The sequence below is a fragment of the Filicampus tigris genome, chromosome 10 (genome assembly GCF_054856515.1).
Source record: "Filicampus tigris isolate MCC_2025a chromosome 10, RoL_Ftig_1.0, whole genome shotgun sequence".
Lineage (NCBI taxonomy): Eukaryota > Metazoa > Chordata > Actinopteri > Syngnathiformes > Syngnathidae > Filicampus > Filicampus tigris.
Window position 1 is genome coordinate 22,525,177 of NC_141226.1, and position 242,695 is coordinate 22,767,871.

Here is a 242,695-nt window from a genome sequence, read left to right on the forward strand (position 1 = left end):
GAGCAAAACCCTGCGATTCACTCACGAGTGTGATTTTCAAACAGGGATTCAATTATGAAAGTGCAAAGTTGCGATAAATAGGCCTAGGGAACTCCTATTTAGCTTTAAAAAATAGCAGCGCTAGCAAGATTAAGATAGCATTAGCAATGTAAGCAAGCCAGTGTTAGCTATTGGTAGCATGACTTATTTGTAATCGGGTGTTGTTACCCTATCCTAACATGAAATGTTATCAGTTTAGTGTTTTTTTTTAATGCATATTGAAATTAAAAAGATGTGATAAACTTACCGGCTGAGCAGAAATCTAGATGATTCCATGTCTCTTCTGAATTCTGTCAGATGCCGGAGGTCCCATAGGCATTTTTGTTTTCATGTTCTGGGAGGGGGGGTGGCTATCCCATCATAATTTCAGCAAACCTCCTGAAGCACAGGGTAAACGGGTCAACACCAGAGTTTAATAATAACACTGGTCAACAGAAAATGTTAGTGTTTTTTTTTTTTTTAATGGTTTTATTTTTATTTAATTTTTTTTTTGAGTCGCAGGCCTTCAGTGTAGTACCAGGTTGTGCCATGGCATTTTGGCCAGCTCTGAGCTCTACTGGGAGAGACGCAAGTAACAAATAACAAGAATTAGAGGCAGAGAAGGTCCCCAACTGAACTCCAGTAATAGTCATTGTTTCACACAGCAAGAAAAAAATATGTTGTGTGCCTATCAGTATTGTTTTATGCTCTGCTTGTATGTGTTACTGCCTAAAGTAGTAGTTTTTAAAAGTTACTTACGCTAATTTTGTTAGCCCGTCTATGGTATTTCGCATTGGCTTGCTTTTCTTTTTCTGACAAAAGTAGGCGTTTTTTTTGTGTTTTAATAAGCTTAAGTTTGTTTACAATGCATGGGAGGGGTCAAACTAAAGTAAATACTTTATCATATGGTTTCGCGATGTTGCTGATTTTCACATTGGGTCCGGAACACACCGTCGAAGCCCCCCCCCCGTTGCACACAACTCAGGAAAAGACTGAAAATTAGATTTCCCTTCACTGTGCAAGGCCCCAATCAGCCGCACCAATGGCGCACCTTGGCGGAAACTCCCCCGAAGCGCCGCAGGAGCCCGTCAATTTCCTCCAGAAATAAGCTCCCCCGCTCTCACCTCCTCAGCGGCCGTCATCCCGGAGCGGCCCGGCCTCCCCTTACCTGTCACGCCAGAACCGGCCGCAGTTGACGGCGCTCGGGTCCGGCTGGCGAAAACAGACGAGGGCGCGGAGAGGGTGAGGGAGAAAGTCGCCTGCGGGGGCTGCGGGAGAGCGGCGAGCAGGCCTTGGTGTCTAATCACATGACAGCACTCATCAAGACGGCAGCTCCAACAGATCAATCTCCCTCTGACAGTTCATTTAGACTGAATTAATTTGGAATTAGGGGCCATTACTGCAATTGGCAGGCGTGGATATTCCCCTAACGCCGGCTGTTATCCTACTTTGGGGATGAAGAAAAAGGAGCCAGCTTTTCTCTTTTTTTTTTTTTCTTCTCCTCCTCGTCCTGTAGGAACGACTGGATAAGGTGTTTTCTGAGCTGATCACAGGCTGAGGGAGGTTGCCATTGGATTTTCTGCTTAACTAAATCATCCTCCCTTAATCAACAGTCAGTCACCCCATTGTTTTTTTTTTTGTTGTTTTTTTTTCTATTTCTGCAGTAATGGTGAAACGAAATGGAGCTTTAATGAAGGTGATCGTTCTATTGAGCGTCTAACTATTGCCAGTGGCCAATTAAAAGTTTGGTGTTGCAATTGAACTTGCAAAGAATACAAAGAATGTAGACAAGACGATTCGAGGGGAGGTGAAAGTAGCTTTACGTCTTTCTGATGAGAATTTGAATGACAAAATAAAGTTAGGGTATTGGACAAAGCCACTTATTTCAGCAGTCCGTTAAAAAAAAAAAATAATAATAAATGCAAAAGTATAAATGCAACACTTGTTTTTCTTCTCATTTTCCATGAGCTGAAAAGTGAAAGACTCAAGATGTTTTCTGTGTACGCAAAAAGTTCGATTTCTCACAAATAATGTTCACAAACGTTCACGAAATCTGTTAGCAGACAACTTGGCGTTTTGTGTGCACATTATACCTACCTCACGTTGTACTATTTTGTAACTACAGATGTGTATTTCGTGTGCACGTTATAACTATTTTGTGGGCACAAATGTTTATTTTGCCAGCTTATTATACTTATTTCGTGTCTACAAATGAGTATTTCGTGAGCATGTTTCAACCGTTTCGTGGGCACAAATTCAGATGCGCGTTTTACGTATTTTTTGGGCACCCAAGTTGTATTTTGTGCGCGCCTTATATCTATTTCGTGGCCACAAATGAGCATTTTGTGTAAAATGCATATCTATATTGTAACCACAATTACATTTTTCAATTGTTTATCTCATGAATTGGTTACATTTTCTCTTGCAAGCATATTACTAGAATAATTTTTACATACAGACATAATATTTTTAAGATTATTTTTGATTAGACATTGTTATTTGGTTCATTAACCATAAATAAGACACATTAAAAATGACAATGAGTTGTTATTTTACTCTTAGATGAATCTGTTTTTCCATGCACGCTATCTATTCTCGCTGTCCATTTTAAAAATTAAAAGTAGCCTCAGAGCACAAACGTTTGACCATTCCTCCAACTCCCCTTACGGCAGTCACGTTTTTTGGGGTTAAAAATAACACAGGTTGGGGTAAAAAATGGACCGATCCGCAACTTGGGTCAATTTGACCCAACTTTCTTGTTTGTTTTTGCAGAAAACAACCCAAAAAATTGGTAGTTTTGTACAAAACACCCCCCCCCCAAAAAAATGGGCTGTTGTGTACAAAACAATACAAGAAAGTGGGTCAAATTGACCCAATTTGTGCATCGGTCCATTTTTGACCAAAAATGGTGGTTTTTTTAACCCAACTGTTTTTAGAGTGTGTGATCTCAACATTAAACACAACCTAGATTGAATATGTCAGTCAAACTGAACATTGAAATCACCTGTACGTCCAATTGATTGCAAATATGCCGTGTATGCTTAGCTCTAAGGTGACAGGTGTGTCTTTCTGACTTTCGGACTTATAAACAGGGCCGACCGCGGTAACAGAGGTGTACCGCGGAGGAGATGCTTCTCCGTGCGACCGAGAGATGAGAGTAAATATTAACACTGACACACTCCTGTGGAAATACCTCAGTGACTTACTTACAGGGGCAGGAGGAGGAATGGGAGGAGAAGAAAGACAAGTGGATGAAGACTTTTAGGTGAGCCCAAAGGTAAACTCCGGGGCAACACGTTCACACATAACCATGAATACGCACGCGCGCACGCGCGCACGCACGGCGATACTATCTCGAGCCTCCCCCATTAGCTCTCCAAACACCTTCATCCCCGTGATGACGCCTTCCTTCAACACCTACAAGAAGATCCTTCAGGAAAACAGAACCAGCAGTACCTCACTAAAGCGAGATCTTACTCTCTAACGCTTGAATTACTCCTGATTTCTTCCAAAGCCCCCCAAGTAGAAGTTTGAAAGCACGCGCGATGCTCCGTCAACAAGACAAATGCGACAGGGATTTCTCTTCAATGCAAGTAGGTAGTGTGCGTGAGTCCATATTGCATACAAACTTGATTCGATAAAAGTGTGAAACACAGTACTGTACAGTTTGCGATTCGCTGTCACCTATTTTTTATTTTTTTACCCCCCCCAAACTCACCTATTTGCAGTTAGTGTGCTCTTTCTGTAATGCCCTAAAATGCCATAAGATGGCGCCAAAGTCCTGGCTCAGTACAAAAATTTTAACATGTGTCAAGAAAGCTTGACTGAGACAGGAACATTTTTGCATGTGGGGGAGGAGCTAACTTTAGTTTGGGTTGTCAGCAGAGAGTTTTACGTTTTTTGCTCTGCTGAGTGGCCAGTGAAACTAAAAAGACACCAAAAAGAATGACATACATTGTATATTTAAATACAGGATATACTTTGATTTGGAAACATCACCAGTGCTAATGCTAGCAGTCAAGGAAAAATCTCATTGACATGCTAATTGAAATTTAACGTCGAGTTCCGGGAGTATTAATTTATTTGATTATATTTATTTATTGATTATTTTATTTTGATTTAATTCATTTACTTATTAATCGTGATTTCAGTGTCAACCAAAATAATGGTGACTGATATTATTTGCATAACCGCCCCCGTCCTAGCATCAACTTGATTAGCATGTGATCCAGACTATTTCTAGAAACAAGTCAAAAGGCCAGCGTCAACTAAAGGCCATCATGGCAGTTGATGACCGTCAATATAAAAAAATAAAAAAATAAAAAAAAAGTTGCATTCAAAAACATTCAAAGCGACGCAGCGAATATCATCGGCTTTTCCTCAAATGAATTCCGAACTCCAGTAGCCCAAAAAAAGTGCACGTTGTTTTCCCACTAAAATGTTGTCGCTGAATGAGAGGAAGAGAAGGAGATGAGGGATGAAACAAGGAGCTCCATGCTACGTATTTGCAGTGCGGGTGTAACATTTCAGCACGGGGCTGTTAATAGAGTCAACACACTCTGCACAGGTTTAGTGGGCGAAAGATGTATATGAGGAATGTGAGAGTGTCAAACACAGAATCACTCCACTATCGGCCTTTTTCACAGATGAAGCGGTATTCATTGCTCATGAAATGCATCGCTGTCAACTTGTACGTTTTCCCCGTATAAAATACGGGGAAAGGATCATTTCAAATTGCGTACGCCGTATAACAATTTTTGTACGGGGGGAAAAAAAAAAATTTAAAACTCGTTTTTTGTTAGACCGATCTCGTCTTGCCCATTTCTGCTCTAATACGGAACGTTTCACGAGCAAAGTTCCCCCGAGGGTCTTATATAGAATCTATATAAGATTCTATATAGAAATATCCGTTCCGTTTCCCCCACCTCGCTATCTACTAAAAATAGATACTGTGTAAGATTATATACAGAAACGTACGGGCAAATGACAACTTTTGTAAGATTTAGCACGGCCCGGGGTTGACAGGTATGGAAATGTGTTTCATAGCGTAGTAGCTAATCATCCACACACGCAGCCCTTTTGGAAGGAAAATGCATGAATTTCTGTCTAGTAGCATCGTTGCCAAAGTGAAAATTTGCTGAAAACCAAAACAAAACAACAAACATGAAGAATTTGCCAATGAGCATGACCCGGAGTGCTGAATATCTGCACGGACAGAGAACAAACACAATTTTGAGCAAGCACAATAGATTTTTGTTAATAAGGTGTAAAAAAAACAACATTTTAGCTATTAAGGTAATGATTTGTTTAAAATAACGTAGAGGTGGAAGGTAAAAAGCCTTGAGTGTGTTCCAGGCTTTTCATGGCATCATCTCGTTGTGGCACAAACACGATTTGGAGATTAGAAGCAACAGAGACGATGTCTAATCGCTGGATTTGTCGAGGGGAATGTCTTTAAATCCTCTGATTTGCCGCTGTGGCTTGGATGTGAAGCCCGTGAGAGTCACGGTGGTTTCACCTTGTGCCAGTGGTGCCAAGTAATGACATACACACACTTTAGTGCTGTACTTAAAAGCGGAAGTCAACCTAAACATATTTTTTTCAAGAATACGTTCAGTCCAAGCCCACTAGTTGAAACAAGGCATTCTGATAAATATTGCATTTGTGGAATAAGAGTTAATCCACTCGTTTTTTGCCATCTCAGGGGGCGGCCATTTTGTCACTTCTGTCGACTGAAAATGACATCACAGTTGCTTACGACCAATCACAGCTCACCTGTTTTCTGAAGCTGAGCCGTGATTGGTCGTTACCTGAGCCCTGAGCCGTTGTGATGTCATTTTCAGTCGACAGAAGTGACAAAATGGCCGCCCCCTGAGATGGCTGAAAAACGGATGGATTTTGCTGCTTAACTCATATTCCACAAACGCAATATGAATCATAATGCCTTGTTTCATCTAATGGGCCTGCATAGAACATATTCTTGTAAAAAATATGTTTAGGTTTTAATATTTAAGTTGATTTTTTCCTACCTTTGTGTTAGTTCAGTTTTTCAAATACATTCATTATATTTCCTACATATAAAAACTGTACTTTCCATGCCTTACTTTGTCAAACAAGCGCAAAGATGAAAGCATTGGATTGGTTGGGGTGGGGGTGGGGGGGGGGGGGGGGGTTGCTTTCCGTGGGGCTTCACCGAAGGAACGTCAAGATTCTCCATGAGAGGAGGCAGCTCTCAGTAAAATCAGCGAAACCTCCCGGGACCTTGTAATAGTTAAATCATATCAATTAAGCACGGGGCCGTCGGGAGATTCGGGGTTAATCTCTCCCCAGAGAGAGAAGCTGTAAATTAGAGGGCAAAGAAATGGAAGATATCATGACGAGCTAAGCAGTGTTTCCCAACCTCAATTGAGCCAAGGCACTCATTTTACGTCAGCACGTCACAAAAGGAACAAAAGGTCGTCTATATCCTTTACTCAAAACATTGAAATCATTTTTCCCTATTGAAAAGCATGGAAATGTCATTATTCCGTTTCACCCACGGCCCTCGAAAAAAATCGACTGTGTTTTATGTAACAGGAAAAATAACAGTGTATAATTTTGTACTTTTATAAAAACAGCAATGTTAAATAGAACGTAAAGAACTTTTGTGGTTCAATTCAGTGGATATTGTCCCGCTTCTTATGGTGTACATACCTTGGCCACCCGGGGGCAGTATAATGCGGACGCACGGATATGCACGGAGACGCGCACAGTCCCTCGGGCGGTTGCAAGTGACATTAGTTGTTCTTTGCTGAGGATAAAGAATACAGCGGAGTGGAACCCCGCCTACTCTCGGAACAGCGCCCGTAGATTGACCTATTCGCAGGTTGTTTTCAATCTTTACGTTTTGTTTCTTTTTCTGTGTTTCATTGGGGGAGTCACTGCGTTTTTGGTGGGAAATGCTTATTGCCAATTTGTCAGTGCTTTTTCAAGAATTTGGGGGCTTAACAAACCATATGTTTTTTCCATATTATTTATGTACATGCTGTGCTCCACCACATAAATTGTACCTTCTGCCATTTAGTTGACCAACATTGAATTATTCTTCCTGTCATTATCATAAATAGATGAACAAAGATATATTATTTGCAGTAAATAAATCGTCATTTAACATGGGCCAATTAAGCGAAATTTGACACTTTGCCATTGCATAGTGGTCGGGAATGACAGAATGTTTTTTTTTTGTTTTTTTTTAAAGTCATTAAAAAAAACGTGACTTTCTTTTAAGCGACGACAACTACAAATACCGCTTTTGCAACATCTATGTTCCGATTTCAAAATACCGAAAATAAACCAACGTAGCATTTGCATTTGCCTGCCGGCAATGAGGGGGGCTAAAAGTGGCATTTAGGGATTAAAGACAACACAAAACCTGCGATAATCCCCACAGCCCGGCCACACCCGCATGCATGGGAACTGATTTACGCCACTTTCAATTTGGACGTGACGCTGAAGTTTCGCAAGAAGAAAAGGCCTACGAATAATTGAACCCTGCCCCTCTCAGATTTAGACACATCTGATGGAAATGAAATCATATGAGGAGAGATCATACGTGAGGTTCGGGGGAATGGTGGGAGCGAGCGTTTGGTGGGGGTTGAAGACGTGAAGAGGAACCCCTGTTTCTTTGGTGTGCGTATGCAAAAATGGCTGAAGTGGGTAATGGAGCGGCGAGGTAAGAGGATTAAGATCAGTATTGGGTCAGGACTGATAGTGAGGAGAGGGGGACATGCCGGGACAAAAGGGATGAGCAACAGAGAAAGGAACGTGGGCGGCAAGAGAGGAGAGAAAAAAATTAGACAGTGGCTGATTTGAGAGGGGGAAATATGAAAATGGACAATGCCCCTTTCCTTGCCCATTTTCTTTTTTTTTTTTTTACAGGCGTCCTCTCTTTTTAAGAACCAAAAGGCTTGAGAGATGACCACTGAGGATCGGCGTTCAACCCTCGCCCCCCAGTTTAGGAGCACCAGGCTCTGCAAAAACTGATTCAAGAAAAGCTGATTGCAGGGGCAACTTTGCAAGATGGGCAACGGGGGCGGTGCCCCACCAGATCCGGAAGATGATGCTAGTTTTCCTGCGAATAATATCAAATGGGAATTGAATCGTTAAGAATGGATTTGTCTCATAAATTTTAGGGCGCTCTTTTTCCTTCCATTTGAAGAGTGAGTGAATTTTTGCACTTAATGTTGGTTTGCTGTTCAGCAGTTTTATGCCATCTTTGAATGGGCATTTTTTGGGGGGGCAAGAGAGCCATTTACACAGAGGGGGGATCACAGTATGTAGTTATTTTTTGTTTGCTTTGTAATTGAGAAGTACACACCCTTCTGTACATTAATTAAATTAAAAAAAACCAGACACGCACGTATTTTGTCCTTCTTTTAAAATAGCATTTTTGCCATATATCTGGTCAGTAGCGCGGACGAAAAACGTGTGCCCTCCCGCTTCCATCGTTTAAGTTGCAAGTCGCCCACCTCTGTTGTACTTGGGGATAGTCTCAGCTCCTCAGTGTGGCTATAATAATAGTCGTTCTTCGCAGAGGATAAAGAACATATGCCTGGTGGCGTTGTGATATCAGCTGTCCACGTGTTGCTTCATAATTTGTGTTCAAATGCTTAAAGGGTTATAACACAGCGACATAGACGGCTATCCGTTAGCCCGTCCATGGCATTTCCCGATATACATTGCCATTCATCCATCTCCAAGCTTCCTTTTTGAAGAGTTGTTTACTATCTGCCCAACTGCGGAGTCCACTGCCACCGTACAACACTATCGAGTAAAAATCGATCGGACGATTTCCTTCTTAAACCGAGGGCCGTTACACAAAAAAAAAAACAACAACGACGACAAAAAAACTGTGAAAGGTGTTGACAAAAGTTGCCAAACTTTTTTTTTTTTGCCTTCCACACAGAAGCCCGTGTGACCCATTTCGGAGCTTAAAAAGGAGCCCGAAGAGGCTGAGCAGAATGATCTGAACGCTTCCCTGACCCACACGTCTCTCTTTTAGCCAATTAGCCACCATCACAGGCTCCGATTCAGCTCTTATTTGCCCGCCAAAGAGGCTCAGCCGCACGACCCTCGGCCGCACGGAGGCACGCTGCCTTCACAGCCCTCCCATCCCAAGTCTTAATTCAGACACTTTGAAGATTCGCGGTCCGAGGTGAGGAGCCACTCAATCAATTACGAATAAAATAATCTCCTTATGATATTTCAAGGTTTCTCCAAGTGGGAGGAGGGAGGGGAGATTAGGAACGCCAAAGTGCGTCTAATGTGACAGGGAGGGGAATCAGCGCGGAGGACGGCGGGAAATTAAATAAGTAGAAAAAAAAAAAAAAAAAGGAAAAAAAAAAAAAGATTACGTTTAAGTGTGTCACCTCCGAACACTGCTGGGAAATCGCAAACCTGATCCATAAGCAGGTGGCGGCGGAGCGGAGGAGCGAGGACGGATTATTGCAAGCTGTGTTGAAAAAGGACAAACGGTTGCTTAAAAAGCCCGTTGCGCACCGCTGACAGCGAGCACACTCACATGTATTCCGAATAAAACGCAGCAAAAAGACAACAACAACAACAACAACAAAAAAGGAGGCTGAAAATCGGACTCTTCATTAGGTACACCTTCACCGCCATGAATGATTCTGCTAAAGCTCTCAACACTGTCGAGATGTGAAATATTTCGATGCATTATTCAGCATCGAGGGAGAAAGATGAGAAACAAGGCTTTTGAACTGGCCGACGTCAAACTTTACGTCATCGAACTTTTGTATGAAGTCGCGTCGCGCACTGACTAAAGTGCACCTTCCTATAAGGTAGTCATGGCAACGTGATACGAATCCCCGCATCATCCCTCCTCCTCTCTCTCTCTCTCTCTCCACGCACGCCGACCGTCGCTCGGCCATCCGTGCCCGCAGCCGTTTCGATTTGTGATTCTTTTTTCCACGACTGAGTGTTGTTTTGCGCTGCCGCAAGCTCAGCCATCAGCGCGCATTGATCGCCTTCATCCTCGCCGTCCCCTCCCGTCTACCTGACGACCACCGCTAATTCCACCCTTCTTCGTCCGAGATTGAGAGGGTCGGAGTGGGGCGGGGGGGGGGGGGGGTAAAAAAAAAAAAAAAAAAAAAAAAAATCAATAATGGAGCCAAGTGGGGCGGGGTCAGGGGTCAACGAGGTTCTTGACAAGTGTGTCGGGGGAAGGAAGCGGCGAGAGGGTTTGTCCGTGCGTGCGTGCGTGCGCGTGTAAGGTAAGGAGTGGTCAACAGAAAGAGTGTGACCAAAGGCCTCGTGGGTGTATGCGTCAGGCTTGTCACGGATCAAATTTATGACCATTGATCCAAGCGTGTGTGCGCCTGTGTGTGCGTGTGTGTGTGTGCGTGAGAGGAATGTGTATGATGGTTTGGATCATCTGACAGGGGTGAGGAGTCATCATATAAAGCCCATTATGGCCTAACAAGGCGGGGAAGCAGGGGCGGAGCCACGGGTGGGCCTGGGCCCACCCAGATTGACAGACTGAATGAAATTCATGAGAAAGATGATGAGATCATTTTTTCATTCGCGATTGGTCGTTGTGAGCAGTTGTGATGTCATTTTCAGTCGACAGAAGTGACAAAATGGCCGCCCCCGGACAGGGCTAAAAACGAGTGCATTTCGCTGCTTGACTTATATTCCACAAACGCAAAATTCATCAGATGTTTCAACTAGTGGGAACATATTCTTGAAAAAAATATCTTTGGCTTGACTTCCGCTTTAAATAGGGGTGTGTAGACTTTTTATGTAAACATCGGTATAGAAACACAATGAGCAACAATGCCCATTAGTGTCAGTCACGTAGGTCTACTAACAGCTGTCTCGCAACAAGGTGTCACTTCTCACAACTTGTCAATCTTCTGTCGTCAAACTTTCAAGCCATTGCAGGCCAGTGACGCGGCCTCAGCATTGTCTAATTCAGTTTTGGGCTTTTCCCTCTTTTGCCGTGGCGAAATACGCTTCTTAAATGAACCGGTTTCGAACGTACTTTTGATTTGGAGGTCAATCTGAAATTCAGCTCAAAGCACTTAACCGACAGCTCATCTGTCATAGTGTCAATTAGAATTTAGCTTAGCGATCCCCTGCTGCTTCTCAGTTTGCTCGCTCATTCCCCTACTGTTCCGTTCGACGTCAGTAATCATTCAGCGAAATCTTCCCGGCAACACAAAACCATCAGCTCGGACATGTGCGTCGAAAGCACCCGTTTAATTAGCAGCGTTCTTTTGGCAATACATGTTATTATCCCTACTGTACTTTAAAATAAATAAATAAATAAATAAATAAATATCTACTATCACTATCCACGGACATGTACTGACTGTACATGTGACACAGACACACAAACACGCACACACAAGCACGCCGACTTTGGGAATGGAAGATGAAAACTCTGGAAAAAAAAAAAAAAAAAATCCATTTGCAATTTAAATGGAAATGTAATGAGCCAGCGTGGCAGAGAATTAGTCTGCTGATCAATTGATCAAGTCAAGGACAAATAGGTAAACAAACATATCTATTAGCCTCCTGCTCCACCCGCCCCTCCTCGCTGTCACAAAGTACTGGCGGATCACCGAGGTGTGTGCGTGTGCGCGGTGCTCTCTCACCAGGAGGCTCCTTTCACAAACACATACTCAAAAGTGCTCACTGCAAGCCCATGCACACAAATGCGCACGCACGCACGCACGCACGCACACGCCTAGTAGCATAGAGCCCAGTGTGAGCGCCCTGCCCAGCTTGTTACACAGACAGTTGGGCCCAGCAAGGTTCCTTTGAGAGGCGGCAGACAGAGCAGAGGAGCAGGCAGTCAGTCCGGACTCCAAAAGTGGGGAGACGTCGGACCCGCTGCGCCCGTGTATTGCCATCCCTGATTTCTGTTCTTTCCGGGCCACGTACTCAATTTAGGGAACTTCCGGGTCACAATCTGTAATATTTATATATAAAAAAATAAATAAATAATAATAATAATGGAACTGCTCTTAATTCATTCAAACCCCCCCTAAAACACTGACAAAAATGTGTTTTGAATATGAAAGTAGCACTCTATGGTGTTGTGTTTTTTTATTTAAACATACAGTGTTAACATAATTAAATAAAATGTATATAAGCGAGTATTATGATTTTGTGCTTCAGTGCAAAAAAAAGCTAAATATAACTCACAATGCAGTTTTTTTTTTTTGCAGCTGGGCAGACGAGTGCGTCTTTCGGAGCGCCTGGAAATTATTTCGTATCATCGAGAGGCGAAAGGCAGGCGTTTTGCTAGGTGCCTTTCCGGACACCAAAAGTTGCTAGGAAAGTCTGGAAAGTTACCACATCGAGCGGCAAAAGTGCTAAATTGGCAACAATGGCCGTTTTTTTTTTTTTCTTCTTCATTCTTCTCCCGAATCACTTCAACATTCCTTCGACTACAGAACTGCAAAGTCGCGAAAATCTGATTCCGAATGTGAAAGGTATGATTCTACGCAGATACATATTTCAGTAATCCACTCGCGGCAATTGCAGCAGGCTTGCCTACTTGATCTCGACTGCTTGAACAATAGCCGAACGGTCGTTCAAACTGGAATATCATAAAGGCTCCGCCAAGGACAACATTGCACCGCTTCATCCGTTCCAACACTTTTCCGCTTTTTGATATGATAACGTCACGACGTGAGACTGGGTTGACAGCTTCAGCATTTCTTTCTGAGGTGATTTCATGCCGGCTGCATGTTCAATGAACAGAGAAAAGTGCCTCCATCTCCACTTTGGAAGCAGGATAGGATATTACCCTTAGCTTTTGAGGGCAAGGACATGTGCAAAGGCATTTGATTTGAGAGGCTATTATATCGTTGTGTAAACCATCAATGACACTTTGACTGGTCTATATTGCTATATTTTGGTACTATTTTGATACATAGATACGTACATTATACACATACATACGGACATACATACGGACATACATACGTACGCACAGAATATACGTACATACATATACAGTATATATATATATATAAATGACGAGTGATTCTCTCGATGCCGACTTGCATAAGGCCAAAAACGAAAAGGAAAGCCTCCTGATGAGGAAACAGCAGGTTAATACAGGATCAAGAAACGGGGGGGGGGGGGGGGGGGATCAGACAAAAAGAAGACGCTTTTTAAGGAGGGCCATTTGTAAAACAAGGAGTTTGATCCAGATTATGGGGCAACAATGACACAATCCCTTATGTTCATTCCTGTAATGCGCTGTGAAGAAGAGGATTTATACTTTATTGTGAAGGAATGCATCCACGCCGTCTCCTTCACTGTCTCCCTGCCTATTTAGGAAACAACCCCCCCCCCCCCCCCCCCCCCCCCCCCCCCGAGGCCAGGTGTAATCCCTGCACGGCACAACCAGACGCCTTCAGCCAAGTCCTGATCAGCCTTATAATGGTTCAAGTATTTCCAGTGATACCACCGGGGGCGGGGGGTGTGTGTGTGTGTGGGGGGGGGAATTCCCCTCAATCCAGTCTAAAGCTTTCTGTGACTCCACAGGGGGAGACTGTTGCTGCTTTCGGGTCGACAGCTTCTTGGATTCCCCTCCTCCGTCGTCTGCTCCTGGTCCTCGGTGGCCATATTGGATTGCCTTGATTGCCTCGAATGACTTAATTGCCACAACTATTCGCTTCATTAGCACTGCTGGCTCTAGTAGGAATGAACAGAGCCAAGGCGGAGATGAGAATTGGCAGACTTAATGACGCTAAATGTGTCAAATTTAAATACATTTTCAGGCTGTAAGAGCCGGTTGGAAATGACAATAAAAAAGTGAAGAGGCGGAACAAGTAATTGGAGCAGGTTTTTTTTTTTTTTTTTTTTTTTTTTTTGTCCTCGAGGCTCCGGCTTAAACCTTGTAAGCCCTCAACTTTCCGAAACTCATCTCCAGCTTATAGACCGAGCGGCGTCCGTGTATAGTGCCGCAGATACGGCGGGGTTGTCGCTCGAGGAAGGCAGATGTTTTAAGGGGAAGCGAAGGGATTCTCTCGACAGGGGAGCTTTACAACAAGATCATCTCTCCAGCGCTTCTTAGGATCGCCTTAATTGCGGGAAAAGAATGGAGCCAGGGTGAGAGCAAGGGCCGCACCTGAGTCGAACGCTGTTAGGAAGATGAGCTGGAGAATGTGGAGATTACCTTCGAGTGAGTCCAGCATCCATTTTAAAACGCCGGAATCGAGGGGAGACCTCTCTCCTCTGGCTCGCTCCAAAAACAACTCGCAATTTCTATGATACGGAGCGTTAGCCCTGGCCCCCGTCGATGCGGCCGACAACATGATGCCAAAATCGAGTATTGAACTATTAATGAGGTACTCCCGAGTCCAATTCACGCAGCAATTATTATTTTAAAAGACAAAGGCGGTTGGCCATCGCGAGGGCATTTAGGTAAAAATTGGCTAGCATCCCCTGGAATTTTTTTTTCAACTCTGGAATGCAGTTTTAACGTAGAAACAGAAAATGAGGTAGGCGTGTCTATCATGAATAGACACAAAAAAGTCTCACAAACTCTCGCTTAGAAAGACACGGGAAGTCTGCCATGGAGCAACCATTACGAGGACACTTTGGTCAAATCCTGCTTGGTCGTAGCCCCTAGAATTATTGAAAAATACAAAAAGCAGTTTCACTTAGCAATATGAAATTTGGTAGATATGTCCATCATAAATAGACACACAAAAAGGTCTCAAGAACCCGTGCTGGGAAAGACGCGGAAAGTCTGCCATGAAGTGACCGTTTCAATGACAATACGGCGAAAATGTTTTATCAGCCCCGATAGCCGGTTTCCCTTAGCAACGTGAAATTTGGTAGACATGTTTGTCATGGGGAGACGCACAAAAAAAAAGCTCAAGAATACATCCCCCCAAAAAGGGAACTGCAACTTTGCCAGTTTGGTTTTCAAGCACCCACTTCAGGGACATTTTTGGTGTAAAAAAAATTTTTTTAAATTTGCCAATTCAACCCCAGAAGCCAGTTTCATGTATAACATGAAATTTGCTAAGCATGTCTAATCATGACTAGACCCACAAAAAAGGTCTCACGCCCGAAAAAATGCATAAAGCCAGCCATTTTGTTTTCAATTGGCAATTTCTGTAACATTTTAGAAATTCTAAAATTCATCTTAAAATTCAGTCACCGGAAGTTTGAAGTTTGCTGTTTTGCCTGCAAGCAGACATTTTAGCGTCATTTGATCCGGCCGTTTACAGATGTCCTGCGAACGCAAACTTGTCGTCCAGACGTTGTCCGAAACAGTTATCTGCGTAGCGGTTGGTCTCATTCATTCATGCTATGACCAAACACAATTTCTTGTTGTATATTTCGGTCCCACGGAGAAGGGCTGCGGACTGTTTCCAGTTAGGATGGGGAATTTTGGAACTAATCCAAACTGGAAACTTTCCATGGCAATTGTGGTCACGGGGATTGAGGGCAATTTAAATCATACCGAATATAAACATTTTCCTTTGTCATGAATTGACATCCATGCAAAAAAATTGGTTAGCTTTCCTTGCCAACATGCGAGGGCATTGCAGTGCCTTAATGATTTCATTTTATTTACACTTGACTCGAGTGATGGCGGACCTGACGCCTGCGCAAAGCTCCAATTTTTGCTTGCAACAAAAATCCGCCAAAACGATCCAGCGGGTGACAACTCCAAACTTAAAAATCTTTCGGTTGCGGGCGTATCAAAAGTGCCATACTGTACTTTCTTGAAATCGAGTTGTTTCAGTTCGGAGCCAACCTTCAATTTTGCCAATTCCTGGTTTATTCCCATAAATTCCCAATTCGCGCCCGTGGAAAGTTCCCAACTTTGCAACTTCTGCAATCTTGGAAGGACATTGATCTTGATCTGAAAACGTTCGGAAAAGCTTGACAGAGGAAATCCACGGATGTCAGAACGGCAAATACGATCTGGTGATTTGGCCCGATGTGAAACGAGGCGCATCCCGCATGCGTTTGGTCTCATTTTGCTCCCTCCGAAAAAGAAAAAAAAAACTGCAAGAATATGAGCTCACCTTTCTCTTCCACCAAACTCTTGTTCTCTCACCCTTTCTTTCACTGCGTCTCCAGGTTTTTTTTTTTTTTTTTTTTTTTTTTTTGCAGCAGCACATAGGTGGATTAAGGCAGAGGGGCTTTTGTTTAGATAAAGCGAAGGATTAGGGAGAGATTTGCCCCCATAAAGTTGTGGGCTTGATGGGCCTTTTATCCCTGCATGTCCCTAAAGCTGTGTTGCCTCTGGATTAGGACTATACAATGGGGCCCCTTGTGCAGAGGGATGTGGGCCAGGGAGAGAAAGAGAAGAGCGAAGGCAAGAAAAAGAAAGGCGACAGAGGAATTGAGACAAGGGAGAAGAGAAGGGGATGGATGGGTGGGGGGCAAGGGTGATGAGGGGGAATTCTGCGACTATTAGAGGAATAGTGACAGGTTGAAAACTTTGAGAGGAGGGATTTGCTCGCAGAGGTTCTGAGATCTTGTCACAATAAAGGGGATATCAGATACAACACCTCACGCCCTCTTTAAATCAATTTCTCTCAAACGCGGTCGGAAAATAAAGGAAGGACGATGGAGTGAGTTCCTAAATGTGAAAGCGTGCTAAAAATGCGTCCAAGAGGCGGCTCAAGGCAAATTGCTTTGTTATTAAAAAAAAAAGGAGAAAAAAAAAAAAAAAAAAAAAAAAAAAAGGTCCCCTGCAAGTAGTCGATTTTAAACTACACATCAAAATGATTAATTGCCGTGGGATGAACAGATGCTGAAATACCCTTGAATGGTGCCGCGGAGGCGGACTTTTGCAGGATCGCACACCTAATGTATTCATGAAGTTGCAGAAACATCATTAAGACTATTAATTAGCTATTAGTGAGCATCATTCACCATAGAGCAGTTCAGCTGGGTTTTTTTGTTTGTTTTGTTTTGTTTTTTTGCACCATGTGGAAAGCCATGTGGAGATTTTCCTGCAAAAACAAAGACACCATTTTTCTGTCCGTCAAAAATATATGCCCGGAAAGACAAGAAGTAAGCAGCAGAAGCAAATATTTGGGGAAAAAAATGTACATTTGGTAGTATCGCCTGGACTAGAATTATGGAAAAATTCTACCCTGGAAGATAGTTTGACTTGTATAACTGAATAAAATTGTATCGAGAAGCCATCCTCAAAAAGACACTGAAGAACCAGACATTTTGATTTTATGTCATGTTAGGGACATTTGGATAAAAATGTAAGTTTGGTTGCTTCCACTATAGGAAAATTCATCAGTTTCAATTAAAAAGATCAAACTTGGTAGTCGTGTCTATCATGAGTAGACACACCAAAACGTCTCAAGAACCCATGCTTAAAAAAAATCTGACATTTTGGTTTTCAGCACCCATTTGAGGGACATTTTTTCTGACAATTTCAGAAAAAAATCATTTCATTTATCAACATGAACTTTGGTAAAGTCCGTGAGTAGCTGAACAAAAAAAAGTCTCAAGAACCCGTGCCCAAAAAGACACAGTAAGTCTGCCATTTTTGGGGGAATTTTAGAGACATTTAGGTAAAAACTTTTGGAAAATTCAGCCTTGGAAGCCCGCACTTTCATTCAACAACATGAAAGTTGGCAGTCATGTCTATCATGAGTTAGAAGTACAAAAAAAGTCTCAAAATCCGGATCTGTTTGCTATTTTGCTTTGAAGCAGCCTTCCTTGGGTTAAAAAAAAAAAAAAAAAAAAAAAAAAAAATTCTCTTACCCTTGCAAGATACAAAACGGAGAGAAAATGGGGTTAGGGTCGTTTTTTAAATGCGTTTTTATCAGCTGGGGGTCACTGTTTCGCCACCTTGTATTGAGCAGCGCACCATTACAGGCGACAGGGGTAAGGGGAGCTGTTTTTGGGGACGTTTAAGCCCCTCAGACGCACCGGACAGCTCTCGTCGCTCTATAAGGAGCTTTGGGTGGAGAGGCGCTCAGAAGAAACTCTTTCTCGCTTTAATTGCTTTAGAGACGCTCCTTACAAAGAGACAGTGGCCAGATTTACCTCCCGTTTAAGTTCTCATTTCCATTGGTTCACAAGTTAATCCTCTTTCTCTCGCGCAGAGAGAGAGAGAGGGAGAGAGAGAGAGAGAGAACTGCAGAGGTGCACTAAACTTTAAGATATGACAAATGACAGATAATAATAATAATAATAATAATAATAAATAATAATAATAATTTGTAATAAAAATAAGAATGGAAATAAACCATACATTTGTATGTATATTTTTTTTCAAAAGTATTTTTTAAATGATTCAATATTCTATGCAAGTAACATTAGAATAAATATTTTAGTTCATTTTAAATACGGTTTTTTTTTTTAGTTATTTTATTTTCGATAAACAACACGATGCAATAGCGAATAATGATATGCAAATGAATCGTTATACCAACTTGTTGACATTTTTGTCCAACACGGTCACAGATCAAACTGTCCCAAACAAACCCTTTCCCAGGGAATCTCCCTGCAACCAAATATGCAAGCTTATGCATTAAAAGGCTACTTTGCGCTGCCCTTAATTCCCCACCTAAACGGTTTTGCTCCGGGAGAAGAAATCTTCTCTCTTTCTCCCATAAAAAAAAAAAAGAAAAAGGAAGAAAAAAAAAAAGCTTCAAGAAGAGAAGGGCATTATTGCCGTAATCCTCTTACCCGCAGTCATTTTAAGACAGGGGTTTTTGGAGGCTGGGGTGGCGTCTTGTCTACCTATCCCATCCCAAATCCTTCCAGGCAGCCCGGGAGGAGAGTCTCGAGGCAGCACCCTGGCATCTATTAGTCATCTCAACAAAGTCTCTTCTTCCACCGAAAAAAAAAAAAAAAAAAAAAAAAAGCCCAAACGCAAACAAACCAAAGGTTGCTTCCCTCTCAACATATATGGAACAGATTACATTTAAGCAAAACTGAAATAATCATAGTTGATTTTATCTTTCACTTTAAATGATAAAAAAGTGTAAATATCCCTGTCTGTGATCATTTTTGCTCACATGAGAATGAAAAAAAAAAACATCTGCTCAAAGTGGATCATGTTGGAAAGTAAAAGTCCGGAAGGCATTTAAGTGGCTGCTTCGCTTGATTGACGTCCCGGGCAGCCAATAGCGAGCCAGGACGAGCCGGCCCACACGCTCGGAAATAAAAATCCCTCCTCGGTCCCTTCGTCGGACGAGGACGAGTCTCCACAGACACCGGAACGCGCGCGCACTGTGGACTTGGAGACAAGACACGCAACAAGACTGCACTACTTTTGACGGCGTAGGAGGAAAAAAAAAAAAAAATACACGCATTTCCGTGTGCCAACTCACTGACGTTAAAAGGTAAGAAGATGTTTGTTTTTTTTAAACAACTGGAAAAAAAAAAAAATCCTAACACGGCAAAACTTCGACGCGACTTTTATTCTTCTGTCTCTTGTACAGTGTTCGCAAAGTTACTGCGTGTGCACTTCTATTTTAATGAACAGACGCGTAAACACACCACAGGCTAAAAGTCTGTTGGTCGGGATGTCGTCACAAAATAACACGTTACACTTCAATTGATTTTTTTGGATTACGCTACAAAATATTTGGTTTCCGTTCTTTTCAACCACGTGACATTCCAAATCAACCGCTTCCTGATTTGGACTTGTTTTATTGACACACGTGACCTGAGGTCAATTTTGTTTGAAAACGTCTCACTATACCGCAGTTGAACCATGCATGTGATTGCTTTCAGTGAAGACACGTAATGAATTCCTGTTTTTCACGCACTAGAGTTCAAAATACGGCAATAAAGGAAATAAGATGCTACAGTGTGTCATGTTTTGGCAATCAAAACAAATTCAATAATAAATATATTGAAAATATTTGGCCGGAAAATTCTGCCAGGGTATGAAAACTTGTGAGCACAACAATGTATATTTATTCCAATGTAATCTAATTCAAACTTTATAAAGCGCACTTTGAAAGAAAACGCAGCAAAGAATAGACTAATAAATATGACAAAGCACGTTGAAAAAAAATATATATTAACGCAAAAGTTGTAACCACATGTTTAAAGATATTTAATGTTATTCAAAAGTTCCAGGATTAAGAAATTCGTTTTTCTGTGCAATACGACAATTTTCTGGGTTTGATGTTGAATTTTCAAGTGAGTCCAAAATATCAGAAATTCCTTGCAGACGTTGTTGATTTGGTTGGTTTTTCAAGAAAATAATCAATATAACCAGACGCGTCTTTAGATTAATTACAATTTTGGAATCGAGAAGAAAAAAACGCCATGCCAACTTTTCAACCTTTGCCAATTTCCACACTCTTAAAACTGCTGTCTCAAAAATAACCCAATGTTGGTCAAAAACGGGACTGGTGCCTGACCCTTAAAAATGTGGGGGTTCCTTTAAAAAAAAGTATTGTGTTTGTGCGGTTTTTTTTTTTTTTAACAACAACCTAAAGTTGGGTCAAATTCACCCAGGTCCGTCCAATTATTAAGACAAAACCTTTCGACAATAAAAAACACACTTTCAAGCACAACGATATGTTTTTCATTTCTATCTTGACAGCAAGTTCAAAACGACTCAATATGAAAACGCCCCTCTTTTGGCTCCGCATTGCAAATAGTGAGAATAAAAAGAAAGCGGCTCTCGGCCCCGTGCGACCGTCCCGCGCGCAGAGCAGATTGCCGGACCCCTGAGGGCTGCCATCAAATACCATTTTTCCTCATTTACTCGGATCCAAAGACTTGCACTGTACATGCCAATTTCCATAATGACGCTTTTCTAATCGAAGCATTGAGCAGCGCTAGTGCCAGCCCGCCAGGAGGTCCCCACCTGCCCGCAGCATTTTTTTATTTATTTTTTTTTTTTTTATGAATGACAACATCGCGGCCCTCCGTGATGAACGAACCATCGTGCTCCATTTGCCGCAAATGTGTGCGAGCCGAATCGGAAAAGCCAAGTTCATGTGATCCAGTTTGCGGGCGGACAATGATGCAGTCACCCCAAGTGCATTTAAACGTACACTCGGAATTCTCAACGTATTAAAAAAAAAAAAAAAAAAAAAAAAAGGCCCTCCGCCGTGCATGTGTCAGCGTTGGTGATAAATGGAGGGCCTCGCAGTCGAAACCTATTTGCACTTCCATTAGACGGGGACCCAAATGGGGATCAACATGCATATTTTGACCCGCGGAGAAGCCATACATCTCAGCCAAAACGTTGCCCGGGGGCGATGGGATAAGAGGCCGCCAGAGAGGGGAGACGGAGGGTGGGCAGGTGGGGGCGGGGGGAGGGGCGTCGGGGGTGGGGGGGGTGGGGGTTCATTCAAGTCAAATACTTGAGGGAGGAAAGTAAATGTTTAGCGAAGCACCTTCTGTCCCGGCGAATTAAACGATTCCCCGGCTGCCCTCTGATCGCATCCATCAGTTGTGTGCAGTTAACCGCCGCCGAATATGGACACGCACACTCACGAAGCACACGCATCGCACAAGTTTCACATCAATAATAATCATATAAGAAAGAAAAAATATCCTACAGCATACATATACCTGACACGTTTTTTTTTTTTTTTTTACATATGCGCAGAAAAATAATTGCTATGTATAAAAAAACAAAAATACAAAAAAAGGTAACCCCAAAATATTGGAACTAGTTAGATGCAGTGCAGTTCGGTACAACCGCACACATAAATAAGTACATAAACATGGATGTCAGCGTCACTCCAAATGGAGGGTTATTATGTCTTTATTTTAACTTTTTTTTTTTTTTTTAAACTCTTGTGCTAGCTCATTTAGCTGTCTGGCAAGTGGCTAGAAGAACAGCAAAAATGATGGCTACAAGGTCATGGCACTGAAAAACAAATGTAGAAAATAAATGTAGAAAATATATATCGCTTGTTGAACACGAATAAATATACTGTATAGCACTTTTTTTTTTTTTTTTCCATCTGATGCCATTGAAGCAGTGCATTGGGCCTTGGAGGGATGCCCTTCTGTCAGCCTCCTCCCTATTAATACATTATCTAATACATATCTAATCGTGTCCTCGAGCGGTCCATCTAGCATGTTGTAGGGTGCAAGTGACAACTAACAAAATAAATAAAAAAATTGCCTGGTGAAATAGTTTCGGATTGGATGACTGCCGCCTTTTGACAATTTGGGTAAGAACCTTAAAAGCGTCTATTAAGCCAATTAAAAAAAAAAATCCACATAACCATAGCATTTCCCTTTTTTTTTTTTTGTTATTTTCCTACAGATGGTTAATCAACGTCTTCTTGGTCTGTCAAAGCAAGCATTTTCCGTGGGGATTTGGCTTCCGAGGGGATCACTGAATACATTCGCGAAGAAGGCATCCGTTACGGTTCATTATGGCAACGAGTGGTAATTGCCACCAATTAAAAGCCTTTTGTATAATTAATGGAATGAGCAGAGACATAATTGGATGTTAATGGATAACACGTTTGTCGGGGCGCGCACATTAACACCGGGGTGGCCCTCGAGTGCGTCATTTATGAGCACCCCCCCCCGCCCCACCCAAAAAAAAAACAAACTGCGGGTTAAGGCACACTCCATCCTCTCTTTCTCCCTGCATTTTCCTCACAGCATGCAGCACTACGGCGTGAATGGCTACTCGCTGCACGCCATGAACTCCCTGAGCGCCATGTACAACCTCCACCAGCAGGCGGCGCAACAGGCGCAGCACGCGCCCGATTACAGGCCCTCCGTGCACGCGCTCACTTTGGCGGAGAGACTAGCTGGTAATTGAGTACACACTCACTCACACGCATGAAGCACCATGACACGAAAGTGTGCGTTGGGTTAAATATGCGGCCACAATAATACAAAAAAAAAAAATTATTTGAGCCCATGACAGCGGGTAACGTGAAATGCTCACGCATATAGGGACCAAGACACTACAACTAATTTTGTCCAAATGCTAATTAAAAAAAAAAAAAAACCACCCGCGGTATAGCCAGACTGTGAACTAAAACTTTTTTTTTGTCTTCCAACGGCTGCGCATTTCAAGACATCATCCTCGAGGCTCGTTACGGCTCTCAGCACCGCAAACAGCGCCGGAGCCGCACGGCCTTCACCGCCCAGCAGCTGGAGGCCCTGGAGAAGACCTTCCAGAAGACGCACTACCCCGACGTGGTGATGCGGGAGCGGCTGGCCATGTGCACCAACTTGCCCGAGGCCCGCGTGCAGGTGGGCGCGCACACACGCGCGCGCACACGCTGGCACGCCGCTCACTCGCGCACGTACACGTTTGAATAATCGACATGTCAATTCATCTAGAAATAGGTTTCTCACGAGGTTAATTTCCAACGCGGCTCATGTCTAGTTAAACGACCCAATGAAACAGCGCTAACCAGGGGCGGGGCCATGGGTGGACTTGGGTGCGCACAGGCCCACCCAGATTGACAGGCTGCCCACTCAATGAAATTCATGAAAAAAAAAAAATATTTGTTTACATTTTTAGTCAATTATTTTTGAATTTGTGTTTTTTTTAATTTGATTGAATATTAAAAACGGCATAATGGTGTTTGTCTAAGGAAAATCTGAACTTCATATTCAGTTGAGCATATCATTTGAATATGCGATGTGTCGGGGTAGGAGGACTTGTGCTCAGCGAGAGAAATATTCAGGCCCGCCCCTTATTTTTCCATTATGCAGATTCTGGCTCCGCCCCTGGCACTAACCCAAACGCATTTTCCGCTTCCTCACCTGCCCTCCCAGGTTTGGTTCAAGAACCGCAGGGCCAAATTCCGCAAGAAGCAACGCAGCCTCCAGAAGGAGCAGCTGCAGAAACAGAAAGAAACGAGCGGCGAAGGAGGAGCCGAGAAGGAGGACGCCCCTGCCGCCTCCGCCCCCGTCCTCCCTGACCCCCAGTTACCTCCCTCCACTTCCGCTTCTCTGGACACAGAAGGTCCGGCGGTGCGTCCGGTCCTGCCGGACGTGGAACTGAACGTCACGTCGGCCGAGCAGTCCGGCAGCGAGTCCGCCACGGAGGACAACGCCACAGATAAGGAGGACGAGGGTAAATGTCAGCACAGCGAGAGAGCGGCGACACCGGGAGACGTTTCGTCACCCTGCAGAAGACTCAGCCCTAAAGCAGGTGAGAAGATCCTTTAAAGTGAACATTTGCACCCTGAAAATGCAGCTTCCCTTTTGGATAGCCCGCTAGCGTGGATGCTGAGGAGTGCCTCGTTGTCGTTTGTGAATGCGCTGGGCTTCACGCTAGAAGAAAGGAAGGAATAGGAAGGAGCGGGAGGAAAATGTTTTTTAAAAATCACGACTTGAAAGGCAGCATGTGGATCGGGGCTTCAGGGTGGCTTGGCCGCTTTAGAGCGCCTCGTTGCGGTGAAAAGGGTTGGAAATATCGCAGCCAGCGGAGGCGTTGAGCGGATGTATTTTTTCGCGGCTCGGACAAGAAAGACGCTAGACCAAGTAGCATCCATTTCCTGCAGGTGCTGGAATTGGTTTCCGATTGCCACTTGAGCGGGTGTGGTTTCAGCCCTTCCGGCGCACACGCCCACAGCATTCAAGAGCGGCGACGATAGTGTGATTCTTTTTTACCATTTTGAAGCCTCACTTTATATCCGTGTTGATTGTTTTTAGATATTCAAATTTAGCAGGGTTGTGAGCAACACTATGTGGTGCGTTCCATTTAGAATACACGTAAAAAAAAAAAAAAAAAAAAATGTTGACTAGTATAACTGGATGATTGACCAAAGCTGGGCCATTATATCGCCGTGACCTTTCTTAATTGCATGTACTTTTATGGCGCTCTTTGGCACACACATACGCGGGCGAGGCAAAGTTGCCCCCAGTGCGGGCATGACTAGTACAAGAACACGAATCCTTTTGGCGATTGCAGACCCGCCGCATCTGGCAGAAAAGGCTTTTTAAAGTGGAAATCAACCCAAACATTTTTTTTTTTCCAAGAATATATTCCCAGCAGGCCCACTAGTTGAAACAAGGCAATGTGATTCATATAAAAATATGAGTTAAGCAGCAAAATCCACCCGTTTTTTTTTTTTTTTTTTTTGCCATCTCTGAGGGCGGCCATTTTGTCACTGCTGTCGACTGAAAATGACATCACAACTGCTCAGGGGTCAGGTAACGACTAATCACGGCTGACCTGTTTTCTAAAGCTGAGCTTGAGTTGTGATGTCATTTTCAGTCGACAGAAATGACAAAATGGCCGCCCACAGAGACGGCTAAAAACAAGTGGATCAACTCTTACTCCACAAAGGCAATATTTATCAGAATGCCCTGTTTCAACTAGCGGGCTTGCATACAATATATATTCTTGAGAAAAATATGTTTGACTTCCTCTTTTAAGTTTGAAGTTTTTAACTGACAATATACGTCCATGAATTTCTGAATTTCTCTAAAAAGATCTTCTCTGCGCCCAGACTCGCCTCTCGTCTCTCCGTCCGTGACCCCTTCCTCGTCCGGCGGCGGCGGCGGCGGCCCACTCTCGCAGAACCACTCGTACTCCTCGTCCCCTCTGAGCCTTTTCCGCCTGCAGGAGCAGTTCCGTCAGCACATGGCCGCCACCAACAACCTGGTGCACTACCCCGCTTTTGACCTGGCCGCCCCGTCTTCGCTGCCCTACCTGGGGATGAACGTCAACATGCCGCCGGCGCCGCTCGGCACCCTGCCCTGCCAGTCTTACTACCAGTCGCTGTCCCATCACGCCCAGCAGGTGTGGAGCAACCCGCTGCTGCAGGCGTCGGCCGCCGGCGGACTGAGCAGCCACAGCAGCAAGACCACCAGCATCGAGAACCTGCGGCTGAGGGCCAAACAGCACGCCGCCTCCTTGGGACTGGACACCTTGTCCAACTGAGGGTTCCGCTCGGACGGAAGCCTCCGCCTGTGGCAAAAGCTACCTTTTCTTCTCCTCGAGTAGACAAACAGGGAACGGGGCGGGGGGGGGGGGGGGGGGGCGGCATGTACAGCTTAGTGAAGGAGCCTCGGCGGCTGCTGCTGCTTTAAACTCGAGACAAAGAAGAGTGACAACTTGGGGGAAAGAATATGAGACGCGAACGCACGCAAAGTGAATGTTTCTACTCAAGGACACGGATATTTGAGGTCAGAAAAAAAGTTCTTAACAGGTGATGTTTACAAGAGTAATGTGAATAAATTAGGCACTTTTGGAGGGATCCGGCGTGGTCATCGGAAGGGATAAGGTCGGGACATGACAGAATTTGTAGCCACAATATACATATAAACTTTACATAAATGCTCATTTGTGGACATGACGTTCGTACAATGCACACAAAATACAACGTTGTGGCTATGAAATACGTATAAGGTGCGCACAATTAACTCATTTAAGGACCACTCATTTGTGGCCACAAGGTAGGTATAACGTAGGTATAGGTATATACGTGCGTACGTACGTGCTCATGAAATATGCTCATAAATGACTCATTTTGACCACAAAATTCCAATTTGTGGCCACAATAAAGGGATAATGTACATACGAAATACTAATTTGTGGCCACAAAATATGTATAAGGCGCTCACAAAATCGTAATTTATGGCCATGAACTAGGGATAATGTGCGCGCAATATACTAATTTGTGGTCATGAGCAACTCATTTGTATCCACGAAATAGGTATAACCTACGCGTGAAATATATTCATAAAATAATCATTTGTGACCACGACATCCAATTTGCTGCCACGAAATACTAATTTGTCCCCACGATAAAGGTAGAACGTGCACACATACTGTAATACAAATTTGTGGCCACAAACTAGCTGTGGTTTAACATTGGACAGATGGGTAAGCAAATCGAGCGATTTTAGGCTGGGCTTGAGCTCCCAAGCCAAAAAAAAAAAGCCTGACATTGCAAGGAATCATTTAATCAAGTGAATTTGAAGTATCATCTTGACAGCCATGTTGCTTTACCGGTGAAGCTCCAACTTCATGACCTACAACCTTGCACACCGCGGCGTCTGGTGCAGGTGCACTTCGTTTGCTCGCCCGGACGTCCAAACTGTTCACGGGAATGATATGAAACCCACAAATTAGGATTTTTGGACTCACATTGCACCTATTTCATGGCCACAAACTAGTATTTCGTGTTCATTTCATATCTGTTGCGTCCACACTTGAATCTCCCCCCTCATACACCCCTTGTCATGACTCAGGCTCCAGAAATATATATTGAAAAGTTGGGAAGAAAAAAAAAGAAGAAAAAAAGAAAAGAAGTCTTAATGAACTGTCGCAATGTACTGTATGCACAACAACATCGTAAATGGAACGCAAGCCACGTTGTCATTAACGGCGGAATCAAGAGCGACTGATTGACCAGTTTAACGGCCAGTGATACGGCTCTTCGTACTATAGGCTGACTCGATGATGACATCGTGATTTCAGCGACTCGATTCTCAATGCTTTTGAATCACATTCGGGCCGGCGCAAATGACATAACGAGCATGCAATAGCATTTCGGTTCACTCCCAAAGGTCGGCGGCACACCTCGGCTGTCAAATGACTGACATCACTTGAAAATGAAATGATTCATCTTCAAAAAGAGGAAATATTATAAATGAGTACGCGTGACTTGATGAAATGAAAGACTGTTAGCACTTCTGACGTTGGCTGATCGTGTTTATCGGAAAGAGAAAGTCTCCAGATTGGGGGGGAAACAAACACACACACACACACACACACACACACACGCGCGTTATTTTAAGATGTGAAATATAAAATCTATCTTAATAATTGTAAAGAACTGTAGTATGTTGTATAACTGCTAATATCATAAGTCCTTTTAGCTGTAAGTTTGTATTTGCTGATCCCATTCCTCCTCGATGGACGGATCAATTTAAAGGTTCTGCTTTGGAATTGATGCGAAAGAAGCAAAACCGGACTGGACTGCTGGCAACGGTGTTCTTGTTCCCTGCATTGGGACGAGGACGCTTGAAGGAGGCAAAACTATTTCAGCGACTGGTCGGCCCCAAGTTTGTTCTGCACTCTTGGTTCTGTTTGAGTTGGGTTGTTCCACGGTTGCTGTTGGCTCTTCTGTCTTTGTCCACAATTTGGTCCAGTGGTATGTGGTAGATAGATTATCATGTCAAATGTGGAGGACATGTTTCATTTCCTCTTCCCGAACCGTGTAGACTTTTGAGTGTTGCTGAAAAATATCTACAAATAAAAAATACAAACGGCTTGAAGATGTTTATATTGGAAACTTGTCTGCTGGGTGCGTTTGTTTTCGTTCTCCTCGGCGTTATTTCAGGATTTCAATCATTTTTTCCTTTATCATTCCATTCATCTCTTCATTTAGACAACCACGATATTATTCAGTTTGAAGTTATTACAACTTGAAATCTTTATTCGAGACAACTTTATAAAGTAGTTTGTTGCAACTTCATTTACATGCTTTCAGGTTAAAACGGAAAGGATTTATTTACTTTGAGTAATAAAGCCAACTAAATTATTTTAATTTAGAGCAAGAAAGTAATTGTTTTGCTTCACTTCAAGACATTTGTTCATGTAAAGTTACACATGATTTCAGGTTAAACAAAATGAATTATTTACAGTCAAATTTAAGAAATTAGCTGTCACATTTTTTTGTTTTGTGCATACAATGCATTTTTTGCATTACATTAAAGGTGATAAGTTTTATGTCCAGATTTTTCCACAACTTTTATTCTAACTCACACGTGGGTCATTAAGTTATTCATTATGGAAAATGTGCACATTACTGTTTAAAACTAAATCAACTAAATGTACACATCTTCATCTTCATTTAAGAATTTCAAGCACCTGGACGAAAAGTGTCTCATTTTTTTCAACCTAAAAATCGCGGCTGCAGATAATATTTGTAGAGTGAAACGGGACAAAAAGGAGCAAATAACCGGTAGTCGTCCCAGAGACGATGACGGTATGGAAAGAAAAAAATACAAATACAAAATATTCCGACGAGTGCAGGAGCAACAGAGAATTAAAAAAAAAGAGCAATATAATCTGGAAAATAAAAAGTGTTTTTGGAAAAAAAAAAGAAAAAAAAAAAAAAAGGAGCCATAAGCCGTCCCCAATGAATAAGCAGGCCATTATCCTGAAGAATGACGGCCCGGGGTGGTGATTATGCTGCTATTATATCTTTAACAGCATGGTTTGTCAAATCGCACACACCCCCACCCCGCTACTAACACACACACGCACGCTCTTACATACACAAACACAAACACAAAGGGGGACATTGGGACATCTAGAAAACGCACCGTTGTCCTTCCAGCAGGAAACAACATTGCTCCTTCTGGTGTGTAAATAATCATGCTCGGAGCAATTTCTGACATGCTCATGAATTAAGCAAAAAAAAAAAAAATTTTTTAAAAAGAGAGATAATGACCCAACCAGATTAGCAGCATTAATGGGAGTACAACACATCACCCCGACCTTGTTGTGTTTCATTACATCACATACAACAACAACAACAACAAAAAAGTGTGTGTTCTCATCCAAGGGCATCCTGATTGCACCTCTGATACGATCGCATGGTGAATGTCCTTGTTATCCACAGCCTGTGTAGGTACACGCCGTGATTTTCTCCCATGAGGCCGTAGAGCAGTTAACGCAACACAATACTCGAGTCCCAAACGTTCTCTTATGTTCTGGCGCACGCGCGGCCTCGGGCTGAACAGGGATTGCTAGATTGTACTGCTGCAGGGTCAAGTGCCCTTGAAGCTGGCTCAGGCTGCTTGCGTGTCTGCATTTTCACCACTAAAGCCACATATACGCTCGCCAGCCACTTCATTAGGTACAATATTCTGGCGTGGTATGCAAAGAGTGGAAGAGAAAATCAGCTTCGTCACATGCACGTTTTAGAAACTATGGAAGCAAATTCCCGCCAGTAAAAAAAAAAAAAAAAAAATGTTTTTTTAATTAAAAAGGAATAAAAAAAATCTTTGGAAGAAGCCCACCCCCGCCAGTAAAAAAAAAAATATCGTATTTATATAATTTTTTTGGAATAGAAACAGCTCTGCAGGGCAGTTTAAATGAAACCGTTTTTCCACTGTTTCAGATTTTTATTGGGCGTGGCTAAAACGGAGCCCAACGACGCACATCCGCCTCGTCGCAAGAACTAGAGTGCCTTCGTTATCCGGCGAAATTGTAATGCGCAGTTAGCAAGCGCCTCGAAAACGCATCTTCCCTCTGGGTTTTCCGATGGCATGGCACTTTAGAGCGCCTCGTTGTCAGCCGCGAGTGCATACGCGTCACGCAGGCGGAAGAGCGGGGAGGGGGCAAAGACGTTATTTGATTATTTTTTTTCTATAAAGTCCATCTTGACAGCCAACGTGGACCGCCGTGAAAAAGCCACGGGAGACTTTTAAGTGGACATATTTTTGCCGCTCAAACATGCAGTTATACGCAGGCATAAGAAAGATGCTTTGATTGACAGTCGACAGTTGCGCGGGGACACGCCCACAAAGTTCCACACGGGAGACGACGGCTTGATTTCTCATGGTTTGAAGCCTTATTTGAAACACCAAGTGATTTTTCACTTTCACGTAATGACTTGCTCGATTTCACTTTCACTTACGACTTTAGATCTGCTTATGACCGGCGCAAAAACGGGACTTCCTCCCACCTGTAGCTACTGTGCTGCAACGACAAAGTTTGAATCATTTCAGATGTCATATCCGATCCAACGGGGAACTAAAGCGCCACATATCCCATAAAGTAACACTAAAAAGTTTGTGTACAAGAGCCCCCCCGCGCCCCCCTCCCAGGACCAGGACTACACACAGAAGCCCTGGGAGCACACAAAAATCACAGTGTAGCATTCACTCAATGCCTCTCACTCTGCCCCCTCTCCATGGTTCTCTTAAAGGTTTTAACCATGGCGAGAAAGGAAAGCGCCGGCGTAAGAAACCTCGGCCAATTGAGAAGGTGACAAGGTCTGCCAGAAAATGATCCTAATCCTGTTTCCAGCATTCTTTTAGCCCACTGGCATGGCCGTTTGGGAGCATATTATCTGAGCTGTCAGGCCCCGGGAAATCCCTCTAATAGTGTGCATTGGCCAGATACACATCAAAGCTCTCCTGGAAACCGCCCGCAGGAACTTAAAAAGGGGGGAACAATCTGGATCGCAGCTGCGAGGCTTCGACGTGCCCGCGAGTAAAGCATACCCAACGGAACGCAAACTACTTCACTCGTGCCTTGGATCTTTGGAAGTAATGATACAGAATAGTTATGGATAAGCAATCAAGAACAACAGGTGGCCCAACTGCATCCTGGGCCACCCTCCATTAGTTCCAGCTCATCTTCTTTTTTTTTTTTCTTTTTCCTTAAACACCCTGACTGCCATCTCGCCCCTCCCGGGTAATCTCCTTAGAGAGAAGAAAACCTCCATTCTGTCGCTCTCTAATCTGGCTTCAGCCTAAATTTACGGTTGCATTTCTAAAGTGGGCCTCCAAGAAAAAAAAAAAAAAAAAAGACAGGGTGCGCTCCATAAAGTTTGTAGCTGCAACAGGAGGATTATTCTTGGTAAAATGACGCATGGTACAACAAAACACATTTGTTTTCATTTAAGGACAGTTTCACAGGTCAAACATCCTGAACGAGACGCGTCAGAAAGGTGGGGACTGGGTTCACAAAAGATACCCAGTGGACTCCTGCATTCATACAGATTTTCATATATTTTTGGTCAGTATTTTTGAAAGGATTTTTTGAATGTGTTTTTTCCCCATTGAAATGAATGGAAATGCCATTAATAAGAAATGTTGGCAATGTTTAATAAGAAAATTGGCACTCTAGTCTAGAACACGCGGCACACTGGTGTACTCTTCCAGACCAGCAGGTGGCAGCAGCAGCAGCAGGTAGCTAATTGTCTTTGTTTAGAGACAAGCGAATTGGTGAGGCATGTTTATCCAAACAGGCCCATGTTTCACACTGAGTAAGTATCAATATGAAACATAAATTACTTTTTTCTTTGTTTATTCAATTCCTATTCAAGACGTTATGATATAACGTCATTCTTCAATGTTAAAAAATGCTTATATGAATAATATAACACTTATATTGTTAAAATAAGCTTCTTTTTTTTCACAATTTCAGATGGTGGTGTGCCGCAGGATTTTCTTTCAATGAAAGAAATGTGCCTTGACTCAAAAAAGTTTGAAAAACACTGCTCTAGAATATTGTACTTTATGACAACATAAAGCAAGGATACACAGCGTCCACCCGGGGGCAGTATCATTCCGACATACAGATACACATGGAGACGGTCATTGCTTCTCAGTAAACTGCAGCAATAGTCGTCATTCCTCACAGTGTATAAAGAATAAACTGTACGCCTGTGAGTATTGTTATATTTTAGGTTTCAACCTCCTACCAATCAACGCCGAAGAAAAAGTTACTTGGTCACAAACTGATGACACAGAAATGTCTATTTACTGGAATAGTAATACTGGTAGCACATTTCAGTGCTTTGTGAGGCACACTGTGTAAAACCATGAGAGTGTTTTACATCTTTATTCACCCAAAAAAAAATAAAAAAGGCATCATATAAATTGCGCGTGCAGACCTCACAAAGTTAAATGATATTTGTCTTTTTAATACGTGGCATATGTCTGTCTAAGGCAGGCTTATACACAGCGACTCAACCGCACAGCGCCTCATTGGCCAACTCAATAAAGTCGGGACAGGCAGAATAGACGGCGAACTGATCTCTAACAGTCTGCCGTCTCCTGAGTGTTAAAACATGTAAATTTATGGAAGGGCCCATCGGAAACACATATTTACAATGCGTTTAGGTAATCACAAGCGATGCGAACGGGCACTCAAGGAACCCCGGGGACGAAAGCAGTCAATACAAAAATAGTTTTTATGTGTCATTAATTCCCTGCGCATTCTCCAATACATCCCCCTTGTACCGCAGTAATACAGTAATCACTCACAATGGCTCGGATAATTATCTGCACTCATCTGTGGAATAAAAAAAAAAAAGGGTGGGGGGGGCAAAAAAAAAAAAAGTCCCATTTTAGCTCTCTGCCTCTTTAATGTTCATCTGGGAGCGGTGCGTCTGTCCAATGCGGATGGGAGTCTGCTCAGTGTTTGGAGTATCTTAATGATGGCAGCCAGTGGATGACACTTTGGCATAGCCTGCTCGTTAGACACGCACACACACCTTTTTCATGCTACATTGCCTGGCCGGGAGAACATCAAGGGTCATCTGTGGTGCGATGGGGGGGGGGAAAAAAAAGAAAAAAAAAAAAGACGACACACACCGCTCCGGCGCTCGCATTAGGGAATAATTTCACTTCCGAGTGATGTCAACGCAAAGCAGAGTCGATGCGACGCTTACGATGTTTGCTGCGCAGACCGAGACGGTCAAATAAGTCATTGCTTGCATGCTCATTATGACCTCCTGCCTTATTATTAGGTAGACATCAAGCCTGATGGATAGGCAGACGTCCTTCAGTACAGAGCAAGAAGATGGTGCTTTTTTGTGGGGGTGGGGGGGGGGGGTGCTGGGGATAATTTCAGTATGTGATTTCTCATGCAGTATATTTATCTTGACTATATGACAGAGAGAAGGAAGAAATGCTTATTGACTTTCTAGAGTGTCAACTTTACTGACAGAACATTAGTGGCCTCTAGTGGGCAAAGAATAAACAATACAAGCTCCTTTTGACAATTGATTTTTATGGTTACGAGAAAACAAAAACAGGAACAAAAAGTAATCAAACTTGGATTTTTTTTTTCCCCCCTAGAACTTAAATGGCGCAAAATTGTATACCAATAGAACGGAAAAGCACATAGCGTTAAAACTCACTGTTGCCAATGTATTTGTTTCTTCACAATGACCAACATTTAAATACAGTAACAAAGTAGAATTGTTCATCAAAAATGAAAGATTTTAGTCTTCAAATGAGTATTTATTTATTTTTGTGAGCCACTGAACCAGTACGTAGTTAGAACATTAACACTGCGCTTCAATATAGGGAAATAAAATAGCTACTTCAATGATTCAATTAAAAATGTATTGCACACAAAGTTATCCCAAAAAATCTGTTGTGCCTAAAAGTTAAATACAAATGAACTGTACTTAAAAGAAAATAATTGGAAAGTAAAACATGTACTGTACGGATTAACATGATGAATGCATCACTGCAAGCTTAACTGTTTGATTGTATTGTATGTTTTAAAGGTCAATTTTATTGGCATTTAATCCAGTGATTATATTGTAGACCACTAGAGGGCGCCCGTGTACCACCACTGATAATTGCGCAACACTAACAATCCGGTGATTCTTTGTTTTTTTTCATGACTATATGTAAAATGTAAGCATGCCAAATGTTAAAGTCATTGAGTGTCCATCCAAATAATTCCAATCTAGGTGAGCCTCCTGAGCTTGCACATATAAATGGGTCCAAAGTTAGCAGCTAAATGGGGGATGACCATCTCACCCAGATGGAGGTCAGAAGCAAAGTGAAAAGTATTCCTGAACATATGTGTGAGTGGGCGCAGGTCAACAACCTAGACGTGGATTCAATTTTGGAGACAGGGGAAACACAAGTCAAGTCCACAGATAAACATGACCTCGTATTTCAACCAGACCATCATCCGTCTCCGCGCTTCTATGCGGCGTGAGTTGACTCATACTGACCTGAAGCTGGACGCCATAATTCTCCCGCGCCAACCGGATGGCTTGCTCAACCACGCCGACATTCTGGATGTGCGAAAGCGTGCAGGTGGAGTAAACGATCTCGCCACCCGGACACGCTGCCGCCACGCCCGCCCTGCAAGACGACATGTTTTGTCTTTAGCTTAGAGACACTTGCTAGCCACCGCTCATATTATCCGTTTGAATCCACGGATTAAAAGTGATCACCATCTACCAAGAAAAAAAAAAAAGAAGTTATTTTGCCACTGAATACACTATATTAATATTCACACCTCTCGGGAACTTGCATATGAAAAGTGTGTGAAATGTGCTTACAGCAGTAGTTGCAGCTGTAGCTCCGGCAACCGCCGCCTCTCACCCGTTCTGACCTTATTGAATATATTGTTGTCATCCTCCATGAGTGAATGTCGGTCTGTGGTACAGGGAACGTCAACAAGGACCTAAAACGAAAAATGTTTAAAAAAGAAAAAAATAAATAAATAAATAAATAAAAAGTGTTCGAGGTATTACTGTTGAGTTATTCATGCTATGAAAATAGAAACACACAAAGAGCCTCACTCTGTCAAAAGTATTCTGTTCTATTTCCCCCCATTTGGTGCCATCGAAGGAAGTGATGCGAAGCTTCTCACGGGTCAAAAGCTCTTTAGGGACGTAGCTGTGCAGCACTTTCTTCAGTCGTAAGGTCCGAGATACAGAGGAGTCATTCAAACACAAAAAACCTTGAGTGAGCAGATCAACGACACATGGTTAATATAATATCAAGTTTAAGTCACTGTAACATATTAGGCAGTTTGAACAATTGAGTGATTCTTTCGCTTAGCACTACCTTGGAAAAAAAATGGTGTGTTGAATTTACTGAATTTTATTTTGCCAAGTGGTTGCATGTAATGAAATCATCTGGATCCAGATACATTTTTTAAGTTTGTATATTCAACTTTAAAAATGTATCTGGATCCGGCCGATTTTATTTCGCGCGACCACTAGACGATATAAAATTCAGTAAATTCAACTAAAACGTTTTTCCGTGGAGAGGAAGTCCACGTGCCACACCTTGAGAATCACTGATGAAGCCAAATCTTGCTTAAATGATCTCAAACTATACAGAGATGTGCAAAAACTAACTGTGTTTAAATTGAATGTTAATTGTAAGTTTTACCTTTTTTTCCAAGGTGAAGAATGACATTAACTAGCAATTGGAAGGCAACAAGGAAAACAGATCACAGGCAGTACAAATCTTCGGGAAATTAGTTTTAAAATCGATGTTTTTTTTGTCTTGCCTAGGTCATGTCATTACGGTACTCAGATATTCATGTTTCAATTGACATATTTTGGAAGACCCTGAAAAGTGTATCAAAAAAATGAAGTTCTCTTACCAATGGCCTGGGTCTGGAGCAAAGCGAGAGTCTTGCCTCCTGGGGCAGCACAGAGGTCCAGCAAGTTGTGCCCCTCGTGAACATCGAGTGCAAGGCAAGGCAACACTGACGCCGCATCCATCAAGTAGTAGCCCAATAAGCCAGACGTGTCTGGTCTTAAGGGGGCAACACACAATTGAGACTAAGTCAAATGCTTGCGCGCTTGAATGAAATTCAGTCATTTTGATACATCCAACATACAGTAAGTCGATAATCGCACCTAGCAGGCATGAAACGTGTGATATCTCCTCTTGGAAAGACTAAACACTTGATGTTGGGGCTGAGGTGCGGTGGTGACAACTCTTGCTGACCAATAAGGTCCCGTTTCTCCATAGAGGTGAAATCAGACTTCTCACGGCATTCCACTTCTGGGTTTTGTTCCATGCATGCAGGTTCTGCATAAAATGATGAAGCAGACACAATCAACTGGACAAGTATGCAAAAAAAAAAAAAAATCCAGCATAATAACATAAAGCCTTTCTAGACAGTAACGCAGTTACAGTGACACTTGACCGTTTCAAGATAGGAGCATTGATTGCAGTGTTTCACACACACCTTTTCTGTCTGTGTCTGTGACAAAGTCCCTACATCCTTGGGATGCAAAATCTTCCACAAAATCATCACTGCAGAAATTATTAAGGAGAGCTCCGTACTTTCTCTCCGAGAGCAGGGCAACTCGAACCGATGGCCAGAGCGGTCCCAGCTGACTGCCGTAAGTAACGTCAAAATGCTTCAGGGCCAAACTGGTAGGCGGGTACTTGGGGCGAGAGGCAGCCTGTCCAAAAAAAAAAAAAATTAAGTAAGGTAAAAAAAAAAGAGTGGTAAATGTAGCTTTATGTCATGTACAACTTCAAAACAAACATTACATTAAAAAGTCTTTCTAATATTTTGCTGTGATTGGAATATTTTAAAATATTTTAAATGCCCATAAAATCCCAAAATACTGTGGCGATTGCTTTGCTATTTTCAGAGGATGAAGTGGGCATGTGTATAGATGTGCATATGAATTTTTATCATGATTGGTCCTACTTTTCTAACATTAATCGACGTTAAACTTTGTTACATTTTTTACATTAATTTTACTGACAGTCCCCTAATAAATTTCTACACAACTAAGCATAGCAAATTGTGAGGAAATTGAGATGAGCTCATTATTTCACTAATCGCCACATGGACGTTTCGAGATTTTTTTGTTTGGTTGCGTGCCATGAAATATGGCAACACTGTTGTAAATCACGTTAACCTATTTCTTAACTATCGACTCGTACCTGACAGCTGCAATCATCCATTCATCGTTAAATTAGTTAATTCCAATTACATAGTATGAATCAAGTGCTACACATACCCATTTTTCTTTTATTCGATGCCTTCTGGGCGTTAAACATCTTAAATCTCTAATTTTTCGCATTAATAGTCTCGCATCCAAGCGCAGCGCCATTATTTCAGGTACGTCAGTTTTCTCTGTCGGGCATTACCATACTATCGAGAAACGAAGTTCCGGATGACGTCACGCAAGAGTAGGAAGGACTTTAGACATAAACTCGGTATTCAATTGGGTCATAGCGACATCAGTCTTGTCCAATCTTATCTTGACCAATGGCGGAGCGTTTCCGGTGAGCTCTTCGTCATTTCCGGCGAGTGACCGACCCTTATGTCCTCGAGTCGACTGGAGCAGCTCAAGCAGGCGCTCAAGGACTAGAGTTCTTTCTGGCAAGTGTTGGGACAATTTCAGGGCAATAGTCATGGGGTTCGAAAGAAAAATGCTCACTTACGGCGATCCCGAAGAGGTAAAGGAACAAATTGGAATTGATGACGGTAGAGTGGCTCTAAGTGTGGTTTAAGACTCTACTTGTATAGGCTACAGAAGATACGGTTACGTTCATGAACCAACAGCGCAAACGTAACGAGATGAAATATCATACTGTTTATTTTGTTGTATTATTTTGAGGGCACCGGCGGTCACCTAAATCACTCCATGTATGTTGAACAGTTAAGTGTAATATTTACAAACATTCCAATGCATTTTTAAACACTGCTACTTACCAGGAGGAAGATGCCCCTGAAGAGGAAGAGGAGGAAGAGGAGGAAGAGGCAGACCTGGTGGTATGTTCTGTTTCATTCATATTTTTGTTCATGTATCACAATTAGACTCATTACCCTCACAAGTTTCCCCATGTTTTCTAAGAATGACCATGATCAATACAGACGACCCTGACCAGTTGTTTTCAAGAATAGCATTTACATTTGTTCCTAGATTATGCGGTTGGCTACCACATGTGATTACATAGTTGTGCATTTTCAAAAAAGGAATAATGCAAACAAGTGGAGGTGTTAAATTATTTGATCACTCAACTCATCAATGATCAACTCAACTACTTTAATAATCAATTGTTATAGCCACTGCTTTCAGCCTCTCTGATTTGTGGTTCTTCATGAATGCAGACCGACATTTGCAAACGTCTGCTTTTACTTTGGAAAACAATAAAGGGAGGCCAGAATTTGAGTTATGCACTCCCTCCTACGAGCTGACGTTAAAAGGCGAGCAGCAGCATTTTGGAGAAACTGGATAGAACGCGAGGACGGTCACCTCGAGCAGACAAAGATAATCCCTGTAATAAATAATGCTCATCAATTTTTATCCTACTACTCAATCAAATATAATATCAATAGGATACTCACTCACTTGTTACCATTTATTTTGTGCATTTTTGGTGCCTTCCAGGACCCCTTAGAAACAATCCGCGCCAAGTGCGAGGAGACGGAACACTGCGTGCACTACAAGGAGCGTCTGGAGCTCTGCGAGACCCGCGTCAACTCCAAATCCAACACGACGGAGGAGTGCACGGAAGAGCTCTTTGACTTCCTGCATGCGCGTGACCACTGTGTATGTGTAGCACATGCAGAGACGATATGGAAATCTTTCTGTGTGTCCTTAACGTCTCTTCATTCACCTTTTCTATGCAGGTATCCAACAAACTGTTCCACAACGTGAAATGATCTGCTCACCCGCAGCTGTCTGATCAACGTAATTGCTGTCACTGTAAAATAAGAGGAGAGTACTTGCAAACTGGTATTCTATATTAATACACATTGTATGAAGATCCCGGGATGAGCGCACAATTTTAACTGTGTACATTGCATATATTGTAAGAGGAAGTTTGTGCACAGAGTAAGCCCTGGACTCAAGATTTCAGAATTTCATTGTGTGGTCAGTTCATGTAGAAAAAGAACAAGCATTTCTGTTAATGCAGGATTTGTGGTGTTTTTTTTTTCCTCTTTCTGGACCAGTACGGTAAATAAAAGTTATCTTTGGTTACCAGTTAATCAAAGTTGTTTTATCTTCAATCGTAATCATTTGTCTTATTTCATTATTTTTTTTACAGCTCCTAACAAAAGGTTGTCTTATAAAGTACCCCTGATCAATTATTTTATTGATTTACACTTCGCACATCGGATCACAGTGATTACTCCTCGAAGCACATGAGTCTTTTTTTAAATCGTGTGTAATTTTACACACACATTACACAAACACTGGGAAAGTTGGCTATCATTTCGTACATTTGACAACAGAATAAAATGAAAATGTTAAAAATCGCAGACGAGAATGAAAATACAAATTTACTAAAAACTTTTATTTGATATAACAAATCACAATAAATAGGGCAGGTAAAATGTCAAGGATTTATAAACATTACTGAACACATGATGGCAGTACAACTACAAACCAATTGCGGCACGTGCAATGAGGATCTAATGATGCAGAAACGTGCATGATTATTTTCACCAGAAGTTCTCTTTGTTGCTTAGGTCAGCATAATCATCTATGGCAGTCTGGAGGCACAGAAATTAAATGATTTTTTTTTTTTTAACAGTCTCATGTGTCATATACAAAACGTCATGACAGTATATTCCACTACTGGGTACGACATAGTTCTCAATCATTACACGTTTTCAAAAATGCTGCCAAATGCATTCAGAAACAAAATCACTGAATTCACATGACGGGGCCTTTAAAAAGGTACAAAAAAAATGTGTTCATTGGAAAACCGAATTACAAAACAAAGTCTTTCTTAACCCACCTGCATCAGCAGCCTCTCCTTCCTCAGCTTCTTGTAGAAGACAAGAACGTCCGGGTCAGCTCGCACCACGCGGGGGTCAAAATCCATAACCCTCAGACCCTCCAAAGTGCGAGCCCGAGACAAGGCCACGTAAGCCTGGCCGCTCTCAAACACGCGCGCCAGAGAGATTTCCACGCAGTCTAACGTCATTCCCTGCAATAAATGAAGCAACACTCATTAAGTGGATCGTTAATGCAATTGTTGACTGGGTGGAGCACTCTGCCCTGTCAACTTGCCTTCTTCGGATCACCACTCCCCAGTAATCTCATTTCCTCCGAAGGGATACATGTATGCTTTGGCTTGCTTTTCTCTGGCGTAGATTAAACATTGCTGACACGGAGGTAGTGACAAATGAACTCAATTACCTCGAGGGCTCTACCCCACCTCCCCCACCCCTTCATTTTTGTCTCCAACCTATTGTACTACATTCTGAGGTCGGGATATTGAAACGTGCCATCAAGACGGCAGCGAAAGCTCACTCGTGGCCACGCATAATAATCAGAATAAGAAGAAACAACAACACAACTACCACCACCCTTATTATCTATTGGAAAATGCTGATTTACAGGATGCGCACAACGGTGGAGCAACACATGTAGACAGACTATCACAATTCTCAGACATATATTCTTTATCCTCTGCGGGGAAAAAAACGACTGATATTGTAGCTGCTAAATTGCATAGTAGTGTCTTAGTGACTCACTTGGGTCTGTATTATACTGCCCCTCGGTGGCCAAGACGGGCACAACAGAAGGAGCGCCACAATTAACTCAATTTTTTACCCTCGATTTAATTTAATTATAGAGTGCCATTTTGCTTAACACATTAGCAAAAACATTTTTTTTTTTTTTTTTGGTGGGGATTTACAGATTAATTTTCCACCTGGTCATGCAAGGAAATTTTGTTCACTGCAAATCGCTCTGGAGGGTTGAAAATATCTGACGTGAAGGAGAAGTCATCGGTTTCTCTTTCCTGACACTTGGATGGTGACGTCTCATTCTTACTCCATTACTGGGAAAGGACGCATGAAAAATTAAAGGCCGAGTTTACAACCCCTCCCGGGAGGTGATTGCAGCGTCTGGACTTTTATGTCCCGTTCTAATCTGTCGTGATTCATCTTTTTTGGGACCATTCAGTCTGTGGGTCATAACTAGATTCATTTTTTTTTTCCCCCCCACATTCATTACACCAGTGATTTTTTCATTTGTTACAATTTGAACTTGTTTGGCAGGCAGACATGACGTGTGGAGCAATTTTATGATGCTGCTGTGTGAGAAACATCTTAACCTTGAATCAGAGTGATTAGTATACGCTTTAGGTCAGTAAGGACACTGCAATCAAAACGGTCATTTTTGGCAGGGCAGATGGGCTTGGACAGGGGGAAAAAAAAAAAAAAAAGGAATATAAATAGGTTTTTTTGGGTAAATCAAATCATTGAAAGGAATATGCATTAAGGGAGTGAGTCGGAAGAAAAGCAGATGTCAAAGTTGCGCAATCATCTAATCCATTAAGACAACACGAGGTCATTCCTCCATCATTTGTGTATAAAACGTAGTTGCCCACCTGGCTCTTGTGGATCGAAATGGCCCAGGCCAGTTTGAGTGGCAGCTGCTGTCGGCTCAGGTGAGTCCCGCCCCCGGACTTAAACGCCCAGCGTTCAAGCTTCAGCACCTCAGTGACGCCGCACAGGAAGCGAACGCGTGGGAGTCCTGGGGAGGGAGCGGGGGGAATTACTTCAATCATCACTTTTCAGTTGTGAAACTGAACTCATCTTTTTACATAATCCTCTGAAAGGTTAGAAATTAAATCAGGCATATTTAACCGAAAAAAAACCCCAATTCATATTGAGGCATGAAAGTAAACACCGTAACTAGTTTGAGACAGTAAAGCAAAAATTAATTAATACGTTTTTTTATTCCAAACAGAAAATATTTATATGTTCAGTTCAAACTTGTGTGAACCATTACAGAGATGCCAACACTTCTCATCGCCTCTCAAGAACATTCTGAATATTTTGTCATTTGAGAGCCCAAGGAACTTGATGCGCTAATAAATTTAAGATTATATATATGTGCTATTTAAAAAAAAAAAAAAAAAAAAAAAAATATGGCAAGGATTTGAAAGCTTGAGAGTATGCTAGATCCTTTGGAATGGTGCAAATATTGTTTTCTTTAAAACTGTCATGGATTTTTTTTTTTTTTTTTTTTTTTATGTATAAAAGAAAGGAAATGATAAATGACTAAAGTCTCACTTCCAACCGAAAAAATGCACCTTATTATCATTCAAAAATATTCTGTGTCTACTCCTTCGTTATGAGCCTTTTGCAGATTGACCGGGGCACTGGGATAAAATGTTGTCAAATACATTTAGAGGATTACCTTTGAATGTTCTCAGCTAAGCTTGCAATAACAAAATAAGTGTGTGCTAACCGTGTTTTCCAGGCTCAAACGCCACCACAACCCCTCGGGCTCCGTTCACCAGGCCTCGAGTGACATCCAGGTTCTTTGTCAACATGACCTGGAAGATAAAAGGCAACAATGACAACACAAATTCAAAATTCGAATCGTCAGCCGGCGTGCAGTTCCAAGCGGGTCAACGTGATACACACCTGAGCTCCCACTTTAAGATGAAGCAATCTGCCGACGGGGCTGTGGGCGTCGATGGTCCTCACCAAGGCCGGGTCGCTGTCTACGGCCTCAAACACTCGCGTTGACCCTGTTGAACAAGAAGGCATACATAAATGCCGTTCTAAAATACAATTGAACCTATACTGTGGGGTCTTAAAATACCCGATTACTTTCATGGCCACGCTCATAACATTTGTATCTCAAATGCCGTTAATCTGTTCCAGCAACCCCCCGAAAACGTTTTTTCGTTAAGAAAAATAGCATGTTATGAACATGAAAAGTAGAAATGTCAAGAATTTTTCCATCACGAATTCATTGCAACTCCTTCTGGTGTCTGGACTTGGACACAAGGTGGCAGTATGAGGCAGTCAAGCACACAAACGGAAAAGAGTTTTCGTTAGCTACTGTAGGCGACTTCATAATCTGCAAGAGTATTCGTCTGTTTTCACAGAGGATAAAGAATAGATGCATGCGAGTATCGCTGTATTATCTTTCTACAAGTGCTGCTGCACAGTTTGTTAAAACAAACTGTATTTTAACACGTTCACTGTCGGACATTTTCAGACCCTCTTTTACCCTAACGTTTGAAAGAAAAGAAAAAAAAACATTTTTGAAAAAAAAATTAGAATTTTTCTTTATTTTATTTTTTTTTGTTGTTTTGGAAAAGTTGGAAATTATAAATAAAATGTGAGAAGAAGGAAAAAAAAATGTTTACGTTTAGTTTGACAGTAAACTTCAACTGGCCGTGCCTCGCCAAACTGCTGCTTGCTGTGAAGTGAGTTATATTTTGTGACGCTTCCACAGAAGTGTACTTGTGATGACAAAGAGGACACGTGTGGTGCTAAATCATAGAACTTGTGCTGTGGCACGATTGCTTCCATTTTGACATACGAGACATTCATCCTGGCAATTGGCAATATTAACAAGTCACCAGAGGACAATCCTGCTCAGTAAAAACTTTGAAAGTAGTTTGACTTATACGGTGCATAACTTCTCTTTATACTATACCAGGGAAGTTGAGAACGTTCCAATTATTACATGCGCAATAATGCTCGTTACCTCATGTAGAATATCGGCGTGGAAATGGTTTTGAAATTAGAACAACTTTGAAGACAAACATACATACACCAAATTGTGTTCAACTTTGGAGGTTCCACTGTAAAAAGCACTTCCATTGCTTTGCATTCCTAGTTTGATTCGCGGTTTTGACACACATGAGATCCTCAAAGTGTTGGGGTATTTAGCTAAGCGAGAAACTGGAAGAGTCACAGAAAGGCATAGAAGTGGACGTCGCTGGGAATTGTCCCATTTGGCTCCGTGTGCCAAAAGTATTGAAAGTGCACTCGAAAGTTAGGAGACAGTCAAATTAAGTTCACCCGGGAAGATGATTCAGAATTTTCACACAAATAGCCCGATGTGGCTAACTTGTTGAGAGCCGCGTAAAATGACCTTAGAAGTAAAACAAACCAAGAAATGGCATGACTCATGATAGATAGAAGGCGACTTGTTTTTTTTTTTTGGGCAATTTTCACCCGCTGTGAGAAAGCGAGAGGAACGGAGTCATACCTGGCAGCTTCCGTAGCTTGTTGTCGTTGGTGAGCTCCACATCGTCCTTGTGTGTGCACAGCCTGGTTGCTACGATACCGTCCCTGTCGATCTGACGGTAGGCGCTTTCAATCAATTTATTTGTGACTTCTTCCGTCGCCCTGCGCGGAGTTGATCAAGTCATTTGGCCGCGGGAATTTTTTCGTGTCGGAAGGCGCTCGGAGGAGGTTCGATTGCAAAATGTACCTTCCCACCCTTACTGCCTGGAGGAGGGAGATGAAGGTCTGATCCGTTTGTCGCAGCACCTCGTTTAGCTCCAAGTTGACCTGGATGACTTTGGGCCAACATCTGGCCTAAGGAATAAGAGGTAACGTTTTAGATGAGCTCCTGTCTTGCTAATCAAGAACAGGTAGACTCCTTTCCTGTTGTCACATTTGTTCATACTTTCAATACGACGAGCATCTGTGGAAAGGCCGGAAGACCCAGAGATTTTTTTTCAAGAATATGTTCCCAGGAGGCCCACTAGTTGAAACACGGCATTCTGATTCATTTTGCGTTTGTGGAATATAAGTTAAGCAGCGAGATGCACTCGTTTTTAGCCATCTCTGGGGGCGGCCATTTTGTCTTCTGTCGACTGAAAATGACAATCACAACTGCCAATCACGGCTGACCTGTTTTCAGAATCTGAGCAGTGATTGGTCGTTGTGAGCAGTTGTGATGTCATTTTCAGTCGACAGAAGACAAAATGGCCGCCCCCAGAAATGGCTGTGTTCATAATTTACACAATACATACGCACAAAGGGTGATCATCACCTCCACAGAAGTCTGAAAGGGGAAGTCAAATTATTTGCAATAATGTGGGCCTTCGCCAGTCCAATCACGGCATTCTGATTAATATCGCGTTTGTGGAATATGAGTTAACGGTAAGCAGCAAAATCTACCAATTTTTAGCCATCTCAGGCGGCAGCCATTTTGTCACTTCTGTTGACTGAAAATGACATCACAACTTTCTGAAGCTCAGCGTCAGAAAACAGGTGAGCTGTGATTGGTTGTTATCTGAGCCCTGAGCATCTGTGATGTCATCTTCAGTCGACAGAAGTGGCAAAATGTCCGCCCCCTGACATGGACAAAAAGTGGTGGACTTTACTGCTCGACTCGTATTCCCCAAACGCAATATTAATCAGAATGCCATGTTTCAACTAATGGTCCTGCATAGAGGATATTCAAAAAGAACATTTTTGGTTTGCCCTTTAACACTTCCACGCGATGGCGCTTCAGCTAACACCGGATACAATTTTCGAATATGTCCTTAGAGCCATCAACATGTACAAGCCATTTGCATTGGCGTCACTGTACCTGGAAACAAAACTTGGCCTTTTCCTTTCCCTTCGAGACAGGAGGCAGCTGAAGGAAATCGCCGCAGATAATCAGCTGGATACCCCCGAAAGGTTCGGTGGACCTCCTCACCGACCTGCGCATCGAGAGAAAAAACTTACATGGATACTACAAAAAAAAAAAATAATAATAATAATAGCTTAATAGGATGTATCACCATTACAGGATGTTGTTCATCTAGATCTCACCTGGCCACAGACTCGAGCTTGTCAAAGAAAGCGGCGTCCACCATGGAGATCTCGTCGATGACGAGGTGTTGACAGCTGGTCCAGTGCTGGAGCACTCCGGGCCTCTGAGCCAGCTCGATACACTGCTCCAGTGGGGCTGAGCCAGAGCCAATACCTTAGAAGCACGTCACAAGTGCACGGTCGGTAGACCATGTGGGGAAGAGGGACACAAAGTTAAAACAAATTAGAATTGTCAGTGTGAAGATAATTGATTGAAAATAAAGATCTGGGATGAAGGCAGGCACGCCAAAATGACATTGATCGTCACACAGGGCAGCTTTTCCGAAAAACAAGAGTAAGAGCGTTCAACTTTATTCAACAGTACTGTATGACAGAAATGGCCTGCACAGTGAACCCAAGTATATTTGGGGATTTTGGGGGAACTTATCCTCTTTATTCACTGAAAAACTTACCCATTCACCGCTTTCTGTGTTCAGGCTAAAGTCGTATCCAATATAAAATATTGCTTTGACTATGTGTTGGCATCTTGGTGCCAAGCAACTACACTCAAAAAAAGAAAAAGAGTTGGGTAAAAAGATGGGGTCAAAAATGGACCAATCCACTAATCGGGTCAATTTGACCCACCTCGTTGCATTGTCATGTACAAAACAGCCCATTTTTGGAGTAGTGTTCTGTAAAAACAATCTAGAAAGTTGGGTCAAATTGACCCAAGTAGTGGATCACTCCATTTTTGACCCCGAATTGTGTTATTTTTAACTCAACTGTTTTTAGAGTGCATGTTAAATTGAGGGACGGAATGTCATTTTGTCAGGCCATAGCCTTGTCTAATCAAATTAAAGTGCTTTGCCGCCACCTTGTGCCATCTCTAGACAATTACAAGCCTTTTTTTTAATTTCTAGCTTAAATGAAACATTACAAGAGAAGCACAGTGTGCGCACAAGAATAGAACATGTACTTCAGTAATCAGTTATTTTGTTGTGAATTTATTTGCTAAGGACGATTTTAGAGGCATGATCTTTCTTTTTTTTTTCCTTTTAAAGAAAATTCCACAAAGATGGCGGCCACTTGTTAATAATGGTTTATTCAAAGTACATTTTGTGAAGTTTTATTTATTTTAAATGCAGCCCTTGTATTACTCCACGTCTCGTGTGTCAAACTCAAGGCCCGCGAAGGCAAATCGTGTTGTCGACTTGATGTATCTTGCTAAAATACGAACTACGACAAATATGAGTACCAGTGTACCGAATAAAGTGTCCAGTATAGTTCAATAAAAGATACAACCCCTCATTCCCAATTATTACTTGGTATTCATCAGAAAGAGGACACTCAGACTGACTGACCTGCAAAGTTATGGAGTGTTGTTCCTCCAATGTGACATGCAGCCACTCCAGTGCTGGCGGTGGCAAAGGTGCTCTTTGGTGGAAGTGACCCAATTATTCTCTTCAGTAGGAAGGACTTCCCCGTACCTGTCAGCATTGTGGAATGAGTTTATATTGCATCGAGAGACAAAACCATTTACAATCACATTATCAGGATGTGGGAGGAAGCACATGAAGAACATGCAAGCTCCACACAGATGTTCTACTACCCTGCTGCAAGTGCAATTGAAAAATGGAAATAGATTACAACATTAAGTGGGATCAGGCCGAGCTTGGAAAGCCGCGCGCATTCAGACCTGCACTGCCTGTGAAGAAGATGTTCTTTCCGCTCAGCACAGCACTGAGGACGGCAGCCTGTCCTTTGTTCAGCTTACGAGTTGGCAGGGAGAGGACGGGTTTTTTGCTGGGGTTGGCTTTCACCTGAAATAATCCCCCCCCCCCCCCAAAAAAAACATTAGCTCACATCACACTATCTTAAACAGTAAAAAATGTTAGCATTATTACCGCATGTAAAAGATTAAAGGGAAGTCAACCTCAAAATTTTCTTTACAATATGTTCTATGCTCCTCCACTAGTCTAAACGGCATACTGATAAATATTGCGTTTGTGGAATAAAAGTTAATCCACCGTTGTTAGCCATCTCCCGGGGATGTCATTTTGCCACTTTCTGTCAACTCAAAATGACATCACAGTTACTTAGGGCTCAGGTAATGACCAATCATGGCTCACCTTTTTTTCTGAAGCTCTGCCATGATTGGTCGTTACCTGAGCGACTGTGATGTCATTTTCAGCCGACAGCAAGTGACAAAATGGCCGCCCCCTGAGATGGACAAAAACGGGTGGATTGTACTACTCAACTCATGTTCCACAAACACAATATCAATCAGATCGCTGTGTTTGGACTATAAATTACGATAAAGACATTTTGGGGGTTTAATTCCTCTTTAAAGCGAAAGTCAACTCAAACATATTTTTTTCAAGAATATGTTCGAAGCAGGCCCACTAATTGAAACATGGCATTCTGATTAATTTTGCGTTCGTGGAATATAAATTAAGCAGCAAAACGCACTCATTTTTAGCCATCTCTGGGGGCAGCCATTTTGTCTTTTGTCGACTGAAAATGACATCACAACTGCTCACAACCACCAATCATAGCTGACCAGTTTTCTGCATCTGAGCCGTGATTGGTCGTTGTGAGCAGCTGTGATGTCATTTTCAGTCAACAGAAAAATGGCCGCCCTCAGAGATGGCTAAAAACGAGTGGATTAACACTTATTCCACAAACGCAATATTTATCAGAACGCCCTGTCTTGAAGTCTTGTTGACTTCCTCTTTGCCTGGAAAAAAATGTGACCACGACATTTACCCAGGGCTGGGCATTTTACTCAAAATTGAGCGTCCGTTATTCGTCATTCATCTGCACCGTGGGTACCCTTCCGTCGTCCGTCATTAGCCCCCCCCCCAGCCTAAAGGCTGATACCACAAGATAGTGACATACATGAACTCACAGGGCTAAAGTTGCAGTCACTCCTTGGCCTTTTGACCTGTTGTCCCGCGCCAGTGGTCCTATTAGTGCGGTCCGAAAGGCCCTTGGGTGCCACATTACTTCGTAAGTCATTGATCTTTTGGATGTCTTTTTGCTGAAGCGGGCTGATGGCCTCAAAGCTGCGGGGCAGGCCCGCTTTGAGCTTGTCTCTCTGGCTCAGAGTTTTTCCGGACAGCCCGGCCTGGTGTTTGATGCTCAGGGTCCTCAGGAAGAGGCTGAGCTGGTCCGGCGGGCAGTTGGAAATGAGCACCTGGATGTTTTCAGGGAGCAGTTTGACGGTGCACTTCCCTTCGCGGGTGAACTTGGTGAACAGTTTGAAGTTCTTCAGAGGATAGCTTTGCGGCATTTTCCCATCGTGGACGCGGAGGATGAGTTCCTGGAACTCATTGCGTCCCAGAAGAACAGAGGCTTTGCGGATGACCTGCCTGCGGGTGGCTTGTCCTGAGGCGTTCAGGTGCTCTGTTGTCACACAACACTGCAGCTGAGCACCGCTGTCCTCCCCTCCAGACATTCCAGAAATGTACTAAAAAAAATAATATATATATATATATATATATATATATATTTAAAAAACAAATGTAAGAATGGCAGAGAACCGGTTCAAAATAAGACGAAATCAGCAAATATTTTGAGGCTTTTCAAACTATACAGTTTGCTATGAGTGAGTGTTGCACAAAAAAAAAAGTAAATTTAGTTTATCATCACATCTTTAGCTGCAAATATAACATAAGTGTTTGTTTTATTCATATTTAATCGTGGATATATACTATATTTGTATCTGGCAAGTGCATTTAGCAACTCACAATACACTTTTGCAGCTGAGCAGACAAGCAGTATGTTTCTTTCAGAGTGTGACATTTTTTGTCTGTGGTTTAGAAGGAAAATGTGTGCGTTTAATTGTTTTGCTCACATTTTTGTTTCTCTCTCTCTCTCTCTCTCTTTTTTCCTTTTCTTGCTTTCGTTATTTGAAAATAAGTTGCCTTGGTAGTTTGAAAACAGTTACGAAAACGCCAGGTTGGTGACCAGCATTTAAAAGTGAACTTTCCCTACTCCAACTTTTGAACCAATGCATTGAAACCGTCTTCAGTAAGCTACAGCATTTATAACGTTGAAATCATCCTAAGACCTTGTATTTGTAAACAAAAAGAATTATTTCCCTCTATTTTGCTCATGTCTTTATTCTAATTTTGCCATTTGTATTTACAAAGGAGGTGGGATTGTTCGTTGACTTTGTACTGTTTACAAAAATATGTACGCAATCATACATGCGGACGCGACACGAGCTGCCGAGCTTCATCCAGTAACGTGAACGCAACAACGAAACATCAATGTGCAAAAATATAATTATATATAGATGTAATGTTGGTTAAAAAAACATTTTACCTGCTTGTTGTCCACTCTCAGTCTTTCCCCTGCTAAACTCGAGAAACGCCGATTTCAAATTGTCGCGTGTGCCCATTGAGCCAATCAGATATGGAGGCAGCAGGCCAATCAAAGCGAGGCGATTTAACAATGTAGCCAATGAGAATGCGCGACGATATTCCCTCGTGACTTTATCGACCAATTGTTGATAGGACGATTGCGACGTCAGATGTCCGTATTTACGGAAATAGACACGTCTTGTTTTTTTGTTTATATCTAGGGAAAAACGCTATTTTACTGAATAAAAACGTATAGTGTTTAAAGAGGGGGCGTACCTGATCAGTCTAGGTGCAATAACATAAAGTTTATCTTGTGCCTTTTTAGTAACTATCACTGTACAGTAAACACACTATTCAGGTTTTATTGTTGTTTAAAGTAATTCAATGACAATGACATACAACTCAAGATTAATCCGGTTGGAATATTCCTGTTGGAAAAGGCACAAGTTGCAATTCCAGCGTTGCAGTTCATTCTACCACCAGCTGGTGACTCCAACATGGGTCTTGGAAGCCACTGCATGTGCATGACGTACAGATGGTGCATTTATAGTAAACAGTAAACTGATGGACAGCGTGCGCTATTACCCAAAACAGCACGTGACATTTCTACCTCTGAATCACAAGTTTTAATACTCTTTGTTCCAAGTAAACACACGCCAAAATTCCTCCGCCTGAAGCATTATTAGATGGAAAAGGAAAAATACACCTCATTTGTTTGACAGAGGCACGTCTTATGAATAGAGATCTTTCTTTCTTTCTTTCTTTCTTTCTTTCTTTCCTTCTTTCTACTTGGTGCTCACAGCATCAATTGCATTCGACGGCAACAAGCATTCGAACACATTTTCATTACTGCTGAGAGAGTGGGATGGTCTTTATTATCCCGATGGCAAAGAAGGAACACATATTTGCAAATTTCACCTCATTTCTACCACTCTAATCATTAGTGTGATATATATACGCTGGTGCCTCTATGGCGTCAGTGCGAATAATGCTTTTATGCAAGTTTTAGCATCACATTAGAATAATGCGGCAATAATGACTCATAAATCAGAGTGTTGGCCTTGAACGTCTGACAACATTTTGCCGTCCTCATAGATTTTTTTTTCTTTTTTTCGTAACTCTGTTCGAGCTCCAGACATGAGAATCCAAACTTCAATTTAGAACCCACCAACCCCCCTCCCCCCACTCACATGCACACACTAAAACACTGATATTGACTAATATTTCACACTGCATTAGACCCTACAGGTGCACAACCTCCTCCCAGTCTGATGGCTAATTATCCGTCGCTAGTTAATAGTGGGGAAAACAACAGCACACCAATGTATGCTTTGCTAGCCTAAACACTAGCAGAAGCGCTGACCTCCATTTGCAACCAAATCTGACTTTTGTATCAATTTATTTCCAGGGGTCTATTTCCCTCATTTCTGGTATTTCTCTTGGCTACACTGCTTCCAGTCCATACGTGTGGACGTTAGATTTATTTGTCTAATCAGATTTTCAGCCTCTGTGTGTTGCCATGACAATGTAATCTGCCCAAGGCCTTCAGAATCAATAGTGATGTAACTTCAACTATAAGAGCAATGGGACTGTTTCTTTACCGAATCAGATTTCAAATCCGTCCCCAAAGGGACCTGGACGACGGCGGCCTTTTTCTTTCTTTCCGATTGGTTGGTCAGTGCAAAACTTTGACGAGCCAAACGTCTGTAGAAAGTTGCAAATGCTAACACTGTTTTATTTTCGTCTTATTAGCTAAATATTGATTCCGAAGTGCCCGTACGTGCCGCCGTCGCTTGCCGCCGCGCATCGTTGTTGCGTCAACAAATCCCTTACGTTGCAGGGAACAAAAGTGAATTTTGCCGAGGACATCTGAAAAGTCGGTCTTGAAACAAGAGTCGTTTCTTGTATAGCGGCGAAGACGCACTTCTCAAATGCAATTTAATCTTTATACAACAGCGATGCTGCCCTCGGGGCAAAAACGTCAATTTCCTCAGTTTGTTTTGTGGAAGAGGCGACTGGTGGCGGTTAGCTGAGCATGACTCACATAACACACACAGTGTACACACTAGCCAACACATACTAAGCATTTGCCTCGACACGAAATGACAAAAAACAACTTCCTTCTTTGCTCGGTTCATTTGTATTTTCTAGAGATAGACCGACATGCTTTTTTCAGGGCCGATACCGAGTATTAGTAGTCAAGGAGGCCGACAACCGATATTTGGAGCCGATATTCATTTTCAGTAAAAAGAAAAATATTGGCATCAAAATCGAAAGAAAAATGTAATTTGTTGCAACATCTTTAAACATGTTTATTGAACAATGTTTCGGGTTTGCATAATGTTGATTTTTTTTTTTTTAAATGATTATTTCAAGACATTTTGGCCAAAAATTTCAGGGAGCACCCGATGATGTCAGCATGTCTTAAAAAGGATAAACGAAAACTTAAACAATAGCTCCATGTAATTTGCTACGATAAAATGTTAAACTTTCATATATCTTTGTTTTGATTTCCACGATTTATTATCGGCCAGCAGAGTTTTAAAAAAAGGCCGATTTGTCAAAAAGCCAAATATTGGTGCCAAATATCGGTCTACCTCTAGTATTTTCCCATTTTGCAGTTGATTTCTGCCGCGACAATGCAAAGCCCGATGCCAACATACCCTGACGAAAAGGCTCTTCTTTACGTTTCCAAATCGGCGTTTGCACGACTGAAGTCTCGCACTCGGATTTGCATATTGGATTCACCGGCGCTCGAGACCTCGCTGGTCTCATTTGCGCGCACAAACAACCTCGCTCGCAAGCCAAACGTCTTACGGGTTGCCTAAATTGGCATCATCCCAAACAGCACCCAGTAGATGCTACAATGTCGGCAGGAAATATCGGCTCATAACTTCCAGACTATAATAAAAGGTCGCATATGACTCACCGTCAGTGACACTGGCAAGGGAAGCGTCAACCTCAGTGCACCTTTACACTATTTTGCTCGGTAAGTAAAAGATTTGGTCCACATTCGGGGCATGGGGAGCAAGACGCAGGGTCGTGTTACCCGAAGGGGATGCCATTATGGCATTACGTCATCGCATTGAAGCCAACGTTCGTCTGAGACTTTGGAACGCACCTGAGTGCCATGCGCACATACAATGACAGTGAGTCAGGTTGTTATTGAGGCTTTGGATGCGCGTGGGAGGAGGCAAAAGCCTTGAGACAAGGCTGAAGAAAACGAGCGGCTTTCCGCACTGGAATCGGGCCGTCGGTGAGACGGGAAGATAGCAAGGCAGAGGCTCACGCGCTTCGACTCGGCCCGCATTTGCATACGTGTCGTTTGGGATTGGGAAAAGTGGCGGCGCGTCTGCCGCTTTGTACATGTGCTTTGACCTTCCAAATATGTGCTTGATGAGGGAGGCGGCTAGATGAGCGTGACTCCAATGTCCTATTTGCATAATTTTCCTCAAAAGCGGCAGAGAAAATGAATGGATGACGTTTTAAAGGTGCACGGCCGCTAAGGACGAGCACTAATGTCAAGTAAAATTCAAATGAGGCAGTAACGGCGGACCATTTTCCAATATTATTCAACAATTCAAATGATAAATGAAAAAAACGTCTGAAATTTGAAAAGGAAATCTCTGTGTGTAATCACCGCCGTCGTTTATTTTCCCGAGCTTTTTCATTTTCATTAACTTCCGCTACCAACCCGGGTTAAACTCAGCCCCTCCCCTAAATGCAGCAATCTTACAACGCTCGAGGTGTAGCCCACCGAGATACTTCCTTGACAATTTTGTTTTTGTGCCATCGTAGCTCAGAAAGCACAAAAAGTGTAGTTTACACTTGAGCTCTGTTTTTCTTTCTTTCTTTCCTTTTTTGATTAGGGTCTCACAAGGTGTGCCACTCCAGCAATTACAGGGTACCGAGAGGTTTCACTCTCCGTACTGCCATATGACAACCGACTGTCCCCCTGTGGAAATTTTGTCACACAAAGCTTCACCCGTCGCATCGAGCCTTTTCATTAACGCTGATGGTCCACCCAAACAAATGGTGGTGTGTCAAAACTTTGAAAACAGAGCCAGCGTGAAAAAAACAAAACAAAACAATAATCCGTCTTAATTTGAGCATTTTCCCCCCACCTTGCGATCAAAGTCAGCAAAGGCCACATGATTATCCGATGCCTCTAAAAGATGATCCCAACTGATTATTTTGTGGCGCGAGGTGCGTTAAGATCTTTCCCTTTTCCTGTTTCGAAAACATTCATTCTCATTTCGATCCGCAATATTTACGTTCCGAAATACTCGTGCGCGGTCTACACCGATCCATGGACTCAAAATGTGATGTGAGACTGAACGCTGACCAATCAGGAAGTGATGTTCAGCTTGCGCTGATCAGTGTTTGTTGAGGAGGAGCCAAGCGTAGCCCGGGTGGTTACTGGAGAGTCTTTACCACCGAAAAACATTTTTACGCGATGAAAAAGCTCAAGCTAACAAATTATGGCGATCGCTACTATTGTTCTTGTTGAGTTTCTTCTTCTTCTTTGTATTTTCTAGCAGTCCGGACGCCCTCTGTGCTATCAGTCTTGGTACTATGACAGATGTCATTTTTTTTTGGGGGGGGGGCGACACTCACACTTGATGGTGGCGAAAAAAGTCACTTATTGTCATGTCTGTTTTGGTGATATTACACGCGCCAAATGATTTGTGAACCATCGACTACTTTGATTTGCAACAAATCACCGCGCCCGAGGAAAAACAACCAAGCGGAGAGCGGGCGATTAGTGAAGTGAGGCTGGATGTTAACCTCGCCCCAAGTTTTGACACCGCAAACGTCCCCTTTAAGATGCCACGTGTGAGTGCAGTGATGATACAACCAAAATTCATTCAAGTGTCGGTCACCTTTCGATTCAGATTCGATTTAAAGGAGATCGAATGTTTACTTCTGGACCGATGTGATTATCAACAATGCTGCCATGGCGAAAACTGAACACTGCTTTGCTTCCAAACCTAAATGAAATGTGCCACTCATTGGCTTGACTACTCAGCACAGCATTAAAAGGAACGTTTTTTTTTGTTTTTTTTTTCTTCCCCATTTGTTGATTTCCTAAACATGAGCTGTCACCGATCCTGAAGGCAGCTTTGTGACATTTTCATGTAAAACGCTCCATCAGCTGAAATAATTGGCCCAAAGCTCTAGAATAAAATAAATAATAATACACTCATCTTTAATTAGTGACAAGCCACTCCAAAGCACAATGAGCAGACAGAACGACAAGGCAGCGGTCTAAATGTTATCTTACAATGTTTTTCTCCACCGCGGCTCATTAGCGGCCGCGTGGCAGCTCACGGCTCTGCACGCCGACTCTGTCGAACCGGGGCAACTGCTCTCATTATGCAAGCCAATTAGGACGTGACTTCCGTGCCCTCGCAAACTCATGAACTGTGTGTCTACAAGCATAAGAGGAAAGTGACGTCGCACGTACGTCCGGGCGGCAATTGCTTTGATGTTCGCACTGGGAAACAAGCCAAGTCATTTAGCCCGGGGGCAGATCCAAGCCTGGAGTGGGCTATCTGGACGTCCTGGTAAATTCCCGGTGGGCTGCCGTGGGTCAGCTATTTCGACCCGTGGGTTCCGTTTAAAATCAGCATATAAAAGTGCTTTCGGTAAACCTATATAGCAAGGACCAGAGGGACTAACATGGAGGAGTCCCTCTCTCTCTTTCTCTCAAAAAATACATTTTCAGTTTTTTGGATTGTGCTACTTATGACTTATGACTTACTTTGTCATGGTTTTACCTCAGCCCGACAGTAACCAATCACTTTTCTGGCACCGGCGAGTGTCCCGGCACCAAACATTATGAAATGGTCTATTATTAACCCATTATGGACGGGAGCGCATAACCGCGTTTCGACCACTAGAGCCGGGAGCGCTGTTGCGTCTTTCTACCTTTAAGTCCGGGAGAGCGGATACGTCCGTGTCTTTTCTTAATCCGATTCTCCGGGCTTGACGTTGGTCATCGGTGCATCTTTTAGTGCTGACCTCCCACACACTCCCAACCTCATCAGGATTCAACCACCCCCCCCCCCCCCCACCACCCTCCTACTGCTCTTTCTTGCATAAAATAACTTTTCATTAGACCCGGTGAAATCGGATGTGCCTTTTGCCACCTACTCTTCATGAAGTGCAATCCGATCGTGCATCCCACTTTCTAAAATGTTCATAATGTCATTCGGCCTCTGAGCAGGAACGCAGGACATAATGTGATTTATTCCCCTCGCTGGTTCAGTATTCAACACATTGGGATCGCGTGTAACTAATCCTCAAAAAGGAGCAAGTGGGCAACACAATAGCAGAGAGTACTCCAGCGCAGCGGATTAATATTATTTGAGGATTCCGCCAAGGGAAAGAGGAAACGACAATATTACTTCTTGGTGTCGTATTAGTAATACTTGAGGGGAATAAGATGCCGCCGACTACCTTGAATTTCACGCAAGCACCTTTGTAAAGACCGGCTTGAAATGTGATCCGCAACTAAGTCTTTTGTATTACAATAAAACAGGGGTGACCAAGTGTGGTCCCCGAGATCCCCCGTATGGCGTATTTTCATCATTAACTTAAGATGGAAAGGGGCTCTCGAGGACCAGACTGCCTCCTTGAAAACCGGCAATAATTATAGAAAAAAAAGGAATGGATACCAAGAAATTATTTGCTAACATTGTGTAAACAGGAAGAAACTCGCCTCCCACACTCTGAAAACAGTTGGATTAAAAATAACACAATTTTGGGTCAAAAATGGGCCGATCCACAATTTGGGTCAATTTGAGCCAACTTTCTTGGTTGTTTTTGCAGAAAACAACCCCAAAAATGGGTAGTTTGTTTGTACTAAACAACCCCCCAAAAATGGGTTGTTTTGTACAAAACAATGCAAGAAAGTGGGTCAAATTGAGCCAATTTGTGTGTCGGTCCATTTATGACCCCAAATTGTGTTATTTTTAACCCAACTGTTTTTAGAGTGCAGGCACACACAGACACTTCAGTCTGCACAAGCCGAGTAAACTTTTAGGTCCACGGGATTAAACGATTCATGTCAAGGTTCAAAAAGGGAGGAAAGTCATACTTTAAACATTATTCTCATACACTCTAAAAACAATTGGGTTAAAAATAACACCGTTTGGGGTCAAAAATGGACCGATCCACGAATTGGGTCAATTTGACCCACATATGCGTGTCGTTTTGTACAAAACCAACCGATTTCTCGGGTGGTTTTGTACAAAATTTTGTGGGTTGTTCTCTACAAAAACAACACAGAAAGTTGACCCAAAATAGTGGATCGGCCCATTTTTGACCCCAAATTGTGTTATTTTTAACCCAACTGTTATTAGAGCGTAATATTATGCTTTGATTGTGTAGGAAAAAAAATACTCAATTCGCCTGTTCTCAATTCCCTCACATGAATAAATGAAGCTAAGATGAGTAACTCATTTATTACGTTTTTGTCTGTATCATTATTCGAGAAAAGGAATTAGAACGCATCATTAGATCAGCAGCAGTTAACTTCTTTTTACACTTACGTGAGCTTTTTTTGTTCATTTTAATTTCATTCGCGCCGCAGTTACTTGCTCCGGGAAAAATATGTGCACATTGGAGACAATATTGTTGCGTGTCTTGTATCGCAAGGCGTCCCTTTAAGTTCAAATCAGTTATGTGATGGTATAAAATGAACATCGTATCTGATCGATTGTAAATCTCAATCCCACTGAGCGGCTGTATCGTTTTGTCATCGATGTGGCTCATTAACTCGGTGCCTTGCACGATCGAAAACGGCTCATATTCTGCGGCCGCACGGCACACAGCTGTGCAGTATCGGGAGTAATCGTCTAAAATGAATGCCGGAATCTATCTATCATTTTTTTTTTTTTTTTTTTCTTCTTTCTTTAGCTCCGAGGGACACATACAACCTTGCCGATCAACTCGACAACACCGCCGTACGGCAAGCGGCGAGCATAAGACTGATCACCGTACGACTTGAAGCCTTTCGGAAGAAATTGGTGAAATTAGTGGGGGGGGGGGGGGCGGGGGGGAAAGGCTTGCGGAGGATGATGAAAAGAGAGAAAGAGATAAATGAGAGCGGAGGGGAGATTGGAGCGGCTGAGGTAATGGGCTTGGCGGACTGCGGTAGAAGGAGCGGCGTGATTGGGCTGTCGACTGCGGGAAAGCGGCGATGCAGCAAGATGAAAAGCGGGAGAGGACCGCGTCACTGTGGTGGCGGGCTACGTATGCGACCACGTCAAGAGTTTCGCAGCGTCGCCGGCGAGTTGAAGGGCACCCACATGGCGCCATGACACATCTAATACAATCACCGGGGGGGAGAAAAGAAACGTTAGTTAGTTAGTCACCCTGTTGGATGATGATGGATATATTATGACATTAGTCTAGACTTGTGTGACCCAATAGTAGTCCGACTCACTGACCGTTTTAGTTTTGTTTGAAAAATATGTGCCTTTGCATTTTCTACCATGCACACAGTTGGGTTAAAAAATAACACAATTTGGGGTAAAACAAAAAAAACAAAAAAAATGGACCAATCCACAAATTGGGTGAATTTGACCCACCTTCTTGCATTGTTTTGTACAAAACTGCCCGTTTTTTTTTTTTAAAGTTGGGTCAAATTGACCCAAGGATTGGATCGGTTCTTTTTTGACCTAAAATAGTGTTCTTTTTAACCCAACTAAGTGTGTTAACTCATTCCCGGGCAGTCAAAAGAGAATTCTCCATATTGCCAGCCGTTCGAGAGCATTGTGATCGATCTTTCAAGAGCCGCACATTTTTGCGTTCTGTGGCAACCCAAGCAGGAAACGTAACACTGTCACCAGGACAAAATTGGTTGTTTCTAGCTCTTTTTGTTCTTTTGTAATCAGCATTAGAACTTGGGGTTGGTTTCACCAAAAGCGCCTGTTTTTTGACCAAAAAGGGGAGAAAACAAGATTTGGGTGAAAAGAAACACGGCAAGCAGAACAGCGACTTCGGTATCAATATTTTTTTGGGCCTTTGTGATATCTTGAACCATGAAACGGGGGTCACCAACTCTTGTGCAGCCGAGAGCTACTTGGCTACTAGTTAGTGCGAAGGGCTAACAGTCTGATACACAAATTGCTGAAATTATGCTTAATCATATGTCGTTGTTATTATACCATTCTTGATATTGTCAAATGACCTCTTATACAAATTTCCTTGAAAATCACAATGCCCCATCACTGGTCAGCTTTTCTTTTTTTTTTTTTTTGGGAAACTTTGCTCGTGAAAGTCGGCCAAAGTTTGCAGTCGGAATCGCTAACGGACGCTCCGGATTAGAGCCGAAATGGGCAAGACGAGATCGGTCTAACGAAAAAACGAGTTTAAAAAAAAATGTTTTGTGATAAAAAAAAAAACAAAAAAAAACGTCTAAAATACGGGGAAACCGTACAAGTCGACAGCTATGCAAAGGGGACAAGCTCGGGAAAGACGATGGGCGACACGTGCCTCCCGTTTGTTCTTGGTTCGGCGCTCTAAGGCGATATTGAAGCAAAATCTGATTGGGAATCGCCACGGTTGGCACGAGACGGCTTCGGTGACGTTCATGCACGTAACGGCGAGCCAAGAATTCCTCGTTGGCGGCTCTGCTCAGGGTGAGTTCGTCAAATGTGTATTTGTGTTCAGGGAGTGAGAGAAAGAGAGAGAGAGAGAGAGAGAGAGAGACTACTGTATATGTGGCCATCAACGCCACTGACGTCTCTGTGTCATTAGAGCAGAGAGGGCCGACAAATTGACAAACACTCCGTGGAGGGATTCTCTCGGCCTCGTCTTCCCCCGTCATAGCTGAGGAGGAATCCACTTAGGCAGACAGAGACGGAGCGCCTCGGCCACCGCCACCATCGATCAGATCATTCCTCCATTTCATATGACGAATTCTTTCATTTCCACAGATTCGATTTTGATGTTCACCGTGCTGTAGCTCCCAGGTGTGTGTGTGTGTGTGTGTGTGTGTGTGTGTCTGTGTTTGCTCACTCTATTTCTTTGTCCAGGTGCAGTGTAAATTGAACACACAATTTCATATCTGGCACAGCAGAGGGTTTCACAAGTTCACGATAAGAGCATTGGAAAGGAGCCCTCTGAAAGGGGCCAAAATGTTTTATCCGACACAGAAATGAGGGCCTGATGAATTTTCGAGATACGATACTGCTGTACTGAGAAGCCCGAAAGAGGAGCTGAGTCTCAAGTACAGTAGAAGATGTCCTATACTGCCTCCAGGTGGCTAAGGCAGTAGCTTTGTCTTAATTGCCGTCAACTATGTTTTTAAAAAAAAAAAATGAGAATGGGTGGAGAAAAATCTTGGCCAACTTTCATCATAAACTGGGAAATTGTCAACAAAAAACAACAATAGCCGTCAGATGGCAGCATGGGAACTCTTTTGCATGAGCTCACCATGTTTGACAACAACGTATAAGCTTCTAAAATATGGCTGTTACAAGCAGATCAAAGTGTTGGATACGTTAAATGTACTAAAGGGTGTCACAAAAGAGAGGAAAGATGACGGGGATTTAAATTCGGAAGTAGAAGCGATGACACAATGTACGCACACACACATGCGTGGCACGCATGCATGCACACACACTGCTAAATACTACTACGACTAAATAGCGTGCAATTAGTTTGTAAATTGTAAAATGGAATCTATGCGTGTTATCTGCATCCATGCACCACAGTGCCCCCCTGTGGCCAAGGCAGTCACAAAGGAAGCAGCACATACCTCCCAGGCAGCTGGAAAAGGATTATTCTGCTTCTGTAAGAAGTGTTATACTTAAGTGGAATTTCGACTTTGCTCAAAAATTGATTTGACGTGACTGCTTTTAAGGGTCATTTCTTCCAGATAATGACATTCTGAAAAATTGCACCAAAAGTGCATGTGAAAATCCTCTGTAACGTCTGCTAACAACCCAGGTTAAACCTAAGCTCCTACCCAACATGCAAAATTCTGAGAATAGACAAGACGTATCACTAAAACATACTTCCTTGACACCAATCTCTACTTTCTTGATATCCGTATTGTGGCATTTTGGGCATTGCAGAAAGAGTCTAGCAACTGGATGCCGCCACAAATGCAGCTCATTATTGTAATTTTTAGAAAGTACAACAAAACACTTTTCCAAAGCGGGGGGGGGGGGGTGTACTCACACCAAGGATACAACACTAAGAATAATGTCAATATTTTGAGCTGAGCAAAGTCTTGAAATGAACAACCCAGGAAGCGAAGCCACTATGTCAATGGCTGTGCAATCACAAGTTCAATAAATCCTAAGCAAATACAGTTCGGCTGCTCATTTATCACCGATTGTTAATCGCTATGGCAACAGATTGTATTAAGAGGGGGATGGAGCAGTGAAACAAGACCTATACCCGAGCGCCCATTTGCCATTATTCTCCTCGGCTGATCTCAAGGGGGACACAAAATAAGAGTCTAAGGCTCATTTCCCCGGACGTGCCCGTGCTTGATGCTGTGTCGCACGCACTCATTAACCGCATTAGTCTTCATGTTGCCACAATCCAACGATGGACACACGGAGAAAGAGTACACTTTGGCTAGTTAGGTGCACCGACAGGGAATCGAACCGTGGGAATTCGCTACAATTTCGTTCATTCATTCATTCGCGTCCTAACCCGACGCATGGCAAAGGTTCCGTTTTCAATATGGGCAAAGTACGGGCAAAATATGCGCTCTTAACAACAACAACAACAACAAAGGGTTTGAATTGCAAACAATAAAGCAAGCGCATACCGTATTTTTTTTTGCCAACGCACAAAAAAAAAATTGCCATTCAAGTCGGCACAAAACTGCTGAACAAGAAATTGACATGAAGTGCAAGAACTGATTTGGTCAAAACGTTTTCACAAAAACCAACTCGCTCTTAAATATTATTGAGGCGCTATGTTTGTTCTACATCTCATTCCATTCTGCAAAAAAATAAATAAATAAATAAAAAATGATTGCGCCTACTCCTGTTGTAATATAGGACAGTACAAGACCCAGTGTAACAAATACATGTCTGCCATCTAGTGGTGATTGCTGATACAACAACTTAAAACTACAGTCGACCCCTGCATATTTGCATTTCGGCACCCGCAGATTTGCTGATGTAATTTTTTTCACATTTGGGATCTTTACCGTTTTTTTTATTTTTCATTTTACACCTCTTCTTTGCGGTGCCTCCCAAATTTAGAAATGTGATTTATTTTCACGTTATAAGGACTAAAATCATCATCCTAATTGCATGATTGGCCAAGACTTTTTTTAACACTGTTACCAAATCAAAAAAACAAACCAAAAAGAAAAAAAAAAAAAATAGTACCAACATCCTTACTAAAAATTGCTTTTCGCAAATGCTGAAACTGTGCATCATATTACAGCGTTTTACAATACTATCAATTATATATTTTTAGGAATAAAACCATCTGATTTTTGATGAACTGCAACATTATGAACGTTAAATGAGGAGGGACTCGGCGTAAGACGTTTGTTTGACGACCACCGGTATTAACAGTCGACTGGATGGCCGAGATCCTTCAAAGTCAAAGCACGAGCAACACGCGCACAAAAAAAAAACTTCATACGCCAGAAAAGGTCTTTTGTGCCGCAAATTTCAGGCTTTTGTTTCCATTCACTTCGATAGTTACACTTCAGTGAATACAACATGTCACGCTCTTTTATCAGTCAGACAGCCGCATGTTCAATTGTTCTTCCCCCAAATTTTTTGCACGGATTTAATCTCTTGTTTCAAATGAGTTTAAACCCATTGCCGTGTGAAATTGTGCTTTAAGCTTTCCACGTGTCTTTTTTTTTTTTTTTCATAAAGCCTTCAAACCTTCAGTTTTCTGCAACTAGCAGATAACAATAATAATAATTATTACTATTATTATAATTATAATAATCACAACACAGGGGTCAAACTCAGTCGATGAAAGAATAAGTGCAAGTTAGGTTTTAAAAGGCCTTTCAGATGTCAAAACTGTTTTTTTTTTTTGTTTTTTTTTAAATAAAGTCTGAGTTATGAACATTTAATGATGACTAATGGGTTTTTAGAGCGAGGCAAAATTTGAAGCCGACCTTGGTGGTGCCAGACACTCCTCCCGGGCCTTTTGGAAAATCAAATCGTTTTTTTTTTAAATCCACAAAAATCAAGTCATCAGGAATTAAATGAGTTGCCGGTATGACTAAACGGGCGCAGGTAGACGGGGGCGTTTGCACCGTTGAGGGAGTGAACACCGCCGACTTGCTATGCAATGCAGGCGGCTGCCCTCATTCTCCTTAAATTCGGCGCAGAGTTTTGGCGCGCAGTCGACTCGGCAGAAGGACTCGGTGGCGTCCATTTTCGGAGATGAGCGCGCGCAAAGTACATTTAAAAGAAACTGCGAGAAGCTCTCCATCCGCAGATGTAAAGTTGGCCACTGTGGAGTGGGCACTTGGAGACAGCCTTGCACCCCCGATCGTTCGTCCACGTGTGAGCCCGCCCCCTTCCTCCACATTCTCGTCCATAGTTGTGCCTCAGTCAATGGGGTGCGTTCAAAAACATTTGATCATAATTTCTCCAATGAATTGGTTTCTACAACGATTCAGAGGGATTGACACACACTGTTGTCCTATTTATGAAATATGACATCCACCACATGTCAACGGAAGGCAGAATCTGTCTACCTATGCCTCGACCACATCCACCAAAATCACGTCGCACCACCCGTACCACAACTTAGACCTGCTTTTAGCTGGTCTAAATTGTTACTTTTTGTCACCAAACTCTTGAGGTGCGCCAGGGGGGTGTAATTAAAAAAAAAAAAAAAAAAAAAAAAAAAATGATGCGTCCACTTTTAAACTATTTTACAAAAATGGGGGCCAACGGACGATAATACCGCAGCTTGGCTTACCTTTTAGCTTCGACGTGATAGCAGCTTCTGGTCAGGTGGCAGAATAATCTAAATAGATGTGAATGGTTGTTTTTCTGTCTGTTTGTCTTTACTATATGTCCCCTGTAAATGTGTCAGCCGAGTTGCATATGTTTTGGGTTTTTTTTTCCCTTCTCGTGTTTATTGTCGTATCCTCAGTGCGTGAATAATATTCATGGCCCCTCTGCCCAGTTGTGATAAATGCTTCGCAGTTAACGATTTGACTCGACTTGCAGAAATGAGATCCACCGGGAGCGGATGGAGCTCGCATGCAGCCCGCATGCACGTCACAGTCCTGACATCAGCACTGAGCTTAAATACCCCGCACAGAAGAGGAGCGTGCACGCGTAAGCAAGCGCACCTCCATGCGGGATCAAAACACTTGAAGTGAGCAGCAAGTCGCCCCCGATGCTCTTTGCGATTTTTCTTTACTTTGGGGATGCCATGCCGCAAAGGCGAAACTAAAAACTGTTTCGCCCCGTTTGTTGTTGTTTATTGTTTCCGAAGGATGATCAACGACACGGCAGCGTTGGACGCGAACGGATCGGAGCCGGCTCTCTCCCTGGGGCACAACCACAGCGCCTTCCCCACGCTGAGGCTCGAATCGCGCTCACTGGTCACCTCGGCCACCATGTTCGCCGTGGGCGTCCTGGGGAACGTGATCGCCATCGTGGTGCTGTGCGTCTCCAAGAAGGAGCAGAAGGAGACCACCTTCTACACGCTGGTGTGCGGCATGGCCATCACGGACCTCCTGGGGACGTGCTTCACCAGCCCGGTGGTGATCGCCACCTACGTGGCCAGCCGGTGGCCCGGTGGAGCTCTCCTGTGTCACTTCTTCTCCTTCTCCATGCTCTTCTTTGGCTCGGCCGGCATGTCCATCCTGTGCGCCATGGCCGTGGAGAGATACCTGGCCATCAATCACGCCTACTTCTACTCGCAGCACATAGACAGGACCATGGCGCGCTTCGCCCTGCTCGCAGTCTACCTGGCCAACATGGTCCTGTGCGTCATGCCCAGTTTCGGCTTCGGCCAGCATGTTCGACACTTCCCGGGAACTTGGTGCTTCCTCGACTGGAGGGCGACGGATCCTCTGGGTGCCTGCTACTCGTTCCTCTACGGCGGGGTGATGCTGCTGCTCATCGCCGGCACGGTGCTGTGCAACCTGGCCGTGTGCAAGTCGCTGGTGGGTATGAACCAGAGGACCGGGATCGTCCGGGCAGAGACGTGCGAGCAGGGCGGCTCCAGGAGACGCTTCCCCCGGCTGCAGTCGGTGTCCTCGGCGGCGGAGATCCAAATGTTCTGGCTGCTCGTTTTCATGACCATCGTTTTCCTGGTGTGCTCCATCCCGCTCGTGGTAAGCCCTTCCCAGACACTTTTCGGGTGTTTCTTTTTCAGAAAATGAGTACGATGGGAGTGCTTCTCGACTTTTGACTTAAGGCACACATTTTACAGTCGAAAAATCCCACAGGAACCCCCCCCCCAAAAAAAAAATGTCAGGAAACAAGTATGAATATGAAAATAATCATCTCGCATTTATTTACTCCCAAATTAACTTGTGTTGAATATGAGCCTGTTCGCAGCGATATTCGCAGGAAGGCATGACTTACATCTGTTGTAAGAACGGCAACAGGTGGATACGCAGGTCAATGTTAGACATTCTGCCATCTAGTGGCTGACTCGCTTGCATAGATAGAAGAACAAGGAGTTCTTGTAGTTAATTGATTGTAGTTGTGATTGTAGTTAATAATAATATTTTCTGACAATATAAAGTTGAAAATTGGATAGTGTCCTGCGGTATCCCTGATGATCCCCTTCTGGTTGGGGATGGCATGCAGTGTCTTACTGAGCCATCTGGTGTGTTTAATGACAATGGGAAATATGGGGAAGGTGGAAAAAGGTCACTTTTGTACTTGAGTTGAAGTCAAAATAGTTGTTTAAAACTGCTAAAAGTAAAAGTACAGATTCAACTCATGTACTCTATAGTAAAAGTACAGACATTGTGTGAACTCAAAATGTCAAGGTAACAAACCAATTTTAAAAAGTTGGGCAATTCAACTAAACGTTTTAAGTTTCGCTGTTGTGAAAATTCGCTTTCCTGCATTTCTCAACAAAGAAATACGAGTTTACAGAACTGTTGTCGCTTGTATTGCTGCCCCAATTTAAATATATACGAAAAAACAATTCAGTAAATTGTTTTGGTAGCAAACAACTTGCTTGCTTTGTTGTACTACCTACCATCGTAGCCATAAATTTCAATTTATATTTTAAAGTCGTTCCAACCTAAATTACTGTTTTAGCAAGAAAAAAAAAGTTGTTTTTTAAATGTTGACACAATAGAAAAAAACGTCTTTGCAATGCACATAGCAAAAAGTTCTATTAACTTGAATACTGTACTACTGAAGAAAAAAAAAAGTCACTGCTCAGTTTTTAATGCCAGCTTAATTCGGACATGACAATCAAGACTGACCTGGCAACTGAGTTCATACAATTTTTAAACAAGACACCAAACTACCCAAAGAGCTTTACAAAGCCTCACTTATTAGCCAACTTAATCTGTCGAACTGTTAAATACAGTGGGTGGCTGCGTGCTGCCGCTTTAACTCTTAAAACTCCATAAAGTTTTAATTTTAAATTTAAAATGGCTTACCTTAACCAGAATCCCATGTCACGTTGTAGCCAAAGATACAATCCTGGTGGATTAATGTACCTCGTAAATCCTTGTTTTACATGAAGCATTTTTATTCCAATCTGTCTTTAAATCCGAATAAATGTGTCCATGGTAAATGTAGCCAATGCTGCTGCTTCTTCTTTTTCAGATCTTTGGTGCATACCGCCACCTACAGTACAGGAAGCGAATTTCCAAATATAGTCAACGCAGTAGCGAAACATGACCAAAACCCGCTTCCGTCAGTGCTTAGTCTATCTTTTTTTAAAATATATATATATTTTTTTTTAGTTCGCCGTCATTCGTCAGCAAAACAGTCATCCGTCGGTGTCAGACTGACGAACCTTCCGTCATCACTGACGGCTGTCGTTCTCTTTGTGTCTCAGGTGAGAATCTTCGTGAATCAGCTTTACGACCCTGCTTATATTTCCGCCGGAGGGAAGCCCGACTACCGCAGCGACCTGCTGGCCATTCGCTTCGCCTCCTTCAACCCCATTTTGGACCCGTGGGTGTACATCCTGTGCCGGAAGAACTTGCTCTTGAAGGGCTGCGGGAAACTGAAGCGGGCGCTGAGCCGTGTGAAAGAAAGCAGCGGAGAGCATATCGGCTGGGTCGGAGGTCAGGACTCTCCTCCGTCTTTTAACACGAACGACACCAGCTACGCGTCGATACGCCGGAAAGACCCGGGGCAGCGAGCGGCCACCGGGGACAAGCCATCCTTTACCAACTTCGCCATGAGACACGCGTGGGACTACGACACAGCGCGGGTCAACTTCCACCCGTTCAGCGTGGAAGCGAGCGCGCTGCCCGAAGACGAACACGAAATCGAGGCTGATGAAAAGCAGCTGCGGGGCGAGTCCGTGAAGGCCTCGCAGGGACAGCCCACTTGCGCGCACGTCAGGACAGGCGAGATGGTTACGTGCACGTTTAGCACGCCGAGCTCCTGCCAGTCCGTGAAATGCCTCTAATGCAGTGTTTCCCAACCTTTACAGAGCCAAGGCACATATTTTACATTTGAAAAAAAAATGTCTTGACACACACACAAAATGATGATCGCATCTCAATTTACTCACAAATTCTATATCATTTTTTTACGATTGGCAACAGGTGGATAGAAAGATGAATTATGTATCTACTGCCATCTAGCGGGCGAGCATTTATTTGTTCTACCTGTCACTAGTTGCTGGCATTGATAGATGAACAACGATGCATTATTTGGAGTAAATAAAAAGTTGAATTGGACAATTTCCCAAGGCACTTCTGCTGATCTCCGATGACACACTAATGAGCCATGGCACAGTGGTTGGGAATCACTGAATCCTTTGAAGAAGTCTTCTGCAGCTTGCATGAATGAACCACTTTGACCATTCACGTAACACCTTATTCGGTAACTGGCACATTAATGACCTCCAATATAGGAGATGTACTAAAAGATTTTCAAAAAAAGGCCTCTGGTAATCCTAAAGGGCCTAAATGCAATTGTTTAATTCCAAGTGTTGATCTAAATTTTGCATATTGGCATGCTAATTATAAATCACTATGACCGACTCTCTGATAACCGTGACAGTAGAAAACTACCAACCAAACACATGTTAATCAACTTGTGTATTTGACAGCATGAAAAGTGGATCCATGCCTGTGCATGAAGGTGCTTGGTTCTTGTATCCTTCAGGGTAGTAGTCCCTCTGAGAAACTTGGACACTGTGAAAGAGGTGCGGGTGAAAAAAAAGAAAAAAAAAGAAAACGCATTTAATTTCTGTTCTAATTTCCAAGCAAGGAAATGTGTAAAAACACTATTTTTTTATACCCAATGGGTACAAACGAAACTTAACATGTACTGTATCAATTTGTGTGATGTTTGTGTATCAACACAGTGCATGATGATGTCGAGATGTATTTTTTTAAACGACATGCTGCTAACCTTCTCTGTGCCATAGAAAAGTGTTGAAGGCGGGGACGACTGAATGTATACAATTTGTCAGTCTTTTTTTTTTTTTTATCTAACTTGTAGTGTTTTGATAAATTCTAAAAAAAAAATTAAAAAAGGAGAGAAAAAAACGAGAGAAAGAAAAAGCTACTTCTATGACGTGCTAAAGCTACTTTTATGACGTGATGTTGAATATGTGCAAACAAAACGACACAAACCAGCTCACTGCCGAGGAAACGTTCCCAACATGTTCCCACTCGGCCACTAGATGGTGCTACATCACAAAAAGCCCATTCTGCTGACACGAGTAGTAAATGAAGTACTGTATAAAGAGCGTTATAAAAAATAATGAAATATGTTGATTAAAGACGATATGAATGTAAAATAAACGGGTGCAAATTGCCAAAGTGAAGTCTCCAAAGTTTGAACACAATATGCTCCATGATTTGGTTCAACCCAAATCCATTCCATTTTGTCCCATCCATCCAATGTATTTCCATGTTTTTCCTCATGAGGGTTGTGTGTGTGCTGCAACCTATCCCAGATGACACCCTGTTTAAATCTGATTGGTTAAAGGAAACAGACAGATTGCTAATATACTTGGAAATTATTCTGGAGGCCCAGGGCAGATTAGATTGACATGGCAACACAAAGAGGCTGAAATTTGATTGGACAAAAAAAAAAAAAAAAAAAAAAAAAAAGAAGAGGAACAGGTGAAACGTTATGAAAATTTGAGAACAGACTGCTGGGAATATATCCGTAGAATTTCATGAACCAAATCTGAAAACTTGGGTTGTTGCACTGTACTAATGCAGATAATACATGAGTCACTGAGATGAGGTGTGCTGTGTGCTCTCTGTACATACAATTTGTAACCCAAACTTTTTTTTTTTTTTTCAAGAATATGTTCCCAGCAGTCCCACTAGTTGAAACACGGCATTCTGATTCATATTGTGTTTGTGGAATATGAGTTAAGCAGCAAAATCCACCCTTTTTTAGCTGTCTCAGGCGGCGGCCATTTTGCCACTTGCTGTCCACTGAAAATGACATCACAACCGCTCAGGGAACGACCAATTGCGGCTTCAGAAAACAGGTCAGCCATGATGTCATTTTCAGTCGACACAAGTGACAAAATGGCCGCCCCCGGAGATGACAAAAAACGGGTGGATGAACACAAATGCAATAATTATCAGAATGCCTTGTTTCAACTTGTATACATATTCTTGAAAAAAAATACGCTTGGGTTGACTTCATTAAGAGACTCATGTGTACATATGGAATTATAATTCCATTGTAGTTGTTCAAGTCGGTGACTCAGTGTTCTGTTCAATCAATCATCGGGCTCAAGTGTGTGAGGCACTTTTAAGCAATGATATTTTATTATGCACACAATGTCATTCCACTGGACGTCGGTTTGCGGTGACAGTTTTTATCAAGGTGTTGTTTTCACAAAAACAAATCCAGAAGTGAGCCCTTGCATCAGCTACACGGTCTGCCTTCTTTTTTTTTTAGGAAACGGACTACTGTGAAACGAGATTCAGCACCTTTCTGAAGTATGTACATTGTGAATTGGGGGGGGGGGGGCGGAAATAATGTGAAATCTGACATTGGGCAATAAATAGATATACATCTACGATACAGAGTGGAATAAAACAGCTCTCGTACGAAGCTATAATAAATAAATAATTTATCAGAAATAAATATATTTTACTTTTATACAGTAATACGTGAAGATGCATGGCATCCATTTGGCTGAGCTCACTTGAACATTGAACCCATTTACTTGTTATTGAACTTCTGGGAAGAGCTGACATCTCTGCGAGTAGTAAATATTGAACATTTGAGCGCCGTCTGTTTGCAAACGCTCGCCGCTCGCGCCGTCGCTTGAGTCCCTCAGACTTCGGGGTGGCGACGTGTGCTCCAAATCAAAGCAGTCCCGCTCACGTCGCCGCGCCGCGTGAGTCTGCGACATGCGCGATTGAGTGAGAGTGTCGGCTCGCAACAACAAATCCAGGCTGGTGCTCCGCCGTGGCCTCCCGTGGAAAGCAGTTTTGAGCATTTACTCCATTTCAAGCTCAAGGTCCACGCGCTCGTAGGCTCTTTGTCTTCCATCGTCGGCGCGCTAGTCCACTGTCTAACATTTCTGCCTTCCCCTAGTCCAGTGATTCCCAACCAGCGTGCTGCGAGAGATCATCGGGAGCGCCGTGGGAAAATTATACCGTTTTATTTTGAACGCGTCATTCACGACCACTGCCGTTCCGTGTCTTCCTTCGTCCGTCTTTGCCGGCGACGCGTAGTGACAGGCAGAACAATGGAATGTTCTTCCACAAGAAGGCAGAAGGTACCGCATTTGGTGAGATTTTTTTTTTTTTTTTCCATTTCAAAAAGAAGTGGCTCGGCTCAATAAAGGTTGGGAAACACCGGCCTAGTCATGGGCGGCACCCAGACCTCGTCCTCCACCACGGGCAAAAAGCAAAACAGGAAGTGGCTCCATCACTTCCTGCTTCATCGGTATTTGCCGCATTTTTGGAACGCCTTCCCCGTGCGTTCGAGGAACGTGTCCTTTCAGCCCATACAGATGCAGCTGGCGGCGGATAAGAACTGGATGGTCTTCCACTTGGTCTGAGCGTCCATGAAGGACACGGGCTCGTAGCGCTCGGGCCGGCAACACGGGTGGTTGCTGACCTTGCGGGCGGTGCGCCGCGGCAGCGAGCCGTTCTGCAGCAGGGCTTTCAGCGCCAGGTCGTAGTTAGTCCTGGAAGAGTGGCAGGAGCCCACGCAATACTTGAAGAGGACGATCTCGTCCGAGTCGAAGCCCAGGCCCAGATCGCGGACTTTCATCTCTCGCTTCTCCACGCGGCAGTCGCGGCCGCTCTGCTTGTTTTTGCCTCGGCCTCTTCCGTCCGCCTTCGCCGCGTCGTCGCCCTTTGCTTTCTTCTTCCTCTTTTTCTTAGGCGAGCCTTTCGGTTGAGGTTCCGAGGGGTCCGAGGAACGTGCCGTGCGGCCCGCCCACCGAGCGCTCGGGTGGTCGTCCGCTTCGTCGACAACAGAAGGGTCTGAAAAGGACAAACGGATGCGGCTTGAACTAGAGACGCACGTGCGTTTAATGAATTCCGTCAATATTCATCCATCGTCGCCAGCTGATGGTGTTGCCGACTTAGCCGTTTGTTCGCTTAGCAAATGTTTATTACCATACAGAGGATGCCAAGGAGAGTAAGGGTAGTCATCGTCTTCCCGCTCCTCGTCCCCCATCACTCCTGACGGGACAGGAAGTTGTCGCTCCTCCTGGCCTCCCAGCAGGCCCGCCGCGTGTTCCGAGTCCACACCCGCAGCGACAGCACCGGCGTCGTTAACGTGAGCGCCGTCGACCGGAGGCAACACAAACAGGAGCACCCACAGCAGCGCCTACGGGAGACACGTGAGAGGAACGTCTCCGCTGTTGGTTTTTAGAATGGTTTAGCAACAAAACGTGCGTTTCCCTGCATGATGTGTGTGGCACAAAAATGATTTCAATCGGAAAATCGGTTTTAAAAATCTAACACAATCAAATCATTCCACTTTATAATATTTCCAGATATTAACCCATCATCTTTAATGGAAAAGATCCATACCCCTAATACATACATATATATATATATATATATATATATATATATATATACCTTTTTTTTTTTTTAACCCAAAATTGTGTTATTTTTAACCAAACTGTTTTTAGAGTTTACTTTTGAGGAGTCATCAGCCTCTATGTGTTTTTGAATAAAGGGATGGACTCTGAATAATCGATAAATCGATATTAATAAACTATCCAAATGATATCCAAATTGCTATTATTTTAACATAGTATTACTTTACTTTGCAACAAATGTATTTTCTGGTTGTTCTTTCAAGTTATATTGAAAGTTGAGCTTTTGGTGATGAATGCATATTGAGTTTTGAAATCAATGAATATTCATGATATTCCTGATTTTTTTTTTTTTTTTTTTTGATAATCGCCCAGCCCTAGCCTGGGCTCGATCAAAGTCGCGAAACTTGACTTGACTAGCTGACTCACCTCCGCCAACATCATAGAGGTCGTTTCTGGTCTCGCCTTCCTCCGATTCCTCCATCGAGTCCCACCTGGATGCAATAAGAAAAAGAGGAAGGGAGGAATGTGAGAACAAGGCTCCACTTTGTCAACTTTCCTTCTCCTTTGAAAACACTAACATAAACTAAAAGCACAACATGCGGGCAATATGGTGATTTTACATTCACACAACGCTTCAGATTCTGTGTAAAAAAAAAAAAACAACAAAAAATAATCCCCTTTGCAAAAGGGGACGTGTCAAATAAATCACGTCCTGCATGCCCGAGGACACCCTTTGTTAGTCCTTAATAAAGGCCCGCTGTTTTCTTGCAGCTAGTGTTGGCTTGTCGCTTCTTACATCCATGCAAACAGTCCCAAACAAAAGGCAACATCTGCGATATCCTTGTCAAAAGCATTCTTCACGAGTTATTCCCGAGCCGACTTGGCTTCATGGAGGTCCCGGCCGAAAAAGCCCCAGACATGCAGGACAGGTGATAAGAGGTGTCACGGATGCAGATGTTTATATATAGTACGTGCGGCGCGGAGGATGGAGCCCGCCGCCCGTCCCGTAACACGAGGTCATCGGGTTCCTTTGTTGCCCCCCCCCCCAACCGCCTCCTCACAAATGTCAGAAGAGGTCAGCGCATCAGGTGTCAGGAAAGGTCCAGCTCGCTCATCTGTCTTGTACGTGACACTATTGGTGTTAAGGTCAAGGTCAGAGGTTGACAACTCATTCACAACTCTTTTTAGTGCAATCGTACGGCGCCCCAACTGGAGAATAATTTTGAGAAAAAAAAAAAAAAAAAGATCTGAGTTGTGCTGATCAATACAAAAATTGGCATGCTGATTCCAAAATTGCTGTCAGTTTTTTTTCTTTTTTTTTTTTTTTGTGCTAGCAAGTCAATTTTTTTTTCGTACAGCTTCCCGGATGAGCAAAATTCCAGGGAATAGTTGCAGTAAGACTTTGGACTCATCCACAGCTAAGTGGCAACTTGTTTGTGCAGTCACAATTGAGAGAGGTGAGAGGTGTGTGCGGCTCCCAGTAGGTCAGTACTATCGATAGCTGCAAAAAGAAAGCTAGCGTAGTAGGGATTAAGCGCATTAGTGCTGGCTTTTCTCTTCACCTTGTAACCATGCGCATGCCATTGTAAGTTCTATTTCATTTAATGCTTTTTTTTTTTTTTTTTTTTCTAGTTTTCAAAGCTTCTTACTATTCCATCTTAGTATTTTATTTCCAAACAAACACATTTATTTAATTTTTTAAAAAGAAATCGGGGTCATGTAGCTCAAATAGCTGACGTGAGAAAAACTGACATCCGTTTTGGATTCAGCATCCAAAAGTGAATTAAGATCAGCTGTCAGACTAACTCGAACAAAAATTGTGCTACGCAGTGTTTGTGTCAAGTTCTACACTCTAAAAACAGTTGGGTTAAAAACAACACAATGTTGGGTTAAAAATGGACCGATCTACAAATTGGGTCAATTTGACCCGATTTTGTACAAAACAGCCCAAATTTTGGGGTTGTTTTGTACAAAACGGCCCATTTTGTTTTCTGCAAAACAACCCAGAAAGTTGGGTCAAGTTGACCCAAGTAATGGATTGGTCTTTTTTTTTGGACACAAAATTGTTATTTTTAACCAAAACTGTTTTTAGAGTCTACTTTTTAGAAGTCATCATCCTCTATGAGTGAGTGTTTTTGAACACAAAGGCATGGAATCTGATTCATCGATAAATCGACAAAATAAATCGATATATTAACAAACTATCGAAACAAAAATGTATTTGCAGATAATTTGTACTTTTAAAACCCTTTTGATATGTTTTTTTTTTACTGTGGGTTACCATCTATCGCATGTGGGTCTGGAACTCCTGTGATGACGAGAGGATCACGTTACTCCCAAAGTGCTTCCGGTAAGCCACTTTGACCATCTCAAAGCCACTTAGTGCAACTTTGGCCCCAGCAGCATGACTATAATAAAGTATCCTTCATTGCGTGTACCGGTAGTATTTAATTCCCAACCGCAAACAGTCCCAGCGGTTGGGACAATGACACGGAAGAACAACACGGTCGCACTTTTGCCATTATTGAACGAATTCAATCCCGTGCGGCTTTCCTCCTCACAACACGGCCGGTTCGGCCCAAGGACAACGGAAAAAAGTGCTTTGTTACAGCTCTAGCTGTTATGAAATGCGCTATATGAATAAAATTGTTTTGTATTACGAAGTAGGGCCCAGCCGATTAATCGGCCGGTTATGGCCCTTCAAACATCGGCTAAAATGATGTTTTTAGTTTTATGCACTCTAAATCATTGACAGCAGTTACACACAAGTAATACTGGTCTCGTGATTATTTACGCAGAAATCTATACCATAAATGGATCCTTAATGACATTTGTTGATAAGGTCATTCTATGGACCTGTCATTCAAAACAAAGTCAATTTTACTTTTAACGAGCAATGCTTAGGTAATCAATGCAAGTTGCGCAAGGACTTTACCCGATGGCACTATTTTACACACAAACTAAAGTCGCGGATTGTTTAAAAATGTTTTTAAAAAGGGCAACATAAATGAAAATAAATGTCTTGAATATGACACACGTACACAGATATGACAAAGGGTTAAAGCATTTTTAACTACATTATATGCAGAAAACATTATTTCATTACATTATATCATAATTAATCGGTAATCAGTGATTTTTGTTTCCGCCAAAAACTGGCAGTGGCCTCAAAAAAAAACAAACAAAAAAAAAAATCCATATCCATCAGTCGCTTTTAGGAAGTACATATCTTCTCAAATCGCTTTGATAGCCTGCCTAACATTGATAATAGATGACTAATCCTTAATCTACGAGTAGAATTAAAGTGTATTTTTACACCACTTGTTTTGGGGGAAAAACAATTACTCTCAACTCAAGCCTCTGTCTGCCATAATCTCAGTCACTGAAATGTCAGCTCTGATAACTGAGGAGTTTATGACCCCCCGTTCATATCTCTTGGTCCAATAAATGGATTCTTTGTTTATTTCTATTTGAATATTTCTACATTGCAAGTACTTGATTCTGCAGGTCTAACCTGCTGTGCCGTTTCACTGTTTCAAGACTCCCCCCGTGACACTTCAAAGGCGCAACAGGTGCATGTTTTCAGTGGGAACCTGTGCAAATACGGTGGGAACAAAACCAGTCCTTGGGACAGTTTCAAACCATCCGAACTGCCCTGTAAAAATAAACCTATAGATGACTTAGACACTTTTAGTGTTTCGAAAGTCCCCCCCCCCCGTGACCCTTAAAAGGCCAACAGGTGTATGTTTCTGCAAATGCGGTGGAAACACAGACAGTTCACTGGACTGTATTAAACCCCCCCAAACACCGTCCCCACTCAGGCGTAAAAATTCACATACGTGACTTGGATTTTTTTGACACGATGACATTTAGAAATAGTTCGATTTTTGTGGATTTTGAGTGACTTTATAAAGGAGTCATTCAATGTCAAGGTGGGAAATCTGACAGCGGCGTGAGGCGGGATGGCTCGGAGGGGTCAGCGGCGCGCGGGCCTTCATTTGCGGGTCACGTCCCATTCTGGGGCTTCCTAACGCCACAGCTGGCAGCGCTTAGCCTCTCTTTTAGATGACTGCGCTGCGAGTCTACGGGGGCCCGTCCGCTGGTTCATTTCACCTTGGCACTCTGGAGCTGTTTACAGCCCCCCGCGCCTGCAGCCTTTTCAGAGATGCGTTGAGGGGGGTGAGGAGAGAGGACGGAAAGCCGTTTATTCGCTATCCTTGATGTGCAGCTTCAGGTCGAGGCACTAGTGTGCTCTTTGTCATCTCGATTAAGACATTACTAGTACATGGACTGCTTTCCTAGCATGAATGCGTGACATTTCTGCACGCTAGCAGTAGGACAACTTTAACTTGCCATTTGGACAACTGCACTAGTTGACATCGACACGCTACTAGTACAACTAGCAAAGCGCTGCATGTTAACTCGCGGAATTTTAGAATGTAGCTGTCGTGACCAGGGTTATAATAGGTTAGTATTTTCTTCAAATCATAATTAGCTTTTATTTTGTCTTAACTTCTTTTTTTCCCCCTCCAGTTGAATTAGTTTTGATTAGTGTTAGAGTGGGAAAAAAAAGAAGTCCATAATTTTCGTGCGAGAAAGTAAACTACGCTGAAAAAAAATGCTGTGCATCCTTTACAACATTTTATTTCGTCAAGTGGTTGCACGAAATGAAATCATCTGAATTCAGACAGATTTTTTTTTTTTTAAGCGGCTACTTTAAAAATATCTCTGGGCACAGATGATTGTATTTTGTGCAACCACTTCACAAAATAAAATGGAGTAAATTCAACCAATCTTTTTTTGGGGGTGTAAAATTCCTAAATTCCTTCTGAAGAGTCTAAAAAGTTACACCTACACTGAAAAAAATGGTGGATGAAATTACTATTATTATTTTATTTGCTCAATTGGTTGCATGAAATCAAATCACCTGGCTCCCAATATTTATGTTTAACTAGACTTTATTTTAAAAATGTGCCTGGATACCGACGATTTTTATATTGTCGAAAAATGTCTGGCTGATTTGCATTTTTTTTTTTTTTTTTTTTTTTTTTTTTTTTACACAGCGCGTAAATCAGCCCAAGAACATTCAGTTTCATAGTAGACTACGAAAGCCTTTCCATTTCCATTTGTGTGCGCAGTCTCAAAAATGTGACGATCGACAAGTCGGCAAGATTCAAATGGGGCTCCTAAATCATTTGCTTGTCATAATCATGAATGCAATTTCTACCAGCTGCATTTTGCAACCAACGAGAGGTCAGCTAAATGTGTTTGCGATTAAAGATGCGGGTGCCTACTGTATACTGTTACATGCTTGGAGCTGGCCTCTTGCCGACACTCTCTATAAACCTCTCACCTTGTTTGAGAAAAAGAAAAAAAAAAAAGAAAGAAAAACAGCACCAGCATCTCTCCCGTTTCACCAAGCTTCTCTCATAATGACCCTTTATTAGGGACAAAATAATGCTTGTGTGCAGCGAGCGCGTGCACGTACGCAAAATGACCTCCAGGGTTAACCTGTCACTAACATGGTGCCTGATTGCAGCAGTACAGTAAATCACTGCTGGCTCAATAAAACACACCTGCAGTGTAAGAGGAGATGTGGGAGAGGCAGAACACCGGGAGAGCTGCCTGATCACTACCAGACACCCGACCATCCGTGGCGGGGGGGGGGGGGGGGTCCCTAAAAAAACGCACAATGTGAGCGTATGCTCGGCAGCTTTGCGCACGGTAGAATAGATGCATTGTGTTGTTGTTGTTTTTTTGTTTTTTTCTAATCAATTTAGACGTGACCAGGATGTTACGCCAAAGTGCCTCAAATTAATTTATTTCAATCCGTATGAATGATTACCTGTATCATGTTGATTGACGCAGTGGTTGGAAAGCTTGGGTTATTATTATTGGTTAAGAAAGTGGACACCTACAAATGGGACGAGCACCAATAAGATATATCAAATGAAGCAATGAGTGCTCCTTACCTTAGCTTTGGGCCAATGAAAAGCTCTGATATGATTGTGAAATATGTATCAATACCGGGTTTTTTTTCCCTAGAATGAAATTATGACAGATGTAAAGTCGTATTTTCAAAAATACAGTTCTATTTTTTTTTTTTTAAAGGAATAAAGGCCAGAATAAAAGGAGTTGTATTTTCAAAATTCACTTAATAGAATACAACTCTCTTACCTCGTTAAACTTTGACTTGGACTACAGAATTGTCTTTAGGAAAAATACGACTTTGTTCTCACAAGAATACTTTTTTTTTCTCGATAAAATATGTTTTTTTTCTGGTGAGGATTACATGACATAATATTATGTTGGTTTTTTTCTTTAATCAATATGGATTTGGTAGCGTAGCATGATGAAATTTGACGTGAAAACGGGCAACTGTTTAATCCGCACGGTTTCTAGCAGAGCTGGACATTTTACAAAAAAATTGCGCTTTTGTTATTCGTCATCCGTCTGCAGCATGGGTACCCTTCAATCGTCCGTCGTTCACCTTTTTTTTAGCCGGTAGGCCGGCCCGCCTCTGATTTTAAACGGGCTTCCGTCAGCGATTCCGACTGCAAACTTTAATCGTTTTAACACGGCACCCAGTGACGTACTTGCCATCCGGCATGAGTCTTTAAACTCATTTAAAAACATGTAACAGTGTACTGATTCCTCTATGTGTTGACAGTAAACAAATCACATAGTTTTTTTTTTTTCAAACTAATAAACTCATGATGTAAATAATCATGGGCTAAGATGTACGTTATAAAATAGAGCCTTCGCTTTCTGTAGGCCTGAAAAGCAGGATTGAAGAGGATTGAGACATTCATGGGTCCCTTTCTCGTCAGTAAAAATGAGATTTGCCTTAAAATACTTCCTACTCTTCTGCTTTCAAATGTACACAGGAGGAGTAGGAATAGTCGTAGCAGGTCTTAAACGTTGACGCAAAGTTCACAGTTTTACTCACTGCAAGGGGAAAAAAGAAAAGATAATACTGTATGGTAATTGTGTAGTAGGTAATCGTATAAGAATGAAAACTAGAGAATACTTGTTTTTTTCTCCCTAGTCAGCATACTACCTAGATGGGTGTTTTTTTTTTTTTTTTTTTTGCATAATCCTGCTTGACGTGCCTCTGAAAAAGGTCATTAACATCCTTCGACTTCTCGCCAGTACCGTGCATTCCATATTAAATTCATCCTTCGTCAACACAAAGTCCACGACTATGAAAGGAGAAAAAAAAAAAAAAAAAAAAGATAATAATTGCGTTGGAGGTAATCGTACGATAAGGGGAATTAAAACGAGAGAATAGGTTATTGTCCAGGGGAAGCAGGAGTTGGGGGGGGGGGGAAGCTAATTGAAGCTCTGAATGAGAGGAGAGATAAAGCTAAATCGGAGTAGCAAAGGGAATGTGAAATTGCGATTGCGGACTGAAGGCCAGTCAGACTGCAATCCCATAATCCCGGGCGGGCAGGCGGGATGTAATTGCTCGTTAGTGCCACTTTCCACTCGGGGTTCTGTCACTGCTTGAAAAGCGCGGCGGGCTGTGCCAAAATGAGAAACAGATAGCGGGTCCCGTGCAGATGGACATGTGCGGCCCCACTCAAAACACACACACACACACACACACCCACGAGCACTCGCCACACACACACACACACCGTGTCTCTGCCAATTTCTCTCACACACCGGGGCAGGGGGCTCATGGTAATCAGAGGTGCGGACACTAGCGAGCCTGGAGGAGGATGGTGAGGAATGGAGGCTATCTTTGTGTGTGAACCCCCCCCCCCCCCCCCACTCAACGCCCCCGCCACCCCGGGGTCCAAGTCCCCACTCTGCACGTCTCCCACCTGGAGCTTTTATTAAGCCTCTAACAACATCTCATTCTTTCGGAGAAAGTAAAAAGCTGGGGGGTCGAGTCGGGCGGTAGGGGGGGGTAACATATGTGGAGGCGAAGCGTGCTGAGCTGTGAGGACTAACGTGTCACAAGTCATAGAGGCTGCGAGTGGCTCCAAAGTGGATCTGACGGCGTTTGGGTCCCGGTGTCTTTGCAAGAGCTGAGAAAACTCGCACCTGGGCGATGGTCGAGCCATGCACTCTGACCTCGGCCAAGTCGAACACTTGGACGGGCAGTAAGAATGTACTTTAGATGATTGCTCAGGTCTCGCCACATCACAGCTCAAAGCGTCTTTCCCCGTTGAAATGAATGGACGGGCCATTAATCTGTTCCCGCGGAGGCGGGGAACTGCCAGCGGTGGAGTAAACAATTTTCGACTGGGTTATGTCATCCGAACATACCGCAAATTCGGTCGAAAGGGTTGATAAAATCATTCGAACCTGTCGGTAACGTCATCCCAATGTTTTGGTAACGTCGTTTGGCCGTATTTGGGTAAAACGTAGGCTAAAAATGTACGTGCGTTCCGTACGTTCCAAAAAACAATAATTGTTGTAGAGTGTATTTTAATGAGGAGAAAATAGCACTCCATAATATTGTACTTGATCAATAAATATACAGTAATGACGTATTTAACTAGATTAAACAATATCATAATATTCATAATATCTCAACTACTCGCTGAGCCCAGGAATAAGATTAGTCCTTCTATGGAAAGGACAAAGAGTACATGACTATTATATCGTTTGTCTACATTTTGTTGCTGAACCATTTGGTTTCAGTCCTTTAAAAGCAACACCGTGTCATTTGTCAGTTTTTGTTGATAATGGCGGCACCATGTGGCCAAAAGCGGTAGTGCCAATGTTTCATCAAAAAGAGTTGTGAAAAAAATGTATTAAGGTGGAATACTTGCCCAGTGTTGCTTTAAAGCATCGCAAAAGAGATGCTAATTAGCGTTAGCATTAAGCTAGCGGGGCCTTTCTTTAGACAGTTGATTAGCTGTTTTAAATACACAAAAAATATTCTTGGGTTTACTCAGTAAACATACGTCGGGTCACTTGTATCCCAGAGCACCACCGCAAACCGTGTGTTTTTGTGACTTTTTTTTTGTTTTGGGTGTGTGCGGCTAATGTAAAATACATGCCTCGGCAAAAAAAAAAAAAAAAACGGTCGGGAAACTCCGTATTTGGTCTTTGTCACTCGTCATCGTAAGAACGCAGCGGATTGGGTTTGACCTCAGAGTCGCACCGTATCGTTGTTCGGCCTCGGCGGAGGTCTGCGCTCGACCCCGTTGCATTGAAAGCTTGTACGAAAAAAGATTTATTGTCGTGCTTGGGAGCAGCTCGGCGACATGGCTAACGTCAGCCGCTCATTCATGCGTCCGGGGATTTATTCTGAGTCGTTTCTGACCACCTGCTGGACTTAACTCTCCTTTCTTAATTCTGTTTTGCGTCCCTGGGAAAACATCTGGCTCACTTAGCGGCGCTTGCGGACAGCAGATTTTCAAAACGGCGACCTGAAATTGCATGCCGTAAAAAAACAAGAACATTAAGAGTGGTAAACACTCCGCCGAGCCGAGGAAGCGCTCATATTTCTCCGTGGAGTCATGAAAATATTTATTAGAGCGTTTTAAGATGCATTTTATGTCACACTGTGGTGATTATCTGCGCGATTACTGGCTTGTGAATACTTGTAGTTAACTAGTGGCAGATTTAGGAGGGCCAGAACACATTCGAAGCTTGGCCTCAAGTCAGACAATACAACCTGGACTTCATTTCGAAGTTCCAATTAGGGAAAACATATTGGGTGCCTGATGAGGAACCTGAGTAAGTGATTAGTGGTTTCCTGCTGCCTTGCCTCCCCACCAAAGCGCTCCAGAGAGCAAAAATGGTCTAATGGTTCTTTCGTGGCCACGAATGAGGCGAACAAGGGCGTTTGAAGTGGGGCAGCGTTCACACGTGGAGCTTCATGTTGCCAAAAGGTGCTCCGACGGGATTTTCTTTTTTTTTTAGGGGGGGGGCGGTAGGCACTGTAAAACACACACGGCTTTAAACATGTCAGCTCAGTACTCGAAGACACCTGGAGCTACAAACTGGATGACTTTTTTTGAGAGGGACAAAACTTTTTTTTTTTTTTAAGAAAATCTTTGATAGATGTTGTGGCACTTGCCGTCATTTTCTTACTAACATGAACAGCGGCTCACTTGGGGAAATTCAAGTGTATAAGCAAATGTTCCAAAATCCCGGTTTCCATTTTTGTATTGAAAAAGTGAGATGGATCAGAGTAGAGGTTGCGTGCAGTGGCGGTTCTAGACCGAAACAGGCGCACATAAACAACACCCACGTGGCATCTGTGTTGTGACGCTTCAGTCAACGAATATTTGAACACATCAAGTAAGCAGGCATATATTCTTTATCCTCCATAAAGAATGACTCATTCTCTCAACTCTCAAAATGCAAACAGTCGGCGGCTGTTGTCTTACTTTGATGTCTGTTTGCACAACAGTTCTTCTTCAGGACAAATGTTTGCACTGTGGCTAATATTTGATTTTTTTTTTTTTGTTTTCTCTAGGAAGGTCTTTAGTTTTCATGTTGTTTACAGCTCTTAACGACATAATCGTATTTACAGACAAACCACAGGCCTGAAACTGAGCGTTTCGTCTCTGGTCTCATTTTCCAGTAAATATCGAGGGAGTTGCCTCGCTGTTACAATAATTTGGAAGCGCATAATAAGGTTAATGAGGTGAAAAACAAAAAAAAATGCGCAATCGTATTCTCTTTATGCTATGAGCTCCCCTTCGTGCATACGCTTCACTCCTTTTTTTTTCCACAACCATACATTCCGTGCTGCACCCTGTCATCATTGCAGGTATGTAGCATCCACTGCTGCCAGGCAGTTCTCAAAAGCTGGACGTTTATGGCGGTTATCGTAGTTTACAGCCGGGGAATGGCTTTTCTATTTTTTAGACCGGTTGATCCAAACATTGGGGCGTTAACCTCCTCCGTGTCTGGAATATTGAAACGCTCCTTATCTCAATATATTTTCAATTATGAATAAAATTATAACGATGTCCTAACTGTTGTCGGCTTCTCAACGATGCGCACGACCAATAAAACAAACAGTGCCCCATCCAACTCTATCAGGGAGGTGGCAAAAATGGGGAGTGGTTTGTTGCAAAATGGAATGGAAAAACTAAAAGTAAAATTGGAAAAAAAAAAAAAAAAGATACATTATTTTAGTCAAGATATAATCATTTCCAGGCCAATTGAACCAAATTGGATAAATGAAACGTAGAATGAAATGTAGAATCCTGCTTAATTTATGAATGTACAGACAACTCTTTGTTTGTGCAAGGAGAACATTAGATACTGATAAAGGCAGTTATTGCTGCCTTATCGTACTTCTTATTGGCAACAAGTGAGCACAATGTTATTTTTAGCGAAAGGAATGGAGGTTAAAGCGGTAGAAAAAGTGCCAAGTGAGGAGAGAAAAGGGCTCCTCGCAAGCTCTGGAATTCTAATGACCCCGCTGTAGGATTTTCCACATCAGCAGTAACTTCCTACTCGGCAACGGATTCGACAAGATTAAGCTTGCGGGGTCACTGGAAAGTTATGCTAGTATGCAGTTAGCACTAATTACCAGTGATGGGAAGTAATTGAATACAGATACTTGGTTACAGTACTTAAAGGAGGAAGTCAAACCAAACATTTTTTTTTTCTTTCAAGAATATGTTCCCAGCAGGCCCACTAGTTGAAACACGGCATTCTGATTTAATTTTGCGTTTGTGGGATATAAATGAAGCAGCAAAATGTCACCAATCACAGATGACCTGTTTTCTGAATCTGAGCCGTGATTGGTCGTTGTGAGCAGTCGACAGAAGACAAAATGGCCGCCGCCAGAGATAGCTAAAAACGAGTGGATCAACACTTATTCCACAAACGCAATATTTATCGGAATTTCTTGGTTCAACTAGCGGGCTTGCATAGAACATATTCTTGAGAAGAAAAAAAATGTTTGCGTTGACTTCCCCTCTTCAAGTAGATTTGTCAGGTAGATGCCCTTTTACATTTACAAAACAGTTTCTACTTCTTGCTTTGTCAAAATAGGCTTGTTACTTTTTTCAACTTCTGCGGATGGCAACTCGATGTAAAAAGAGATGTACGATTTTCTGGACTATAAGCCGCACCTTTATACACGCTCCAGTTTGTCACTCAACATCCACCTTTTATTGCTCTACGTCCGCATACCACCCAATGCAACGCCTAGTGCATAGCGCCCTCGCCTGTTGAACTCGCCCACCTGCAGTCACGTCCTGTTAATGGTGTCATCAATACAATCCCGTGATGAAGGGATGAGGATTGGAAAATAATGAACTGTTTGTAATTTGTCTTCTGTGATCTATCCGCTAAAGAAAAAGTAGCGTTCTTCTTCTTTGCATTGATTTTTTTCGTAGTTTTGATTCTTATTCCGGTTAGAGAAAAATCCACAGAATGGCCGCACTTTTATAGAAGCCGCATGGTTGAAAACCTATGAAAGAAATAGCGACTTATAGTCTGGAAAATATGGGGGGGGAAAGTAGCGGCTTATAGTCTGGAAAATATGGGGGGGGGGAGTAGCGGCTAATAGTCCGGAAAATACGATTATTTTTTAGATTCAACTTGTTGAAGAGAAAAATGCGCAGGACTCCCACTAATTACAACAACTACATTAAGCATAATGGTGAGTTTGAATCACTTTTTAAACTTGTTTCCATGCCGGTCCATCAAAATGTCTTTATGTGAAACTGGTCTGTGGCACCCAGAAAATCGGGGCCCGCTGGACGGTGCTGAAAGATCTCAGTGACATCATCGATGAACCGACTTCAACTCAAATTTCATCACATTATAGTCGAGTACAGCAAATTTTTGGTCGTTCAACACATGCAGACAACGAGACTTGGATCAGATATAAGGAGACGGGATGCGTCCCCCCGTGAGCGCCGAGGTGAAGATGTCCTACCGACATGACAAACGTGTCTCCTCGGTGTTCTCTTCTCCGTGTTTCATGGAGGCAGCCTCACCGCGTCCCTGACCCCAATAACCTGAATTCCTGCCTGATTGAGTTGCTTTTAAAAGGAAGCCACACAGAGAGCGCTCGGCTGATCCTCACCTTAAATGGGAACACATTTTGGACGTGTGGGAGAGATGATCAGAGGGAAAGATTTCCTCTTTCCGGTGCTCGTGAAGGAGGTGGGGGTCCCGCTTTAAAGGCTTCGAGAGAGAGAGAGAGAGAGGCCAACAAAAGACGGAAAACACACTTGCAGCTCGGGTCCGCATCACTTTTCTTTGTTGTTTTCGTCCTTACACCTTACGCTTTAAAAAAAAATAAAATAATAAACAAACGTAACTTTGAACCCCCATTAGTATTTCAGACCCATCAACAACTGGAAAAAAAATAAAATAACATATATATATATATATATATATATATATATATATATATATATACATATATATATATATATATATATTCTAATCAGAGTATTCTAATCAAATATTCCATTTGTGAAGTAAGAATGACATATTATATACTATTATTAATTATAAATACATAATAATAATAATAATACAGGCGGTCCTCGGGTTATGAACGAGATCCCTTCACACTTACAACAATAAAGATATGAATTACATGAACAGCATTTGTGTGTTTTACAATATTTTGTCCCCTTGTTTTACTTTACAGACAGAAAAATCGGCCAAATTTTAATAATTTATTTGGGGGGAACGTTTCCATGTCATTATCTTTGTCTTGTGTGTAATGCGTAAAAAAATTTTTTAAAAATACAAAAAAATTTGTAGGAAAAAAAAAAAAATTAAAAATTCGCAAGAAAAAAAAAAATGTCCAAGTTAATTAATCAGTTGGTCCCGAGTAAAAACTCACAAACCGTGATCGGTGAAAAATCTGCGACAAAAGCTGCGGTTTAAACAAACACAGTGTTGTGAAAGGTGATCTAGTCATGACACACATACGCTAACTCCTTTCCAGCTTGACCTTTTTGTACTCTCGTTGTTATTTCTCTAAATTAAGCCCGCGCTGAGAAAAGTAACACACACACACACACACACACACACACACACACACACACACACACTGCGATCATTATGAGTGTGTCTTGTGTCTGGGTGCACCAGAAGTCTCCAAAGTGTTTCCGCGTCGCCCGCTCGCGCCCCAGACAGGCTGGCTCTAATGACCCGGCCCGATGCTTCAAAGCAGCCCGCAGACGCTATGATTAATGAACGGGACCTGCTAATTTCGCCAGAATACATCTTATTGTATGCATAAAAAAAAAAAAAACACCCACACACACACACACACAAACACCCTAGTTAACATTCTTCACTATTTTCAGGAAAAGTTGTTCTAAGGAAGGCGATCTGACGATAAAGGCGGGAGTTCATTTCATGTTCCGAAAGGATTAACTGCTGCCTTGCTCGGAATTATTGAATCCGTTTGAACTTGGAGGAGTCAAAGTGCTCCGCGACGACTAAACAACTCCAGATCAGAGCTCGGGAGAAGGGGAATCATTTCCCCGGGCATTCTTGGTCAAGATTGTCCAGCGCCACAAAAGCCGGCGAGCTCTCCGACGACAGCATGGGAAGCGTTTGTCCCAAGGAATCCGTTGAACAAATTGAAATTCCTTTATGTCGGATCACGCCTCCTTCAATTTGCCCCCAAGTCGTCAGTGCGGCTCGCCACGAACTTTAAGCACTTCCAGATTGAAGTTGCCCTGTGGCACTCGGCGTTGCGTAATCAATCTCTCTCAGCGCACCGAGTAACGCCGCACATCGGGCCCCCCCGAGCATGCCGCTATCTCATTATAGCCCCCAAAGACCGTCCGTCATTTTAACGGATGTATATTTGATTTCGTCACGGTTATTAGCAAAGTGTGGGTCCGAAGTTTGTCACTGCTGTGGACCGCTACGCTTCTATACCGCGGGGACATTCCATTCAAACTCGGAGGGGTTCGGTTTGTAAAGCTTTTCTCACGGCCAAGGTTCGAAACTCAAAAAAAAAGATGTTTTGTTGCCCATGAAAAAAAAAAAAAAAAGACATATACCATAAATGAACCCTCTTAAAACTGCTGGGTCAGAATTTAAGTAACCCAAATGGGGTAAAATAGAAAAAGGGGCGGAGCCAATGCTGGGATATTCATACCCGGTGCATTGGGTTGCGGATTTAACCCAGCACATTTGGTCAAGATTTTGATCCAAACAAGGGGTAAAAACTAACCCATAGTGATGAGATACAGCCACCAAGAAATGGCTTACTGGGTGATCAAAAGCTGCGGTTCAAAATTTGTTTAGAAGTGACGCTTGTCGCTTTTCATGAATTCCACGGTCTCACAATATATAAGACAACGGTTTTGTGCCGGGCTGTCCATTCGTTAAAAAAAAAAAACAAAAAAAAAACTGTTTGATGAGTCAACCATACCTCATCAAATCTGTTTCGTAAACAAACGGTTTGATTGACTCATTATAGTCGCGTGATCACAACATGGACTACCGTAATACTGAATATAGCTACGTTTGTGACAAAAAAAACAAAACAAACAAAAACAGTACAAGTATGACAATCTGGTTGTGGGATCGGGATGCCCCCCCAAAAATGTTTCTTTTATGCCATTAAATTGAAATCATGTTATTTTCTTGAATGTAAACCCATTAGTCTTGGTATCTATGGTCACTAAAACACTGACATTTTGTTTTTCCTGTATAGGCCTACTGTATATACAACAAATTAAAAAAAAAAAAAAAAAATCAAAAAATCCGTTTTTTATTTTCAGTTTCAAGTCATGACCTCACCAATCACAATGACATCAAACACAAACATCAGGAGCATGTCACTTTTCTGTCCGTCACTTATACGTCACTGGCATAGATAGGTGGAGCAAAGATACATTCTTTCTAGTTCAGGAATGATCATTTCCTGACCGATGGCATGAAAATGGATCATTTCCTACCACGCAGGGGCAAGTGAAGTACACTAACAGACTATTTGGGCTCCATTCCATTCCAGTCCACCTCTCCGGCTACGAGTCGCCCTGCCACCCTAATGAGGGCAAGCGTTAAAGCTAAATGGATCGATTTACGAGTTATTTGAGTAAAATGACTGACAGGGAAGCTTGGCGACCTTGCAAGAGACGTGGCAATCGCTGTAGCTCAAATGTGCACTGCCGCTATCAATCTTACATGCAAAACGGACGGAAATTCCGTACATTTATAGAGGGGCGCGCAAAGAAAATCCCCCCCCCCCCCACGCCCCCACCAGCGGACTGTGTCAGGCACCTGTCTGCAGGAATATATCACATCTTGGTCCAAAAGCGCATGTCATAATATTTAATAAGGGCCTCCGATAATTGATGTTGACGTCCCTTTGGGTCCGTTTCCTGGCCTGTTGTAGCTGATTACGCAACCTGAGAGGTTGGTTTCTGTAAATGAAGTTTTCTTCAAGTCAGTGTGGGAAAAAAAACCAAAAAAAAAAAAAAAAATCTGCGAAACCGAAAGAAGGCTGGTAAAGTCTTGAAATATTCCGTAACGGTTGCTTAGAGGTACGCATATGTGGAGTGTTTTTTTTTTTTGTCCAATAAGATTTCAGCTTCTTTGTGTTGCCACGTTAATCTCATCTGCCCCGTGCTGACCTATGTCACTTGCAGTATGTTACCAATTTGTAACCAATCAGGTTTTGAATTCGCCTATTGTCAGCCTCTTTGTGCCATCTGATTGGTGGATCAGAGCAAAACGGTTCCACTGGCAAAAATATGACATATCTCTTTATAATGCGCCTCTGGTGGATATGATGAAATTTATTTCCATTTTTTTTTTTTTTTTTTTTTTTTTAAATACAGTTTTTGTCACATTGTTAGAAAAACATTCATTCCAAACTGCTCCAGATGTAAGTGCCACAGTTATGTGGACGAGATGTATTAAAGATATAACATTTATGAGGCGCTACATCATTTTGTCAATTTAATGGCAAGCCTCCAAGTGGCCCGACGAGCAAAACGACACTTAATGGCAACAAAAGTCTCGTAAAGCCTCACGCCAGTTAAAACAAAGCAGACGTCACGTCACCCAGAAGCACGCTGGCGGGCCGGCGACCCCCCCCCGTGACCTTTGACCACAGGAAGTGAAAGCTGTGGCAGTGTGACGGCCGAGTGTGACAAGTCTGAGCGAGTCCTCACTCTCACGTCGGGTCTGTCGGGGTCCCGTTGATTTTGTGAGCAACCCCGCCCCTCATCCGCCTCCCCCCACACAAAAAAATAATTTCCCATAAATGATGTAATATCATAAAAAAGCGCATACCTTCAGTGCAGATGTTAGAAAAAGTCCACACACCCCTGGCCAAATGCCGGGTTTTTGTCATATACATGAATATAAATCATTAAAAAAAAAAAAAAATACATCATGAATGTGACCTGGAGGTGGGTCAGAAAAAAACAATGGGAATATGGTTGCACAAATGTGCACACCCTCTTATAAATGGGATGTGGCTGGGTTCAGAATTAACCAATTTTCACGTTCAAACTCATATAAACTTGGAGTCAGCACACACCTGCCATCGTTTAAAGTGCCTTTGATTGACTCCATATCGTCAATTTCAGCGGTTCTCGTATAAACATATGTTTGTGACGTTATGTTTATGTTTGGAGTGGGATCACATCCATTGAGGTTTGAAATCAAAAGAAAGGGTCACGTCGGGCTCACAGCCAGCAGCTCAGGAAGCCGACACGATCAAAACAGTTTCATGTGAGGATGAAGCGACACTCCAGTGAATTCTGCTTTGTCAAAACACATCAAGATTAAGTCACTTCAAGTGCGCCTGATCCCTGCGCTGGTATCGGACGGTGTGTGTCTGCTGCTCTGTGTGTCTGCGTGTGTGTGTCTGTGTGCACATAAGTGAGAAAGCAAGCAGTACTTGAATATTGTTGTTCTCAGTTTTGTCTATAATATAAAGCCACTTCAGTCCTCAAAATTTTGAACCTCTGTGGTTTCTTTTTGCCTCCAATCAGTCGAACAGTCAGCATAAAAAGGGGGGGGGCGATATTTTTGAGATTTTCTTCCATTTTTTTTTCATTTTAAAAATGTTTATTTTATATATAAAAAAAGATCATAGCATTCTGAGATATGGATTGATATGTTTTTATTAGGAAATATATTTGTTTCAATTAAAAAAATAATCAATAAATAAAACTGAATAAAAGCCAAGATGCATTTTGGTGGAGGGGGGGCTTTTTTTTTTTTTTTTTTAGACGAAAGTTGAAGGAAAAAAAAAACATTTGAATTATCAATCTCAGTGGTTCTCAAATTTTTAACACCAAGTACCAAATACTTGGCTCTTCAACTACCACCATCATGACCAAATGGATACATTTAATATCATCGAAAGCCATTTTAAAATTACGCACAGAACGTTATCGGAAAAAAACAATACCTTAGTAATGCTTCAATTATAATATATTACACATAGATGTAGCGATTAATCGAAAAGCAGTTTAAAATCGATTCGCCCGATTAATCGAAAAATCGAAAATGATGCCTTTACAAACCTTTTTTTCCATTCCAGATGCATAGCGCATTTTGAATGTGTCGATCACATTATGCTTTTGCGCCAAACTTCATTGCCTATTGCGTTTGTGGATGGCTGCAGAACCACACCACTGCACAGAGACAAGCACGGTCGCAATTTAAAAAAATTCGAATCGAATCGAAAATCGGGAACTGAAAATCGAAAATCAAATTGAATCGGGGCTTGAGTGAATCGTTACGTCCCTAATTGCACATTAAAGCTAAATACAATCAAGCAGAGGCAGTCATTCTTTTAATTACCCCTACCTGAAGCCTATGCGCTACAACCGGTACTAATATCACACTTTTAGAATCACTGGTCTAAAACCAGCACGATCCGAAAGACCAGCAACAGAAGTTCTTCTGATTGGACAGTATGTCGGCTTCCAGCCAATAAAAGGGGGCCGCACTGGAAGACGCCCTGGCAGCCACCGTTCCTCTTAAGCCGTCTCACCAGTCTAAACTTCACAAACGCTTTCAGCATCCTCCCCCTCTGCTTCACCTTTCACACAGACTTTCAAATAAACCCTAAATTCAGGCCCGTAAATGTTGACTCCAGGTTACATCGACCCGCCCTGCGCCGAGCGAACCAGCTGGCAGGTGAAAGCAACACAGTATGAAAAAGCCATCCAACATGAGCCAGTGTTGTCACAGCAAACACACGGTGACAAATGACAGCTCTCAGCAGCGGCGAGAAAACAGAAAAACAGCTCCTGATGATCAGGAATGCTGTCATCGAATCACCGTGGCAACATGCTGACACAAACGTAACGCTTTGCCTTACCGGCTGACGTGCAGAGGCGCGCGGGCGGCAGGTCGGGAAGGGCGGGCGCCCCCCGCCGGGTCACCGATGGACTTGTCCATCCACGGCACCGCGTCATCTTTTAGCGCCTTGTCGTCACAGCGTGCGGGAGCTCCGGGCTGACTGTCTCCTCTCCAGCAAACGTGACGACTCCATCTGCGTGCAGGGGACGGCTGGAGGCACCTCCTCCTCCTCCTCCTCCTCCTCTTCTTCCGCCCACCCCAGGACCTCTTTCTGCGGCCGGTCTCCCGCCTTGGCCTCCGCCCGCCGCTCAAAGCCTCGCGCAATCTCGGCCCTCCCTGGACAACGGCCACATGAAAACTTTTTTGGAGTTTTGTATTATTCAGCACAAACGATTTGATGTGATTCGCGGTTTGCGGGATCCATCACCCAGACTTAAGATTTGCACGGAAATTCTTAAAAGACATATAACATTTTTGAAGAGCCAAAAACGTGTAAAATGTAGAACTTGAGTCAACAATTCTTTGTCTCTGAAAGCTCAAATGTATTAAAGATATTTCTTTGCACTTTAGCGTGACTTTAAAACCAAGTAGAGTGAATACCTGCTACGTCGCAGTTAAGGTCATTAAGCGATCATTTTTCCAAGTCCGAATTTAGAGTTGTGCACCTTCCGTGTAGTACCGTGTTATGCCACAATTTGTCAGGCAGCACTGAGCTCTACTGGAAGATAGCAGCACAATAAAAGCAAAAGAAGGACGCAAAAACAAAGTAAGAAAAAGAGGCAAAGAAGGTCCCCAACTAATCTGCATTAATAGTTGTCGTTCCTACAAAGCAGATAAAATGCCTGTGAGTATGTGTGTGAAAGCAGCAGGTTTATAGTATCACTTTATTGGTTAGCATTAAGCTAGCGCATTTTTTTTAATCATATGATTTGGCAGAACATTTTGGCGTTTAAATATACAACGTTGAATAGCATTTTCTTGTATGTGTCAGGTTTATACATAACGTCAACTGGGAGAAGTGTGCGAGCATGTCTTTTCATTTCCTCAAAGTGATGTTATATGATCGTCTTCCATTTCTTGACAGCAAGAGCATGAGAACCGGTGCCAAGGAATTCTTTTAAAATGTGTGTCTTCGTGAAACTAAGCGTTTTAATGAGTTTACGTGTGTTTGAAGCATGTGGGAATTGGAGAAAAAAAATGACGTTCAAAAATGTTCATAGGCTCCTCACCTATCACGTGTTTGCATCTGGGATGTATCCCCCGTGATAAATGGGGGTGCGCTGAAAAGTTCAAAAGTCTAGCGAGATCATTAGCTTTGTTGCTATTACGAATAATGATACATGGTCATTACAGCATTTCTGTCGTTCTTTTAGAAAACAGCCAGAAACAGCAAATTGACAGCAGAACATCAATTACACCACATTGCTATTTGTCACATACTTGCAGACCCTTTGACCGGCCATATATCAAATATTTTGATTGATTGACACGGTCTTAAAAAAAAAAAAAACAACAAACTAAAAAGTGATGTAAACAAGCGTTGTCTATAAAAGATACCGCATCTTAGTTATTTCAAGAATTCTGCGCTATAAAAATTGCAATACGAGGCCGGATGGGCGAGAAATAAAGTTAACAACACAGTGCAGCTTGCAGCCTATATTCAATCTAATTGCAGTTTGTTTGCCTTGACGGAAATAAAGCCACAACGTGGAGGACGCACACACACGCGCGCATACACTCAGACATGTACTAAATATTTGTCCTCAATTTGCTTCTGTTGCTGCCTCTGTGCTGACTCACATCCAACAAGCATGTTTCATGTGATGAAGCCAGTTTTTCTCCTTCAAAGCTCCCACTAACCTGTTCAGTCCTGCCTCCAAGCAGCGTGGAGGGGGAAAGTCTCACAACATACGCAAAACTCTCAGTCTTCGTCTTTAATGAGGCCGCTCTTCAAACTCGGTCTGGGGAGTTGATTAGAAAAATAAATTTAAAAAGCTTCCAGAGAAGTGAAAAGTCCGCGCGTAATTCTTTTACGCACTAAACCAATCCGGCCGCCTGATGACTTTGGGAGGATTTAAAAGGCTTCTCCCAGGTAAGTATCCAATGCTGAGTGTCTGTGCTGCTCCGTGAGAAGGTCGCGCACGCTGTGAAGGAAAGTGAAGCGAAGTGTTCCTCGAATGGCTCCCGGTGGTGTTGGCTGTGCGCTTTAGAAAAAAAAAAAAAAAAAAAAAAAAAGAGCGCGCCGCTCCGCCTGTCAGAGTAAAAATGGAGCGCGCCGGTCGCTCCTCAAGCTGTTGTGACTTCTTTCTCACTCACTCCCTCGCGCACGCATAGCTCATGTGTCTTGTTGTTCCTCAGGGGGAGGAGAGAGGCGAAAAGAGGCAGGCAGGGATGGGGAGTGATTGTCACTGAGGACAAGCGTGCGGCGTTCATTCAACATTGCCCCAAGTGGCCCAGATTCACCTGCGTGGACGTTCAAGCAGAAGTCAACATACACATTTTTTATCAAGAATATGTTCTATGCAAGCCCACTGGTTGAAACAAGGCATTCTGATCAATATTGCATTTGTGGAATAAGAGTTAATCCACCCGTTTTTCGGCATCTTCGAGGGGCGGCCATTTTGTCAATTTTTTGTTCTGTCGACTGAATATGACATCACAACTGCTCAGGTAACGACCAATCACGGCTGACCTGTTTTCTGAAGCTGAGCCGTGATTGGTCGTTACCTGAGAATATTTTTAAAAAGCCTTACAAAATACATGTATATTACAGTTTGTAAATGCCATTCACCAAAACTATGTTCCTCTAATTACGATGTGAATTGAATTTAGTAGCTAATGACTAAAAGTACAAATGAGTAAAATTTCTCGACGCTTACTCATTATATGTTCTATGTGGGAACGCTGTAATGTTCTAAAAAAAAAAAAAGGGGGGGTGGGGGGTGTACAATACAGTATATCTAATGTAAAATATGTACCTTGGATCAATAAAGGTTAAAGAGCCTGTAAAGTGAAATCATGTTTGAAGATAATTGCTGAAAAACGTGCAAAGACGAGGGGCCTCTCACCAAAATCTGGGCCCGCATTTTGAATCATCATGAAGGGCACCCCGGTGATGTTCGTCGACGGGGAGGTGCTGCTGACCAATATTTTTGCTGATGGGGAAGGGGGGGCACCCCCCCCACCCCACCCCCCATATTAAAGGATATTTAACTGGTCAGAATCTTTTTAGAAGTAATAATGGAACAGCAAATGTAAATGTAGGATTCTGCCCGTCTGCCTTGCCGGGCCAACCGCGGCTCTCCACCTTCCACACAACGACGAGGCACTCCCTGCACGGCAAACACTGCAGGCCCGCCACGCACAAAGGCTGGGTAAACACCTCTCCACCGAGGGCCCACTCACCTCGCAAAAGGCAGAGACAAATGCAGGGAGGATCCCCGTTCTGCGCCTCTATTAATAGCGGCCGTGACAACAATGAGCGTGGCTTCAAGTGGGTGACAAGCAGGAATGTACAGTCAGATAATAAGATGGGCCCCGGTGCAAGAGGAGCAGGTGAAAGGGGAGAGAAACAAGCCATTGATGTTTTGTTTGGCAGATAAAACGCACTTGGAACATCACACTACTCAGACAGGACACAATGTATACACTTGGTGCACATAACACATAAGTATCAAAAAAATAAAAAATAAAATAAAAGATTAGAGCAGTGGTTCGCACCACCTCAAAAAAATACTTGGCTGTTCAAGTAGCCCCATCATGACCAAAATTAAAACACAATAAGCATATAAGCAAGTATATTTCATGTTATTGTAAGATGCGGTCACTACATGCAGAGTCTGAGCATCAACAGAAAATGAAAAAAAAAAAACGCTTGGGGTTATTATGATTTCATGATGATGAATGATAAATTAATTTAAAATAAATACCTACATGTTTGACTGAACTGTTTGAAAACAGTTCGAAAGGATGAAATGCAACCGTAGTGTCCGTTAAAATTCAATACAACTGAAGTGTATTTAAAGTTAAATACAACTGAAGTGTATTGAACAAAATGTGTTGTATTGAATATAAAAAGTTTACCCCACTGTGTGTTGGGGTATACTATCCATAAGCAATTTCCACACAAAAAAACTGGGGTTGGCGAAAAATAAATGAATAAATAGCGGCCCTTAAACTGAATATCAAGAATATCGATTACATGCCGAAAAGACTACGGAAAGCTTTATGCTAAGCCATTGGAGCATTTGTCAGTGAGGCAAACCTGTGCACTAGTTGACCACAATGCGCTACAGATACTACAATACTATAAAATATAAATAAATCTAAAATTCTACTCGGTAAAATCTAGCACTTCACCAGTTGCTCGAGTGTAGTCGTCGTCTTACCACAGTCATAAAATTCAAATCTTTGACTAACCGGTAGCACTAGTAGGGCACAGATGCTAACTCGTGCGCATTTTGACCTCACTAGGAACATCATTGCTGTTCTACCAGGGCGATGAATTGTCCAAACAGTGAGGACAAAGAGTCAACTAGTGCATGAATCTTAAGCTGGATAGCAAGGGCATTAGCTAGTAGGTGTAAAAAAAAAAAAAAACAGTACTAGTTAATACATAGCGCATCACTAGTAGCACACAGGCGTCAACGCATGCGCAGTCCCGCCTCACTACTACCTTGCATAGCTGTACGATCAATGACGATGAACGGAAATTTTTTTGCTCCGCGGCCCAGAGGTTGAGGATGTCCGCGCTATCAGCTACGGCGCAAGGTTAAAAATACGCTCAAAGGAATGGAGCCGCGGGCCCAGTTGCTTGCCGAGGCCACAGCATGTAACAAGTGAGTCAACATCATCCATCACTGCGAGCGATGAACTTGGTAAGTGTTGTCTGAGGCTTTGGAGCGTGACAATGTTTGTACAGTCGCCTCATGCAAGCACAACACACACGCACGCACGCACGCATGCACGTCACAGACCTTATAAAGAATCCTTGGAAGAATGCAAAACCCTTGCATAACTTTGCACAAGTGGACAATTTCAGGCCACTTGCGGGATGTGGATTTGTTTCGCTTTCCATCGAGGGAACGGGTCCTGATATTTGACTCTTCCTGAAAAGATGCCGCAGATGCACGCACACACACCCGATAGAACCGCCACTAGCAAGTACCCCTTTGTGGAAGTTTTTTCCGTGGGAACTCTTGTCCATTCACCCAGAGCATTTTTTTTTTTTTTTTTTTTTTTTTTTTTAGGTCGGAGGTGGCCGATGTCGGACCGGATAGGCTCCCAATCTGTATTGTAGTTCCTCCGACGAGGGTGTCTGATGGCGGTTGAGGTCAGGGCTCTTGAAATTCTTCCACACCAAATTTGACCAGTCATGCCGTAGAATGGAGACTAGGATGAAAAGACCTTTCACAAACTAAGGAGAATACTTGTCTTAAGATTAAAACGATTCAGGGGGGTATGCAAAGCCCTTTTCATTGTCCTTGTCATCCATCTTAAGGCCAATTTACTAGTACACACTACATGGAGTTGTCCTATCAGTATGCCAAAAACGTCCTACTAGTTTGACAGTAGTGGAAGGGAATAGAGGGAAAAAAATGTGCACTGAATAGTCTAAGAATGTAATTTTTTCAACTTAAAAAAAATATATATTAATTTATTCATATTGTAAAATCACAAGATGTGCACATGTACAACACTAAAGTCCACCAAACATTAAGTAGGGAAAGCTGATTTTTTTTTTTCCCTCATCCTTCCACTTTTTTTTTTTTTTTTTTTTGGGTAAGGAGTTCAGTTTCAGGCTTGGGGGTCGCGGCCTCTTCCTTCCAAGTCTTCTGAGAGGAGGTGGGGCAGGGAACCTGTCGCACAGAATAAAAGGCCCGCCAGCTGAAGAGGTGCAGACTCGTTCATACGTCCGTCCGCTGGACTAACAGTTGGCCGGCCGGCCGACCGCCTTCGAGAAATCCCAGGTGGCAAATATCCTCCCGCATGCAGCCGCCTCTCGATCCCACCCAGTGGGGCTGGGAAAGCTGTTGAGGATCCAGAGCTTTCAGGCGTGACTTTTTTTTTTCCGGCGTCACCCTATTAACAGCAAAATGGCTTGGTCCAGCGCAGTGGTGGGACATTTTTTCACAAATACTTTGTGACTGTACTGAAGTCGATTTTTCAGGTGTTTGTACCTTACTCGAGTATCAATTTTTTTTATATATCCCAAGTGTCTGTTCTTCTACGCTAGTACGGAATGCGAGTACTTTTGCCCCCTCTGGTCAAGCCCCGCTAGGCCTTCAACATCTCCTCCCTCACCTCTCGGCAGTGCAGCCGACCCACAGCTGGACAGGCTGCTCACTACTAGAGACACTCATCTGGTTTGTTTAAGATGTTGACGGGTGTATGTGCGTAAACGACAGCTAGACTTTCACGGCTACAGCTGACAAGTTGTGTGTTTATGGGGAGTGTGTGTAGGTGTGTGTGTGTGTGTGTGTGTGTAACAGGTCTCAAATAGGTCCCTCAAGGCCACAATCATGAAACCAGAGCCACATTGCCGGACACAAGGACAACAAAATGAAGGAATGAGGGTAAGCAGAGGTCAAAGGTCGCCTTGGACCATCCATGCAGCTTTGCAATGTATTATTTTCTTCACGCAATGATAGTTCAAATTTTGCTATATATTATTTCGGTGTTTATTATGGCGGCTGAAGTTGGTCACAGTGATCGCTATGCACTTTGTTCTGGAACTTCAGATCTCAATGGAATAATGATTTATTTTATTCTCTTTTTAAAAGACTTGCGTAATGTTTCATATTTTTTATGTATTTGATACGAGTAATTTGCCACGCCCGTTTCGCCTTGCAACTACTGGAACAAGTAATTGTATCGATGATCCAACCTGTATTTTCTAGCTAAATTAGCTAACCTAAATTTGACACGCTACACTTTTGCAAATGACAAAAATAAGTTATTCAATTTAATAGCCAACAATGTAAATTAAATTAAATACAGGACTCTTGTTTGTGCCATTGTGTCTGTGTGCATCCTAATGCCAGCGGTGGTGCATATCTTGACAAAATGCAGAATCCGTCACAAACAATGTCCATTACAAACCTTTTTATTGAGTTGCAGAAAGCAATTTACACTTGGATTTAAACAGACAGTAACACCTTCATTTTGATCACTTGCCATTGGCGATGCTGAAAAATGTCCAAAATAAATCAACATGTTTGATTGAATACATTCGACTTCATCAAGGAGATTTGGGCCCGGTCCACCTGAACGACAACTGCATTTGAGAGGGGGAAAAAAAAATAAAAAAAAATAAATAAAAAAATAGCGCAGCACTTCAACTGAAAATCTGTGTAGCGTCAAAAAGGACTGCCAGACCAACGATGCCAAAGTGGCGTCGCGTCAACATGTTATGCTGCAGACGTCAGAAGGGACCAAACACTTCCTGCTGGTGCGTTCAAGGACATCAGTCGAAAAACTAGGTGGTTGTGTTTGAAAGTGAAATTGACTAGGAAAAATGTGTCAGACTTGGGACTGGCCACTGTTTACCCTCCATGTGCATCGAGCGCCTTTGGCAATTTTTCAGTAACTTCTCTACAGCCAACTTAAACTAAAATTGTTATTCACCTTAGACACTTTTGATTTAAAAGGGGACATATTAAGGAATATTGACCGTTTAACTGCTCGTGTGAAAAGGGTTGCAAGCAAGTAAATCGTTTATCTGCTCATTTTTGCTAGCGTGTCTCGGTGCACGCAGGGCAGAATTTTGAAAAGTAGAAAGTCTTGCCTCCATGAATGAAAATGTAGTTGTCTCGTAACCCCCCCCCCCCCCCCCCCGGCTCCACCCGGTGGTGTCATGGTAACAAAAGCTGTTGCTACCGGCAACGGTATGAGATGAAATAATTTCTGCGAGCCAAAAGATAGTGTTAGACGTACTACTCTTCATTGGGATTTGGGAACATGTTATGGTACATGGTAATTGTTCTAAATTGTGGGGGGAAAAAAAAAAAAAAGAATGCAATCCAAATGAGCACATTTGATCGAATGTACACATCAACCGAGTTCATAAAAGCGACTATCAGTACCCAAGGGAAGCAATTACACAACTCACAAAAAATTGGGGATATTTCAGGGTGAACTTAAAATGCACGAGAACCTTCCACTGGTGAACTTAACTTCACCTCTAAACCTTTGAATGCCCGCCTTATTTTTCAGGACCGAATGGCAAAATTTCACCACATTTCCATGGACACTTGGACGCCTTTCCGTGACTCTTCCAGTGTTTTGACTAGCCGATGACACTCTTAAGCCCAGTGGCCACTTCCCTTTTGAGAACATCCCGTCTGAAGCCTAGAAAGCGTCAAGAGCAGATTTGCAACGGACAGACCAGAGGAGTCACAGAAAGGCATCAGCAAAGTGGCCCTTTTTGTGAGTAGTGTATGTTGTATTTTACAGCAGTAGCAAGTGGAAAGTGACATTGCAGATTGTAACCCATGGTTAAGGCTACCAAAAAAAAAAAAAAAAGACAACCAGTGTCTTCAAATGTTCCTTAACTGGATCTACAGACGCACTCGCGCACACACACACAGCAGATATACAATGGAGTGGACCCAAATCTCCCAAATGACGTGCAGCTGACGGCTCAGGGTGGGTCAGCGGAGCTTCACCTCAATACAGTTTCCAGGAGATGAAATGTAAGGCAGTGTGAGCGCCTGCTAAGAGTTCTCAAACCGCGATCCTTTCCGAGTAACACGGGATCCGAGCACAGGTGCCTTTACAGTAAGTACGCACTTCCAGAGGATGAGCAGATACAGAGAAGAGGTGAAAAGCCACCTGAGAGTGAAAGAAACAAATCACGAAGCTTTAAACCGACACGTCGATAACAAAACGGATTTTTTAAAAAAATTTATTTATTTATTTTTTTGTCATTCGTATGTTGGCAAGCAAACATGTTTGGACATTCCCGCCTTTGAGATTGTTGATTGCGTTATATCGATATAGTACACGCAGCAGTATGAAAATAGTCAAAAGAGTGATTTGAAAAGTTGACGCAAAGACGACTGAGACTGAAACATACAAACAAAAATCATTCCTGGACACGAATTGCCGCAATCTCGGAGGAAGCGCAGACGGTCAAGTCAAAACGGATTCAGGTTTCCTCGCGGCGCGGCGAGAAAAGAAAGCAGGCCTGCCTGTGATCCAAACGCGGGGTCTCAGTAACTAAATAAATAATGAAAACAATATACATCTATTTCTCAACAATCAAAACGTGTCACCAATTTCTGAAGCGCGGCGAGAGCTGCAGCAACGGACGGGTAGGATGGAAGACGATTCGACATTCAGTCCCACCGACCCGGCCGGACGAGGCGAACGCGGGCAGCACTTGCCCGTCGCGCTCGCTAAGTAAAACGTACACACACACGCGCGCGCGCGCGACAGATGAAACCGATCGGGGTTCACCTGACACGGATGACGAACAGAGGAAGCTTGATTGATCTTGCAAATAAAAAAAAGAATTGGCCTCTCCTTGTTTTCACTCATTAGAGTAGTGACTCCCAAGCACTCTGTCGCGGGAAATGATCCAATTTGGTGGTGTGCCATGAAATTAAAACGATTGATTTCAGGGTTCATTGACTTAGAAACGGACTTGGGTGAGTACTGCGTTGGCCTTGTAATGTCCAAGCAGTAAAATGCAATTGATTTCAGCCTGTATTGAAACTGGCTAGGTTTAGGACTAAAGTGCTCTTAAATGGTCAAAAATATTATTTTTTTTGGGGGGGTGGTGTGCCGTGAGATTTATTTTTAATGTAACAGTGTAGCAGTCGAAATTGAATCAATTTCCACCTGTATCAACTTAGAAACTGAATTAGGTTACAACTACAGTGGCCTTCAAGAGTAAAAGCAATATTTTTTTTTTTTGGGTGGTGTGCTGTGAGATTTTTTTTCTTTTTTTTTCCACTGTAACAGCGCAGCAGTCAAAATTACATTGATTTCAGTCTGTATCAACTTGCACGCTGACTAAAGTGGTAAGTACGGCGGCCTTAAATGGTCAAAAAGTGGACCCTTTTTTTTTGGTGTGGTGCCATGAGATTTTTCTCATTTAACAGTAAAACATTACAAGAAAAAGAAATGATTTCAGCCTGTATTGACTGGGAAACTGACTGGTGAGAACTACAGTGGGCTTCAATGATCAAAAGACATTTTTTTGGTGTTTTTTTTTGTTTAACACTTATGGGTGATAGGACAAACAATGTGGTAATATCAGTGAAAAATAAAAGATTTTTCGCCTCTTGACTCAGAAAATGACTTGGGTGACAACTACTTAATGGTTAAATTAAAAAGAGCACTTTTTTTTTTTTTTTTTTTTTTAAATCTGGTAGTGTGCTATGAAATGACGTGCTTTGGCGCAATAAGGGTTGGGAAACAGCGCATTAGAGAATCGGATAAATAAAACTTGGTAAAACAAGGATTGAAGTACAATTAAAACGAAAATGCCGGCACACGTTTTTGTTGAATCCAACTTAAATCTTCATCACCATTGGGTGTCAAATAAAGACGAGTTCTATTGCGAATTGAAGGGGCCTTAGAGAGGATCCATGCAAACCGCTTGAGACGTGTGAAAATGGACAGAAGCGAAACGTTGGGGAGGATGCTGCTGCAGCGGCTCGTTAAAAAGTAAAAATCTGTCGCTATTTACACCGAGGAAAGTGAATACATTCAGGCAGCAAAAAAAAAAAAAAAAAAAAAAAAAAAAGGAAAGGAGCGCCACCTCTCCCCTGTTCGAGGTACATTTGGCACTGCTAATACTTGGCCCGTCCCTGCACCATCTCCCGCTTTTTGTTCCAACCTTGCCCGACGTGTCTGCAAGTCACGTCATTGGTGTGATACCAGAGATCATATTGGTAAAAGCGCTCAAGTGTTGGCGCATCAGACAGGAAGTGAGCGGATTGATTCCCCCACGCCCGCCGCCGCGTTGCCCCGTACTTCAGTCGGCGTCTTTGGTTCAGAAGGCACGTGTGTGTGCACGTCACCGCTTCACTTATTTTTTGAAAAAAAAATCTCCTTCGATACGGACATCCACACCCCCCCCCCCACACAACCCCACACCGCATCAACCCCCCCCTGAGTGTGGAGGCCACCTGGACACTTGGGGGTTCTTTTGCTCTTTCCCTGGCTTCCTGTGCAGTAGTCCAAAGGGAAGGAGAATACAAGCCAATAAGCTCAGATGCCGTTGGTGAGGTCCGAGATGACGTTGGCCTTCACTAACTTGCGCAGGAACTCTTTCTCCTTGGATATGTTGTGCGTCCATGACTGAGGGAAATCAGAATAACAGAAAAAGAAAAAAAAAAAGGATTTTGAGAAAATTCACCAGTGTGGATTGAAGCATTAGGCTCAGCGCACAGTGAGCAACGCAGCAAAACAATGACGCTATTTGTTGGTCTGTTTATTGTGTTTTGCATTGTGTGTTAGCATTAAGCTAGTGGATTTTGCCAAAGTTATGTGGCCGTGGTAAGTACACAATGTATATTTCTCTTTGTTTCATATTTAGTTCAGATGGGGGTGTCAATGAACGGATTGAAGTGTTTTTTTTTTTTTAAAGTGTTCCTTGTTGTAGCGTGAGGTGCAACAAATAACCGACTAATCGATTATCAAATTAATCAATAATCAGTTTCGTAACCACTTTGTCGTTTATTTACCATGCTTGATTTAAAATTGTCCAAATCCTCGGAATTTTGTCTGCATGTCAAAAGAGGGAGAAAAAAAAAAAAAAAAAAAAAAACATTTGCCAAGCGACAGCTCGTATCTCGTGTCAAAGTACCCCCTCCGTGTGACCGAAATGAATCGAAATGTTATAAAAGAAAGTTCCCGGTTGATTTTTGTGCCGTTTGTGAAATGACCAGTGGTCTCGAGACACATGCGGCCTTGATGGGAAACAGACTTTTTCCTTTATCAACTTCATTATCTGGGGCTCGGAAGACCAAACAAGCGCACGGGACGGCAGCAGTCAAGTGCGCCACACGGCCAACAATGAATGGCTGATGATGACAGCGTTGATGAAGATGATAATAAACGCAAACAGCTCGCTGGGAGTTTAGAGGAAGGTTATCATCAAACGGTGCTCATGGTTTACACACGTCAACACTCGCCGTGCACTGGTTTGCAGTGTAAACGCTGAGGACGAGCTCAGACGGCGATTCGGAGTGGCCGTACATTGAGGGATGGCCAAGGGAATTCATGTGGAAAATTTGCACGCTTGTACAAACGCAACATTTTTTTTTTTTTTTTTTTTTTTTTTAATTCATTTTTCTCCTTTTCCCCCCCAAACATTGGCCTGAGAAATTACACTCCACTGACAAAAGAAATTAATTAACTCATGACCGTAATAAAACCAAGCACAAGACAACGGATCACGGAAGATGAAGCTTAGCAATAACTTATTTTTCAGTTTAAGATTGTAAATCTGGGCGTCTGTGCAAACAATTACCAATATTTTTTTTGTTTTTAGTAAAGCAAAATGGCACAGTATTGAATTTAGACAAACAAAAGAATGCAAATGAAATGTAAACAAACATACGGTAGGGATTTCAATATTCGTGTGATGATGTGTGCCTTTAAGGGGCGTGGCCTATCCATGTCAGGATTCAGAATCAAGTTTGGCTGGTTAAACTGTGGCTCAATGTGAGCATCTGGACAGCAGCTCTTGATGTGTTGTTGTGTTCATTCCGTTGCATTACACATTCCACTTCGCTCGCACAGTAGCCTATTCGAAGCTAGGTTCTAAAAGCCCCTTTCGCCAGAAAGACGGCGCCCCGGTTGCCGGCGTGCCCGTATTTGGAAGTGCCGACGTCGCAGCATGCAAATGAAGTACGGACGGAGAATTTTGCCGGCGGTTTAGACGACAAGTAGACCGCAGCTCGACTTTCCGTTGTTGGAAAAGAAAGTCCTGGTTATGCTCATTTTAAGAAGGAGAAGGAGACAAGCAGTAAAAAAAAAAAAAAAACTGACAATAGGTGCATCCTTTACTACTGGGTCAAGGTGGAACTCAGTTTAATCTCCAAAGTGAGCTATAGTTCCACACAGACCGCTTCGAGGTACTCTGTATTTCAGGCTGAGAAGGGAGCAGTGTCTTCTGTCACTGTGTGTCATCTCCTGGTTTGTCCTAAAATCTAACCGCTAAGTGCAGTGTGATAAGGGCTACGGAAAGTCAAAGTACAACTGTATTCAGTACATATAAGTGTTTGAACCATGTTGAGCACATTTCAGAGTTTTCTGAGAGCAGTGCTACATGAATAAAATGGGACTTACTTTGGGGGTTAAGATCAGGGGATGTCGCCAATATTTGTCAACTGTGGGCATGCGAAGCCCTTTGAGACTTTTAAGCGCTACATAAATGAATTTGACTTGATTTGACTTACAACTGTGATGTCGGCCATGGGCAAATCGTTAAGACGGATTGTCGTCCCATTTGTGGAGAAGCCGACTATTCCCCAATTCCTTCCATCCAGGGTTCACACTCACCTCTTTGATAGCAGACATCTTGACGGCTTCATAATAGTGGAGGGGTGCGTGGGGCGTGTTCATATCGTAGCCGAAGCCGGCCACCGCCACCTCGTCGCAGTTATGCAGCGCCATCGTTATGGCGACTGTGCCTAAAGTTGGAATGTTCTGTCGCAAAGACAAAGTTCTGCATCAGTCCTCATTTCCAAGTTTCCTCACTCGCCATCCAGTCCAATTCCCCTAATCCCGGCACTACTAACTAAACTTTGATGACTCGGTCATTAACTATTACCTGTGAGATGTGACCCCCCCCCCCCCCCCATGACACAGTGATCTACAGGCCTGAACTGTGCTTCCTTATCGCCTTGGGCTGCCCCAGATCGAGGCGGGGGGGGGGATGGGTGGCAGCAGATTGTGTGTGTGTTTTGTTTAAGGAAGAACGAGTGGAGGGAGGTCCCATTTAAATCATTACCCTGATTTGCAGCCCTCGGGGTAGGTGGACCTGAACAAGCAGCTGGCCAACCCCCTACTGTGTGCTCTAATACAGATTAATTTACACACACACACACACACACACACACACACACACACACACACACTGGTATAACCAATCAAGTTGCTCATTCATTTCCATGTACATAAACATACAGTATGATGTGATGGTCAAAAGGAGAGCTGGGGCAAGGGGGCCGAACCTGAGCATAAAACCCTGCAGCGTTAAGACAGCAACACAACGGTACGGAGAAATACAAATGAGCAGAAACACGCTCCCGCCAGATGCTCACGTGTTGAACACATGCTGGGTTCATGGAGGGGTGTTCCGAGAGCCCCGCTGGATTGTGCCCGGGTGATGTTCACTTAGAACAGTCCCGCTTGACTTTCCGGCCACACACACACACACACACACACACACACATGCAAACAAGGGGTCAGGCACATCAATCAACCGCTGGGTCAGAGTCCAGCAGTGGAGATTCACTGCCTCAATGCTAGAGAATCGACTCCAGGAACTGGAATTCGATTCAAGACCCAGGAAAGTGAATTCCAAGATTTGTTTTGAAAAGACATCGCACGTGTTTGAAGATAATTGCTGATAACACGAGCAAAGACTGAGAACTACGGAGCGTAGTACTCAATTAGGGAGATAAAGCGTTAAACTGTGTTTCACCATTTTAGTCCAACTTGACAGTCAGCCAGCGGACCGGGGATTTCGAGCTTTAAGAGCGCCTCGTTGTTGTGGCAAGGAAAAGCCCCATGACGACCCGGTGGGATATATTCCTGTCACCGGAGACGTTAAGACATATTTTCGCAGCTCAAGCCTATACGGTAGTTATGTATGTGTAGGTTTAAAAAAAGATGCTAGCAGGAGAGTTGTGTGACAGGTGAGCGGGGCGTGGCTTCAGCACATTAAGTGGACAAGGCCACATGGTTTCCTTATTTCGTTCTTTCTTTATTTCTAAGACTTAATCTTTGAAATCCTTCAAATTCGCCAGAGTTGTTAACAACACTCCTCTGTGTTACAGGGACTATAAATGTTATCAAATATGGTATTAGGTACAATCAACCCAGTTGATGGAATTGCCGTCAAAAGTCTCGGCTATAGTGATTACAATTGTAACATCAAATGCAGCAAAAAATGCAGCATTTTCTGTTACATTTGTTTCTTTTTTTTTATCTTCCGGGATGCCAGTAAAAGGTGAAGAACAGATCACTTACAACTGCAAGGAAAACTTCAAATATTTGGCCAAATGACAAAACATTTCCAGGTAGAATAATCTGTACTCTTAATTTGTAGTAATGATCAGCAGTTTTCCTGATGAATGAATGGAAAAAAAAAAAAAAAAAAAAATGCATCTTGATGCATTCGTGTGTATTCCTCCTCAACCCATTTCTTTCCTTCCCCTTCAAAGATATCTTTACAAGCCAGGTGGGAGCATTTTGTGTTCCCCAACGACTGCCAACTCTCAATCACTTTAAGAAGTTGGATACTTTGTCTCTTCCCTGTGATCCGAAAATTCCTGATTGTGCCCTTCCACAAAGATTAGGGAAATTATAAGACAATTTCCAAGATTAATGCTGGTAATTCTTGACTGCTGGCTCATCATGAAGCTGCAAGTGTGTGCCTGCATGCGACTTACCCCTTTTCCCATTATGCCATTGTTAAAGGGCAGGCCTATGAACTGGAAGGAAGCCTCCTGCATGAAATAGGGGTTGAGGATTCTCATTTCGCTGGGCTCGCGAGGGACGTGATGGGCCACAGACTTCCAAAAGCCTTCTGTGCCTCGCTGGGGTCATGCAGGCAGAGCAGAGAGAAAGAAGAAGAAGAAAAAAAAAAATAGACAAATATGTGTGTCATGTTAAAATGAGACTACCTTTAGGCTAATATACTATTAACAGTTGTTTGCAGAGAGGGAGCCGAGTGGTTCTTCTTTACCCAGTATTGAAACATTAAAAAGCCATGCAGAGTTGGATTCTTGTAATGTGGCAAAAAAAAAAAAACAACAAAAAAAATTATTTACTGCCAGTTCTGATTCCCGGTACCTGAAAATTGATACCATCAAACATAACGGTACCAATTTTCAGTACTTGTGTGTGTTTGTGATAATAAATGTTAATTTGTGCAATAGAAAAATCCCCAAATTTTGTGCGAAGCCCATTTCTTTGCAACCAACTGCACAGGGAATTAAGTTTAAACAGTAATACAATGAACGAAGGAAAAAAAATCATTTTTTTTAAACCATGTGAAGTTGTTTTTCCAAGAACACGAAGGCCCCCTAAACCCTGTGCGAAAAGTTACAACCCGTACCATCATTAAAAAAATAACAGCTGGAAGAGGAAATGAACATGAACAAAGAGAAAAAAAATGACGTATACGCTCTCCGGCTTTAAAAGGGAGAAACACGCAACAGCGCTCCCGGCTTCAGTGGTAGAAACGCGGTTATGCTTAATGGGTTAATAATATCGTTAATCGTTTCCCACGCTGATTATTAGACAGATACGTAGCAATATGCAACACTTTATTCCGATAAATCTCTGCCAGCGCTACTATTTCAAATGATGCAACATTGCTAAAAAAAAAATCCCAATGTCCCATCAGTGATGAGCTCGTTCTAGAACAGGCCCACGGTCTACTCATGTGGTTGGTCCCTGGGGCGCACCAGGTTAGTGACCCCCAAGTTTAAACTAGCAATATAAGCAATTATAATCACTTTAGGGGAAAGTCAATTGCTCACGGAAATGTGTTACTGCAGTCAGGCGTTTATTGTATTTGAGCAACTTGTAACTGGCAGGCTAGCCGTTCTTCGAAATTAGAATGCAAGGACGTAAATGTGTATCCGCGGCACGAGTGTGTTTCCCCGTGTCTGGCAAATGACTCAAATGTGGAATCAATGACACAACAAGAACGACAAATTTGAGTATCATCGATCTCCTGTGGAAAAACATTTATGTTCAATTTTTTTTTTCATTTTTTTTTTTTTTTTTTTTACGTGAATGGGACATCGTGTTATTGTGAAAACTGAAAAAAATAAATAGGACATAAGTGTTTTCGCAGGGTAGCGACGATATACTCTGAACATTTTCCTCCTGTACAGCTGTGCTGAAGTGCTTTAACCTGAAGTGACGCCAAAGGTTAGATATGGCATTTCAAAGGAAGGGATTCAAATCACACCTTGACCTGAGGGCATTGTAGAGCCCAATTTTTTTTTTTTTTTTAACATAAAGCAATCGTTGGGTGCTTGGGAAGCCATTTAGACGGGACAGGCAGCGCCACCTGAACAGAATAACTCAACTTCATGAAACGCACTCGCACTCACCAGTCGTTGAGACAAAAAAACAGCACAGAACCCTCTCGAAACGGTCATGTCGGATGATAAACAAAATGACCAAACAACAAACGAGCGGTGCGTGATTGACTTGGCCAATAGTGTGACTTCCTCATAAGATGTCAATGGGAATCACCTGTTCAAATAGCACTTGCTCGGTTCCCTTTGATATATCCGCGCGTGACTGTGTGCTTGTCGTGCGTGTGTGTGTGTTGGCAGCGGCAAACACGTCTGCTGGATTCAACAACAGTGGCGGCTCTTTTTGAACGGAGGCCCAGCTCTGTGCTCTTGGCAAGCTGCAACAGGAACAACAGCTCATCTCTCCTGTCAACACAGCTTGTGTTTGCCAGAAATCTATTTAGCAATGTGTGGATGTGTATACGTCTTGGTTACGCTGAATAAAGACAGTCAAGCGTTTTTTGTTTTTTTTTCTTTATTCTAGGGCAGAGACAAGCTAAAAGACACACACACACACATAATACACAGCTTCACTTTGCACACGACAATGACCTGACATGTACATAGAGCAATGTGACGGGGTGGATTTCTCTTTGATGAGCTTCAAAAACGGTGGCCAAAAGTTGTCCCGTGGGCCCTCTCACGCCCGCTGCTTACTTGATTTAAGGAGCAACAACGACGGGTCAGTAACTCAAATGACTCACAAGAAGCAAACTGTGCATTGCTGCTGCTACTACTACTTTCTTACAGAGCTTTCGAGACACTCCCAAGACGCCAGAACTTGAATGTCTTCAGATTTTTTTTTTTTTCGTAGCCGATGCTAAGGTGGTGATAATCGAGTAGTCAATGATTAAATCTATGGCGTCGCATATATCGTCGCTGTCATGTGAAAAACACATCTCCATTTTTTTCATTTTTCTTATTTTTACATGAATGTGAAAATTAAAAAAGTTTCCAAAATTGGACATACGTGTTTTTCACAGGACAGCGACAATATGTAAGATTTAGGCTGTCCTTGTGCTTTTGTTAAGTTTGATATACTTGCACATTATGAAAGTGACAGTGCTATCAGTCTCATTTTTAGTCAAATATTTCCACGCGATTGAGCCACCACTGCTTGTTCGCTACGTTTAGCACGTTTGGGACCACGTGGCCCGGCTAAATATGCAGACGGGAACTTTGTGATGGTAAGCCGATGCCCAGCTCTGGAAAATGTATTAATTAGACCCGTTCTTTGATATCGCGCCTAAAAACACGGTTCCCGTAATGGTGAGAAAATGACGGTCGGTGCATAGGAAAGTGAGCGCAGCATCAGCGGATTGACTACATTCTGTTTTTGAAGGTTTTGCTCTCCCGACACGGTCCGTCATTTGGATGATTTTTTTTTTTTGCCTTATATTGCGGTCTTTTCACCACGCGCATCAAAGCGCAGTACGCCATCGATTAACTCGCTTATCGCGTTGTAGGCTACAGTGAAAAAAAACAACAAAAAAAACATGGAAACATTTCAAGTGGTATCCAAATAGCTGCAATTGACGAAGATACAAGTGTTTTGAGTTCCAGGCATGGTCATGAAAACAATTAAAATCGTAATACGAGGCACCCCTGTATTATTAAGGGTTCAGTAAGCAATATTAAAAAGGTTAAATGTAAGTTGTGCGTTGTGCAAGGCTGAATAGAAGTCGCGAGAGGCCAGTGGGAGTAGCAGTCAAAGAGCTTTCGCAAACAGCCTCAAGGGAACAGGATGTTGCCTCCACTTAGCTTGACTGCTTACCCCTGTGCGAGTGTGTTCGACAAGAGAAACACGGCTGCGCCAGAAGCATTTGAACGCAGCCAGAACAGGAAGCTGCAAAAAGTGTCTCAAGGCCACTCACTCGGACACACACATGCGCCGAAGGTGGACAGAAGAGTGTCGCTGTAATTCGTAGCTTGGGATGTCGCCAAACTGCGTTTGGACAGGAAATAGTTCTTTTTCTCTTGTCCTGCAATTGTTTATTGCTAAATGGGCCATGGACATTAGTCAGTACGTGCATGTGGCTGCTTTTCAGTAAAGCACCTGTTAAAACAAACTGGGAATTGCAAAGTAAGATGGAAAACTCCAACAAGCACTCTGCAAAAGTAAAATGTGAAATGGTCCACTTTCACTTGTACACTTGCGCTCAGCCGCAAAGTTGACTTTTTCTCCCATGGGAGACACGGTCTTGATTAGGGAAATCTCTACCCTAAAAACAGAATTGTGCTCACAAAACACACACGAGGCCGCCAATAGCCAAGTCGTGTCAGGCCTGGCGAATTATATTTGTAAAGCTTGTATCAATTAAATAAATTATATAAATATAAGATGAATATTCTGGTGGTTGTAGTTGTAAGACCCGAATACATAACCTAACACTTGTGTTCGATTATACAATTAAGATAAATCCATGGCAACATCAACACGATCTCAGAAAAGTGTAAGAGTATCCTGTTAGGAGTCAATGAGGTGGAAAAGTAATCCAAACAATAAGGAACTCTCAAGGCTCCACATTTAAGACTTCATTTTGTAATGAATAATGAGGTCTCTGAACGACAATTTTTGTTGTTGTTGCGTCTCAAATATTGCACTAGGGCCAAAACAGCAACATGCATTTTTGTTGGAATGGAATAAAAAAAAAAAAACGAATAAAATAACATATATTCTACCGATCAATTAATCATGTAAAAAAATATTTGGCTTGTACAACTGAATCCATTAATACATGGTTCTGGTAGCACATTTAAAAAAAGTATTGAAGTAAAGAAGAGTGACTGCATACATGTTGGCATTTGGAATTTTCAATACAAAAGATTAAGGCAGAAATTTTACCCTAACATAAAAATAAGCTTAGTAATCGTAACAGCCAATGACGCTTCTCATGAAGGCTAAATTGTGTTTGTCATTGTCATAGCAACCCAAGACCATCTACCGGTACTTGATTGGTCTATGTTGGTCCTTCAAAATAGATCTTAGTCTTGATCATTCTTTAGTCTCGTAAATGTCGCCCAACTTTGTTCAAGTGCACCCTAATTGGTTTCAATCCCTCTTTTATACCATTCCAAGTTTCAGTCTCTCCATGTCAACTTAGAACGCAGGATTTACAAGCGTTCAGTTTATTTGTAAGGAAAATCACGGCCATAGAAATCATCACTAAAGAGCTTAATGCTCGGGATCAGTGCAAGATATCGTCAAAGGGCGAGGAGACCTCGTATAAACCGGGAGAAGTGGGGGATCAAACGCATGTTATGGGAATGAAGGCTAAAGTGAGTGAGTACTAAAATGGAAAATGGGCAGCAATTCACAACGGGAAATCTGTTCCTTTATAATTCAACTTCTGCAATTCATAGATACACGCTACAAAACATCAAATCATCTATATTTTCAAACATTCAACACCAAGTACTCCCTCAAAAAATACTTAGCTCTCAATATGCCATCTTAATGATCAAAAACGAAATGTTCATCAAAAACAGAGGCTTTATTATAAAAATTATAGCGTGTAATGTAAACCACTGCAACATTAAAAATGAACAGTGCTCTTAAATATAGGAAAATAAAAATATGACTTAAAGAATGATTCAATTCAAATGTATGGCAGATAAATTAAATCTAAATTGTGGCTGAATATTTTTTTTAAACAAACCAGCCTTGAAGATTAAATGCAAATGAAGTGCCTTTCAAAGTTAAATACAACTGAACTGAAAAAAAAAAAAAGTGCTGCAATGCACATCACAAGTAAAAAGTGTACTATATATTGGACTAAGCGTAATGCTTGCACCAAGTTGTCTTCCACTTGGAAAAAAAAAATGAGAACGAGGGGATGAAGGAAAAGGGTCATTATCGCCACAGATTTCATGTGCAAACATATCCGAAGCGTCTTGACAAAAGTTTGGAATTCCATACTCATTTTATGGCGTTCTCTAGAATAAGATGATTACATACATGACATAAAGAAGATGCCCTCAATTCCTTGACATGCAAGCATTGTGCAATTTGCAATTCCCCGTCTTGTAAACCAACATCTGAGGATGTGGTTGGATGAGTTGATGTTTGCCATGGAGTGGTCCAACCGCAGAGGTGGAGTGGATTCCGGAAGGTGGATTAAAAGCCATTTCAAAACAAAAAAGGCAACTTTGAAGCAGTAACAAACACAATTACAGCTGTTTGGGGGTTGTGATTCACGTGGACCGATTTGTAAAAGCCTGCTTGCCAGGAAAATGTATTCCACAAGACACATCTAAACATATCAAGCACTAGAAATGCATAGTGATGGGCAAGCACAATGTCACCCCACCAAGGAACGAGGGCAGCGGCGCAAACTGAAGCCCCATCCTTGTTGCCAAAATGTTGTCACATAACAACTGTGTGCTAACGAGAACTTTACGCAGCATAGAAATTGCATGAAACAATAACCACCACGCGTCACTTTACGACACGGACGTCAGTCTATACTGCAGGCGTACATTAAAAGGGTGTGAAAATATTTGACCAAAAAAAAAAAAAAAAAAGATGAGGCCGCTAGCAAATCCAAATATGCAAGTCTATGTTCAAACACTTAATCATTTGTTTTTCTTGGTTTCCTCGCTGGCCTGTCGAAAAATGTTTTTATGTTGAAACTGATCAGTGGCACAAAAGTTTGGGGGCAGATGTGTTGAAAAAATGTCAATGGCCCCATCAATTAAAATCCACTTACATATAATTTGGTCAACTATAAAAAAAAATGTTTAAAAAGTCAACAATAGTGAGCTTTTTCGACGACTCTCTTAAATTGCTCATTATCAATCGAATCCAAACACTAGCACACAGTGTTAGGCGTGTTAATGATCTCTGGCTTGATGGCTGAGTGCTTTTTGAACTACACATGGTAATCAGTGACATCCGGACCATATGTCACTTGGGTCATGTTCAAATGTTATAAATATGTAAATATTTCTGAACGCATGCATGTATCATTTTGGGCTTCCGCACAGATGTTGGGGCTTTAAAAAGACGCGAATAGTTAAAACTATGTGGCTAAAATGTCATGGGCATTCAACCATTTCTAATTAAAAGTTTTGAGTCAAATAGGTGGGCGTTATATTTAGAGTTTAAGTTCTGCCAACATGCTTACACGTGTAATGTATGGGCAAAATTCATAAAGTTTCCTCATGATACAATATTTGGTGTATTTCTATGAGGGTGGACCAAGCGCTTACTGCTTGCCCTTCACTGTTTCCGTTTGAAAAGGCTTTCGGTGCATGAACCACGAATGCGCATTGAGGGTAAGGCTTAAAAATCAAATACAAACATGATTTCGGTGATTGTTAACTTTCTCCTATTGGAGCACAGCATGTAAACAGCGGTCGGCCGGACTGCTGCACACATGGGGTCAGACGACACAGCAGAATGAAAAATATGTAGAGCATCAGTATGCAATAGGCACATTAGGTTGTAACAACGAAAGCCTAGTGAAGCAGTATCTTTTTTTTTTTTTTTTTTTAATCTATACAAGTCATGCGACTGAGTGCGCTGGTGCATTGGGCAGAGGCGTTAAGACTGAATAAAAGATTGTATAATTGCCTCGGAAATTCTCATTTTGTTTAGTCATCCGAAACGATGCCACCGCAGAGGCACGCTCGCTGACCAGCGGCCAAGTGAGACAATGGAGGACACTGCATTATACTGTATGCACTATCCTTAAAAAAAAGGAAGAATAAATGGGGCCTACACTAGCTTTCATAAGCACTGGAGAGATTGAAAAGGCCCCACACATCCCCTCTAGCTGTTATTCTTAAAGGTTTTGCAAAGAAAAAAAAAAACAGTAAAGAATTGACTGTTGTAAAGCAGTCCAAAGTTACATGAAAGCTTTCTCTCTGAAAGGTAAAATGAAAAGAGCAAATGGAGGGATGTTAGTTGGCATTTGACTGGGAGTACACTTTATACATTCCCAGACTCACCCACTAAACCCTTTTATGACATTTTATCAAAACAAAAACGGTTCCGAATATGCTAGCTGAGCGACGTGGCCGAGTGTTACTGAAGTGAACTGCTTTGGGGAAAAACATAATACAGGTGGCGACTCTACTCCGATACGATCATTTCTCATCGAACCTCAAAAACAAGGGCGCAATTGTCAAAGAAGCAGATTGCCACAGAGGGTGGATATTTTGAGAAGCTGTTGGCAATGAGCAATCGGCTCCATTCAATAATTACGTATGTGTACAAGAAATGTAGCTTTATATGTTTTTTTTTTGGGGGGGGGGGGGGGCTGTATCTGTGACGTTGCGTTGTCATTCACCAGCAAAACCAGTGGCTGACCGTTCATGAGAAGAAGTTACAGAAGCCCACACGCTGCCCGCCATTGCGGTCGGCGTACGGCGGGGGCCTAACGACACATGCATCACTGCTGGGAGTGTGTGAAAATGTGTGAGCGAGAGCATGCGGGACACGTGCACACACACAATAGCATCTCCCTCGTGTTTATGTTGCCAATGTATTGGCGAGTGTTAGGTGTGAGTCAGATTAAATAAAGCCAGGATAAAAGTCTTTTAACAAGACTACAATTGCTTTAAAACGAGAGCTAAGACTGAAAACCCACTTTGAGTTGTAAATAGATATTGTTGCCACAGCAACAACTTTTGCTTTGGGAAAAAAGTGCCAAAGGCTCGTTTTTTTCCCCCCGCCTGTCAAGCTAAAACATATTTAGCACACATTAAGTGTGACAAAACATAACTGGATGTTTTAGGAGTTGACAGCTGATTCTAAATGCCTAGTTTCTTTAAGACGCATTGGCCATTCAGAATGTGAGATGTCAACATAATTTACGGTACTTAAATGTCATGTGTGCTCAGAATATGTAAACATTTTTGGTCTTTTCCTTTACTCGCGACCCATTATAAACTATGCCCAAAGTCACGCATCCTTTCTGAAGGTGAAATTAGGTTTCTCATACTTGGCTTGCAGACACAAAGATGAACGAAAATAAGTGACCTGTGTTGATAAGTAAAGTATATATTTTTTTATGTATATGCCTATTTATGTGTTATATTAATTCATTCTCAAATATTTTTGTTTAGGTTATGCAGCTTTAAAAAAAAAAAAAAAAAAAAAAAAACCAACTCAAAATCTGGAGACTGGTGCCTTTTTGGACAGCATCAATGTTTTAGTCCTTTTGGTGAATATATAATTTTAATAAGGCTTTAATAAGTGCCCCATTGTCCACTGAAGGGCCTTGACATAATCTCGGTTTGTGGAGATACGTGGAATGTGCCTGACAGCTTTCGAGTGACCATGAATATGGAGGAGATCACACCATTTAAAAAGTCAATTGTCGGTTATATTCAAAGAGATAAGGACACAATGTGGCCAGTCAGACAATTTAGAGCGATTCCCAAGTCACATACAAGCAAAAATATCTGACAGAATTAAAACAGAAAAGTCCGCTGTTACTATAGAGGAGAGAAAAGCCTGCAAGATAGCCATTGTTTTTTTTTCCCCCCTCCCACAAGTGATCTTTCTTAAGAATAAAAAGAAGAAATCTAAAACCTCTCCACAGTAGAGTTAAACATTCATGATGTCCTCTTAAGAATTTCCCAGTGAAGGAATGCGCAGAATGTAAAAGGAGGTTAGGTTGCTATGTTTCGCTTGAAAGAGAACAAAACGCAGATAGATACTTAAAACAACTCAGGCAGCATCATTCTGCGAGGTGCTGGTCCAACACAGACATGATGAGAAATAAATATAAATACTAGAGCGAGTGAAATCACCCCAGTGAAAAATTTGGAAGTTCTTCATATTTTTCAAATAAAATTGTCTAGCGCTCAATTTGTATTTTGTTAGGTGTACCTTTGTGTCTGAAGCCCCTTTCAAATCGCCAAACTAATGGCGGAAAGGCAAACGCATGAAATTCTCAACTGTGTTCTTACCAGTCTCTCCTTGAAGACCATCTGTCGAAGCCACTTGAAGTCCAGTGGTTTGAAAGCAGTAAAAACAAAAAGGGAATCCTTTTCGTAGTGTTCCGGCTTCTGAATAGCTCCCTCTGGGTAGGTAATTCTCATGGTAGTTTTGGTCCCTACATCCTTGCCGTAACCAGCCACCGGGGCTTCGTTCAATCTGCAACATAATGAAATGTGTCAATATGAGTTTTGTACCGGGAATAGTCAGTTGTAATATTCCGACATTTTCAATCACGGCTAAAATGACTTAAGATGCGAATCTCACCTGACCACGACATCGTAGTCATCTATACGTGATCCCAGAGACTTGTTGGACAGGATCCCTCCGTTGCCCACAATGATGCATTTTTTACAGTTGAGGCTAAAATGTAGAAGTAGCCAAGAATCATTTCAAAATTCAAGGAAGGGGGGGTACATGCTGCGAGTACAATTTACCTGTCCAGTTCGTCTCCTAGTCCAAAGTTTTTGGTGGTAGTTAAAATGCTGTCTATGATTCTCTCTGGGGAGGGAAGGAGAATGAATCATGAATACAAAAACAAACAGTGTACATTATCTGGGTCAGCAGCTAGCGCACCCATGAGTGTCCTCTAGTGAAACTTGCTTTCACTGTCTTATAAAACTCAACAAACTGCCAGAAGGACTTCACATACCACTACAGGTAGAGCAAACTAGGTGGTCTTAAGCTCAGTCGGAGTAGAGAAATCCTCTCTCCGTTTATTCAATTAGCAGATAAGGAGTGAGCAAATCAACCTTGAGAAATAGAGGTGATGGGTGTTATTTGGGGGGGGGGGGGCTGTGTTGTGTTCTTGAGAGAAATTAAAAGAACCGAGAAGACAACGACATGCAGGGTTCAGAAAGGTATGTGGGCCGTTGTAGAAACTCTCCATAAAAGCACTCAAAGAGGAATGCTGTTTTCAAACACGCGGCGAGTTAAGTGGGCGCCATTGAGCTCATCTCCCTGCATGGCGAGAGAACCCCTGCGATCGCAGCGTGAGGAACGGGGATGTTTAGTCATAGCGCACATTCCTGCCACGTTCCACAGCATATTGTGCAAGTGTCGTGCTTCCGGGCATTGCAAGTTCAATGCATTACCGCTCCTCCTGACCATGTTTAGGCCCCGCATACTTGAAGTTCTTCCGTCCGTAATACCCAAATATCGATCGCAGTCGAAATGGCAGTGGTGCCTTGAGATACAAGTTGAATTCATTCAATGACTACATTTGTAACTCAGAGCACTTTGATCTCATATCGTGTCCACCGAAATGAACACGAATGTCATAAAGACAATCCAGTTTCCTCCCATACAAAAAAAATGTAAAGTGTTTTTTTAATAAGGAGAATAGCTATACTAATGTACTTAAAAAAAAAAAAAAAAAAACATACTGTAGTTTTAGCGACACATTTACATTCAATGTAATGGTAATTTACTGCTACTTTTAGTCATTCTTTGGAGAGGATCAAGAATATCCCCGCGAGTATTGTTGTATAATGTCTACATTTGTCGCTCCGCCTTTTGTGTTCAACTATCCATTGCTTAAAGGGTTATAACTCGGCATCACTGATGCTATTCGTTAGCCCGTCTAAGGCATTTTGCATCACGCTTAAACAGACTTCACTAGGGCACGCAAAGTTATGTGGCTGTTTTAAATACACAACGTGCAATTCTTTGCTTTGTTTAGTCTGACAGTAAACTTCAACTCGGAGCAGCGATAAACATCATCAAGCTTCTTTTTTTTTTTTTGGAAGATTTGTTCACTATCTGCCAAATTGCTGCATGTTGCGAAATCAGTTGAGTTCCTATGGCTGACAAGCGCCAAATGCCCGATGTACTTTTGGTCACAAATCAAAAGCACCCAAAAAAGACCAATGTAATACTATAATAATGAAGGAAGTCCACTTTATCATTGACCCAACATGATTGGGGAGCATAAGAAAAACAAACAAACAAAAAAAAGTTAAGAGCGAGGGGGAGCCTCTTAATAGTGTTTTAAACATTACACAACCACTTTCACTCTGGCAAACACGCCGAATGATTAACCTGCTGAAGGCGAGAGAGAAAAGCACCAGGCCGTTGTTTGGATGTGGTGTCGATGTCTGGCGTCAAGCATCACCCTGAGCGGCATAAACACACGCTTAAGGACCACACCTGGATCCAAGCAGGTCAACGTGACAAATCTCAACGGGTAGGACTCACTTGCCTGACGATGACATGATAGCTACAGTAATTGTGGTAAGTACCCGACTGTAAACATTTCTGGCGAGTATGTGTCATGGCACGGGCAAAGACAAATCGCCGGAGGTCCGCAAAAGGCCACAACACTACACTTGAATGACAAAAATCTTTAATGGCAACAAAGAGGAGGATTATTGGAAGTACGGTATGGCGCAACATATAAACACAGACTACTTGCTGGAAATACAGCAGCCTAAACAATATAAAACATCAAGCGAGGAAAGAATGGTATTTTGGTCGGTACTTTTGGGGGCTTTCTGATGCAACTTGAATGGCGACAACAGAAATATGACTACTGATTTTTCAATGTCTATCCATTCATTTGCTATACAACTCATCATTCGGGCCTCATATAAACAAACCACGCTTGCTTAAGACAATGACTAAATAATGGATATTTCAAAACAACATTTTTGAAGAATATCCAACCAAAGTTTAGTACTTTCTGTGGTTTTTCTCTGCAGATTTGTGCTCATTAGGGAAGTCAAAATATCGGGAAATTAAAATTGCCACATATCGTCGTCGTCATGTCACGATATTAATAGCAGCTAATCTGTTTAAAAGCCCAAGGTGTTTTCCATGTGTGCACTTCCAGCACCCTCTGGTGGTTAGTATATTAGTACAGTTTAATTGGATGCCACCTACAATATGTTTAAGAACCTCGCTAATCGCCAGTAGGAGCCCATGACTGGCCACGTCTATTTCTTTGTGAATGCTGTTATGTACAAAAACAGAATATTGCGATTTTTTTTTTTTTTCACATCATGAGCTTTTTATATATTGACAACCTCCCCACAATACCGTGATATTATCGTATCGTGACGTTTTGATATCGTGACATCCCTAGTGCTTATTATTATTATTATATACTACATATGTCACTCGAATGTATTTGGCTGAATTAAATCCATTTTAGTTTTCAAAATAAGCAATTAGACGTCCCGGTGATTTGTCCGATTTGAGTGAATCCAATTAATGGCGGCATGACATAATGCCAGTGCTACCGTAACATCCTACTCTGACAGCCAAAAACAGCAAGCCAGTGAGCGCATTCCATCTGGCTGCATCATCCAACAGCCGTAACATTGCAAAGCTTTTGGACAATTAAAGAAATGCAGGTACTTCATTATGGAGGAAGTGTTTATTTGAACATGTCATAAGGAGCATGCCCAGACGTTGCGTCAAAGTGCATACAGGCAAGCCGAGGTCACAGACACGACTGAGCCGCATTGCAGTTGTCTTGTGCGCCCGGAACACAACATTTTCACATCTCAAGAGTTCCAGACAGACTTTTTAAAAGCGTTTCTCATCCTTTATCGAGCCAAGGCACCCATTTGAAATCCGGGCCTGTTTAATTGAACAGAAAGCTGATCTACTATTACTTATTGCGTGTGCGAATGAACAGGTGGAGAAGACGGATTTTTTTTTTTTTTTTTGCAACTTCTGCCATCTAATGGAAGTGCATTTTGTTGTTCTGCCCGTCACTTTCTGCATCGCTGGCGATAGTAGATGAACAAATGTAGATTTGAAATTCTAAGCATAGCAAAGAGAACAAACTGTTGATAACGCATCTCTTGGTAAGATCAAACTATGACTCTGTGGTATTCTATTCAATACGTGCTTGGAACACTTCCCCGCACAAGAACCACTAAAAAAGGGAACCCCGACTGCCGTCGTGTTCCGCAGGGAGAGGAAAAAACAGGTGTCGAGCTTAGACAAGAGTGTACACTACTGATAACTGATAAGAGTGACAGTGAGGCCATGTGTATTATGTGGACTGCGCAATAACCCTGAAAGAACACAACGATAACATTCACTGTACCAATGCTTAGAAGCACATAACTGAGGCCTGTATAAAGTTTTTGTCCTGTGATCCGACGTCATTGTATCAGAAATGTTTCAAGCACTGCAGTTTTACTATCGGGACTCGAAATCAGCGATGTCTAGATAGGCCGCGGATGAGGTCAACTCTTCTTTTGAACGCGAAGCACATTTAAACTCACCGATCTCAAATCGGATGGTTTAGAAATAAACAGCATCGACATTAAAGGGGTATGATATCATCATGAGGGACCAGCTTTGGGAACAAACCATTCATGAACGATACAAAAGGGGCCTCTGAGGCAGGGCAAAAACAAGGAGTATGTCTTACCTTGTGTTTTGAATCCAAAAGGAGGCAAGTAATTGCTGACTTTTGTGAGACGTTTGAAGTTTTGGTCAAGAAACATGGGCGCTGCTTTTGTGAACCTTTAAAAGAGATAAGGGAGGAAGGAAAAGTGCAGCGGATGAGTTTATTTGCCCGCGTGAACCTAAACCTATTCCATAAAGAAACATTCGATCTGGATCATTCATTCCGGCAGGAATCAACCCAAACACACTCGCCTCCTGTCTGAAGAGCGAGAGCACAATGAAAGCAAGCAAATAATTGTAAAATAAAACAGACCTTGAGGCCAATGCTTTTAATTAACTACGTGACCTGTAAATTCCAGAATCGCTTCTCCCTTATCCTGTGCGTCTGGATTTGTCTCCCGATGACAAATTGATGCCGGGAAAATCAAAGGAAGCCGTTTCCTGACAGTCACACCCGAAACGAGAGTGCTGAGATACGGGGCAGCTTTTTCATTGGAGCTGCAGGATTGATGTGTGTTTATTTGACCCACCGCTCGTGTGGGGAAACCAGGGAAGGCACACACTCAAATCACTTGCAACTCTTTTCAGATTTTACAACAGATGCCGCTTCAAAGTGGGGTTTTTTTTCCCCCTCAACCATACAGAAGATGTCTTATTGACATTTAGAAGTAATTTGGATGATTCCTGGCTCGTTCTGCATTTTTTGGTGACGGGCAACAACCAAAGCCCGGAACCGCTATGCGCTCCTTTGTGAAAGGAGAAAACAGGAGGAGCACTGACCGAGCCGAGCGCTACAAATGTATCTCCAGTAGTGCGCGATTCTGATTGAATGCCCTGACAGGAAATCCTCCAAAAGACCATCTAAAACTGGGGCATGCCCAAGATATTGCAGCGAGCCTGCACAGAGCTCATACACACTCAAGTGCAAGATTATGAGTGGTTCTTGAAGAAACGAAAAACGCCGGGGTTCACGGGAACTACAGTACGTGGAGCTCAGCGGCACAATGACCAAACATGGCAGAAATTCGGCCAAGGCCTCGTAACTTCAACCTAGTCTCTTTTCCACGCACCCTAATCTGTCTTTAGATGGCTTCGTTATGATCCGGCTTCAAAGCAGGCAACCTTGAGAGGTCGATTAAGAGAGGACAAGCAGCAGCCCTCTCGACGTTTCCGGTCGGCGCGCGTGAGAATTTGGTCATAGCAAAAACTTTTTTTTTTTTTTTCCGTGAACCCGTCAGACCTGCAAATAAAACAGGACCCGTGCAAATCACTTATGCCAGACCAACAGTCTGTCACTGACAAGCAGAGATGGGGGGGGGGGGGGGGCGGTGCTTGTTGTTAAAACGTGAGGGCTCCCAAAACAGCCGAGAGGCTACAACACATTGTCTTCATTTCCTTTGCAAAAGCCATCTCTCTCACTGGCGATATTTTCATAACCGTGACACTTCAAGTTCAGTGGCATCTCTTGATTAGGGTCCCCGGTCCAAACAGTTTGTGGTGAAACTGAAAGAAGTGGCAGGCGAGGAGAATTAATTGGATTGTAAAGGGCCAGCGCGTCAGAAGACAAACTTAGAGGAAAAGACAGAAGATTAGAAGGAGAGGCCACGGACCTGCCTATTGAAGGTTATGTTTTTTTTTCCCCCTATCCACCACACCTATTTACACAATACGCTGAAACATTTTGATTAATCTCACTTGAGGAAAAAAAAAAAAAAAACATTTTAAATTGTCATTATTTTTTTTTTTTTACCTTTCAAACAATACAGTCATCACCAAAATGTCTGGAATTGTGTTGATTCACCCCGACATAATTATGCATGCAAATGCAGGCAGTGTGTGACTAATTGTGCACATTGACCACGTGCAGATGGGTTGAACGCGGTCGTAATCATCGAGCCCCCACTGGGGGCTCTGTGATGTACACAACTTTGATGCGACACGTGTGGCTGATTAGAGGAAGTCATTACCAGGAAGGACATTGTTAACACGATACCGCTTTGTCCGTCTTGTTAAGGCCGGCTATAATTTACCGGCAGCATTTCATCTGAAGGAGTAATGTACAACGTTTGTGTGGGTCATTTATTGACAAAGACAAGATATCTAATTCAAAAAATATCCAATATTGATTTACATTTCAATTTAATGACAGTATTAGTCAATAATATTACTCTGAATATTCAATAGCATATGACTGACTTTTTGAAGTAAGAACGCCTTACATAATAGTCAACGCACGTGGCGCGAATAGCGAAAATCTGCAATCAGTCGACGCCTCTCCCTTAAAAAAGGGGTTTGCAATTGCGCATGGAAGCCAAAAGATGGCTGCAAAGCACCGAAAACGAAGAGGCTCATGAAGCACTAAAAATCGACCGTAAAAATCTATGTAACAGATGCCAGGTTGTGCTGTGCGATTGTATCGAAGTACAGTGACGTGGTGGTAGCCTGAGTTGGAACTCCCAGTGGGAGGACGGTGCAAAAAAAATAAAAATAAATAAATACCCCGCCACCGCTTACATGTACACCATCATGGACCCATGCTACGTAAACGGCTGCAAGTAGTAAAACAAAAACAAACAAAAAATTCGCATAACGCTCACAATGATTGATGAGTCATCAATAGCATTAGCTATTATAAAAGGCTACATGATGAGATAACAAAAAAAAAAAAAAAGGCTGGCAGAGACTCATAGGAGAGTCCCCACTGCGCGCTCTTCGAGTCGCTGTTTAGTTATGTGCTCGTCTTAAACAGTAAATATATGGTTGTTGTTTGTTGAGCCCTTCACTATGCCATCCAAATGTAACGGAGGTGAGAAAAGGGAGTGCGCTAACCTTGGTATTGTAGACAAATTGGAACTTATTCAGTTGGAGTCAGCCGTACCCGCGCAAAGCCCCGCGATACGATAACGGCACGTTCATCGCAATTTTACACTATCACGGCAATATTCAGAGCTAGGGTAAAAACGTTTTCGAAAATGTTTTTACATTCTTTTACAATCATTTTGTGGTTTTGGGCCACATAAAGTGCTTCAATTTAACGGGCGAACGGCTTTAACGGACAACCCCATATTAGTTAAATCTGTTCAATCGAAGCTCCGCTGTAGGTCATGCAACGGTGTAAAGTCCCAGAAGATATGCCATTTATTAGCCTAGTATCCCTAATCGGACAATGTCCTATAGCTTCAACTGCATGGGCGACATATAAACCCTACCCCCCTGGAAGAAAGAAAGAAAAAAAAAAAAAACAAAAAAAAAAAAATCAAAGGCGCCAGTGACATCACAGAAGGCCGTGGAGGTTTCTCTAGGGTACAAGGAAACGGGTGATGAGTCATGGTACGAAAGGCAGGAAGTTGGTTGGTGCAGTTCACAGAGAAAAGTCTGTGAAGATCCAGAATTTGATAGGAGAAAGATGGGGGACCTTGTATTCAAATGACAATGACTCTTTTGTCAAAGGGTGGATCATGAGGACAACAGTCAAGTTTTGTGGTTGGGAACGAGATGATAGAACCATGACTGAAACTGGGGAGGATTGTACAGGAATGTGGGGGTTTCTCTGTTTCTATTTCAAAACCCTTCAGGCACAGTTGGCTGTGAATGGCATCATACATCTTGGTATTCGTAAATACTAATTTCCGTTTTTTTTTCGTTTTTTTTCCACCAATTACATGTAATTAAAACTGCTTATTTACAGAGATCTTGAAATTGTAATCAAACTTCATACACATCAGAACCAATCAATCCATTTTGGTGTCTAAATGAAAAAGGCAATCTCTCACTTTGGATAGATGCTTGTCATCTTGGCTGCTGCAAATCCCGGCTTACACACGCCTTCACTGAGATTGCCATACTTGTACGCCAATTCCGGCGGCCTGTAAAGAAAAAGAAAAAAGAAAAAAAAAAAAAAAAGAGCAGAAGCACAGATTCATCAGTCCTACACTGATCCAACGTTTATTAATTACGGTGACACATTCCCCAACTCTCAATACCAAACTTGTCAAACAATCCACTTGAGTGATCCTTAGGAAGTTGAAGAATTCCCCAACAGGTCAACATGTCAAACGTGTGGCAAGACAAAGCAGAGAAGCCTTGTACAAATAATCATGACAGATTAGCAGCGGAATCATAAATTAACGATGTATTCTGTGACTCTAGTTCAAATAAACAGGGAGAAGAGAGAAGGCCCCCCAGTTGGCAGAAGCAGCAGCAACAAAATCTACAAATCCTCTGTGGGGTGAGGAAAAAAAAAAAGATCTGACGTTCAACTTGGTAAAGACAGTTTCTACCTCTATTGTACACTCTATGGAGCCAGATAACTAACTGTCATTATCAATAGGAGCGGCATTACGCAATGATCCCACGTGACAGCACCTGATAGTGTGCGCTGACAAAGTGGTTTGACTATGTGGATGGTGTGAACAGATTTGGTCTATAAGAGACATGGCAGTGGTAGTGCAAACGTTTATATGCTGTGTGCTCAGAGTAGCTAAGCGACTGTACGTTACAGCTGTTACGCAAATCCTGGGCGCATCGGTTGACATAAATTGGCACCTTCATAGCCACCCAATAAAAGATATGATCCATACGCTTATCACGCATTGTTTGAAAATAGGGATGTCCCGATCCCATTTTTTGGGTCTGATTCCAATTCACTTGATTTTGAGTATCTGCTGATACAGAGTCCCGATCAGTACCTCTGCAATGAAATGCAGAGAAGAAGAAAAAGAAAACCACGTCCAAATTCTCTCTCTATTTATTTTTTAATAAAGGTATTCCAAGATGATACCATTTTATGTCTGTAAATCAGCAGCATTTCAAATCAAGTAAAAAGAACTCAAAAGATGTCATTTTTTACTTTAGAAATGAAAACGTACAAATCTTTTTCAACCATTACCGATCATCTGAAAATCACGTAATCGGCCCCGATTTCCAATCACGTCGATGGGATCGGGCAACCCGATTTAAAAATATTTACTGCTTGGTAATCGAAATACGTGCATATAAAACTAAGTTTAGATTTTACCAAAAAAAAGTACTGATTTGAAGAATGTGATTTGAATTTATCTAGTCATCTATTTTAGGGGGGGGACATGAGACAAGTTTCAATAAGATGAATAAGTTTACAGCGGGGCCTTTATTTACGAGTGAGCAGACTTACGACTTGTTCTAGATACAAGCTGTCGTTTAGCAATTTTTTTTTGGCCCAAGTTGTGGGCAAGGAAGTAGCTGCACAATTCCCATCGAATTTCATTTATGTCATTATTGTATGTTTTTATAATGTACAGTAGTACAGGGTGCAATTGTTGTGCAATTACAAAAACATGACTTTTTGGGGGAGTAGGAGGCAGGAATGAATTAATAGCATTTTCATTCATCGCAATGCAGTCGTGAGATAATCTTGTACAACCTCAATGTCTAACTGTGAATTAAGCTTTCAAAGGTTTGAGGCCAAACCCAATTTATGACACTGCTGAAAATGTTACATTAGTCCATTTGCTTGATTAGAAACAGTATGGAAAAAAACAACAACAAAAAAAACATGTACTCACAATTTTGTTTCTAACTGCAGCAAAAAGCCCTGCTTGTCATACACTGGAAGAGAAAGACAAAAAAAAGATGGAAAATGATCTTTTATTCGCTTGGAACTGACAGAGTGACATAACATTTTGGGTTAATTTGCACTGCTTCATCTGTGGTGGTCTACCGGCATTTATCGTAGTTGTAGACAAACACTCTTACACAAAAGCATTGGAATTAAGGGATTGAGACAAACAAGCAAGGTTAGGGAGAAGCCAGCCAAACAATCTGTTGAGTCTAAAAATAAAAGTGAGGGGAAAAAAAAAAAATTAGCGATCACCTATGGACAACCGAAGCGGCGGCCAATAGGTGCCTGCTATGGTGTTGAGGGCGAAGCCATTAAAAAGACAGAGAAACAGAAAATATGTACCATAAATACAAGGGTGTCCCCCCCCAAAAAAAAAAATGTATTCACATTTACAACTACTAAAAGACATTTTATTTTCAAAATGCAACTAAATCTAAAGAGATTATTACATCAAACTGATTTCGTTTTGTTTTCTCTCCAACCCCAGGGATGGTCGACTCGTGACTTTGTACCTTCAACTGCCTTTATAAACCGACAATAACATTTTAGGATCAATTCCGTTTGTGAAAAGCATCAAATTGGCTGCCAATACGGTTTCCAAATTGTTAAAGCCTAAAAATTCATTCAAAAATTAATCGATTAAGGCTTCAGCTTTCAAGTGCGTATACAATTTTCGGGACACCCTGTATTTATGATGCGCTGAGAAAGTCAACTACAACGGCATGGTCCAAAGCCCGCCGCACACCAAGCGAGGCAGCCAAAAGCAACTGAACTGGATAACCGAGGGGGAAAAAATAATAATAATTAAAAAAAAAAAAAGTAGAATACAGTCGCTGACTCTATTCCGCACACAAGGCGACTGACCCTCTAACTAGCATACCCACCCAGAAACGTCATTTTTGCAATGAAACCTCGTGGGCATCTCTGTGACCGAGACTCATCACGCTTTGCTTTTCCATCCACAGCTCCATAACCAACGGCAGTTAAGTCAAATTCGGTCGCATTGCTTGGTGTGCGGCGGCGGGCCTTGCGCGACCACAACGTATCCTACCGGGCATTGTCCCAATTTATTATGATACCGCTTGTGCCACAAAAGTTGTTCGACAAAACAACCGGGTTCAAAGAGGACCAGCTCAAACAAAACCGGTCTTCAAATGTAGTCGAGATTGTTAGCGTCTCAAATACTGCTATCACACAAAAGTGATCCAAACTGACCCGGAGGGATACGACCAATGTGCAACCTTACCATATGCCCTAATACAACTTTTTCGTGACACTTGCAGTTCTTTCGGATGTGATGAATTAACAAGATTAGCATTAGTGGGAAGTAGAAAGAGCAGAGCATTACGCCTGTGGTTGTGGAGCTCGTCTTCACACAGAAGCTGAAGGAGAAAGATAAAGACAAGCAAAATGGGAATGCATGACAGCTCATTAGGGAAAGGATCCAAGCACTCGCCCTGGAGGACGACGACCGCCGTCCACCAGAGCAACCAGGACGACAAGTGTGAGAGGACGCACAGGGTCGAGTCCCCGGACATTATGTTGTGAGCAGTAAAGCCGTCGAGTTGTACAAATGAAGCATCATTGAAATCCAACACACTAAACGCAGTCATGTAGCACGCTGCATTTTACATCTTTGCAACCTAGACAGCAGAGGGCAGTGTTTCATTACAATGCAACTCGTGGAGAAGGGACGTTCGCAGGCACAGCGCACACACACACACACACTTCACTAGTTCATCTTGGGTATTCGTAATTTGTGTGTGTGTTAGTGGATCAACATTTCAACTGGGTTTATTAACATTTAACAGATTTGCCCCTTTAATGTGACCGAATTTCTCAAGGAAGGCTCTTCCAAATGGTTTTGGGGTTTTGAGGGAGAAGAAGAAGAAGAAGGATGGGCAAGAGGTTCAATTGGTGGAGCTGCAGATGTACCTGAGCCTACTATTCGTCCCGCGGAGATATCCGTTTCCAGCTCTGAAACACAAAAGGGTTAGCAGCGTTTGAGGCCAATTTCTTGTCAGAGGCATTGAACTTGAAAAATAACGCGAAAGGAACCAAACAAGCCCACAGGAAGGAGAAAGATGGATAAGTAGATGTATTCCCAAGAGGCTGACTTGTAAATGCTCCATTAGATATGCAAAGATGAAGCGGAAATTGCATTAAATCCAAAAGCACACTCACGGTGCTTAGGGTACACGATTGCAGCTTTGCGTTGAGCAACTCGCGAAGACGGAACCAACAACGGGCCTGGAAATCCAGACCCATCGCTGTTCCAACTTCGGTCGTTCAGTAAGCGGTGATTTATGTTCCGGGAAAAATCAACAACCACCACCACCTAGCAGGAGCAGCCCTTAGCTTGACAGTCACCCAGTTTCAATTGGCGGCCCCCCGGGCCCACTACCTGCAATTCGTTTCACTTCATTGCCGTTAGTGAGGACTACGGCTGTCGCTTCAGCAACAAGCTCTGAAAACAAGAGGGGGTTAAAATGTTGAAAAATAATTACCGCTGTGGAGTTGTGAGAAACTATTGCCATACACGCTTTGTTTTTTGTTTTTTTCACATGAAGAGAACACGGACCTATACAGAAAAAGATTCACACGGTGAGGAAATAGGGACAGGGTGGAAAAAATGCTTTGTCAATCGGGGTGCCTTGAGGGAAGAGAAAATTGAATTGGTGAAATCCGTCTTAACAATAAGCGGGACGAGGGAATTCAAACACGTTATGGATCGTTGACCAGCGCATTTGAGTGCTGATCAACATCTACCAGAAAGCCGTCTTTGGAAAACAGTTGCTTGACGAGGAAAAGAAGACATGGCCCAAGCACTTATAGCTGTGCCGACCATCTGGCTGATCTGCACGATCGGCCGGTTGAGCGCATCTTTATCATTGCCGGCGATGTTTATCCGGTCAACGTTATTGCAGATGTATCCGTATGGATTACGGATCCGATGGATTGCCAAAGCCCGCAGCCAGATGAAATATGACTCAACATCCACTCGCTCCAACAATCTGTGAGTACATGACAGCATTTGGATGAACGTAATCCTCTATAGGCGTATAAAGAAAAAAATCATCATGCACTGGCAATTTTTGTATATATGCTGTTCATGTATCGCATTGGCTCTTCAGAAGCCTGATAGCGAGGGAGCAAACGTTCCTCAATAATCGTGAAACTAATCCAAAGCGATTTGGCGAGCAAGCCCCCCCCCCCCCCAAAAAAAAAAAAATCTTGGCTCTATAAAAAACCTCAGAAGCCAATAAACGGATGTTTAAGGGCAGAATGTTACTTAGACCAGCCAGGAAGAAAACTACATTGTGAAAAAAAAAAAAAATACATTCAGCCCACCATAAAAGATTACATAGTTGAAAAGAAATCTTGTAGCCCCCTCTGCTGGTATGAGACAGCGGTTTCAGGGAGTCCCCCACACAGTATGTGACCGTTGGCAGGTGGCGAGCGTTTATGAGACAATGTGTTCATTTACATGACAGCAGCATTCTGGTGAGTAAAAAAACAAGCGCTTTGGACATAATTTCATAAAGCGGAAGCGTGTGAAACGTTATTGTTCAAAAGTAAACACTGAGTGAAGCACCTTTTCCAAAACAGAGCGGCTCATTCACTCGCTCATGAAAGGCAGAATACGGCGCTATTGCTGCACGTGTGCCACTCAGCTACAAGCCGTACATGCCGAGCTTCGGCGCTTTTCTTCTGCAAATGTCTGACGTAAATTTGCGACAGCGGCCGCAGAGGCCGTCGCATAAGCGTTAGTGGTGACTGGAATCATGTTTCGCTTCAGCGGTCACCGGAAGGATGCATCACAGCTCCATATCAGCACATTACAACTACCATTTGACTGCTTTTAGGCGTTTTTTTATGACATTTGTCGCATTTGGAGGAGTCGTAATTTTGGACAGCAGTTTTGGGGGTTTTTGCATCATCATAAGAGCTTGTTAGCTGTGTGGTTGTCTTGGGGGGGGGGGGCACAACTTAGTTGTTTCAATAAAACAAATAGCCAGAAGCCCATCATTTGTTCTTTTTCTCAAAACTGCATAGTAAAATGCAATTTAATCACGTGATGCGCTCAAAATCACACAGCTCATCTTCAGCTAATAAAAATAGAATGAATCATCAACCTCTTTTTAACAGTATCTTAATGTACTTTTTATTTTATGAAGAATCACTATTCATTTACTGTATCAAAGAAGTAAAAGATGAAAAAAAAAATGTGTTTCTGTAAAGCGACTTCTAACAAGTATTTTAATGTTACATGACATTTCTTCCTGACTTGACTAAGCTTGTATGATCATAGCAACTTCTTTTTTTTATTTTTTTTATTAAATGATAGAGATCGGGAAGATGCCGGCCGCGTCAAACTTCAAACAGAGCCCAACCTTTGCATGCTACAACGGGGTTGATCATTTATAGTGAACAACAGGGACACATTACTACCTAACTAAAATTTTCAACCCGTACTACTTGCAAGTTCAAAATCTTTCGCAATGAATAAAACACAGAAAGAAGCTGAGCTGTAAGTACCGAATGTTAGATCTGAAAAGTTTTATATGTGGTATTAGAAAGAAATTATTTGGAATCATACCTTAAGACCCAAACCTATAAAACGCCCATTTGAGGGGGAGATTAAATTCTATTTTTTAAAGTGAAAATCACAAGAATTCAAGTCCTGCCGGTTTGTTTGAGAAGTCAAAGGAAACTCGGAATGTTAACTTATAACATGCTAGCGATGGACAGGCCGACGAAACGTGCCACAAGGAACACAACAAACAGTCAAAATGAAACAAAAAACAAAGGGTTGATGAAAGCGTATGGAATAAAATATGAAACCCAACTGAAACAGACAGCTGGTCACGAGCAATCAGCATAAAGCGGGAAACAAATACTCAAATCAAACAGAAAGACAAATAGGACACATTTCAAAGAGTAAGACTTGGGCTTGTGACTTACGTGGCTTCTGGCCCCATACGTTCAGATGTAACTTCCCCGATGAGTAGTAAATAAAGCCTATGACCAGCATGGGGCACAGGGCGAACAGCAGCTTGTGTGTGGGCTTCATGGTCTTCAGACATGGCACTATCCAGGTCATCACCTGCATGACAATTTCATTTCATTTCCACGTACAACGCTGCATGAGAAAGCCATTGCAGTAATGGAGCGAGATAACTGTTGACATACAGTCAAGCTTCGGATCATCCAGACACAACAGGGCGGTTTCCAGCTCACTCTACTGACCTTTTTTGGAATAAAAACGAGACGCGTCGGTTGAGCAAATGCCACCACACGTTGCCTTCACCAAGCCCTCAAACCAACTGACGCAGGGAGATGCATCTTAAGGAAGTTAGGCAGAATGCCATCGCCTACAGTCCGATCAAAATTGTAGCCCAGCCAGCGCCATCAAATTGTTTTCGCATTCAGCCGGAACATTATGCTGGCCAGTAAAATCACTCTGATATCAGTCCTGACCATGTTTGTGTTATCTTGGGAGGAGATGCCCGTGCAATCTCGAGCGGAGAGTCTCAACTGTAGACTAGTTGGAGGTAAGAGGTCAAACTAAATTAGGAATGTCTTGACTTGCCAGGCGCCAAATGTCATAAAATGTATTCAAGTGTGAAATATTGTGCATTAATCCGCCACTACGTGCAACGTCTGCATATCACACAAGTTGCCAGCGGACCATCACTGGTTTGAAACTTGTGGAGCCAGCAGGCCAACTACTGAGAAAATAACTCTTTAACTTTTGACGGTCAGACTTGCTACGCTAGCCACTCCGAGGGAAGTGTGTGAAGGTAACAACAAAGCTCGTGCCGTAAAAAGTCTTAATGTTAGTGGCGTCCGAAAACATCTACGATGAACACACAAATCTTTAGTTTAGTGTTTTTGTAATCGAAGCATCACTTTGCATCGCTGCCGCTCGTATTAATCGGGCAGCGAACGAGTTTTGCCACCAGGACTGTAGTGTTTATTTTTTATTTTTTTTGCGGCATAACATCCTGTTTAACAAACACAAATGCGAGAAAGCAGCGAATGCTGCGTTCACGTCAGAGTTCGCCAGGGTTTGTTCCATGTCGCAAATGTTTGCAAAACGTTCGCCAACAGTTTTAGTGATTTTTCTTGTCGCAAGGAAATTTCAAACATGTTTGAAATTCTATCGCTACAAGTACAGGCAAACATCTGATGAGAGTTTGGCCAACATTTGCAACCTTGAAAGAACCCTGACGTGAACGCGCATTTTTCTACCTTCGCAAACAGTCGGAAATGTTTGCCCCTTAGTGGAATACCACTACATTTTTTGTGCGTGTATGTGTCTGCGGCTGACAGGTAAGTTGATACATACTAGTTACCTGTTAAAAATGTAGTTAGTAATGTAATCCAAGTGCCTTAATATTAAAGTAATGTAACTTGAATACGTTCATTAATTCCTGGATTAACCCAAAGCCAGATAAATTCAATAAAACAAAAAAGTAAACACAATGTTTAGTTTTATATTTTTCTCTGGTCTTTTCTGTCTTATGGCTGTTTAATATGCATGGTTTTAGAATGCTGGAGGAAGCCTGAGCACCGACAATTCAAATGCACAAAAAATGTGAGAGAGACATAACCACTTGTGCACCATGCTGTAGAGATGGCTAGATATATATAGTAGATAGATTCATCTGGGGGGGCAGATTGGGTAGCTTCTTTTTTTTTTCTAACCTTTCCGCATGAGCAGTTTGTTAACTTGAGAAAGGTAGAAAAGAAAAACAGGCACACGCTTACGTTCTGTCTCCTGAAAAGTGATGATTTTGGCGGTGACGATTCCCCCCGACGCCTGCAATATTGGTATTTCATATTTTTGTCTATTTAACAATAATGCACTATTCAAGAAAATAAATCACTCAAAAGTAACTGCCAAGTTACCCACTAAATGAGTATTTTTTCCCCCCATTGAGTTCTCAAGTAACTTTTTTGGAGGACTCCTTTCTACAGTGACTTGAGTCATATTATTCCAAAGTAACAGTACTCTTACTTGAGTACAATCTTGGCAACTCCTCTGCCAATACAAATATCCAAATTAACTTCACAAACTTTATGAACGCCACATCTGCTAGCTAAACAAACATAACGGAACTTTGCGGTCCCAACGCTACACGTCAGCCTCGCTGCGTACATAGGACCGCCACCGGAAAATTAGTACGTTTTTTCACGCACCTAATGAACGCCCAAAAAAGCCTAGTGATGAACAGGACTGTTATTGGGGTTGCTTTTGCCGCAAATGTCATGTAGCGTCTTAACCAGCGAAGATGTGAAAACGTTAGCTTGGCTATGCTAACGGATGGTGGGTGGGGGGGGGGTGCATTTAGCCTCCGTGTAGTCGCCAGGCCTGCGGTAACAACACGCCGCTGGTCGGCTAAATGTGGCCGGAACGTTTGGCTAGTTGACGCCAAGGTACAACAAGAAGCGAAATAACGTTGAGGATTTGGAGGTTATGCGAGGAAAAGACGCGCAAGTGTATTTTAGCTGCACATTGGCAAGAAGAGCCCCAATATGACCAGAATTCCCCCATTGGTGTCGCGTAGAAAGAAGGCACGGTTGGCGTTAGTAAAAAAAAAAAGAAAGGAAGAAAAAAAGAAAAGCTCTACCTTATCTTCTCCTCAGAGCCTCTTGCTTCAACCCCTATCCTAATTGGTGTAATGGATGGGGTGATAAAAGGAGCGTGTTCTTGCTCCCCTCCAGGCCATGACGGTGAAACCCGAGAAAGTAACCCGAGGGTTCCCGACGAACAAGAAGAGAAAGAGTGCCTGCTTCCACCGCTCGAGCATGCATACATCAAGACATCAAATAGTGGAGGAGTGGTGGGGCAATGAAGCACGTCCTCCACCCAGGGGCAGCGGTAAGACTGTCACCGTTGGTCACATGAGGTGTCTCGGAAAATTAGGAGTTACCACCTCCTCTTCCTCCTCCTCTTGTTTCTTCTCTCAACCTCTTCCCTTTCGTTTTCCTCCTCGTTTTCCTCCTCCTCCTCGTCCTGCTCGTCCAATGAATGCGCCTCTTCATCCGGGGAGGGGGTCTCACATGGTGCGACCCTCTACAAATCAGCTGCCCCTGGATGCTCGCATCGAGGTCGCTTTGGCTCTTGAAAACCGGCTCCGGGTCCCGTGGTAATGTTGCAACTCGTTTTAGGGTTAAAAAAAAAAAAAAAAACTGGGGTGAAAAAGGCAAAAGCAATAATTCCGTTTTGTTGACCCCCCCCCCACACGCTACATTCTCGGAATGGTATAAACCGCGCAAGCAGATTTTTTTTTTTTTAACTGGTCTGGAACACACACAGGTGAGATTTCAGTTTGAAAGACATTCAAGTGATCAATGACAGTGCAAATGTTTTATGTTTGTAAATGTGTGTGTCTATGTAATGTTTTGTGAATATATTTACAAACAAATATTTGTCTACACTAGAGTGCATTTTTGTGAACATTCCTGCTGCATGTTTCCTTCGTTGGATTATTAAAATCTCTCTCTCTCTCTCTCTCTCATTTATTTATAAATACAGTATATTTTAAACCATCAAATAAAATGCAGGGTCTTAAACTGGGACTAGACAGATTTAGCCCCCCACTAGCCCCCTGAGTAGCACAGCCAGTAAAACTGTTTATTCAAATATAATCGCATTTATTTTAAAAGGGGTATTGCTAAGAGAAAAAAAAATGCTTGCAATACCTCAACATTTTTAAAAGTGAAGACAATTTTCAATTTCAGTACGTCCGCAAGAAACATGCGGTCCTTGCAGATCATTTGCTTTCGCGGGCCACGTGAAACAATGTGGCAGGCCACATCTGGGGCCCCCCCGCGCCTTGCGTTTGACACCCGTGATCTACATTATCTATTCCATCCATTCATAACGATGAAGTGCTGTTTTAACATGTCCATCTCGCACTTGGATCAGATCATCACTTGGCACACACAGAAAGTCAATCAGTTAATTTTTGATCGGGGGTTTGGCTGTGCGCCAATAATAGCTCAACGTTTGCAGCATCATGTGAGAGGAGGACTCAAATGCTTGAGTCAGCTGCCTCTTTCAGTATTTTCCCAGAAGTGGGCGGTGTACAGTGACAACGAAGACATCAAGCAACGCCATTAATGCGCAACCTCCGTGGTCTGTTATTGTAGTCGATTTGAGTGCCATGTTAAAAAATAGGTGCTCGGTGTGTCGGATTTTGCAGGGCGTGGTGGCCTCTTCGATGTGACATTTGGCTTAAAAGGCAAAATATCTTTGGGGGAAGGATATAGGTGGTGCCGAAAATAAAATACACCGTGATAAAAGGACACACTCTTCACTTCTTTTTGAGGAAAAGATTCAAAGATTTTTTATGGATCTGCATGAGTCCTTTATACTTGGTCATCTTGCTTTAAATATGTAGTCAGACAAAGTATGGATTTGCCTGGGAAAAAGAGACAAATGGAAGTGTATCGAAATATTTTTTTTTTTCAAATGATAACTTGTTCCATTTAAAGACTTACTTGATGAACTAATGCCAAAATGTTGTGAGGGGTTGAGACTATTGAACAGAGACCTACTATAATACATCTTGATCGACATGGCACGATCGCGCCGGAAACCCGGTTGCCTGCCAAAGCATTTGCAACAACGACCAATCGCGGCTGACCTGGTTTCTGAATCTGAGCCGTGATTGGTCATTGTGAGCAGTTGTGATGTCATTTTCAGTCGACAGAAGACAAAATGGCCGCCCCCGGAGACGGCTAAAAAGGGGTGGATTTTTGCTGCTTAACACTTATTCCACAAACGCAATATTTATCAGAATGCCTTCTTTCAACTAGTGGGCTAGCATAGAACATATTATTAAGAAAAATATGTTTGCGTTGACTTCCGCTTTGAAGAATGCTGTTCACCGCTTTGAAGAATGCTGTTCACTAGTGAAAATCAGCATAGTGATGTTTACTGTTATTTTGTCCTATTTGTTGTTTGCTTCACAATAAAAAAATATGTAATGTCTTCAAAGTTGTGGGCATGTTCTGTAAATTAAATGATGCAAACCCTCAAACAATCCATTTTCATTTCAGGCTGTGAGGCAACGAAACACAAAAAATGTCGAGGGGGGGGTGAATACTTTTTCAAGGCACTGTATGAGATCATTTTACAAAAAGGTATAAAACCATCAATACTAGACAAAAATGCTGCGTAACAGCACATAACTGCGCCACGTACAGACATTGAATATATCGTCACCTAAAATAACGGCCAAAGTAAATTTTTTTTCAGTTTCTCGGAAAACAAAAACTGAGTCAAGTAGACTAAGTGAATATATTTATCAATAATTGCTTATGCAAAAAAAAAAAAAAAAAAAGCACTTTGGTGATGAAACTATTCCAATATGTAAATAAATACAGCATCCTCACCAGAGATGCAGATTATTAAATTGATTGTGTGCAGGTAGCTGCAAGAGACATGTTTTGCGAGTTGAACTTGGCTGTCACAAGTTTTTGCTCAAAGTCAAAGGAAGGAAAGCTGCTGACGTCATCGAGGGCCAGCTCGCTGGAATTTGAAATCTGATTGGTTGACGAAACGGTCACATCGCTGATATGGTTGAAGGAATGTCTGCCGGCGCTTCGGATTCTGAAGGCCATGGCCAGATTACATTATCATGGAAACAGACAGAGGTTGAAATCTGATTTGGAGAAAAAAAAAACCCAACAACAACAAAATCTAACATCCGCATACAGGTCCTGGAAACAAAGTCATTGCAATTTTGTGTGAAAAAATAAATCATTTAAGTTTTAAATGTAAGTCAGTGTTTCTGTTCATGTTTAGGCTTACTGGAACGCCCACGACTGATATTGCCAAGAAAGCACAACCACTATCAAATGTCTCTTTGCCAAGATGCCAAATCAACACGTGACACTTTTGTCCGCTGGGCCTTTTTACGGCATTGTGTTCCTGCGCAGGCACAAATCCATACTGCTATTTCTCACACCTCCTCCAATTCCTCGCTTAACTCGATTTCATTCATATTAATGTCATCGTCCACGAGGGCCTTGCATGCTACATGAGCAGTTTTCAGGCAGAGGACCAAGTTACAAGTGCGCAGTGGGGACCGGGAAGATAGCAGGCAGTCTTCCACTTGGGCCATGCGGTGTGTGTGGCCGAGTAGCAAGCTGATCTATAAATATTCAATCAAGGAGGAAACACAATCTGCTTAGCCACTGTTCTCCCTTTGGCGCTCACTCCATCAGAAGACGCTAGGAGAACGAGCCGCACATGCAAACACTCATGTGCTACATGTACACAACAGTACCGGGAAGTCACAAAGTACAAATACTCTCAAGACTGTAGTTAATGCGGAAGTCAAGCCAAACATTGACTACTAATTTAAACACGGCATTCTGATTCATATTGCGCTTGTGGAATATAAATTAAGCAGCAAAATGCACTCGTTTTTAGCTACTTGCGGGGGCGGCCATTTTGTCACTTCTGTCGACTGAAAAGGACATCACAATCACGGCTGACCTGTTTTCTGAATCTGAGCCGTGATTGGTCGTTGTGAGCAGTTGTGATGTCACTTTCAGTCGACAGAAGACAAAATGGCCGCCCTCAGAGCCCCACAAAGGAATAGCACGTAGTTCTCAGTCTTAGCACGTTTTCGGCTTTCGTCTTCGAGCGTGTACGTTGTGCTGAGAAACAAATCTCTGAATTGACTTTATATGGTCTTTGAAAATGTAAACCTCATTCAATGTCAGGCATTTTCAGACCCTCCTTTACACTACATGACACGTTGGGTGTTATCGGCGCTCGTAAACGTGTGGATTATGAGGGTGACTGTTATCTCGGGAACCGCACAGCAATAAAAACAGCAGGATGCCCATAATCTTCGGTAAACACGTTAAATCCGTATTTGAATAATTTTCCACAGAATACAAACATTCATTATCGGCGAACAACTTCAGTGTCCTGACATCCGAGTATAGACATCTGACCTTGTGGTCCAAAGCGTGTGTACGCAGCGGTTTATTATGACTAAACACTCAGCTGACGTCCTGGTGCCAGTTTGTTTGGTTCTCAGTCGTCAAACCGGATGTAGGTACAACACGCCCGCCATTGTGTGCGCACATCTAAACTCACACAATCCCTCAGTCTGTCAGGCCAGTCAGAGACAACACAAGTGCGGCTCCCCCTGGTGCGCCTCTTGGTATATGGTCGGCTTTTGTGTCCGCGGCAGTCTGTCGCCGCTCACAAGATGCTCCGGTTTACACGGCTCATGTTACTTTGTGCTTATGATGTTTTGATGTCAAAGCGCTCCATTGTACTTTGCTTTGTCACAACGCACATTCACAATCGTGTCACAATCGTACACGTTACATAGCCACAAGCAGCTGTGCACACTTCACTTTTTACCCTACTGAGTAAGCAATCACCTTCAAAGTCATGTTAAATAAAATCTTTAAAGGGCTTTTGACAATTAACTCGAAACTGAAAGTTCTGCTGTTCTAGCGGGCTTTTGCTGACATTTTTTTTTTCTATCCAACAGAGGCCTAACACTTTTGTGCTCCCACTCATTACCAGAGCTGGGCACTTGACTCTTGGTCTCATTTTTTTTTTTTAAATTTAAATCAAAAACCTGCCATTTGGACAGTGGTGTGTAGACTTTTTATATCCACCGTCTGGACTTGTATGAGTCTGCCTAGGTGTCCCCAAAACATCAAAACTCTAAATTGTCCATAGGTGTGAATTCTATATGTAGAAAAAAAAAAAAAAAACATTAGTTTCTCAATAAACATGACCCAATCCTAAAAAAATACCACCATTCCATGACACTCCTTGCGCGACGATGCTCTATTTGTAGAGCAAAAGCGAACTTTTTTTGCACACACACGTGAAGACAAGTTGCTGCTTGAATAACAGGAAACGCACTCTTCCTCAGTGAAACTCGATCGTCTGAAGGACGGGTTAACAGATTCTCCGATTTGACACCTGCATGCGGCTGCTTATTGCAGGTGTCAGTTTCGCTGAGGGTAGTTTCCGAGCGATTTCATTTATAGACGCCCATGTATCGTAAGTTGACGGTAAAGCTGTCCGGAATGGATCGTGTTAAACATGAGGGCTTCTACTGTGATCGTGGGAGTTTACATTGCCCTTTTGGGTGGAAATGAAAAGACATTCGTAGCATTTGTGTTTTCTCATCTTCTGTGTGAGAAACAGGTGTGCAGGAAATTGAACAGCCGTAACAAATCTTCCGGCCCAGTCCGCATTTTTGGTCAAATATTTCAAAAAATATCAGAGATGGCTTTATGTGTGCCTAAACATATTTTTGTGCTTTCAAAAACGTTTTTTTTTTTTTCTAGCATTTTCATCAGGTTTTTGACATTTTTATTTTGAATTTGATCTATAGAAGCTTGCGCAATACTGATTTTACCATGTGTTGTAATGTATAGCTATGACCTTTCAGAAAAAAAATCCCCTTTTGCTGAACGTAACACTTAATTCATGAATATTACTAAATATATTGCTATAATGCATATTATAATTATCATTACTATGAAAACCTCATGTGCTAGAGAAAAACAAGGGCAGATTCTGATTCGGCGCAAAAATTCATCGAGAAAATCGACTTGCAACTCTGATTAAAAAATGTCGTAAAAATTTGTTTGACCAGTGTTGGGACATAAAATTATTCCGTTTCATCTCCCCCTCGCAGCTGAACTGGCCAGAGAGTTGAAGCCGCCTCCCCCCACCCTAGCCGCCCTACAACAAGCACAACATAAGAAGATTACGCAACATCTCCGCAGCAGCACTCTGCAAAGCAACAAGACGTCAACTATGTGTGCACACAAAATGAAAAACGATGAGGGGGCTCTGTGAGCCATAACTTGAAGGCCCACAGAATAATTAGCAATAAATTATATTTAATCCCTCAACTCAACTTTATTTCTAGAGCACTTAAACAACAACCACAGGTGTATGATTTTCTAAAAATGCATACCTAAAAAAAAAAAAAAGAAACTAAACCACTACTAAACCAATTATTTCTCTATTTTAGCAGATTAATGTTTCTTACGGGTCATTTGGTTCAGAAAAAACAACTGTTTCTTCCTCTAACAACCCAGGCTTAGCTCCTCCCTCCTGACAAAAAATTCTTCTCTCTGTCGAGATGTATCACTTCAACAATACTTCCTTGACACTAATTACTCCTTTTTTTTTTTTAATCCAGGTGTCTCTGTGCCTTCAAAAGTGATTTATCACTTCATTTATATTGAAACATTCAAAACATGATCCCCATTTCATCCAGGGCTTAACATGGTTTTCATACTTAATTGGCAATATGAGAGGATCCTTGCAAAAATGTTCCTGGACCCAAAAGGTTTGAGAAGCCACAATACTAAGAGCGACAAGACTTCCTCGCACTGCCAGTGACATTGTGTGTATAAGAGCAGTGCAGTCATCCTAGCACGGCTTGCTCTTGTTGCCACCTCATTAGGCAGCAGACAGCAGCCACGTAAGCCGAAGGGTCCCCCCAAAGGCTTTGGTCTACTTCATCACATGACGGACGGAGCCCATAATCATCTGAGCCATTTCGCGTCGGCAACAATGCAATCAGTCTTGGCAAAAACAAACGCATTTCTGTTCCCGCGTGGCCGAGAATAAAAAAAAAAAAAGGATCACCGTGAAACATCGATATTAAAACCTTATTTATAAGGCACTAATGGTTTGTAGTGTTACTGTGATGATGATGACCCAAATCTTTGACCTTAAGATTGCTGCTGCTGTGTTTTGCGGCTCGCGGAATTTTCTCTGGCTGGCTCCAAGGGATTAGGAATGTGAACTATTGAGTAAATGTCAGCTATTTCAGTACAAAGATCACCGGTGCCTTAACTTTTGCATGACTATTACATTTATTTGGAGCATAGAATTTTTTTCCAAAATGATTTTTTTTTTTTTTAAAAGACATATATCAAGGTGAATTTTCCCTCAGTTGGCACATATGCAAAACAATTCGATGAAGAATTGCTCAGCCTTAATGTTACATTGTAGTGTTCAAATGGGGCTTTAAAATAGTGAAGAGTCACTGTGTCCGCTCTCGTGGCAACGAGGCACTCTAAAATGGCCCATGTGAGCCTGAAGCCCCAGTCCACGCTGTGAAGTCGTGGCTGTGAAGTCGGACTTCCCAAAAAAAAAAAAAAAAAAAAACTCAGCCCTTTTCACACTTCCATCTTACTCCCCATGACATGTGTGCACTCACGGCTGATAATAACGAGGCACTCTAAAGCGGCCACGCCAGATAACGCTGAAGTGAATAGGCTTTTTTGGGGTGTGGGCATAGCTAGCGAGCTAACTGCACGTCACAAATTGCGCCAGCTGGCCGCGACCCAAGGGCATCATGTGGCGTCGTTTTGGCTCACGCCCCCAAAAATCGGGAGAACTCCAATGCCGAATGAATTATCACTACGACGGAGTATTACGTGTTCTCAGTCTTTGCACGTTTGTAGCAATTGTCTTCAAACATGTATAATGCATTTAGAAAAAAATTTCACAAGTCATATTACACTTTCAGAGAGGTATGAATTTATGCAGTGGTGTAGAACCGCACCGCATCAAACTTGGGACCTGTTCAAATAGTCTAATATTTGACTACTGTACTCTGATTCCAATGTGCCGCTGTCCAGTCTAACTGTCGCTTACTCATTTAAAATGTAAATTTCTGTTATTGATTACTGCATACCAAAAGTACATGTTAACACAGTCTGTTACTAGTTGACGCATGTGTGCAGAAGAACAATGACCTCGACGCATGGGTCACTTCTCTTTGGAACTCCAATTAAGTCACAGAACACCAAGACAGTAGTCTCAGCTAGCATTGACGTGTTTCATGTGGGACTGTTTGGGCTCAGTAATGTGCCTGCCAAGATACAGTGTCACCAGGGTTACAGATAAAGTCCCCAAACAAAAAAACAGGAATTATTTCGGCGCCAACAGGAATCAAAGTCCTTGACGGTGCCTCAAGTCTGCTTCCTGGCCTGTCACAGTTATGTTCCCCTTTGATTATTTTCTATTATTAATTGAATGAGATGCGTAATTTTAGAGAAGGTATTCATGTCTCTTGCCTTACACATCCATTATAAAACAAAATCCTCATTTTGACTTCCTCATGCTTAAGATATTGCAAAATCAGCAAAAGCTTTTAAAGAAAAAGTGTTGCAATAAAGGATTGCTCTGCAGCCATTTTCCCTATTTACTTTCGAATATTGCTGTCCTTTCATGTATCTCTTGAACTCACAAACCGTGGTGTGCCGCCCCCCCCCCCCCCACCTCATCCTAGTGGATGGCCGCCGTGACTGCCTTCCACTAGGGCTGGGCATATCGATACCAAAATATCGACATTCCGATCCAGAGTCCTCAATTTTAAGTGTCGATACTCAAGATAAAGTAATGACATTTGCAATTAATTTATATATATATGTATTTATCCATCCATCCATCCGTCCGTTATCTATACCGCTTATCCTCACAAGGGTCGCGGGCGTGCTGGAGCCTATCCCAGCTGTCTTCGGGAAGTAGGCGGGGGACACCCTTAATTGTTTATAATATATTTATTAATCTATAATTTAGAAGGTTGTATTGTCATCCAATCCGAATTTCCACTATGTGTTGCCAAGGGCAACGATCTTTCTGCCTTGTCAGAAACGTCTTTGACTACTGCAGAGTAAAACGCTGAGCAAGACGTGTCATAGTTGAGGCTCAAAAGGAGCTCACCTTTAATCAGTTCAGCAGAAGATTTTCATATATTTGTCCACTTACTCTTCATAAAAGAGAATAATAATGTAAACGTTTTTTTATTTATTTTTTACTATATTTATAGTTAAAGTGTAGTATATCGATTGGCTGTATAGTAAAAAAATATGCATCTGTTTTTGAACTTGTAATAAATGTAAGATTGTGTGTGTGTATTCTTTATCTATTACCGGTATTCATCAATTCATTACTTTTATGTACTATTAATCTATTTAACGTACGTGTCAATCAATTGTACTTTTTTTATTCCACCCTAAAATTATGATACATTGTTTGAGCATACAATGCTGACATTCATTGCACAGTCCCATATTGACCTTGATCGGAGGGTTAAAAAAAAACAAAGAATTCTTTACATACCATATCCATCTCTGGCGTTGCCTGGTGGACAACAAACTTGTCATGCTGCTTTGTTGACTTCCGCAATCTACTTTGGCAAACGACATTACCTCGACCAATAAAATAATCGGATTCTGTATCCTGATATGCACGAATGTGCTGTCAACTCATTGGTCACAGAGCAGGGGAGGGCTTAGGACCGTTACCGTAAATGGTCACATAAAGGGAACTGTTGTTCATTAATTCCATCGACATTTTACAGATTATTATTTTACTCTGACGATATTACGGGACAAAGTGCGTCCCTTTACAACTCAATGCGGGACGCATACTTAAATTCGTAAATACGGGACGATACCGTTTTTTAAGAGACGGTTGGCAACCCTATTAGCAGGTGTTAGAGGATTGTGTAAACCACAAACTGCTGCACCTCTATGCTCATAGGGCGGCCACTGCTTGGGAAAGTAGCTGTAGTGGGGGTCCATTTACATACTTGTAGCATCTTGACTTAAGTTAATACAGTAATTGTCAACATTTCAAAAACTTGGAGGTAACCTGGGAGCTATTTTCTGTGAGGCATGGTTCACGTTGGTTCATGCTAGTGCTAATGCCAGAAAACTCAAACCTGCTGCGCATTTCCCTGGGGGCAAGGCATTTTAAAACCAAGACCTCCAATCTCTCTGGACCTCAGGGTGACTCGGATTAGCCTAATGGTTCACATACTTCTTCCACTCTGCACTTTAAATGTTTAGCCAAACATAATTGTGTGGTATTAGTTTAAGGAGAGTGTAGTTAGTCTGTTGTGAACTTGTGATTTAGAAGAAGACATCACACTGAATGACAACCGGTAAAGTTATGTAGAAATGCTAAACGGCTCTCATATTTTTCCCTGCGACTGTATTTACTTTAGAAACAATCCTAAACCTCGAACAAACATTTCTATCCTGACAAACAGGGACACGGGCGGGGGCGTCTCGGCTTCTACAGTTCAACACTACTCACAGCACACATAAGCACACCTAGCCTCTAATTAGCCAAATGCCGCAAGTGCTAATAACCTCATGCTAAAACTAGCGACACCTGGCATCAGCAGCCAAGTGAACTGTTGTCATAAATTCCCCGGAGCACTTTTCAACGTCTTGCAGTGTCGCAGTGATGATTTACTACGCTGTAAAGTGGAATTTACCAGTCAGGCGGTGTGTTGATGCCAGATAGTGGTTATAGTAAACACTACTGTACGTACTCTGTAATCTACTGTACAGTCTGTAGAGGCTAGAACAACATTATCTACAATTGAAAGAAACCCCTCACGGAGCAATGGCAGGCGGTGTTGAAGCAAACTTCGTACCATTTATTGTGTAGAACAATTTTGACTTACCGGTAATTGTGTTGTGCACATTAAGTCTCCTTTGACATTCAGATGAGGAAAAACTGCAAAATGTTGAATTCTAATAATGCATTTCACCTGAGTCACTGACACACAAACACATTTTTCTTATCCCAAAACTTTACTGAAACAGTCGAGGGTTTACAAAGACAGACTTAATGGTACCTTTGCTCGAGACCAATCGCTAGGCATTACAGGTTTTATTTGTCCTTACACCAGTTAACCAAAAGTGAATCTCATCCTCACCGCGTTGCTCATTTGGGATTGAACTACTTCTTTCTTACTTCATCTCTAAAGCTAGCAGTCACCAGACACAAAGAATAAAAGTTTAGCTCATTAGCGGCCACATGTCCTCAGTGGGAGCAGGTGATTCCAGGGAAATTGATCCAAGACAACGAGCCGGAAAGCTGTGAACAGTGTGCCTGAAAACCTGCCATTCTTATAATAAATATAAATACATCTGAGGTTTTCTACAGATAGTGAAAAGGACAAAAATAGTTTATTTCCTCAAACTGACACCAACCATAGTCAAAATAATTCGTAATCCTTGGGGGGGGGGGGGGGGGGGTAAGGCTCGAGTACATTTCTTCAGTTTTCACAGCTGATGGCAAACAAATTGTAATGAAGCTCATCGTGATGGGACGGCAGGGCAATTTCAGGATTGTTGACACGCTCCATGTGTAATGTTGAATTTCTTTGTCAGTCAAGTCAGACAGTTATGCGTTATGTTATCACTCTCTTTAAAAGTCGCAAGTGAATGGGGGGGCGGGGGGGAATCACTAAATGAGAAAATGGCTTCTGAGCTGCATATTAGCTGACGTGGAGGGGGAAAAAAAAAAAACATCTTGCCTCAATAAGTAGTGCGACTTTTAACCTACTTGATTACTGGCTGACGGCTTCTTCCTCCCCCCAAAATAAATTAAGGATAAGGAAATCTACAGAGCAAGATATGAAATAGTGTTCAAAGCACATCAAAGTCATTTAAGTCCCAGCCGTACTTTATAAATAAGAAGCCTGGCAGGCCGTGGAAGCAAATGAGGAAGGGGGAAGGAAGGTAGGACAAACCGACATCACTCCATGATGGCCCGATAAATGACGGGCTCGATGTAGTCCTCTCTGTACCGAGAGTTGATGACCCGTTGTCGTTTCGAGTTCTGCTTGACGTCGTCCTGCGCAAACATCTCAAAGCGCATGTCCGACGCCACCGACTGCAGAGGGGCGGAGAAAAAAATGTAATTAAATTAAAAAACGTACTGTCGCCGGTTCAAACTGGTACGTGACAAGTTCCAAAAGGACTGGGACTAACCAGTCTCGACTTGACTCGTTTAGGCAGATCTTCATCTAAGGTGTACACGTCTTCGCGCTTGACGGAAATTTGGGATTCGTCTTCAAATTCCACCTGAAAGGCAGCGGACACCCACGTTAAGTAGAAAGTTCAGCAAACATGTAGATACAGTGGGGTTTAATCTCAAATGATTTTACCCCATTGAAATAAACGCAAATGCCACTAATCTGTTCCCCAAAAAAGTGCAATGTGCTGTTAATAATAATAATAACAAAATTTAAAAAACACTTACAGTATCATACTTTGTAAAAAACACAGTCCACAATTAAATGGAATGCGAAGATTTATACCGCTGGTGAATCGTAACAAAAATCAATGGGCATTGTGCTGATCCTTCTGGTGTGGCCACCAGGGGGCAGTATAACAAACGGCTATTAGTGCCGAACTGATTAATCGGCCGGCCGATAACATTGGACGATATATAAAAATACACGAATCGGCCAATTACTCAGTTATCAGATGCTTATCGATATACTGCAAATAAACATGATGAGGAAACACAGAAGATGTTGCAATCATATTATCCTACCAGGTACATAGGAATGGAGTGCGACGCCACAAACTTGGCGCCGTACACCAACCCGTCAGTCCATCGCACTGACACGGCAGCACCCCCCGCAGGCGGCCCCAGTCGCACGCAGTCCCGATTCTGGAGTTCAAATAAGAGCGAACCGTCACGACGGACTGATGGCACGGGCCACGGTCGAAAGACGTGTGAGCGGTTACTGACCTCAATGTCCTCCGGGAAGAGGTTGTCGCTGTACGAGCCGTCGTCGAACACCACCTCGTAGAAGGTGGCGGTGGTCAGTCCCACCACCTCGCTGTGGTAGTAACGACCGTTTCTGTATTTACATATCACCCGCTGTCCCACAGACAGCTCTCGCATGGAGTCTTTATTACGCTGTGGGCCACAACAGGATGTTAGTCTTTAAAAAAAAAAAAAAAAGCTCACTACATCTAGGCCAACGTAAGCTTCAATGCTCAAAAGCACATATTCTACACGAGAAAAAAAAAAATGTCACAAAAAGTATCTACAGTGATCCCCGAATTTACAGATGAAATAGTGGGATTAGTAAATATTATAAGAAATTGTTTGCTTGATGCCGGGAACGTAAATACTAGTTGCTGACATTTTGAATCAGTTTCTTGGTATTCCAAATGTTGTGTCGACGTGCATATGAAACACGTCTGCCAAACGAAAACGTCAGCTGTGAGTGAAAGCTCAAGCTTCCGCCCCACCCTTGGGCTGTGCCCATTGTTCTGCGTGAACAATCAACATTTATTCATTCATTATTCCATTCACTCATAACATCTAGAATTGACCAACAAGAAGCCAAAGTTCTTGTTTAGAATGCTTTTAATTGGGCGGGGGGGGGAAGCTATTTATATACTAAATATGGAAGTTGGGCATGTTTACAAACATTGTGATGGATAGGGCACTTGATAAAAAGGAAGCTTTTTTTTTTTGTTGTTGTTTTTTTGGAGCTTCCCATATTCGGGGAGGTTTCTGTAGCTGGCAGCTGCGGGCGGTTACCTCAACGATGGCTGTCGCTCGGTGCCGGTGACAAGTGATGAAAACAATGAACGGCCAGTCGTCCGGGTGCATGAGGACACCGGCGGCCTGCGCGCAGCTGGGGTGGAACGCCGTGGAGCAGCGTCCGTGGGAGCACTGGACGCAGCAGCCCGTCGACTCCCTCTTCATCCGTTTCCTGCAGAAAACGCATTTCTGCCAAAGACAAAGAGTCACGCCAGGCAGGGGGGGTGTCGAGGGGAAAGGTTTCAAGCAGTGGGGTAGAGTAAGGGAAGTGCAAGGGGAAGGGGAAGGAAAGGAGGAGAAAGGAAACAAGCGGGTGAAAGATTTAAAAAAAAAAAAAAAAAAAAAAAAAAAAAAAAAGGTTTCAAAGGGAGTGTTCGACCCGGACACACACACACACACACACACACACAAGCATTTTGTGGGACATTGAACAGCTTCCTTCTAAAGTGACACTGACACCATCTGCACGTTTTATTATACTATGAAACTATTTTAAAGCCTGATTTAAGGCTCCATTGAGATTAAAAGTAATGACAATGGAGACAAGGCTGACTATTAAAATCTTTCCCAGACATTTATTTGCGACATGACTAAAAAAAAAAAAAAAAAAAACATAACATGAAAAAAGCGCGCGCATCTAGAGTTTGAAGCCCACCTACGGCTAAAACAATAAAATTGAACAATTTGATTACAAAAAAGATTGAAGAAAAATCTCTGCCTCAAAGCTTCACACAGACAATTTACCCCACACTGACTTTTTTTTTTTTTTTTTTTTTTTTTTAAATACGATCACTCGATTAATCGAAAGGCTAACCGGTAGGATAGTTGACATTTTCAGACCCCCTTTAACGTTTGAAAAAAATCGTAAAAACAAATACAAATAAATTCCCGCGATTGAATAGCTGGACTGTGAAAAGACAAGTAAATTCATCAATGGCAGTGAACGAGTTAATTCCAACAACAGGAAGGTTCCGGGGAAATCATTTACGATCTGTGCGCTCTCATGGGTTGCTGTGACTCTTACCAGTCTGAAGCGAGGCAGTGGGATTGCAGACAGATCGATGGGACGCCGCTCGGTGATGTTTACAAAGCGAGCTTCGAGCACAGTGATGGCGCACAGCACATGAACCCACCTGCCATTCGGACAAACATGACATTGGCTCAAGGCAAACAGAACAATGTCCGGGGTGCAATATTCCGCCGCATACCTTCATTATTTAGACAAGCGGGGTTGTTTTTACTACAATGACTACTGGCACTTTCCCCCACCCCGCCAAGTGGAGAAAAACATTTTAGGCCCAAATAAAACATCTTGGGCAATGTGTTACATCACTTCCAAATATAACTGCAGTACATTTTTAAATTGTGTAGTTTGGAGGGAGGGGAATGCTTAATTTAAAGGCGAGAGGTGAACGCCACTGAACAGGCCGCTTTCATTAGCTATTAAAATGACAAGATATGAAAGCGGGGGCCTCTGTTTAGGGCAATTCCTCACACCATGACAGAAAATAAACTGTAGCCACAGACTGTGTCAGAATCCAGTCTTAAAATCCCATGGCGAACTGGCAAACGTTTTAGTACAATCAAATCACAAGGGGTGAATTGCAGTCGTGGGCGAATCTGACTTTCGAAAGTGTCTCGCTGACAGGGATTGCTGGAAGTACTCACTTGTCATTGTTGGCTCTTTGCAGAGCTCCACCTCGGAGAGAACACAGACAGCAATCCTAGAAAGAGTGGGTTGAATCTGTTTAGAACTGAAATGAAAAGCCCCGCAAATAAGCCCCATTCAATTAAAAAAAACAATAACGTAAAATTATTTGGCTCACAGATTCAAAAACATCATTTACATAACAGTACTTTAATTAAAATCTTATTGGCGTTTTGCATTGAAAGTCACACACTGTACTGCCCACTGGTGGTCAGCTGTGTTCATTACTGTGTGCATATTGGGCAATATTTCCGGATTGTTGCGACAAAAAAAAAAAAAAAAAAAGAAGCGGGAATGCTGATAACATATGAGACTGCTCAAAAACAAAATGAGGAACAATGTATTCCACTAACAATAACACACAAAGGAAAGGAACACTCCCAGCAGGACAAAAAAGGAAGAGGACAGCCAAGTTTACATTTTAAGTGACAAAAACAAAAGTGCTGGAACATTGTTGAGTCACATTTTGTGAAGATGACTGTGATTTTCTTTTTTTTTTGTGTTTGTTTTTAAATGAACAAGGCAGCAATTTAACCAAAAGTGAGCCGTATGTCGTTTTTTTTTTTGTTTTAAACATTCCCGCTTATCCATGTGGAACCTCTCGCTGTGTTTAAGTGAAGCTTATCAACCTAACAACAATTGACAATAAATAATTGAAAGCCCGGTGCACAAACCTCAAAGGTAGCATCAGCTTTGCAGCGAGCACAAAGCCAGTCATCCTCCTCTGCTTCGTCTCTGGTTACACCATAGCAACCTGAGTCGGACAAGAACAGGTTTTTTATTTTTTTTTTCCATTACGTTGCATTTCTTAGTATTTGAAGAAAAAACAAAGTTTCTACAACAGGGCTTTAGTCATTAATTATAGGCATTTTCCTCTGTGTATATGGTTACTAATTACGTATGAAAACTTACTGGTGTGTACTCGGACGCAGCATTGAGAGCAGCTGAGCAGCCGACTGGTGCCGTCCTCGGTGATGTGAGGATTGGACAGCTGGCCTTCCCCGCTCTCAGTGGCCTTGTTGGTGTGCGTGTTGAAGCACATTTCAGGAATGAGGGGTTTGGACCACTGGTGACCTTGGCGGTTCACCAGCGCCACACTGGAACTGCTGTCGCTGGCCTCCGACTAAAGAAGAAAACGGCCGTTTTATTGCTAATACCAGACTGGACAGGAATGTGCCTGTTCCAAAAGCGTCCGTCAAACAAGACAAGTTTTAAGAAAAACTCTTAACTTTGTTGAAATGTCTTCAGGCATACGCTTATTGAAAAATTTTTCAGATTTGCATAATGTTGATTTATTATTATAAACATTTGCCAATATACATCTTTTTTTGTCAAATTCAAAGAAAAGGGGAGCTGCCAGGCTCATCAGCGCGTCTTCAAAAGTTAAATGAAAAGTTACAACAACCGCGCCGTATAGTTTTCGACAGTAACTAAACTCCTCCAAAATTTCAAAATGTTCAAAAATGTTTACTCGTGTTGACTCGATTGCGATTTTGTGTTTTGAGTTGTCGTCACGGAAGAATAATCCACAGAATATAAATTGACTTTACTCCATTGTCTCCTTGACATTCTAGATGGGACTAACAGTGTTGAATTAAAAAAAAGGAAAGAGATGACCCGTTCAGATAATTGAGCTCACCTGATGGTGGGTGTAGAAAAGGAGGCAAATGGAGCAGTAAGGAGCCTGTTCACCCATTTTCTTATTGTACTCCCACTCCACCTGGGGGTTTAACGGCCGACACTGCCACAGCCGCCTTAGTGGCTTTGCCCACTCCTCTTTCTCCTCTTGCTCCACCTCCACACCCTGATCCATGTCTGCAGAACACACAAAAAACATTTAAGAAAAAAAAAAAAAAAAAAAAAGTTCTCTGTTGCAATCCGTTCAGGCCACTGTAAGCACAGTTGCCACTTTTCTCTGAGATGATGTTCTCAGCGGAAAGAGTCATCGGCAGGAGATACAGAGACCGCGAGGATCACGGAAAGGCAGAGACGAGGCCGTTCTTACAAACGTTCCAAATTTGGCTTACCGTCATCACTGTACGTCTCTCTGAAGAAGAGAGGGTGGTGGCGTGGAAGTTTTCGGAGCTCTTGCTGTTGCTTGGTCACCACTGACATACAGTACGACTGCTCTTCTGACACCTGGTGGTGAAATTATAAATAGCAAGGCAAAACCTCATTTGCTATAAGCGCGCGGCTCGTTCCGTGTCGCAGGTGCGCTGGCGCCACAGATAGAACACTTCACTTCACATGGGGAGAAAACACAAAGTCCAAATGCTACTGGTACCGGGTCCAGCAGAACAAGATTGTTCATAACGTTGTTGTTTTTTTTTTAGATTCGAGCAATCACAAAGCCATTTTTTATGGCAAGTCAATTCAACTCACTTCACATTAAACAGCAGTTTGGCCAACAGTCAACAGTTTATCAAAAGAGGCCTGAAGCTGTTTAAAGCAGAAATCAAGTCAAATATGTTCGTTGTAATATGTTCCACATGCCCTCACTAGGCTGAGCACGTATTCTTATTAATATTCCGTTTGCGGGATAAGAATTAAGAACCCAGAAAACGTGAGAAAAAGCTGAGCCAGCGGGCACTGTGACATCAATTTCAGCATACAGGACTACGTAAATGGAACCCCCCTGAGATGCATATAAAAATCTGTGGATTTTTATCCTTAATTCTTATTGCACAAATGTAATGGATCATTAATCTGAATATCGGGTTAAAATGTGCAGGAGCACATACAACATTGCAAACAGAATTCTCAACTCTGCCTTAGTGTCACTCCCAGATGAAGTTCAATGTCAAACTAAACATAAAACAAAGAGAATTAACCATTGCATATTTAAACTCATTTTTTAACTATTAGTGTAGCCAAGCGTTATTTTAGATGAGCTTTTCATGCAAGTCCAGCGGAAGAATTAGTGCACAAAGAAAGAAGGTCATGCCGATTTCGGCGCATGCCTATGTGGTAGAAATGAAATATGAATACAGACCTTTCTTTTGTTTTGGTTGAGTACCTCCATTTTGTCCACATGGCTGTGCTGTGTAACGCAAGCGAGCTCGGCGTCGGCCTTCGCCGCCGCATCCTGAACATCGACGGCCACCGAAACACCCGCCGCGTGGTTCTTCTCCACAGAATGTTCCAGAATGTTCGTGTGAGCGCCACATTGCTCAGAGAGAGGTTGTAGATCCCGGCCCGGACTCGGTGCTCGAGGCGCGGGCAGCGTCGCGCCTGCGAGCTGGAGATGACGGGGCTGATGCTCTCTGGCGTAGCTGTGCACCTGCAGCATAGTGTGAACCTGCTGTTTTTCTCGCGGGTAACTGTGCACCTGCAGGATGTCTTTTTGAGTGAGCGTCCGATGGAAGAGCAGGCTGGCCACGCCCATTTTACGGGAAGGCTGTCCCGTGGCCGTCGTCCATGTTGCCGTCGCCGTGGCTGACAGCTGACCGTTTTGGGAATGGGATGAAAATGCGGGCGGACGAGTCTTGGTGTAGTGAGGCGTGTGTCCGGAATCTGTCGCGTTTAAGCGGTGAAAGGGATCTATCAAGGTGAGCTTTGTTGGCGTGACGACCAATTTTGGTGGGCCTGTCAATAAAATCAGTGTTTAATTCAAGCAAAGGTCAACGGCAAAGTAATAATAATAATAATAATAATACCTTTATTTCGCTTGCCATCCTGTGCTGTCATACGTGGTGGCAAAAGATTAAGCCTTGGCCGCTTCGCGTACAGCGTCAGTTCCTCATCCGGATCTTTGGGAACAACCTCGTCGGGCAGTTGCAGACACACCCGGTGTCTCTTGGTCTCAATTCTTTGCAGTGGACTAAAGAAAGCAAAATTGAGACATGTAGGGAAGACTTGAACAACGTTGCTTTTTCTAGGAAAAAGGTCAGACATGATAAGATTTGGATGTAAATTGTGTTTCATTTACTGCCATTTAGGGCGGGCACCAACTCCCAAATGGAATCCTGTCGATCACATGGTATTCTATTATGCCGCAGAGGCACGCACAAAGTGAACATGGGTCAGTTCACGTACACGCATGATCACTCCCAGATCTGGCACCGATGCCTCTTGCATGATGCTCTTAAGTAAATATGTATTCGTTTTGCTTATGCTTCTATAGCTTAATCTATTTGACGATGTTTGTTTGTATGTTGTTTTATAGTGTGTATCCGTTTGTCTGTGCATGGAATTCAAGGCTGTTAATCGCAGGTGATACTAACTTCACATTTCTTGCTCACTGGATTTGTTCTCATTTTGGAGGAAAATCTTTTGCCTTTTTTTTTTTTACACAAGCATTTTTCTCTCCAAAATCCCATAACAGTTGCATAATAATTAAAAAAAATGTTAGAGGTTATTTTTATTTTGGTGTTTTTGAAAACGGTATTATCGTCGTTATGATTTCTTTGTTAGTATCCGTGCGTGCTATATTACTTTAGTATTATTTTTATTTTATGATTAATACTATATACTTATTTGCTCTTACATATCTACATATTGTTTTACCCCAGGAAGATACGCTCTTGTATGTTGTTAGAGCTAATGGGGATTCAATAAAGATAAACATAAACCATAACTGCAATGTGGCCTGCCAAAATAAGTGTGACAACCCTGCTCAATAAAGCTGATTGACTGAACTGGATATTCACAAATGGCGTTTGACAAACCTCTTGCGCTCCACATCATCCCGACAGCTATCTATGGAACAACTGCTGGCATTGTAGATGATATTAAAAGAATCGCCCAGGAATTCCTTGGCCTCCGGGGTGGGCCTGGAGTGGTCGATGGGTGCCATGTCTCGCCCTGCCAGCCACTGCTCATAGCGATCTGGCTGGAATTTCTTGACAAACACGTCCATGGAGATCTTCACCATGTCCTTGCGGCATGAGCACTGACGGAGAAACGCACAAGCGCAACGTCATTCAGTAATGCGCAGTCTCCGCTTTGCGACATTGACGCTGCTGTGTAGCTACAGAGTATCTCAAACATCAAAAATCTCAAACATCAAAAATATATCAATCATACATTTTCTTACGTATGGCCCACCCATACGTTTAAGACCTTCAAATTATAGGTGAAACCCCATCTTATAAACACCACGTTAATTGAAAAAAAAAAAAAAAACCCTATTAAAAAACAAAAGAAATATTTTTAAAATTTTGCAAAAGATGAACCACAATACAGAGGGGAACACTCTAGACCTAAAGAGCAAATGAATTGGGAGTATTTGGCTGTGCTGTTTAATAATTCTCACCAAAACTGCTTGCTTGCCATATTCAATCCACCGCTGTGTGGCAAAGTTGGTGGATTCGGCACAGTTGAAACCGTGGTTGAAGCCAGCATGGTAAGCATAGGGGAAAGTGATCATGAACTCCCCAGCATATTGGGTAATCTAAGGGATGAGGTACAAACGACAATTTAATAAATCCATCATGCCTCTTTGGACCTTGGCAAAATGAAATGAGCCATTCTGATACCTTTTCAAAAGGAATGCCATATTTCTTCAGTATTGAAGGTGATATCAAGGTCATCTTGTGCCTCAAAAAGGCCTCACAAGTTTGCGCACTACCAGAAAAGAAACCTACAGTAGACAAGACGCTGACTGTTAGGAGCAGTGATTGGCAAATGGCTTCAATGTAAATGTATAGATAACATTCCGCTGATGTCATACCTTGAGCCAGACGTTCAAATCTTCTCCCATGCTCTGGAGGGACGCAGTACCTGCAGACATTCAAATGCGTCTCGTCACTGAAGATTCAATTGTACTTGCAAGAAAAGGCATTTATTGGAAGCTTTGTATTTATCTATCTACCAGGATTTGGGTTCTCCGAAGTGCAAGTAGTTGATACTGTAGAGGTCCATGTCCTCAGTGTGCCATGCAAAAGTGGTCTTCCACATACCAAAATACAAGTAGGGTGTATTAACCCCCTCAATTGTGATGCCACTTTCAGATTCCACCGTGTCCAAAATGGTATTTAGATGACAAATGTTCCATTCTTTGACTTCCTGGAAGAATGCAGAAAAAATAAGATGGATGGATAAGAAAGAAAAGCTAAGATAGACATCTTCAAACGCATCATGTTAGCACCACACCATGTGATTTGGGTCAATACAGTGCAGACCGAAAGCATTGACATCGCTTCGCTTTTTCCACATTTTATGTTACAGCTTCATTCTGAAATGGAATCAAATATATTTTTGTTCATCTGATGTTTACACACAACACCCCAGAATGAGAATGTGATTTTTTGCAAATTTATTACAAATATTTTTTTTTAAAAAAAAAAAAAGCTCAGATGCATCATGTTTCCACTGATCATCCTTTAAAGGAGTTTCCCAAAAGGCATCTGAAGGACTCTCGGACAATGAGAAAGCATGAGAACGAAGATTCTGTGGTCTGATGAGGCAAAGATTCAACTCGTTGGCATGAATGCCGGGCGTCATGCTTGGAGGGAACCAGGCACCGTTAATCATCTGACCAATACCATCCTTACAGTGAAGCACGGTGGTGGCAGCAGCAGAAAATGAAAACAGAAACGTACAGGGACATGCTGGATGGAAAGAGTGGAGCCAAAGTTTCCAACAGGTCAACAACCCTAAGCACACTGCCAAGACAAGATGTGATGTCTTAGGGTTTTATTTTTTAATACATTTACAAAATAAAAATTGTCATTATAGAAATTAGAAATATAGAAATTTATAGTGACTATACTGGAACCTTTTACATGTTGTTGCTCTTCCTGGCTGCTAATAACCATTGACTCATTATTCGGTAGTTACAATCTCCTGGCTGAGATTGTTATAACAGGAAGTGACATACTAGGAAGTTTGTCTTTGAAGGTGAAAGTATTCCTTTCGTGCATCACCAGCAATCCTTTGTTCTCACCCTTTGAGTTGCAAAACTAGTACCATAATAGTTTATACATTTTTTTTTATCTTTAGTAGACAGTAATTCTGGCTCATTTTTATAAAATTGTTAATGACATAGTACCTTTGAATTTGATGTACATTTGACTTTCATATAGACTATTTGCATGTGTGTTCAAAACAGAGCAGTGACTTTTGGAAGAACTCATAATATCAACTCACTGGATTGTATAGACTGCCACCAACATCGGCCCCATATATAGGAGGATTAAATGTCACATTCTTCCAGTACTTCCTTTCTAGTTCGTCAAAATCATCATAGTGAGGGCTACAGAACCTGCAAAATGGACAAAAGACATTTAAGAAATAAAAAATTTTTTAAAAAAAACAGATGAACAACTATCACATCCAAACAAAGCAAAATGTAAAAGTCTAATTTGCTTTACATACTTGTCACTGTTTGCAAGCTTGCGGAACTCTTGAACAGACATTGACTTCTTCTGAATGTTGTACTGAGTGAAAAGGCCCGACTGGCCTGTCACCACTTGCTGAATGGGTGCAGGTATCACCAAATTGTCTATATCATCATATGAATGTCTGGGCTTCCATTCCTTTGGTGGGACCACCTAGAAGTGGAGGGGAAAAAAAATGTTTACTGGCTCATCCAAGAAGTGTTATTCAGCCTCAAATTTTATAATCTCCCGATTAGCTGGTCATTCTTTGTTTACACACTATGCAACTTAAAAAAATATATATACTACTCAGGAGAAAATACCGTTGCAACATCATTGTATAAAAATCATCACTGTCACTTCAAGTACAACGGTTGAAAGAAAGTGTTCAGTATCAAGCACATACTTTGGCCAGGCCTGCTTTGTGTGCTCCCTGTGACTCCATGTAGGCGACATAGCGGCTGAAATCCTTGAACTCCTCAGCAGTGGGGTAAAATGTCATGATCCCCTTGGAGGCATGGTTTTGGGGGGCTGTGTCTGACGCCATCCCAAACTTGAGGGCAACTCCTGCAAATTGTGAAAAGGACTTCAGTCACATGTGGAAATATTGAAAAACAGGGTTAGTCTGGTGTCATTTCATTGTCCTGTTAGGTCATTGTAGTCTGCTGACTTGTTTTTATTTTACTTTCCCTGACATAGGATTAAAAACTGAAAGGGATAGAACTTTGCAGTTTGTTACTCCCCAATTGCAACACACAAGGTAATGGTATAGCCCAACGCTTCTCAATTATTGTCTGTTGTGTACCCCAAAATAAAGTAAATATTCACATTTACACTTGGTTTCACTAAATTACTGATAAATTAGCAAAGGTGTGCAGCAGGGTTTGTCAGAAAACAACAAAAATACTCAAGAATTTAAAAACAATAAACAAATCAGTAAATTTATTAGTCACACATACAGATGAGCAGATGAAAATTTTAGTTGCACTGTCTCAAATTTTGGGGGCTAAATGGCACCTTTTAGGGGCTAGGAGTCTAGAGCGCTGAGCAGTTAAAAACACATTTGTTCAACTTGGAATTCTCAAGATGGCTTGATTATTTTATTGTTATTACTACTGTATAATGCTTGTGATTCTATATTTTTTCCATTTGTAAGTCGCGCTACAGAAATAAAATGTATTTATGCATATTAGTCAAATTAAAAACAGTGGCAATCACCGCGCTTGGGTCTCTTAAAACATTGTATAATTCTGAAGTTATTATTATTAATATTGTCATTCAATTATGCTAATTACTATTGAGGAGGTGCAAACAGTTCAACCGTCTCTGATTGGTTAGAGTCCATCGTCTCTTTAACTTGACCCGACCAGTCGGCTAGCGTTAGCTTAGATGCTAACTCGCCCGAGCATTATCAATACGTATTACAATAACATTGTCCACCGACAGCAATGAACAACATTTGTTTTCCTTGTTATTTCAGCGTTTCCCACATGAGCAAAAGGTATTCATGCAATATATTATTTCGTAGCACGCTCACATAACAGCTAGATAGTGGACACCTTACATGGGATACGACTATTTCCAGTAGGACTATTCCCTCCCAGTGACATTACATTGAATCAAGATATGGTCAGAGCGATCAAACAAACGCTGGCCATGTCCACACAGTCTTCTGTTTGAATGTCAAATCGCAGATATCTTACTCCAGAAGTGATATTTTACTACATCCGTGTGAATCTTTATTTCCCAATATCCCACGAGTGTTCCATGAATTAAACTACACCCCAATGCAAGCACAGGCGATAGCTGTCGTTGTAGCAGCTCAGCGCTACCAAAGCTAACAGATTAGCATTTCGACTTCACGAGCTTCACGACTGGATGAAGTCAAGAGCACACTGCGACGTTTGGTTACTCACCTCTTACTCCCCCGCGGACAAAATAATCGTCACCAATGATGTTTATCTTCCGTAATCAACAATGCACGCGGCGATACACATGAGACGCGACTGAGAAGGACCTAAGTAGTGCAACACGAACCTCCATTACCTCAGATGCGCACGCACGGCGGAAGTTGTTTACCACATTACGCACGCGACACGTTTAGCCAATCAGAGCACGGAGGATGGCGACGCCAAAGCCTCGGTGCTGTAAAACAAATGCCGGTGCTGAATAATAACTTTGATTTAATATCTATCCATCTATCTATCTATCTATCTATCTATCTATCTATCTATCTATCTATCTATCTATCTATCTATCTATCTATCTATCTATCCATCCATCCATCCATCTACAGTATCTATCATGATAATCATGATTCATTCTTAATTCATATTCATATCTTGATTTCTTTTTATCTAGGCACGTGGCTGTGTTGGGAGATTACCTAATCCAGGTGTGTCCAAATCCGTTCCCCCAAGAGCCCCATCCTGCCTGTTTTAAATGTTTCCCTCTTCCGACACACCGGATTTCAAATGATCAGCACATCAGCAGAAGCCTGATAACGATCCTGATCATTTGAATCAGGTGTGTTGGAGGATGGAAACATCTAAAACTGTCCGGATAGGGGCTCTCGAAGACCGGGTTTAGGAACCCTTGATCTAATCCATTCAAACCACAGTCAACCCGCGCTTAGGGTGTGCATACTTGTGTTACCACATTATATCAGTCGTTTATTCTTACTTCCTCTCTCAAAAACATACCAATTAATGGTTGATAATTTTTGGAGGAATTATCTTGGTGTCAGTTTAAAAAAAAAAATATATATATATATATATATATATATATATATATATATATATATATATATATATATATATATATATATATATATATATATATATATATATATATATACATATATATGACAAAAACCTGGCATGTGAACAGGGGTGTGTAGACTTTCTACGTACATATTTTCCGTATACCTGCCCATCTATGAGTCCTGCCACCAAAAAGCAGAGAAACAAACACCCCAAGACTGTGAACATCAGTTTTATTTCATGCCAGAAAAGGCACATTCATACAGTGTGACTCCCGACAGTGTGGATCGGCTATACGTTGTTATATGCATCCACATTCAAGCAGTGCATATCTTAATGATTCCCATGAATAAATGCAATAGTAACATTAACACATTTTTGTTAATCACAAGAAGATATAGCACACTGAATCACTGACAATAAGTATGCACACTTGTAGCAGAGGAGGAAGTACATGTGCACCCTGTAGTCCATACAGTTTTACTGACCTTTAACATCAAAATAGACATGTAGCATAGAGCATTATATCGGTAGCATGGTCGGTTTTGGTTTCGGGGAAAGTCCGTCGGGATTAAATAACATGTATAGGCATCCGTTTGAATTCCTCTCCATTCCACTTAGCTGCAGTTGCATAAAACTATTCTTGCAGCATCCACTCTCTGTCCAACACTGTACTGTATAACAGACCAGCATCGTGCGAGTCCCTCTTTTAAAGAGAAGTGAGATTTGTTTCGGTTGACTCGTATTTGATTTGAAGCACTGTACAACCAGTTTCAAAACCACCGTCACGCCATCCCGCGATAGCCCGCCGTCAGCAGAGATCATAAAAGGACTGTGCTTTATCTCCGACTTTACTGTCCCACTATGAGACAAGTCAACACCCATGAATGAATGTCTTTGAGTGAGCAAAAGGCCGAGATCATTCTTTCTCCTCGCCGCCAAGTGGGCGGACCGCAGCGTTTGCATGAGTCCGCGAAAAGACACGAGAGCTCGAAGCGGTTGTTGCGATTACAAATTAGCGTTGGGACTATGGCAGCGTGTGGGAATTTCCGAATGAATTCCAAAGTACGGTGGTGCCTTGAGAGATGAGTTTCATTTGTTCATTGACGATGCTCCTTTCTCAAGTCATTTTCGTAATGTGTTTTTCAAGAGGGAGAATAGCTGTGTTTGACCTTTTCCTTTGAAAAAAACAAAACATACGGTCGTAACATAATTGAATAGAATGTCAAGAATTACACAGTTGGTGACTCTTAACAAAATCATTGCAACTCCTTCCGGTGGACCTGGTTTGGCCACCAGGGGCAGTAAAATAGTGTCAGGCAAAACCACAAATGAGTATCAGTTTCACGACTCATGTGACTCTGCAAATGCCAGTTGTATTAGTCGTTTTTTGCAGAGGATAAAGAATATGTGCCTGTAAGTATTGTTATATTGCCTCTCTAAATGTGTTCATGCACCATTTGGGTTTAAATATCCATTATGCAAGGCAAAACTGCCACTAAATGCTTTTTGTTAGCCCATTTATGGCATTTCCCATCATGTGTTGGCAATCAACTAGCAGACGTAAGTGGTTGTTAAATACATCGAGTGTATTTCTCTTTATCTCGTAGTAAACTTCAACAGGGAGTGGCAATAAACAGCATAAAGTGAATTGTTTACTATCTGCCGAATTGCAAATTGTTGTGAGGTGAGTTGAGTTCACTGCCCGCACAAATCGTCCGAACGGCAGCTTGTATCCTGAAAAACTCTTAAGTCGGGTCACTTGTATCTCAAGGCCTCACTGTATACATTGCAAAAAATGGTGTGTTGAATTTACAAAATTTTCGTCAGGTGGTTGCACAAAATAAAATCATCTGGATTCAGATTCATTTTTTTTTAAAGCAGTTGTGAAAAATGTATCTGTATCCAGATGATTTATTTCGTGCAACCACTTGATCAAATAAAATTGAGTCAATTCAACAACATTTTAATTCTGTGTAGTTGCAGCTACAGACGGACCATTTTAAGAAAAATGCGTGGGGTGAGACTAATATGATTCAAGTCTTGTCTCTGCACAAATGCAGCACCTTAATACTTTCCTTTGAATATTATATAATAGAAAATACTGAAGAAATTCATTTGTTTATATTTCTTTATATACAGCATGTTTTGTAGATCCCTACTAAATATTCATGCAACTACACTGAAAAAAAAAGTTGTCGTCGAACTTACTCAGTTTTATTTCATCAAGTGGTTGTACGAAATTCAATCATCTGGATCCATATACGTTTTTAAAGTGGACCAACTTACTTAAAAAATGTATCTGGATCCAGATGATTTTTATTTTGTGCATCCACTTGACCAAATAAAATTGAGTGAATTCAACACACCTTTTTTTTCAGTGTATGCGGTCGATAACAGACACACACACACATACACACACACACACACACAGTCTTGTGGTTGTCGCTGTCGAGCGAAATCCTCGCAAAACCATAATTCTTACAGCATGCCATTTTTTTTAACACTTTAGATTAGTTAACCCACGTGGGGACATACCAATATAAATTTGTGTAAAAATACGAAACTGAGCAATTTTAGACATATAGGTTTCCGTCCGACAGCGACGACATGTGGACAATATGCGGAAATAAATCAGACCGATTTAAACAGCGACAACTCCGCGAGCCGTCGTCAAAAATAGCATACCATGTGCAGTATATGAGTTAGAATATATGTCTGGGTATTTCCGTTGTATAAGTAAACGTTGCATAATAACCGTCCGTCCAGGATTTCCACCGGACACATGTCAGCATGAGCCAATTTTATAATCTTTGCGTTTGCAGCGTTTTTACACAATAGAAAAGATGCAGGCAAGGAACATCCACGCATTTCACGACTTTTGCATGTTATTCCCGAGAAACACCACGCACCCGTCATGACGTGTAACGGTGCTTTTGACCACCAGTTACGTGCACAAAAATAGCAATAAATAAAAACGCACAATGACTTTGTATTTGCATCGGTTCCTCTCATCTTGATGTCCGACCATTGTTTTTCGACTTGGCGGTGTGCCAATATTCCCGCTTTATCTTAAGAGCACCAGCGGCCGCCCTCGTCCTCGAGACGTGGCCTTATATGTAACAGCTCTCAGCCCGGAAGTAGCCTGAAGAACATTTTGGACAACAGCCGCAAAAAGGCCGTCTGCTTAATTCCTTGACAAGAACTCCGAATCCTTGTTGGTTATTTGTCCGTGGACTTGTGGATTCTCAGCGTGTGGAGAGTGTCACTGAATGCGACGCACTTCTCGGTGTCCGTCTTGCTGCAGTCTTTTTTGGACGCGTCGGGCTCCCATAGAAAGAACTCGTGAAGGAGGGTGTTGACAGTGTCGGGACACTCCATCATCACCATGTGACTTCCTTCCTCGATGACTTTTAAGAAGGCAAATAGGAGGATCTAAAAAAGGGAAACAACATGAAGGCAAAGAATGAAGTCAGGGGTGGGAAATTTGAGCAAAATGAGTTAAGCAGCAGAATCCGCCATCTCAGGGGCCGGCCATTTTGTCACTTCTGTCGACTGGAAATGACATCGAAGTGGCTCAGGGATCAGATAACAACCAATCACGGCTCAGCTTGGGAAAACAGGTGAGCTGTGATTGGTCGTTACCTGAGCGACTGTGATGTCATTTTCAGTCGACAGAAGTGACAAAATGGCCGCCCCCGGAGATGGTTAAAAACGGGTGGATTTTGCTGTTTAACGCATATTTCATATTAATCATATTGCCTTGTTTCAACTAGTGGGCTTGCATAGAACATAGTCTTGAAAAAAAAAATGTTTGGGTTGACTTTGACGTTGATTTTTTATCAGTGCTACTGGGGGGCCACATAGCGCCACGCGCTTCCTGAACAGATGTATGAGTAAAAATGCTTTTTTAAATATGTGCAAAATACGTGCTCTTGATATATGACCCAACAACAACGGTAAAGGTATAAAGTCTGCTTTCACGCTGTCGCCAGGATTGTTTTCACAGTCTATTCTTTTTATAAGGATTTTTCTGCAAAAATAGCCCCATCTTTTCATCATGTGTCCTCTTCTATGCTGCGTCTTGCATTTCCTCGTTCTTCATTTTTGTTAGATCACATTTGATCACGTCAATTTTTTTATCCGGGAGCACTAGATTTTAGATCACACCACACAGTACGACCACAAACTGTAAAATGCCAGATTTTTTAAATTTTTTATCTTCATGTGTGGAATCTTCAGAGGCGGGTATTCCATCAAACCGCCGGACGCCCATTTTGCTCATGACTGACAGGACTTTTTTTTTTTTTTTTTCCTTGATGGAAAAAAAAAAGAATGACGGACTACGTTTTTGTCCGTCGCAGTAATCGTTAATAACCACGTCCGTCAGTGTCTGTTTTGTTGACGTTTTTTGGGGGGGGTGAGGGTGTGGGGGGGGGGGGGGGGGGGCGGACTGATAGACGGCCGGACTAACTGATGGCTTTAACTGACAGACTGACAAACTGACTATTCAAATTCGGTTCAGCTTGAAAAATGACGGATGACGGAGCAGCAAAATTGAGTAAAATGCCACAGTCCCCATCTGGGAATCTGAAACGGTGTCATCAGCAGGTTGCAACAGCGACACTAAAAGAGTCACAGAAACGCATAAAAATGGATGTCCTTACAAATGCTCACGGTTCAAAACGCCTGTCGTGAATGTTGGACCTTCTGCGGCATTCCAAAGTTTAGACCAGCTAAAATGATCATCACCTTTAAAGTTTATGGTGCATTTTAGGTTCATCCTGAAATTCCACCCAAAAAGCCCGTCCATTATCCCGAACCTTTCGCCGGTCCTAGCGTATGTAGATGCAATCTACCTCTGCCATGCGTTGGTCCTCATCCATGGGCACAAACTTGTCACACATGCCATGAACCAGAAGGATGGGCGCTGTGAGCTCAGCATGGTAAACCTCATCGCCCTCAGGCCAGTATTGGCCGCTCATCATGGCACGCAGTACGAATGGAGACACATTGAAGGCATTGCCCTGCTTCAGCAGCTGCTTCTCTTTGGCACCCTGGTGGGCGAATCCAGCTCTTGATTTGGGGGAAAAAAAAAAAAAAAAAAAGCATCGGAATTAGACAAGATGACCGGGCGATTATGATGGCGGCAAATATAACATCTCTCACGTCCTCAAATGGTTTCCTGCCCAATGTTGGTTGCCGACGAACTTACTTGAGGAAACTCCAGGCCAAGCATGGCGACAGACAGTGGAGGACGCACGATGGCAGTTGGAAGATGGAACAGAGGCTGGGCTCCAAGGCCGTTGGACCACCTCCGTTGATCATAACCACCTTGTGGACCAGGTCAGGATATTCGTGGGCCAGGAATGTGCAGAAGGACACTCTGTAGGACGTCAAGTTGTTACCGAGTCAAACGGCGCGCTTTGAGATGAAGCTAAGCGATGGCTTTTCGGGGTTCGGACACCGTTTGCGCGGCTTCATTTTATGGATCTGTTAAGATCATTTTTCAAGCTTTTCCAGCATCTTTTTCCTCTCTGAAAAATAACTATGATTCCATAAGAATTCATGAAGAAATGAAATGATAATATATGGAAGCGTGGAATTAAACATTTTTGCCAGTCGGTTCAAACGTATTTGCAAGTCGAAGTTTGAATGTTTTTAAATGATGGCGCAAGTACGTTCAAATGTATTTAATACATTTAAGTACTTAGGTAGGCGCTGATGGAGTATTTAGTAGGTTTTAAGAGTAATTGGGTAATTTATGGAGCATTTCAGTAGGTTTTAAGATTATTTAGGTCAATTTGGGGGAGTTTTGCACATTTTAGTTTGTAAAATTGACGGTATTTAGGTAACTTCTAGTGAGTATTGAATAGATTTTATCAATATTTAGATAACTTTCAGGGAGTGTTTCATAAATGTAAGAGTATTTAGGTAACCTTTAGCTCATTCACTGCCAGTGACAGCTATAGCCGTCAAAGAGTGAGTTAACTCATTCTGTGCCAAAGATGGTTTTAGAATTCAAAGTTCCATTTTTAGTATTTCAGTAGATTTGAGAGTATTTACTTAACTTTTAGGAAGCGTTTGAGTACATCCACCGTACATGGGCGCTCGGGCCTACTACGCAACTGTATTATAATGTTGGTCATGACATGAATTTTTCCGGGCGGGACTTGGTGTAAAAAGTTTAAAATTGTTGAAACACTTACCCATAAGAGTGGCCGATGAGAATGTTGCGTTTACGAGCATATCTCTTGAAGATGGCACGCAGGTCCTCCGCCAGGGCGTAAAAGGTGTACGCCGCCGCAATCTGCGGGGCCGTGCTGGCTCCGTGCCCGGCCAAGTCTGGCGCAATGACCTCATAGCCAAGCCTAGAGAAGAAGTCCAGTTGGCTGCTCCATATGTCCAACGAGCCTCCGACTCCGTGCACAAAGAACAGCGCCACGTCCGAGTGCGTCCCCTTACAGCTGGAGATCACCCTCTTGGAGTCGATCAGCACGGTGCGCTTGGGCTTCCGGCGTCGGCGGCGTGGAGGCGGGGCGGGTTTTTGCTCACCAGGAGGCGGAGGAACAGGAGGGGGAACGGGCTTGGGGTCCGGAGAAGAGGCCAATTCTTTGTAGTCGGCCAGCTCCACCTCGACGGTACTGCACGGCTCCAGATCGCCATCCTGACACTGAAGGATCTCGGAGTGTAAAACATCACCAAGATTCTCAATCACCAGCTGGCCGTTGCGATACACCGTAATCTTCCTCTTGCAGTGGACACCGCTGCCGGTGTTGGTGTCATTTTTAGGCTCGTCGTGATCGGCGTCTTTCCGGTCCCCGGACGCGACGTACTCGTCGCTTACGACAGGCTGACGCTCGGGCACGATGTGACGCACTCGCAGGACTCGTCCGGGTTTCACCTCCACGAATTCGAAACCATCGGAGGGCTCCGTCGACTCCAATGGTAAAACTAGGCGGGCGGCCTTCCCAGTTAGGCAGCAAAGTATTCCTTCTGTGATAGTGGTCAGCATGGTGACTTCCTGCATAAACAACAAACAGCACGTAATTCTGGTGAAAAATATAGAATAGAAACAGAAACAAATACAGTAAAAATCCCTATATATATATATATATATATATATATTTACATAAGTTGCGAGTGCACTTAATCAAATCGCTCCCCTTTCAAATCGAACCATCTTTGAATCGTATCGCGCCCCACGTATCGAATCGTCTTTTGTTGCAAAGATGCGCACCCCTAATATATATGTATATGTGTGTGTGTGTGTGCGCGTGAACTTTTACCATACCTTATCTTTTTTGTATTATGTTGGTTCATAAATGGAGGACTGTATATCTAAAATGTGACCACGTACCACAGTCATGACTTCAAAAAAAATATATACTAGCGTTGACCCTTGTAATTTTATCCGACAACAATAGATTGGAATTGCCGTCCATTGCCCGTGCCTGCGGCATGTATAATAACACAATAAGATAAAACTTCCCAAAGTTTGTGTTGATGAAGAGACAAATATCTTCCTAGACCTTGATATGTGCAGATAGACACGGGAATAAGACGTTGCTTTCACATGTTACATGAACACACTCTCCGTCTCTAGGAAACAGTGAGAAGATTCTTCTCGCAAGAGTCACATCTTTTGTTTCCAGGTAACCAATTGAATAAGGGACAATTCTAATAGAACCCTCTTTTTGAAACCACCTACTGCATCAGACAAAAACTCATTGTGATGAATTGAATAGATACAGCTAATAAGCAGTAATGTGGACATCACGTTGCGGATGTAAAAAAGCATCAGTGACAGGCTGGGCATTTGGTACCTAAAACCTTCCGTAGGGTCTTACCCGAATGAATTTGCCTCTTAAACCACCACAATAATGTAACAATTATAGAAACCATCGATACTAGACAACACTGCAATCTAACAGTGTGCTACTGTACGTACATTGGAGTAGGGGTGTGGGAAAACATCCATTTGCCAATTTATTGCGATTTTCGGCTGCCAAAAATAATATCGATTTTTCTGCTTCTAATATCGATTTAATTATGGCAGTGTGTAACACTTCATTTTTTTTTTTTAACAGAGAAAATGTGCAAAAACACAAATAATAAATAGGATGTTTTGAAGCACATAGTTTTGACTCAATTTGTCCTCTGATCTGTATCTTCTGATAAACACAAACAGCAATTTATTTCTCATCTCTACATGTAACTTGATATTAACTGGGTAGAACATCAGTACACTGTGATATCGCAATATCGTGATAATATCGTATCGTGATATTGTATTGCAACATCCTTGCCAATACTCACCCCTAATCTGGAGTGGTTCACAATCCACATTTATCTAATAACAAGACAAAAAAAAATGTCAATAAAATACACTATACTGACCAGATATTTTGATTTTATCATGATTTTTCACTATCGTGCAATTTTGTGTCAATTATTTTTCCACACGGACTAGCGTTACTGCACTCTTTTACCAATAAGAGCGAGCCAGGAGGAAAGAGTGTGTAAAAGACAGAGAATATCCAATTTTTAGTATAATTTCACAGTTTGAAAGGAAAAAGACAAAAAGCAACGTGTCAAGTAGACATTGTCGACTGCAAAGCAGTTTGTAACACAAACTGCACGTGTACTGTAAAGTAAATGTCATTAGATCATTTAATACTGCCAACCACCGCTAGTTAACATGTAATGTAATCGTAAACCACTGGTGCACTTGCAATTGCTTGATAAACAAACAGTAACAAAATAAACACTTAACAATCACATGGTCACAACTGACTCTCCTGTCATTCAACACGCAAACTGGCTAACAGCCAACCAACTTGGCGTCTTAATCGCTGACTTTCATGTCACTCAGCAGGCCAGGCGCATTTGACAAGTGACACACATTCAAAATCACAGATACTACAGTGTTGAAGGTGAGGGTGGCCACCCCAAGTGGACAAAAACCAGACCTGCGCCTCACATGCATGTTTTGTATTGGTATTATTATGCATAAAGCTTTAATACACACGCACGCACGCACACACATACATATATATCATGGGTAACATCAGATCGCCTGAAAAAGAACGTACTTAGCAGCCACCAAAATGTCGTTTTAATGCAACCGACCTATTCTCAATAAATCAAAGTGAGCAAAACAGACGGAACGATATCCTGTCTGCACTGCAGAATATTTAGGTTGATTCGTCTGCCAGCTGGTACACCGTGTGCTGCCCTATATATTTTTTTTTAATTATTACTACAGCGTGAATGGATACACATGTTGCAGCATGGCGCAGTTTGGCACCACATCTGCGCACTTTCATTAATGCGTAACGTTAACCTACTTCTTCCTGGTGCCAATATCTTGCAACAACCGTGTTAAATGTGCATGACTATGATGACTCAACAACAACAACAACAACAACAACACCGTCGTCTCCAAGCCGCACCAACGAAGGCAATCAAGCCTATTTCAAGACTGCACTTTGCATGTTAGTACTGCGTCATATAAAAAAAAAAGAAAAAGGGCAAATTCCACATCACAGCGTGCAGGCCGTATTACTTTTAAAATGATTGATTCATAGCGTTTGATTTTGCGCACTACAGAGCAGGTGCATGTATTGTTGCAAATGACTCCTACTGCACAGATAATTTAGCATTATAGTTATGCTGCACGTTACAATATATCATCTATGTTCTTACCTGCTGCTCAGATTGATGAAGGTGTTTAGAAGTCAACCAGATGACCGCCGAGGGCCGACAAAACCACGCATTTGATGCTGCAAAACTGTCAAACCCCCATCAGCGTTCTAAAAAGCCTATAAACGCATTTGGAAGGACGATAGAGCTTGCATGCATAAAAATGTCCAATTTGAATTGTGATAAAATGCCCATCACGAAATTTTAAAAAAATGCTATGTTTTTTTTTATTTTTTTCCTCTCCGCTTCCACAGCATCAGTCACTGCGCACCAAGGCACAAGTACCACCCAGCCCTGTTGGCGCTCTCTGCGCAGGTCCGGCTTCACTCCTGACAGGCAGCAAAATGAGCCAATAGAATCGAGGCAAGCACCTCAGCTGTGGCCAATGGGAGCGCGTTGTGTCGTTGTTGCTAAGGCTTGGCAAAAGCAGTTCAGCCTTGCTTGCGCTTGGCTGCAGGTCGCGGAAAAAGACTCGGAGGAGTAAGCAAAGCCGCCACGAGGCTTGATCATTTCACAAATGACCGCCTGATTGTTTCGAAATGATTATCCGGTGTCTCATATGTATTTTTATATAGATATATATCTGCCGCACTTCAATGATCTTTAGATTGGAAACAGTTGGCCTAGGCCTTCATAAAATAATCGCAAATCTAGTGGTGGGATCACTGAGGTGTATATCGGTACTCAGAAATGGCAAAAGTACACAATATCTGAACTTATGTAGAAGTATAGTTACTTGTGTGAAAAGAGACTCTCTGGTAAAAGTAGAAGAAGCTACGAATTCAAATCCTTCAGAGGTGGCAATTAGGTATTCACATAAGTAGCTCATATTCTGTATTTAAGTTGTACAGACGTGTGTGTAATAACTGTTGTAAAAAATATTCGACCCCTTGCCTTAAATAATAATAAAAAAAGTACTTTGAAACGTGCCTAACCACAAAATTGAAAACTTAATTTTTACTGTCAGTAATATCCGTTCCCATAACATGGCACAACAGAAACAAAAACTTATTTGTGCAAAAAAAAAAAGTTTCCCTCGCTCATTAACTTGCATAAGGATCGTGCAGGGAAGACAAATAACATACAACCTGAATTCTGACATGAAAATCAGGATTAAACTGAAAAAATCAACAAAAATTGATCAGGTAGCTAATAATAACTGAGAAAATGCACCTTAGTGGAGACGAATAAATATCTCATTAAGTAATCTCACGTGAAGTATGTTTACTTCGTTATTTTTCACCACAGCCTTTTTTTTAAGTATACACAATTACAATATCTGGGTGTTCTTATCAGGTGTTGTTGTTGTACGTGCAGTGGCATCCCCGGAGCTGCAGGCGGCGTTGTTGTACCACTAATTTGAATACTCATTTCCGCAAGCATACCTCAGACGTAGAAGAAGAGCCGTGACATTCAACGTCCACATGCATCTGAATTTCTGCTAATTTATCAAAATGAATACCATACTCACATCTTTTTCGCGTTTGCGTGGAATAACTCACATGAACAGGTAATAAAGTACTCATTTTCTTTCCTGTAAATGTGCCATGTCGCCGTCCTAATATGACGAGTAAACGTAGTTTGAGATTAGTAGCCAGGCTAGTTGACGCTGTGTTATCAATGTGTTTACTGCTGTTGTTGGAGTTGAATGCTTTCGTGAAATAAGGTAACCAATATTAAATAAAACACAGACTTATATAACAATGCAGTAGTACAATGCTCGCCATTTGTGTCCATCTTGTTTTCTTCTTGTGGTGGAGGTGACCATGTTATGAGATTTGCAAAGTATTTTGTTCAGATTGTGTATATATCTCACTCTTAAAAGATATCAATAATACACTGTATTCAATAAATTGTTGCTATTACATTTTATTCAACTAAAATCTTGCTATTAACGGACTGATTCATAATTTGGGTAAACTGGGTTTTACTCAACACTCGCACATCATATTTCTATCTTTTGGTTCTCAGAGTGCAGTGTGTAACACTGGTGTTTTAATTATTATTATTTTTTCCTACTTTTTAACCAGATACAAGTCCACGTTGATTCTTTTGTGCCGATTCCTCGTTTTTTCTTTAGCTCATCAGGTTTTCATATAATACTGCAGTAATAATAATGATATATGTAATGTATCTAGTAATATGTATGAATTCAGATGTTAGATTCAGCAATAAGTGGAATTTATTTTGAAATGTCATAGTTGAAAAGTACAATGCGTAGTAAAATCCGTATCGCGCAAGCTTTTATAGGTCAAACCCAAAACTAAAAATGCAAATATCTCAAAAACCTGAAAAAGTAAAGACGTTTCTGAAATCAGCATCAAAAATACATTTAGGGACACATACTGTCGAGCCATCTCTGATTAAAATTTGCTGTTGACCAGTGTAATACAACGTTACAAATTTATTCCACACGGAAATGACAAAATTGTGTTTTTGATGACGAATGTTGATAGTATTTTCTTCTTTTACCTCCCCTAGCATCCCAGCAGTAAATGGCAATTCTCACCTCCGATTGTTTAGCAACTGGCTCGTCCCCAGAGCTGTTGCAGCTCAGCAGACGTCCGCGAGCGGACCGCTTCCTTCCCAAGCCGAGGGCACGGGAGTCTTCCGGCAGCTTCCGTGGCAATACCAGCAAGTGCGAACCAAGAAAAGAGGAACGGAGTATCAGCCCAAAAACCTGAAACGCAAGAGGACCCACGGCTGGATCAAGAGGCTCAGCACACGGGGAGGAATTGAGGTGCTCCTGCGGCGAATGTTGAAGGGACGCAAGTCGCTCTCGCACTGAACGTCGGATAGCAAGACTTTGGAGACTTTCTACTTCTGACATCCTGGAGGTGTTAGGAAGCCCTTAAGAACTTGGGTATTGTGTGGAAAAGCGATACTCGGTCTGGGTTGGGCATTCATCGGTGACGGGTGGGGGGATTGAAACTGGCCTTCAGAAAACGAGTCGCAGTTATCTTGAGAAGATCTATAGTTGGTTTCTTTCACCGAGTTTGAATGAATGATTTATTAAACTACACTCAATCACCTTGTGGCAATTCAGTCATTTCTTCAAACTGCACACAGTAAGCCTGGAGCCGAGATTCAAACCGAGAACCTCACCGCGACGGAGACGTGACAATGCAGCTGCTAGACACTAGTCGACGAAACTGCCCAACATATGTACAGCTTTGACAAAAATGATAAGAGGCCTACCTATGTTGCTGATTTAAACGTTTTTCACCAAATATTTCAACACAACATTAAGGCAGTTAAAGTTTGAAACACCAGATGGAGAGTTCACATCGGTCTTGTGTTTCATTATTTGTTGGCTTTCCTGCTTTACTTTGCTATGAAGAAATAAGGCAATGCACATTATTCTCCATTTGGTACCACTGGCACCACTTTAATAATGCTCAAGAACTATTTTGCTTTTGACTGTAATTGTTTTAATTGCACTGGTCAGCAGCACATTTTAACGCTGACTTCAAACATGTCTTTACCTTTTTCTTTTTTTTTCTAGCACATCAGGTTTTTGAGATATTTGCATGTTTTGTTTTTAACTACCATAGAAAAGCTTGAGCAAGACAGATTTTACTATGCCTTGTAATTTATAGCTTTGACATTTAGGGAAAAAAGTCCACCAGTGGCTGAATCTAACCCTTAATTCACAAATATGACGAATTATATTACATATTATTGTTGTTGTTGTTATATACATACAGTAATATCATTAAAACCTGGTGTGCTAGAGAAAAAAAGGGAGCAAATTCTGAATAAGTTATACAAATAATATGAATAAAAAATAATCTACAAAAATTTACTTGGAACACTGATTTAAAATTTTTTTTTTTTTGGGGGGGGGGGTGAAATTTGTTGACTAGTGTAATTTTTGCTTGGGTGTTTTTCCTGCCTTCTATACAACGACCTCACGAGATTTAGATCTTAGTTGAATTGAATATAAGAACAATAAAAAAGCATATAAGGAAACATTTGTTGAATGATATGGAAAAGTTAAGTCCTTAAATTCTCAAGCTTTCATCACACTGTCAAATTGGCTTGTTGTCATTAAAGTTTAATTTAAAAAAGTCGGACTATACCGTAATCCAAATTGACCGAGTTGTCCTCGAGCAATTTGTTTATATCGGCGTGTACTTTTGTTCATTAAATGTCAAAGACCATAGAGTATTCTTGACATCCTTATTTATTGAGCAAAAGAGTTTTTGACTTTTGCCTTTTGAGACGAGCAACACCCCCCACCCCCCCGTCCCACGCCGCAAACTCACGCTCCCTTTGAGAATAAAAAAGCATTTCATCTAAATTAGGAAGATGACGTTATTTAACGACTCTTACTCCAACTATTGCGACTTTACTTGCACGTAACGTTCGCTTCAAAGACAGAGTGCGTTAAAAACAAGTCTTTACGTTTCATGTGGCCATTTTTAAATACCGGTATTGCTTTTCTTTTTAACCAGCTACAATATCGGTAACTGACTAAACTACCGATGAGCAAATAACACATAATATTTTATTTTTCATTTAATGTATCAACTCGCGAGATCTACAAGCCATTTTTATGTTTCCAGATGGATTTCTTGAATGGGCTACCTGTTTTGGACAAAAGCAACTTCAGCAGGTTTCAGCCAGACCCTGTAAGTAAATTAGCTCTGAGATCAACGTTTCACATCTATTGAGCCGTATTAGGACAAATCTAAAGGCGCACCACCAAACAAAAACATCAATTGAATTAGGCTGGTTATATCTTATCCCATTTCGTGGACTAGCATTTAAAGAAGAAGTCAACCCAAACATTTTTTGTAGGCCCACCCAAACATTTTTTGTAGGCCCACTCGTTGAAACAAGGCATTCAGATTAATATTACGTTTGTGGAGTTAAGCAGCAAAATCCACCCTTTTTTAGCCATCTCAAGGGGCGGCCATTTTGTCACTTCTGTCGACTGAAAATGACATCACATTACTTGAGGCCTGAGCAACTGTGATGTCATTTTCAGTCAATAGAAGTAACACAATTGTGGATTTTGCTGCTTAACTCATATTCCACAAACGCAATATTAATCAGAATGCCTTTAACTAACTTTTATTTTTCATCTCTGATAAAAAGTAAATTAATAAAAAAAAAATGTTGACCTGTGTAATGTTTGGCCCTATCTGACACTTTTACTTCATGACTGACAAAGATGTTTGTCTGTGGGTATTGATGTATAATTAATTACGTAAGTGTCTCTTGTTTTTTAGAATCGTCATCTTGCTGTCTATATTCCAACCCAGGATTATCCATCAAAGCAGAGTAAGTGCTTTTGACTGGGAAATGCACTCACAAACTACACTGGCAACTTCTGTTACAAAAGCTTACCTGTGCCTTTTAGCTAACTGACTAACACTTTTCGTCTTGTTTTTTTTGTTGTTTTTGTTTCTTTGTCTTCAGTCATTATTCAAGAGAGTATATACACCCTCTCACAATTTTGTGGAAATTGCAAGGTAAGAGATTTTTGGTCCATCATGACCAGATAGAATCACTGAATGGCTGAACTATCCTTCAGTTGAATCACTCGTTGTTGTTTTTAAATGTGGCGTATAATGAGTTTCTTTCTAGATGTTAACATTGCAGCACACTTTGAACAGCGGGGACGTAATTACCTGCAGGGACATGCGGAAGGCAAGAACTCGGGGGCGTCCTTGGAACATTACCAGGAGAGAGAGCAATAAGGATTTTTTTTCAATCACACTCGGCAGAAAATTTATATTGTCCATCTATTTACACCCTGTCAAAATAAATCATTTTCATGAAGGGCTTCTGAGTTTTCATTTATATTACACCTCTTGGTCAGCAGATATCCAAAGACTCACTAATCAACCCAGGCATGTTTGTTTTTTTTAATCTGTGATAGTTATCTAGTGTAAATGCATACACGTTTGACTTGATTCAAGTGGGATTCCTTTGCATCAGGAATACATTCACAAATTCATGTAGCAAAATAATTTATAAAAAAAAAAAGAAAAAAAAAAGGAAATCAAATTTGAGAAAAATATAAGACTTTTCATGGTCACAGTGACTAGAATGTGGACTATTGCAGGAGAATATGTTGTCTTTTTAAAGTGCTAAGTAACACATCATGAACAGGTGACTCGTGCACAGTATGCAGTCAATGCAGGCTTGAAAAGGAGAACCAAACCTGGAATGGGACTGAGCCATGCAATAGTTAAATCTCAAGAGAAAACGATTCATTCAAAGAGTCACATTCACTGTAAGGTATACATATTTACGTGGAAGCTGTAAGGGCTGGTACATAGTTGGATGCTTTGTGCAAAGTAAGGTGCATTTCACATGTGTTCAGCCAGAATGAAAAGCCGTTTGAGCATTATTCTAGATATCATTGATATTCATCTTAAAGGTCCATGTACTAGTATGTTCTTTGTCCTCGCCTGTAAGACAACTCGACGCAGTAGTAGGAGGGTGTGCTACATGTGTTATAGCTGGCGTGAAAATAACAGCATTTGATAAAAAGAACATCATTCTTACAGCCAAACAGACAGGGCAACCACCTGAAAAAAATGACGGGCCAGTCCACTTCTGATTGTAAAAACAACAAAACAAAATGAAGTTTTGGGAGTTGCCAAGTCAAAGTTGGGACTCAAGTCCAATTGAGATGGTGTAGCATGCATGACTTTAAATGGGCAGTTTATGATCGAATACCCTCCAGAATGACAAAGGTTAAACAATTCGGCAAAGATTAGAGCAAAATTAGCCCAAAGCCACCAGCAAAGCTTTTTGACGAAATGAAGCTCCTCCCCTCACTTGAATATAATTTTTAGGTCCAAAGTTGCCCTAAGATGGTGCCAAAACAATACAGGTTCTCCCCAAAAATCTGTTACCAGGCCAATTTGAGAATGCCGAACTATGAATATGCAGGAGTTCACTGTACATGGACTTAACAGTTTTAAAGTAAACGGCTTTCCATGGGCCAGACTGGACATGTGTCACTACTGTGCAGGTGTCTGTCTTAGGATTTAATAATCACTTACATTGCAAATAATGCATTTTATTATTATTTTTTTTTTACACTGGAATGTTTATGAGTTCTTTGAGCCTGAGCTTTCTAAGTCAACTTCGCCTTTATCAGACTCATTTGACGGTAATTCTTCATGAGTTGAGTTGAGGTCAGCCCTGTTGGCATGACAACCGTCCGGCTGGCTGGGAAGCTGCGTCCCGTTAGCGCACACCACGGTTCCCTCCGACTTGCTGAAACTGAACAGCTTACCCGGACTGAATGTCCTGTTGGGGGACTGATTTCGCTCCTGGCCACCAGGGGGGGTCGAAGAGCTCACCGTCGAGCCGGGTGATCCGGCAGCAGTAGCTGGCTCTTTTTTCACCTCTGTCGACTTTAAAAACTTGAGGAATCCTGGCAGCTTGGCCTCTCCCCCAGTGGGCGACTGAGCGGGCGAGCGGGAGCTGCCGGAGGAGAACTTACCCTGAAGGGGGATGATCTGCTTCAGCTTCATCACGTTGTTGTTCCCGAGCAGAGAGCTGGGTCTTTTGGGCTTGCCGCCCGCCGCTTTCTCGTGGTGGTGCTGGTGATGGCCGTCCGACTTGTGGCACTCGTTCTCCTGACGCGCCTCGGCCTGACGTTGAAGTTCCTCCTCCTCGCGGCGACGTCTGAGCTGCTGCTGGAAATGTTGCTGCGCCTGCAGTTCATGCCTCTGAATGGGAGGTGAGAAGTAAAGAGGCTCAGTTTCATTATTTGGTTTGTGAATTTAGATTAGATCATATATATATTTTTTTTGTCCAATCAGACTTCCGCCTGAAAATGTGCTGCCATGTCAATCTAATCTGCCTTAAAGCGGAAGTCAAGACAAACATATTTTTTTCAAGAATATGTTCCCAGCAGGCCCACTAGTTGAAACATGGCATCGTGATTAATTTTGTGTTTGTGGAATATAAGTTAAGCAGCAAAATGCACTCGTTTTTAGCCATCTCCGGGGGCGGCCATTTTGTCTTCTGTCGACTGAAAATGACAACACAACTGCTCACAATGACCAATCATTCAGATTCAGAAAACAGGTCAGCCGTGATTGGTCGTTGTGAGCAGTTGTGATGTCATTTTCAGTCGACAGAAGACAAAATGGCCGCCCCCACAGGTGGCTAAAAACGAGTGCATTTTGCTACTTAACTTAGATTCATTTTTTGGGCTTGACTTCTGCTTTAACCAGTCAGATTTCAAATTCCCCTCCCGAGGGCCAGCTAACCACTCCTAGTTAGCATTTTTCTGTTCTCTGATTGTTTTCCCAGAGCAAAAAATGCTACGGCCAAGTTCGACTAACAAAAACAAGTCTGTAGAAATATGCACACATTAAAGGGGGAGTTAGCAATTAAAAAAAAGAAATACTGTCACATTTGTCAGAACTGTCATGACTTGACAGCATGTCAAATATGACCTGTGAATAAAATCTGAAAGCTCTTATTTAATGCATCCATTCTCAACATGTAGCTCCAAAATACTGGAACAAGCAAACCAAAGGACACATTACACAATTACGATATCACATTTCACGTCAGAAGCAAGACTTGCGATGGCCGAAGGTCTTTCAAGTTATATCCCAACTATACCTTGAAAGCTTCCCTTCGTCGGTATTCTAGCTTGGCCATCTCTTCTGCTACCCAACCGGGGATATCAGGGATGGCAACATGGATGATGTACTTTAGGAGGATGGCAAAGTGCTGTAAACCACGAGACCACAGAGGGACACGTTCAACACATCAAAGTCCAGACGTCATATTTTCAACTTATTCTGTCCACACACAAAAAAACCATACTCGTACAAAAACTCTTGTGAGATTTTGTGTGTAAACACAGCAACAAATAGCAAGGCATGCATATAGATTATTTTGTATAATGAAACACACATTCCTTGATTTTACTGCTTTTTCAGGGAAAGGGAAATGCAGAGTTTTACTATGTGATGACCAAAGTATAGTCTCCATCTATCCAACTGGGATAGCGCCACTTAGCTCACAGTCGACGCTAGTGAGGAGAAGCGCTACATAAAATGGATGGCTTGGTGCTACGCGATGACGATGTCTGAACTCGGCTAAGAATTTTAGTTCTGCATTCACATGGTCACGAAAATCCTGACATTCTGAAGATCGATTGAAATGTGTCATAAAATGTGCCAATTTTCATCGCAGACTTGAGCTACCCAGACCAGCTTTGGATTGGATTGAATCGGCTCCTTGCTCTGCCACAGAAGAATAATCAATGAATGTTTTTCATCTGACAAATGGATTCATAGAGTCTTTTGAGACGGAGGCCAAAAAGTCTCAAACAGACCACAATTCGAGACATGAACTACTCAAGATTACTGTCAGGTGGCTTCCCTGCACATTTAATTTTTTGGATTAAAAAGTCTTCGCCATCTGTTCACCAAAGCCTTAATTCAGTGACACCAAGACACAGACACAAAACGTTTGGGTCACTTGAAATGTTCTAATTTTTGGAAAGAAAAGCTATTTTTGAACTGAATCTAGACAATTCTTAGCTGGTTCTTTACCACAATAACAATGTTATTTGTCATTCATTTAATGTTATTACGACTGCAACTAGCAATTATTTTAATCATCAATTAATCTGTCGATTTTGTCGGTTAATCGCTCAATCAGATGAAAAAAAAAGTTTTATTTTCCATCTCCGTCTTCTAAAAAAAAAAAAAAAACAGCGACAGCGAAGAAAATGCACAAACACACGTTAAGATTCACTTACTGGTTTGGTCCTTAACATGTCAGAAATTGGCAAAAATTTTGTTCACTGTGTTTTTAGTCTAATTTACTATTTGGGGGTATTTGGCAGACTGCGGCACGCCTCGCCGGGCGTTCCGGTGGACTGAGGGCGTTTTCTATTAACTGCACCCGGCGCACTTGACGATTTGGTGACAGAAAGTAGACTAGAATTTAGACCGTCGAAAAACCCGTCTAAGTTGTGGCGCAGGTGGTGTAACGCAATTTTGGTGGTTTTGATCCAGGCGCTGACGTTTTTCAACGTATGTCATTCATAAATACGACATCAGCGTGCATCGAACCCTTTGAATCATTGCAGAAATCTATTCATTGAATGGACATTATTATCACCTTTAATATATTTAATATACTTTGTGATTAATTTAAATGTATGTTTAATGCAAAAAAAACTGTCCTTTCCTAATTTTTTTCTTTTTATTAATTCAAATTAAAAATAACATTTTTAGGTGAACCCCAACCTTTTGCAGTGTAAAGCCAGTTTAACTCCCCTCCGCCCCCCATGAGTTAAGCATTGTTTAAGCAACCTTGGGTCCCTTGAAAGGCACTATACAAACCAAGTTAATATTATTTCTATTATTATTATTAGCATGATGACAGACTCCACCTGACATGACCACATTGCTTACCTCCAGCAAAACAATGGAGATGACCGTCATCTCAGGACTCAACCAGGGGAAAAGTCGCTGCAGCTGACCACACTGACCAATCAGGTAACAGTTAACAATAATGGCTATCAAGCCCATGGCCTCCATTGCGGTCTAGGGGTTCAGAGAGAAATACATGTTTGTTTTTTTTCCCACAGGCTATTATAGACCTCAATATGAAGAGTAAGCCCTGAAATTTTTTTTGGGGGGCGAACCTACTGACCTGCCATTGTCCAATGTTCTCCACCCTTTGGCCAAAGGGCCTCTGCAGGCCCGTACAGAGCTTGAGAGCATCGCTACGGATCTCGATGATATTGTTGATGAGCGCACACATGGCCGCTAGAGGAAACGCAGAGGAGAAGAGCACCACGTAGCCAAATTGAATGAACATCTCCTGGTAGTCCTGAAGCGTATCCTGCATTACATAACAGTTTTGTTCAGCACTTCAGTTATTGCTGCAGTGAACGCACATGATAGTAAGACCGGAGTTGTGCCACATGACTACTCACAAAAAAGGGATACTGGGCTTTCGGGTGAAATTTCAGGATGAGCCTAACCACTATAACCTTTACAAGGTGAACTACACGCAACTTGCTGTTCGCTAGCTAGGAGCTGGACTTTTTATCAAATCATTCAGTGTCATTTAGATGTCATGATGTCAATGTGAGCAGCATAATGAAGAGAAAAAAAAAAAAATCAAGAAAAATCTGGATTTTGGCCTGTTTTACTACCGCTTCTTCCTACTCTTCTGTGATTAAAGACTATAGAAGTATGAATAAACTTGCATTGATGAAGAGGACTATCTAAATATTAATTATAATTCAACCAGAAAGCCAAATACCCCGAAATGTTTTGTGAGTGGTGGGCAACCCACCTCATATGTCTGCATACAGCTTTCGATCTCAGCCTGTGCTAGAGTGACAGTTTGGGGTTCTTCTGGTGGATCAATCCACGACTTCTTGTCCTCTTTGGCCTCGTCCACGTTTTTTCTTCTCTGACGGAGACCGTTTGATTCCCTTGAAGAGGATACGGTAGTATTCTCTTTAGTGTCCTGTCAACGCAAATCATTTGCATAATTTGTGCACACTTCCATTGTTGATCAGTGTTACTGCAGACATAAATACTTTATGGCTTATTAACTCCCTGTACATGGTACATTTCTGGTCTAAATATATATTTTGTTATGGCGTCCTTTTGGCCGGAGTACAAGAGTGACGCCAAATCCAATTTCCTTGTGTGTTTTAAGTGAATCCCTGCCTAATCAGAAATTCACTTATTAGTGTGTTTTTTTTCTGTTGAACCTATCCTCTGTTGTTCACTGAAAAACTGCAACTTAATGCCAAAGATGCTAGATAATGCTGCCCTGGCTAGTAAAAAAGTAGTAATTGGTGTCAGGGAAGTACTGTTGAAATGATACATTCTTACTGATAGACTGAGATCTTTGTATGGTGGGTCACAGCTGAGTTGTTTTTCTTTTTTTTTTGGTAAGCTATTTTTTGGGGGGGGAAATGCTGGAAGATGATTTTGAAATTCTATAAAAGTGTTTTACAGTTTTAACTATTAATATAGGTAGTTATAAGCATTCTACAGAGGGCGTCAATTACTCATGATTTTCAATATTTGTGGCAGGGCTTGGTCCCTAACCCTCATGAATAATTGGATTTGATCTTATTACTCTCATTAAAGCAAATTTTAAAAAGCAGCGTTTTACTACTTGGAGGCAAACTGGAAATGAAAAGACGGCATCCTGTGCGAGCACACCTGAGGCAGCAATTCAAGGTCGCTGTCCTCGTCACAACTGTCAAAAATACTGGATGGATCCATTCCGTCCTCAACTAGGGTGGGGCTGTCCTCGGCGAAGTTTTCATCCACCTGTGCTTCCGCCGCGACGTCCTGGTAGTCGACCTTCTCCGTGAAGCTGACTTTGCGTTGCTTCAGGGCGCTGTCATTCATATCCCACTCTTCTTCCGTCAGCCTGAATCCGGCTTTTAAATCCCCTCTCATCTTTGGCTGACTGTCCACTCCCGTGCTGTCGCTGGCTGGGAGTCCTCTAGGCCCCAGAAAGGAGTAAGCTGTCATTGACGCTTGGGCCTTTCCCAGAGCCAGGCGGCCATACTTCAGCATGATGGCTTGTAGAAGCTCCCACAGCACCTTGGGGGTGAACACCCCCAGCTTGTTTTGTTCATAGAGGTAAGGCTGGAGGACCTCTTTAATGTTTTGAAGGAACTGACGGAAAATCAGTAGTGTTGCAAGCATCTGTGAAGAAACGTGAAACAGGGTCTATCTTATAGGAAAATGAAGCTGGCGTGGCATGACTAATGAAAGCTGCAGTAACTGTTTTATTATGAAGTTTTTGAGTTGTGCGCTCTTTTTTTTCTTTTATATACAGTGGATGTAAAAAGTCTCCACATCCCTGTTTAAATGCCAGGTCTTTGTCATATAACGCATTTATCAAGATAATTCATATACGTATATATATATATTTGGGATGTAAACTGCTTAAAATAGGCATCGGTGTAAAAAAAATCGATCAACATTTTGATCACAAAAGGATTCGTAATGCTAAGAGTCAAATTTATTGTACATTTATTTATTTTCATGTTTTGTGTTGTGGCACTAACAAAACACTGATGAGACAAATATGTAGTTAAAAAGTCACAATAACTAGTTCATTTTCAAGTTGTTTGGGTAAAATTGGGTGGGTAAAGTTACAGTTTGTAACAAGGACAAAATGCAGATGTTAAAATAAAAATATCTTTTGGTTATAAAATAACCATTCGTTTTGTGGAAAAAAAAAAGATTTTAAAAAATCGAAACGAAATCGGGAACTGAAAATCGGAACTTGAGTGACTCGTTACATCCCTAATATACAGTATATATATCTACTTAGTAGTGTTTTTCATTCAGCAAGATTGCATTCTTGTCTCACCTCCTTTAGTCGCTCCATATCCTTGAGGTAGAATCCAATGTAGAAAAGACTTAGGTAAGAATTGATGAATTCAAACTGTACAACAACAGAGATCACAAGAAGTCAGTCACACACTTAAAAGAATATTTGATACAACTATAACTGAATTGGGGGGGGGTCGACTTACGAAAACCATCTTGATTATGAGATTATTGTCGTAGGCGCTCTGAAGTCTATAATTTTCTGGAAAAAAATAACCCAAATCATCGAGTCATTAATGCCAATCATGTGTAAGTATTTCTATGTAAAAAACGGTGATCCACTTTTGATGCGTACCCATGTCATTGAGCCAATAGGCAATCTTCTTATACACCTCATCACAAATAGTTACAGTGATAGCCAGAAGGATCTTGGGAATAAATCTTGTGATGCCAGGTAGCTCTTGAATCTCCATAACCACTTCCTGGAAGGTCAGCCAGTATGATCCACATTTAACCGGTGCTATGCTATTCATTGACATTTGCATATCGAATCCCTGTGGTTCATTTGAATGCCTTGAACATGAATTACATGGAATATTTGAATGTGTATTCCTGCCCAACTCGACTCTACAAATACACACAAGCTTTCTAGTGCGTTCTGTGGTCCAAACCTGCAGTTCCAGACAGAGGAGCATGATGAGGAAGACAAAACAGAGACAGAGGAGGCAGATGGGGAGGCTGACCAGCCATCTGAACACAGCCCTCTTCCATGGAGGATAGTAGAACTCTTCACAGCCTGTTATGGGACTACAGCGTTTTACACCCTGCGGATAGAACAAGGACAAATTCATTCCGCTTCATGATGAAACATATCTATGAATCATATCCATACTTTTTTGGGCCTTTTTTCATTGAAAAAAAAACTGCTTTTTGTATCACTACCTCACTAACGTGCAACCTGGGTTCAAAACGATGGCATGAATATACAGTTTGAACATGTAATTCGGTGATTCTATTGAATCAGTGATAGGATTTGTGGTTCCTGGTTCAGTCCAAAGAATCCATTCATTAACCCTGCTCAATCAGGAACATACCGGCTCTTATCTTTTGATGGCAATAAATCATGCACACAGACTAATGGTTGCATTGCGCTACCTTAAATCATCACTTGAACTAAAAGCATTTATAGAGTCATAACACACTGTTGACAGGCACTTTCACAAATGAATAGATGAATAAAAAAAAAAATAAAAAAAGGCCGCGGCGCAGTCCTCCGGATTGAATAATGATGCTTACCCTGAACTGTGGTCTTGGCTCCTCCAAGGACTCTGCGGGGGTGTCGAGGGTGCCCCACCTGTAGGCCAGCTCGGCTTCTCGCCTCTTCCAGCGTTCCAAAAACAAGGTTGCCCACACAACATTGAAGAGTGCAAACACCACACAGCATATATCCTGACTGGTCTACATAAAACAGAGAGAAATGCACAGATAAATACTGTCAGTAATGACCACTCATTATTGTAGTTATTTTCTCTACCCGCTTATTCCAGTGGTTCCGAAATGGAGCTCTCCGGCTCCCGGTGCTTGTGGCCTTGTGCACAGTGTTGCCTGACTTGTACAGTACAGCACGACTGATATGAGATTTAAAGGCTCGATACACATATTGAGGGCTAAAAAAGCCGATATTCCATATATCGGCCGATGTATTGGCTGATAACCGATATTTAGGGCGTTCCATAAATTGATGTCACTTTAGAAAAAAACTCATATTTTAGGAATTGGCAAGGCTAGCAAGATAAAAGCGGTTTTGCTTGATACTGATAATGCCATTCGCTATAAAGGAGAAGGTGTTTTTGTGTCTTAGAGTTTGATGAAATGGATGATCTAAAGACTTGGATAACTGAGGCCTTGACAACCATCGATCCCGGTTTGCTTGTTTGCGTGTGGCAAGAAATGGAAATCCGGTTTTGATGGATGGCGTGTAACCAAGGGCTCGCACATTGAACATTTGTAAAAGAAAAAAAAATTATAAAACACTAATTTCTTGGATTAGTGTGTTCAAATTTTTTGCTACAAGAAAGTAAGATTAAGATTTCAAGAAATACAAATTGGGATTTCATATCTTGTATTATACTTATGAAACACCCTGTATTGATGGATATATGAAATAAGAACGTTCAAATAGACAGGTTACATATTATAAACGAGCACAAATTCTTAAAATAACCAAATTACGATTGCAGTCAAAGACGGAGAACTTCACTGAATTAAAACAAGGAACTTTAATTCTTTATCTTAACACAAGGAACGTAAATTGTACGATGTATAATCGCAGGCCCTAGCCCACATTATTCACACCTAGGGGTAATTTACATGTTTTTCCATGTAAATTCACAGGATTGCCATGTTTTTACATCCATGTTTTGAGACTGTTTGGGGAAACGGTGGAATCTGGAGAAAATCCACGCAAGCACAGGGAGAACAAGACAAGTGCTCACAGAAAGGGCCATGCCCAGACTTGACGGCCCAAACGTGCGTTCCTAACCAAGCCTTCTTTCTGTACGGTCCCCGTGCCAACCACATTCTACAAGAAATGCTTTAAGGTACCTGATCAGCTTCTGCAAGTATCCACAGGAGAAAGCCAATGACGGCAGGGTAAAGCATAGAGTTGGTGTAGAAACCAAGCCAGGCAAAGTACATGCTGATCTTCACTCCGAAGTAGTCGCAGATATCATCTGCGTCATGGAGGAAAACATACTTGCAGCGGCAAATATTATACCTAGCAAGTATGTATCAAACAACTGAATGTTTAAGCTGGTAATTAGTTCCACGTGCTTACCCAGGGGCTGCCTTTCGCAAACAGCCTGGACCCATGACGTCATCAGCTGATTTAGGATCCTCTGCTCGTGAAGAGGAAACATCTGATGGATCACACCACGGGCCACCAACTCTGGAACTAGACAACAGACCAAAAGTAACGGAATGATTAGAATGTATCAAGGCATTAAGGCTGAAGGCTGTATAGTGTTCCCCTGATTAGGAGTGGATTTTTAAAGAGATTTTTTTTTTTGTTCACCTATTTTTTTTTTTTTTTTTTTACAGTAAACGTACTCACCGTAATGCCCTCGCCGTGGGAAAGGAGAGCCACCATTTCAGAAGTGCTTTTCAGCTGCTTATTGAATGCCGCGAGACCAGTGAAACCCAACAATCACACTCGGGCAGGAGCGGCTGTCGGCCACAGCTCACACCCTGACACTCACGTTGACTCGCAGATGTCACACCCCACCCCACTAGGCCCCACCTCTTAAAGGCACACAGAAACTACAATACAGTATTTTCTATACATTTTAAGCTTTGTGTGCTTTATTAAGTTCAAGTGTACATATCTAAAGCATGTGGGACTGCTAAGGATTAAAAAAAAAAAGAAAAAAAAAAAAGAAATTGTTCATAAATAAGCTTACTGATGGGTTGTCCCTCCAGAAAGTGAATGTTGTGAAGCACTTCCCCCTGTTTGGCTCGCAGATTGTCAAGCCAATACTTGATGATACTCTGACGCTCCTAAAAAATAAAGGATAAGGACGACCAGGTTCAGGTTTTCTTTTTCAAAACAAACTTTCAAGACACATTTTCTGTGTTTTCTTCACCTGACATATAAAGGTCATTAACACATTTCGACAAATCTATACAAACAAAAGCATGATTGCGCTATCACTTTAAAGCGACGGCGTAATGGCATAAAAAGAAGAAAAACGGAATGTTTTGTTTCTCCCTTATATCAAAGAAGCTTTTGAGCAATTCAGATTTTTGCGGAAGAAACACCGCATCCCGTTATCCAACGGAAACCAATACAGTACGACAATGCTATCAATCCTAATATCAAACCACCATTTTTTGACATCCTACCTGCGACGTAAAGAAGCAGAGCTCGCTCTCTATGTTCTCATAGATGTTGTCCTCTTCACAAGAGAAGCGGCGCATCCCACCGCCAAACTGCGGCTTGACAGCCTTGTGAATGCTCATCTGTTCCGCTCCCCGCAGCAAACTGAGGACAAAAGTGCAGCAGCATGAAAAACAGCACTGCGCAGGAGCTATAGACCGTTTCCTTTTTGAATTAGGGAGTTCATTAAGAGAACGCACAAAACAAACTGTTGAATGTTTCTCGATTTACCGATATGATTCATATATTAATATATAATATTAATGGTAGATTTTGAAACGATTTATCTTAGTTTTTTTTTTGTTTTTGGACTCGCAAACCCCATTTTGAGAACCATTGCAGTAGACCTTTCAACAAATGTCAACAAGGCATTCACACGACTAACAGGTAAAGTCATTGGAATGATTTGCAGGGCAAGTCAAAGAATCCAGTCAAGAGCCTGGGTCCCCAACCACTGTACCGGCGGTCTGCACAGATGAAAGAAAAACAAAAACAAAACAACGTACAGCACTTCCGGTTTATTTATAATTAGAGGCTGAAAAATATTTTATTTAGAAAATTGACTGGATTCTCACTGTTACAGCCATCTATGACCGACTCGTAACGCATGTCAAGTCGTCTCCGTTGCGTAACGCTAATATCAAATGCACAAGCTAGCAAATGAGTAAAACAAACAGACGTATTTGGAAAGTTCAAAACCCCCCCCCCCCCACCCCCGGCTGACGGTGAATAGTTACAGGGCCACGAAGGGTATAGACTTGTATGAACCGGTCCGTGGCAGAAAAAAATGTTGGGGACCTCTGGACTAGAGCTCTTCAGTTAGTAAGAGCGTTTGCTACTAATATATTTTGGACTTCCAACAAACATAAAATCAAGCACGCACAGACAGAGTGTTCCGTTTAGAGTCTTACTTCTCAAACGTAGTGGTGATGAAGAAGGCATAAGCCTGGGTATGTTTATGCTGTCGGACTTGAATACTGACTTGTGGGATTCCAACACGGATCTGATTCAGGAGCCACAGCAGAGTGTGGTCATCGACTGAATCTACAGAGAGAGCAGATCATAGGGCAGACCATTTATCACATTGTTCCATTAGCGGAGTTTGTACCATCCACAAAATGAACCTACCCTATGCTGTCAAGGGGGGGAAAAATGCTGGGGTACATCTTAAAGGAATTGATTTTGTAACATTAATATTTTTCATCCTGGAAAAGGTACAAACTGTTACAACAGAGTCTCATGATTAGCACGATTGTGAGAATTGATCTTTCTGTCGGGAGGACTGATATGTATGCTCCCTGTTGTTAACACAATCAATGTAATATGTGTCTTGATCCATTGAGCACATATTTGGTTGCATGTTAAATATACACACACGTTGGTGACTTTCATATTGTTGGTCCGGGCTTGATTCCAAGTCAAATATCTATTCACAATAGCGCAGGTGACCAGTCGAGGGCGTGGTCTGTATTGGTGGAGTTGATGTTGTCATTACAAAAAAGTGTTATATTTCAAGCGGAAGTCAACCCCAAAATTTTCTTTACAATATTATGTTTTATGTCATCCCACTAGTCTAAACACGGCATTCTGATTTATATTATCTTTGTGGAATATGACTTAAGCAGTGAAATCCACCCGTTTTTGTCCATCTCAGGGGGCGGCCATTTTACCACTTTCTGTCGACTGAAAATGACATCACAGTTGCTCGGGGCCCACATAACAAGCGATGATGGTTCAGCTACCGAAAACAGGTGAGCCGTAATTGGTCGTTACCTGAGCCCTGATGTGATGTCATTTTCAGTCAGCAGAAAGTGACAAAATGGCCGCCTCCTGAGATGGATCAAAATCTGTGGATTTTTCTGCTTAACTCATATTCCACAAAGGCTATATAAATCAGAACGCCCTGTTTTAGACTAGTTTGGCTACATAGAACATAATATCGTAAAGAACATTTTTGGGTTGACTTATCCTTTAAGTGACACATAGGCCATGTTCAAAAAAAACTTTTGGAACAAAATGAATCAAATAAATCACATTTTTTATGACAACTGCAAGACGTAATGGCATTATCAAGTATCAGTACTCGGTATAGTGAGTATGTTTGAAAAAAGTGGTATGGATGCCTTCCTAGCCACAAGCATCGGAATCTCAATACTGGATCTCAGAGACAATGATCAAGTCAAGTTTTGTATCCCAGAAAGGCTGTGTCGTGTCTTTGCCTTTGAATCTTGGACGTCGACTGTTGTGAGCTAATGCGTAAAATCGTTTCATGACGTAAGAGCCAAGGTTGAATAAATCAAGCTAACTTGCACCATTGCATTAGAAGGACATCCGTTCACTGTCTGGCGGAGACTCTCTCCTGAAGCTTGGTTTTCAAGGAGAACTATTATTTTACGATCGAAACAATTCCAAGGTGTCTGAATAAAATGGCTGTGACGTGCTTCCGTCAAAATAGGCAGATTTGCTTGGCTACGTAAATTTCACATTTGACATTTTTGTTTGGTGGTGTGCCGTGTAATTTTCAAACATAAAATATGCGCCTTGGCTCAATAAAACAAATCACTGGTCTACATGCTTGACAGTACCTGGGAAAGTCATCAAGATGTCACAGTTTTCCGTGGGGACCATCTTCAGCCAGGACTTCCTTGACAATATGTAGTGTCTGGCCTGCAGGAGCCTTTTTCCAAATAATTTATCTATGGAGGAGATGGTAAGATGTCAAGTTGTATTGTCAATACTAAGGCCCACACTAAGACATCAGTTCCAAAGCGTTAGCATCAAAACAATCTTTCATGCTGACGGCGAGCAAAAACCAACTCAGTGACAGGACTTCTTCCCGCGAGCCATGACTGCGCCGAACACACAGCTAGGCCAAGAGAGTAAAGTACGAGCAGTCTGCTCCATTGTGCCATCTTTTACTTAGTCCATATCATGTTGCTTTAAATGATCACATTATGCCTATGCTGTTCTTTATTTGGCGGGCTTTCCATCTCTTCTGGCTTTATCAATAAAACACCAATGTGCTTGCTCAAAATGGTGTATTTTTTTATTTATGCCTGATTCTTAGTCATCCAGGTCATGGCAATTTGAAAAGGTTGAATCAAGACAACTGGACTCTTGTTAGGTGAACTTGCTACGTTTGATTAACCCATCATATTTCAAATTTGTCTTAATGCTCACAATAAAATCCACATTTTCCCATCCTCTGATTGGTTGGATAGAGCAAGCTAAGTTGGACCAGCAAAACACACCTGTAGTGATCTGCACATAGTGATAGGTGATTTTACATCTAAATTTTGAGATAGAGCAAATCACTTTTTCATCTACTGACGCCTGTGCGTAGAGTAAATTTGCGTCTTCTTTTTTAATCCCAAAACATGCATGTTAATTGGAGACTCTGAGGATAAGCGGTTTGGAAAATGAATGAATTACAATTCTTACTGTAAATATTTTTGTTGTGACAAACTTTGGCTCCAGTCTTCATCCCATTTAACAATAATATAAGTGTTGAGTGAATATTTACTACGCATGCCGTTTACAGCATGCGAGGCCGTGTGCCCCTAAAATTTCAGGTTGGGGTCACTGTGCTCCTAGTAAATTAGTCTGGAGCCCTGAAATTGTAATAATCAGCATCTCTGGTGAGTATGATAGATTTTCTTTCTTTCTTTTTAATTTTTGTCAGGTTATTAGGTAAATATTGATTCTGAACTACTGCAGATGATGTCATGTTTTTGAATACGGCTGATGATCCTGTTTCTTTAATTGCAACAAGATAGTGGCGGTATTCAGTGAATTGTGTTTTTGGTACCTGGGCCTTCACTTAGTGTTGTCTTAGTTTATAGTTTCGTAATTAATAAACAGAAACTTGGATCTGCGCCCCAATTTTCGAGTACCAAACAATGCCAATAAAGGCTTTCCATTTCTATTCCATTTTGTGGTGTGTGCACCTGTTTACCACCACCCTCTGTGAGACCGCACGGGCCCGTTTGAAGCTGCGTGCACGCAACGTGCACCATGTAGCACCTCAGACAACCACCATTTCATTCAACCACATCTCGTTCCAATGGGAGCCATTCAGTACCACCAACCGCATCACATATTGCTAACAGAGCCACCCCACTTCTCATTTTCGCCCCCTAAGCATGACCCAGCTTCCGACTAATCTCCACTTTGACTAAGCACGCGTGGCCCATTTTAACGGTGTCTATTTTGTTTACTTACCGAGCACACCGTACGTTGCTGAAGACGGCCCCTTGTGCTGGTGCTTGTCGTCGGTCCGACGCTGCAACTCCCCCGCGGGCGTCCTCTCCATCCTCTCCGCTGCACAGTGCTGGTTGCCTGCAGCATCGGTGTCCGCCGCTCCGCCGCCCGTCGCATGCATGCTGCTTCACATGTATCCAGGTAGGGCGGGAGACGTGGCTTCTGAACGCACGACCATTGCATGCGAAGTAAGAATCCTTGTGATACGGACGAGGGGGAGGAGGGGGAGCTTGATCATGGAAATGACACGTTAAGGAGCCCCGATCGTGACTGGCTGGTGACGACAGAGCAGGGGGAAACACCGCCTTTGCACGCCTGGAAACAAATGGTGCAAAAGTATCGTAGCAAAACAGAAGCCTTTCAACAAACCCATATCCCACTGTAAACACACAGAGTACGTTTTTATTGATAGGGTGGCGTTAAAACATGTGTGTAGTAGGTTACACAGTTATCTGCCACCTACTGGAAGAGCATATTACGTTCAGCCCGTCGCTATAAACCGCTTTGCAGTCAATTAATAATCATTGCTGTCAACTTTAAAATACAATTGCAAATCAAATCAAATACAAATTATTGGTGCTGTTGAATTCAACTTTTATTTATCTTTTTAAATCTTAGGCAGCTGGATAACTCAAGTGCACTATTTTGGAGTCAGCCAGTCCTCCCTCAAGCGCCTCCAGTTGGTCCAAAACGCTGCTGCTTGCCTCCTAACTGGAGCTCGTAGGAGGAAGCACATAAATCCAATTCTGGCCTCCTTCACTGGGTTCCCTGTACATTTTAAGATTCTCTTATTTGTTTTTAAAACTTGAAACCGTCTCGCCCTACCTTACCTCTCTGAGCTCTTCCACCTGGACGTACCTGCCTGCTGCCTCAGGTCAGCTGGACCAGACGCTACTGGAGGTACCGAGGACTAAGCAGCAGCTTAGGGGATCAAGCTTTTTCTGTTGCTGGTCCCTTCGAAAATGTCCCCACTGTGGGATCAATAAAGGCATTCTTATCTTACCTTTGGAGCAACCTTCCGTTAAACATAAGTAATCTTCTCTGTCCATGCTCGTCTTAAAGTGGAAATCAACCCAAACACATTTTTTGCAAGAATATTTTCCCAGCAGGCACACTAGTTGAAACATAGTATTCTGATTGATATTGCGTTTGTGGAATATGAGTTAAGCAGCAAAATCCAACCCTTTATAGCCATTCAACTGTGATGTCATTTTTAATCGACAGAAGTGACAAAATGGCCGCCCCCTGAGCTAGCTAAAAAGGGGTGGATTTCAAATATTCTACAAACACAATATTAATCAGAATGCCTTGTTTCAACAAGTGGGCTTGCAGAGAACATATTCTTGAACACAAATATGTTTGGGTAGACTTCCTCTTTAAAAAAAACATTTTTATTCTTTTGCTTTAGACTTAGCATGAGACCTGGCATTGTTTTATTGTTTTTATTTTAATTTGTTTTTTCTTTCTTTCTTTGTTTTTATATGTCTGTTTTTACTTTATGTTCAGCACCTTGTGTGCAGTTGTGGTTGTTTTTAAAATGCTCTGTAAATAAATCTAAGTTGAGCTGAGAAATTTGGTGAAACTGGATAACTAGGCAATAAAACGGCACAGTAGTTGAAAATCACTGGATAAGATGAGAATCACAATGGACACTAGATGGCGCTGAAAGGCCAACATTGAGCGGAAAGGAACTGCAATCATTTTCAGTTTGCATTGCAGTACTGTAGTTTCATTCATCTTCTAGTCTCTACACCACTTTGTCCTCATTAGGACTTATAAAGGTGAACTGGGGCCTAGTCCATCTTACTTTGAGCGTCAGGTACCAGGTACCAGGTACACCCTGGTCGCCAGCAAATCACAGGGTGTACTGAATTCTGCATAGACAAACAACCATTCAAACTCATATTCACAATTAGTTTTCAATGAGTGAATTAAAAAAAAAGAGGCTTCAACCTGTTCATTGTCATAGTTGAAATTTACAGACTAAACATCAAATAAGGAGAATTACACATTGTATATTTAAATCAACCACGTAGTAATAAAGTCTGCTTACCTTAATGCTCACACACATTGCAAAAGCTATTTGAACACAAACAGTGAAGCAACACAGAGGGAGCATAACAATACTCACAGGCATTTATGTATTCTTTATCCTCTGCAAAGCACAACTAAAGTTACTGCAGCTTACTGAGGAGCTTTTTACCATCTCACATGTCTGAATGGAGAGATGAATGTATTATACTGCCAAGGCCAGTCTCCATTAAATTGAATCAGAAATTGTGTCAAAAACTGTTTAATTCAATTCTTTGGATTTTATTTCATTATGCCATTAGTGTATGTTATAGAAGAGGAGATTACAGAGTGATGCTTTACGTTCGCGGGGGAAGGCTGTAACAAATTAAAAGCATTTCCACTCATTTCAGTGGGGAAAGACGATTTGAGACACAGGCATTTTAAGTTACAAACATGGTCATGGAATGCATGCAACTCTTGTTTGAGGACACCACTGTATTGCTTTCATTATGGCCTAAATACAGCACACAGCAGCCAATAAACATGACGTTTGAAGCCTGCAAAAAGTTGCAGGCGTTTTCATCAGGCATTATGCCGACATCACATGACAACTCCGCCGTATTGTCCTTAAAAACGAAGGCTATTGAAGGATGTTATATAAAATATCTGAAAGCAGTAAACGACTGAGTCTTTTCCTCACTATCATTCTCCCGCTGAACGCGTCAAAGGCCAAGGTCACTGAGATTGACCTAAGAGGAAGCCCTCTGCTCGGGGTGTCGACAGTATTTCCCCTCCCAGCTCAATAGCTTTACCAGGCTAGGCCATGGGACCAAGAGACAGTGCGAGCAAATAGGAAATGCAATTAGAAGTCACAGCAAAGGAGGACATTAGCAACCACAGACAAAAGAGGTCAAATTTGTACAACCCCAGGTGAGGAAGGACGTTGTAATCATAAGCAGCCAGTCCCTTTCCTGCAGCAGGAGGGCCTGGAAGACGGTCGGCCAGGTTGCGACACAAAAGGCCCCTCAATGTTCATCGTGTCGTGTGTCACTGCTGAGCGGAGACATCCCAGAGTCACAGCTAGAGACCAGCCGAAAATATTTTGGAAATATTTCCGCCCCTTAGACCTGTGCACGTCACCAAACTGAAGTGTCTCAAAAAGTATTTACAGTCGACAGAAATAATTATTACGTCTCGATTTGCTTTTAATTGATTTCATTGATTCGATTGCTCCACGTTAACTCATTCACTGCCGTTGACGAATTGATTTGTCTTTTCACAGTCCAGCCGTTCAGTCCCAGGAACTTATTTTTTTCAAAATGTTTCAAACGTTAGTGTAAAAGAGGGTCTGATAATGTCTGTCAGTGACTGAGTTCAAAGGAAATGTTCTAGAATCTTATCGCACCTCATGTAACAAGGTGCGTATTGACTCGTCTTTTATTGGAGAGATGCACACCCCTTATATACACACACACCGTATGTACAATCTCTGAAGGAAATGTCACATTTGCACTACTGACAAGTAAGAACATTCTATTTTAAAATGACAAGAAATGTTGCTGCAGATGACTGGAAACATCATTAGAACTTCAATTTATCTGCTTTAAAAACATTTTTAAAAACTATTGATTAAACACTGCACTTTATTTTAATTATTTATTTTTAACATTCATTGCTGTATTGATTGTGTATTGTTTAATGTTTTAAGTTTGACATCATGCTGTTTTTTTTATTGTTTTGCTTATCATTTTATGTACCGTAAGTACCTCTTATGTTATTGGCCAGGTCATGATTGTAAATAAGAAATGGTTCTCAACTGACTTAACTTGGTTAAAGTGAAAGTCAACTCCAAAAAATGCTTTGCAATAATATGTTCTATCCGCCTTCACTAGTCGAAACATGGCATTCTGATTAATATTGCGTTGGTGGAATATGAGTTTAGCAATAAAATCCACCCGGTTTTAGCCATCTCAGGAGGCGGCCATTTTGTCACTTTCTGTCGACTGAAAATGACATCAAAGTCGCGCAGGGCTCAGGTAACGACTAATCATGGCTCACCTGTTTTTTAAAGCTGGGCCATGATTGGTCGGTGTCTGAGTCCGGAGCAACTGTGATGTCATTTTCAGGCGACTGCAAGTGGCAAAATGGAAGCCCCCTGAGATGGGGAAAAACGGGTGGATTTTACTGCTTAACTCCACAAAAGCAATATTAACCAGAATGCTGTGTTTTGACTAGTGGGGCCGCATAGAACATATTCTTGTGAAGAAAATTTTGGGGTTGACTTCAACTTTTAATAGAAATAAATTGCATCATATCATCTGGAACTGAGCTGTACCATATCGAATCGAATCGTAATCCACACTGTGAATTGAATCGCTCGCTTTAAAATGAACCGTTCTTGAATGTTGCTGCTTTAAAGCCTTCCACACATCAGGTATCAAGCCACAGGGTCACAAATGGCAGTTTTGGTGACAGCTGCACTGAAACCCCAGGTATGGTATGAGGGTAAACTTTGAAAATTGTACAAAACAACCCAACCCCCCGTTAAAATATGTCCATTGAGGTTAAATTCTTTCCAGAAGCATGCGTTTATGTGTCATAGAGGAAGAGGGATGACTACCGAGATGCGCTGACAATGCAGGAAAACATTTTGACATGAGGGTGACTCATGTTTGCACAGACCAGTGTGCAAACATCATTTCCAGCCATACGGTCGTGGACGGTGAGATAAACCAATCGTTCAAAGGATCCACCACTTTTAATATTGTGACATCTGGCCCCCGCAGTAAGATCGACAGTATATATGCGGAAAAGTACTTGATATCACACAAAGGAAATCCTTTCGACCAGAGCTCTGCATTCAGTGGCATCCAAGCATTAATTGGCACCACAATGCAAGTCAATACACACTGGGATTTACAGTAGGCTCCAGACATCCTCTCACAGTCGAATAGACAGGATGTTTGTGTGTTCCTATAGTGGTGTTTTGCTTACAGTTTACACTCCATTGTGTCTCTGTGGCTAAGGAAACTGAATTAAATGGACATCATTAATTTCAAGAGTTTTCTGTCGTTATGTGAAGCAAAAGGGATGATTTCGATTTTTCTTTCTTTTCTTGAATGATAACAGTCAAGCAATAGTTGTGATGAAATGTTTGTTTCGAAAAGTCATGGCACTCATTTGATTCAAATAGCCTAAGAGCATAAAAAATAAAAAAGAATCCAGTTGTAGGGATTCAACCTTGGCAGATTATCATGACCTGGAACACTGAAATAAAATAAATAAATAAATAAATAAACAAACAAACAACCAAGAATTCAATAGCTTTGATTTAAACTTGCGGCTTACTAAAATCTTAATGGCTGAGAGTTAACGCTGAAAATGAAAAAAAAAACCAACAAAAAAACAAACAAAAACACGCATGCACTTGTTTTTTTTTTCTTTTTTTTTTAGATTGTGACTGAATTTAAAAAACAAAATGAATCAAGCAATTATGTCATTAGGCTGACAGTATGATAAGGCAATTATACAGTTACATAAATGTCACGGTTGTCATCACAACTATAACTACGACGTGGCCAGCACTGAAAATATGTTTGAAACACATGATCTAAATTATACTTGACCATATATGACCAGTACCAGATCAAACTGGTCTACGAGCACAACCTGCAGAGGACCGCCTGCAACATGACAGATGGAACCTTTGGAGGGGTCACGGGTAACACTCTCGAACACGCGCTGGAATGATGCTGTTTCATGCTCTGGGCATTTGGAAAAAACAAGTCGGGGACAGCCATGCCACAATCCAAGACAAACACACACACACACACTCACACACTTGCTTCTATACTATTATTACTTCTTTTTTTTCCATCTCAGTGGTTCTGGAAATGAAATGCAATGCAAATCATTAACAATCATTCTTTTGAGCAACACTGCTGATACAATGTTTTACAATGAAAGGTCTTGACACACTGAGTCAAATATAGCTGCCCCTGTGAACATCTGCAAGACATTTGGATTCTGTTTATATAGTGGATTTCCATGTTCTTTTCGCAGTCAAGTACATTGTATTGTTTTCATCGACATTAGTGGAGGCTCCTCCCATCTGCTGCCACCGGGCTGCTGACAGCTTGGCAGGTAAAAGTAAACATGGTGGATGGATTAATCACAGTGCCGATAAATCTGGTGTTCAACTCACATGGGGGTGTGCGAGTGAGGTGTTGTTTGGAGATCATTAGCAACACAATAGGTGACGCACGCAGGGACAAACAGTTACTTCCGAGTCGGAATGGAATAATATCTCAAATAGATTTGTTTATTAAAAAGAGACGGGCACAATTGAACAAAGACTTCTGTATTTACACGTTTAAAAATACTACATGGCTTTTTCCTCACAGTTGTACACAATTATAGATATATGTTATTAAAAGTGAGATTTCACATTATACTGAATAAAATAAATATATATATATATATATATATATATCCTTGTTTTTTTGTTTTGTTTTTGTATGCAGGTCATTTATGTTTTATGATAAGTAATTCTGCACGAAACAAAAATGGAAATATATATATATATATATATATATATATATATATATATATATATATATATATATATATATATATATAAGTGCTTATGTTTGTCTTTTGAATGTGCATATTTTAGTATTCAACATCTTCCAGAGAGTATATTACATTATAAAGCACATTTATTAATACCATGGTGAGCTTGACGGGCCGTGTGGCACTGATACATCCCTTGCCGTTTTCAGTTTTCCTTAACCCATCATTCTGGAAAGCTCTTGTCTCTCTCTGAAAGGACACAGTCAGATATTGGATACAGGTTATTCTTGTGTGATGTAAATGCATTGAACACATATCCACCACATGGCATTAAAAAATACATATACATACTTGATGCCAAAAAAAAACAAAAAACACAAAAAAAAAACCAGAGGGACCACATGGGAGCTGAAAGAGCTGTTTTTTTTTCTAGCACATCAAGTTTTTGAGATATTTCTATTTTTTGGGTTTTTAAGTTTGACCAATAAAAGCTTGCACAATTTTCTATTTTGCAGAGTTCAAATTCATGTTAATGTTTTGGTGCTTTCGTGCTGAAATTGACGGCTATTTTGAACTGCTCATAATTCCATCCAGCAAACAGCCCCAAAGCATGATGTTGTCCCTACCATGCTTCACTGTAGGTGTGGTATTTTGGTGATAACCTGTGTCGTGTTTGTGCCAAACATACCTCCTGGAATTATGGCCAAAAAATGTCAGCCTTGGTTTCATCCGACCATAGCTAATTTTCACCACACGTATTTGGAGGATTTTCCTAATGTCCACCCACTCAAACAGCTAGTATTTATTTGGGGTTAATCAGAGGTGGCTGGTGTGGTGACTATCATTGAACATGTTTGAACGTGACTGTTTAATTCTGAACACAGCCACGCCCCAATTATAAAAGGGTGTCCAATTATTCTCCCTAACAAAAAGATTTTCAAAAGTTTAAATTGAGTTGCACAGGTTTTACAGTGGTGTAAAATGTGTAGGTTGTGTATTCTTTGTCAAATTGTTTTTTTTATATCACAAAACACTGGCATCCAAACGAGGTTGTGCACATTTTTCCAAAAGATTTTTCCAGTAGAATATCCACTGCAACTATTGCATTGGTTGCACAACATAAAAGCAATAAAGTACAGGCCACAAATTACTATTACAGTAGGAGTGATGCGATAAGATCTTTACAAATGTACAACTTAACTGTAGTTTTAGTGTCTTAGTGTTTGTCTAAATGTATCTTAAGAAGAGTCAAATATTTGAGCACTCAACTAAAATGTACAGCTCTACTACTTCATACTCACTCATAGGCGTAAGAGGGGTTGATGATACGTTGCAGATCTTGAAGGTGCTGAGCAATGCTGACTGCATGCACACAAAAAAATACATTCATCAGGCAATTTCATTGACACAACACAGAAAGAACTGCAGTCTTTTTATTCTTTTTTTTTTTTTTATTACCTGAACCACCGCCCAGACCACCGGTCCTTCCTGTTCCAAGTGAAGATCCACTTGATGTTCCTCTTCCTACTCCAGTTCCTGTCTTAGGTTGTCCTGCATTACTGTTGCTTGACCCAAACCCCAAAAAGGAAAATCCATTTGATCCAAGGCCAGAGGAGCTTTTCAGACTTGTGGTTGGTTTATTATTTGACCCAGTTGAACCAAGACCTGAAGTGCCCAAACCAGTTGATCCTTGCCTGGTTAATCCTAACCCAGTAGAGCCAAGACCAGAGGAACCCAACCCCGTTGAGCCTTGTTTGTTTAATCCTGACCCAGTTGAGCCAAGCGTTGAGGAGCCCAAACCATTTGATCCAAGTTTGTTTAAACTTGACCCAATACTTGAGGAGCCCATCCCAGATGATCCTAATTTGTTTAATCCTGACCCAGTTGACCCGAGGCTCGAAGAGCCCAACCCTGTTGATCCTAATTTGTTGGATCCTAACCCAGTTGACCCAAGGCTTGATGATCCCAAACCAGATGATCCTAATTTGTTTAATCCTGACCCAGTTGACCCAAGGCTCGAAGAACCCAACCCCATTGATCCTAATTTATTTGCTCCTGACCCCGTTGATCCAAGGCTTGATGAGCCTAACCCCGTTGATCCTAATTTATTTGCTCCTAGCCCGGTTGATCCAAGGCTTGATGAGCCTAACCCAGTTGATCCTAATTTATTTGCTCCTAACCCTGTTGATCCAAGGCTTGATGAGCCTAACCCAGTTGATCCTAATTTATTTGCTCCTAGCCCCGTTGATCCAAGGCTTGATGAGCCTAACCCAGTTGATCCTAATTTATTTGCTCCTGACCCCGTTGATCCAAGGCTTGATGAGCCTAACCCAGATGATCCTAATTTGTTTAATCCTGATCCAGTTGACCCAAGGCTCGAAGAACCCAATCCCGTTGATCCTAATTTATTTGCTCCTGACCCAGTTGAGCCAAGGCTTGAGGAGCCCAACCCAGTCGATCCTAATTTGTTTAATACTGACCCAGTTGAACCAAGGCCGAAGGAGCCCACACCAGTTGAACCTAATTTATTTACTCCTGACGCAGTGGAGCCCAACCCTGTCGATCCTTGTTTGTTGAATCCTGAGCCAGTTGAACCGAGACTGGACGAGCCAAACCCTGTCGATACTTGTTTGTTTAATCCTACACCAGTTGAACCAAGATTTGTGGAGCCCAACCCAGTTGATCCTAATCGGTTTAATCCTGAACCAGTTGAGCCAAGGCTTGGATTCAACCCAGTTAACCCAAAACTTGAGGAGCCCAACCCATTCGATCCAAACTTGTTTGATCCTAACCCGGGTGAGTTGAAGTTTGAACCTAAACCATCTGACCCTCCCCTCCCAAACTGTCCAAAGCCAGTTCCCGGGATGCCACCGAATCCAGTCTGAAATCAAATTAAAGTAACGTTAACTTGGAAAACAAACAATCAAAAATCAATGCGATGGTCACACAGTCAAACACAAACACACCTTAGCCATGCAGGACATGTTGAGCCTCCTGACTTGCTCTGTGAGGTGCTCAACGTTTTTATTTTTGTAGTTGACATCGTTTTTAAGGACTTCAATGTCGCCGCTCAGCCTCCTTTTCTCCAACAGAATACTCTCATAGTCCTTGTCATGTTTCAGCTGAAGCTTCTCCAGGGTTTGTCTGTGCTCAAGGATTAGAGCGGTGCGGTTTTGACTGCACACGCGGTAGTCATCAGACCGTCGCAGGTTCTCAGCCTTCAAGCGGCTGTTCTCAGACTGAATGTCAGACATCTGATCACCGACATTATTCAAGTAGCTCTGGAACCTGTCCTCCACCTCTCGAGACAGACTGGTGCAGTTGGTGCGGATCTGCTCTAGGTGCTCCCTCTGTTTCTCACAGGTGAGCTGGAAGGCAATGTGAGTCGGGAAGAGGGATTCAATCTTCAGGAGAAAGGCCCTTGAGACATTGGAGACGCCACTCAAGGACTGAACAAAGTCTTGTTTGCATCTTTGTCTGTTAAACTCAATCTCCTTGACATGAATCGACTTGTCCCTTCTTAGTCGGATGGCCTCCAGGTTAAGATTGTCCCTGTCTTTGGCAATCTGTTCCATTTCCATCCTCATTCTCTGTGTTGTTTGTGTAAAGTTGGACTCCACAAGTTCAAGTCGAGCATTCACTCGCTCCATCTGCAACCCACAACCTCCAGTCTGAGGCACCATTCGAATTGCTTTAAATAAAGGGGAAGACACATTTTAGCAAACTTCATATACATCATATCAGAAGTTAAATTGAACAAAGATACATTTTATATAATCATAGTGATTTGGGGCTTCCACTATAAAATGTTCCACTTACGGTTTTGTGGACAATTTGGTGTAAAACGTGCCTGGGTCTTGCACACCATCAGCTCCGTATTCATCTGTTGCTGTTTGTTACATGGCAAAGGAAAAATAAATGAGCAAATCAGTAAAAACAATAGATGACATTGATTTACCGTGACATTCTTGACTGGGAAACTAGAAATTTGTCTTATTAAACATAACGGTAATATCGCTTCACCAAACCAACATTTACTATATTGTAATTGTTCATGGTAGACCAAATTTTCTTTATTGTGGTTTGCATTGCATAACAGTTGTTTCTAATCCTTTGACCTATTAGATAGCTTAGCTGAACAAAATATTAGAAATATTTCATTATGATGCAGTGAATTTCTAAACGACTGCAATTTAAAAACCTAATGCAATAACAACACTGACAACAAAACCAAGAATATTAACTTTGCAGAAAGCGATATTTAACTAAATTCTTAAATGAATATACAGGAGGTGACACAAATTTAGTAGTTGGCTATATTTGGCTTTTATCATTAAATTCACTCACGCTAAAACATCTTAAAGTTACTCACCAGTCTCTTGTCCAGATCTTGAATAAACATTGCAGAGATGTTTGACAAGCGTCGAATTCTCAGCAGGTCCCAATCGTTGCGGGTTTTCTCTGTCAGGGTGACATTGAGTAGGCTCGTCAGGTTCCTCCTCTGTTGCCTGAGGGCGACGTTCTCAATGGAGAGTCGACTGAAGCTCTCCTCCAAGTCCTGTATGCGTGTTGTTGAAGCGGAGTCCTGCGTCTTACCATAGACCAAGAAAAGAACCAGGCTGACTATGATGAGCGACTGAATCAGTGAGGAAAAGAAGAAGATGATTCTCAAGTAGTAGCCACAGCTCTTGCCCTTTGACCGATACTGCATCTTCTTTTGGGCCAGCGGTCTGGCCTTGGACACCTGAGAGTAGCCGCTGCTATACATGAGTGCTGGTGGCTCAAAGAATGTCCAAGAAGCACAAGTTCCTCCTAAGCACTCTGCAAAGCAGATAACATCTACGTGGACCCTGACTTATATGAGAGCAGCTTGGAGACTATGTCCATCTATTGTGGGGCTGGTGCCCGTTTGTCTGACGAAGCGCAAAACACTACAAAAACGGACCAGACGTTTCCTTTGTATGGTGATGAAAACATGAGAATCGATCAGATTGTGGGTGAGGTGTAAACATGGGCAGGAATTTATAAACTGCTTGGCCACACACTTCCCATGATGGGAAGTTGGCTTGACTTCAGACCCCTCCCATCATCACTCTCAACCTACTACACAGGGTGGCCCGCCTCTCTGGGATGTCACACGCGGACTCTATGCATACATTTAGAGTTATAGGCACTGTTTGATTTTTAAAATCACAAATGCAACGATTTCCGCCTTTTCATTTGCTTCAAAGAATCATATTTGCTTCTAATCATAAAAGTTTGGTTTCGCACTAACTGGTATGAACCATTCAAGAGTACACACCTTTGGTTTCTTATCCCTCCATAAAGCAATCTATCTCACTGGGCGAAACATGCCCTTGTCTGTGCCAAAAACATTTTTATGGGATCATGAACAGTGTTTTCCGGTGCACAGCCGCTGGGAAGACAATGGCTCATGTTGTTCTCTATGGGAGGCTCTTTGATGCATCGGGTCTCAGTCCAACATGATGACGTGGGTAAGCTGCCCTCTGTCTCACAGGACGCGTGCGCACACACAGATTCGAAATGAAAAGTAAGGGCTTGACAGTAGTAGTCACCACTTTTTTTTCCTGCCAGGCATTGTTGATGTACTAGACCTCATCTTGACAGGAAGCAGTAATTCATAGAGATGTTGATGGCTAAACGTTTTGAATGTCCTAGATCGTAGATAAAAAGACGCCAACAAACACAGGATATTAGAGAAATCGCAAGACACAAACATTGTCTAGGTATTATTTAATTTGAGGTGGGTTGCTTTTATGCTCTTGAAAACAGCAAGAGGGGAAGATGTAGAGTGGAGCATTCCGCATTCCTCCCTTTTTGAAGATCTATTCATGGATTAGTGGCTGACAGTGCATAAATCACTTTGGAATACTTGTGTTTCTTCAGCTCTGTAAATTACCGGTATATAAAAGATGAATAGTTAATTAAAAAATATCTCGATCCATCTATCTATACATCTATATATATACATATATATCCACAGTCCATAGCATATATACACACACATATATATATATATATACACACACACATCTATATACACATACACACATCTATATATATATATATACACACACAAACACACATCTATATCCACAGTCCATAGCATATACATCTATATATATATATCTATATATATATATATATATATATATATATATATATAAACACACATCTCTATGTATATATGGACTGTGGATAAACGAAATTCACTTTCACAGTTCTATGCATTTTTTGTTGTTGTTCAATTTAATTAGATATTGTGTATATTTGATATGTGTATGTAACGTGTGGACTTGCTTGTCCTTCTTCTGAACCAAAACGTACCTGAATACCAGAAATGGAATGGAAAGTGAAAAGCAGTCATGGATTGCACTGCCACTCAGTGGAGCACTTCGACAATTACAGTTAAAAGAATTTGCTTGGGCCACATTAAACAGAGATTACGGGGTTTATCCCCAAAATTCTGAGAGACTATATTAATGATGGAGAAGACAATAATTCAAGTATAGAAGAACAAAATGATCACAATGTTATCTTATTCATGTCTAGATGATTCAAAATTGTATATGCCCACTCCAATTATGCAATAAACAACATTCTCATAAATTGTTACACCAACTGTGATCTTATTCTACTGTCGTAAAAATAACACAATCAAAATTACGATGTAGTGTTGTAGTAAACACAGCTGTAACGAAACATGATTTCTCAATATTTCTGATGACATTGACATTGTGACATTAGCAATTGTAGAAATTTCATTTTAATAAATCAACTGATGTGACAACAAATTTAAAGATTGGTTCTTTTTTTTTTTTTACATAATTGCAAGATTCACACCATTTCCATTACATTTATTTGAATACCATTAACAACAAACAGGCAAGTATGTTGGGAATCGGGATCACATGGTTTGGCTAAAAGAGGTTTGGCTAATTTTTAACTTGCTCCAAGGCTCTGGTTACTCATATCACAGACATGCTACATCAGGTGACTGGCCTGAAGAAAGAGCTCTTTGTACTTAGTGCATGATAGGGAGACAGGGCAGGAGTGCAGGGATAGTGATAAATACTTCCCGTGCCTCTCTGTTTACACACAAATAAACAACGCAGTGTTAAATAGGGAAACTGGCACAGAAAGAAGGTGGACATTTACTTACCTTGCACGTCATCTCCTGATTTCGGCCCATTATCACGGAGACGCTTCAAAAGTGTTTCATTCAAGTCACTGCAAGCGGCGCAAGTTTGCGAAGGTAGCGATTGTTGATTTTTCGTCGGGGTTCGTTCAAGCTCGCAAAGATGTTTGCCAGACATTCCCAAACAGTTTAAACGGTCGCAAACGGTTTTTCTTGTCGCAAAGACAATTTGGGTGTCGAGATTGAAAAATGGCCCTTTATCGTCACAGGGTCAGACATGACAGTGTGTATACAGCCACGTATACGTGTGGATAGGTCCGTACGTCCGGCGCGCAACTCGCTGGAAATACACAAGCATGGGTGAACAAGCTCAGAGACGCAGCACAAAAGCACACTTTTGGAGCGAGGAGCAAATCGGCTGCTTTATTCCTGTGGTGAGTGACTAATGGGTTTTATTGCCGCAAGAAATTAACAAGCGGAAATTATGTCTATTGTCGTCACGACGTCCATACGTTGCCGTTTAAATCGGCTTATTCAAATGCGGGAGCAACTTAAGCAATTTAAACGTGTTATTCCGAATGTTTCAGAAACCAGAATTTTGACCTTAACCCAAATACTGACTACATGTAAACGTACTCATGGCCCAACCGGCAAGTAGAAAGTTCATAATATGAAGAACACAACAGAGCCTTGCATTTTTACATGCACACCAACTAAGTACACAGATATCAGCAAAAAGTCTTACATAAAACAGTATTAAGACACCAAGTATGAAATAATTACTGATCATATGATATCATGAATATGTGGGGCCCGTACGGTTTCTGACAGGACCGCCATTCTAAAAGGCTTAATGTATGACCCTGCATCATGATAAGTGATGTTGGGCTTTATCCAGTCTCTCATTTCTTCAGCAACATGTTATTTGTGGTTCAATAAAATTACAAAAAAAGTGTCGCTCCAAAATATTGTTTTTCGCTAATGCTAGGGAATAGCCTACTTCGAGTTTGCAATCGTTGGAGGCTGTGCGAGGATCTGTGGCCGAAAAATTAGCTTGTGTTTGTCCAGTTACGTCTAGTTCCACCGCATTGTTTGGGTGTAAGGTTTAGATGTGTTTAGCTTCAAATTGCGAGTACAATTAAGACATAACAGCAGCCATCTTTTAAAGCAAGTCTCCCTCATTTTTATTTTATTGTGTTTTTTAACACCTGTTTTTCATGTAATGCCAAGGGTCTGTGTTGGAAATTCACAATACTTGAAAAAAAGAAGGATTTGGGTGTCACTGGCGTGACATAAATCTCTGTAGAATTGGCTTAAAAGACCAAACGGTATACGGTAAATGCCTAACCGTTAATCCCCCTCTTCTATCCGTGTCCTGGACCCAGCAGATGTTTTCCCTTTGACCTGCACAAAAGGCTTCTGTTTTGGTTTCTAGGCCCATCCTTTCTGCAAAGGTCACAGGTCAGCCTGGTCGCAGGGAGTAGCTGTCACGACAAGTCTAAACAGTGACCGCCATCGGGGCGCAAAGAAAACGGCATTCATATGAGAAGGATGCACAGGCGCCTCATGAATACTTTAAGCAAAGACCTACTTCACTTATGTTGATGTGGTTAAAGCAACGCTGCTCACACCCTCAGATTGAATTACGTGTGTGGATGCTTAAGGGAAGAGAGCTGGCCGAACTTAAGACATCCAGTCATGTGGCGGGTGGGTGTGACTCCCTTTGCATGGGGGCGGGGGGTATAGGGCTCTTTACAGACCTTAAAGGTTAACTCAAATGTTAAGTGAATCAATAGCTGACTTGAAAAGGGCCTGGCCTGCCCCGAAATGCCACATGAAGAGGTTAAATGTCCAACAAGTTTGTAGCTTTGAGCCCCCCAGGAGAAACACTTGAACGGACTCATTACGCTGTAAAAAGGATGCAGATTAAATGCTTTATCTTAGACCAGAGAATGACCGCACATACTGAATGATATTACAAGACAAACTGATTTGACAGCTTAAAAACATAAAATGAAAGAAAAAAATGACCCAATGCAATATGCGGTTATAATACAGTTTGAACTGCAGCTGTCTGTGTGCCGTTCTGCAACGTGCACACAGGCAGAAATATTTTTGCTTCCTCAACACAAGTAGCGAGTTGGTTCAAAGGTCATGTCACTTTTGCCCCTTGTGGTATCCATCACACCCCCACTGGAAGGAGAACGACAGACACGAGAGAGATTTTCCTGGCTAAAAGCAGCCCACTTTTGAAGGCTGTGAAATTGTAAAAATACAGACTATTTGTTCTGAGCTTGGTATTTACACTTAGTGTCTTAAACTGCACACCCTATAGAGTAAATATATAACAAAAATATAACAAACAGCTCTCTGTGTGATAGAGTGCAATTCTACACCAATAGAAACTACAGTCAGAATGACACACCATAATACTGATATTGAGGGAGAAATGCCAACACGTTGGAAATTGGACACATTTAGATACTGTACAACTGGACTCTTACTTCAAAAAAATGCTCAAATATCACTTTACCTGCCTGACTCTGCCCTCTTTGGTGTGCGGTGTGATGTTAACAAACAGTCCTTCAGAAATGGTCGGCATGTGCTTGTTTCAAGCTGCTTATTGACACACTCCCACAAGAAGCTTACTGTAAAGAGAATTACATATATATATACATATACATATATATACATATACATACATACATATATAAAACAAAACACATATCTTCGGCTTGAAAAAAAATCTGCTAGCTAAAAGCCAACAATGCGAAACGCCATAGAAAATGGCACAAAATTAGCATTGACATTGCGACATAAACCTTTAAAGAACAAATATATGATCACAAATGCTGCAGCCATAATAAAGAGAAAACTGATCAAACAAATCTCAAAGGCACACATTCTTTCTATTCTGCCAAAAATGAGTTACAATGCCTCATCTTAGCAACACCACACTTCTTTGTGTCTTTTCATCAAATCTTTGTATTAGATGCATGCGAGCAACACACTGCCCCCTGGAGGCAGGTTCAATCTCATACAACCGACACCAGAAGTGACTAGCAGGCAAACAGTGGCCTAATTAAAGGGAACTTTCATTCAAATTAACACACACTCTACCCCCCACCACAACACACCCCTCTGATGACCTATTAGCTGCACAAAGGCTGGGACAATGCTTCTCTGTGACAAACACACTCACACATATTGAGGTCTCCAGGGGGTATGCTTGGTTTTGCTTTAGGAATGCCATAAAGGTGTCTGTGCCTCGGTGGGCAAGGGGGTGCAGAATGACTTAAAATCCTTCATCACATCACATCAATAAGACAACAGGTTGCATCTGTCTTCCAGGGGGCTTTCATGTGTCCATATCTGTGACTGCAACCCCCACACAACACACACACACACCACGATCAGAGCCTTTACAAGCAGATTCATTACTTATCTCTTATCCGGGTCTTGTTCTGGGTGCTCTCCTCCTCTTTATCACCGTTTGACCTCGGGCTTTTTACCGTAGTCGGGGTGGCAAAGTCTTGTTTGACCCTTCGCTGCGTGCTCCACTAAGCGCCTGAGAAATGAGCAACGACCATAAAACGTAAACCTTCTATTCACTGCACAATAAGGTATCCATATACACTAGAAGTGTGTGTGTGTGTGTGTGTGATTGGGGTGGGTCAGCATTTACATGAAATAGAGTATCAAAGTTCATATTTTTGCCATTAGGCTGACAGTGAATAGCTTTCTGTGAGACAAAAGGCCATCTTGCTTGTATTTGTAGCAGGGAGTGATCTGGTATTGTGTGGATGTGTGTGTGTTTTTTTTTTTTTTTTTTATGGCCTTGGGGTCATGCTCTTTACATCCCAGCAGAGAGATCCACCACATTCTTCCTGTGCGTGCGTGTGTGTGCGTGCTGCCCCACACAGCCCAGTCTTTTTGCTCTTTGACTCCAATGGCCATATAAGGCAGCCAGCGCCATGGCAACCACAGGGCTTGAATAGTAGTGTCAAATCCCTCAGAACACACACACGCGCACACACACACGCGCACCCCTCCCCCCTCTGCACACACTCCACCCCTCTCCCTCCCTGTGCCTCTCTCCCTCCTTTGCTTTAGCTCTATGTGTCAAACACACAAATAGGCTCGAGGAGAAAACAAGAGCAGGGAAAAATGCAAACGTAGACAGCGATCCAACTTGTCCGTAGCTTTGGATTTCCTCCTGAATGCTAACTGGATGTGTGGATGCCCGGAAAGAGAGAAAGTAAGCGCACTCTTGCCTGCCTCCCCCACCTCTTGCCACAGGGGGAAGGCGCACGCATACACACAGAGACACACATCCACACGCAGATGAAGAGCAGCAGCTAGGCCATACATCATTAGTTCTTGGTGGACAAGCACCAACAAAAGGCTTGCAAACGAGAAGCTCGGCACACAGCTAAGGCTTCTGGGAAAGGAGAAGGAAAGGACAGGACAGCACTTCCCCTTGTTGGGCACACACAGCCTTGTGTGTGTATTTTGGAGGTCAACTTGACAGACCAGACACATTTTCTCTCTCTCTTTTTTTTTTTTTTTTGTGGAGCCTTGAAGAGAAGCCTAAAGCCATAGGAGCAAATGACGTGGAATAGCTTCACTTTGTGGGTCATGATGGTGCCGCTGAGAGGATTACAGCAAAGTAAGAAAGCTGCGCTCACACTCTGGATGGAGGACGGGAAGATCTAGCGGGAAAGGATTTATAGCGACGGACATATTCATGTTCAATCGGAGGTAAGCATTGAATGATTTATATAGGGAGGGCAACGGTATGGGGATGAGGGAATTTAATGTTAAAGCCTCCCCAATCTTGTGCGGCACTCAAGCCCTATTTCAGCCATTAGCTAGAAAACCTAGGCTTCCCATGTCTGTGTCTCTGTATATGTTTGTGTCTTTGCGCTCCATTTATCACCACGTCATTTACAAGAGCTTTCCCCATCTCTCCACAGTCGCTAGTAGACTCATTGTTTACAGTGAAGAGGATCCTCCGTCCGGATTCGCTGACAGCAGAACCAGCCTGCCGGGTGGGACAAGAGGACAAGACATTGGCATTTTGAGGCAGTGCAAAGCTAAAAAAAAAAATATTGAAAAGTTACAACACTCAGACTATTTCCAGGTCATAGTGCAGTGGGAGGAGACTGCTCTTGTTTTTTCCTGCCAAACACCCTCCCTCCTCTTGTTTCCCCCCCCCCCCTCTCTCATTACTATCTCCCTTCAAAAACCCGTGGACATTTTTTCGGTCGTTTTTTTGAAAACAAAAAAAATATTTTATAAAGCTTCCTGAACGTCGAAGAAACGGTCTGCTAATATTCATGTTACCTTGACGATTCTTGGCTGCCTGGCTGTGGCGTGCTTTTCATCGGTGGTTCGGTAACCAAGCGATGGCCATGGTGAGTGGGGGCTGGGGAGATCCCAATGGCGGCACCAACGGGCTGGGCGAAAAGGGCTACCTGAAGCGGGAGGATGAGGACGGTTCTCCCCAGGCGGGAGGCAGCGACATGGAGGCTGGGGAGGACGACAAGGCCTGCGTGTTGGACTGTGTGGTGTGCGGGGACAAGTCGAGTGGTAAACATTACGGCGTGTTCACCTGCGAGGGCTGTAAAAGCTTCTTCAAGAGAAGCGTACGACGGAACCTCAGCTACACGTGCAGGTGAGCGGGGCATGATGGGAAATGTGTGCTGTCTGGCAACGAGCCGGCATCTTTGTAGTTCCGCCACCATTTGGCCATCTAGATAAATCACGTAAGCATAACTATTTCTCTCTGCAGGTAAATTGTTTTCATACTAGATTAGGGGTGTCAAACCTTTTTTTCTGTGGGGGGGGGGCTTGTTGTCGCGGGCCACATTGTAGTAACAGATTCCCTCGGAGGGCTTATGACTGTGAAAGCATACGAATGTATAATGAGCTCATATTATTACATACTCAGTACACATCACACACAAAAGAACAGCAATGAAGGATTTTTTTTTCAGAACAATTCAGAATCAATATTTATCTACAAAATCATAAGAAATGTAAATTAAATACATTATACTTAGACTCGGAGATGCTGATTATTTAATGTTTTGATGTGTGCAGATTTCGACTTGTATGTCTTACTCGTCGGCTTGTCAAGTAGGCTTGAACAAGTTTTGCTCTGACCAACCAATCTGACAACCGAAAATGCTGACGTCATTGCTTGCTGGCAACAGTCTTATTACTAATATACTGTAATTAATACATGGGCCAGCACTACTGATTCTAAAGGCCATGGACAAATTACATTGACATGGAAGCACAATAGAGGCTGAAATCTGATTGGATGTAGTATTGAAGTTTTTTTTTCATTATTATTGTTCTTACTGTTGAGCCAGAGTTATAATTGTTAGTGCTATGTTTGTGGAGCCTTTTTAATCGTTTCCAAATCTTCTGCCAAATGCCTAATGACTCACTTAAACTTACTTTGCAAAGCCATGTATGAAGCAAACTGAACGCCTTCCCTCCACTCTTATCTTCTTGGGTTGGAAAATTGCCCCAAGTCACATTTTGCTATTTTAAAACATTTAATCCTAGATTGTTAGCCGACATAATGTTTTGTTTCACAGCAAATTCTATATAGTAAACTGTCATCGAGAAACCAAAGTAACATTTACATGCCAGAATCAGTGAACTTCACTCATTATATAGTATGACTATGGAGTAATACAGACGTATCTTTTGTTTTTGTTCAACAATGACTTTATAAATGGGAGATTATAAAGTACTTGGTGGCGTGGCCTATCATTTCGCCTCAACAATGACTATTTGTTTTTTAGGTCTAATAGAGAGTGTCAGATTGACCAGCACCACCGCAACCAATGCCAATACTGTCGCCTCAAGAAGTGTTTCCGAGTGGGCATGCGCAAAGACGGTAACTATTTTTTCCTTGATATGTCACCATATGGGTCCTTTACGTTCAAAATTTTAATGCCAGTTGGATTTTTTTATTATTATGCCACACTTGTCTATCTCGGCCCTATCATAGCTCACTTAACTATGTATGCGTGTCCAGTCAGTGTCATGTAATAGCAGCCTGACTCTAGTTTGTGTCATAGTGACAAAGATAAATGCTTGTCTAAGACACCCAAGTGCTTTAGCCTTAAGCCAGTGGTTGAAGCTACACAAACCCTTTTGGCGCAATCCATTCCGGGAAAGTCACTCCATTTGGTGACACTCAATTGACCCATTGTCGGGGCCGCTTGTAGTAGAAACTGTTGAAATATCTAAATATCCATATCTAAATACGATTTCTCAGAATTTTGATTGTTTTTTTGTTGTTTAATAAATTTAAATACTTTTGTTAGGCTTTGTTATCATGATTTTTTTTTTTTGTATTGATGTACAGTAAATCAAATAACTGCCTTCTACAGAGTAACAAGTGTCAAAGTCAGATATAGTCAGAGCGGATAGTATCTGACCTGTCTGTGTTGTTTATCTCACACAGAACCCAAACAGAACATAAAACAAGTTAACGAGGCACATTATTGCTCCCTGTGGAGAAATTGTCTTTTCCTGGGTGTGTCTACGGGAAGGTCGGAGTTCAGGGTCAGCCACGAAGCAGCATTCCGGTCACTGATAGGAATTCAGTTTGTTGCTTTGTGGACAGCTGTAACATGGTCACGCTGCAAACATCGTATCATTCTCTTGATAACCTTTATCTTGCAGTGATGAAAAGAAGAATACTCGCATTGAGGTCCAATTTGCGTGCCTCCGTGCTGAAGAGAAGACGGCTAATCCCGTCGGCCTGTAATCTGACATATACCGCTGGTTGAACCCAGTTTTAACTTTTTTTTTTCCCTCTGTTTTCTTTCCCAAATCCCTCCTCCACCCCCTTCATTTTTATCTGCCCAACTCGTGTTTTTGTTATCCCTCCTCCCCTGTCGGCCCCTCCCCCCTTGGTCCCCCAACCAAACTACAGCAGTTCAACGCGGCCGCATCCCACCGCAGCCTAGTCTCAGCCCGACCCTCACGCCAATCGGCGGCACCAGCGGCCTGGGAGGCGGCGAATTCTACAACAACAACAACAACAACGGAGGGAGCGGCGGCCAGCCGGTTTCCGAGCTCATCTCGCAGCTGTTGAGGGCCGAGCCGTACCCCAACAGCCGCTACGGGCACCAGTACAACCAGCAGGCTGGTCCCGATAATTCCATGGGCATCGATAACATCTGCGAACTGGCCGCCCGGCTTCTCTTCAGCACAGTGGAATGGGCCAGAAACATCCCTTATTTTCCTGAGCTGCCAGTCTCAGATCAGGTTAGTAAAACGTATCCCAGGTCCAGTTTTACTTCAATTAAAAAGATGTAGAAGAAATATACCAGTGACTCCCAACCAATGTGCCGCACTTCAAATAATTATTTATCTGTGCCAGCGACAGGCAGAATATTTAAATGCTCTTTCCCTTGATGGCAGAAGGTAAAAATCACCTGAGCATCCTATCCTGTTGTCATTCACACAACAAAATAATAGCTTTTTGTTGAACTATGTAAGCCCTGATTTCACCATGGAAGTATATTTGTGAGTAAATTGAGATATTTTCAGCAATAGATGTTTTTTGTGTACTTGCTGTGACATTTTTGTTTTGTATTCTGTGGTATTTTTCTAATAGGTTGGGGAACTGGAATATTCTGTACATAGTAGGGGTGGGCATTTGATTAAACTTTGTTGCCCAACATGGAACCACCTGAATGATCAGTTAAGTGATAATTGTTGGATTTGGGTAAAAACAACAACAACAACAATATATGCAGCAGAGCTACCTAGTCCTCTCGGATAGGCTGCATCTTATCTGCGACCCTAATTAGGACATGTAGCATTGTATAGAAAATCAATTAATAGGATGACAAGTGGAAGTACTTATCATTGGAACAAATTTGTTCTTATATTCTGATGCCCGTCTCTCATGCACTGTAAAAAAATGAAGACACAGTCAAGATTTTCTGATTAACATGCCAACGCAAACCCCAGGTGGCCCTGCTGAGGCTCAGCTGGAGCGAGCTGTTCATCCTCAACGCGGCCCAGTCGGCCTTGCCGCTCCACATGGCGCCCTTGTTGGCTGCGGCGGGCTTCCACTCGTCGCCCATGTCGGCGGAGCGCGTGGTGTCCTTCATGGACCAGGTGAGGGTGTTCCAGGACCAAGTGGACAAGCTGACACGACTGCAGGTGGACTCCGCCGAGTACAGCTGTCTCAAGGCCATCGCACTCTTTTCACCAGGTGACAGCCCTTCTTCACTCATTTATCGGCGTTTGTTGTTACAAAATGCCATGACAAACTGAAGGAAACACTTCTGCCATCTACTGGGTGATCATAGTCAGGTCAAGTCCCAATCTTGGGTATTTTATTTTGTACACCAAATCAGGGGCGCTGACAGGGATTTGGGAAGGGATGGGATGGCCAGACGCAGATTAGATTGGCATGACAACAAAGAGGCTGAAATTTGATTTTTAAAAAAAATCTAGCAGCCGCATGCATGTCATGTAAGCAATGTGGCCAAGAGAACAGCTACGAAAGGAAGAGAATGGTCTGTTGGGAATTAATTATTACAGTTTCATGGAGCAACTATCAAAATTTAGGTTGTGAATCGTTGCTGTCAGGCAGCGATCAACGTCCAAATTTGGTCAAGTTAATAATTTTCCAAAATCAATATTATTGGTTAGTTCCCTTGTGGAGCTGCTATTTTTTTTTAAATAATTAACCAATCCAAAGAGTTGAATATCGCTGAAGAGCAAATCTCTTAACTTCATTGGACACGTCAACAGTCTGAAAAGTCTTGCAACGCCACCCTGCAGCATTATGTCTGCTCAAGGTAATAACTGGACGGACAAACTGCCCTTTTTATTTTTTAAATAACGGGTGATAATAGTCGAAGTAGTCATAGTTATAAATCGATAACTGTAATGGTTTGTGATGCCATGTGAGCTCATCATTTTTTTTCTTAATTGCATCACTCATAGCTTTTAAACCTTTTAAAATAGAGGTCAGTAAGATAGATGTAACCACAGACGTACTTCACCTGAACACTGCTAGCAGCAGGGATGTCTGTGTCCGTACCATTCTGATGAATGATAGCTTAATTAAATGAGCGATGAAACGTGACTTTGGGGAAATGCGTTAATGTGAAATCTGTTTAACGAAACAACGCCTAGGTGGCACTCAACTGTTCAACATTGGGCTGAAAGTACACTGTTATGCCATTTCTTAAACTCCTTTATTTAAGCCAAGAGTGCCATCTAGAGGATTCCAAAAATACAAGTGGTTCATGAAGCAAATTTGAAGCTTCATTTTCCCATCATTAGTGTGTTGTATCATTTTTTTATAGAATAACAGAAGATATATTGTGGTTACTTACACGGTATATTTCATAGCGTGAATTTTACTCTAAAAGCACTATAATTGGTTCCGGTAAACAGAGAAAAATTTGAGAGTAAAATGTTCACCGTAAAATTCTCAGAGTCAATTTTACACTGAATTTCAAGCAGAACATTTCACTTTTACTCTGTTTAGTGGGACCGAATGTGGACTTTTCAGAGTAAAGTGAACTCTATGAAATGTACTGCGTAGTTTGAGGTGTCACAAAAGGAAAAAAAATATAAGCATCCAAGTCACTGTTCTGCTGTTTGCTTTCATAAAAAGTGAGTTTTCTCTGCTTTTTGGCCAGAAACTGGTGTTTCACATTGATTCAATGTGTTCTCCTCAGAAATATTCAAACATTTAACCCTCTACAGTTCACCACGACTCTTTACGTAACTTTCCCACAGCATTAAGTAACTCCCTCCCAACCCCCCTTTCTCTCTCCCTCTCTCTCCACTAGATGCCTGTGGTCTGACAGATGCAGTCCACGTGGAGTCTCTACAGGAGAAGGCTCAGGTGGCTCTGACCGAGTACGAGAGGATGCAGTACCCGAGTCAACCACAGCGCTTCGGCCGCCTGCTCCTACGCCTCCCCGCTCTGCGCGCCGTACCCGCCAGCCTCATCTCCCAACTCTTTTTCATGCGCCTGGTTGGGAAGACCCCCATTGAGACGCTCATCCGAGACATGCAGCTCTCCGGAAGCTCCATCAGCTGGCCCTACGTGCCTATGTGAAGGAAATTCTTTTCCATCCGTGACCCTTTTTGTTGGCGTTGCTGAGAACTTGACAATGCAGCATCATCAATAAGGATGGTACCGATGAACAGAGCACACGGTTCTCTGCGGGGGTTTTGTCGTTGGAAGACTTGGAAATCATTTGGATGGGGCGCGTGAGACGGTTCACTGAACAACAAGAAGTCAAACCAAGGAAAATTCACCAAAGTTCATCCTCGGATCGATGCACAAAAACAGAGAAGACGACTATTATGGGCTCTTGTGTCTGCTTGAACGTTAGCTGGCCAGTGATTCCGTTCCCAGGGCTCATGATTGCTTTATTTTCCAGCAGTTACAAGAGACTAATACCTCATTTAACATCAGAATGCTTTCATCTGATATTTGAAAAAAAAAAAAAAAAAAAAAAAAACTCTGTAAATGTTCCGCACCAGAAACCGCCTTCTTTCTGACAACCGCCTTGTTATTAGGTAAAAATTTAGGACTCCTACAAGCATCTTAAACATTCATCTTTGTTACTTCTTTTCCAGAATTGCACATATTCAAAATTGGAACAAGCTCTGTCTGAAAGAGAAATCAGTACAACAGTTAGCTTAATGAGTGACACCAATGCATTTATAACAAACACTAAGGGCCCTATTTTCGTGCCCGACGCAAGTCTAGCGTAAACTGTAGTCTAGTCTAACTGTTTTGGTATTTTCCTAGACTTGCACAGGTGGAAGAGGGCGTTTGCGCCGTTGTGGGAGGGAACGCAGCCAACTCCGGGCCAATCTAAACGGCTCCCCTCATTCTCTTTAAAATCAGGAACGTCGAAGCCGAAATTGACTCGCCAGGATCCGTGCATGAGTTTGACTTGTGTAAAGTACGTATATAAACTGCAAACTATCCCCTTGCGGAGGATGTAGTCGGCCGCGCATATGACATGGGCAATTGGAGACCACCTTGCATCATGCATCCGATCCATAGTTGTGCTGTGTGGTCAGGAGGGTGCTATTAAAATATTTTGAAAATGATGATTATAATGTGTTCAATGAATTCATTCCTACAACGATTCAGAGGGATTGCCTCACTCTGTTGTATTACATTTATGAATGAAATGTGATGACATCCACGGCACACGCCCGCGGAGCTCAGAATTTGTCTGCCTGCATCTTGATCAAATCCAGCAAAATTGCATGACACCAGCTGCACCACAACTTTGACCTGCTTTTAGCCAGTCTAAAATCGAGTCTACATTTGGTCACCAAATTGCCAGATGCGCCGGGAGCGTGCAATAGAATACGCCGGAACGCCTTTAGAGGCGTAGTGCGGTCTACCAAATTCGCAAACACGCTAAACTAGCCTTTCCCCGGCACGAAAATGAAGATGCGGCCGTTTTTTACGCCGAGCACACGGGCGCCTGTCTACGAAAATGGGGCCCCCGTTCATTATGCGTCGGAGCTTTGTGTGTGTAAATATAACGAGGCCAACTTTGATTTCCCGTTGCATGTCCTAATGTTTTGGAGCGATTCTAAGTTGTTTCATCCTTTGTGTAAGTAATTCCTTTAAATATCAAAGTGTTGCTTTCTCAGTTAGCTCCTCGTTGTGTTTCTGTGTTTACATAAAAATACCTCTCTCTAAAGGCCCACATGTTATCACTAAAGACTGGAGTGCTGTTGTACTTTGTCAATGATGTGAGGCGACTTTGAAATGACTGATTAAAAACTGCACAAGGAGGATTTTGAATACCAAAATGTCGCACGTCCACCGCTTGGTGGGCTGAAGAAGGCCCCTGATTCACCACCAGGACTTACCTCACGCTAGCAGTTTGAGACGCTATGTTGTTTTAACGAATATCAAATATTTTAGAACAAAGAACACAAATCGAGTGTAACCCTTTGCTTCTTGTTTTGACGCTAAACTTTTCGTGGGTGTGCTTCTTTTAGTTAAGTCACACATCCTTGTCATTCATGAAGGTTATAGCTCTACAGTACAATTAATGGTTTCTTAGTTTTTGTGTTCCTGAGTTCTTACATTTGAGTTTTATGTATATGGCAAGGTTATTGAGAGCATCGTAAGATGGCAAGTGTGTCTTTTGTTATGTATGTTTGTTTTCTTTTCAACCTTGTTGAAAAAGTGTTGTAATTACAGCTGTATGACGAATGCCAAATAAACACTGCAATGTGCACCACAAATGTGTAATTCTATGTGCTGCAAAAGAGGTCCCCAATTAATATCCATTAAATAGACAAAGTAAAAAACGAATGTGGAATGTTTTATTTTATTATTGCTGATGTATTATACATTAGATATACGAGGTCTACACACCTGTGTTCAAATGCCAAGTTTTGTGATGTTGAAAAGGAGATTAAGTACCTGAAAAATCCCATAGAATAAAAGAAAAATATTTTTCAACAGTTGAAAAATAGAAAATTACATAGACGGAAAAAAATGGGCTTCCATGCTGCCATCGCATTGCTTAGTGCTTTTTTGTTAAAGTGGAAGTCAATCCAAAACGTTTATTTACAAAAATGTGTTGGCATCGTCGTTAATATTTCATTTGTGGAATATGAGTTAAACAGCAAAATCCACCCATTTTTAGCTATCACAGAAGGCGGCCATTTTGCCACTTGTTGTCATCTGAACATGACATCACAGTTGCTCAGGTAACAACCAATCAAGGCTCACCTTTTTTTCTGAAGCTGAGCCATGATTGGTCGTTACCTGAGCCCTGAGCAACTGGGATGTTATTTTCAGTCGATAGAAATTACAAAATGGCCGCCTCCTGAGATGGCTAAAAACGGGTGGATTTTACTGCTTAACTCACATTTCACAAATACAATATGAATCAGAATGCCACGTTTTGACTAGTGGAGGCGCATAGAACATATTATTGCAAAGAAAATGTTGTGGTTGACTTCCCTTTTAATGAGCGGTATGATATTCATGACAAAATATACCTGCTGAAATTACGGTCAAAGATTTTATTAGTTTCATAAGTCTAAACCAAAAGCTCCCAAGCGCATTTAACATGAACGTGAATTGGTTAATTGTGAACACAGCCATATCCCAGTCATAGGAGGGTGTGCACACTTGTGCAGTCACATTATTTCAGTTGCTTATTTTTACTACCCTTCTTGAATTTTTTTGTTTTTCATTTGCGTTTTACAGGTATACTATAATGGAAAAGATTCTGAAATTATCTATCGGGCTCTCATTGTTATATCACAAAACCCAGGAATTTGACCAGGGGTGTGTAGACTTTTTCTATCCACTGTAAATGATATTCTTTCACAAATGAATACGTTTTATTTTACATTGTCAGAGCAAAGTTCACCAGCTGTGCCAATAACATCAGTACGAAATGGTTGCAAACAAAGTGACCAACATGTTTTCTGCAATTTCTCAATATAAATGTGCGCAGTTAATTCGGATAACGTCTTTGTTTCTTCAACTTTAAACCGATGGACAAATGCGCTAACAAAGGCCTTGGTCAAAGTTTTTTACCAGGCGTTTGATGTGGAGCAGTTTTTGCCGAAGTTCTTTGCTCTCCCTTTTCTTTGCTTGATAATCTGGTGCCTAAAAGAGACATGTATAGACATAATGTAAATGTTTGTACACCATTGTCGGGAAAATGTTTCATTCTGTAAAAAAAATCATGAATATTGAGGGGAAAACAATAACAATGTTACAGATTAAAAAGTACGGTACATTGCACTAATATATATATATATATATATATATATATATATATATATATATGTTTCATATATATATATATATATATATATATATATATATATATGTTTCACTTACCATTTTGAGATCTTTTAGTCTGTTATATTCATCAGTCACACCCTGAGAATGGAACCAGAATAATGTAATAAATACGCTTACGTAGTCAGCATTTTTTTTTTTTCACGTCACACCACCAAACAAAAAAAGGTCACAATATATATACACTCAAATACCGCTGATTTTACAAATTATTTTAGGGTGAAATCTATGGCTTATTCGGTGAATACGACTGATAGAGCTTAATTTGATTCAAGTGGAAATGTATAAATGCCCAGTGCATGTGAACTACTTCTAAGCCCCTCATCCTTTGTTTGACGTTCCTAAGAAAGAATACGTCACAGGTACAGAATGTCGATTGGCAAACATATTCCCAAGAGTAGCTACCTGATATTTCATGGAATCCTTGTCCAGTGAGTCCAGTTCTCGACTCAGCTTGCCAATCTGGCCACAGATGTCATCCATTTCTTCACACAGGCTCTTATAACGAGCAAGCGAGGAGTCAAAATCTCGTCTGTACTGCCGACGCTGCTGGTCCGAGAGGATTTCGGGGTACTGACTGCACAGGCGGGGGGGGTGGGGTGGGGGGTCGTGTGCGCAGAGTAAATGCTTAATTTCATTTTATTTGAAGAATTTGCATGTGCAAGAGCCAAAGCAGCCTCACTATTACATTGGCTTTTGGTTACATACTGTACATCCAAAAATGCATTTTTTAAATTTTTTTTTTACACATTTGGAATGCTTATTTTTGGTGCTTCCAGCAAGTAATTGACACTGCTTTGTTGTGATTACAAACCAATGTTGCAGCAAAACTACTACATTTTCTGTGTGATTATGTAGTAGCGGTAGTGTCAGCGGAGGAAGAAGTCACCTGAAGAGATGTTGGTCTTGGTCTTGGTCCAACTCATTAGCAGTGTCTCCTCCAGCGGTGTCAGACGTTTCATTTCGGAACACCGCCATCTGCCGAGCAGCTCGATCCCCGTGGCTCCTCTGGACCCTTGAGGCATGTTTCCTGCCGCTGTCTGCGTCATCTGAGGAGCTGCTGCACGCTACATGCCTGCTGTTCTGGTACGGATGCTCTGCCTCTTGATGCTTGCTACTAACCTGACAGAAGCTAGAAAAGTACACACTAAAGCAAATTACTGTGTAAAAATAACAGACAACGTGGCAACAGGACGATGGTATGGTTTTCTGAAAAAAAAAGAAGGGATATTTGAACAGAACAGCCTGACAGCAACGAGATGCTTTTTTTAAACTGCCGTCAAGAGCGCTTTTAGACTAGATGCTTATTAGAATTGACACCAACCCTTTTCATTTTCAACTCTGGTGCTACAATTTAGACTGTCTGACAACAAAACAAACACTATACTATACGCACCTGTCGCTGTTCAAATATTCATCGCCGTAAATGAGGCCTGTATCGTGACAGTAAGAAGCCACTCTGTTTCCCTCACGAAGGTCAGAAGCTGCTTTCTCTGATATGACAACAGTTGGTGCCTGTTGGGTGCTCCTTCCTTCTCCAACATGGTTTACCTAACGCAGCAAAGAGACACACACCAAAGGGGGCAAACATTTTCACACTTAAGTAGAAGTACAGATACTTTTGTAATAACAATACAATAAATAAAAATAAAATAAATAAACAAACACATAAATAAACAAATACAAAAAAACCCTACTTTAATGAACGTTTTTGGTACTCAATTACTGCCCACCACTAAAAGAAGCTAGTAAAAGCAAAAATGTGTGTCAGAATTGTTTAATGAAGTACATACATAGTAGATGGAGTGTAGCTGTGGATTTCACTTTTATGAGTCTAGACGTGAGACATGCTGTGCAGGAGTGCACTTCAATATAATCAGGAGCACATTAAGAAAGGTTAAATCCAGTGTAAAATAAGTACAGTAGAATTTTACAATACAGCTTCCAAAGTTGCAGCCATTTGTAACTGAAGCAACAACAAACAACTGGGCTACTGGCAATCTGATGTCAGATGATGCAATGCATCATTAATGGCTTCTAGTCTTTGACCTATATCTGGATAAAGAATAATGAGTACGGCATGGGGGGGAAAGCAGCTGGTGAAATAGATCTGATAAACATCAAAGCTCATTCAGCAAATGTAGATGATCTCATAGAGCTTTCTCCGGTTTGTGTCGTCACTGACCCTATGCTATTATCCGCTTAGTCATATTATTTAAGGACACAAAGTGACTCATTTAAAGACCCTTTAAAGTGACTATACAGTGTTTTGGTTTTCAATGCATTATGCGTTATATGTTTGAAGATAATTGATAATAAACTACTGTACAGGGAGTCCTCATTTTACGAACGAGTTCCGTTCCTGCACTGGCGGTGTAACCTGAATTTTCGCGTATGTCGGATTTCACCGTTAAAGTCGAAATTTACATCAAAATGCTTGGCATAAAACACGAAAATACATTAAAAATAAAGAGCACAAGATGCTGTACGTAGCATTACTGCTGGAAAGTGGATGGAGGAGGAGGACAGGACGGCGATAAAGGCGAAAAGGGCAGACACACGAGCGATACACTCTGCGCATGCTCAACCGCACTGCAAGGAATGCTGGTCTTTGTAGTACAAGAAGTGCTTGTATGCGGAAGTTTCGGTGTTTGGAGCGCAACCGCCGCAAATACACAAGCAGAGGTAAACAAGCTCAGAGACCCAGCACAAAAGCACACTTTTTGAGCGAGGAGGAAACCGGCCGCTTCATTCATGTGGTGAGTGACATGAATATCAAGTGTTTTATTGACAGTTGAAAGTAACATGCGGAAATGACGTGCATTTGAGTGACGACGCGGTGCATCGCCGTCACAGTGGGTGGTTCAAATGCCGGAGCAACTCTGTCCGTTCAATCATGTAAACGGGATATTCAGAATGTTTAAGAAATCAGAATTTTGACTTCAACCCGAATATTGACTGCATGTAAACTAGTCACTATGGTGCTGGGGACAAAATGGAGGAGGAGGAGGAGGAGGAGGAGTAGGCACGGGCGTCGTAAAGTCGTAACGTCGTAGGTTGCCTACGTCGTAACATGAGGACTGCCTGTACTTAGCACTCAATTGTAGGAATACAGTTCGAAATAGTCATTTCAATTGTCCTGACTACCTGAAACGAATGCGTTGCCCTTCCACATATAAGAAATTTAGTGTCTTCATTCGTGTCAGTGTTATCCAACACAACTGCCAGTTGCTTGGTTACTATTATGTTTGGCCCATTTCTATCACTACAGCGTACGGTTAGCTAGCTAGCTACTCCTTTACCCTGAAAATGGAACTTCCCAAGCAAGGACGGGATGCCACGGATGAGCCCACTGCCCGTCTGCCGGCCAAGAGGAGCGCTGTAAGCCTGTTAGCTTGTGAGCTCGCTCATGGCCAGCACCTCCTCCGGTGGCATTTAGCAGCCACTGGAAGCTTTAAGCAGACATTAGATATGGATGCGGCTCAAACATGTACTTATGTGTAGGCTTAAGAAAGTTGCTCGGACAAAGTTACATCCATTTTTCAGCAGGGTGTGGTTCCACATATTCAGCGGACAAGCCCGTAGCATTTGAAAGGAGAGACAGCGGCATTGAATCCTCAATTTATACTTGATGACTTTTTTAAATTGTTCTAATTTGCCAGGGTTGTTAACAACACTCATCCCTGTGATACTTGTGAAATTTACAGGCCATGCCTTTTTTCATTTGTTTGGTGAAGTACTTTAATTGTGTTGTTTTAAAGTGTGAAAGGTACGATGAATAAAGATTTGATTTGATTTGATTTGAATTGAGTTGATTTTATTTTGATTGGATTGCTTTGGCTCCATCTGGTGGCATCTTGGTGCCAAGGATATATAATTTTCTTAATTTAGTAAAGCTTTTTTTGTGATTATTATTATTTAATGCTTCAATGCCTTTATTTCAAACGTACTGTATTTCCAATCCAATTCCTTACAGATTAAACTAATAGGGTAGTCTTCAGTTCATGTTAATTTAAATAACAATTTTACACCATTACAATAATTCGGATGTAGTGTTGTATGTTGCGACTAGTACTGCACATCACATTTGGTCATATATTATACTGTTCCTGCGTTCTTGTACCACAAGGAGGTAACTTTTAGGCGGCTGTGCAAAGCCGGCCAGACTGAATCATTTACTGCCACTGCTCTGTGGGGATTCACAATGTGGCAACCCGAACCTTTTATACATTATACATGGCCATACATTAAATATGCCTTCCCTGCAAGGCAAAGCATCCTCACTGTGGTACATTAGTGGCCCAGCATTCAAAAGGAGCTGCCTCCCAATCACTGGGAGAATGTAGGCCAGGGCATCTCTGCATAAACACATTTTGCTGCCTTGCTCCTCGTAATGAGTTACACAAGAGGATACATTCCTGCTACACTAGTGAAGGCCGCACCGGGCTCCTGCTGGGAAGTACAAAAAAATGCAGTGGAAAAAAAAAGATCTGGAGCAGCATGCTAAATGTTACAGAATAAAAGTCAATGCTACATTTTGGCTTGAGACTGAAAGCTTTTTTATAAAACAAAGTTATTGGCAACCTATCATTAACATTTTAATAGGGAGTACAATGGTGCCTTGAGAAAGAAATTTGATGCAACACTTGCGTCTCAAATCAGCTAATTTTGAAGATGTGACCTCCATTATCCGTTTGTCTGTATTCTACTGCCCCAGGTGGCCAAGATGCATGCAACAGAAAGAGCAGCACAATGTCCACTGACTTAATTAAAAAAAAAAAAAAAAAAAAAGTGGCAAAAACTCTTTATATTCTATTCTGTCATTATGGTATTTTTTTTTTTTCATTTTTATTTTTTCAAATAAATATAATATAATATTACAAATTGCATTTTTATCTTAAGCAATATTATAAAGACTATATGCCTGTGAGTATTGTGACATTATCTGTCTACCGGTATGTAGCTCCACTGTCTGTGTTCGAATATCTATTGCTTAAAGGTTTATAAAACTGCAACATCGATGATATCCTGTTTTCTGAAGCTGGCACGTGATTGGTCGTTCCTGAGCCCTGAGTAGTTGTGATGTCATTTTCAGTCGACAGAAATGACAATATGGCCACCCCCTGAGATGGCTAAAAACAGGTGGATTTTGCTGCTTAACTCATATTCCGCAAACACAATATGAATCAGAATGCCGTGTTTCAATTAGTGGGCCTGCTGGGAACATATTCTTGAAAAAAAAATACGTTTGGGTTGATTTCCACTTCAACAAGGATCGCATTACTTCTTCATTGTCACAAGAAATCCTACAATGTGTGCTGTCATTGAAGCTATATAGTTAATGATCAATCAGAGTGAAACCTGGGTGTGCCTCAGATAAAGGCAACTATCTCCAAGTCAACAGCAGTTTGTAAAGTATGTGAAACTTGGTTGTGAATGGCCAGTTTCCACCAAACTGCGTTCCACAATAATCACTGTGATTATGTGTCAATCTGTAATGACCCACATGGCATCAAAATTCATCTGCCATTTAAAAAGTATCTATCCATCCATTTTCTAGCCGCAGCCTATCTCATCTGACTTTGAGTGATAGGTGAACTTCAGAAGAGCAGGTCGACAATCAATCTTTTTTTGTAATTAAAAAAATTAAAAGAATAATTTCTCACCCAATCCTGTACATTCTGCCCCTCTGACTGCCTGGCGAGAGGTTTGTCCCAGTAGATGTTAGCTTTGCCATGGCGCCAGATTTTGCTGCGAGTCTTCCAGGAGTAGAAAGCAGCCAGTGACAGGGCCAACACCACCATCAGACCCAATGCTAATGCTACCGCCTGAGAAAAAAGAGCATTTCGTGAAGTTAAATTGATACCTTACCTGTTATCGCAAGCATCTGACTCCTGATTTCAAGCCTTTGCAGAGCATAGTAAGCAACAGGTAATGCAAACATTTGTCTGTCTATTCAAAATACCATGTAATACAAATAGCGTTCCATTCATATTCAAGGTAACACTACCTGTTCATTCATATACAACAGTTTTTCCCAACCTTTATTGAGCCAAGAGACATATTTTACGTGCACTCTCTGCCCTTAACCATAGTTAGTTGGGGTAAAAGGAACTTGCGGACCTTTGGCCAGAAACCACATAATTAGCCACATGGCTACACGGTCATTGCAAGTTATTCGGAACTGTCCTACTGACCTCCTCTGGGTCCATGAAGCAGTAGTGGTACAGGTACTGGTTGTACATGGGAAACCCCCCAGGAAAGCCAGCTCCTATGCTGCCACTAAAGCTGGGCCTGTCCGGAATGTTCTGGCACATCATCAGGATTGGATTGTACTGCATGCTCTGTGAGCTCTGAGACATTGGGTTGACCCCAATCACAAAAATGATGTCAATGATGCCCTGCAATTAAAAGAAAGTCGTTCACGGTCAATGCTTAGGCCTCAGAGGACCGGAACTGTAATTTTACGTATGATTTATGAGGTACAGTGTAGTGCCGTGAAAAAGTATTTACCATCTTCTTGATTTCAGATGACTTTTTAAGTGATTTATCACATTTAAATGTTTTGGATCATCAAGCCAATTCGAGTATCTCCCCAAAGACAACCTGAATTTGCCTTAATTTATATGATTTTGTTTAGACTTTATTCATTCTTTGTTATTTCATGAATATTTTATTGTTTCATATTAAGTGATTTTTCAGGAATGTCTGAATTTGCAAAATCATGTTTTTTTTTTAGTTTTTTTTTTTTTAATCAATTGTGTTACTTGACGTATCCTCCGCTTCAAAGTGCTTTAAAATTAACTCAATCACCCAAGCACTTAATTTCGGTTTTAAAGGCGCTAGCCGTGTCAATCTTAGGTTAGCTTAGCAATTAGCATGGCTTCTCCGTCTTTTCTTATCTTCCCTTTGTGAGAACGATAGTTATCAAAAATGTAAGCTTAATTGCCACTACAGAGACAATGATAACTGACTTAGGCGCGACTCCACAATGTGTTTCAGCCCACTAGTAGCCAGCCCAAGCTCATTTCCAACTAGCTGCCGTAGCGTAAGCAGCACAGAGCTCCCCTCGACCTCCGACTACCCGCGATAGTTGATGTGAAACCAGGGAACTTTTTTGGGACCATCTCAGCGGTTGATTCTCAGTTTTACTATTCAATGTGTTTTGATGAGGAGCAAAATGCAAATTTTGCCTCGCAATCTGCGACGCGACACCGCTTATTTCGAGCCTTGACTTGAATACCTGTAGTTTTTTCACTGAATACTTTTTTCAGGTCCTGAATACATGAATGGAATGCTGATTGAATATAAACCCTGTAGGGCCCTGAGATCTGCAGACTTGGGTCAATTAGTGGAACTGAGAGTTCAAGGTAAACATGGTGAAGCTGCATTTAGCTGTTACGTTGCACGCAAATGGAATAAGCTGCCAAAACAAGTGAAGTCAGCCCCGAGTGTAAATGCTTTTAAATCCAGGTTAAAAACGTTGCTTTTTTCTCATACCTTTGATTGAGGTCCTCTATACCATTTTAAATCTTTCTTTTTTAAAAAAAATTCTTTTATATATTTTAGAAACCCACTTTTATTTCTTTACTTTTAAATGTTTTTAAAGTTTTCTGCTAATGTGCTTGAATGTTGTAGTTTTGTTGGTTGCTTTTGTTTTCTCTACTTTGCTTTTGAAATGTTAACTGTTGTGTTTGTAAATGCTTGTAGGTGTTGTCTTTGCTTGTGTGAAGCACATTGAGTTGCCTTGTGTATGAAATGTGCTATATAAATCAAACTGCCTTGCCTTGCCCTTTTTTCACTCTGACTCAAGTAATTATTTGGAGGTCTACTTTTTACTTTTACCTGAGCCATATTATTCTAAAGTAACGGTACTTTCTTGACTACAATTTTTGGCGACTCTATCCACCTCTGCTCACCGCGACCGTGAAGAGGACGAGCAGTATGGAAAATAGCTGGATGTGTGTATGCACGTGCCTCACCTGAAGGACAGCTAAGATGGTGTCACAAATGAACACAGTGAGGTAAAAGCTGGACCCTCTCATGGCCCTCGAACGGGAGAAGCCCCCCACCAGAAACCCCAGAGAAACCAGGAAGTTGATGGCGGCCATGGAGATCATTGCCGCCTTGGCAGACTGCGGGGTCATGTAGGAGCTACTGTATCCGTAGCTTCCTCCGTAGTACCCCTGCCCCGCCCCTGGGACACTCCCTGCGCCACCAACGCTGTACCCAAATCCATTCACGTCCCACACCAAGGTTGACGCCACGCAGGCGAAGATGAGGAAAGACATGAGCACCGTGGCTCCGTGGAAGGTTTTGACGAAACCGGGAGGCGAAAACCATCGGTGGAAGTGCTGAGGCGTCTCCTCCATGTAGTGCGGGTCTGCGGGGGGTTTTGAGGTGTAGCTGACATAATAGCTCTGGGGGGAGTGCACGCTTTTCGGGGGTCGGAAGCTGTGGGAGGTGCTGCTGTAGGGCGGGCTGTACAGAGGTGGGCTGTCATAGTGCCGAGGTTCATACATGATTTAGTGCCGCGGTGACTAAAATTTCACCTGGGGGAAGGAGAGACAAACGATTGGATGATTTAGGAATGCAGATTCAATTCATTTTACAGTGGACATTGGTAAATTTGTACTCTCTAATGGAGGGTTTGCTAACTTTTTGGAAACTGGGTACAGATTAACACAAAGGCTACCAGTCTTATTTTTATAGTTATTTATATAGTTGTAGTTACATTCAACACGCGTGAGCTATTTAAAAAAAAAAAAGTATACTCAAGTATTTGTACATCTATTCATGTACAGCCAGTGAGTACGTTTGCTACTTTTGCTCCCCCGACCTCCCGCTCAGTGAGGCCGGGGCTGATGAGTTAGTCTACACGGTCCCTACTTCCATGCCAACAAAATTGTAGCGCAAAGTGCAGTCTAACTGTGCGCAAACGGTGGAGTTCTTTCTTTTGGAATTTTCGTCGAAGTGCGCAGCTAGAAAGGGGCGCTTGCGCCGTTGTGGGGGTGAACACAGGCCGGCTTCTTTGCCAGCCACTGCAATCGACCCCCCAATCGGCTTCAGCGCAGAGGCCAGCGGCCCACATGGCGGAATCCGACTCACTGCAATCCCTGCAGGAGATCGGCGTGTGCGCAAAGTACATTTAAAAGGAACTGCAAGAAGATCTCCACTTGCGGTTGATGTAAAGTTGGTTGCGTGTGAAGTGGGTACTTGGAGACCACCTTCCACCCCTGATCGTGCGTCTGTGTGTGATTTGAAAATACCAATTTGTTGCATTTCTGTACTTCACTGCTCCTCACTGACGATAATCCGCTCTCAGGTTTCAGTGGCCCTCACAATTCACCTCTCCTGCGGAACTCAAACCAACAGGCTTTTAATAATTCAGACTGAAGGCAGATGAGAGGCAAGGCCGGCCATGTTTGGAGTTTACTCTAAAGAGAACAATCATGTGTTACCTTTGCGTGCATCTGCACGGAAAAGCAGCAAACAAATTAATAAGCTTAAAAAGGTTTGACTGTTGATCAATAGCAGGTGTGGAAATCTCTCACTGCCTCACAATTGGATTTCATTACAATTCAGAGAGCCACAATGCGATTTGATTGCAGATATTATTTACCAATGCCTCTTGAATCAATGTGAATTTAACTTACTACAGCAGACCGCAGCTATTCTGTTCACAGAAATCCTTTTTTTTAAAATCTGAAATCTATCCTCAGCAGTTCAGTCCCAAACACTCCTTTTGTGCTACTTTTGTAACATCCTGTTGCCACAAGGTGGTGCCAAAGCCTTGGCTAATTGGAAAGCAGGTATTGGTATCAATGAAGCATGTTGACGTGATACGTCTTGACTTACAGATGTCGGTGTGGAGCTAAGTTTAGCCTTGGTCGTTACGAGAGTCTTTGCCGCAAGTGCATGTAAACGTACATTTTGATGTGTTTTCTTTTTTAAATCAAATCTTCTGTGAGCCTTTTTGAGGGTAGTTTTATAAAATGAGTTTGAAAACATTTGAACACAAGTGTTTGTGATCATAATTTGTAGCAAGTTTAAATAAAAACTATTAAGTTACCACAAAAAAAAAAAAGTCACAAGGTGGTCATTGCATTTTTTAAATAGCTATTCACAGTAGGATTTGTTTTAGGGTTTAATCTGATGCTCACACTTTACACTCAATTAAGATTACATTGAAAATGGACATTATTTTTTTCGTGAATGAAATTTCTAGGAGTAAGGGACCAAATTTAAAATCCACTCTACAAAAAAGTTCCTTGCTTTTATTTAATATTATTAGCCCAATCCAATACAAGAATGACAAACATTCTGACTTTACAAAGATAATATGTCGAGGTTACTATCAGAGTGGCACTTGTTTGCAGTTATGGCCTCTCATACAAAAGCAATTGACGTAGCACGAAAACAACTTTCAACAATGTCCACATTAAACCAGAAAACACAGCAAAGCAACTTACCCGAACTTTCAACTTTGAGCCCGCCCGGTTAAGCCTGACACTTTAGTTTAGTCTCATTCCACGCCACGCACGGTGACCTCTTTCTCTTCTCATGATTCGACAGGAGGAAACACACAGAAGAAACGCCGTGGGCTTTCTTGTTGTCGCAGCCAGTGGAGCCGCTGCCACTCTGCTCGCGTCTCAACATCACGCGCGATCCACCAAAAGTGAGCCACGCGGCCCAACCCACGTTGGCCAACACGTGTAAAATTTGGCTGGGAAATGGCTGCACTTCAAAGGGCAGACCTTAATGAAAGTAACATTTATATTGATGATAAGATTATTATTATTATTAATAATAATAATAAAAATAATATTCAACAATATTAATAATAATAATACCACAAACGTTTGTGCTGAAGGTCCACAGTTCCCCTGACTTTTAGATAAGCCAACTAATTTCTAGATGAGGTGAAGAAAAATGAGTTTGGATATGTTTTTAAAAAATGTAAAATACTACACAGTATTTCAATTATAAAATATAAATTCCTGCTTATTAATGGCTAATGAACCATTTCATCCTATTTGCATTTCTTTTATTTGATTCATATTTTCTTGTAGTTTATAGCACATGACTTAAAAAATACTTCATGATGAATGATTAAATAATGAGATAAATAAATTAGAACAAAAAAAAAAACCCAAATGAATACTTTTTTTTTCAAGGCATTTTTAAAATTTCTAAATTACCACAACAGGTGTACCTAATGCTGTGGCCAGTGAGTACATATAATTACATGCCAGTGACGAGACGTGGGGTTCATGTTCACTGACACTAGAGTCACATTTATAAATTTACGAGACAAACAGGATGGAAAGTGACAAAAAAAAAAGTGAAACTGCTGCATAGAATCTTGTCATTACACTTTACAGAGGGAAATATTTGTTCATTTTTATGATGATTATAACTGCTGACCCAATTCACCATCGGAAGCAATCCAAATACAACATAAGGATCAATCAAAAATATAGGAAATATTGAAATTATCTTGGAGTTGGGAGGCCTTTTTTCTGAACCTCTATATTTGAATTTCACTTTTTAAATTGAAATACTAAAATAACGGATTTGTTCCTGCAATAGTCTAAATTCTTGTGAAACACCTGTATGCTGCAAGGAAAGGAACCGCACACGTGATGCAGTAGTAAACCATTCTATTTGGTTGTTACCTTGTAAAAGTAACACTAGTTTCTTTACAATGCGAACGAATACAGTTATGTATTAACTCTTCTTTTGTTTATCTTTCAAATAAAAAGTTATAAAAAAATATAATGTACTGTACAGTCTCAACATGCAATCTCGTTTGTATGTTCTAATAGGTATCCAAACACATTGGAAAGAAAGGGTCTACAATTGATTTATTTCACAAATAAATTAACATTTATACAAACAAAAAGAAGCAAAAAGACATTGATCATCTTGATATGGTTGCAAAGGCCAACATCGGTAGTGCAAATAATACATGACACAATTGTAGAAAAAATTCTGTACATACTCGTGTTGCATCTCACAAGTTATAAGACATCAATCACATTAGTGTGTATTCACAATAATATAACAAAACAAAGTGTTATTTCTTAGATCCAGTTGTATCTTGGTCAAAAGCACGGATTCTGTTTTTTATGTGACTCAGTTTGGCTTTCAAGTAGTCACAACGTTGCTTTTTCTCCCAAAAAGCAGGATCCTGTAACAGAAAATCAAAACCTACAATCACTCAAGGTTCGCTTCTTCTCTTGTGCCAGCTGCCGTCTACATCATCATCACCATCATCGTCATCATTATCACTTACGCTCTTTTTCTGCTCAAATTGCTTCACAATGTTTTGAATCCTGCCTTGGTCCTGGAAAAAAAAAAGAACACATTCATGGTATTGTTTGTCTATTGAACGTAACCGCCCACGATGGAGGGAGGGCGATTCCTATAATTGCGACAAATGTGTGAAATATTGATTGGCAATTGGCATGGGTCACCGCATATCCTACCTCTCTGCTTTGTCCATCTGTGATGAGTCGCGCCATGACAGCATCCAGCTCACCGAACTTACTCAGGGTGGCACTGATGTCTTTGTAAAGCTCTTTGTACTCCTGATACTGGTCATTGAACACAGCTTTGTATTTTTCCCTTTCTTCCACACAGCTGATCTCCGGGTATTTCCTGCAGGGACAGATATGACAGTTAAGTTGTCACACGGACTCTCCAATGGCCATTGGTGCAAAATGTCTCCAAATTGTTGGCTCACATGATATAGTCTGCAATGACGTGCACTTTGGGGATGCACGCAGGCGCCGTGCTTTGGTTCCGGATGGCCGAGGTGAGCACGCGCTGCTTGTTTTGACCTTTGTTTCCTCTCATGTCTGCTTCAGTCTTGAATGAAATGTGTTTTGCTTTTGGTGTTGCCAGGAGTCTGGAGCGAGGGCTCTCCCCTGGATTCTGAAGGTACAAAAAACGTTTGCCAGCATCTGAACGTACACTACTCATCAAACGTGATAGGGCTTACGGGTGAAATTTCAGGAGGGAACTAAAAATGCAATTTCTTTTAATCTTTTGAATGCGCATTTCCAACTATAAAGTGTTTTACGACAATTTGTCCACTTCTATGCCTTCCCGTGACTCCTCCAGTCTCTCTGTTGTAACCTGCAAGGTTATTATAGTTACCAAAAACAAACGAAATAACTAAAACTAAGATTGAACAAATGTTGATGAAATAAAATAAAAATGAGAGTGTTTTAAAAAAAAAAAAGCGAAACTAAATTTTATGACTACAAAACAAACTAAAACTACTTGGAATTATAGCGAAAATCTCCTTTGTTTTTTTTCTTTGTCAATTCATTTCATACAAGAGCTTTCGGGGTTTATTTTTTAATTTTTTATGTCAGCTTGGACAGTTTTACAATGACTGTGCTTTACGGCCATACGGAACATTTGGTTATCTGTTTATTATTTGAATGATACCTTTTGCTGCTTTTGTTATGCAATACTTACTGTGACCTTTTTTAATCTTAAACATAAGAAATACCCTGTAATAATAAAAACTAAAACTAATACTAAAACTAATAAAAACGAAACTAAAACAGAACATTTATTTAAAAAAAAATTAGCAAGAGCTAACAGTCTTACTCTAATTAAAACGAACTGAATTTGAAAAACAAAAGTCAAAACGAAATAAAAACAAATTGAAAAATCCAAATCTCTTATGACACTGTGATGAAAACTATAAACTCAGCGGCCACTTCTCTCTGAGGACATTCTGGCTGAAGACTCACCGCTGTCAGTTTCACTGCACATGCATGATAATTGAACTGACTGCTGAACTGCACCTTGTACATGTTTACATATTTAAGAGAACTGAACAGGGCATTACATTTAATTAAACAATCCCCCTAAATTATTGTGGGGGCGGAATCGCTCAAACTGCCATATATCGTCTCCACATGTGACAGCAGAACTTACTGCACCTTGTCTCTTTGTGTCACATATTGAATACGCTAAAGCAACTGCACAGTCAATTAAATTATGTTAAAGTCTTTGCCAGCGAAGAAAAGCTGATACACCAATACCAAATAAAAGCCAACTCACAGCAGATTCTCTTGACTGACGTTAAATTACATCAGATTTGCTCACTCCTTTTGTTCTGCGGCTGATTTTGGCTTGTGTACTTTCATTAGTGGGATTGCTAATGTCACTGATTATAAATCTGCTGCCTGATAAAAAAAAAAAAAAAAAAAAATCTAATTAAAATAACTTGGAAGACGTTTTGGTGATGTGATGCACCAATGGCATTTATAACTTTTGGATTTGCTGAGTGTGAATAGAAGTAATGGACATTTAAAAAAAAAAAAAAAAGGGCATAAAATGTTCTAGATAACGGTGTTAAACGCAGAACGCTAAATAACATGCTAGTTCTGGAACAACATTTGCAACCGTGGACTTAAATAATCAAGAAATGTTTGTTGACGATCAAAACTAACAAAATAACAAAAACTATAATATATTATATATGATATGATATATATGATATGCTATATAAATATAGTATAGTAACATCAAGTGACAAAATGCCCCCCCCCCCCAAAGATGGATAAATATTATATTCATCATCATCATCTCATCATATTCCACGCAATTGTAATTAGAATGCCGTGTTTAGACTCATGTGGGCGGACAAAACATTTCTGGGCAGACAATTTTGGGGTTGACTTCCGTTTGTGTTCCTCACCATGGCCTTGTCCTCAAAGTCCACCTTCTCCCTCCGTCTGGCCTCATACCGCCACATCTTCAGACAAACCAGAAAACTCCCCAGATACATGGTCATGTTGATGAAGATGAAAGCGGTTCCGGCCATCTGGCCCCCTTCGACTCGACACAGACCAGCCAGGATGGGGTTGATACCGACGGTCATGTAGCACAGCCCCCCGCGGTTCAAGTCGTTCACGTAGACTATGGCTGCCGCCATATAGAGTAGGAACAGTATTACGTTGATCAAGGCCTCGGTCAGAGGCCACCAGGGCGCATCGAGGAGGATGGTGCGATAATACATGGTCATGCCCAACACCAGGAGGATCATTGTCAAGACCCAACACACTCCTGCCACTGACACGACAAAGGGAGTCATAGGCCCACTGTAGCTGTACCCCGACAGGCCCAGTCCGTTGTTGTAGACGCCGTTATATAGCCCGTATGTGTTGGACCATTCGCTGTCTTTGTGGATATAGCCGATGACACAAGCCACGACCATAGCCCCGAAAAGAAGCTCAATGCCCGCCAGAAGTCGGAGCAAGCCTGGCCATGACTTCAAGTAAGAATACTTTTGGTTGTAAACCTCCAACTTCTCAGCATAGTACTCGGCGGGATGGATGCTCGTGAGTAGAGAATCGTTATTCGGGCTTTGGTTGCTTTCTTTCAAAAAAGGCTTTTCCGGGGTTTCGTCCCATTTCCTGCGCTCCAGAAAGGGACTTACTGGAGGGCTCACCCTGGTTCCGTTAGGGAGGATCTTGACCTGACCGCTGCTGGCTTCAGAGTCATCCACACCGGTTCTTCCCCACTTCCACTTCATGCTGCCCCATGAATCGGGGATGAGGGATTTCAGCTTACTCAAACTGCCTTTTGAGTCGGTAATGTCCTTCTGTGCATAAGGTGGCGCGCTGGATGCACTGCTTGTGGAGTCGTCATCATCACCTGCGCTGCTTTCCGGTGTGGGCCCACCCACACGGGCGCTCCAGTGGGCTTCTGCATTGTGTGGGCTAATTTCGGTGATTCACTGAAAAAGAAAAAAAAAAATAGTCATGACATAATCGTTCTGTGAAAAGAAACCAAATGTTATTACTTTTTGATGTCTCTGGATACAAATTAAACCTTGACTAATGGAGGCTGCACCCAAAAAACAAAACAAAAAAAACTAAGGGTGTCCAATGTTTTTATTCCAAGGGCCCACGTGTACTGGAAATTCTGTTATCGTCTGATGAAACCAATTTTGAATAAAAAAAAAACATGTGTTTGTCTTGAAGAGATTGTGCAAAACTTGCACATGTTATAGATCACATCAACGGTGGAAACATTTTGAAATGATTTCAGTCTGACATTTTTTTCAAATGCAACAACAACTGACATTGAATAGGGGTGTGTAAACATTTTATATCCACTCCATTATTATATATACATTTATTAACTGAAACAGCTAGGCGATGAAGCAAAAAAGTCAAGAATCTTTCAGGATTGAGCATCGGTAAAATCACATCTGCACATTCAGAACCAAAACAAGCAATTTGTACTAAGCTGACCTTGACACGGAGCAGAAAGTGACGCAAACACTTTGCAATTCATGCTATTTGCCGTTGTATCGGATTTATTTCTATCACGTGGGGGGGGGGGGGGTTTGAACAGAAATGTTGTTACTATTTTAGTTGCGAATAGGTGCAAAAACAAGAAAACATGAGATGAGAATGAACTTCTTCTCTTCTCCTGCCTTGCCACTAGTATAGAAAAGTGTAGAAAATAAGTGTAGGCAAACGACACGGCATTTCATAATCAACTGTTTGACAAGGCTGAGTTCGAACGCAACACTATATTGAACTTTTGTCCATCATAAAGGTGTACTGGCTTACTGTCAAGCAATACAGCAACAAAGCACAACATTGCTAACTTGAAAATGTCACTTTACCTGACAACGTAAACTAGCCGAGGTCCAGACTTACCTTCAGGCCTTCTCCATGTCTTATTGCTCCACTGTGGAGGTGTTTAGTTTCTGCCCTGGAACTGATATGGACAGCAAAATGGCTGCTCTGCCTGCCGGGCCCTCTCGGCCCAGCCGTTCTCAATCTCTCTCAAGTGACTCACTGTTGACTTTCGATATACACTCAAACACACACACGCACACGAAGAGGGCGAGTAGGTGGGAGGTGAAGCTTAAATATTAAACTTGAACTGCTTGTGCTGACTGGCGCAAGTACGTTAATCTGGGTGAAAGAGGGAGTGAAAAAAGAGGGGGGGAGAGAGAGAGAGAGAGCAAAAGAGCGAGAGATCTTTTTAGATCCACCGTTTATTTTTGTTTTTGCTTTGACTAGCAAAATTCCGAGATCCGAGCCCTTGATGGCGGCAACCGACTTAGTAAAAAGCGGCAGTTTGGCACATAGTGAACAATGCTTCCCAAAAATATATTGCGTCTCCAAGTTAAAGTTTACTGTCAAACTAAACATCAAACAAATAGAACTTTACATTGTGTATTTGAAAGAACCACATGAATTTGCCTTTACATGAAAGTCAGCTAGCTCGGTGCTACAAACAATGCAGAATGCCATTGACAGGCTAACAAAACTAGCATCCATGTTGCAGTAGCAATAATTATTAAGGTACTGCGACACGTGTAGGCTGAAAATATAGCAATACTCACAAGCATATATTCTTTATCCTCTCCAAATAGACTGCAGCTTTCTGAATCATTTGGTTATAAAACTCTTCTTTTGTTTGTGAGAATGTCTGATGATAGTGCTCTCCATAGTAGCGTAGATGGCAGACCCACCAGATGGAGCACAATGTGTGGCTGGAAACGATTTCCATTTCCATTTCCATTCATTTAAATGAAGAAAAATGTTTATATTTCATATGTATATATTTTAAAATGTTAAACGTAATTATTTTTTCATGATAAATGAAATTATTAATAATTAATTGATTTATTTTTTTTAGAGAACATAAAAAAAAAATCATTGATAAATAAACCATTTTGTAAATGTAAAATGTAAAAACATTGTGTATATTTTATTTAGCAATTGGTTGGTTAATTATATTAATTATAAATAAAATAGAGAAAAGTATACATATTTTATATGTACCGGTATATATTTTTGTACATTTTTTTATTAAACAATTGATTGATTGATTATATTAAATTCATCATGAATAATTGCATCAAAAGTTTAATGCATTTTTTGTTATAAAACAAATCCTTTTACGTATGTTTGGATAAGTATTCATAAAAAATGTGATTCTTTATGTTATGTCATTAAATACGTTAAACAAGTTTATTGATTTATTGCAAATAATAAAATCAAACATTTTTTTTAAATGAACAAGTTTGCATATAATACGATACCACATTTTAAACAGGGCTCAGTAACCATAATTAGGATAAAGAATGGGAATTAGTAATCATTTTATTATTAAAATAATGTTTTACATGTTTCACATATACGTCTACATTTCAAATAAATTCAAATGCACTTTTAAACCTTCTTTTAAAACCTCATTTAAGAAAGACCTGGCTCATCTGTCTGTTGAAAATTTGCCGGTAAAGCGTCGTGTGTCTTTCTGAGTCATTCATTTTTGTTTCAACTCTACAATTTGCCACTAGAGGGAAGTAGACTCTTGGCTTTCTTCTTACGCCGCCTTGCAAGCTGTTTTTCTCTACTCATCCTCTTGTTTCCGCTTACCCGTTGCATGTCAGTAGTCATGATTTTTTTCTTTCGTTTTTATGCCTGGCCTAACATGACATTGCTTCGAGACCCCAGCTTCAGTTGAGTTCGGAATCCCAACAGAGGAGAACATTTTCCGAAGATAATTTATTTAATTTTTCAATTCAAAATATGTGTAACCTGTTGAATGGAAATGAACTTGCCCAAATTAAATTAAATTTCCCTCACCATCCTAACCCTTATTTAAAGTAATTATGCCTAAATTCCATAGGAACATTTGCTAGTTATAATGTTATGATTACAAATTCATATTTTTCAGAGAAAAAAGTTGCATGTTGTGACAATACACTAATTTTTTTCCCCCCAAGAAATAAAAATCATAATATTTACAAGAAGAAATAAGTGAATGCAGGCCCCCAAAAAAAGTCTAAATAAATGGGGTGTCTTTCATAATAATCCATGGTTCATTTGCCCTTATTTTAGCGTCGGCAGACATGAACGTACAATAAATCTGATTTTGTTTATTGTAATACAGATGAATTCATTGCTTGTCTTTGTTTAAAAAAATACATGGGAAGAGGACCTTGAAAAACACAATTGCATATTGAAAAGCAATAATTGCAATATTGCGGTGAGATTGCAATTATTTTAACCATTCAAGGAATGATCCCAGCTGTATAATGTGGCATCCCTGTGTAAATGCAGTGTTGATTTTCATGTAGAGACAGCTCAGGGCAAGGACATCTGGAGTGACCCCCATCTCCATTCTCCACCCACACACACACACACACACACGCACGCACACACATGCACTCACTAGTACTGGTGTCCAATAGCGTAGCAGAAACATATAACACAACCCACTTCCTCAAGTGAATAGATTCCCTCCAGTGGCCCTGCCTTGCCCAGGGCTACCGCATCTGTTGCCGCATTGCCACTCCACAGCACAAGTAGTCATAAGAAATATGCACATGGATGTAATAGTCGTGCAAACGGAGGCCATAGAAGATGAACATGTGAGAAAGTAAATGTGCCTATTTGTACGTCTCATATGGACACAATGAATAGTTCAAATGTTTAAAAACCTTTTAAATATTTTAGGATATATTTATATATAGAGAGGTGTCACGATTTGATTTTGATTGTCACAATCTCAATCCTCGAAACTGTACATTACTACTGTACTGCATCCCAGAGTAATAGATGGACTAATCGATAGCAGAATCAATTCCGAAAAGATTCATTTGTGACAGCCCTACATTGCATCTTGAACTGAGCTGTTGCGCATCGAATATTATTGTAATTCCACTGAATCGAACTGCGTTGTCACAACAATAAACTGTCGGTGAAACGTATGGCACCGAATGTATCAAGATATGTATTGAATCATCTTTTATTGGACAGATGCACACCTCTATGGATTCTACAATCAATAAGCATCCGGGTCTGCTCGACAAATTCATCCAGTCAAAAATCAGACCTTCAAAATAAAAGCACGGCAGCATAATACATTTTGCCACAATGAATTGGTCCTACGGTGGCTTTTTTTTAGCAGTCGCACTCAAAATATTTTGGCCTTGTTTATTGTGTGGCTGTGAAATAATCCCAAGAAAGTGTGGTGAAACTCCCATTACACCGTGTGCTTTTATTTTGAATGAATGAACAAATGTTTATTTGAACACGCATGCGAAAAATGCCGAAGCTCTTTTCTGCATTTCCGCATGTGCCGCGCACACTCGCGTTGCTGCTGCCAGTCCCGACGCACGGCTTTGAGGCTTGAAGGCAAGAAAAGCCTCCTTTCTTCCTTCCCCAGCAAAATGAAGCTACCGTGAAGCAGCCACCTCATTTGTCTCCGTTCACTCTGCTTTCTTTCTTGAGCGAAGACAAACGAGACACGCAGAAATGGAACGGCAGTGAGAGGAATAACAACGGAAGCTGAAATAAATGACACTCAAAAAAACATTTAGTGGAATGAATGGGCCCTCCACACCCACTCTGCACCTCTGGCTCAGTGTACATTAGAGAGAGAGAGAGAGAAAAAAAAACAGGCAAGCTAGATCAATACTTGTATTTTCTCGATTTTCTCAAGTGAGTGTGCAGCAAAGCCTGTTAGCTGCTGGTGATAGGCAGGGCGTGAAGCATTATTCAGCTCCGTGCTGTTTGTCCGTGCATAGACACAAGGGGAGGAGAAATGCACGGGCATAGCTGTCCCCGAAGGACCTTTGGACAACCTGGGATAATCCTCACACCGCCTCATTCTCTCCCAAGTGTGAGGGTCAAATGCAATATTCTTCACTTGTCTTGTTTTTTTTTTTCTCTCCTCATATACAGTATGACGCATTCGGACAAGAATTAGGCAGACCAAATTTCAGGTCTTATAGAAAAAAAAATTCAATAAAAAGAAGGAAATCAGGCAATGAAGCCAACAAAAAAAAAATGCTTCAGCATTGAACCCTTTAAAGCGGAAGTCAACCCAAACATATTTTTTTCAAGAATATGTTCCCAGCAGGCCCACTAGTTGAAACATAGTTGAAGCATTCTGATTAATTTTGCGTTTGTGGAATATAAATTAAGCAGCAAAATACACTGGTTTTTAGCCATCTCAGGGGGCGGTCATTTTGTCACGTCTGTCGACAGAAAATGACATCACAACCGCTCACAACGACCAATCACGGCTGACCTGTCTTCTGAATCTGAGCCGTGATTGGATTTCAGTCGACAGAAGACAAAATGGCCGCCCCCGGAGATGGCTACAAACGAGTGGATTAACACTTATTCCACAAAGGCAATATTTATCAGAATGCCCTGTTTCAACTAGTGGGCTTTCATAGGACATATTCTTGAAGAAAAAATGTTTGCGTTGACTTCACCTTTAGTAACGGATATTTGAACATAAACGGTGCAGCAACTTGTAGACAAACGTTTATAGTGTTTTTGTGCGTGTTTTTGTGCGTCATTTTGTGAAGTGTTCTAAAGAGGTGGATTAAGTCACTTAAGGTCCGAGACTCACCGGCCGCCACTGCGTTTAACTCAATGATAAAAACAATCAATCATGCAATTGTACTCTCATGGGATACACAGACCTTTGGCCTTGTGGCACACGGTGAGTTACTCTGCCACTCTGCTGGGATATCGGACTGGTGCCAGCTCCCTCCTGATTTGGCTGTAATTAACCACGCTGAGCCCTGTTTGTACATGTCGACACGAATAGCGAGCGGCTTGTTATTTGACTGTGCGCGTGTGCTACGTGGTCCACCTTGACTCAGCAGCTGTCTGTCCTCTGATACAACGGTCGCGTTTATATCAATGCAACCCCCCTGCAATCGTGTTTAGCAACGGTAGCACTAGCTTGCTAAACGGAATGCCGTGTCCACTAAGGCAGCACAGAATCACTGAACTAAATGTTCAAACTGTGCATAATGTAACTTTAAAAAAATGGGTAGAATACACTTGCTAAGCACAGTTCAGTTGTATTTAGCTTTTAAGTTCCGTACATTTGAATATTTTTTTTTAGAACTGACGGAGAGATGTATTGTACATGGATGTATTTACAGTATAGATGTTTCAGCTCCTCTCGGTTCATCTCAGCTCCTCGCCGAGGATAAAGAATAGATGACTGTGACAAATTGAATATGTAAATGTGGCTGCACTGTTTGTGCTCAAATATAAGTTGCTTTACGGTCATCTATGGTTCCCATTATGTGTTAGCATGAGCATTAAGCTAGCAGACAAAAGGCTAAGCGATGTGGTTGTTTTAAATACGCAACGTGCAATTTTCCGACTTTTATCCTTAGTTTGACAGTAAACTTCAACTGAGCGTGGCATTGAACACATTGAAGCCTCTTTTTTTCAAGAATTATTCACCGTTTGCCAAAGTGCTGCTCTTTTTCTTTTATCACCGTGGCCCTTATACTCTTTCAAAAACTCCCACAAGAAACTGAGCAGAAGTGGTTTGATTATATTACCGGTGTGATGGAAGGAAAATAAATACATATAAGGTTAAAAAAAAAAAAAAAAGAGAGAGAGAGAGAAAGCGAGATTGATGATCATGTATTAATGGGGAAAGTCTTTAATGTTGTGACCTTGGTGTCTCTCCTTGCTAGGACAACAGTTGACCTGTAAAATTCAAAATCAGCAAAGTGCATACAGAGAACACGCTCAACTCATTTGCCATCCGTTGAACGTCGATGTATTCCTGCGCTACCACGGACATTATGCATCATGAGGCAATGTGCACTGGACAATAGATGGGTTTCATTTCATTTTAGGCAAGTGTTATTGTTCAATAGAGGTGTGTTCATTTCCTCTCAGGGTGA

At 41.8% G+C, this 242,695-nt stretch overlaps 14 protein-coding genes, 2 long non-coding RNA genes and 1 pseudogene across 33 annotated transcripts; 7 read left to right on the top strand and 10 right to left on the bottom strand.

Annotated features, from left to right (window-relative positions):
* Positions 1-19,243: 19,243 nt before the first annotated feature.
* Positions 19,244-25,946, top strand: dmbx1a (diencephalon/mesencephalon homeobox 1a). The gene is made up of 5 exons (XM_086043143.1): positions 19,244-19,382; positions 22,633-22,787; positions 23,057-23,235; positions 23,767-24,145; positions 25,449-25,946. The coding sequence occupies exons 2-5, from the start codon at positions 22,634-22,636 to the stop codon at positions 25,880-25,882; spliced, it is 1,146 nt and encodes a 381-aa protein (XP_085899269.1). The 5' UTR covers positions 19,244-19,382; position 22,633; the 3' UTR covers positions 25,883-25,946.
* Positions 25,947-33,659: 7,713 nt separating this feature from the next.
* Positions 33,660-37,614, bottom strand: nsun4 (NOP2/Sun RNA methyltransferase 4). Its single transcript, XM_086043305.1, has 8 exons — positions 37,443-37,614; positions 36,653-36,872; positions 36,318-36,492; positions 36,059-36,213; positions 35,244-35,404; positions 35,001-35,125; positions 34,668-34,800; positions 33,660-34,537 (listed from the first exon to the last, which is right to left on the bottom strand). Exons 1-8 carry the CDS (start codon positions 37,533-37,535, stop codon positions 34,394-34,396), a joined length of 1,206 nt encoding a protein of 401 aa, XP_085899431.1. The 5' UTR covers positions 37,536-37,614; the 3' UTR covers positions 33,660-34,393.
* A 104-nt stretch (positions 37,615-37,718) lies between these two features.
* LOC147141374 (cytochrome b-c1 complex subunit 6, mitochondrial-like) lies at positions 37,719-39,442 on the top strand. The gene is made up of 4 exons (XM_086043105.1): positions 37,719-37,884; positions 38,144-38,200; positions 38,820-38,981; positions 39,062-39,442. The coding sequence occupies exons 1-4, from the start codon at positions 37,840-37,842 to the stop codon at positions 39,092-39,094; spliced, it is 297 nt and encodes a 98-aa protein (XP_085899231.1). The 5' UTR covers positions 37,719-37,839; the 3' UTR covers positions 39,095-39,442.
* A 266-nt stretch (positions 39,443-39,708) lies between these two features.
* Positions 39,709-68,465, bottom strand: pif1 (PIF1 5'-to-3' DNA helicase homolog (S. cerevisiae)). 2 transcript variants are annotated; one of them, XM_086042999.1, is made up of 13 exons: positions 66,920-68,465; positions 48,858-49,418; positions 47,646-47,769; positions 47,311-47,436; positions 45,971-46,124; positions 45,744-45,858; positions 44,634-44,740; positions 44,409-44,548; positions 42,824-42,930; positions 42,645-42,732; positions 41,779-41,924; positions 40,177-40,368; positions 39,709-39,928 (listed from the first exon to the last, which is right to left on the bottom strand). In XM_086042999.1, exons 2-13 carry the CDS (start codon positions 49,404-49,406, stop codon positions 39,878-39,880), a joined length of 1,899 nt encoding a protein of 632 aa, XP_085899125.1. In that variant the 5' UTR covers positions 49,407-49,418; positions 66,920-68,465; the 3' UTR covers positions 39,709-39,877. The 2 variants fall into 2 exon arrangements, with proteins under 2 accessions (XP_085899125.1, XP_085899124.1); XM_086042998.1 differs by lacking the exon at positions 66,920-68,465 and adding an exon at positions 50,279-50,369.
* Positions 64,475-69,366, top strand: ptger4c (prostaglandin E receptor 4 (subtype EP4) c). Its single transcript, XM_086043000.1, has 3 exons — positions 64,475-64,659; positions 64,780-65,626; positions 67,324-69,366. The coding sequence occupies exons 1-3, from the start codon at positions 64,511-64,513 to the stop codon at positions 67,903-67,905; spliced, it is 1,578 nt and encodes a 525-aa protein (XP_085899126.1). The 5' UTR covers positions 64,475-64,510; the 3' UTR covers positions 67,906-69,366.
* An 855-nt stretch (positions 69,367-70,221) lies between these two features.
* On the bottom strand, positions 70,222-94,342 carry LOC147141377 (uncharacterized). 2 transcript variants are annotated; one of them, XM_086043002.1, is made up of 6 exons: positions 94,324-94,342; positions 93,595-93,695; positions 91,754-92,070; positions 72,916-72,980; positions 72,056-72,269; positions 70,222-71,920 (listed from the first exon to the last, which is right to left on the bottom strand). In XM_086043002.1, exons 3-6 carry the CDS (start codon positions 91,848-91,850, stop codon positions 71,430-71,432), a joined length of 867 nt encoding a protein of 288 aa, XP_085899128.1. In that variant the 5' UTR covers positions 91,851-92,070; positions 93,595-93,695; positions 94,324-94,342; the 3' UTR covers positions 70,222-71,429. The 2 variants fall into 2 exon arrangements, with proteins under 2 accessions (XP_085899128.1, XP_085899127.1); XM_086043001.1 differs by lacking the exon at positions 94,324-94,342 and adding an exon at positions 93,773-94,312.
* A 6,293-nt stretch (positions 94,343-100,635) lies between these two features.
* Positions 100,636-144,164, bottom strand: st3gal3b (ST3 beta-galactoside alpha-2,3-sialyltransferase 3b). 7 transcript variants are annotated; one of them, XM_086042608.1, is made up of 13 exons: positions 144,081-144,164; positions 131,891-132,032; positions 129,330-129,392; positions 128,861-128,902; positions 126,870-126,912; positions 125,100-125,192; positions 121,349-121,443; positions 117,399-117,462; positions 117,229-117,324; positions 116,934-117,120; positions 107,370-107,516; positions 105,253-105,399; positions 100,636-103,044 (listed from the first exon to the last, which is right to left on the bottom strand). In XM_086042608.1, exons 1-13 carry the CDS (start codon positions 144,087-144,089, stop codon positions 102,955-102,957), a joined length of 1,218 nt encoding a protein of 405 aa, XP_085898734.1. In that variant the 5' UTR covers positions 144,090-144,164; the 3' UTR covers positions 100,636-102,954. The 7 variants fall into 7 exon arrangements, with proteins under 7 accessions (XP_085898734.1, XP_085898737.1, XP_085898738.1 ...); XM_086042611.1 differs by lacking the exon at positions 144,081-144,164 and adding an exon at positions 139,056-139,203; XM_086042612.1 differs by lacking the exon at positions 144,081-144,164 and adding an exon at positions 138,911-139,055.
* Positions 144,165-145,534: 1,370 nt separating this feature from the next.
* Positions 145,535-159,437, bottom strand: kdm4ab (lysine (K)-specific demethylase 4A, genome duplicate b). Of its 2 annotated transcripts, XM_086043514.1 has the most exons (22): positions 159,272-159,437; positions 157,762-157,922; positions 157,354-157,529; positions 157,126-157,240; positions 155,849-156,042; positions 155,708-155,757; positions 155,514-155,617; positions 155,291-155,428; positions 154,704-154,927; positions 153,693-153,856; positions 153,029-153,621; positions 152,064-152,175; positions 151,676-151,851; positions 150,949-151,159; positions 150,711-150,790; positions 149,997-150,052; positions 149,353-149,461; positions 148,326-148,517; positions 147,522-147,692; positions 147,321-147,440; positions 146,753-146,845; positions 145,536-146,654 (listed from the first exon to the last, which is right to left on the bottom strand). In XM_086043514.1, exons 2-22 carry the CDS (start codon positions 157,900-157,902, stop codon positions 146,517-146,519), a joined length of 3,357 nt encoding a protein of 1,118 aa, XP_085899640.1. In that variant the 5' UTR covers positions 157,903-157,922; positions 159,272-159,437; the 3' UTR covers positions 145,536-146,516. The 2 variants fall into 2 exon arrangements, with proteins under 2 accessions (XP_085899641.1, XP_085899640.1); XM_086043515.1 differs by lacking the exon at positions 159,272-159,437 and having other exon boundaries at positions 145,535-146,654; positions 157,762-157,921.
* Positions 159,438-160,333: 896 nt separating this feature from the next.
* Positions 160,334-170,101, bottom strand: LOC147141380 (protein ABHD8-like). Its single transcript, XM_086043967.1, has 5 exons — positions 169,826-170,101; positions 166,327-167,141; positions 165,333-165,503; positions 164,977-165,193; positions 160,334-163,552 (listed from the first exon to the last, which is right to left on the bottom strand). Exons 2-5 carry the CDS (start codon positions 167,130-167,132, stop codon positions 163,340-163,342), a joined length of 1,407 nt encoding a protein of 468 aa, XP_085900093.1. The 5' UTR covers positions 167,133-167,141; positions 169,826-170,101; the 3' UTR covers positions 160,334-163,339.
* A 1,069-nt stretch (positions 170,102-171,170) lies between these two features.
* mrpl34 (mitochondrial ribosomal protein L34) lies at positions 171,171-172,852 on the top strand. Its single transcript, XM_086043374.1, has 2 exons — positions 171,171-171,332; positions 172,304-172,852. Exons 1-2 carry the CDS (start codon positions 171,277-171,279, stop codon positions 172,608-172,610), a joined length of 363 nt encoding a protein of 120 aa, XP_085899500.1. The 5' UTR covers positions 171,171-171,276; the 3' UTR covers positions 172,611-172,852.
* Positions 172,853-175,683: 2,831 nt separating this feature from the next.
* LOC147141382 (anoctamin-8-like) lies at positions 175,684-207,766 on the bottom strand. 4 transcript variants are annotated; one of them, XM_086043835.1, is made up of 20 exons: positions 207,619-207,766; positions 192,200-192,312; positions 191,303-191,656; positions 189,667-189,777; positions 187,993-188,125; positions 187,048-187,186; positions 186,606-186,702; positions 185,984-186,100; positions 185,752-185,879; positions 184,444-184,605; positions 183,819-183,971; positions 183,503-183,629; positions 183,354-183,409; positions 183,188-183,262; positions 182,020-182,514; positions 181,133-181,309; positions 180,482-180,673; positions 180,241-180,372; positions 178,430-178,540; positions 175,684-177,522 (listed from the first exon to the last, which is right to left on the bottom strand). In XM_086043835.1, exons 3-20 carry the CDS (start codon positions 191,460-191,462, stop codon positions 176,896-176,898), a joined length of 3,192 nt encoding a protein of 1,063 aa, XP_085899961.1. In that variant the 5' UTR covers positions 191,463-191,656; positions 192,200-192,312; positions 207,619-207,766; the 3' UTR covers positions 175,684-176,895. The 4 variants fall into 4 exon arrangements, with proteins under 4 accessions (XP_085899961.1, XP_085899960.1, XP_085899959.1 ...); XM_086043834.1 differs by having other exon boundaries at positions 192,172-192,312; XM_086043833.1 differs by lacking the exon at positions 192,200-192,312 and having other exon boundaries at positions 207,619-207,730.
* On the top strand, positions 177,175-181,808 carry LOC147141383 (uncharacterized). Its single transcript, XR_015088472.1, has 3 exons — positions 177,175-177,533; positions 180,201-180,324; positions 180,417-181,808. It is a non-coding gene; the product is annotated as an uncharacterized LOC147141383 (long non-coding RNA).
* plvapa (plasmalemma vesicle associated protein a) lies at positions 197,970-208,565 on the bottom strand. Of its 4 annotated transcripts, none has more exons than XM_086043840.1 (8): positions 208,531-208,565; positions 207,619-207,730; positions 202,299-202,517; positions 201,746-201,815; positions 200,893-201,617; positions 199,385-200,807; positions 199,228-199,288; positions 197,970-198,175 (listed from the first exon to the last, which is right to left on the bottom strand). In XM_086043840.1, the coding sequence occupies exons 2-8, from the start codon at positions 207,685-207,687 to the stop codon at positions 198,142-198,144; spliced, it is 2,601 nt and encodes an 866-aa protein (XP_085899966.1). In that variant the 5' UTR covers positions 207,688-207,730; positions 208,531-208,565; the 3' UTR covers positions 197,970-198,141. The 4 variants fall into 4 exon arrangements, with proteins under 4 accessions (XP_085899966.1, XP_085899965.1, XP_085899964.1 ...); XM_086043839.1 differs by lacking the exon at positions 208,531-208,565 and adding an exon at positions 208,288-208,315 and having other exon boundaries at positions 207,619-207,733; XM_086043838.1 differs by lacking the exon at positions 208,531-208,565 and having other exon boundaries at positions 202,299-206,583.
* Positions 208,566-209,149: 584 nt separating this feature from the next.
* Positions 209,150-218,381, top strand: LOC147141385 (nuclear receptor subfamily 2 group F member 6-like). Of its 2 annotated transcripts, none has more exons than XM_086043844.1 (6): positions 209,150-209,846; positions 210,062-210,762; positions 211,907-212,001; positions 213,052-213,383; positions 214,095-214,341; positions 215,939-218,381. In XM_086043844.1, the coding sequence occupies exons 2-6, from the start codon at positions 210,494-210,496 to the stop codon at positions 216,208-216,210; spliced, it is 1,215 nt and encodes a 404-aa protein (XP_085899970.1). In that variant the 5' UTR covers positions 209,150-209,846; positions 210,062-210,493; the 3' UTR covers positions 216,211-218,381. The 2 variants fall into 2 exon arrangements, with proteins under 2 accessions (XP_085899970.1, XP_085899969.1); XM_086043843.1 differs by having other exon boundaries at positions 209,155-209,846; positions 213,049-213,383.
* Positions 218,382-218,448: 67 nt separating this feature from the next.
* On the bottom strand, positions 218,449-230,623 carry LOC147141386 (occludin-like). The gene is made up of 9 exons (XM_086043841.1): positions 230,436-230,623; positions 227,946-228,515; positions 226,161-226,364; positions 225,630-225,791; positions 221,360-221,514; positions 220,853-221,095; positions 220,369-220,540; positions 220,003-220,044; positions 218,449-219,765 (listed from the first exon to the last, which is right to left on the bottom strand). Exons 2-9 carry the CDS (start codon positions 228,483-228,485, stop codon positions 219,664-219,666), a joined length of 1,620 nt encoding a protein of 539 aa, XP_085899967.1. The 5' UTR covers positions 228,486-228,515; positions 230,436-230,623; the 3' UTR covers positions 218,449-219,663.
* Positions 222,586-235,664, top strand: LOC147141387 (uncharacterized). The gene is made up of 4 exons (XR_015088471.1): positions 222,586-222,722; positions 230,539-230,641; positions 232,609-232,783; positions 232,873-235,664. It is a non-coding gene; the product is annotated as an uncharacterized LOC147141387 (long non-coding RNA).
* On the bottom strand, positions 231,814-235,704 carry LOC147141388 (MARVEL domain-containing protein 2-like; annotated as a pseudogene). The gene is made up of 5 exons (XR_015088470.1): positions 234,689-235,704; positions 232,712-232,902; positions 232,455-232,626; positions 232,262-232,312; positions 231,814-232,156 (listed from the first exon to the last, which is right to left on the bottom strand). The product of XR_015088470.1 is annotated as an MARVEL domain-containing protein 2-like (transcript).
* Between the last annotated feature and the right edge of the window lie 6,991 nt (positions 235,705-242,695).

Bases quoted from the DNA above. Each gene is read 5' to 3' on its own strand.
- dmbx1a (XM_086043143.1), top strand. From the start codon at position 22,634: ATGCAGCACTACGGCGTGAATGGCTACTCGCTGCACGCCATGAACTCC. The intron at 22,788-23,056 runs GTAATTGAGTAC...GCGCATTTCAAG, and splicing joins TTTGGCGGAGAGACTAGCTG to ACATCATCCTCGAGGCTCGT. The intron at 24,146-25,448 runs GTGAGAAGATCC...CTCTGCGCCCAG, and splicing joins AAGACTCAGCCCTAAAGCAG to ACTCGCCTCTCGTCTCTCCG.
- nsun4 (XM_086043305.1), bottom strand. From the start codon at position 37,535: ATGGCGCTGCGCTTGGATGCGAGACTATTAATGCGAAAAATTAGAGAT. The intron at 36,493-36,652 runs GTGTGTGTGAAA...CATTTTATGCAG, and splicing joins CACAGACACAGACAGAAAAG to AACCTGCATGCATGGAACAA. The intron at 35,405-36,058 runs GTAAGAGAACTT...TGCTCACTCAAG, and splicing joins GCTCCAGACCCAGGCCATTG to GTTTTTTGTGTTTGAATGAC.
- LOC147141374 (XM_086043105.1), top strand. From the start codon at position 37,840: ATGGGGTTCGAAAGAAAAATGCTCACTTACGGCGATCCCGAAGAG. The intron at 38,201-38,819 runs GTATGTTCTGTT...GGTGCCTTCCAG, and splicing joins AGGAAGAGGCAGACCTGGTG to GACCCCTTAGAAACAATCCG. The intron at 38,982-39,061 runs GTATGTGTAGCA...TTTTCTATGCAG, and splicing joins TGCATGCGCGTGACCACTGT to GTATCCAACAAACTGTTCCA.
- pif1 (XM_086042999.1), bottom strand. From the start codon at position 49,406: ATGTCTGGAGGGGAGGACAGCGGTGCTCAGCTGCAGTGTTGTGTGACA. The intron at 47,770-48,857 runs GTGAGTTCATGT...GGATTATTTCAG, and splicing joins GTGACTGCAACTTTAGCCCT to GTGAAAGCCAACCCCAGCAA. The intron at 42,931-44,408 runs GTATGACTCCGT...CTTGTTCAACAG, and splicing joins CAAGCTACGGAAGCTGCCAG to GGTCAACGCGAGTGTTTGAG.
- ptger4c (XM_086043000.1), top strand. From the start codon at position 64,511: ATGAGATCCACCGGGAGCGGATGGAGCTCGCATGCAGCCCGCATGCAC. The intron at 64,660-64,779 runs GTGAGCAGCAAG...TTGTTTCCGAAG, and splicing joins GCGGGATCAAAACACTTGAA to GATGATCAACGACACGGCAG. The intron at 65,627-67,323 runs GTAAGCCCTTCC...TTTGTGTCTCAG, and splicing joins TGTGCTCCATCCCGCTCGTG to GTGAGAATCTTCGTGAATCA.
- LOC147141377 (XM_086043002.1), bottom strand. From the start codon at position 91,850: ATGACGCGGTGCCGTGGATGGACAAGTCCATCGGTGACCCGGCGGGGG. The intron at 72,981-91,753 runs GTAAGGCAAAGC...TATTGCATCCAG, and splicing joins GCGCCTCTGCACGTCAGCCG to GTGGGACTCGATGGAGGAAT. The intron at 71,921-72,055 runs GTAATAAACATT...TGTCCTTTTCAG, and splicing joins TCCTTGGCATCCTCTGTATG to ACCCTTCTGTTGTCGACGAA.
- st3gal3b (XM_086042608.1), bottom strand. The intron at 129,393-131,890 runs GTAAGTCACAAG...TCTTGTTTTCAG, and splicing joins CGTATGGGGCCAGAAGCCAC to AGCTTGTTGCTGAAGCGACA. The intron at 117,463-121,348 runs GTAAGACATACT...TTCCCTCCCCAG, and splicing joins TTTTGGATTCAAAACACAAG to AGAGAATCATAGACAGCATT.
- kdm4ab (XM_086043515.1), bottom strand. From the start codon at position 157,902: ATGGCGTCAGACACAGCCCCCCAAAACCATGCCTCCAAGGGGATCATG. The intron at 149,462-149,996 runs GTGAGTACTTCC...TCCGAATGGCAG, and splicing joins CAAAGAGCCAACAATGACAA to GTGGGTTCATGTGCTGTGCG. The intron at 147,441-147,521 runs GTCAGTAACCGC...TTTGAACTCCAG, and splicing joins TCTTCCCGGAGGACATTGAG to AATCGGGACTGCGTGCGACT.
- LOC147141380 (XM_086043967.1), bottom strand. From the start codon at position 167,132: ATGCTGACCACTATCACAGAAGGAATACTTTGCTGCCTAACTGGGAAG. The intron at 165,194-165,332 runs GTAAGTTCGTCG...CCCCAAATCAAG, and splicing joins TTGGCCTGGAGTTTCCTCAA to AGCTGGATTCGCCCACCAGG. The intron at 163,553-164,976 runs GTAGATTGCATC...TCCCTTTTTTAG, and splicing joins AGGACCAACGCATGGCAGAG to ATCCTCCTATTTGCCTTCTT.
- mrpl34 (XM_086043374.1), top strand. From the start codon at position 171,277: ATGAATACCATACTCACATCTTTTTCGCGTTTGCGTGGAATAACTCAC. The intron at 171,333-172,303 runs GTAATAAAGTAC...TACCTCCCCTAG, and splicing joins GGAATAACTCACATGAACAG to CATCCCAGCAGTAAATGGCA.
- LOC147141382 (XM_086043835.1), bottom strand. From the start codon at position 191,462: ATGCATGCGACGGGCGGCGGAGCGGCGGACACCGATGCTGCAGGCAAC. The intron at 189,778-191,302 runs GTAAGTAAACAA...TCTCCTCCATAG, and splicing joins AGCAACGTACGGTGTGCTCG to ATAAATTATTTGGAAAAAGG. The intron at 185,880-185,983 runs GTAAGCACGTGG...TCCATGACGCAG, and splicing joins TTGCGAAAGGCAGCCCCTGG to ATGATATCTGCGACTACTTC.
- plvapa (XM_086043838.1), bottom strand. From the start codon at position 202,694: ATGTATAGCAGCGGCTACTCTCAGGTGTCCAAGGCCAGACCGCTGGCC. The intron at 201,618-201,745 runs GTAAGTGGAACA...CTTTATTTAAAG, and splicing joins ACCAAATTGTCCACAAAACC to CAATTCGAATGGTGCCTCAG. The intron at 200,808-200,892 runs GTGTGTTTGTGT...ATTTGATTTCAG, and splicing joins ACATGTCCTGCATGGCTAAG to ACTGGATTCGGTGGCATCCC.
- LOC147141385 (XM_086043843.1), top strand. From the start codon at position 210,494: ATGGCCATGGTGAGTGGGGGCTGGGGAGATCCCAATGGCGGCACCAAC. The intron at 210,763-211,906 runs GTGAGCGGGGCA...TTTGTTTTTTAG, and splicing joins AACCTCAGCTACACGTGCAG to GTCTAATAGAGAGTGTCAGA. The intron at 212,002-213,048 runs GTAACTATTTTT...ACCAAACTACAG, and splicing joins AGTGGGCATGCGCAAAGACG to CAGTTCAACGCGGCCGCATC.
- LOC147141386 (XM_086043841.1), bottom strand. From the start codon at position 228,485: ATGTATGAACCTCGGCACTATGACAGCCCACCTCTGTACAGCCCGCCC. The intron at 221,515-225,629 runs GTGAGAAATTAT...TTGCTGCGTTAG, and splicing joins GGCAGAATGTACAGGATTGG to GTAAACCATGTTGGAGAAGG. The intron at 220,541-220,852 runs GTGACTTCTTCC...CCGCCTGTGCAG, and splicing joins CAAGACCAACATCTCTTCAG to TCAGTACCCCGAAATCCTCT.